Raw genomic sequence first — 288358 nt, forward strand, 5'->3', positions numbered from 1 at the left:
ATGCTTGTTAGATCCTTTTCTCCACTCATTCTAGTATCTTGGTGTCTCCAACATGTAAATAGGAAGGAGGAATAGGGTTTCTTGTCCTCCAGCTTCTTGCCACTGCTGAACCTAAAGCACCAGAATTCTGCTGACCTGTGCTGGGGAGAGTCCTGACTCCACTGAGACCTCTGCAAGGCATGGATACATGTGGTTATCCCAGCCTGGATTTCTCCCCAGGAGTTTATTTTGCTGACAACATTTTCCACTGGCCCAGTTCCCCTGTTTCTGAACATATTCCCTCCTCTCAGCTACAACCTAGAACTCCATATGTAGCAAATCTTTTCCTAGCCCTTAGCAGAAGTGGAAAGCTGAGGGTGTCTTGTCGACTGAAAAGCAGGTTGGTAATTTTCCATTATTTTCTCTCCATGTAATAGCCCCCCCAAGAAAACCTTGCAAATTCCAGTTCCGCTGAGTACCAAGTTCTAACCATGAAGACAGTTTCATTTCATGCACATAAATTATATATCCATCATAATTACAATAAATGGGCATGTTGTATATCTGATATAATACTAATTAGACACTGTATATTTGTAAAATCTTTAAAATGTAGACTCGTGGGTCCAGAATTTGTGAGGGCTTTTTCTTTGGTTTTCTAACCAGAGTGGGCTTTGCTTTGTTTTTTGTTCAGTTTGATTTTGTTTTGTTTTTTCTTCATTGTTTTTGTGTTCCTATCAAATTCTGTAGAATTAACTCACACTAGAACATACTTCTGCAGCCGGGAAAGGGTCTCAGGGGTTTTGAATGCCAGCCAGACCCAGTGCTGTCAGTGTTGGTGCTGGGCACTCTCCAGTACTCAGTGTCCATGGTGTGCACACGAAGCCCCACCGTATGCACATCCCCATGCTGCCAATCCCAACGGCAAGCACGCTCCCTCCTCCGAGTGAAATGGGGACTGACCTGGGGCCGTAAACGCATTCCCATACAATATTTCTCTCTTCGTGTCCTACATTCCCACAATGAGTCTTTTCAATACTTCATTTGAGTTAGCTCTGCCCTTCTCCCTCCCCTCAAATACCTCCCACCTCCTGGCCTTAATGACGTTCCCAGCTCAACACGTTGGTCCTGTAGCATACAATGATTGTAGGCTCATGTGAGCTTGAGTCTCGTGCGGAGGTTTATGATGTGTCGATAGGTTTTTCTGGTGCGGGGTCGGCAGGAGGAGCAGGTTGTCTTCCTCTGGTGGGATTCAGAGGCAGGCGTCAGTGGGGTGGCCATGTGGCCTTTCTCTTTCCTGGCCTGTTCTGGGGCTGCTTGTCCTGGTTCATGAGCTTCCTTCTGCTCCACCTGATGGAGACTGGGTCCAGAAAGGACTCCATCTGTGACAAGTACTGGGGCTTTGTTTGATGGAAACTGAGCTGGGAAGGAATAAATAAGAGTCTCTATGGTTCAGATGGTCATTACCATGCAGCACTGGGCAAAATCATTCTGGCCAACAACCAGAATTGTCTGTGGATCAAGGTGGTGGTTTGTGGCATGGGAGACATAAGAGAGAAAAGGCTCACACCTCATCTCCTGGCCCCTTCGCTTGATGGACACTTCTCTCCCCTCACTACCTCTAAGCTCCTCAGCTCAGTCACTGGATATGTCTTCACAGAGGACAATCCCTGTGAAAATAGCACCTCTCGTGACCTTCCCACAGACCGAAGTTTGTGACTCTTGTGAAGAGAAGAGAAACGCACATGGCTGATGGGAGGCAGTCCCTGCTGAGGTTCTGGGGCTCTTCCATTCTCTCTTGGTCCAAGAAAAGCCAAGATCTTCCCCTCTGCAAGCAGGGAGATGTGAACACTGTGGGAGAGGAGAGTCCACCCTAAAGTCTCCAGGAGTTGAGGTGGCAGAGCCAGAGGAACAGAAGTGACCATGCGAGGCCAAGGGAAGGTGAACACTCCTCTCTTTCCATTTCGATAGCTGTGTGTCTCAAACTCTAATCTTCATCTGAATGTTCTGTTTGTGAACTAAGAAGCTGCTGGATTAGATGCAAATATGGAAATTTTTCACTCAAGTAACAAGTGCTGTGCTCTGCTCCAGGCCATTTGATCTCAGAGCCTTTTCTTATTCTGACTGACAGATATCACAAGTCCTCTGCTATCTTGTCCTAGCTGGGCAATAATCCTCCAAAGAAATCTTAGCCCTATTTCCTCAGCTTTTCCACCCACTCAACTGTTTCAAGCAGATGTGTCCCACAAGAACCATCAAAAAGCCTTTCTAGGTCAAATCTCTTCAGGGACTCTGCCCCCACCACAGCAAATTTTCAGTAAAACTCTCTGGGAAGACACCATGCCCTGGACAACCATTTGTTCCTGGGCACCATGTGTTCCCATGGCTTGCTTTGTGTGCTGGAATGGGATGGCAGCTAGAGCAGTGGCATTTCAGCATGCACAGGTGTCCTTATGTCATTTCTTATTCCCCATTTGGCAAGCTTGTCACTGAAAGGTCACTTGGTCTGGGACTGGTGTCATGATCCACAGCCTGGTCCCCAGCAGTTTTGTTCCCTGTGGTCAACATGTGATGGTAACGGTAACACTTTCCTATCCAGCAGAGGCATTCTGAGGGTTCGTACCATGATGTCTACTAAGTGCTTTGAGACCCTCTCACAACAGACACTGTAGAACAGCAAAGCATTTTTATTACTATTGTTTGTCACCATTGTCCTGCAACATCATGTCTGATGTGTTGCAAACCAGAATGTCTGTCCAGAACGAGAGTCCCCTGATTGCCCATCGCTCTCCTCCTGGGCAGGGGCCATCACAGGCAGCGGCTCTAAGAGATGCTGTTACCTGCGCTTTGATCTTTCTGCTTTCTTCTCCTCATGTGTGAGTCACTGTGACATTCTGCACTCAGGAGAGAAGCAGGAAGCACTCACATTCCTCTGTACAGTAACGTATAATCTGCCTTGAATTATCTATTATACGCTGAAGAATTGATCTGTCTTTTTCTGCAACCCACAGGTGGAAACACCAATCTGTGGAGCGGCCAGTTCCCAGAGTGCATGTGCAGGGACTGGGCAAGGGTGATGTAGAAAAGTTTATATTATTTCCTAGAAACCGATGATTATTGGATTTCCCAAGCAGCAACACATAATACTGAGCTGCACTGGATTTTATACATCTCTCTCATTAATCCAGATACGTGTATGTATATGTATATACACACCAACACATATATATACACACATCCTGTAAAACGCAATCATTAAGTTATGACTGACCCTGTACCAACGTACACTTCCAAACTATATTGAATCACTCTTTGAAATACGGAAAAATATTTTTAATGAACCACACTGATCACCATATGGAACAGAAATTTTGTCATAAAAGTCTTCTAATGCCAGTGAATCATGTTTTAAGGAAAAATGAAATATTTTTCAATGTTTAATGTTCCTTTTATAAATGATGATCTGTTACTTGGGGAAGGGGGTGGGTGGGGGGGTGGGTGGGAGGAACCAGGGACAGTTACCTGGGAGTGAGCCCTCCTTTCCTGGCCTAGGTTTAAGTCCTGTCTCCTGGCTGCAAAGCTGCTCCCATGAACCTGGGCTTCCCACATGCACATTTCTGTTCTTATGTCTATCAGAAGCATTCCCACCAGGAATCTACAAAAGCCTGGCGTGAAGTTTTTGGAAGAGACAGGTAGTTCCTGGTAGCTGGGAAGATATCTTCATCTTCTTCCACCACAACAAACAAAATCATTATGAAACAGGGTAATTTTAATTGTATTCGAAGCAAGTGTTCTGATTTGTGATCCGTTTGCCATCTTCAGTTCATGTGGTGGAGAAACAGCTTGTCTTAGCTTTTTTTTGTTCAGGTTTAGTGTTTAGTCTGGAAGGAGGAACTCTGTTGAAATATATTAAACAAATACAGATTTCTTGTTCAAATATATTTCAGATGAGTGAAAAGTTAGTAGGGAAAATACGTGAGAAAGGGGCTTAAATATTTTTCCTAAAAAGTGTTGTTAGCAATAAGCCTGTGTTGGGGCTGCTTCTTCAAGAGCAGCCACCTCTGTGTTGTATGTGGGTAAGCGGATGGTAGAAGGTGTCGTTCCCAGCCTCTCTCAGCTGGTTTGTGTCTGTCAAGGAGGTTCCTCCACCAAGCCCCGAAACCTTCTGGGACAACCAACCTGCGCTTCACCCGCGGGCAGCGCGGGGGCAAGGGGAGAGATGGACCATCCCGTTGGAGCACGTTAGCGTAGATCTGCAAGACATCCTTGCTCTCGGCAGCAAGTCGAGCGGCGTCCCGTGTCTGCACCGCGGCCACGCGACGTCCGGGAGGTCCCCATGCCACCACCTCGGCTGCCGGGACGCGCGCGCCGTGCCACCCACGATCCTTCGCGGCTCCCGACCTCCCGTCTGCAAACCCCTTAGACATTTTTGTAGCAAGAATTTCTTGGCTCTGAGAAAGACACTTCTTACTGTAATATTTTTAGTTTGGGGGACAATATTTCCTAAGAGGGGTTAAGTGGATATTTTTGTGCTTTAGCCCGGTTTATGGATTCCATGTTTATTATACAGTAGTACTGAAGAGGAAGTACATTTGTATCTGTAATTTGCACAGACTCTTGGTTAACCATTAAACAAGCTTCAAGATGAGCAGTATTTGACTGTTTTTCTCTGTATTATTCTTGTTGTTATACTTACCTGTAAAAGCACATTCCGTATGTACTGTAAACAAAAATATTATCAGTTTAGTAAAATTTAGAGTCTAAGGATTTTTCCACTTTTGTCAGTAACAAATATTTATGGATTAAAAAATAAAGGCAATTTCAACATATAAATTCTTTCTTTTTTGATATCTGTTGGGGAAAAAAAATAAAAAGAAAATACCAGTTTCTTGGCCACCTTCCCAATCTTTGTGACCAGTTTGAAAGGTAGATATCTATATCTCTGTGTGTCGTTAAATATCACCTATTAATATGGATGCTACAAGGTCTGGAAGAGTCATTACTTTTACGTATTTATTTACTGCATTTCATCATCATGACAGATAATAGGGGGAAGAGAGACATTAGAGTTGATGTAAAATTGTCTCATGCAAAGCTCTAAGGTTTTATTTTGAAATTGCCCTTCCTTAATTTTGCGTTCATAAACCGCGACTCATCCTCGCTCTAGAAAGCTTTGTATTGCACAGTCAGAGCTTGTGAAATGTCCTGCAGCACTGGAGGCTTCAGCAGGGGCTTTGCTTTTGCTGCTGGCAGCACAGCACACAGAGGAGGCTCCTCATGATTCTCTGAAACATGAGAAGAGCCAAGGAGGCCAGAGTGTTCCTCACTGAACAGCCCCCACTGTGACCATTGAGGGTGAAACTGCATTCTCATTGCTCCAAGTCTGGGTTTTCTTACTACTGTGTCCAGTTCTGGGCTCCCCAGTTTAAGAAGGACAAGGAATTACTGGGGAGAGTCCAGCGGTGGGCTACAAAGATGCTGAGGGGTCTGGAGCATCTTTCTTGTGAGGAGAGGCTGAGAGAGCTGGGGCTGTTGAGCTGGAGAAGAGAAGCTGAGAGGGATCTGATCAATGGGATCAATATCTCAGGGTGAGTGTCAGAGGATGGACCAGACTCTGTTCAGTGGTGTCCAACACCAGGGTGAGGGGCAACGGGCACAGACTGAAACACAGGAGGCTCCATCTGAACAGGAGGAGAAACTTGTTTGCTGGGAGGTGCCAGAGCCTGGCCCAGGCTGCCCAGAGCGGGTGTGGAGTCTCCTTCTCTGAGACATTCAAACCCCCTGGACCCACCTGTGTGATCTGCTCTGTGACCCTGCGTGAGCAGGGGTTGCACTGGGGGATCTGGAGCTGCTGGCGGGCTGTGCCGCGGGGCTTTGGAAGAAGCTCTCAAATAGGTGAAATACTCAATTAGTCTCCTCTTCCATTCGTGCCACCTCTTTGCCCCATCCCTTTTCTGCCGCCTTGCAGCTCTGGCCCTGAGCTCCAGAGGAGTGCTGCTGAGATAACATCATGGGGCAAATGTCCCAGGGATCCTTCCCCCCACTGCCTTGTGTGCTGCAGAGGTGGTCACAGCACCATCACCACTCACCAAGCCTCTAACGCCCCTCTTCGGTCTTTCCTCAGGCTCAGCTTCAATAGATGAAACAAGCTTTGAGGAGTAACACCCACTGCCAAGAGAAGACAATCATCTTCCAGGGTAGATCCAGTGGGAAGAAACAGCCCCTTTTGTAGCCAGGTTGGTGCATAGTCTCCTGTCTCCGTGAGAGCAGAGCTCAGGGTCAACGAGGCTTAATTAGCACTTCCTAAGAACCACATGAAACCAGCAGAGTGAATTAAAATGCATTTTTAAGGGAGAAATTTCGTTTTGCTTGGCAGTTCTATTCATAATTAGACAGTCCTTTGTAGCACTAATAAATGGGGAAGGAGCAATGGGGAATAAGCTGATGTCTCCACTTCCCCATAAACAATATTGAAGAGACCAGCGGGATTTATGGTGTTGAGAGACAGTGATGACTGAGATGAAGCTGGACCCAATTCCTATCTTAAAGGACAATAAATATCACCATTTCCAATTCCTGTAATAATTGATTTTAAGTAGTTTGGTGAAGAGTTTATGCTCTATCAGCCGGCCCCCATTCAAGCCATCTTCACTGGCCCCACTAAGTGACCTCTGCAGGGTCTCTGGTGGTGGCCAGAGGTGTCTCCAGCGTTCTGGGCAGCCTGGCACCAACCCAGATGAAGTCCCTGCACTGCAGGCTATGACTTCACATGTAGAATCATAGAATATCCCGACGTCTATTCAGAGCTGCCTGGTGGGACAGGGGCAGGCTGAGCAGGTCCTGGTGGCCAAGCAGATATTGTCACTGAGGATACAGAGGCAGTAGAGCATAAAAAACAGCTGTGGGCGTGACCTCTGTCAAATTAAAGACCTTTATCTGGAAAGACTTCGGGATGGACGTGACAGTACAGGTGTGGGACTACCCGAAAAACAATCGGGCTGAATTTTATGAGCTGTTTCTTTTCCTTGATGGAGACAGCTTGGTCATGGGTCATCCCTACAGCAGGGTCCTGGTACCACCTGCTCACAGCAGTGTGGGCACAGGGCAGAGCAGGGCTGCAGGGAGGTGAAATACTCGATTAGCAAAGCAGCAATGTCTCTGTCTGGGAAGGCCAAGAGCCTCACATGTGAGAAAAGACACGATTGTGGAAGTCAGAAACACCACTGGGAGAGCCCAAGGGTTCGGCTGAGGTCTGAAGGAGGGGGTGGCAACTCCATCCGTCACATCTTCCCAGCAGCTCTCCAGCTGTTCCCATATGGGAATGTTTCCCAAATGTAAGCATTGTCACTGTTCCCAGTTACCTTGGAAAGATGCTGAAAAATGATGGAGAATTAAAGGACTGTGGGATAATTAACACCTGTCAGAATGGGTTTAAGAAAACCAGATCTTGTCAAACAAACCTGAATTAATTCTCTAATGTTCCTACACTTTGGGCTGGCAAAGACAAGGTGTCAATGCAATATGTTTAGCCGTTTCTACAGTACTGGATTATGTGCTGCTTGTCAGTCTTATGAGGATATTTATCACTGTGCATCCTTGAGAAAGCTGATGTTAAAGGGATGCTGCAGAGGGGAACCACTCAAAAGTGGGTTTAACCATTTGAAGACCTGTTGCGAGTGGCATTTGGCAGAACTCGGCACAAGACAACACACTTTTCAACACTGAGCCCAGCAATCCAAAACTAAAGATTAAATTTTTGCTGCTCAAATGTCAGGAGACACAGAGGGTTTGGGGTACAACGAGTGACAGAAGAGTTCTGTGTCAGGAGCGGGTTGGGTCCTTTGAACTGAAAGTGTCATGATGCCACAAGTGGAACCTGACCTGCCGGAACTGGCGCAGGCTTCTGGGATGGATGGAGATGCCTTAGTGGAGAAGCTGTTCAACTCAAAACTGTGTTGGGGAAATGCTTTTCAGGGAGGTTTTTACAAAGCTCAGTGTTTTAGTGCATAGTGAGAGGCTGAGAGATGACTTCGTCACTAGGTACAAGTGTTAGTAGGGGGCGAAAGGTGTAGGGAATTAAACAGGTCTTTAATCCATCAGAAGAACCAGCTGATGAAAGTCAAAGCCAGATAGACTATCAGTGGAACAATTTATCAGGGAGAGACCAGATGGGAGACGTTTCTTGCTGTAATAAATGTTATGTGGCTGCTAACGCTAAGTCTTATTGTCACAGTGATTCTTTTAACACGATACCGTATTTCTCCCAGATATTTTCATAGACAAAACCTACAACTTGGTGAGCTCTTTTGCGAGTTGATACTCACTTCAAACCCGGAGGTGTTTTCTGCCCACAAAGGAGGGATATGTTTCTACAAGGCGTTTCCTCACAGGTAGTAACACACTTAAAAGGCATTTAATAATTCAGGTAGCTCTGCAACAGCCTTCAGGAGCATTACTGTTCCCTGCAGAGCAGGGAGGACGTTAGAAGGAGAGACCTTGGGAAGTGACTCACCTCAGTCGCAGAGTGAGTCAGGAGCGGACTGGGAATAAAACACAGTCCCCCATCTCCCCCGTGTCTGTTTTGTGCAGCGAATGAGCTGGGGCCACCACAAAAATTATCTGAAATCATGTAATGGATTCTCAGGCTGCCAAACTGCTTCTGTGTTGGTCTGTTAATTGTTTTAGAGCTACGTGTTATCATGAGGAATCACTTCAGTTTCCATCTTTTTGGTAAACACTCGGTAAAATACAATCCCAGGTTCATCTTCCAGTCCTCCCTTATTTTTCTCATGACAGCTCCTGGCTTAGGTACCAATCAGCTCCCAACAGTTTGATGAATTAATCCCTCCTGTCCCATTTCCTCTTATGTCCCACTCTGGCCACACTTTTTGCTGATATCCTGCAAACCAAGTTTTATTATAGACACAGTGCATGCAGAGCAGATCTCCTCCTCCTCCTGCGCTGTGCAGGCTCAGCAGCGGCTCTGTGAAAGCACAGGATACATAGGAAACCTCCCCTCATTTCTGGCTCGCTTGATCCATCCAACCTTGTGGGAGAAAGAGAAGGGAAGCAGATGGTGCTGGGCTGGCCCACGTTTGAGGGGGCCGACTGGGCTTCCGCAAGCCATGATTATTTATATTAAGGCTTACAAAGTCACCTCAAGACGTGTGAATTTCATAAGAATAGAAGGTCTGTGGCATTGGGGCTACTACTTGGCCACATCTCCTGTTCTGTTGAGATATGAGGTTCTCAGGGACACGGGGTAGTGCCAGATTTAGGTTACAGTTGGACTCGGTGACCCTGTGGGTCTCTTCCAACCAAAATGATGCTATGATTCTATCTGCGGTGTTGCAGGCTGAAGGGAAGGAAACACACCTGAACACGGGCAGCAGTCATCTTGCTTTCCATCTCCAGGTCCTGTTTCATCCTCAGTCACAAGAAGAATTCACAGGCAGAAATGTTGTCTTTGTGAACAGAACGGGGGCTCAATATTCCTTGCTGGAGATGTGGCCCCAACCTCTGATCCAACCTCTTTGCCCTTCCTGCTCTTCTGCAAAACCAGGCGATGCACAGAAGCTCTTTCATTACATAGTGCTAAGAAACACATCAAGTAGGTAAAATAATCTCATGGGCTAAACTTAAAATGGTGGGGCACTAATTGCCTGTTCATATGCATGCAAGACCATTGACTTCTCTTGCCACAGAACATCTCTGGATGAAAGCCTGGGGATGGCAGCCACTCCCCAAAACCCACTGTCCATCTGCGGGAGGCACTATGGAGGTGACAGCTGCCAGCACAGGTCACAACTTGCCTCTCTGCTGTACGGCAGCTCAGCCACCACTGCAATGGGCAGCAAACTCGCATCGCTGGTGCTGCGAGCTGGAGGGGAGACGTTGGCCTGAGGCAAGGAATCAGTGCACCCACACCACGTCCCAGGCGGCTGTGTCAGATTAAGCCCTGACCGACCTCTTCCCAGACGCACGGTGCCGCAGTGTTTACCAGGAGCTGTCACCCAGCGCATTGCTGCGTGGTACAGGCTGTTAGCTGGTTATCCAAGCTTTCTGTATGCAACCAGTGAGTCCGGAGTAATTGCTATGAGTGATAGCAGGAGAGCGTGTTAGTGCTCATTAGCCACAAATTGAGCTGCCTGCTGTGAGCAAAATAAAGAGGCATTTACACAGGGTTTCTTAGATGCTGTGTTTACACAGAAACATCCTCCTGCCTATGGGATTGAAGAGCTGCTTTTACCCAAGTCTCCAAGGACTGGGCTGGTAAATGAGGACTGCCTGGGAACGTCGCACAGGGGTGGTGCGGTCGGTCTGTCCTGCCCATGTTCGAGGGAGCTTGGCCTGGGGACATGCATAGCTGGCTTTAAATATAAAGAGAATCAGGCAACTGTGGTGGAAAAGCTTTACCACCAGGGGAATCTGACAGTCAGCTTGGACTTTGCTTTAATCTTTAATCTTCTCCACTAACTCAGCCCCCTCCGGCTGTTCGCGTGCTGGGATCAGTTGACTGCATCAGCTCCCTGTCCTTCCAGACTGGGCTGTTTTCCACGCGGAGCAACCTTCAGGAGTAGCGGTTGCTCATCCTTGCATGCCAGGCTGTGTTGGACCTGCTGCCCCATTAATGGCCCAGCTGTGAGCACTGGGCTGCCTATTCATGACTTTCACCCGCCCCGTTATGGTTTGGAGATATTTTTCTAAGGTAGCTTGGTATCAGGTAATTGGGCAGATAAAAAGATCAAGAAAAGGATTTAGCAAAGTGTTGGATTATGTGGTTAATCTGCCTTCCACATCACGTCTTTTTCCCAAGGTAAATTCAAACTAGCACCTGTTTGAGAAGCTATTAGTCAATGCCTGGGCTCTGGTGCATTGGAATTCAAAGGCTTTCCGTGTAACATGAGACCATTTCTCATTGTCTCAGGTGCCGGCGGCCACTGTCTTGATTTGTAATTAACACACCCACTACACAGCCACAACACGTAGGACCATTCCAGATGTGTCCCCCCACCTGAACAGCCTGCCATGCTCTCCAGGATGTGGTGGCTGCATCTTTCCATCAGCCACATTTGTGGTCCAGATAGTTGGATCTCAGTGTAGACATTGCCCTCGCAGCAGGGCTATGTTGAACAGACTAGTCCTAAACCGACGGATAAAGGATTTTGGCAAGAAGATATGGAGAATACACAGGCAGATGTGACGGTTGGGAATACAGCCACAGGTTTAACTAGTAAAACAACTTTCCAACAAGACTGGAAGCATTTGCTTTTTGGTTTGTTTCAAGATAGAACCAACAGTAGTCCCAGCCTATTCTTTAGACACAGATTTAACCTTAAACCATACAACCCACAGTGTGCACGTGGAGACTGCGGAGGGAAGAGATGGCCCCTGACAAAACACTTCTTCAGTGTCATCCCTTCTCATTTTTTTTAATTGTTATCTGCATCAACTCATGTCATTTATTCTACTGTTCTGTTTACTGGCACTGCTCCCAGATGCAGAGGTCATCTGAAGCTGGGAATATCCCAGCAGAGATACCTCTTGTTCCTTTCCCCACACACCATCCCCTGTGCAGTGAGCGTGACGCTTTGCTCCAGAAGTTCTCAGTCACATACCCCAGGTGTGCGTGTATTCTGTCCCACCAACCTGGCCGGGATTCCCCCACGGACTGTCGTCATCTGCTACATTTGCCAGTGCACGTGGGATCTCAAAGCTTGGAGGACCCAGCATGGTCTTCCAGCACGTCCTCTCTAAAGTTTGGGCCTGGGAAGAAGCTTGCCATCCACCCAGGCTCCTTGCACGGAGGGCTGCACCAGGTGCTGCCACAAGCTGGAGCTGGAGGACACGTGGGCAGGTAAGAACAGGCCTGCCAGGGTCCATCAAGTCCAGCTGCAACTTCTCCGATGCTGTAATGCCCATGTTGTCCCTTGGAGGGGCAGCCAGTGAGGCACTGTGGGATGTGACTCCAAGGTGTCACATCTGCTGCTCAGGTCATCCCGGCTTCCCAGGTAAATCTTCACATTAGGAGACTAATTACCTCAGCTTGTACTGGCTTTGTTGGGTGGAGGCATCTCCATGTCTTTACCACCAGCATCTTCTCCCAGTCCCATTCCGAGCAGACCTCCCACCACTCCCAGGCAGCCACCACCTCCATCCATTGCTGAACAACTTTCTGGAGAGAGGTAAACCACTCTGTGTTCAACAAGACATCTCAGATAGCAATTTATTGCTCATTATCCAATAATTTTCCTCCTATCTGCTGCTTCTTCCCAATAATAACATTACAGTAATTAATTGAAACACTTGTTAAGTAGACAGAGCACAGTCAAAGTGTAAGCAATGTCAAAACAATCCAGTTCCATAAAAAGCACACAGCGATGGCAGATGGGAAGCAGGACAGGATTTCCAAAGATCATTTTGTTCAGATTTATCCTGTCAATATTCTGACAAACTGAACGGACACATCCAGTCAACTAATCTGCCAGGCTGCAGCTAACAAACCTTTTATTTCACTTCAGCAATTATGCCGTCGCTGTGTTATTTTCTAAAGCCCTTTGAACCCTGCCTGTCTCTTATAACTATTTCCCCATTTACGCAGTCCCGCATTTACCAGGTGTTTTGATGACTCTCCAGCACGATTCTGCAGTAAAATCTCTATTAAGCAGAGCGGACGGTGCATCACACGGCTGAGGTTTGTGTGCAGGAGAAATCCTGGGTCCCCCACAGTGATCCATAACACCCCATGAATTGTCCAGCTGTCAGAATTGTCCAAGCACCGTGTCCAGCAGAGCATCATCCACTGCTTTCTGATACCACCCAGGCTGGTTATGAGCTGGAGATGGGTCCTCTGGCACTCAGAGCTGTGGGTGCAGAGAACCTCAAACCACAAAAAGGAACGTGCAGCCCTCCCAGAACCCGGGGCCATTGCAGCACCGGACCGGGACCTTCCCCAGCCCAGCTCCTGCCGGCCCCTTGGAAATGGTGAGTCAAGGTACTGAACACAGGCTTGTGGTTTTGCCACGACTCAAAGTGAATGCTGTTAACTGTCCTAAAAGTGAACCTTAAAGTTTTCACACAGGTAAAGACGATGTATTTATAGCCTCGAAGAATCCTTCTGCACCAACAGGCACATGAGTACTCAAATTATAAGGGCTGCTTATAACTCCATGAACATCTTCTACAGTCTAAAAGCTTTTTAAATGAGGTTCACAGGCATTACAAGGTAAATGTATTTGTAGATTCGTTTGGGCAATTACAGTCATTTAAAAAACAATGCATTATAATGGACATGAATCTAATAAGCCATTGCTAATTAAATGTATTAATGCCACTTCATAAAATGAATGCATCTAGCTAATACATTACAGCTAGTTTTGTTCTGTAAATAATTGAGCAGTGATACATTCAGAATTTGCATCACTGGGCACTGCCAGTGCCTGATAATAGTTGCAATAAATTTGGCCCAGTGGAACCATTCTACTGGCCAGGTTCTCCTTTCATGTGTATAGTCCACGGTTTCCTTTGTTCTGTGAGAAACAGTTGCAGCAGAATGGAGCTGGTTAACCCCAAAATACAGGACACCTTTACAAAGAATTTGTAAAGACTTTACTCTGAAATGTGCTCTTTTTGCCAATTGTAATTTGCAGCAGGTACAACACTCCCAGGCTATGGAAAAGCTATTTCTCTGGCTTGGAATAGTTCATTCAATTTTACCTAATATTAAGTGCTCAATAGCACCATTTTCGTTCTTTCACTTTCATCCCTGTGGAAAATGTCACCAGTCTGGAGTTAACTAATTGACCACAGAGCTTTCAAGGAGCCAGGCCTAAAGCCAGGCCTAAAGCAGCCCCACAGGGGCAGCTGCAGAGAAGCACAAGAAGGATGAGATCAGGGCTTCCCTGGCCTTGCATGTGAAATCATAGGATGCAGGACCCGGCAGAACTCCTGGCACAGGGCGAAAGGGAAGGACTCACAGGCTTGTCGTTAAATGTAAGAAATTCCATCTCTGTCTGACCTGGCGACTTCAGGTGCGTTTGGCTGAAAGACTCGGGGCACTTTGGTGGGTCCTGATCTCACCATAAGATCACTAAGATGGGCCAGATAAATCACCTGCTACTTGAGTCCACAATGGCTACAGAGTATGCCCAGAGACCAGCTCAAATGGCGACACCTTTCCAGGGCTTAAAGTCAGGGCACACAAACGTTGCGCTAAGAGTCCAGCTGGTAATCAAGCCCAGTACTCAGGGGACGATGGGCTGCACTGGCAAAGCTTCCTGCTGATGTATAAGGTGCAAGCAAAAAGGACTATTTCTTTTTAAATCTTAGTTTTGCTTTGCAAATATCGAGATATGATTTCCCCAGACATATATGATTTCGAGTGGTAACTCCTTTGCAGCTGGAAAATGCTTCCTCTGTGCCTCCTTGCATGTATGCTGCTGTCGCAGGGTTCAGCTGTGCGAAGACACGGAGGGCAGACGCTTGGCTTCACCCCACAGGATGCCACGGTCAAACCCAAGCAAAATGCTATTGCTCCAGGCTCTGACCTGCTGCAAGTCATACAGAGACACAGCTCCCTCACTCTCTGAAATCACCAGGGCCTGCCATGAGGGGCCGAACTTGGAGGATGAAACCCCTGCATCCTCAACCCCGCGATTAGCGGCTTGCTGCATGGTTTCTGCAGGCACTCAGCACCTTGCCAAAGGCCAGAGAGCCTTTTTCCTAGACGTTTAGGAGCATCCCACCCTTGTTTTTTATGTGGGTGCTCAGGGGGTACAGGAGCAGCAGCAGACACAGTCTAACCGGTGGGGAGTGGTAAAATGTGAGAGAGATCGCTTCGGTCTGAAAGAAAAGTCAGCCTAAAAAAATGTGGCCACTTTTTGCATAAAGAGCCCTGACTTGTCACTCGGTCCAGGCTCCCGCAGGTCCTGCACGCAGCGATGCCCTGGTCGGAGTTCAGTGTGTGACCACTGGAGAAGTGATGGTCACAGGGCTCCTCTGCCTTCGGGAGCAAACTCTACTTGCAAGAGGCATTTCTTTCCTCCAGGAACACATTTTTCAATAGTTTTTTTGAAATCTTTGTGTTTGCTAAGTTTATGGCCAGTGTTGCTTTTCATGGGGAAGGAAGGGTGAGGGCTGCAGCAGGCCTGGGGAGGTGAGTGGTGAAGCTGGGATGAAGGGCTGAGGGGGCTGTAGGGCAGGAGAGTGGCCTCAGGGATGGAGACTGGTCTCATTAGAGTTGTTCCACTGATGGAAAAGTCACTTCCCAGGGTCTCCAGCTTTCCCTGGACATCAGCCCTGTTGCCCAACTGTCCTGCCCGCTCTGCCCGCCCTGTTCCAGATCAGCCTCAGCCCTGCCTTGGATGTCAACCAAAGCGCTGCAGCCGCCAGTCCCAGGTTTGGGGACCAGGTTCTTTGTTGCTCAGTCCCTTCCACACAAACAAGGCAAAGAGTGGGGAGGAAGGTGCCCATGGAAATGCCAAGCTGTCTCCAAAAGCTCACCAACAGAAGATATTCACCTTTGATTAATGCATCGCTCCTAATGAATAGCCTGGGCAGCTGTATTTAATTGCCTGGTTTAGGCAGATGTGGCTGCAAAATCTCTCTCCTGACAGATTTTTTTCTCCCCCTAAAGCACCACATTATTCACTATCCTCTTGTAACATTTTGCAGCCAACTCTTCCCTGTGATGATTTTCAAAGGATGAAGAATGAGCACCCTGGTGACATTCCTAGTATCTATAAATATCTCCCCACTACCGTGCCTGCCCAACTGGTGAATTATGCAGGAAGATATATATAATAAAACAATTGGATCCATTTTGTTGTCAACATCCCATTCTTCTTCAGCAGGCAAGAGAATAGCCCAGGCTGCTGCTCTGGAAAGAGTAAGTGGTGCCTGGGGAATTACTGAACTTGTCCTTTCCCGCAGGGACGGGGGCAGGTTGGAGGGCAACACGGAGCAGAGAGGCCCGAGTATGCTGGAAAAAAGGAAGAGGGGATCTAACTCAGAAGAAGCCTGAAGTTTAGGACAATAACAGTCACCAGAATGGCAGGAAATCCCATTTACATAGCACTGAGAGGCTTGTGGTAAAGGAAGCATTGAAGAAATACCAATGAAGGACTAATCCAGCAACGTTATCTGGAGCACAATGCACTTACTGTACATTCTGGTCCTGCTTTTATGTATTTTATTCAGCAGTGCTCTGCTTATGCAGCTAAACCTCCTGGATGATAAAACACATGGAGAATTTAATGCACTCAGGTTTGCAAAGCTGTGGGAAGTGACCAGTTTACACCACATATCCAATTGTCAGGTTTTAATTTAAATTGGGAGGGATTTAATTTAATAGCATCACTTTCCCTAGCTAACAGACCTCTTCTTAGCCAGATCCTCATTATGTGAGGTAGTCTACAGAATCTGTCACCTCATTTATGGGTTGAGAAGCATTTTAAAATATGAAGCTCAAGACAGGTCTCTCCCTTGAATTAGAGATTTGCAGATGTCTTTTGCTAAGCCATAACTAGCTTCATCATTAATTTTTGGGGCTGTGCCTTGGAGACACTGCTCAGCAATTAAACAAGGTTCTTACCAGAAAGGTTTCCCACCTCACCTTTGTCCAGAAGGTCATAGTTCTCCAAGGCTGCAAAGACACGGATTTTGCACCTCCTCATTCCCGCAGGAACCAGCTGCTATGTTGCTCAGAGCAAGAGAGCTACTTCCGATCTCCTGCAAAGCCTGAGGGCTTTACCCTCCTACGTTACTCTGGGTAGGGGGACAATATGCTGTGGAAAACTGATACACTGTACTGGCAGAGAATGGATCGTGTCCCCAACAGTGTGTGCTGAGGCCACCCATAAAGCTGCTCAGTTTGACATGAGGCTCTGAGAAACCGAACAGAAATACTGCTGTCGTTTAACCCCGGAGGCAGCCAAGCACCACACACCCACCTGCCCAGGGGAGAGGCAGAAGGGTAAAAGAGCGAAAACTCGTGGGCTGAGATGAAAACAGTTTAAGAGGCGAAGCCACAAGTGAATGGCACACAGGGCTGTGCAGAGCTGCACACAGGGGCATGTCCCGGCAGCCCAGGGAAAGGGGGTTGTGTAAGGCACATAACGATGGAAAAGGAGTGACTGTGTTGCCTGCTGGGAGTGACTGGTGGCACAGCAGGACCATGACACACAGCCACACAGCCAGGGGCTGCAACACACACAGCAGAGCCAAGGTCAGAGGGGAACATCAGCTCTGGTGTTTCCTGGGGTTTGGCTTTGTGTTTGTTAGGAGTTTTCACACATACTCACCTCTTTAAGACGCTCTAGCTGAGGAACAAGTAGACTGTTCAAACCTCTGATTTATGGTCTGCTCTGGAATGCTTTCCCTGTAGAGCTCTCTAGGGATGCTGGTGGACTCCTGCTCATTGAGAAACAGCAATGGGCTTGGCCCAGGTGTTGGAGGAGCCTTTCACAGCATTGCTGAAATGGCCAGGGTGGCCTTGGTGACACGTGGCAGGTCAGAGTGGGCTCAGTAAGACACAGCAAGTAATCCCCGGATACCCTTTGTGGTTTGTACATGAGTGTCTTGCCCATCTTCCTCCCAAGATCCGCTCCACCATCCTGAGCACTGCACATGCACCACAGCTGCCAACGCACCATCTGGTACTGCTGCTGCTGCTTGTCCCAGGTGCAAAACCAGCATCACAGAATATTTAGGGATGGAAGGGACCCCTGCAGGTTCCCCAATCCAACCCCTGCTCACACAGGGTCACAGGGCAGATCACACAGGTGGGTCCAGGGGGTTTGAATGTCTCAGAGAAGGAGACTCCACACCCGCTCTGGGCAGCCTGGGCCAGGCTCTGGCACCTCACAGCAAACAAGTTTCTGCTCATGTTCACATGGAGCCTCCTGTGTTTCAGTCTGTGCCCGTTGCCCCTCACCCTGGCGTTGGGCACCACTGAACAGAGTCTGGTCCATCCTCTGAGATATTGATCCCATTGATCAGATCCCTCTCAGCTTCTCTTCTCCAGCTCAACAGCCCCAGCTCTCAGTCTTTCCTCATCAGAAAGATGCTCCAGACCCCTCAGCATCTTTGTACCCTGGATGCACACCCCAGTCTCCCCTCTCTGACCTTTCTGCTCTAGAAACACATTAGTTCTCACCCACTTCATTGCTAATGATGAACACAGCTACCCAAACAGGTGCGTTTGCCCCCCTGACCCTGCATGCACTCTCCACACAGGGAGTGAGCGGGTGATACAGACCTCCAGGCAGTCTTTAGTGCAGGAATAATGATTTTTATTAGCAAATTCTATCACTATGAAATATTCTTCTTAAATAACCCCTATGATACATTTTTCTGTTGATTACATTAAGTACATTGGATATTAGTGCTGTTTTCAATATTTCTAGAATTTACAGGAGTGTTAGCAAGAAAAAGTTTATCTTCACAACACCTACTGATTATACTTACGACAAATAAACACTTGTATAGAAAAGAATAAGGTCTGGAGAATTTCACAGGTCACTGGACTATCTAAGGATTCTGGAGAAGGCCACTGACTTTAAAACCACTTTGGATGATGAAAGAGAAATAAACCTTACATTCGGATTTGAGCTTAGCACTCTCTGAGTGTGGAAGACCTGGTGGTGGGATTTTTCCCAGATTTTCCAGTGCAGCACAACAGGAATTATAGGACACTCATTTACAGCAGCCAAGAAGCTGGTTCATGCGTCCCTCTGTGCCTCTGTCACCTCCTTGCGGGCCATATTTAGACTGTGTGCCCAGCAATCAGAGAGATGGATCTTGGGTTCAATCGCAGGATATTATTTCTTTAAATTGTCTGAGAAGGACATCGTTAAGGACTCGTAAACGAGGCGCTCTGCTGGTGAGCCTAGACCTGGAGCAGCAACGCCACACCAGCCAGCACCCACTTGGAAGGATTTTCTCTAGTTTTCAGGTTAAATGTCCACACGTACGTTGGCCCCCTCTGTCGTGTTTTGTACACAGGACACCGGTACATACTGCGGATATCCTGTTTGTCAGCAGGAATGGCTTTGATGAAAATAACAGGCATCGCTGGGGTTAGCTCCTTGAGCCTTGCCTCTGCGATTATCCCGGCCTATAAAGGAAAGAAGACAAAGTCTTACTTAGATTTCCACAATACCCAGCACGCACGAGCCTCTGTAATGTTTCCACCAGCTGATGGTTTTGGAGAGGTGCGAACGTCTTTCCTGAGATCAAGAGGGCGGATGAGTCTTTTTGAGGTAAAGAGGGTCTGGATCAAACACCAAGTGTAGCTTCTCCCAAGGGTACAGATTCCTGCTCTCATCAGATGCTCAAACCACACACACCAGAGTAGGACATTACCGGAGAACGATGTTCCTGGCTATGTCCAGCCACATCATCCTCTGGGAGCTCGTACTCAAGAGCAGAACCAGCTCATGGGAAGCGTTGCTTGTGCTGGGACCAGTTGTGACACCTGAGCAGGGCTCTGGATGGAGATGCTCACTTGACAAAAGCCTCAAAGGCACCAAGCCAGTGTCCCATCACGTCACCAGAATTTGAGCATGACCTGTCTGGGCAATGAACGCACACAGCGTTTTGTGTGGCCACAAAAGGCACCACAGGCCTTTCCACACCAGCAAGGGGGATTCCGAGAGATTGTTTCAGAGGGTATATGGTCATTTAGTAACAAGTCCATATTATCCGCTCCGAAGCAACGCTCGGCAGGCTGCCCAACCCAGGAGAAGGAGAGTTCTGCTGACAGGGCATGAAATGAACAGCTTGTTTCTCTAACTTGGGTGTCTCTGGGAACTTCTGTTTCTCTTTCTGACAACAAAATGCCCCGCACATCAACCCATTTCCAGGAAAGCCTGCAAAATCACTTAATGGTGGTGAGAGAGACCAAATTAAAACAAATATAGAAATGGAAATAAAACTTCTCAGTGTTAAAGAAACTGCCTCTCACTGTGGCTTAGCCTCACGTATCGTTATTATTTCAAATGCTTTTAGATCAGAGTTGTGGGATGAGATTCAACCTCTCGAACAGTCTATTTAGCTCTGCAAATGAGTGAAGAAAAATAATCTCTCTCGCAACACATCTCAGTTTGCTGTACTAATGTACTAATGCCATCTGTTACACTAAGCTATGATAAATCCAACTCCGATGTAGGATTTTATATTTCTGACGTGCTGAACAAACATTAAATAATTCTTATAATACCTTGCAAGGAAGCTATTTATCAAACATTATTATGCACTCTTTTAAAATCCATATCTTCCATTTCTGAGGCTGGATTTTGATCAGATCACTCTTTTTTTTTTCCTGCTGACAATTTTTCAAATCAAATTATAAGATATATTCTACCTATTTCTGGGTTAACAAGAGTTGAAATATTCCTGAGGCGTCTCTATGGAATACATCATTTTGTTATGTCTGGGCTGATTTGCATTTGCATTTTTTATGGCTCTCATCATCAGAAATTAATTCTACTCCGAAAGCAATTTTCCCTGACTACCGGCACAGCACACCTGGTAAAAAGCCACCGTTGTGCACTCAGAGAGCCCAGGCCTCTGATCCTAAAGAATTCCTCACTCCTGCTTGTCCTGGCTTCTCAACAGACAATTTGAAGAGTGAATATACTGTGCTGCCACATATTGATGGGTCCAAAGACGCAAAGCAGTTGTCACAAGCCAGGGATGCTCCCAGACAGGCCCAAATAGATACATGGTCAGGAAATATCCCCCCATTCAGATGCTTTTTGGTGTGTTTAGGGCAAGAAAGATGCTGAAGGGAGTGGAGCACCTCCCATGTGAGGAAAGGCTGAGGGAGCTGGGGCTCTGGAGCTGGACAAGAGGACACTGAGGGGTGACTCATTCATGGGGATCAATATGGAAAGGGTGAGTGTCAGGAGGATGGAGCCAGGCTCTGCTCGGTGACAACCAGTGACAGGACAAGGGGTAATGGGTTCAAACTGGAACACAGGAGGTTCCACTTAAATATGAGAAGAAACAGTAAGGGTATCAGAACATTGGCCCAGGCTGCCCAGGGGGGTTGTGGAGTCTCCTTCTCTGCAGACATTCCAACCCGCCTGGACACCTTCCTGTGTAACCTCATCTGGGTGTTCCTGCTCCATGGGGGGATTGCACTGGATGAGCTTTCCAGGTCCCTTCCAACCCCTGACATTCTGGGATTCTGTGTTACCAGCACAGACGCCCCTTCACCACAGCTAATTTGGGGTCAGTTGGCTTAGAAACCTTCAGCATAGAATCACAGAATCATTTTGGTTGGAACAGACCCTTAAGATCAAGTCCAAGGGTTTTCCAAGTTGTTAATTTTTGAAAACAGCTATAAATAAGAGACTGGCTGTTCACAGCACAATTTACAAGTGTCACCTTCATGGCTGCATTGAAACGTTACCACTGGAGACCTCAGCTTGAGCCACATCCTACTCGTGCCCTCGTAGCTGCCAAATACATGGGCATCGCTGACAGCTGACATCTGCAGGAAAAGGCTTCACCTGATGTCCCAGCCCCCTACTCTGGGAAAAATTTCCATTGGATTTGACGTACCTGGTGCCTCTGCAGAAGAAGGCGGCAAGCTGTGATATTTAGGACTGGACCAGCAGAACTGGGCTGTGCCAGGTCTGTGTTGCAAACTGATGCTGTTTTCATCTGCATCCACTGCTGGGAGCATCTCAGATAAAAATGAGCGGCATGGAAGTGTTCCCAAAGATCTCGAGCTACTTGAACTGTCAAATAAATGTTACCATTGCTCACCACACTGATCTGCCCTTCTAAGCCTCTCTACTGGTTTAAGACTGGTGCTTTACACAGGCCTAGCTTTAGAAAGTACACAGAGACCACAGCTGGTGTGGCTAGAAGGAGGCACGATACGCTGTGCACGGACGGTGCATCTCATCCAAGGACACAGTGCTGTGCTGTCCACACCTGGCAAAGCTTCGGTGGCGCATGTGCTGCCAAACCCACCTCTGCCCATGTCCTGTCACGCTCCAGGACCCGTGGTGAGGAGCTGGTCACACACTTGGCCTCAAATTCTCCATTGCTGGGAGCAAGAGAGCCAGGAATCAGTCGGCCATCTCCCGTGGCTTGAGAGAAAATGTCCCATAGTGTCACCAAACTATCTCTCACTGAGGCTTCAACAGTGCTACAGCAACACATCATTTGGACCCAAAAGAATCCGCTTGGTTTCATTTCTTCTAATAGCTGCCTGTTGTTTTGTAATAAATGTTTTATAAATATAAGACACCCAAGGGCAAACATAAATGTTTAAATAAATAGAAAAATGTGAGCAGCAGAACATAGAGGGAATTTTCAATTTTTGGAGGCGCAATCTAAATGTGAAATATTCTTTTAAAAGTGGAGGTGTTCCCCAGAGGAGTTCTTATAAACATGAGCTGCTGTTCTTATCAGAGGATTAATTTGGAAGGAGTATACAACCCAAAAGAACTGTGCACCTGGTTTAAAAATCCTGCATCCATTAATAGAGCTGCTGCTCACTGCATTACACGTAAAATGAATAGTTCCACTAGGTGGAAATGATATTTCAGTGTGAGCAGCAACATAGGAAAATATTCTTTTCCTTTCTGAAATAAATAGAAGCAGGATACCCAGAGATTATGAATGGTTCTGTAAAAGTAATTGCTCTGTATCTTTCAATCACAAGGAAAATGTAACCAGAAAAACACATTTACTGAAGTCTGGATGGTCTCTGAAGACAAACCTCATTGCTGAACACAATCACCTGCACAAGTTATCAAAGGGATGCAGAGGGCCACGTGTTTCCAAAAAGATTTCTGTCTTTGCACCATCAAGAATTCTCACTCATCACTTCCACCACCACTCGGGGATGGGTGAAACTTGTGCAGGACTCAGCCATTTTGACAGGATATTGTATTTTCTAGTAATGGTGGCAACGATGGTAAAGGAAAACATAACAGCAGCCACTGGAATTTGTGTTTAATGGAGTACTCTGCATGCAAGACCAGGGATTTTTTTAAACTTTCTCTGTACTGTTGTGTCCAGCTGATTTGTTTCAGCTTAAAATGTCAGGTTTTGAGGGTAACAGAGATCTAGTGTTCCCTGCACTGAGGGGCTGTGGTCCCCAAGAGCCGCAAGGGCTTTTGTACGGCAGCAACACCAAAGGCTTGAACAAGGGACCAGGCTGGGAACTGTAGCACCAAGTCTTAGGCAATGGGCTGGGCTGGTCTCGGTTCTGCCACTGTGACTGTCAGTGGAGCCAAACCCATGGAGGCAGGAGATCTGACCTTATACTCACATGAGATCATCACTGAAATCTTCTGACAGAGCCTTTGCCCACGTTCCTGACTGCCCGTGGCTTTCCAGACCCAACGCGCATGTCAAACCATTTCCAGTGAGAAGATGGCCTGGAGCTTTGACCTTCCCAAGGATTTGTGATAAAAGGCACTGGCTGCCATCAGTCAGTGAGATCAAAGCTTTGCCTCATTTCCTATCCTTTCTGGAATACTACTGCAGAGAAGGAGATGAAAAATCAGCAAAGAATATTAGATCTGGCTGGGATACTGTGTATAACAGGCATAGTCTCTCTCCTCAGCATCCTACCACCAAGCCCCACAACGGATAAAGGAGGATCATCAAGGTTAAGATCCCCAAAGAGCTGCCTCAGAAATAAAAGCCTCTTCTTGGGAGAGGATAAACGTGACACAGATAAGTTCTGGGTGACCCACTTTGATGGGCCTTCCCTCTCTCACAGATCGCAGGCAGCAGAAGCATCGCACCGGCTGCACAGAGTACGAGCTGCAGGAATCACCGTCATTGAATCCTCACATGCAGCACAAATTGGGAGTGGCGGTGCCACGGGCCAGGCAAACTGGAGGCCCAAGCCCCGTGGAGATTTGTCAGCCTAATGGCTCTGGCTCCGCAGACCGCACTCCTGACAGCTGACAACTGTCAGAAGGAATGACAGGGACAATCGTGCTCCTCTGGGACACTGCTCTGAGCGGTGCACTGCGAGAGGAGCACTGACAGCGGCCCTTCGGCTGCTCAGTTGGTGGGAATGGTTCTTACCTTGCCTGCCCTGAGACTGGCTGTGCTGGAGCTGAAAGGCTCTGAGACACATCCAGATGGGGAAAGAAGAAGAGCAAGAGCCACCGAGACTCTTCTGTTTGTCCAGGATCAGCCCATTGCTCCCCACGCTGAGTCTGCACCCTGAGCCACATTGACCATACAGGTTAGACCTTCACTAAAGCTTTATTTGGCACCCTAAAGGGGTGGCTAAAGGATGTGATTAATTTTTCTCACAGACCCTATCTATGCAGATGACATTCTGCAGCATCTGACAGCAGAAAGACAGTGATCTGGATTTAGCACATCCCACCTATTAATCTCTGGGGACATGAAGATGTAGGACAAGAGGAACCGGCCTCAAGTTGCACCAGGGAAGGCTCAGATTGGATATTAGAAAACATTTATTCACAGAAAGGGTTGTGAAGCATTGGAACAGGCTGCCCAGGGCAGTGAGGGAGTCGCCATACCTAGAGGGGTTGAACAGACGTATAGATAAGGTTCTCAGGGACGTGGGTTAGTGCCAGATATAGGTTATAGTTGGAATCAATGATCTTAAGGGTCTCTTCCAAACAAAATGATTCTATGATTTGACAAAATCAACAAAGACCCCATGTTTTCTGCCTGTAGTAACACCATGAGTACTGATCACAGTTTAGTCAATGTACACTGCAGGTGAGATTCATGTTGTAAAAACTACATGTACCTATCCAAGTTGGCCACCCTGAACTCCCTTCAGAGCTGTGGAACAGACAACTCCAAGGTGGGATTCACCTGACCAGCTTGGGTACGCACTCCAGGCTGCAGAGGAGAGGCTCATTTTTCACATCTTTACCATTCCTGAAGAGGCAGCTCAAATTACTATTTTAGATGAGCACCTGTCTGGGCTGAGAAGTTCCCCAGGGCACAGTAACAAGCAATAAGGGTATAACATAATAATATATATGTAATATATATGTAATATGTAATATTCTCTCTCAAGAGAAAAGCCTTGGTGAGCTCACCTGTGCATCCCAGCGCGCACCCTCCATGAACAAACCGTGGACATACGCCCCTTCCCGAGGAGGACTGGCAAAATCTTCTCTGTTCTTTTTTGTCACGTCACACTGCAAGGTCATCTTGTCCAAAGGCCACTCATTCTTTCGGGCTGTGGACTGCATGATGGCTGTCAGGAAAGACTGGGGATTGAAGAATCCAGCAAGCCACACAGTGGAGGGTAAGGAAAAGTCTCCTGTCCAGGCCTCCAGCTCCTTGATGCGAGTGAGGAGGTCAGCAAACCATGTGCCCAGGCTGGCCGTGGAAGGGTAAGCCCTCTTTATCCAGGACTCAGGCACCGTGTCCAAGAAAAGGGCATTCTGCAGGTTCTCCATGTCACTTGTCATGGTCAGTTCACCCTGAGTGAGAAAAGATATAATTAGCACTGATAATCGTTTAACCTGAACAAAGCCTGCTTGAAAGCAGAAGCTAGGAAGTGTGGAAGAGCACGACACCCTACACGGTCACTAGTGTTCACATGCTGTGAATTTCTTCACGAGTTTTAGCTTTCAGGAACACCTTATATTGCATATTCCTGCATTCTCAACTCCCCTTCTGTAAAAACACTGCTTGGAGGAAAAGCTGTGTAACAGAGGGACAGCGAACATGGGTGTCCCTCAGTTGTCACAGGGCTTTTTCTATTTGCTCTCATTGACTGAAGATCTTCATAGGGCAGATTTTCAGAGGTGAAAAACTGTTCTCACAGTGCCAAGGCAGGATCCTGGAGTCTCTGATGATTTATTCCCAAACTCTCCAAATGTTTGTTGTGTTGAGTGCTGTCCCCCTCCTCTCCCCCACGTCCCCTCACTCCCCTCCTCCGTTAGTACTTTGCGGCGCAAGATTTTCTTTTTGACTTCACATGCCTGCAAATGTAATCACAGTTTCTTTCACAGCAGGGAAACACACAACAAATTAAGATACGATTCAGCCAAGTGAGATACAGAGAGACGTTTGGCTTTTCCTTTATCCAGCAATTAATTATTTTTAAAGCATTTAGAAACCTGTATCGGTTTCTCCCAGGCAGGAGAAGAGCTGGAACATCACTGTAGGGCCAAAAAGCGTTAATGGACAGCAATGCCAGCATCCCTCTTCAGCTGCTCTGCAGAGGGTCCCCAGTGCCTGCTAGTCTAAAATTAAGAAAATTCCTGCTGTATCAAGCTGAAATTACATTGAATCTAAGCAAGAGATGCCTGGATGGCATTAATCACAGAATCCCAGAATGTCAGGGATTCACATTAATGTGAACTTAAACCACAGGACACACAAGTACAACCTTTTTTCCCATGAGGGTGGTTGAACACGGGAACAGGTCACCCAGAGAGGCTGTGGAGTCTCCATCCTTGGAAATTTCCCAAACCCAGCAGTGTGTGGTCCTGGGCAACCTGCTCTACCTGGCACTGCTCTGAGCAGGGGCTGGACCGGAGCATCTCCAGAACAACTCATCTGTGATCCTGTGACACTCAAGCCAAGCAGTCTTCAAAGACAAAAACTTGCAAATCCGGGCTCAGCTTTTACAGGTACATAATGCCCTTCGCAATTTAAATCTGTGCATGCCTTGTGCTGAGCTAGAGGGATACAACACATAGCATTTCGGAGACTTATAATTAATATTGATCACAGGTTTCCATTATAAATACTTATATTTGTCCCCTCATCATATTGCCAAAATTCATCTGACTTACAATCTCTCTTTGCCTCTGGCTGCGTGTTTTTGGAAAGATTAACTGAAATCAGCGGAGCTGTTGCTGAGAATGAGGGCGAGGGAATTGGGTCAGTCTGTTCACATTAAAAAAAATCCCAACTGTTCTTTCACAGGGCTTCAGTGCCTCCAGCCATGGGGTCAGCAGAGGTGCCCTTTACTGGGGCCACAAAAATCTATGAAGCTTTAGCGAAAGTTGAAATCTGCTTAGAGCAACCCCAATGTTTAGCAATGCTTGTCAGAGTTCAGCAGTTAAAAATCTCTGTTTATTCCTACGCTGACTGTGCCCTGGAGAGCTCTGATCTGCAGATGACACCAACAGGCTACAGCAGGACAGGTCAGAGCTGGACACCCAGGAGACCGTGGGACAGCAGCAACCGGTGTCCTTGTTGGTGGCCCGTGCTGCATCTGGCACTAACAAATGGCAGCGGGCTGAGTGACCAAGACTTCGGGCAAACAAGTATTCGGCACTCTTGGGTTAGCAAGCATTTTCACAGAATCCCAGAATGTCAGGGGTTGGAAGGGACCTGGAAAGCTCATCCAGTGCAATCCCCCCATGGAGCAGGAACACTCAGATGAGGTTACACAGGAAGGTGTCCAGGCAGGTTGGAATGTCTGCAGAGAAGGAGACTCCACAACCCCCCTGGGCAGCCTGGGCCAGGCTCTGCCACCCTCACCATGAAGAAGTTTCTTCTCATATTTAAGTGGAACCTTTTGTGTTCCAGTTTGAACCCATTACCCTTTGTCCTAACACTGGTTGTTCTGTAAACTGACCCGAGCTTGGAAGACAACTTGTCATCGGAGCGGGGATCCTCCGAGCTGACCACACTGCTGCCAACACTCCAGCGGGATGCCAGCTCCAACAAAGGGCTGGAATGACATCCGCCTCCCCCATAGTGTCTTATCAAAGGAGGGAAGGCTGTCAGCTGAATCCAGGCACTGGAAACGGCCATTCTAGCACATCTGGGCTTTTAACAACACTTTTTTTTCCCCTCCTTTTTTGTTTCTGTGAAATTTTCTAAACATCCACAATAATATTGTCTGACAATAAGCAAGGGCAGTAATGTGTCTCCACAGCACCCATCAGTTCAAACAGGAGCTTTGGAAGCCCCCGCAGCCCTGGGATCACTGCTCAGAGTTGCTCCCAGAGATCAGCGGTTTCCCACGCAGAAATCCCCTCCCTGGCAGATATTCACCTCCCAACAGGATGGATGGGTACAATGCGTTATAAACCTCTGCTCCAAAGATGACTTGTTAAAAGTAGTAAACTTCTAAAGGCAGCAAGTATCTGAACCTGCTGGGTTTCCCCATTGAGGACGAATTTCTGGTGGACAGAGAAAATCATGCGTACAAAGGTTTTAAGGTGTTTTTTTGTTTAAACAGTCTTGAAGTTAAAAGCAAGAAATAGGGTTAAATGAAAAGGTGGAAGCAGGACTATTTGCAATTAGTCCTAAAACACAAGGAACAACTATAACCACTTTTCAAAATACACGTCACCTCTGTCATTTCACGTGAGCAGTGACCAGGTGTCTGCCACTAAATAATCTTATTTGTATTCAATTATTTTACATCTGTAGGGAATCCCAAAATGATGGCTTACCTGGTAAAAGGTCTTTAAAGTCCTGGGTGATTTCAAGCACAAGAATCCAACACAAATTAAAGATTTCTCATTTTGGTATTTGCCATGAAGTGACAAAGAAACAAAAGTGCATGAAATCAGAAGTGTAAGAAACCGGCAGTGCATGCTCCATGCGTTTCTTCTTAGGCTGTTTCGCTTTATCTATAACACGCTTTAAGACAATGTACTGACCCACATTTAAAGCTCACACAACAGAAAACCATGTCGTTATCTCATCAGAGGTTCTATGAGCTGCCCAAGGCTGCTGATTCGACCTCATCAGGGGCAGTTGCCGCAGCTTTCTATTGAATAACTTCTACTGAAGTGCTGGTGTGACCGTGTGTGGCAAACAAACCTCCAAGGGGCCGAGCCCTGCACTGGCCACAGCAGGATGCTGAGAACCACGAGGCCTTCTAACAGCGACACCGAAGGGGTTTGCACACTGGGAAAGGGTTGAAAGCGAGTGAAAAGATTGCAAAACGTGTGCGAGCAGTCAAATTGATTTAAAGATGTAACTCTCATGATCATATATTCTGTCTGGTTTTATTTCCAGGAAACAAATGAATTAGCAAATGTAAACCTCAAGAAGGCTTAAGAAAAGCAATTTTTAAAGCCCGCACACTCAAGCATACGTGTTGGAATCTCCTGTGAGGGTTCACAGCATCTGTCACAGCTATCTCAAGTAGTTGTCCAAACAAAATTATGCATAAACATGCATTTGAGATGCTGAATACTAAAGTACATCCAGAATTATTCAAGTTACTTGTTCTCTTTCTTTTTTCAAAATGCTGGGAGTAATTTTCATTAAAGACACCATTGAAGGAAACCCCAATCAGCCTGCAGACATTCCCTCAAGGTGAGCAGACTGTTGTCACAAATTGTTTGCTCAGTTAAGGTTATTTTCACTTGATACAGTGAAATACCCAGATAGTCTTACAGAATTTGGTCTTACTTTATTCTTTTATAATATTTATTATCCTCATTTTGGAGTCTTACCCTTCACTGAAGTTGCAAAATAGAAAATCTGCTGGGAAAAATGACGCAGGGTACAACATTAACATGCAAGTGTTTGAGCCCAGCCTCTGGTCTCACCAAAGTCACCCAGAACAAAGGGCTTTGAAATGCAACATGCCAGTTATTTTTGATGGCTACCAGTCTATTGCAATTTCTCTTCCTCTTAACGGGATGTCTCCTATTTTTGGACCAAACAATCACTTTCCGCTACACAGACACAATGAATTATTCAAAAATTCAAATTAGGTGTGACATTTCCAAATCGCCTTCTTTGAGCAGATAGTCAGTTAAAAACAATAAGACTTGCTTCCTCTGTGTTTTATTTATTCTCTACTGAGATCTGTGGTTCCTGTTATATAAACTCTCCTCCTCTGAGCGCTGTCAGTAAAGATTCCCGAGCCCAGAGATTAACGCGCATTAACAGCTTTCCTAGGAGCTGCTCTCAGAAGGAACAATTAAAGAATGATTTCCCTCCCAAATCGAGTGTGAGACCCAGCTGTCACGTTGGGACAAGGAGCACTGACGACAAAAAGAGCCAACAGCATGGCCAAGCGTCCCCCGGGCCTCCTGCGGTCCCCAAGGCACGGGGAGGGCCCATGGGGGACGCTGAGCAGCGACATTGGTTGTGAACAACATCTCATCCAGCTCTGCAGGGACCCACACACAACCTCTGTTGCAGGAACAGAGTTGCCCACTGCCGGGGTGTCAGACCCTTCAAACAAACCCCCTCAGCACACACTAGAAGGAGAAATGCTAATGCAAACAGATACTGCAGCTCACCTGCTCTTCAACAGTCCCCTAGTCCTGGCCCTGCGCTGTCTCTGCACCACAGCGCTGGTGCTGTGGCGACAAACCTGTGCAGTTGTCAGAGGTGCCTTTTCTGCACATACCATGTCACTGCTTTGCCATGATTTGTGGCAGGGTGTTGGGGAGGAATTTGCAACCTCTGTTATTTTGTCTGGGGTTTATTTAAGCCCATGTATCCACTCATTCCCCCTACCAATATTAAATAGCTTATTCTTCTCCACATCAAATCTAATTGCTACATATTGTCCCAGTTACAATTATATCTTGTTTGGTGCTCCAGGACTGAAACATTAAATCACTTCTGTTTACCTGTCTCGGGAAACAGAATTTTCAATTCCACCTTCTGCTAGAAAATAAAGGAAATCCATTCATAATAATTGACTACATAAATATCAGCCTGGTTTAAAACTGATCGTACATACTGGGCCACCATGAAGCGGATATGATATGTGTCTGTCTTTAATCAAGACAATAAGCATCAGCAGGGAGCTCAATGCAGAAGGGTCTGAGGCAGCACGGACCCAGGCTGCTGGTTCCCAGCGCACAGCTGGGATTTAGGAGCAGCCTAGTCCTGCCCCTGCAGAGCTGCAGCTGCCAAAAACCCCAGAGCCACCCCTAGCACCGCTGTGTACATGCTCAGACATGTCCTGCGAAGATCTCTCTTTGAAGCTGCCCTCAGGAGAGGCCGGGATTGTCATTCGGTCTCCAGACAGGTCCTGCTGGCTCCCCTGTCAGCCCTTTCTGCTAACGGGCTCACACAAAGTAGCTGCAGTTCATTCAAGCCCGATGGTTCTCATGCCAGGCAAAGTATTTCTGCAAGCTGAGCGTTTTGGTGAAAATTTGTCATTCAGGAAATGATGGGACAGGGAATGCCCAGCGACTGATGTCCTTCCTTACTGCCTCGCACCATGAAATGAAAACTACCTGAAAGGAGGTTGTAGCATGGAGGGTGTTGGTCTCTCCTCCCAAGTAACAAGTGATAGAACAAGAGGAAACGGCTTCAAGTAGTGCCAGGAAAGGTTCAGATTGGATATTAGGAAACATTTATTCACGGAAAGGGTTATGAAGCATTGGAACAGGCTGCCCAGGGCAGCGGTGGAGTCACCATCCCTGGAGGGGTTGGACAGGCATATAGATGAGGGTCTCAAGGACATGGGTTAGTGCCAGAGTGAGGTTATGGCTGGACTTGACAATCTTGAGGGTCTCTTCCAACAGAAATGATTCCATGATTCTAAATCATCCAGTGAGCAACTTTGAGTCGATGATGCAGAGAAAGCACCAAGGTAGCACTGAAGCCACCAGCTTTGTGCTGCAGGATCCAGGCAGCGTTCCCCTGCTACACTTAGGCCTTTCCAAGGGATGGACAGCACTCAGCTATGGTGAAGCATATTTTAGGATGACAAGGTGAAGGGGAAGTGTTGCCACGGGACACCAGGGCTGGGCAGGTAGGTCCTCACTCAGCGCAGTGATCTCTGCTGGTTTATCCCCTAAGGGGCAGTCGGTAGCCTTTTATATTTTGTCCCACCAACCGCCTGGGAGGGGAGTCAGCAGATGAGTTCCCATAGCAGCAGATGCAGCCTCAAAGCACAACCCTCCAGCACGTGCTGCTGAACCCAGAAATTCACATGCTACCTGGTGTGTCCTGCCAGCCCCAGAGCTCCTCACTGTTCTCCACAAGCAATGGTCAAACCCGCCACCCAGAGGGACACACACGACACCTTCCTGGAGCAGAGTCCAGTTTCTGACTAGGAGGGAGAAGCAGCTGTGGGTGGAGCAATCACGGACAGTATCTCCGTAGGGAAGGTCCACTCCTGACCCTCTTCTATCAGCAAATGACTCATACGCAGCAAGGGGAGCTGTATCTCTTCCAAAACTTTTGAATTTTTAGGCTTTTTCTCTTATAGCTCTGGACATTTTGTGTCCTTACCCATGAGCAACCTTTCCTTTGATTTCAGCTCAGCTTTTGCTTTTAATGATGCTTTGTTACAAGTTTCCCCCAGTAACTGGGCATTTTGTGAAAAGATGTGATTTTTTGGCTCACCTTTAAATAGGCCATCTCTCAACTTCTGAGTGACCTATTGTTGCTGTGCTGCAGTATCAGGTGGATAGAACCGCCTCTGTTCCCAAAAGCAGTCTTTGCTTTGTGTATCTTTAACCTCTCCCAGTGCCTGCGGACAATGTGCCATTTGAAATCCATCTGTGAACCCTTCCCCGTGGAGTCGAGTTGGTTTTGCAGCCAGCAGTGCTGAGCACAGATTGTGACCCCTTTTATTCCCTGAGCACCTTTTCCATTCATCAAGATTTTTAGGGCAATGCACTTGCAAGCACCCAGAGCTCCTACCTTCAGCCCCAGGTCCAGCTCCTTGAGAGAGCGCTTTATTTCACTGGTGAGGATGTTCATGCGCTCACATTCCTGGAAGGCAACGACGGCGTACGGTGTCCTCTCCTCCACCTTTGCCATCAGTTCTGCGATGTTAAACTCATCCATCAGCTTCTCTAACATCTCTTCCAGAAGAGCTTTCACCTGTGTGCCGAAGGGAAAAGAGAGAGAGATGTCAGTGACCGACCCGTGGATCTTCCCCAGCTGACAGCTGCCTGAATGCGGCACGAAAACTCCATCTGCCAGTTAGTGTCTCCGGAACAATCAGTGTCAGCTGCGCTGGGCATCACGCCTCTCAAAGAGCTTGCCCCATCCTATTAAAATTCAAATGCTTACAAAAGTTAATGTCAGATGAGCAGCTTTCAAAATGATGGTTTAAAAATGCCGCTATGACTTGTAGCGGTCTCCTTGCCTCTTGAGCCTCAAGCCTGTATTTTAATTCTCCAGTCAGATCCAATGCAAGATGACGGACGGGGCTATAGACTGAACTGAGCTTCAGGACAACTGAGCTTATGAGCTGGTTTTCTGTGGTATATTGACAATTATATATGAGGTATATTGGTGATTATATGAATTGTATTATTAATTATATAAAATGTAATTTTAAGCTGAATTTGGCATTTCGAACTAATAGAGATGTGGAAGAAAAGCATAATGAAACAAAATTATTTTCTGGTCGCTATCACAGCTTGATTTGGAAACTTTGTATCTCTAAATACTAAACAGGGAAAGCTCCAATGGAACAAGATGTTTCCAGTGTCTAAAAAATATATAAATCAGATAAAAAACTTTCTGGTTAACAACAAGGCATGAAGCCCCTAATCTTCACAGGATCAGCTGTATCTTTCAGGGTTATGTGGACTGTTAGGCAGCTTGGTATAGAAGTTTCTCATATAACACTTCACTTCTGTGCTGGAATCTTCTGCTTCTTGGGGATTTTTCAGGAACGCAGAATGCACAGTCACAGTTCTATGATCTGATGTGCAAATCTGGGCGTGCAGGTGGCAGAGGCGACCCAGGTTGACTTTATTGCCATGCCCACCAACATTCATATTTTGGACTCTGTACTCCAATTTCCTCCCACTGCTGCTCTTCCAAACCCTCCACACACGCCAGACGTTACCAAGAGGTCGTTATTGCAATCAGCTCCGTGGCTAAAGCTAAAGCTCATCTGGAAAAACTCTTCAGTTGCACCTCAGGTCCATTATAGAAATACTCTAATTTGAAATTCCCCTGCAAATCTCTTTGGCTCTGATTTTTTTCACAACAACTACAGCTCATTTTCTGTAATGTGGCCCCAGAAACCTGTGGGAGTAACTGGACTTGTCTCAGCCTCAGGAAAACGACAGGCTGACCATCTCCCTGCAAGCTCCCTAAAGCCACCCCGTGCTAGAAACCCTCAAACACAGGAGTTAAGAGACAACTCTTAACTCACTCATTCAAGGACCAAGAGAAAGGGATACAGCCAGTGCCAATTATAGCTCAGATAATGGGAGAGTTCACCTCCGGAAGAAAATCAGCCGTGGGAGCATCCCCCAGGCGCAGTGCAGTGCGATGGGGTTTCAATCAGGTTTCTTTTGGGTCGCTTTGCTTCTGAGAGAGATCGCGAAAGCCATGAGGACTCCTGTGTTCCTTTGACATTTTCCTGCCTGTCACCAGGAGGTTGCAGGGTGGTTGTGCCCTGTGATACCACTGCTGGATCACTTGCTGATCATTTTGCTTCTCTGGCCAAGGAGTCTAATTGTATTTCAATAGCAAAAGGACTGGGAGGACAGATGTACTCCCATTGCCTACCAGTGAGCATCTCCTTGGGCTTTGCTACCTCTGGATTGTTACCCACACCTCAAATTCCAGTACGAACTGAAAACTGAACACAGTGAGCACTTCTAAGAGCCCCTTAGGAGAAGGCAGCGAGTTCCCCAGCTCCACACCGAGCCAAAGGAAGCGTGTGTGAAACCACAGACTTCATAGAACATTTCTATTAGGCATTCATTAATTTGCAAAGTCTGAAACACAGAGCTGGGAGCTTAAGACTGCAGAAATAAAAAACTGAGCAAGTGTTGGCTGGTTTCAGATTCTGTTATGGATGCTCAGGCCAGATTTTAATGAGCTGTGAGTTTCAAGAGGAAGGACTCAGATCAGTCTGGTACGTAGCTGCAGCGAAGGAGTTCAGCTGGAAATAAGGAGTTACAAGGTCCCTGGGAGCTGGGTGGGACCTGGTGGCAGCAGCAAGAGGTGGGCTGAGCTCTGGGTGGCACATTGTACCTGTCAGATGATGCGCTCGGGGACCCATTGGTATGTACATCACAGCACGGGGCACAGGGATCGGTGGCTCAGAGACAGTGGAGGCCACAGAAGGTTTATTTGCAGTCTCTTCACAGGGCGATAATGAAGGCACTGCAGTTCAGGGGGTAATTAAAACCCACTGTTCTATCACTGACAATACTCCAGTGACATCCCACCATAGTGATGTTGTGCATAATATGAGGCTAGGGGTTTTAGACACTCAATTTGTATCGAGCAAAGGCAGAACAGATTATAATAAGCAGTTGTGAGAGAAATCTGAGCTAGACAAGGCTACTTATGAATGAGACGGGTATCAAAATTCAACAGCTCCTTCCTCTAATGCTCTCACCGTTTCATCCCTGGTCCCCACTCCTCCTTCGCCCATGCTGGTGTCCCGGGGCTGCATCTCCAGCACGGTGCGGAAGAGCTTCTCGGAGGTCTGGGTGAGGAAGCCAATCTCAGCATTGGGATGGAGACCATACAGATAAGGAGACTCTGGAGGCAGAGCATCGTCTATGTACTGTACAGAGAAATTCAGGTTCAGGTTAGACACAGAGTCCGGGGCACTCTGCCTGTAGAGTCTGCAGTGCTGGAATTATCACCCATCTGAGTAAGTAATCCCAGGCTGATGTAACTCTGCGTGTAGCTGGAGCACCAGCGAACTGATGGCAGAGAGGAACGTATGATTGTTTACAGAACTGCTCCTGCTCCTGCTATGAAAACTCAGTAATTGCCAAAGTTTGCCTTGGCTACATATCTCAGGCCTGGACCTTCTCTAGCAATTATCCACTGTGCATTGCAGCATAATATCCTGAAATCTCTTGTGAGAATTTAGCTTCCAGTAGTAAAGTTTAATGAATAAAATCAGCCTAATGCGCCTATCTCTGCAACTGCATTTGTGTACAAAGAACAGATGAGATCAGTAAGTAGATCAACAAGACCCATCAGTATTTCTCATCGAAACTGATGATAAAAGGAGCTTGAAAGGGCCATTTTAGCAAACAGTATGCGGATGTAATTTTCCAGGAGCCCCACTCAAGTCTCAAGAACTGATACAGTTGTTCTATTCATGCATGAACAGAATGAGCCCATGATGAAGTAGCAAATTATCATTAGACTTGGTTCATCCAAGGGAATGCTGAAACATCTACAGAAAAAAAAGATAATGGGAAATAACAGGAGGTGTGTTGAAACACTGCAGTCCTATTCATTGCCTCCTAAGACAGATTATAGAGCAGTTATGGAAGACATTATGGTTATGTGTATAAACAATGCCAGAAAACAAAGAGCTTACCTGATGATAGCCATTATAGTCCATGTTCCCTGGGAGGGGGAATCCTGGAGCAAGGAGGAATTCTCCCTCCAGCATTTCGGGCTTAATAAATTCTTCCAAGTAGGTTTTGCAAAGCCGCCTGTCCCAGTCATCTGTAATGTGACCTCCATACATAATCTCACCAAAGAGGTAACGTAAATCATCGTATGGGACCTGAAGAATAAAGCAGCAGGAGGGCATGAGGGAGTTGGGACAGCCGGAGCTCCACCGGCCATGCTGTGGAACCGCACCGAGCCCCGATCTGCACAGTTGGTGCCTCCACTTCACCGGGTCAGTTAACAAGTAAACAAGAATTAGGTAGTAGTTAAATCCTGCCCAAGAAAAACTGGATCACAACAGAGATTTCTGTGCAGCTTCCTACTGAAGTGCAAATTTGTTCTAAGCTCTGTTAAACTAAAGAACGCTCTGTATTTTCAAAGAATAAAGACCACAGGCACTATTTGCTGTGGTTTGTGAGCTGATACAGACGTGAGTGGCGCTGAAGCTTCTGATTTCGCCACAAAGGTTTAACAAACTGTGAAGTTATAAAACCAAAACCACCAAGGAAATGGCGATTAAGGAGACTTCCCAGGAGTTTCAGCACAAGGCAGCCCATTTCTGGTCTGATTTACGTACCTTTGTGCTGGCCTCGAGGTAATTATACAGCACGTTCACCGAGATAGTGAGGTCGCCCGTGTTGAAGGGGTAGGAACGGTTCCAGCCTTGGGGGCCAAATTTGCGCCTTTCTGCCACCGCGGCATGGAAATAGCAGAGGGCAAAGAGGATGCTCTTGAACTCGTTCTCCCGGGTGCACATCTCCAGGGTGTCCTGCAATACAGGCAGAGAGGCAGGGTGTGTAAACTCACACTGCCCTCAGGCTCAGCAGCTCTCAGGGCCTCCCAAATACAACAGACAGTGGACAAGAGTGAACTGATTTGCCCAGTCAGTTCATTTCTGCATCATAGACACATTTGCTAATTTTCTAAGTTAGTGCCTTTGCATTCCAAATTCATTGGCAAATTATGATGCATATTTTCTGAATTAATATTTTCCATACCAACTCAAAGCAGCTTTGTACAGGAACACATACTGACAGGCCTGGAGAACAGGAGCTGAGGGAAACATCGCTCTCTGAACTGCCTGAAAGGAGCTTGGAGCATGGAGGGGGTTGGTCCCTTCTCCCAAGTAGCAAGTGACGGGATGAGATAAAATGGCCTCAAGTTGCGCCAGGGGAGGTTGAGGTTGGATCTGGGGAACAACTTCTTCCCCAAAGGGCTGTGGGCCATTGGAACAGGCTGCCCAGGGCAGTGCTGGAGTCACCATCCCTGGAGGAGTTTGAAAGAAGTGTAGATGAGGCTCTTAGGGACATGGGTTAATACCAGAGTCAGGTTACAGTTGGACTCGACTATCTTAAGGGTCTCTTCCAACCAAACTGATTCTATGACTCTATAATTAGTGCACCCACCCAATGCCCCATCACCTGCACGTGCCCCACATCCCATGAGAGACATGGAAAGAGGCACCAGACAGGACAAATGTGCCAGCAGCAGGACATGGACCACGGCACCACGCAAGGCTCCTGCCGAGGACACTGTACCTGGCAGAACTGAAGTCCATCCTGTCCCTTGAATACAAAAGGTCTCCTTGGGGCAGCATTTCTCTGAGCCGCAGGGCTGGGGCCGCAAGGGGTTATCGCAGAGAAGCCTCTGCACAAAGCCAGCCCTGGTGGGAGCTGCAGCAGCTTATTTACTGACACCATGACTTTGAGCAGCACACCAGGGCAGGGATGCGGGAAACTGCTGAAAATCCAAGCAGGAGAGATCAAACACTTGCAAAAAAACAATCTAATGCAGCTCTTTAAAGTCAGCACAGCAATAGGCGCTTCCTTTCCCTTCTTCCAGGTGATGGTTAAAGTTTGAATATCTACGAACAAATAAGCAGAATTGTGGTGTTGGAGGTGGAGAGGCTGGAGCCTGAGTTGTTCAGTCAATGAAAACAAGCAAAGGGAACAGGTCTCCAAAGAACTCTGAGCAGTGCTGGGAATGAGGTTTCAGCAAGCTGGCACCAAGGGCAAGCCTGCTTTATCTTTAAAAATACAGTATTTGACCCCTGCTCAGCTGGGGAGTGTAACAGAGCTTAGAGTCTGTGCTGGAAACCGGGAACCCATCACTCTAAAGTGTGCAAGATGTTGACTGACTGCATAAGATGATCAAGAACATCCCAAACCCTGTTTTCCCCTTGATTAGACAGCACTCTGAGCTTCCTTCATTATCAGAAACCTGATGAAGAAGTGAATCAAATATGTGCTGAGCAACTTTCTCATTTTAGAAAATGTCCCTGGACCTCAAGGGGAGCCTGTGTGAATGAACACAGGTTAGAATACAGCTCGGTCACATTCGGCCTCTCCAGTTGTGCATTCTTCCTCAGCTACAAAGCAGAACAACATTCCCTGCACAGAATAACAGGTCTTCTTTGTAGCTTTCAGCTGAAAGCTAAATTTGAACATCCATTCTGTATAAGGCAGGGAAATGAGGTGTAAAAGGGCCCTACCCACTCACTCCAAGATTTCTGATAAGAGCAATTTCGAAAATGCTAATTATTATGTGATTGAAATGAGCAGAGGCAGGATGAAAACGTTACTTGGGACAAAGGTTCTCTCCTCCCTTTCTCTCCAGGACATTTTGTGGAGTTCAAGATGATGAATGACAGTAGATAAAAATGGAATAATCTTCCCTGACTACTCAAAATAATGCTGTGTGGTGCCTCCCTGCCTCACCCGCTCAGCAACATGAGCTCTCGCACTCCCGATTCCCTCCACACCGATGTCTCAGGGCACAAATTGTTCTGAGCTATCCCCATTTGTCTGCCCCATGGACCAGGGCCTGGGGTTCACAACAGGCTGGGGTTGCTCTTGCCTGGTCCCAAATGACAGGAGGCTGTATGGAGATAAAAGAAAGCGATCCTGCCAGGTTTGCCCTGTGTATTCCCAGCACAGTCATCATCAGAATGAAGAGGCCACAGTAACGTCAGCGCTAGTGATCTGAAACGGCAGTATGAGGGGTGATAGTTCCTCCAGGCCCTTCTGGTTGCGCAGGTTTAACAGCCAGGGTCTTGCTGTGAGAGGCTGGCGTGCCGAGGTAACGGTGAATGAAGGTAACGAGCGCTCAGGGCGGCAGAACGCGATGGCCTGTGTCTTTAGGAAAGGTATCACCATAAGTGTGGGATGTTAGCCCTTAGCCTTTTGTGTCATGCAGAGAACGGGGTCAGCAGAAGCACGGCTGCCTGCAGCAGCGAGACACATGAGGCTCCGGCGCAGTGACACGTGGCTGCTCCCCGGGGACAACGGCACACAGCCCCTGCCCCGCGGCGCCCAGAGCCGCCAAGGGAGGCCACAAAGCGGGCTCGTTCCATCACTGCGTTACAGCTCTAACGCTGATCTCTGCTCTCTGCAGCACCAAGAAAATATTTGCCATCATTTTTACGTGCTTTGTTTTTGTGTGCCCTGCACAAGGCTCGGATGCAGTTCCAAAGAGCGGGGACAGCGGCTGCTGGAACAGGAGTGTGTGTACGTGGTCACCATGCAATACAAGCAACGAGCAATCTGCCATCAGCTGTTCTTCTGTGGGCCAGCAGTTCTCAAGATAGCCTTGTCTGGCAAAGCAAGCCCTCCCTGCAGGGAGATTTCAGATCTAATTTACAACACCTGATGTCAGCAAGGTTTGGAGCTGAATGGCCTTTGGGCACACAGCATCAGGTCCCCCCACACTGCTCTGCAGAGTGATGTGGGATGTGACCACATCAGCAGTTCTGAACCTCTAACCCCAGCTCAAAAGAAGGGCAAAAAAAGCAACATTTAACCTGCTGGCCTCTCCATGTCTTTGGGTGTTAGATGTAATATGTCTTTTGCCAGTGCAAAAAGGAATAACACAGAAATCAAGTCAAAATATGACAAAAGTCTACCAAATGCTGCATTCAGAAGTTTGATTCTGTAAGAAAATAGCCGTTCTAAGGATCATACATTTATGACAAAATTATTAAACTGGGCAGAATCATAGAAATATTTTGGCTGGAAGAGACCCTCAGTTCAATTGTTAACCTGAGTTCAATTGTTAACCTAACACCGCCAAGTCCACCACTAACCCATGTCCTGAGAACCTCATCTCTGTCTGTCCAACCCTCCAGGGATGGTGACTCCAGCACTGCCCTGGGCAGCCTGTTCCAATGCCCCACAGCCCTTTGGGGAAGAAATTGTTCCCCAGATCCAACCTCAACCTCCCCTGACGCAACTTGAGGCCGTTTCCTCTGCTCCTGGCGCTTGTTCCTAGGGAGCAGAGCCCGACCCCCCTGGCTCCAAGCTCCTTTCAGGCAGTTCAGAGATCAGAAGGTCTCCCCTCAGCTCCTGTTCTCCAGCTGAACCCCCCAGGTCCCTCAGCCGCTCCCATCAGACTTGTGCTCCAGCCCCTCACCAGCTCTGTTCCCTTCTCTCCACTCGCTCCAGCACCTCAAGGGCTTTCTTGGCATGAAGGGCCCAAAACTGACCCCAGGATTTGAGGTTTGGCCTCACCAGTGCCCAGCACAGGGAGAGATGCTGCCATGGTCCTGCTGGCCATACCAGTGCTGGTACCATCCAGGGTGCTGGTGGCCACCTGGGCAAACGCCAGCTCATGTTCAGCCACTGTCAATCAACACCCCCGGGTCCTTTTCCTCCAGGCATTTTCCATCCACTCTTCCCCAGCCTGTAGCATTCATGAGGTTGTTGTGATCCAAGTGCAGGACCCGGCACTTGGCCTTGCTGAACCTCAGACAATTGGCCTCAGCCCAACGATTCAGCTGGTCCAGATCCCTCTGTATGGCCTTCCCACCCTCCAGCAGATCAGCACTCCCACCCAGCTTGGTGTTGTCTGCAAAGTCACTGAGGGTGCACTCAAAGTTTTCCGGTATCCTGTGACCTCTTGCAAGACAGAGATCAATCAGGATTACCTGAGTCCTCTCTTGGGAAAATCAATGCTTGGAAAGAATCTATGCCCAGCTCCTGGAGAAGAGAGGAGAGAGTTGTTGGATCAAAAAACTACATAGCACCAATGGACTCGCACATCTGCAGCGTCAGTGCCCATGGACATCACCCTCTCCATGCGGCTCCAGCAGCTCCAAGGTGACCCGTTGGTCGGTCCCCAGTGTGAGCCCAGCTGTGTTCCTACCTGGTTGAAGTTGTCAAGGGCTTTGTGCAGGTTTGCATGCATCCCGGTTGGGGCCTCGCTGGTGATTTTGATGGAGTTCTCTAGGATGCCCTGGGGAATGATGTGGCTCTCAGGGGAGGGTGCCGGCTCCGCGCTGATGAAGATGCGGAAATCCTGGTGGCTGCCCTCACTGTGCTGCTCCAGCTTCTTCTCCAGGGAACTCAGCCACTTGGCCACCAGGTGGATGTTCTGGAAGGGACAAAGGGGACAAAGCTTCATCAGTTCCCCTGCATTTCCACCTGCGCTGAGCAAGCATTGAATGTATCGAATGGCACCTGCCAAGGCTATGCCCTACAAGTTGGTGCTTGCCCCACTAGTCCCTGTGTGCCATTCACAGCCTCAAATATTTTGTCACATTAAGTACACTCGTACATTCAAAATAATCAGTACAGATCACCAGCAATGAAGGAAGCTGCTATGGGGTCATTTGGGTTCTCAGTGACGATGCTCTCCTTGCTGTTACGGTAACGTACGGCTGACTGAGCAGAATTACTTCCCCGGATGTACCAAGCTCAAATGAAAATGTTTGTTCATTTTTATCAGAACACTGAGGACCCTCAATATCAGCTACTGGGGAAAAAAAAGTCACACAGGTGGTTTTTCAAAGACCTTTAACATAAAATACTTATTTATTCATGCAACTAATTAAACATACTTGCCAGGAAATTAAGCAGTACTATGTGAAGATGGTGAAATGAAAGAAGACTAGCTCAGTTTTTCAGCTGGAGTCCTACACAGTGTCGCAGTTTCCAGGCAAGAAAACAGCTTTTGTTTCTTAATATTAGGAATGGGGCAGGTCACACACAGCAGGGATTCATGGGCTAAAACCACCCTCATTTGAAAGCTAGGTGTGTAATCCAAATTGACTGTGTTAATAGGCATTCTGGAAGGTGATTTATCCCATCCAAAGACAGGACAAAGCACTTGCTAAACTTAAATTAAAAGCAGCCGCCAAAAAGATAAACTGCTTGCAGGTGGCAAGGAAATTACATAAAGAAAACATATTAGGGGCTTAGAATGAAAATATATCACCTATAAAAAGCACCAGAAAGGAGCTCTCATGGTTAAATAGCACAGTAATGGGGACCATTAGGAGTAAAATGACATTCTTAGGAAAGTGGAAATTGCGTCTAAATGAGAAAAACACAAAACAGCACAAAATCCAGTCATGGTAAGGCCAAAAAAGGTTTTAAGAAGCAATATTCGCAAAACCATAAAAACTAATAATAAAGCCTTTTCCAGAAGCCAGAAACCTACCAGGGAGCCTATAAAACTGAAAGATGACCAAGGTGTACAGGGAGGAGCCAAGAACAGCAAGGCCACCGCTAAACAGCTCGTGTTTGCAGGAATAGTCACTGCAGAGGGAAATCTATTTCCATTTGTGCTCATTGACTCCTGCTCTTTCACTTGGCGACACTATGAAGAGTGGGGGTCCCCGTCCTGTGCTCCTCCTGCCACCAGGTATTTAAACACACTGCTGAACCCCTGGGAGCCATCACTCAGCTCTCTCAGCCTTTCCTCTTATGACACATACTTCAATCCCTTAATTATTGGAAAGACTCTTAAACTGAAGCAGTAGATAAAGTTTTTCAGAAAAATTCATAAACTAGTAATAACAATTTCCTAGGACTAGACGGTACCCACCCTAAAGAAACTCTGATATGGAGGCGCTGTATCACTCAGGATGCACTAAGCAAACTGGCAGAGACTCTCATAAACCATGAATTAACACACGAACAGCATGAGTTAGAGAAAACCAGGAATCCAAGATTTCCAATCCAAGAACTCAGGAAAAGCTCCTGTGCTTCTGTCTCCTTGCCCAGGACCTTTGGCTTTGGGATGTAAATGCCACATTCTCTGCTGGTCGGTAACTCCAATATTCTGCTCTTCTGCACAAGACTCTGTGGGTTTGTCTTGATGCCCCGAGGCAAATAAATTGGTAGATGGTTCTGCCTCTGAGAGAGTGGCTGTTTCAGAAACATGAGTCAAGAGAATTATTGTTTGGAGAAGCCATGGACACCTCACGCCTTCCACTCCTGCTGCTCCAAATCTGATTCACATGGCTGGGAACATTTCTTATTTAGAAGTGCATAAATTCAGTGTTCTTCCCTGAAAGGATGTGGGGTTGTGCTCGTGTTACACAGACGAAATGGAGTTCGGGGTGTGCGAGGAGACAAGAAGGAGATTCCTGAGCAAAGGAATCACGTTCTAGGGAAGAGTTGCTTTGTTGTAAACAAGGACAGTGTGAAGAGCAGTAGACAAAATACAATTATGTCTGAGTGCTGATGCACCAGCGCTTGCCTGATGCATTTAGGATTTGAAAAGATGAGTATTACCTCTAGAGTCCAGGCAACCAACTCACTCTAAAAACACGAGTCAAATAATCACATGCAGAATCACAGAATCGACTGGGTTGGAAAAGACCTCAGAGATCATCAAGTCCAAACCCTGGTCCAACTCCAGTCCATTGACTAGATCATGGCACTAAGTGCCATGTCCAATCTCAGTTTAAAAACCTCCAGGGCCGGTGAGTCCAGCACCTCCCTGGGCAGCCATTCCAATGCCTGACCACTCTCTCTGCACAGAATTGCTTTCTAATATCCAGCCTCAATTTCCCCTGGCAGAGTTGAAGCCCATGCCCCCTTGTCCTATTGCTGATGCCTGGGAGAAGAGTCCAATCCCCACCTGGCTAGAACTGCCCTTCAGGTGGTTCTAGAGAATGCTGAGCTCACCTCTAAGCCTCCTCTTCTCCAGACTAAACAAGCCCAGCTCCCTCAGCCTCTGCCCATAGCTCTTGTGTTCAAGTCCCTTCCCCAGCCTTGTTGCTCTTCTCTGGACCCGCTCCAGCACTTCAATCTCTTTCCTGAGCTGAGGGGCCCAGAACTGAACACAATACTCCAGGTGTGGCCTCCCCAGTGCAGAGTACAGGGGAAGGATCACTGCCCTTGTCCTGCTGACCACGCTCTTTTTGATACAGGACAGGACACCATTGGCCTTCTTGGCCACCTGGGCACACTGCTGGCTCATGTTGAGCTTCCTGTCCATTAGTACCCCCAGGTCCCTTTCTGCCTGACTGAATAAAGTAGGAGTGAACCGAAATCTGCAACCAAAGTGTTTCCAACAGCCACAGAGATTTAGTAACACGGCGAAAGAGCTAAACAAAATAGCAGGAGAAAAATTGTTCCTTAAGTATCAATTTAATCATAGTCTACATACCTGACCTTGAGTATTTTCATCTTTAATTGGTAGGTTCTTTCTATGACTGCCTTTGTGGTGTTAGATGGCTGAAAAGTAATTGCTTTCACTTGTGTTGACATGACACCAATGATCATTATTTGTCAGTATCACTGCCTGCTAACAGCCAGCTTAGGGAATATTTCTAATCTAATGATAATTGAGTGCATTTATGTACTAGCCTTTTGTGACAGAAGGGACAGAAAAGAGGAAAATATGCAGAAAATATGGGTTCATACTAAGAATTCATGACTTGATCAAACAAATATGTCTGCAAAAGCCATGCTGTGGAGGGGAGTCACAGGTTTGAGGAGAACTTTGCAAACTAATTATCACCACTCAGATAACACAGCTTGACAGAACATGACTAATGACAACATATGTGGTTAATAATAACGGCATGATAAGTCAATTATCAGTAACAACGTAACACAGACAATGCTGCATTAACACCAATCATAGCATGTGGACTGAAGAACCACATCCCCTTTCCCGTTTTGAAACCTGCCTGCCACCAATTTCATGGGCCTCTTCTAGGTCTTGTTCAGGAGAACAAGGGGACAATCCAGCCTGTGCACATTCCTTTGGCTCAGGGCTTCATGTGCTCCCAGTGCTATCTTCAAAACCACACTATGCAGTTTACACCGCACCGGTTTTACGTCCTCCTCGTTCTGTGGGACACCCTGAAGACACATTTACCCAGGACACCGCAAGGCGACTCAGTGCTCTGTTACATTTTTTCTTAGCCAGATTTTAGGGTCTGTGGAAGAACTGTTGTGCAGGGGTACAAGACAGCACTTTTGACAGCTCATGTCTAGGTCTGTGCTGCAGGCAGAAATAGGCAATGGTCTCAAACTCATTACCTCACTTTGTGAATGGAGGGTGGGGGCCAAATCCTGCTAAAGAGCAAACTGCTGAAAAGAAGGCAAAAAAAGATATCTGAAACATCTTCCCATGCATGCTGACCATTACCACAGGACCGGGAGCAGGTACCGGAGGATGAGGGTCTGTGGCAAGAGCCAGGATGCACATGAAGAAATGTGGGAGTACCGGAGGCTTTGCTTTAGGAATTCACATCCAAGCACCTCTGTGTGTTTGTACTTCACAAGGCAGAACATATATCACAGGGCGCAAGTGTTGCCATGGTAACCATCAGAAATAGCACCACATATATATAAACTGGCACACGCCCCACAACACGCTCCCTCTGCTGACAGTGACTGCAGACCCTTCACATCTCTGACAGTGGCTTCTCCTTCACACCTTGGCACAAATCACCTCCCAGAGCAATGAGAATTACCTGTTTTTATGGAGTTGCATTTTCTTGCGAGGTGCTCTCAGAAAATAGTCACTGCTTTCACAGTAAACCTGAAAGCTGAGCTTTACAGTCCAGAGACAGCCCAACACTTTGATACTCACTGCAGTGTGTTGGGGTATGAAAAAGGACAGTGAGAAGGCACTGCCGAGCCTGTTCTCCGGCTGTGCTCACTGTCAGTGGTAGCGAGAGGTTTCATCGCATGAGAAGATGCCACACACGCTCAGGAATGGCTCCAGCCCTGCCATCATGGGGATGCTACTGCAGGGCTCGCAGAGCAGACTGGATGAGCACAGACCCTCTGCCAATGCTTTCTCATATGTCTGAGAGACCAAGATATTCCTGAGCAATAAGCTTGCTGTTGCTCGATGTGGAGAGAGGCAACATCAGAGCTCTGGGAGCACCAGATAAGTTTTCCCCTGTCCCTGGTATGTGCCTTCCCCTCGCTGAGAAATTACAGCAGCCAATCCACCAAAGGTGCCCCCCTTGGCAGGCAGTGAGGGCAGCATCCCATTCTCAAGTTGCCCGGCCTTGAGTTGTACCAGGGAAGGTTGAGGGTGGATCCTGGGGACAATTTCTTCACAAAAAGGGCTGTTGGGCATTGGAACAGGCTGCCCTGGGCAGTGCTGGAGTCACCATCCCTGGAGGGGCTGAACAGACGGAGATGAGGTTCTTAGGGACATGGGTTAATGCCAGGGCTGGGTTATGGCTGGACTCGATGATCCTCAGGGTCTCTTCCAACCAAACGATTGTATGATTGTTTACCTGACAAGCACAGACATTGCCTCAGGATGGTGGGATATTGGCTTTTCTGAAGAAGTGCTTTGAAACCTTTTCTGCGATGGCAACTGCTGGCTTGGGTGTCTCTCTGGCCTCTTCTTTGTTTTGATGCCACCCTTTGCTTGAACCCCACAGTCCAGAGCTGAGATCTGGACCTCAGCCTAAACACAGCCATTAGTGGTATGGGAAGCTGCTGGGATTTGCCAGGCCAGATTTTTTTTATTTATTTATTTATATTTTATTTATTTATCTTATTTATCTTGTAAAACTTCATAAGATAGAAAGATAAAAAGGTAGGTAGTGACCAGCAGGTGCAAAGGACAGTTGCTTGACTAATCTCAAGAAATCGAGGGAGATAAACTTTATTTTCAGGACTCCATTATATTTGTGTTTTAACCCCAAATATGTCCTGAGACAGAGGCTTCCAGAGCAGTTCTACAACAAAACTGGGACTGCAGTAGTTACAAAGGTACAGAAAGCCCAGCAGAAACTTGATTCCATCCCAGATCAATATTTGGGTTACTCTCTGGTCTTTAAGTGGATTTGCAATTGGAAAATCTTGGGAATGGCTGTTGTGACACAAGGCAGGACGGAAAACAGCTGTCTGAAATCCAACGCCTTTCTCCATCAGAGCATTCGTCCAAAAATCACGAAGAAGAACTGGAGACACAGTGGGTATTTCTCCTTTTATATACAACCAGGAATGAAAAGATACTGTAGCTGGAAGGAAAATTAGTCTCTTTACTGAAGCAAGGCTTAGTGCCAAAGGCTTATGTGTGCCTTGAATGGACAATATATCTCAAACAGGACAATATATCCCTATTTCTTGTAGCTAGGACTAGTTGTGAAGCCCATGGAAAAAGGCTCCATTGTATTTATGATGCAACAAGAAGAGCTCTGCCGATGTCTGAATTTCATACAGTTTTGCTCTAGGAGCTCCCTGTTATTCCATTTAGTACATGAACCTGACTCAGTGAAGCAACAACCTATGAAAATGGAAATATGCTCAAGAATTCAATTAACTTGATCACAAAGGGAGGGAAGTGACATTTTGGCTAATGGATGAAGACTACAAATAAACTGGGAATATCTAATGTCTGAACTTTTCCCTGCATTAGTTCATTCAGACACGCATCTGCAAACATGTGAGCAAATGTCACTGTTTGTTTGCTATTAGGCTGATAAACATCATCTGGTGATTGTGATGGTCACTGTCTTAGTAAAAAGCTTTAAGGTAGGCCCAGAGAGGGAAACCAAGCAGACACAGTTAATGTCAGAGCTTAGTGCTCCCTGATGTGCAAAGCTCTTTCTTCCCTACACAAGCGAGAGCACACACATCAGAGAAATGGTGTTCATGGCTAACTTGGCAGTGGGAAAGCAGAAATTACAGAACCACTGAGGCTGGAGACACCTCAGGGGATTTTCTATTCCAAACCCTCTGCTCAAAACTGGGTCAGGTAGAGCAGGTTGCCCAGGACCTTGCTCAGCAAGGTTTTGGATATCTCTGAGGATGGAGACTCCATAAACTCTCTGGGCAACTTCTTCCAGTGTTTGACCACCTGCCACAGTAAAAGATAGTACTTATGTTTAAATGGAATTTCCTGTATTTCAAGTTGTCCCCATTGCCCTTTGTCCTGTCACTAGACACCACTGAGAAGAGTCTAGTCTTTGCTCCCTGCTATCAAGTCATCTCTTCTTGAGGCTGAATACTCCCCAATACTGGACCCAGCAAGCCAGATGTGTCTCACCAGAGCTGAGCAGTCAGGATCAGTTCCCTGATCTGCCAGCAAAGTTCACGCTAACGTGGCTCAGGACACTGGTGACCTCCCTTGCTGCAAGGGCACACTGCTGGTCATGTTCAGCTTGTTGTGCACTGGGTCTCACAAGTCTTCTTCCTGCAAAGTTGATTTCCAAGCAGTTGGTCTCCAGAGTGAACGAGTGCAATGGGGTTATTCCTCTCCAGGTGCGGGACTTGACTTTTCTACCTATTGGATATCACGAGGTTCCTGCCAGACCCATTCTCCAGCTTGTCCATGTCCCTGTGAAAGGCAGGACACCCATCTAATTTATCAACCACTTCTCAGCACTTTTACATTATCTGAAAACTTGCCAAGGGTGCACTCTGTCCCATCTTCCAGGTTGTTAACAGAGGTGTTTAACAGAATAGGACCCAGTACCAGCCCCTGTGGTGCACCACTAGTGAAAGGCCTCCAGCCAGACTTCATGCTGATGACCATAGAATCATAGAACCATTTCAGTTGGAAGAGACCCTCAGGATCATCGAGTCCAACCATAACCTGACTCCAGCACTAGCCCATGTCCCTAAGAACTTCGTCTCAACGCCTTTGATCTCTCAATATCAATAAGCTTTCCAAACTGCCTTTATTTCCAGGACTGTATCCCACAGGATTCTTCCCAGCAGATCCCTGAAATGGGAGAAGTCTTTATTCTTTTCCCACCTTGCCTATCGTTTGCATGATCTCCCATGAATTCCCACACTGGTATTACCTATGTTTGTTCAGTTAAAGCGGCAGACACTGTGATGTGAAGTGCCTACAAACTCAGGACAGCAGGAAGGACAGGAAATAAAACACAACCTCCAGGCCAAGACCCCATCCATAGATCTATTACATGTCCTCTTAAGAACAGTTAAGGCTTTGCCACCACAGCTCAGAGAGCCAGAGGATGTCCCAATTCCAGCTCATACCTGCTGTTTCATTGCAGGAACGTCTCTTACCTGGAGCAGCTCTTTATCTCTTTGCTATTAGTCCTGAGCACATGACCTTGAGCTGTTCTAATAATGTCATCCCATTTCAGCCACTCCAGACCTACAGGCTGCTGCAGTCTTCCTGTAACACATTTTGATCTTCCCTATGAACAACACCCTTTTTAATACTGTGTCAGTGCAAATTCATTAACAAATACTAATTTTTTTAAGCCAAGGTCATGTCTTAAGCAAGACTGTCCCTTAGCAGTTCTGCTAGCAACATTCAACTCCTTGCACCTTCCCTAATTCATTCCTGCATGGGACCATCTCTGCAGCTCTACTACAGTCCATGTCAACTAGAGCTGCTGTATTTCCTCTAAAACTACAGTTACATCACAGTGCAAAGGATAAAATAGACCACATCCATCTTTAGCAAATTCTTATTACATTTGATATGCTTACCTACAATTCTGTACTTATTTTGTCCTTCAAAGTTTGTTCTGAAACTTTGCATACTGTTGAGTTGTGACTAATTTGTTTGCTCCAATAATTTCCCACTGTTTTAAACACAGATGATAAAGAATCTGCTAATTGGTAGTCAGATGGCATCCTTTTGATTTGACAGATTCATTACCAAGACTTGCAATGGACTTGCAGTTTCTTCTACCAGAGTTTTAATATTCTGGGATACAGATTATCTGGCTCTGCAAGTTGAGCACATCGTGCTCTTTGATCTGATCTTCCCATTTTCAACAAACCTTCAAGAAATGTTGGGTTTTGCAGGTGTTTCAACCAGCCAGCTCTCAAGGACAGAACATCTTGCAGCCCTGCAAGAGAACCGGCACTGAGACTCTCACAGCCAAGGTATTCCAGGAAGGGACCAGAGAATCACAACGAGCAACTTGGGAAGACACTGGCGCTGGAGTGACACTGGCAGCAGGATTAATCTTCCAGCACAGCTGCACAATGGAAGGTGAGAGATTATTGAACTATGTGTTTGGACTTTTACACAAGGTGGGAAGGTGCTCACCGTAGGAAGCTTCCACCCAGCAGCAGCTGCAGCGAGCAGAGCCCTGATGGACCGTCAGACCGTCTGTGGTATCTGGTTGCTCCCTACCTCCTACAGAACTTGCTGTGAGTAACAAACTGGCAATTAGCGCCATCTCCACGTTAAAATTGAATTCTACTCCTTCAAATGAATGGGAGGCTATGGAGAAGAAGGTGGTGCCCAGTGTCTGTGTGAAACTTTGTATGTGTGCAACACCAAGCTCCTGCCATCCCTGCCATCCCATCCCAGGGTAACACCCTAGTTTGGACCATTTCTCCATCAATCCATCCCCAAAAAGACAGATGGGGAGGTGAGCAACACCGAGGAGCCAACAGAAGTCCCAAGAGGTGACCAGCAGGTCAAGGGAGGTTGTTCCTCCCCCTCTGCTCTCCCCTCGTGAGGTCCCATCTGAGTTGTGTGTCCAGTTCTGGGTCCCCAGTTTAAGCAGGACAAGGAATTACAGGAGAGAGCCCAGTGGAGGGACACAAAGATGCTGAGAGGTCTAGAGGCTGAACTTGTTATCAAATGGATTTTTGTGGAGCTAACCAACACAGCAGAAAAAAACCCTTCACTTTGCATTACAGAATGGAATATCTCAAAATCTGCATATTTTCTTCTTGGCCGTCTCAACGGCAGAGGCCAGCATTGCAGCCATCTGTATTAAAAGCTCTCGAAAAGCCCAGCATTGTCTACCTTGGAGCTTGAAAAAATGCAAAAATTAAGATCAAAATATCAATGGCATTTAATTTAAATCCAAAATCATGACTGTAGGCTCAGATCAAGACTCAAAGCTTCGTCTTAATCCAATTCCTATCCAAACAATTCAGTTATAATAAACATTTATAAAATCCACATCAAGGAAATCAAAGGAGTTCCCAAGGCCTGCAGAGAGAGCTGGAATCACTGACTCTGCATATTAACAAACCCAAGCACTCCTTGAATAAGTGGCTCCAGAGAGCACTTGACAAAGACAGAGACCCCTTCACACCCTAAAAGGCTCTGAAACTTTTTGCTGAGTTGCGATAAGAGCTTCAAACATTTACCTGTTTGGGATGTGTAAGGGAATCGGCACTGCTGCAGATACCCTCTGCCTGTCCTACGGTGGTGTGTTCATCCTCAGTGCTCATTTAAATACACCGTAAGTTTTGAGTGGTAGTAAGAGAACTAATCTAACAGCTTTTAAGATCAAAGCTCTTTATTCACAAAGCAAATAAAGGCACCAGAAAGCGTAGCACAACCTTCGCCCAGAGCACTCCCTGCAACCACACACCCTGCAGAAGGCTCAAAGAGCGAGAAAACCAAAATCACTATGGCCTATAAAAGCAATAGATAGCAGCAAAAAAACTAAGGTTTTTGCTTCAGACACTCAGATGACACCCTGTCCCATTTCCCACCAGCTAAGGACAGATTGCTGTCACCAAGGTGATCAGCACCGGGTCACCCAGGAATGGTGGGGCTGTTTCCAACGTCACCATACCTGAAGGATGACCCAGTGACCCTCCTTCGCAGCCAGATCCAGAGCTTGTTCAGCAACCACCTCTTGACCTTGTCCAAGGGAAACATTGTGGAAATTCCTGTTGTTAAATGTATAACCAAGTTTCTTCCCTAAAAGGAAAAAAAAAGAGCGATGCTCAGCACTTCTACGTGGAACGGCACAGCACAGCCGAGCTCAGGCAGCGAGGCAGAGTTCAGCCTTATCAACAACCCTCACAGAAAAGATATCACACTTCTTATAACAGTTATCTTGTCTCTCACACGCTCCTCGCCAAAGCACTGAAAACAGCAGCAGCTTCTTCCAAACTACTTTTAATTACAAAGCGGCATCAACACAAAGGTGCATTATTACAAAGTGTCTCTTGTTTAAAGAACATTATTCCCCTGCAACTTTGTGTAAAAACATATTTTACAGTGATAGGAAATTAAAATAATTTCCTGCTGATTAAATAGGCTTTGAACAAGACATCATTCAGTGGGGAAGTGCACCCTGTGACACGTGCTAGAACCAGCAGTAAGGTTAGGAACACTTCAGAAGGCAGCTGAACTGAAATCCGTGTGAGCTTCCTCTGGCCTCGGCCAAGGCCTCCCAGGTTTCCTGGAGCTAGAGATCAGTCAGCCCTCCAGAGTCCTCAGGGATCATCGTGGTCTCTAGCAGGTGTGGAGATGCCTCAGGGTTCACCACAATGCTTGTGAAAAGGCCCAAGACCAGTGGACTGTGGCAGAGCCCTTGGGACGGGATGCTCCAGGAGCCACCGCAGACCACCCCTACAGTCACACTCACAGGATCCCAGGCTGGTTGGGCTGAAGGGACCTCTGCAGACCCCCCAGTCCAACCCCTGCTCACGCAGGGTCACAGAGCAGATCACACAGGTGGGTCCAGGGGGTTTGAATGTCTCAGAGAAGGAGACTCCACACCCGCTCTGGGCAGCCTGGGCCAGGCTCTGGCACCTCCCAGCAAACAAGTTTCTCCTCCTGTTCACATGGAGCCTCCTGTGTTTCAGTCTGTGCCCGTTGCCCCTCACCCTGGCGTTGGGCACCACTGAACAGAGTCTGGTCCATCCTCTGACACCCACCCTGAGATATTGATCCCATTGATCAGATCCCTCTCAGCTTCTCTTCTCCAGCTCAACAGCCCCAGCTCTCTCAGCCTTTCCTCACAAGAAAGATGCTCCAGACCCCTCAGCATCTTTGTAGCCCACCGCTGGACTCTCCCCAGTAATTCCTTGTCCTTCTTAAACTGGGGTGCCCAAAACTGGACACACAACACAGATGGGGCCTCCACAGGGCAGAGCAGAGGGGGAGGATTCACCTCCCTCAACCTGCTGGTCACAGTTTTCCTCATGCACCCTTCTACATCCGTCTCTGCTTGGTGCAGGGTGGAAACCTCAAAACCCACGTCATTTACAGTCCTGCCCTGGAAGAAGGGTGACAGCTACTTCATGTTTCTTCATTCAGTCTGCAGTATTCCTCCAGACTCCCCTGATTTCTCTGTAGCATCCCAGCACCTCAGAGCCTTTCAGTGATCATGACTAAAGACCTCCTGTTTAGTTTTCTGAATCCATCTGTCACCCAAAGATGGAGAACACCAGTTTCTCCTCATCTCATAGGAGAAGCAACTGCCTGGAGCAAATAGCCTCTGCTGTGTGCTCCTCAGAAACTGAGCACCAATTTGTGCCGACGAAGGGAAGCAGCTCAACAAACATCCACGCTGGGCCTGTGCATCGCAGCACGATGCATTCAGCTCAGCCAGGGGGTCAGCACACATGTCCCCAAGTGCTGATCCCGTGGGATTGCCTGCACTCTGCATGCAGATTTGCCTTCATCCAGATGGTGCACCTTTAATTCCTGATTTCTGCTAAAAGCAGGCGAGTCTTGGGATTCAGCTGTTGGTATATGATTGGAAACAGATGGCCCTATGTAAAACAAATATCCAAACTCTTCCAGTTGCTCAAGCTCTCTGCTTAGCCTTACTACAGCAACCCCCTGGGATACAGCTCTCCCCATATTTGAGAGATTCCAGTTTTCCTTCTACCATTTCTAGTGGCTGCCAACGTTGAGAGTTGTTCATCTCTGCCTTCAAGACCCACCTCTCAAGAATCAGAGAACAGTTTGGGTTGGAAGGGACTCTAAAGCTCATCTAGTTCCAACCCCCCTGCCATGAGCAGGGATGTTTTCAAGGAGACACGGTTGCTCAGAGCCACAACCAGCCTGGCTGGGAGTATCAGAGCTTGACCAGCAATCACAGTCCTGGAGATATGTGGAGAAGGAGAAAAGACACAGCAATCAGAGCAGCCCTGAAACAGCACCCAGAGACATCGGACCCTCTGGTCCAGCGGGATGGAGCCCCTTGGCTGTAAAAGTCTCAAAAGAAGTGGCCGCAGTGACTGTTTGACAATCAGAAGTGATCTCGTTTCCAGACCTGCTGTAGTTCCCACGTCCAGGCTGAATATGATAATTCTTCCACAGAGGAGCTGAGACCCAGAGGGAATTTGGCACGTTGGCACCTTCAGAGCGCAGGCACTGACTGGTGCACAACAGAAATCACTCCATCTGAGCATCCGCACCAAAACCAGCTCAGGAAGGACAGGATTAAAAACGGGAAACTCTGCTGTTAACCAGCAGAATGTTATAGGGAGCTGGTGCTTATTTTTAGCTATCTGACAGCATATTAGATATCTCTGATGTAAATTATAGGTTGTGTCCAAGACCAGCTCAGAAATCGTTGCAGTGTGAGCCACACCGGGAATCCAGGCAACGCAGCGAAGAGGCAAGTTTTAATTTAAACTTTAGATAAAAAATCCAAAAAGCTTTATGGAAAAAGAAAAACCAAAACCAATCACGTCTTCTCACTATTATATATTTTTAACAGATTACTCCATCATCTGCAAAGAGATGAGTTTAAAAACAAACTAACAAAACAGAACAAGAACGTCATGCCAAAATAAAAAGCAATGTTGCGGTACGCCTAGAGACTGGATTGTTTTACCTTGTTTCTCCACATCCTTCAGTGGGTCAACTCCCGGGGACAGGATAAAAAACATGGGGGTTGCAGGTCCTGATTCCTCAAAAGTCGTTGCGAAATCCAGGGATCTCCCTACCACGTATTTACTGCCGAGCTTCTCTTCCACAAAATCTCTGCCAGAAAGAAAACAATGTTTTGCCAGTCTGCTGTTGTTCAGAAAAGACAGACTTCCTGTAAATAATCAATTAATTAGCAGTCATTTTGCTGATTCAAACAAATGAGAAACTTAATGAAAGAAATGAGCATGACAAATTTTAGAGGGGATCTGCAGGCTGGGCCTCAGGAGCTGTCATTTAGAGACAACGTTTGGCATTTTTTACAGGGGTAAAATGACACGAATATCTGACAAATGCCACGCGGAGGGAAAAATGTGGGACCCACCAGCCCAACATTATATTCAGAAGTTCAATGCAAGTAGAGGCTTGATTCTGACAAAGGGATCTCAGCAGAGAAGAAATAGTTAATGTATAGAAAACAGCCGTGTACTTTGCAATCCATACAGCCTTTGAGGGGAAAGAGCGTTCCTTTGGATTTATCACTGAATGCCACAAAAAGTCCAGATGATTTACCAAATGACTTTGTTCTGGGAAGACAAAAGAGCTCTAAGAATATCCAGTGTGTGTCGCTTAAGCCCCCGTATGAGAATCACAAGGGAAAATACAGTTGAGTGAAGGGGAAATAAACCTCAGCTCCACAGCATCTGCCTGAAGAGAATCCGGCGAATGGAGAATGGAATCTCCCCAGGGGGAGCTTTCCAAAATCACTGCTTTAGGAAAAGAGGACACAGTGAACATCAACTGAAAGGTAGGGATGTTGTATTCAAACCCCAGGAGTCAGCAGCTGCTTTTCTAGCACAGATTCATGACTCAGGCCTTTTGAAAACCTCAGTACCACAGCGAAGGAAAACATCAGCCTGGCGGATGATACCAGAATAAGGCAGGCAAATTCCTTCTAAGAGAGCTGAGAGTCTCCTGCAAGGACTAGTGAAAGGCAGGTGGAACAGAGATGCTGTAGGGATTGCGACAGAAAAAGCTTCCACTTTGTTTGGCACCTCTTTCAAGTAGATCTTTCTGTTCTGGGTCAAGATTTGCTGAAGGGCCACTGGAAAGCTTCAGTCCACAAAATTTAAAAGAAGTCCATCAGATACAAGGTCACAACGTTCTTGTCTCAGCTCTATGAAATGACGCCTTGAAGACTCAGAAATACAACTAATGTGACTTGGAGACTTCGAAATGGGCCACACATGCAGGAAAGGAAGATCTCAGAGACAGGACTGGCAGAGCGCCTACAGTTGGTGTCTCTCAGATAAGGTGTTCATGGGCTGTTTCACCCTGTAAGCAGTGGGATTGCAGAAATGGTGCCAGAAAAATAAAGCAAAAATGCCCTGTGAGACAAATGGCTAATTTACAACTTTGCTAGGTTATATGAAGCTTAAGATCCTTTATCTGGGGAGCTGGTGGTGCCAGCTACTGGGATCCTTAGTCCTTCTACATTGTCTGTCCCTCATTGGAGCACCAGTGCTTTTGGAAGGACTTCACCATGACCAGGCTATACCCTTCTAGTAGCTGCGGAACTGATCTGACCTCATTGTGGATGTGAAAGCACGGGAGCACATGAAGAGTGTTGCAAGAAGCTCCTTGCTGATGTTCTTCAAGAAGACTGAAGGATGAAATAGGTATTTACACTGGAAAATTACTCTTGATGAAATTATAGAATCATTTTGGTTGGAGAAGACCCTTAAGATCATCGAGTCCAACCATCTCTGGCACTAAACCATGTCCCTAAGAACCTCACGTATATGTCTTCTAAACAACTCCAGGGATGGTGACTCAACCAGTTCCCCGGGCAGCCTGTTCCAGTGCTTTACAACCCTTTCCATTAATAAATGTTTCTTAATATCCAATCCAAACCTCCCCTGGTGCAACTTGAGGTTGTTCCCTCTCATCCTATCACTTGTTCCTTGGGAGAAGAGACCAACACCCTCCACGCTCTAACTGATTCTTAGTGATGGACGGCAGAGCACTGCCCTCATCTAAGCTCTAAGGAGTGAGTCGTGATAAAAGTGGTTTCTCCTGGTGGCTCCTTAGGCCTAGGCAATAAAACAGTCTATGCACATATCCCCAGTGATCTGGTACAAAGAGAGGCTGAAAAACCTAAATTCCAAGATGGAGAAATGCAAGAAGCCTGTACAGGGGTGGAGAGAGGGTGGCATCCATTTCATTTTATATACTAAAGAGCTTCCTAGATCATCTTTATGGAGGTGTTATATATGACATGGGACATAAAGAGCCTTATGCCTTTCTGAACAGCAGCTGGAGATGGGGCAGGGATATTCTAGGGCATCTAAAACACTCCTAATAACCTCTGGGGTAGGATACTGAGTTACTGCTTGGCCGCTTAAATGCACTGAAGTGCTTGTCAAGACTCTCAGAGAGAGGAAGGCTGGGACTATATCTGTAGTGATGTTAATTGAGTAAGGTATTGTGAATTGAGTAAGGTATTTAATGCTGGCATGTTTAACCGGTACACAGAAGGAAGAGATCTGCAAGATACAGATCATGGAAGATCACAGAACCATAAAATGTCCTGAGTTGGAAGGACCCACCAGGATCATGGAGTCCAGCTCTTGTCCCTGCAATGACAACCCCACAGGTCACATCGTGTGTGTGAGGACGTTGTCTGGTCTCTTCTTGAACACTGTCAGGTTGGGGCTGTGACACCTCCCTGGGGAGCCTGTTCAGTGTCCAGCCCCTCTGGGTGAAGAACCTTTTCCTCATGTCCCACTGACCCTCCCTGGCACATCTTCTGCCATTCCCTGGGCTCTGTCACTGTCACAGAGAAGAGCTCAGCCCTGCTCCTCCTGCTCCCGCTGAGGAAGCTATAGGCCACGATGAGGTCTCCTCTTAATCCCCCCTTCTCCAGGCTGAACAAACCAGTTGAGAACTGGAAAACAACTTCTGGGATTCAATGACATTGCAGATATGCAAAACTCTATGAATTTAAGATGTGTATGACCTTGAAATGCTACTGGCTCTACAGGATCCATCACTTTTTGAAGAGTCACAGAGACAATCCAACTTTGCAGGTGCTTAGGAAAACGAGAGAGCACAGGACCATCGGCCTTCTGTGTGGCGGCTATATTAGAGGAACATGATCCTATCAAGGAGGAACCGGGAAGTCAAAGGCATTTTGACTGTCATTGGTCACCACTAATCATTTCACATTTGCTTTTGGGGTATGAGATTTCCCCAAACAAAAGCTCTTCTTAAGCCTTTTGGGTCTAGATTCTAACTATCCTGTATTTCAAGAAGAATGTAAGTCACAAACACCTACAAAGAAAGTCTCGGAGAAGGTGCTGTGGACTGTTAGTCTTTGCATGTGTTTACGTTCTAACCTATTTCAAGATAAGAAACAAACCAAACAAAACCACTTAAATACTCTTGTGCAAACAGAAAAGTATGACATGCTCAAACCCTAAAAATATTCAGCCAAGCTTCTGAACTTGGATTCCCTTACCTGTTCATAAAAGAGAAATACAAAAGGAACTGAGGAATTGAAACTTTATGTTCTGGTTATTTTTGAGCTATGTGAGTACTACCATTTTGGTTGAAAGGAATTAATTAAGCTTGCTTAAATGAAATATGCACTTAAAATTTCAGGAAGACAAATGCTTATTTTACTCAAACTAAATAATGACAGAAAAAACCAATCTTTTCAGCTGAGAGAACACATGGATAAGGCTTAAACAAGTAACAAATGTAAAAGAAGATGGTTTTGAATGGTATAATTATGATAAATTATAGTTACTTAATTTAATAAAACATTAAGAAATTGACCACAGAGAGACTTCACTCAGTCTTGCCTGCACTTTTCTGTGAATTTTAAAGCAGAAACAGAAATCTAGTTCATACTCTGAGTAACACAGTCTGGTACACGCACCCATATACATGCACATGCCAGATGGTGGAGCAACACAAACCATTTGGGAGGCAGCGGCACGAGAGGCATTGCAGAAATGTCAGATCCCAGACTACTAGGACAGAGAAGAAAAAAACAAGTCCTAAAGGAGCGAAGGACCTTTAGTTTCTCCCGGAACAAGCTTTTTCATACCTTCTCGCAGTTTAGATTTGCCTAGTTACCTTCACTACATAATTTACAACTACAACTTTCAGAACTAGCATCACATAAATTATGCATTTTACAGGAAAAAAAAAAAAAAAAGAGAAAGCCTCTATAAGATTTTCCTTTCTAGACTTTCTTCTTGTGCCTAAGGAACAACCATAAAGGATCTAGTAACTAATATCGACTTAAATGAACCCTAGGAGTTGTATTGATTGTTAAAAGTGTCTGGCAGCTGTATAACACCTGTGTGATGATGCTCGTTTCTGACTTGGCATGTCTGCTCCTCACCCAGTGTGAGTTAAACTCTTTCCATGGCTATTGCTGATATTGGGGTTAGACCTCCTCGAGCAAGAAACTCCAGTTAAAATAAATGTTTTGATGGTCTAGCAGAGTTCAGAGATGCCTCAGTCAGCAGGCTCCTTTATGGGAAACCAGCGTGCAACGCTCATATTCTGTAATCAATAAATCTAAACGTATTCCTGAATTACCCCCGTTCCCCACAAAATGCACACCCAGCGTTGTCTGTTGGTCGAGGGCGTGCAGAGCAGCAGTGTCCCCACCTGACAGCGTAGCTCATGCGGTCGGGTCGGACGGCTCTCAGGATGCACAGGCGCTGCAGGGCTGACTTGTTCTTCCACTCCTGGGGGAATTTCTCCTTTTCCGGACACTCAGATTCCACAAATTTCTTCCACCGTTTTGCAGACCCCTCAATGTCCCGATCCAGATTCCTGAATTCCTCCATGGATGACAGAGCCTGGTAAAATTCAAGGAAGGTCTTTAGAAGAATAATCCTACATGCCTTTGAACCATTTTTCTAATGTTACTGACTGCTCATGTGTTGCTCCATCAAAAGGGTCACAGCTGGAGCCTGGGAAACAGCCAGAAACCCACCAGGATCAGACTTTGACCCTTCTCCTTTCCCCAAATCTGTTGTCAGCACAGTCACAGGACACGGAACCAACACGGGCCATTTGCAAGGCCACAGGAGAATAAGACTGAGGACAGTTTCATACTTGTGGAAGATACATGCCCTAAGATTTTTTACCATGTGTATCCTCTGAACTGAAACACGTCTCACGGCTGCCCACAGAACCTCAGCTCTAACATCCAAACACAACCTTCCCAATGGTCTCACCCACATCATGGCAATGCTCCTGCCCAGCAGTGAAGCCACATGTGGCATCCAGGCCATGGAAGTGACAACACAGGAAAGGATTAAAGAATTCAGGCTGAGAGAGTTGGGGTGTTCAGCTGGAGAAGAGAAGGCTCCATGGAGACCTTATTGAGGACTTTCCCTACTTAAAAGGGGCTGATAAGAAAGATGGGGACAGACTTTTGAGCAGGGCCTGTTGCGACAGGACAAGGGATGATGGTTTAAACTAAAGAAGGGAGATTCAGGCTGGACATGAGGAAGAAATTGTTGGCCCTGAGGGTGGTGAGAGCCTGGCCCAGGTTGGCCAGAGAGGTGGTGGATGAACCATCCCTGGAGACATCCCAGGCCAGGCTGGACGGGGCTCTGGGCAACCTGAGCTGGTGAAGATGTCCCTGCTCATGGCAGGGGTGGCACTGGGGGAGCTGGGAAGGTCCTTCCAACCCAAACCATCCTGTGATTCTATGATTCTACGAATTTGGCATCATTCACAATGCAGTTCTCCATAACCCAAAGCGAGAAGAAATCTTCTCTCCTTTTTTGAAGCCAGAACTCAGAAATCTCAGGTGACAGGCACTTGTGACTCTCAGCTATCCCCAAAATGCCCGATTTGGATGGAAGCTGGAAATTCTGAGCCCACATCTGACAGGAGAGCGCATTGGTGGCACTCCTGTGAGCTGCGAGTCTGCAAACAGTCTCCTTACTGCTTCAACAGACACGAAGAGAATTGTCACAACAACCGATGGAAAAAGGTACTTTTGCATCTAGGGTGCTCGGTATCCAAAGCTAAACTCAGGCTTGCTGTGCTCACCAAAACTGCTTTTTATAGTGATTTCATGGTTGGAGCATTCATCCTCTTTGTCTTTATACACATGCCATTATTTTCCCCTCCCTGTTGCCCTGTGAATTCACCTTCCTTGTCTACACAGTCTGGTGCACGCACGGTGAAGCCACAGCACTGGGACTTCACCATGCAGCCATGGTGACCAGGGCACCCCAAATCTCAATAAACATAGTGCAAACTGTACATGGGTGAGCACTTTCTTTGTACAAACATGCATACCGTCCTGTGCCGACATAAAAATCAAATTGCTGAGATTTATACTTGCTAAAACACACATCAAGATTAACTTCTCAGTGCTACAAGTCTGTAGCAGAAACAGGTAGCTGAAGAATGCCCCAAAGTACAGCTGAGTAAGCCAGTACATAAATGATAATTACAATGAAAATGTGGCTAGATTTTTTGCTAGAAAGAGGCAACTATAAATGTTATGCAGAGAAATAAAGAATTCAAATTATCTTTCATACAAGTGGCAGCAAAACGTATTGCACAGCTTGTAAGGTTCTTCTGGATTTCAAGCAAAATTCTCGCTGAAACAAACATCTTCAGAGCATTTTGCATAATCTGAAGCTGTAAGCAGTTGAATATGAAGCGGAAAAGACAAGTGGAGTATAAAAGACAGTGAATGAGCTATTTTCTATAGAAACAGAAAGCCACAGAGCAAAGCAGAAGCTTCTTGCCAGGCAGAGGTGTTCTGCACCACTGGTGCTCCGGCTCACGTCCCGTCCAGCTCCGCTCCGGAAAGCAACTAAGAAAGCTCCTTGAAAAATGCCGGTGTCACACCTCATTCAGATCAACTGCAGAGATACACACCTGCCAAAGGGCTTTGGAAGTCATGGAAATGCCCTGACAGAAATGCGGGGAGATTGCCCGGGATATGGTGCTGCTGCAAACGAGGCAGAAAACACTGAAGGCCGCTCTGCTCTAAGAGGTGCAGGAGAGCTGGGCTTCCCAAGGAGAGGAGAGCAGCGTCAGACTTTGGTGTTTCTAACAGACGGAATTGAGTTGAGCTGTACTCCAACACAAAGAGCAAACTAGGGGAAGAAAGGAGTCAGAAATGGGGCTCCTTATGACAAATGGCTTCAAGTTTTTAGCAGAGGAAATGCGGGTAGATGACAGGGAGAAGGAGGTTGTAAAGGTGCTCCTGGTGGGTGCCATGCACCCAGGCCATTTATTGAATATACACTGACACCATCACAGAAGCAATGGTTGGAAGAAACCTCTGGAGGTGTCTAGTCCAGCCCTGTGCTCAGACCAGGCCTACAGGCAGTGCTGGACCACGCCAGCTGTGGCTTTGTCTACCAAAACGCCAACCCCTACAACAAAGCGCTCTCAGCCTCTCTCGGTGCCCTGTTGTAGAACTGCACTATTCTCCCGGTAAAAAGGATTCTTTTGGTTAATATGTTGAAGCTGAACCTCCCTACCTGCAATTTGTCATGGTTGATCCTTATAACTTTCACTGACAATAACAAGGAGAGTTTGGCTCTGTCATCCCACAGCTGGACAAATCCTTCCACCTTCCCTCACAGGTCACGAGCTCCAGGACCAGAACTGGAGCTATAGGCAAGAGTTGTACTTGCAGATATAACTATAGATGCTCTTCCAACGAATCAAGCCTTGCCCAAAGGCACAAATTCATCAGTATCTCCACAAAAGACACAGTTAAGAGCACAACGCTTGCAATACCCCAGCACAGACTGACTCAGTTTGGTGCTGATCATCTCCATGCCAAACTCCCTGGGATCCTGAGGATTCCATGAAGAGGAGTGTGAGCAAAGTGGTGATGCAGCAGATGTTCTTTCCATGTATGGATTAACACAGAGAAATGTCAGCAACAGAAGCACTTCTCCAAAAATCAGTGCCGTATCCCACTTTCTGTGGAAAAGCAGCAAACGGAGCACAAAACATGAGAAATTGAATTTCCCAGGATCAATGCTATCTATTCTGATCTGCCAGCACCTTGTCCTCGAAGCAATAAGTGTATTTGATGCACCTCTCGTAGCTAAGCACAATACAATGGCAAAAGCTGAATTCGGTGGATTCATCAGTGCAAACACTTATATAAAACATTTTAACACTGTTGACTTTTGAAGTGATTTACTTAAAATACCACTTCAGAACTTTGGCTGCTGTTGCTTCGAGAAGTCTCTGGGTGATGTTTAACAAGGGAGACTCTGAAAAATTGCTTTCTTCTTACTAAATGACAGCCATGTAATCAGAGATGATAGCCTCTCTCTCCCTGAACAACATGTTGCAGAATCAAGAAAGCCCTACTTGCAAGTATAAAGTCTGTATTATATAAATTAACACTAAAATTTTCATTAGTCAACAATTTTAATTGCATTTATTAGGAGTGATGGTATTAATAAGAGATGTTGCTATTTAAAAGCCAGTGCAATGAAAGCTATCTCAATCAGTAATCTTTCTGTGAATATTAATTGCTTTTCTATACCTCTGCTGTGAAATTTTCCAAGGCACTGACACCAGCTCTAAGACATCACCGTTTCCAAGCAGCAGGAGCAAAGGCGGGAATGGTCCGCTGGGACAGCAGGTCGGTACCACCCATCAACCTGTAGCGTGGCTATTTTTGTCCGCATAATGAAGAATACATTTGTCAATCAGAGTTGTCATGGAAATGGAGAGACACAGAAAACATTGATCAAAATAAAGTATGATCAAAAGAGCAGGAGGACTAAAGATCTTGTTTTAAAAAGTGACCCTACAATCACCTCTGGTGGCTGGAAACAGGAGGGTCTTGAGTTTGTATCTCGAAATGAGTCTTTGGGAGCAAAACAGGGCTCTTCACACCACATCAAGGCAAGGATTACTGTTTTCTCAGAGAAAATGACTTTTCATTCACTGAATCACAGACAACTTGCATTATCACTTTGGGTTTTTTTGACATTTTCTCGTCTAAGTCAGAACCAGCTTTAAACTGGAGCCGATGTGAATCTGACACATTCATGAATGCAAAATACTCTTTCCCCCCACAGCTGTGGGAAATAAAACGTGTATCAGCCATTGGCTTGGAGAAAGAAACCCTAATTGTCACCGCAGGGCAACGCTGGTGTCCTCACAGGGTGTCCTTAATTACAAGGCCCTTCAGAGAGTCAACAAAGGGAAAGGGGATCATAGCAGAGACACAACAATGTGGGGGGACAGGGACACGTTCCAGATGGGCACAAGGAGCTGATAGGCTCATTTTCCCCTCACCGCCTCCAGAGGATGGGCTGAGTCTGAAGTGAAAGGAACAGCTTCCAAGGTCTGGTGTCATTGCTACTGCATGCGATTTATCTCCTGCTGCCAGATACACCACACCAAGCTTTTGTAAATGTATTAGAGAAAACACTTGCTCTGATCACTGATGGCAGTTATCCTAAGGACACCATCCAGTCAAAACTGGCCCCGAGTTTAGGCTTTCCTTCAGAATACAGAACCAGTCAAACCAGCGCTGCCAGAGTGAGCTGCTAACACCTATGAACCACATTCCCCAGTAGCCATGAGACTGGTTATACCTGATTCACACTTTCAGTCTTATCTCCTGATACATCTTGCTTTAAAGAAAAATAATCCCAGAGTACCTATACGTTGAGGAGAAGACACATTTTGCTTGCCTGAAGCTTGGGAAAAACCATATGCATTTCAAATTGCCTCCTAAATATCTTAGACTAGCACTGCAAGTTCTGCTTATATAGGCTTCGGCAAATATTCATAATTTCTTCCCTTCATTTCCTGCAGGTGGCCCACATCTCGTTAGGAAAACCAGCATCCCCACAGTTGGAAAAAGCTCCTGGAAGAATGGGAAAGTCCAGCCTGCATCTGGCTTTAATTGATAGATTGGATCATTCTGAAAATAGATGTATAGGGAGATGAATTACCGCATTACTGTTAACTAGAGGGATTAATGTAGAAAATGATGGATTATTTGCCATTTTTCCCATTGAGGTTTTGGCTTATATTAGTCATTCACTGAAGGTCTTATTTTCTGTTTAGCTGCACTACCTGAATTACAAAACTTATAAGAAAAATGTCTACCCAAGGTAAAAATAAAGACATGATGGGTTTGACAAACTTCAATCAGCTCTCAGCACAAAAATGTTATTTTAATCATCCTTGTTTCTTTCATAAAATCTGATAGACAAGCTCACTGCTCGGTGTGTCCCATCTTCATTCAAACTGCTCCTTGCTTTCTCCCCATATCTAAATTACACTAAACGGTATGTAGTGCCATGACATGACATTATACAAAAAAACACGCTTCTGTTTATCTGCAGAATCCTTCCTGGAACATCACGACACACAGAACCCTCATGGCTGGACAACAGGAGTGGTCTGAGGAGTGATGGCTTGGGTGTCATTACCTGTCATTGGAAAATTCCAGGTGAAACCTGTATCATGAATCAGAAAGCGACGGCTTCAGCACTCAAATCCTTCCTACTAGTAGGTTCTTACAGCTCCACTGGATAGGAAAGGTCAGCAACAGAAATGAGATTTAGGCATAATCTTCCTATTCTAGTTGCTTGTAAGCACCCACCAAGTTTTCATGATTTTGCCTGCAATATTTCACAGCTGGGCTCATATTGCCACTTTTCCTGTGTTTTCTGCAGGTGTTGTACAGGTGGTTTTGACAATGCTGCTCTGTCAAGCCACACTACCCATGTTTCTTCTTCACTCTTTGATGCTCTCCAGCACATCAGGGACATGCAGCCAGAACCAGAAGCAGGCCATGGGTCCATGGTGACAGCTGAAAGGTGGTACTTGTGTATTCCTGAAAAGTTCCCTGTATTTGACTACTACAAAACACAGATGGGCCATCACTATGGACCAATGCACAACAAAACTGAAAGAGAAAATATGTCTCATGGACTGGAAGAGCTCAACTGAAGGATCTCTTCCAGGATGTCACCAGCTGGAAGGCCCTCAAGGTCTGTGGTTCTGTGTCCTGATACAGATCACAGAATCATTTTGGTTAGAATGAGATCATCGAGTCCAACCATAACGTAACTCTTGCACTAAACCATGTCCCTGAGAACCTCATCTATATGTTCGCTCAGCACCCCCAGGGATGGTGACTCCACCACTGCCCTGGGCAGCCTGTACATATATGTGCACACAGTTATAGACTCATCTCTCAATGGGGCTTCTCACAGCTCTTTTCACAGCGAAAGCCTCACCCAAGGTTCCATGGGGGCACCATGTCAGAACTGGCCTCAAGAAGAGGCAACTGGAGTCAAGCAGCTGCCGAGTCCCTTGAAGACTCAGGCCCCTGGCACAGTCCTCATCCGTGTGCCACACGACCTGCTCGAACGAGCTCAGCAACCAAAACTGCAAGCACACACTGCAGCACCATCCCACAGGATCCCAGCCTGGTTGGGTTGAAGGGACCTCTGCAGATCCCCCAGCCCAACCCCTGCTCACATAGGGTCACAGAGCTGATCACACAGGTGGGGCCAGGGGGTTTGAATGTCTCAGAGAAGGAGACTCCACACCCGCCCTGGGCAGCCTGGGCCAGGGCTCGGGAACCCTCAAGGTCCTTTATGGCAGATCTGGCTTAAAAGGAAGAACTAATAGAGGAGTCAAATCCAAGCCATTTGCCTTCACTGCCTTTCCAAAAGGCTTCTTACACATGTAGATGATGATGCCCAAAAGGGGATGAGGGCTGGCTCACCCTTGGCTGTGAGCAGAGCTCAGCCGTCAGACCTCAGTGCTCACTCCTGGGCCCCACAGGTCACTGGTATCTTCTCAAGAGTGCACTGCAACTGTTTGGGTTTGGGGTTTTTTTCTGCTTTTTAAGCAAAGCGTTAGGACTTCAAAAATGTACAATGTCTACAAAAGATACATTTGATACCTAAAAGATACCTCTGATGAAGCAATTACTTCCCTTTCCTTCCATTTAAAGAATGAAGGAACTTCTACATTCCCAATGAGCAGCTGCCAGCAGGTTTGTGTCGTGAGGAGTGCAGGACAGAGGCTGACGCTGCTGTGGGGGCATCCAGAAAAACGTGATTTCCACTGCAACCAAACCAAGAAAGTACATCTTGAAATATCTGGTGTGGTCAAAAATCTCTGCTGCATTTCAGATAAACATCAGATCACCAGCCAGAAGGTTAAAAAGAAAAGAAGGATTATTTCTGTGAGACATTGGGAATGTTTCTCTGAGACTGGAGTGCCAGTGGGGACAGACGAATGTCCTCAGGAAACCTCTAGATGAGAGAAGATAAATGCACGTCAAAGTGTCATAATCAATGTTTTCTATCAAAGATGCACCAAAAGGCTGTACATCTGAAGAGCGGAGTTAATAGACGATACTTAATTAAGACTACGGTTTTCTGGCATAATAATAATTCTGAACGTCCATGGGAAGCTGTGAGCTGCAAGTGTTCCATATCTGACCAGCGTGATCAAAGGACCTTGCTTATGCACAGAGAACACAATATAAGCAGCAGATTGTGTCGCAATGAATCCTTGACAGGAATGAAAAATGTTAGTGTCCAGAAAGCACAAAAAGTGAAAGTTGGAGGAGAGAGTTCTGTTCTTTTGTCAAAAAAATCCAGTTTTCTTAAATGTAAAATATATGCTTTGGTATTTTATCTCATAAGCCATACACGCAGCCTTATCATCTGCATTCTGCAAAATTATAAATATGGAGTTAATATACTACTTTGTCTACTGCTGTTCTCCTCCTCGAAAGCTGAATTCAGTATTTAGAGCTCATTATTCAACATCACATTTATTAGACAATGCCCTTTCAGTTGCGTTTTCATATCTGCATAATGAAAATCCTTCCTTTTCAGAAAAAGATGAGGGAAATGATTGGGATGAAGAAGTAATCCGAGCTGACCAGGTGTATTCTTGCTGTATATTAACTAGCCTCACTTATCCTACGGGACACATCTGCATTCGGAGATGAAGAGGCACTGCAGAAAATATCACAAAGAAAACTAGGCTCAGGAAATGCGCATCCGTGCACAGGAGATCCAGAGCCGCCCGCATCCCGCCCCTGGGAACCAGACAGGCGCCCGGCTGATGGGGACCGTGGTTCTGCAGAGGGCACGAGGCGGTGTGGACACAGCAGGGCCACAGGGAAATCCACTCACCCACACTTCAGCGGGCTCAGAACTGCCCCAGTCTTTTAAAAAGGGCAGGTTTGGGCAAAGGCAGCGGTGAAAATGAATAGCAAGGGCATGGCCGCTGGCTGTGCTGCTGGTGGTGAAGCTCAGGAAGAGCTCAGCTTAACTCTGGGTACTTTCATATGATTTTTTTCTAGGCAAGTACAAACTGCTCTGCTGAACCTCTAAGAAACACATGGATGGTCTTTTGGCACCGGGCACTCAATAGAAAATGCACAACTATGCATCATGTGAGGCTTGGCCTGAGCTAATAAGGCAGATTGTGTTAGATTAGGATTAAAACCATGCTCATGCATCTATAAAGCCGTTCCAGAATAAAACTGCCTCGGACTATGGGGAGAGGGAGTTTCTGTCTGCCCATCTCACACCCCACCCCACCAGACAGTGAGGAGAAGACACACGCTTTTGTCTTGCCTGCTGATCTGCTCCTGAATCTGCAGCTACAGAGAAAGTCCAGGCACAAACTCACCATGAGCCACAGAGTTTGCCAGTGTGTTGCTGGCTCACATTTGACTTTGGCAAACTCATTTGCTCTCAGAAAATTCCAGGACACAGCCCGGGGGGTAGGACAGTCCAGGGTCTGTCCACAGGAAACAATATATGAGGCCTCTGTGGTTTGGGAGGTGAGGGGAGTTTTGCTGTATGGATTCACATCGTGTCACGTCACCCACTGCCAAGGGCAGAAGCAGCTGCTGACCCATTTTACTTGTTAATCTGGACATGGTCTGGAAGCCTCAAGAACCATAAAACCCAGTTCAGTTCAGACAATACTCAGCTTTCATCCAGGTGTCAACACCTTCATCTTAAGACACTGGAGACCTTCTAGTGAAGGAAAGAAGAAAAAAAATGGGGGAAAAACTCTACAGAGGACCAGCTCTACACTGATTGTATGTTAAGTTCAATCTTGCAACAGAACTATCAAGATGGTCATTTGTACACGGCTGCGGCCTGACGTCCTGTGCAGTTCAAGCATCATTGTACCTTTGCGGTCTAAGGTGTATCCAGGTGTATCCAGGTAACCAAGAGCCCAGTCAGGAGATACAGACAACCTGGTGTGCACACAAAAAACTTCTTCAGAAGTACCAACCAAAATAAAAACTTTCGAGCCAAGTACTGGGAAGAGAGAGGAAAGTATCACTTACTGTAATAAAGGAAATTGAAAAAAGACAGAAAATCTCATTAAGAGTAAAAGAATACTTCTGATTTCTCGAGAGATCACTATTAAGCACCTGAAAAAGAGACGCCTTGGAACGGAAACAGCCAGCTCTATTGAACACCTGAGGCAGGGACTCAGCAAAGGCACTTCTTTCATTAAATGATAACATTTCCTCCCCTTCCTGCTCTTAACTAACCCTTCCATGACCCAGAGGCAGAGTTTGCACTGAGGATAACGAGTGCCCTTTGCTGGTGCCTCCCTGGCTCCAGAGCGGAGCAATTTGCCTCCACAGGAACTAATTCTTCTCCCATACTGGCTGACTGATGAACAGAATCAAGTTAAGCTTAGAGCAGTTTTTCTCAACTTCTACCGAGTTTGAATTCATTCCTGTTTCAGGCTATTGTTTCAGCACTAAAAAGCCTGAAACTCACCTTTTTTTTCCCAATTTTATCAGCAGATCTAATAAAAGATATTACCTTTCCCTACAAACTGTGCCGTTCTGGACAGGTACGTGGGTTTCTTCATTCCGGGATAAATATTGAGCTGCCCTGGCACACACATGATAGCAAAAAGCTCTGTGAAACATTTTACTAGACCACAGGATGTTTCAAAAAGATGGACCCGGTTTGAAAACTCTGTATTTCTGCAGTCATGAGCCGCCCATGAATCAAACTCTTACTCACTTAAAAAGGCGAGACATAGAGTTTCAATGATTACTGCTAATGTGGTAATTCATTAATCCATTTGTAAATTTTTGTGTAATTGTAACACGTTGCCATGGTGAAATACACTGCTTTGAAATTGGGTCCATCTTTCCGAATCACCCTGTATTTTCCTGAAAGAGGATGGAAAACTAGATCATAAACACATGTCGGATGCTCCAGCATCATGACCCGCACAAATGCAAAGGACTGTTAGCCTATATATATTATTAATCAAAGAAGAACAATAAATAATAATCCAAGTCACACAAGGCTATTTGCATGCCCAGAGTCCTCAACATTTAATGAGGTTTCCTTTGAAGTTAATGGGCCCAAAGTGGGAGGCACAGAGTGGGCCATAAATATCAGTATTGATTTCTTTCGGCATGAGTGTCTTGGCCTGGAACCCCTGGCAAAAGGAGCGTTTTGTGAAGGAGCATTTTCAATGTTCCCATAAAAAATTAGCAGAATGCTAAATTCCACTTGGAATTTGAAATATGAATCTGAAATGTACTTTGCTCAAGCTTTGTTGAAGAAACAATTTATTATAGCACTTAATCTTGCTGATGAAAGAAAAGGAGATTTTAGCCTACTAATAAGCTGTATAGAAGCCATGACTAATTAACCTAATTATAGCAGTCTGTGACAAAATGTGATTGCACTAAAACCATGCCTGGAGTAACTGGAGTTGCCAAGAACTCAAAAGCTAATAAACCAACACATATTAATAGAACATAAACAATAATAAAGTTGACACCGGCCAATATGATTTATGGTAAAGTCAATACCATGATCATCACAAAAGACAATCTGAAATGCATTCGGTAATTCCATAATATGGAATGCACTATCTGAAAATCCTGAAATACACCGAAGTGGGGCAGACCATCAACTGAAACTCCTTGAGATGCGCAGGAGTTTCCATCTGCGGCGGGTGCAATAGCCCCCATAGCCAAACCAGCAGCAGTTTGGTTCAGGTTCAAAGGAGGGAAAGGCCTGAGCTGCAGCCGGGCCAAGAACTCCTGGTGGGAAACCCACAAGGGATCAGAACAGGAACTGAACACCAAGGAGTTGTGGGCGCAGGGAGTCTCGTGCAGACTTTTCCTACTGTGTGCAATTAACTACGAGTCAACCACTTTATTCTATAAATATGACAGCCTGGCTGAGCTCACTTTGAGTGGGCTGTATGGCAATGGTTTTATTACTCACAGGTCAGTGGATGAGCCCAATTTAAATTTAATAATTCAGCTTAAGTAAATGCACACTAAATATAATGAATCATTTAGAGGCATAAGTTGTATGATTTTTAATATAGCCCTTGTTTCATGTTACTTGGTGAGCTGGATTTGCTAAAAACTTAAGCTGTAAAGTTGTGCTCATACTTACCAAAAGCGACTACAAACCACACTGAACACTTGCAAGATAAGGTCCCGTTTGCACTTAGCTGGGAAGAATGGAACTAACTGGGGAACAATAACGATTCCAAGGCTAACGCAGAGACATCACAGACACCTGCAGGATGGGGCCTGGTTTGCACTTTGAGGAGAAGGAAGGTTCGCACAAAACAGCACCTATGAGACTATGGACCATAAACAATGTCTACAGGTAAACAAAGGCACGTGTTGGATCAGCGAAAAAGATCCAATTAGAAGCAAGAAGACCCCAAAGTGAAATATTGCTATTGGACTGGATCACGGTATTAATGGTTTGCAAAGATATAAAAGTCTATGGTTTTCTGTGCGCGGGTGGACCTCTGCGCAGGTACCCAGCTTGAGCCAGCCCTCCTGCTATTCTACTCCTTTAATCTTGAACTTTGTTTCCTGAAAGTCTGCTCTGCATACAGTTATCAGACCTCGCCTGAAAGTTTGCCTCTGGAGTTCTAAAATACAGACTCTGGACAGTTATCAGGGAGGGGAAGCACCAGCAAATTTGCACCGTGACAGGTACAGGCTCCTGGAGAGAAGGTCAGCAGCATTTGGCTTGACATATTGCCCCATGCAGTGAATAACAGAGTGAACCTGCCACCCAACTCTTTAAAGCTGCGCTTCCCTGAGAAATCTAAACATTGTTCTGCAGTTAACAGAACCCTAAATTACTCCCTTGTGACACCATCTCAACCAAAAACCTCGATGGACTCAGCAGGAGAGGAGAAGCTGAGTGAAAAGGGCTCGTCTCACAGCTATTGCAAAGCAACACCTGGTGACAGTCCCCTCAGTTCCTGCCTAATTCAGGATAAGCCTCCAACCCCCTCCAGCAAACAAATCACACCCTGCTGAATCAGGTCCAAAAGCAGCACAATTCACACTTGTTGACAAATAGGAGAAAAGATGGGACAGCTCTTGTCTCTTTGGGTTGCTCTTTCTCACATCTCACTCCAAACACATGGCAGCTGTTGAACCTTCTCATTGCCCTGATAGTATTTGTTTGCAGAAGGTGTGCCAGCTGTCGGTACTCTGTCCCAGGTATATCTCTGCAGATGGTCATATCTACCTTAAATTCCCACTTCCTCCCAAATACAGCGAAGATCCCCATGTCCTTTACAATCTATAACCACAAAATCAGGAGATATTCTCATTCCTCTCTTACAGAGAGAGAAGCCTAAATCTCTGAGGGAAAAAAAAGTCTTTTTGAGGACACACAGATCACCAGGGGCACAGTCATGAAGAGCCCACAACGTCAGTCTTGTACCTACAGAACTCTCCATTTCCATGGCATTTTTGTACGACTTCTCAGATACAATCACGACTTTGTTCAGGACCAACCTGAAGGCTCCTGAAAGGCTTTTAGAGGAGATAAGGGATGCTGATTTCCCACAGTTCAAGTGAAACAGGTACCTTGATTCCTCCCCAGGAGTGATTAGACAGGAACTCCACAGGGCTTGTGACTCTGGTCTGCACTGGGTATCTTAGTAGGAAATCCAGTTCTACCGTGTTGATTTCTTTACTCATCAGAAGTATCTGTAAGTCCAAACAAAAAAGATAACCTTGAGAAGCCAGGATACAGAGCAGTAATACACTTTACTTTTTACACACAGCACTTTATTATGTAGAGTTGAAAAAATCATGCCAATTACTGATCTCGGTTAACTAGACCTGCACAGTATTCTAGCAGTTCCGACTTTGCTCATACCTGCGTTTGACATGTCAGGGCATTTACACAGTCATTCCCCACACAAACTTAATCACAACCGCACCACACCATGCCAAGCACTATTTATTGATTGAATTTGATTTCACTCAAGATGATACTAACACACCAAAGACAGCAGCTATGTAGTACATACTTATTTCAGATAAAACCAGTAAGTCTTCAAGACCAGCTTGCCTTGTCCTTTCTCTCAAGTCCTGCAAGTGGGTATTACTCTCTCAAAGTCAGTGTAATGCAAATCAAACACAGCATCTCTGGCTGTTATCAGAAAGAAGAAAATCAGTTTCTCAGCCTTTATATTTGCTGCTCTGACACTGAAGGCCACAGCTGTGACAGTTTGAGCTTTCCCTGCATGCCAGTATCTTTACCTGTAAAATCATTGAATACAAATTATATGAACCGGAGGTGTTTACCTGGAAGGTAACTTGAGCGGTGTAGGTCAGTTTATCACACTCGAACAGCCCCCGGGTTGTGTACTGGAACACGGAGAAGGTGATGCTGTCGATGAGGTTCAGCAGGCGCTGGGGGAGGCTCTCGTCAGGAGGTGCCCTCTCAATGGCTTTGTGAAACACAACGCTGAACGCCTGGGTGGGGAGACAGAGAAAGATGCTGATGGTGTTTGCGTGCTCCTGAGTATCACCTGAACCGCTGTAATAAGTGAAGCCAATTCAAATGCTTTATCTCTGGAGCCAAAAACAAAGTGATCCCCCCTGCCCAGCAGTGTGGCCCAGCGGCTCCAGGAGGCTGGGGAACAAGTCTAGAGACCAAACCCACTATCTGCCTTCAGCTGCTTTTCCAGGAACATAGAGCCAGACAACGATCACATTCCCTGTGACATCTGGAGTGACTCATCTGCAGTTCCGTGTCCGGTTCTGGACAAGGAGAGTCCACTGGAGAGACACAAAGATGCTGAGGGGTCTGGAGCATCTTTCTGATGAGGAAATGCTGAGAGAGCTGGGGCTGTTGAGCTGGAGAAGAGAAGCTGAGAGGGATCTGATCAATGGGATCAATATCTCAGGGTGGGTGTCAGAGGATGGACCAGACTCTGTTCAGTGGTGCCCAACGCCAGGGTGAGGGGCAACGGGCACAGACTGAAACACAGGAGGCTCCATGTGAACAGGAGGAGAAACTTGTTTGCTGGGAGGTGGCAGAGCCTGGCCCAGGCTGCCCAGAGCGGGTGTGGAGTCTCCTTCTCTGAGACATTCAAACCCCCTGGCCCCACCTGTGTGATCTGCTCTGTGACCCTGCGTGAGCAGGGGTTGCACTGGGGGATCTGCAGAGGTCCCTTCAGCCCCCACCAGTCTGGGATCCTGTGATTCTGTGATTGTGCTCTCTGGGGCTTGAGAAAGCAGTGATGAGACAGGCTGACTGAATTAAGACACAATGGATATAGGAAACAGTTCTCTGACCAAGTGTGTTCTCTCATAGGGCTTTCTCCACAAATGTTGAGCCAAAAGACAGTGGCATTCCCAGAGGAAAGCCCACCTCCTATTGCACAAGTGTTTCAAGTTACAAAAAGACCAATTTCCCCAATTAAAAAAAAAAATCTGATGAGTATTTTACTGTCTGGATTCAGCAAAGGACAAGATGAGAAGTGCAGGTAGGATTTCACCTTGTGGAAGTGGGATTAACCAGTCAGAAAAACCCCCTTGGGATGGGCGCATGCATCAAGTGATGCTCTTATATAAGATATTAAAGATCCTTGTAATAACACTCCTGATCTAAATAAGAAAGGACAAGAAAACTACCAAAGCTGTCTGAAGAAAACCCATTAGCAAATTATCAAATGCAACTGGAAACATTTAAAAAAACCCCTAAATTAGCAATGCAAAGGCTCCATAGTCTGGGACCCAGCTAACAGGAAATAACCAGGCCAATACAAATTAATAGCACCAGCTGGACAAGGCATGACTGTGTTGGTAGCATTATTTTTAGGGTCTACAAAGTAAAAATGATGCCTCAACAAATTAAAGTAACATTGATACCTCCTGCATTATTAAATAATGGCAGAATGGATTTTCCTGCTTACATTTCTTTAAATTGTGTTAAAACATGCTGCAGTTGCATATAAATCTTGTGTGCTCCAATTTATAATGGGCTTCTAGCTGTGCGGTAAGTAGTTTAAAATCATGTCTGTGCATCCTTACACAATGTTTTATGATCTGTCATCAAAATTTATTAGATACAAACATTTCATCCACTAATTTTCTATGTATTTATACACATCGCTAATGTTAACTGGAAAACATAAACCAAACCAAACACAGTAGATGTAGATTAAAGGTGAAACCTCCGAACTCCTCTATCTATTATGTATGTGTAAGGAATGCATCTTTCAAAGGGGACCCTTGCCCAAAAGATATTCTGCACATTGTCCTGCTAAAAGTATTTCAGTATATGAGTCGTAGGTATCAAAAAATAAAGCTTCTTTGTGCATGAGGCTCCAAACATTGTATTCTCTTCTCAGTTACTTTTTCCAGGTCACTTGTCAAGGTAAGAAATCATCTGGAAGAAGTTCTAGACTAGGACACAACATCTTATTTAACCCTCCATCTGCCAAAATGCCTTTCTTGCATGATTAAAAAGAAGTTTTTAATTTATCGAAACATTAAAGCTGGAACTCATCAATAAATACTCGGAAAGGTCCTTGGGTCTGTACTGGCCAGACTTATTGAGACTGCTCTGGCAAGGCCAGGGATTGTCTGCACTGTCCTCAGAAGCCACGCAGGGCGAGCGGAGTCACAGCCTGTTCACACCAGCCATAAAGAGAGGTACTGGTGTCTCAAAGATAGTCAAGAAACTTGGAAAATACGGTCAAACTCTCATTCCCATGAAAGCTACTGGCTTCCACTGGGCTCTGCTGCCACATGGCAAGTGGGATGGTTCAGCTCCATCACTATGAACAGTAATAATTACATTGAAATCAACCTGTCATGTTGGAAATGTTTTCCAGGTGTTCTGGTGAGAGCAGCTCTGGGTCCAACTGCTCTCCTAAGGATGGACATCATTTCTAGTTCACCATGTAACATATCCACGTACTACAGAGTTACATTTGTTATACAGGGAAGGGTAGTCTGTGTAGACAAGACAGAAGAGTAGCGAGGCCTTTGGAGCATAGACCCTTTGGTTATGTCTCTTTTATTTTAGGAGCACAGGGTAAGAAGTGGTCTCTCTTCCAGCACGATCCCCGCTGTGGTGACAACATGAGCATGCCTGTAGATGAGATGTCCAGCAGCCATGCTCCAAGGTGGTAACACATCCATAAATTCCACCTGGACTTCTAGTGTAAGGACATTATAGGCAGCAGGCTTGCTTGTCTGTCTGATGGCCACACAACATTGTGAGAAGAGCACAAACCAGCCCTCCAGAGGACTCCTCCAAACCAAAAGGTGGTGAACATTCAAGTCATGCACATACTGCCTATTCCTTCACACCAGCCACACGCAGACACCAACCCAGAGTTAGACTTCACACCACACCCCTGACTATCCGAAAAGCTTTTGTAAGGGTCACGTAGGAAACACCCAAGCTCCTGAAAGCCCAACTGCTGGAGACACCTCTTGTGTTGTAGAGGTGGCAGTAGGAATGACTTGCCTTTTGTACAGAAGGTGGCAATAAATCCCTGGTGATGTGGTCTCAGTGAGACAGGGCTGTGTATAGAGAGTGACATGATGTTTTAATATGGTGTCCTTTAGGAAGTCGGGACTGTTTCAACACCAAGACCTTGGATAATTTTTAAGGGCTGCAGCAATCCCTGTTAACTTATGAAATATCTGCACAGACATTATGACCCTGATGACATCACAGATACAGAACCAATGTAAATATAAAAAGATTAACTGCCGGAGCAAGTGACTTCAAATACTGCGCAAAATCTCTGCATAAATATATAAACTGCATAGAAATAAATACTATGTTGGCTTTTTCCCCAGATAATATCTTTTAGATCCATTGCTCATCTTGTTCTGCCAGGCCAAGGCTCTGAATATGGAAGAAAGGACAAATTTTAAGGTTCTGTTTTGCAAAGAAACTTCCTGGATTTTTAGAAACAATGCATCGCTCAGTCAGACTGTGTCTTTTCACAAGACTTCAGCTGCTTAGAAAGAAACCAAGCAAATAAAAAAGCTAATTAAGGCTCATCTAACCTGATCCCAATCTAACCACCTGTGGTGGGCTGAGTGGGGAATTCGGAGCTGAGTGTGGACCCCGGTCCATGCTCAGTGCTCGGCACAGACGGACCTTTTCTCTCGGCATTCAGTTCATCAGTGATGAACGCGCTCTGCTCAGTGTTTGCAGTGAGTTCCCAGTGAGTGCTAAACACTATTGCAACACAAGAGTAATATACGTAGAGTTATAAAGAAATAAAGTACAGGAAACTTCTCCCTAAAACCAAAGCAGCAGAATGGGTTAGGTTAGATCACCTTTTTTGTCTGCGAGTTCAAATACCCCCAGGAGGCCCAAGATGACAACTTTGAACCTCAGTAAGACAGAGAAGCAGCAGTATTGCCCCCACAGCCGTGGGGAGGTACCTTCAGAGAGAACTGGTACATGGGGTGGATGGCGTGGAGGTCGCTCATGATGAAGTACAGCAGAGAGGCCCGCGCAGCAGCCGGTCTGTAGTGCTCTCTGGCCTCATTAATCTTGGTTTCTGTCACCTTAGACTCCTGGACCTGGGAGGAAAACACAGAGCAAAAACAGTGTCAAAATATCTGTGTGAAATTTAATGTACAGCCCAGGGGAGGGTTGACATCTGCCACAAAGACCTCAAGCCAAGCAGTGGGTAACCAGCCGCCAAACCATGGTGCAGCCAGGCCTGAGCGGCCTGCTCCCGGCATCCCCCTTGCTCTGCTGTATTCTCCATTTAACTGAATTTTCTGCTCTGCTGCCCAATCCTCTGTTTTCCTGAGACCCCTCCAGGCTTCTCACTAGGGTCCCTGCTCTTCTCTAACTGGGATTGTTTTTTCTCATCAATGAGTTTCTCCTGCTAATTGCCCCCTCCTGTGCAGATCATTAATAACACAGAGCTGAACAGACTTAGTGCTGCACTCGAGGCAGCCTCCTCCAAGGCTGAGAACTGCTAATTTATAACAGTTATTTACTGCCTTTCCTCACTAGCACTTAATGCACTCCTACCTTGCTGGCCAGGTGTCTGCATAGCTCTGTGATGGACAGGCTGAAAATCCATTTGGCAGATACATCACACCATTGTCATCTCAGTCCTGTTCATTCTTTCATTCCACTTCAGCAGCATAAAGTGACATCCTCAGGCCTCTCAGGGATTATTTTAGGCTCTGGCTATGTGCAATTATAAGTGTCTTGCAGCACAGCTACATGTCGCTGAGCCAGCGCTGATCCCCACAGAGGTGGAGAAGACATAAATAGAGCAGAAAGGACTTCCATAAGAATGGAAATGTTGACTGAACATTTTTCTTTGGGTAGACAGACCAAGAAAGATCAAGGGTTGATTTGAGAAGCAGACCTCTAATGGGCCCTGAGGCAGCTTTCTATGTGGGTACCAGACTCAGAAAAAAACTGGTGCAGACTCCCAAATTCATCTCTGTTGCCACAGAGCTGGCAGTGACTAGCTTTACATTCACAACTTGTTTAGAAATTGAAGGACTTCCAGAACACCTGCTTCAAGAGGGAGATGCCAAGCTTGTCATGTCAAAACATCTCTTCAGCATTCCCTTTGGGGCTTCAAGCAAACGCTGCTTAGGGAGGGGAAAGCATTTGATGTACCATGAATGGCTAGCAGAAATTAATCTGGTTTTTCACGCCAAGGAGCCCAGTTTGCTGAGGCTACAGCGCCGGGGAGCGAGGGGCAGTTCTAGGCTGACCCAGCACTCAGGTAACTTGTCCAGGCAGCTCAGGCCTGTGGGCTGGAGGAGGCCATGTGAAGGTGGGAGGACCAAGGGAAGCAGTTGAGAATGGCCATGCGCATGTCCTACCACCATCCTGTGTGAAAACCACACTTCTCATGTCCCCTCGGTGACAGGGTAAAGGCATCATGCATTGAACTAACGCCATGTGGCCAGGAAGGTGAACTGGGTGGGTGGTGATGCTGACACTGCACAGCTAATGCAAACGCTGATTTGTACTCGAAGGAATGGCAGGATATGAAATGTCCAGATTCTTTCAGATTTATTCAACAGATTCCCTGGTCAGTATTAAAATCTAGCTTAATTGCACAACCATGATGTATTCAGGATTCTGCTGGAACAGTTTAAAGCTGCCTCGATACAGTGTGTAAATTTTATTGTCTTTACATCAGGCACCAACGTTTTCTCTTGGTCTTAAATAGGCCATTTAACATATAAAAGCTCCCAAGAATTAAATGGTTTGAAGCTGTCCAGAATGGAGAGCACTTCAAGTTACACCACTTCCTATTCTCTACTCAGCAGAAGGGGCAGAGACAGACAGAGTAAAGTTACATTCTACCCAGAAATCCTTGGAGATAACATAACACATGTGCTTTTCTCTAGACTATCACTGTCTTTGTACCTTCTCTTCGATTTCTGCAGCTGTCTGTTTAGTGATCTCCAGGTTCTCCACCAACGCTGTGTCTCCCAGGAAGTTCCCAGACGCTGATGACAGCCGAGAGAGCAAGTTGTCCTCTAGTGTTTTCAAGGTGATTTTGAATCCATTTTGTTGCTTTGTGAGATTTGACTGCCAATAATAAATTCAGAAAGTTTTAGGCACAAAACTTGCGGTAAGGTAGAGATTAACCACCTTTACATGGGAACAGGCTTCTAACTGACAATTGTCATCGTCCAATATTGCTTAATCCTGCTCTCTGTGACTCCTGGGCATGGGCAGAGCTCTGGGGATCGGTCCATATCCAACAAGCCACCAACTCACAGAAATCTTCAGGAGAAATAAGCTCTTTCACTAGAAATATATTACAATGCTGGAAATTAAAATAATCAAGACAGAAAGACCTTCATCCCCCATCTCAACCATACATCTGGCACCTTTACCTTACCTTATTACTCTATTTCTTTGGCTTAAGTCAGCCTAGCTAGACCCTGCTGCTTCTCACCCCTCCTGGTGAACTTTATATGGAATTGAGACAAGTCCTGGGCACATGGCAGATTGAGTGTCAAAAGCCAAGTGATTTAATGCTCCAAAGACAGTGTTTTGAAAACATCCCCACACCTTCCACCCACCTACAGTCTCTGGAAGAGCCCCACAAATGGTAAACATGACCCCTTGTCTCTTCCAATCCCACAACACATTAGGGAGCCAGGAGTATTTGCTCTGTTGTCAGAGGTTTTCAAGCGGATTAATTAACTCCTTCATTAATAAGTCATCTTTCAATATTTGGGCTGAAATTTCATAGACGTGCTGCACACACACTCATTCCACATTAATGTCAACCGAAGGATTCAGCAGCGTGTGCACTGAAGCGTGCCTTTTATTGGTATTTCAGCTATAAAAGGCTGGTTTAAAGGCCTGTTCCGTAGGCATTACACACAGGAGTTTGCCCATGGTGGTAAATATTTTACAAGTCTCAAAACAGAAAACTAACATGGCTAATTTTGTGCATTCCTGTCATTCAAGCATAGCATGCCTTGAAAAATGACATTTTGCAAGCTATTATTCCAGACCATGGACTGTAAGCCCTGGAGTTATTAATGAGGGCGTCTGTGATTTTTGCTCCAATAGCTTGTAATCACCACACGATTTCTGCAATGCGCCCACAGAAGTGTGTTAATTCTGTATCCCCACAATATCCTGCATCTGTTGCAGCTTTATCCTGCCATTGTTTTCAGCAGTCACAAAGTCATCACTTCTTATTTCTGCAGTGGAGCTCGTTATCTGCTATTTCACAGGTGGTCAGTAGGTCAGAGATGCTCTCCTGCCCCTCTACTCTGCCCTGGGGAGACCACAGCTGGAATATTGTGTCCAGTTGTGGCCCCTCAGTTCCAGCAGGAACACACACGTTATCTCCTGAATCAACAAGGCAGGACCTCAACTCATGGCTGATTCACGTATAGCTTGGGGACCACATGCCAAAATCCTCTTCCTAAGGCAGCTCTCAGCACTCAACAGACAATGAATTGGAGACAAATGCCATTTCTCACTTCAAACAGTGAAGTGTGGCGAAGGAGGAGATAATGGGAACCAGCCCTGATAAGACTATGGGCAGCAACACCAGCACATGGGCCACAGTCACCCACGCAAAAGGAAGTCTCAAACGAGACTTGTTAAAGGCCAGAGGGTTTGCGCTGACCCGCAAGGGGAGGTCTCAGGAATCTGCTTTCCTTGCCTTGGCCTAAACTGGTTTCGGCTTTTCTTGGCTGTGATTATCTCACAGCCGGGTCACTGCTGCCTTAACCTCTTTTAGCCTGGCTTTAACTGAGAGCCAGAGCAAGCGGGTGTTCTGGACAGACTAATCGGTCTAGAAACAACACGCGGTAGAGTGTAAATGTGGTTTCAGACTGAACACCCCTTGTAACAGGAGGGCAATCCTGTGAATCCGATGAAAACAGCTTCAAAGATGAGAAGGAACAGAAAGACTGAATAACTGGGAGAATATTAAAACAGCCTGTGTTAAGAAAACATATAAAACCTGGTAGTATGATTGAAATTGGACTAATAATAGATGTTTGATAAATTTGGGTAGGCTATTAAGTTGTTCATTACACTAACAACAAATTCTGGGCTCTATATATAAGGTGTGCTCCAGCTTTGCCCATGACGAGATTTTGAGCACAGTAACTATTGTGTGTCACCTCCACCTGCCCACAGCCCCAAACCTTTGCCAGACACCAAACACCTGTCTCGTTTGTCCCCGGGCAGAAAGGATGGATTAAAGCACACTTGGAGAAGTGACCTGTCCTCAGGAGAATGCAAAGAATCAAATCTGGCTTCAAGGAGCTAGCAGACAAGAGCCTTGCTGACTTTTCCATGTCAGCAGGTAGGCTGGGGGCAGGGGAGGGTGCAGCAGCCACCCGCAATCCCCCTCACTAAAGCTAAGGAGGAAAGTCTCTGCTTTTATCCCAGCACAGAAGTGATTTGGTTTTTTGGTTGACTGTTCCCCATCCAGCAGAACATCCCAGCTACCAAGCTGGTTTTCTGCTGGGGCAGCAGGACTGTAGCAGGAGGGAGGTAGATGAGTGGGAGAGGAGAGGTAGCGGGCTCTGGTGTTATCTTGCTGTGGTGATATGGAGAAAAAGGTCTTAAATATTCTTACAGGAAAAGAAAATGACATCTCCCACCAATTTGTATCTGCTTAGTGCTCTCCGAAGCGAGACTACAGCCCCGCGTCCCCCACGGCCGGTGCCACAGCTGGCACCAGGGCTGCATTTCCCTGCTCCTGCGCACAACCTCCTCCTTCCACAACACGCCCGCCCTGAAGAAGCGAGGACTTCAAATATGTGACCCCTAATTCACATAATTTTCACTATTTTCTAACACACAGCTCTTTGACAGCACGGGAGCGAACTGCTGCCGATTTTGAGCCACTAATTTTCAGTGCCTAATTGTGGATTCGTTGACAGGACATGGTATCGAATTTGTCTTTCTTATTGTGACAGCGACAACTAACAGCGATGCTGCCGAGGCTGAGAGGAACAGTCCTTAACAGAACAGCAGTTAATGACCCCGCTATGCTAATTGTGGTCACCCCGCCACCCCCTTCAGCGCAAACCAGTAAAGGAAAGCGGCTGTTTGTATCATTTCCAGCCGTGCCGAGCGTGTCCCTGATCCAGAGCCTGTGGGTCACTCTCGGTCCCAGCGAGACAGCCATGGCTCACACATTAAATCAGAGCCATCCTCTGGCTCGTTAGCACATGAGCCCGGTTAAAACTGAATGCATCATTAAGGCTGCGCAGCTAAAATGCTTCAGAATCTCATTAAATGAAAAGATTATTACAAAACCGGCCTGGCTTGACTGAACACGTGCAGTAAATTTATTCCCACTCTCAGAAAATACTTAGTATTATACATACTTGTTACATTGTTAAAAGTGCTATTAGAACAAAGGATTTGCTTTAAAATATTGTCTTGAATCTGAAGCCATACATATTAAAAAAGTGAAAGAGATAATACTTTGGCCTGTTACAAACAAGCAGGAGGAAAAACCAAAAAGGGAAAATATCATTACCAGCCTCACAATATTTACAGTGGGAATCCTATACCATAAATGCTTAAAATTAAGTGAGATTAATCCTACCCCCAAAATTAAACCTGTAAACTCCAGAAAAGCCTCATATAATGAGAATTTCAGTTTCCATTTCCAAGAGGAGCAGGAAAAGAAGATTCTTAGCCAAAGTTTTGGACAAAAAAATTTGAAATTGCTGTTTCAGTGTTCCTAAAACACCCAAGAAAACAAGAGACTGAGGAAAAACATTCCTCAGTGTTTATCAGTTCAAGGGAAATCTCTTGATTTTAGGATGAGCTCAGCAATTTCTGCAATCTTGCATGTGAAACGCTATTTGATTTATATATATTTTCATATTTTTTTAGATTTATATATATCTTTATATATTTTGCTTATAATAGAGCCTCCCCATGTAAACTACCAGCTCCTGACCTTGAGCTCTTCCAAGTCAGGCCTCTCCATGTTGACCACGGCCGCCAGCAGCTGGTCCTCCAGCCCGTCTCGCGTGACAGTGAAGTTGATGAGGGTGCACTGCGCCTGCAGCTCGGGCTGGAAATGTGGGTTTGCCAGCTTCGTGTGGAGGATGAGGCGGAAAGCGGGGTTGAAATCACACTCCTTGTCCCCAATCTTAATGTACCTGAAATGAGACCAAAAGGAGCAGGAGTGTGCGTCTCTCCCAGGTCGTTTCACTCCAATACATGGTGCGTCAATCAATGACATCTACAAGTGTGGGACTTCCACAGAATCATAGAATCATTTGGTTGGAAAAGACCCTCAAGATCATGAAGTTTAACCATTAACGCAGCCCTGGCACTCACCCACAACCGTGAGAAACTCATCTCCATCTGTTCAGCCCCTCCAGGGATGGTGACTCCAGCACTGTCCTGGGCAGCCTGTTCCAATGCCCAACAGCCCTTTGGGGAAGAAATTGTTCCCAAGATCCAAGCTCAACCTCCCGTGGTGCAACTTGAGGCCGTTTCCTCTGCTCCCGTTGCTTGTTCCTGGGGAGCAGAGCCCGACCCCCCCTGGCTCCAAGCTCCTTTCAGGCAGTTCAGAGATCAGAAGGTCTCCCCTCAGCTCCTGTTCTTCAGGCTGGGCTCTGCTCCCAAGGAAAAAGCAACAGGATGAGAGGAAATGGTATTAAGTTGCACCAGGGGAGCTTTAGAATGGCTATTAGAAAAAAATTCTTCACAGAAAGGGCTGTTGGACATTGGAACAGACTGCCCAGGGCACTGGTGGAGTCACCATCCCTGCAGGAGTTTAAAAGGTGTTTAGACAAGGTTCTTAGGGACATGGGTTAGTGCCAGGGTCAGGTTATGGTTGGACTAAATGATACTGAGGGTCTCTTCCAATCAAAATGATTATATGATTCTAAAAGGAGATGACTGAGCTTTTCAGTGCAGAGGACTCAGCAGCCCCACCACCTCTGCACCTCCATCTCCACTTCCAAACATTCCCATCCCCTTCACCTGAGACCATCATTCCCCCTGAAATGATCCCTCCCCTCCAACCTGCAGCTGAACCCACAACCAGCCGCGCTTCTCAAGATGTATCCCCCTGCAAACTTCCCAGCCAGCCTCTTTCCCCAGCAGTTTACACCACCCCAGGATATTTTACACTAGTAATCCTCAAGAAACTCAAGGAATGTGAAAGGCAAAGCTTAACGGGCTTTTTTGTTCTTTATTGCACAAAGCCAAAAGCAGGACGGTTCTGCAAGGCACAGAGGCCATGGACATGCTGGGCTCCTGCGAGCAATAGAGCTGCCAGTGGCAGAAACTTTCAGAAGCCCAAATGACGTGTGTCCTTCTAAAGGCAAATGACTCCACTCTGCGAAAGCCAGTGAAACAACATCAAAAGAGTCCCGTAAGCAAGTTCAACCCTGAGCGCAGGGTTTTATTCGTTGCCATTATTTGAGTCACAATAAAAATGTGCTTATTTTACTTTACACAGAGAGAGAAAGAAGAAGTGAACTCCCCTGCTGCCCCTCTCGCTGCCCTCCTCGGGGCTGGAGGGGACCAGCAGCTGCCGTGAAGAACTTGACCTCATTAAGAAACACTTGCATGCTCTTAATGCTCAAACCTGCAGCTGCATTCCTAAGCGGTGCGCAGTGTTTGCTAAAATCCAAGGTTACTTTTTCTTCACAACAGCAATAGCTATTTTGGTAATAATTCCATGTCAGGGTAGCCAATTACAGCCTCAAGGTCACTATACAAAAGGAGAATTACAAGTCTCTCTTTTACCTGAGGTTTGAGTGACACTGTCCAACAAAATGAAAAGCCCAGGTTTATTTCAAAGCCAGCCTACCCATGATTGTCTGATTTAAAATGCCCTCACTTCAGAAGGGAGGATGTTAGTGCTGTCATACATGAACACCCACCGTCTGCAATCAGGAACAGAAAGCACAACAGCACAAAGAACCCATTCACACATGCTGTTAAACAACCCTCAAGCTCACCTTCCTTTCTTGATTGTTTCTCGCCCTAGTAATGGCCCCAAAACTGGATCCATAGATTCCTCCAGGTTTTCAATCAAAACCAGTTCTCCTGCAGCCAGGGCTTGTTCCATCGTGTCCAAATACCTGTGGGAAAGAGCATTGGCACTGGTCTCCGTGGGGCTGGATGTGATGCTCTGCAGCAAGGAGGATGCGAGGGGGCAGAGGGGCGTCCCACACTGCGGTGGCAGCTGCAGACACATGCCAGCAGTCAGGAGAGAAAGAGGGGTCAGATGATGTCAACACACAGTGTAGGAAGTGGCACTGGCAGAGTCTTGGCTGCCCAACAAAGAGAATCAGGTCTCAGGCTTCCCAAGTACAAGCAAAAATAACTGTGTCTTCTTTCCCAAGAAAACAGCGTGGAAATCAGTGAACAAAGTTGGGACAGTTTGGAGTCACTTTTAGCAAATATTTTGTTTCCCCTGGAACCTGCTGGTGCAGTTGATCTTGCATAAAAGCAAGGATGAAGAGCAGGTTTCAGCTCAGTTGTGTCCATGGTTTAGGGTCATGTTTAGCACAGCTTCTTTCCTCATGAGAGAACTGAGCTACTTTGCCCAGTGCCTAAGTGCGAAATGGGGATGCTCAGCATTGGGATGCTTTGCATTGGGAAGGGCAGGGTCAAGCTCTCGCCTGCAAGGCTTCTCTGCACTTGACATAAGTTACTTAGGCTGGACATGAGGAAGGAATTGTTGGCCCTGGGGGTGGTGAGAGCCTGGCCCAGATTGGCCAGAGAGGTGGTGGATGAGCCATCCCTGGAGACATCCCAGGCCAGGCTGGACGGGGCTCTGAGCAACCTGAGCTAGTGCAGATGTACCTGCTCATGGCAGGGGAGGCACTGGGGGAGCTGGGAAGGGCCCTTCAAACCAAACTATTCCATGATTCTATTTTACTTCTCTAGCAAGAGGAGAGAAGGGTGCTGTGCTGGAACTGAGCATTCTCCAGGCGCTGTTACCGCATCACGCTTGCATTGAATCATTCCAACTATCTCCACTGGCTAAAACTTAGGTTCCTCGTGTGACAACCTTGAAGCACTCCCCCCATCCTAATGAAAACAAAGGCTGATGTTATGCCTTAAACATCTAGTTTTTGATCCTTTGAGTATCTGCCAGCCTGGTGTATGGCTGGAGAGGGAGGGGGAAAAGAGATGCTGTGTTTGTCCAGCGAGCTGTAATGAATGTTACAGGGTCTATTCCTCTTGTTCCTTCCTGAAGGTTTGTATTTAGGTGTCTCTTCTGAGCTCCTTATTTTTCCCCAGACTGCTTTGAATAACTGCAAAGCATGGTGACCACATTGACCAGGAAAAAGAAAAATTATCTGTATTTTCATCCCACACAAGACCAAATCTAATAGCTTCTTGTTATTTTCTATAAGGAAAGCGGAGGAGGCACCAGCAAAACAGCCTGGGCAAGGCCAAGACATGTCCAAATCTGCATGAGTTTGCAAGCATCAAGTCTAGGTCACTCTCATCTGTTGCTGATTCCTTCCTCTGAACCACAGAATCCCAGACTGGTTGGGCTGAAGGGACCTCTGCAGATCCCCCAGTGCAACCCCTGCTCACGCAGGGTCACAGAGCAGATCACACAGGTGGGTCCAGGGGGTTTGAATGTCTCAGAGAAGGAGACTCCACACCCGCTCTGGGCAGCCTGGGCCAGGCTCTGGCACCTCCCAGCAAACAAGTTTCTGCTCATTAAAAAAAAAATATATAAAAAAAACCCCAGGGTTCACACCCACGCAAGGATTTGACGCTGGGTCTGCTCCATCCCAGCTGGGACTCCTCACTAGTGGGCAGAAATAGTTGCAATTGGATACAGCCGATACCTGGTCTGTGCACTGACCAGAGAGAAGAACCAGGAGCAGAAAAGCCTTCCCAGAAAAAACGGAGGCAGATCAAGGCAGATGTGCTGCAGTGAGAACCTCCGAGCTGACAGCAGCGTTGGAGCAGAGTCGCCCAGCTGATCTTCAGGGCATGGTGACCCTCAGGGCAGCTGCACCTCTGTGCCCAAGCTCTCTCTCTTCTCCCAAGCCTTGGGAAGCCCTATTCACCCTCCTGGGAGAAACTGAGTCAGAACATGACACATAAGACAAGCCTGACATAGGATGCTATAGCATTACACGTACCCAGCCTCCACCACGTAGCTGTCTTTATTCACAGTTTCAGAGGAGTTTCTATGGTAACTGAGCCAAGCACTAAACAGGCCCTTTGTTTAATGAGAAATCTTTATCATTTTGGTAATGAATAAGAAGCTAATATGCAAATACATTTGAGAGTTTTCCTCAATGTGATTGGCCCAGCTGGTCACAGTTAAATATATGCTGTTCATCAAATTCAACAGGCAGATAACCATTACAAGGTATTATGATGTGATAAGGCTGATACTTACCCCTTCTGCCCAATTCGGATCACTCGGAGGTCTTCGCCATACTTTGTTTTGATCCATTTGATACCCTGCAGCTGGGGATCCACCATGAGGGGCCAGCGCTCGCAGTTGGTGAGGATGGTGGCATTTTCAGTGGACATTCGATCAGCTGGCAGCCCCTCGTTCTGCCAGGCCGCTACATCAGCATCGTCTGTCAGCATGGTCAGGGGATCGAGGGACGGAGTTACAGGAATTGGCACCTGGGAGGAAAGGAGAAAGTGTCTTGGTGAAAAGTGACGAGTGTGACTTGCAAAACTGAATCATAGAATCATTTTGGTTGGAAAAGACCCTCAAGATCACCAAGTCAAACCATTAACCCACCCCTGACACTAACCCATGACCCTGAGAACCTCGTCTCCACATCTGTCCAACCCCTCCAGGGATGGTGACTCCAGCACTGCCCTGGGCAGCCTGTTCCAATGCCCCACAGCCCTTTGGGGAAGAAATTGTCCCCCAGATCCAACCTCAACCTCCCCTGGTGCAACCTAGGGCCAGTTTTTCTCATGTTATCACTTGCTACTTGGGATAAGCAAGGAAAATATTTCAAGAAAAGTCAGTTTAATTAGAAACTGATAACTCATATTTATCAGTGGCTTCCCATTCTACAGGATAGTTTGAACTAGTATTAGAAGAGGGTTTAAAGGAAGGCCACAGAGAAGATCAAAGGGCTGGAGAAACTGCCTTGTGAGGAAAGACTGAAGGAGTTAGGTCTTTTCTCCCTGAAGAAGAGAAGGCTCAGAGGAGACCTCATCACAGAATTCTATACTTAAACGGCAGCTACTAAGAGGACAGAGGCTCTGTCTTCACAAGGAGCCACATGGAAAAGACAAAGGGCAATGGGCACCAGTTGAACTGGAAGAGGTTTCATCTCAATATAACAAATTTTTTACAATGAGAACAATCATTCATTGGAACAACCTCCCCAGGGACGTGGTGGAGTTCACATAACTGGAGGTTTCCAAGAGGTGACTGGACGGGGTGCTGGATAATTTCATCAAGGCCCTTCCCACAAAAGGTTGGACCAGATGATCTTTTGAGGTCCCTTCCAACCTGGGTTCTTCTGTGATTCTATGATCCTGTTGTGAATGAACACAAATGAAACAAGCATCCCCAAGAGTTTTGCCTGCAGAGCACAAAGCACCCCAAGGGCCACAGTCCAGCCAAGCAGGTTCAGCTCACACGCTGCCATGTGCAAGTTTCGGTGATGACAGCTTGGAAGAACATAACAACCACCCTGGTAAGCCTGCTGCTGCCTTACAGAACAGTATTAACAGTTTCAGAAACAGTTCTCTGGCTCAGGAGGCCATTTCTGGGTGTGACAACCATAAAGCTATCTGTGCTGGTTATCTGAATAGAAAAGGGCTTTTAATTTTCCATTAGCAACACAGGTACTTCGTTGAAATTCCTATGCACAGAGTCAGATCATTTTTGAAACAACACTGCCTTTCTTAACTAAATTCTTCAGTTAGTATTAAGAAATGCACTGCCCAGTTGCGACCTTATTTAAAAGTCTCTTGGCATTCCACCAGGATTCATAACATCCAGTTACTGTACTGATGTGCAAAAGCTCAATCCTGCAGGAAACCGAGCGCTTGCATTTCCCAATGCATGAGAGGACCTGGTAAAAATCAGTGAAATATTAAACAAGTTTAAAGCGCGACACTCTCCATCTGGTCCAAGCAGCAAGACATGGGGAAAACCAGCTGAGAGGCACGGCCAGCATGAACAGAGCTTGTGTTCAGCATGAAGAACCATCTGGAGTTTTTCCAAGCCTACCAGAGAGCTGGTAGGGAGCTCTGCCTGCTCCAAGCAATCCCTTCTCCAAACCTCCTTCCAGACCATCCCTGACACCGAGTTCCAACTGCACAACTGCACGGGGCTCCCTGTTTGTGCTGCTTATCAGGATTTTCCTGTGTACACGGGAGGAAATCAGGTCACTTGCGTGGAGCAAGGACACCACAGAGAGGTGTAAATCAAGAGTGACCACGTCCTGCTTCTCAGTCCAGCTTGGTGGGGACATCTGGGGGATCATTCCCATCATTTGGAGGATCCCCTCATCTGGGTGATCACCTGTGAACATCACAATTGATGGACATGTTAATTCTAGTAACAATTACTTCTCAGAGAAAGCAAAACTTACTTTTAGCTGATGCAAATATGGTTTCCAGATTCCATCCAGGAGGTCTTGACGGTACTTCTTGGTGAAGTATCCCAGGTAGGAGATGAAGGCTGTAATCAGCAAGACGTCTCCACACAAAGTGCTCTGTTGCTGTTTGAAGTTCTTCACAGCTTCAGCCCATCTCACATTCTCAGAGGCGAGTCCTCCAACCTAGAATTTCCAAGTCAAATTGATCATTACAGTGGTCCCCTCAGGTCTACATTTTCCTTGCCCTTAAGTCTCTGCCCAGAAAACGCTTCCTCATGGACATTTTTCATGAGCATCTAATGCATGAACACTCCAGATGAGGGGCTACCGGCTTTGAAGAGGGTAGAGCATCTCCTTGTAAAATAGGATATCTCTACACGTACGGACAACTACTTTGACCATTGGTACTTTTCAGGGTACCACTGGCCCCTCATTCCTGAAATCTTGCAGTTTTGTGAATATAAGAGATATCCTGACACACCTCCACCTTACCTTACCTTACCTCTTACCATTCCTTTCCAACTTCAGCATTATTAACTGGGAAGCATGGCTTGGAAATATGAATGGGATGCATCCTTCAGGTCCAGAAGCCAGAAAAACCCCAAACAGTTTTGTGTTGGCCTCATGGATTTGAGATCGCAAAAGCCAAACCTTATTGTCAAATTCACAATCACTCTGCTGACATCGAGGGGCCCTGGGAGCACCCATGTAATTTAGAGATCCCCTCTGCTCACAAGCCTTGGTACCAGGGCCAACCAGCACTTTCAATTTTTCCTCTTCAGTACACAGTCCATGTGTTTCTCATATTTCTCATTTTCATTAAAAATTCCTCTGTATCTTCCTCTTGCAAACCAACCCTAGTAAGTGCTGCAAATGTGAATAATACGACACCGTCTCCTTCTTCAAGGTCACTGTTAAATGTTAAATAAGACCAGTCCTAACACAAATTTTTGTGGTAAGTCTTGTGAACAACTTGAACAACTTGTTCCTCTAAACTGGGTTATTTTGCCAGCTTGAACTGATATGCAGAACACGGGTCCCCAGGATGGGAAGGCACCACCTTCAGATCCTCCTCGAATTCCACCGTCACACGTTCCAACTTGGCCAAGTCCCATTTCTAGAAGAATCTTTCTGCCTTCCAAGGGTTAGGAGCAACCTCCTGATTTCCAACACAAATCTACTCCTGGCCAGTTTCTGCCATTAGTTCTCATGCAGACACTGTCCTCCAGGTCAAAAAGCTCTTCTTTCACCCTCGTAGAATGACAGAACCATTTCGGTTAGAAGAGACCCTCGAGATCATTGAGTCCAACTGTTCCCCCACCCCTGGCACTGCCACATGTCCATGAGAACCTCATCTCTGCCTGTCCAACCCCTCCAGGGATGGTGACTCCACCACTGCCCTGGGCAGCCTGTTCCAATGCCCAACAGCCCTTCCTGTAAATAAATGTTTCCTAATATCCAATAATGTTTACCTCCAGATACTTTTATAAGCTGCCAGTATTTTCTGGGGAATATGCTCTCTCGGCTAAGCCAAAAGCCTTGATCTAGTTCCCCTGTGAAAAACAGAACCACAGGACCAGCTCTACCAGGCCAGACCCAAGGTCCAGCTCCTTTGGCATCCTGTCAGCTGACAGCAGCCCTCAGCAGACGGCTTGGGAAGACCTTACAAACAAGTACCTGGTAATGGTTCCGGACATAGTCCCCCAGCTTCACACAACTGGAGGTTTAAGGACTTTCTGAAACAGAGCTTAATAAGCACTGATGATTTTGTCCTTCAAGACTGAGTCTAAGCTGCCATGGATACCAACCAACCTTCTGGCATCTACAGCGTCCTGTGGCCAGGAGATATACAGTTCAGCTCTGCTTTCTGTAAAAGAATTACGTTCTTTTATGTGCTGCCTGAACTTTTCATTTCCTAAAAGCTGTTGACACAATCACACTTGCGTCACCTTCTCCACACCACTCATGATTTCAAGCCCTTGACACCCACTCTGCTGTCGCCTTTTGAGGCTGAAGAGCTTTAGCCTATTCAATAATTCCTCACACAGACGAAGCCTTTTGATTGTCCTTGCAATCTTTATCTGTACCGAACGATGTAATCTTTATTATCCGGTTTCTTTTCATTGTTACCTTCTCTGCACCATTTCCCATTCTACTGCATCCTTTGAGGTACAGCAGAGGGGGCGGAGGTACAGCTGCACATTCCAGACTTATTGAGAATGTATTTATATAGTGATATTGTGATTTTTTTCTGTTTTGTTCTCTCTTCTTTTCCTAATAAACCTTAACATCCAATTTCAGCTTGGATTTTGGGTTTGTTGAGGCTTTTTGCCTCTGGGAGCACAGAGCTCACATACTAACAGAACTCGTAACTCCATCATTTCATTCCTGAATGATAATAACCAGCTCAGCATCACTTACAGGCTGGGTAAAGTAAAAACTAATTTTTCCAATATACATTACTTTATATTTATCCACCTGGCATTTCATACCTTCATTACTTGGTATCATTTTTACAATTCTTTATAGACAGTCTCCATCGTTATTGCTTTCATATTACTGAGAAATTTGCGACCTGCTTACACACCATCTCATCCAGATCGTTTATGATTATTCCGATGAACACAAGAAATTGCAGACACCAACAAAAATACGTCTGATGGCCTTTCTACCTTTATAAATCTGTGAAAATTACATTCTGGGCAGCTTGACTCCTTCCAGCAGCAGAAAGAAAAGCCACAGATGTTTCTTTGCCCCCTTCATCCTCAGAGTTGTCCCTATACCTGTTTCAGCTGAGTTACTTTCTCATGAACATGAACCAACATCCTACTCACAGAGCTGCAGAGATTTTCCCAGAGCCTTCTGCTGATCTGAGCACGTGCTGATATTCCCTTAGGTTTGCTATGAAGCCTGCTCTTTATATGATTAACACCACATCTTGTCTTTTTTAGGTCTACATGACATGATCTGTGCATCAGATTGTCTTCTCCAGCTGAACCCCCCAGCTCTCTCAGCCTGTCCTCCAGCAGAGCTGTTCCAGCCTCGGATCATTCCTGTGGCTCCTCTGGCCCCTCTCCAGCAGGTCCATGTGTGTCCTGTGCCGAGGACCCAGAGCTGGACCAGCACTGCAGAGGGTCTCACAGAGTGGGGCAGAGGGGACAATCCCCTCCCTGCACCTGCTGCCCAGGCTCCTTGTGATGCAGCCCAAGATATGATTTGCCTTCTGGGCTGCAAGTGCACATTGCCGGCTCACGTCCAGTATTTTACCCCCAGCATCCCCAAGTCCTTCTCCACAGGGCTGCTCTCCATCCCTCCATTCCCAGCATGGATTGATACTGGGGGTTGTCCTGACCCAGGTGCAAGACCTCGCACTTGGCTTTGTTGAACCGCATGAGGTTCACATGGCCCCACTGCTTGAGCTTGTCCAGGTCCCTCTGAATGGACCCTGTTCCTCAGGTGTGTCCCCTGCACCACTCAGCTTGGTGTCACCTGCAAACTTGCTGAGGGTGCACTCGATCCCACTGTCTATGTCATTGACGAAGATGTAAACAGTACTGGTACCAGTGTGGACCTGAGTATATGTAGATCACATCTACACAGATCAGGTATCACATCTTTACACACTTAAAAGGGGCCAATAAGACTTTAGAGCAGGGCCTATTGTGACAGGACAAGGGGTGATGGTTTTAAACTAAAGAAGGGAGATTCAGGCTGGACATGAGGAAGAAATTGTTGGCCCTGAGGGTGGTGAGAGCCTGGCCCAGGTTGGCCAGAGAGGTGGTGGGTGAACCATCCCTGGAGACATCCCAGGCCAGGCTGGACGGGGCTCTGAGCAACCTGAGCTGGTGCAGATGTCCCTGCTCATGGCAGGGGGGCACTGGGGGAGCTGGGAAGGTCCCTTCAAACCAAACTGTTCTGTGATTCTATCACTACACCATCTCTTTTCCAAAACAATGAGTCCTAATCTATTTCCTCTCTTCACATAGAGAAGCTATTGCACACTTTGTTGCACCTTTTCTAGGTCACCTACAGCCTCCTGAGCTGTAACCCAACTGTGTTCAGCACACACCATAGATCTGATACAATCATTGTTTAACTTCTGCTCCCTGATTTTTTTCCTACCAGTTTCTAGTATTCAATTTTTCTTTCTTCCTCTAGTCGAGTGCCACACTGCTGTTTCTGAGAACTCTGTGCAATGACTCCGAGAGCTCTTCTGTGAATGATAATAGTGCAATTAGGACCTATCAATGTAAATGCATGATTACAGTTCGTTTTCCCTGCATGCATTATTTTGCATTTGTCATCACTAAATTTCATCTGGCACATTAGAACATATCCACTCACAAATTCCACCCATCACCCATCATCCCTTTTCTGGTGCACAGATTCACCGACTTGCCCTGGACCCGGTCCCTTGGATCCTGGAGCATCGTCCCCAGGTTGTCTAAAGTTCACGAGATGCCAGACTACACTTACGGCACTGTAACAGTTCAGCTTGCTGTCATCCCCCCACTTCATTTTTCAATCCAAAGCAACACTGTCTCTAGTTAGGTGCACTCTTCATACAACCTCAAACATGTATTTCAAAGCCTGGGAACGTATTTCTGCCCACAGTCACACAGGTGACACATCTTGGATGTCAAATACACTGCACATCAGTACGGGCTGTCAGGATCTATTCCGAGATCAAAGCCAGAGGTGACACAGAAGATGGTGTGTGTTGCACAACATTAAGTCCTGTACACTGCAAAAGCAATCCAGGTCTGACAGCCGCACAAGCTGTGTGCGTTCTACCCAGGCCTTTCAAACAGCTGGTGGAACTGGCACCGACAGAATTCGTTCTTGTCCATGTTTCCAGCTGGCTGTGTTCCGTGTACCTCAGCTGTGACACCTGCCAGCAGCAGCTCTGTCCTGCAACCCCCCACAATACTCACAGCGTCAAGGAACCCAACAGAGTCTCAGTTCGTGTTGTTCCCCAGCCATGGGGTGGGGAGGAGATGTGACCAACATGGCCTTGGACATGGTGTCCCCGCTCCTCCAGGACTTCTCTCCATCTTAGGGCAAGCGTGATAAAATTTCACCTCTAAACAAAAACATCTCTAAGCAAATGGATTCTCTGTTAAACCAACACTACAAATGCTGCAGCTTATCCCAGCCGCAGGCAGAGGCAGCTGATTTCCCAGGGACTGAGGGCTTCTCCTCTCCCAACAAATTGCACTGAACTCTAATAATTTCCACTGATCGCTCTGGCCTTGCCCAGACTTTTAAATCATCCCTGATGCTAAGAATTTCCAGTGTTTTCCATATGATCCCCAGTAAGCAGAACCCCCGGGTCACAGCACACCACCGGGTGCTGCAGGACCCTGGCGGGACGCTGCTTCAGTTGGTGTGATCCTAGATGCAGGAACAGTGATTTGCTTCCACCTGTCTCTGTTTTTTCTCTGACAACGAAAGGAAAGGGTGCCTGCCATGGTAATGCACCGTACTTGAGCAGACATTCAAATTCAATCAAACGATTGCCTCAGCAAGGACCGGAAGGGCTTAAAAATAAGAATCATATTCAAAATAGAAAGCCTATACCCAAGCAATGTCCTTTATCTGCCCAAAAAACCTCAAACCACCCTCCTCCATCCAGCTCTCTCAGTGCACAGAGCAGGCTGCACTGTAGCCCATCCTCCTTTCCCTTTTTACCACCCTCAGTTTGCTTCAATGAGAGACTTGAAATGCCGACACCTAAACATGCCCATTTTAAGTACATATAAGAGATGGAAACAGCTACGGGAGCAGCCAACATCACCCACGGGTGACCAGACAGACCTGCAAGTGGTTTCTCCCATTCACACAACACCATAAAGAGCAGGGTGGGAGCAGCGGTTTGTGCATAACCACATCAAGATCTCCAAGGCTGCTGCTGTGGTTCTCCTGATGTCTGGACAGGGAAAAGTTTCTTTCCAAACCAGTCACCAGCTCACCCAAAGCATTTCAAGATGAAAGAAACCTGTGAGCAGCCCCAAGTCATGAGCAAGGGAAAGAACACACTTCAGAGCCAATATATTCCTGTTGCTTCACTGAGGTTATACCGCCCATGACACACACTCCGCGCTGTTGGACCACGGACTAGTGCAGAGATCATTGCTAAAAATGCAGTTGCAACCAAAGAAAGATTTTCTAAAACTTGATTCCTATGTCTTATCTTGATTTCAGAATCGAAATTGTTTCTTTAAAAGGAAATTATCAAACTTAAAAAATCACGTAGGAAGATACATCACAAGTGACAATGTCACTACAGTGGTACTAATCAAGGTGAAATTAAGCTGTATTCAGTGTAAAACACACACACACATATTTATACGAAAAGAATTGCAACCACCATTTCTATGTTTCTTTTCAATGAACTATTTTCTTCTGTTTTGTGGTTACTGACTTCTATGTGAGCCACAATCTACCTCCATGTCACGCGTTCAATGGGATTTTGTTAGTCTGCAGAAAGACGCAGGGAAATACTCATCCTTCAAAATCTCCCCAGAAACATCAATGGCTCTTTCAAAAGAAAAAGCTACTTTCCTGTTTTAATTAAAGGTTTCAGAAGCATTCAGCGAGATTTAACCTGAAGAACATGAAAGCATAAAACTCCTTCAGCGGTTGCATAAAACAGATCTAAATCGGCACAGGAAGGGACTTCTCTGCTGTTTGTCTTTGACCCCGGATATCTGAGCATCTCAGAGCCCCAAACGCATTTATCTGAAAAGCAGCTGCCTGTGCCGCAGCTGGGCTCACGTCGCTCTCCCAACGCAGGCACACAGATATTCAAGATGAAAGTCTCCCAATAACCAGGCATGCAGCAGGTGAACTCCGCACTTTTGGGGAACACTGTCCTGCCCTTTTTCATGTGCCTGTGAAAACCCACCTGGAATCAAAACAGCTCTGAAAATCCAGGCTAAAGCAATTTGCTGAAGGTCACTTAAGAAGGTCTGAGAGTATGAAATGTGGAACTGAGCACAGCTCTGTATGTCCAAAGCAAAAAGCTTAACCATTTGACTTCTATATTTATCACTGCATGCTACATTGCGATAGATACAAACAGATATTTTACTTTATATACAGATTACAGCCAAACACAGCCAGGGGTGTCGGGCTCTGCTCCCCAGGAACAAGCACCAGGACCAGAGGAAACGGCCTCAAGTTGCACCAGGAGAGGTTGAGGTTGGATCTGGGGAACAATTTCTTCCCTAAAGGGCTGTGGGGCATTGGAACAGGCTGCCCAGGGCAGTGGTTCAACCCTGGAGGGGTTGAATAGATGGAGATGACGTTCTCAGGGACATGGGGCAGTGCCAGGGTGGGTTTATGGTTGGACTTGATGATCTTGAGGGGCTTTTCCAACCAAATGATTCTATGATAATGGTGCCTTCGTGTGCTAGAGGGGAAGCTTGAGTCAGCAGAGCCAGCTGCTAGGACCAGCTCCAACCCCACTGCCTGGCAGGGCAGAGCTCAAGCACCAGACAGTCTCCTGCAGCCCCGTTCCCTTGCTCAGAGGAAGAACTGGCTCACTCGGAGCTGACAGCCAGTGCAGAAGCCAAAATGCAAAGCATTAAGGGCAATTATGGCATTGGTTGTGAGCTGGGGCTCCAGCTACAGGACAGTGTGAATAGAAGCCACCATCTCTCAGTGTCTTATCTGCAAAGTAGTGACAAGGGCATTGCCCCTGCAGAGAACTAGGAAGCTGCATATTTTGAAGATACAATAGACTGCAATGCATACCGATGGACTGATAATGGAGACATGCACTGCTTTTTTAGAGCTTTTCGCTATTAACTTTTCATAATTTCTAAACCTGCAAAGCTACTGGCATATTCCTGCCTTTTTTTTTTTTAATGATACGATTTTTGAGCGATATAGTTTTGGCTTATCAGTACTTGATCAAGCTTTTAAGTAACAAAAAGGAGATGAGACCTGTGAAGAGGGTATAGCAATATGAGCAGTGCCTGCCCTGATGTATGAAAACAGCCAATGCAAAATCATTTTCATTACTGAAACTTGCTGCAGTGCAGGAAACGTATTCCAAAAAAAATAGAGGATGTAACGTGCTGTGCGCACGTGGTTCGCATCTCAGCAGCACCTGGTACCTCCCATTCATGCCACCAGAGCTGCATCTGCTGACACTCACCAGTCGATTCGCAAGAGCGATGGTACACGCTGTCGCTTCGGCTTCTTGCTGACACTTGAGTTTGTCGGAAGTGGCCTTCTCAAACTTGGCTGTGAGCTTCCTCAGGTTCTCGTTGAGGCGCTGTACATGAAAAAAGAACAAAAAAAGGAGAAAATAACAGCACAGTTTTAAGGCAAACCCTTCTGGAGAGATACTCCGCCTGCGGCAGCAGGAGCAGCGCGGAGCAGCCGGGTCCTGCGTTACATTGTGTGCTTGGGACTCACACCCTCAGCACAGGGCACAGGAGAAGAACACGCAAAACTAATTTATTTGGTGTGAATTTAAACTGGGAAAAGGGGTCCTTATGGCCAAGCACCCATGAGTGGTGCTATAGCTATGAACAGGGCAGCTAAGAAAACCAAGTTTTTTGTTCTCTGATGCTGCAGTCCCCCTGGTCTTGGTCCAGTCCTTGAGGCTCTGCTGAGCTGTGCGCAGAACCCCAAGGGGCTCCTGGGGCTTGAACCATCGCCAGAACACACCTCCTGCATCCTCTTTCTAGAAAGGACTATGACATAAAAGTCAATAAAGTGATTCTGCTCCTAAAGCTGCCTGAGCTGCCTTGGACACTGTGACAGAGGAGCCCAAGCAGCTCCAGGTGGGACCATCTCATGCACAGGCCAGCTGCAAAGTGTTTGGGGGCTGGGAAGGGGCAGAAGCTCCCAAAGCACCCAGAGCCGCCCCATGCTGTCCCTTTGCTTGGCCAGAGCTGCTCACACTTGGGTCTAAAACAAATCAAGGGCTCCCACGAGCACTTGGAGCATCTCACTTCTGATAAGAGAGGCAGAAGTAATAATCGATTTTATCTGCACCCAGTGCAAACTGCTTATGGATAAACTGCTCGTAAATCACTCTAACGCTGTTTGAGCTACACTAGAAACAAACCTGAAAATAAAAAAGGATTCTATTCTATTCTATTCTATTCTATTCTATTCTATCCTATTCTATCCTATCCTATCCCATTCCACTCCACTCCAATATCTGCAGCTCTCTAGGATACTGGAAAACACAAAGCGCTCCCTCCTTGCCCTGTCTTGGAACGAATAACACAAAAAGTTTCTGTCTCTGCAGGTACATGAATGTGTGTGCATACATACACTCCGATATATAAAACCCTATTACACAAGCACAATCTGATACATGAGCGTGAGCTGTGAGAACAGGTCAGAGCTGCAGTGCCCACCAGACCCGCTTTGCAGTAACACACAAACACATCTGTGTGCAGCTGGGAGGACACTTCTCGCTTCTATATCTACCCTCCCCAGATTTGTAGCAACCTTATTTCCCAGGCAAAAAGTGACAAGTATTTTTGACAATCCAAACAGTCTCATTTATTCCTAAAAATAGATATGTGGCAGCTCGGGGCCCTGTTGTGAGCAGGTGTGAATCAGCCTCACGTCAATGAAGGTATCCAAGATATCGCAGTTTGATAAGCAGGGATATCCCTCCAGATCCAGCCCCGCGCCGAGCAGTGTGTCATTACCCATCTGCAGAGGGGAAAACTCACCTAAACCAATCAGTTTTGCAAGCACATGCCGGTGGGGTACCAGTAATCCCCCCAAAGATTGGGGGGATTGCCACTTCCTTTACCAAAATCCCACTTCTTTAAAAAAAAGAAAGAGAAGAAAAAGCTCAGGCATTAAAAGCTTCAGAAACAAGAACCATAAAGGGATGAAAAAAAAGTTTCCCAGTGCCGTATTTCGCATCTGAGATGGGAGAATTAGAGGCTAAATAGCTCTAAATCCAACCCTGCTCCAGTTGCTGTGCCCACCTCTGCGGCAGGAAGGGGCTACTGGAGGAATCTGCAGTCTTTTCTTTAATATTTTCAGTTTAAAAGTGTAGTAAGCCCTTTGAGAACCCTAGGAGGCATCAAAGGAGTGATATATTTTCTAAAATGAAGATATGCTGGTGGAACAGATGAGTTCTCGCGCGAGCTGGGCTGGAGGGACAGCGCTGCCCCCCTCTAGGTGCACATCTCGAAGCCGCATATTTAAACACACAACTGTCAGCCCAGCTGATGACACATGTTGGTTTTTAAAGGGGATTTTGCACACACTGCGGTGTCAGTATGAAGGCACAGCCACACAGGATCCTTCACTTATGAAGGAGGATACCAGATCCACAGCATGTTAAAAAATGGCAGATTTGGGGGCACATGCTCCAAAATAAGTCAGTATTTTGACTTACTTGTCAATTTTTTTTACTTATTTTGATTTTATTGACTTATTTGTATTTTTTTCTTTTTGGCTGTCTGCAGTGCTGGTCCAGCTCTGGGTCCTCAGCACAGGACACACATGGACCTGCTGGAGAGGGGCCAGAGGAGCCACAGGAATGATCCGAGGCTGGAACAGCTCTGCTGGAGGACAGGCTGAGAGAGCTGGGGGGTTCAGCTGGACAAGAGAAGCTCCAGAGAGACCTTATTGTGGCCTTTTTGTACTTCAATGGGGTTGATAAGAAAGACGGGGACAGACTTTTGAGCTGCGCCTGTTGCGATAGGACAAGAGGTGATTGTTTTAAACTAAAGGAGGGAGATTCAGGCTGGACATGAGGAAGAAATTGTTGGCCCTGAGGGTGGTGAGAGCCTGGCCCAGGTTGCCCAGAGAGGTGGTGGATGAGCCATCCCTGGAGACATCCCAGGCCAGGCTGGACGGGGCTCTGAGCAACCTGAGCTGGTGCAGATGTCCCTGTTGTGCTGCCTTTTTTCTTTTTCTTTAAACTAGCAAAAAACTAAATAAGGATGATGCACAAGATTTGCCATCAGGGAGCTGTGCAGGGACAAATTTTTAGCCTCCTACTTGAGCAGTCGTCATCCTGCAAAACACGCCCATCATCAGGGACTGAGCGCAGGGAACCAGCCCAGCACATGCTATGAGTGCTCTGAATGAGCCTCCGGTTCCTCTTCCTTGCCCAGGAACACACTGGTTTGAGACAACGAGTTTCCTGAGGACCCACGAGTAGAGGTAAATTACATTTTGAAAAATTAGGTGGGAATAATAAGAATTATTAATTAGCCTTCCTTTCAAGGTGTAAGCAAGGCTGGCGAAGAACAGATGAAATGTAGAAAGCAGCAGTAAAAGAGACAGAACAGATTGCAATCTGCTGAATCTTTGGATTCCCACCCCACATGTGAGCACACAGAAGCAGCTTTCTCCGAAGTGGAGGATTTCTCCCCAGGCAGTGACCTGTGTGACGGCTCACGGAATCCCAGAATGTGAGGGGTTGGAAGGGACCTGGAAAGCTCATCCAGTGCAATCCCCCCATGGAGCAGGAACACCCAGATGAGGTTACACAGGAAGGTGTCCAGGCAGGTTGGAATGTCTGCAGAGAAGGAGACTCCACAACCTCCCTGGGCAGCCTGGGCCAGGCTCTGCCACCCTCACTGGGAAGAAGTTTCTTCTCCAATTTAAGTGGAACCTCCTGTGTTCCAGTTTGTACCCATTGCCCCTTGTCCTGTCACTGGTTGTCACCGAGCAGAGCCTGGCTCCATCCTCCTGACGCTCCCCCTTTCCATATTGATCCCCATGAATGAGTCCCCCCTCAGTCTCCTCTTCTCCAGCTCCAGAGCCCCAGCTCCCTCAGCCTTTCCTCACACGGGAGATGCTCCACTCCCTTCAGCATCTTTGTTGCCCTGCGCTGGACTCTCTCCAGCAGTTCCCTGTCCTGCTGGAACTGAGGGGCCACAACTGGACACAAGATTCCAGGTGTGGTCTCCCCAGGGCAGAGCAGAGGGGCAGGAGAACCTCTCTGACCTACTGACCACCCCCTTCTAACCCACCCCAGGTACCATTGGCTTCCTGGCCACAAGGGCCCAGTGCTGGCTCATGGTCACCCTGCTGTCCCCAGGACCCCCAGGTCCCTTTCCCCTACGCTGCTCCCACCGAAGGGCAAGCACTTACAGCAATCTTGGCCTTGATGCTGGCCAGCTTGTCCTGGGCAGCCGCCAGCTCGGCATTGGCCCTGCTCAGAGCCTGCCGCTTGGGCTGCACCTCACAGAACACGGCGTGGAACCGCACCATGTTCACCACCCAGGAGCAGAGCCCGGCCGCCGCCGAGGACTTGGTGGTCACGAATTCGGGTTTAAACTTGGGATCCTGTAAATACGGCTGAAGGGCTTTGAGGCAGTTCTCATGGATGTTCTCCTTGTCGAACTTGATCAAGGAGTCCAGGAAGCCATCCACCCTGGCCATGGCGGCTTTGGCTGCTTTCCAGCTCCTGTCCTTGGGAATCTTTCCTCCCGGGGCCATCAGCACCATCACGGCTGCGGTGACATTGCTGACAGCTGAAGGTGGTGACCCAAAGGACCTCAGCTCCGTCAGATTCGTCTGAAAACGGGAAAACAAGGTTGTTAGACAAAAATGAATGGGTTTGCTTTCTACTTTGCAACTAATAGAGTCAGGCTCCCAAACTATCAATCTGATAAATTGGGTTTCTTCCAGCCCAAACATCCTTGCCTCTAAATCACCGCTGTGCATGTTTGCAGCACATGTGCTCCGTTCCCTGCGCCCGGACCAGCCCAGCACCATGTTCCTCCCCACACTCCCACCCTTTCCCTGCTGCAGGAGGTTTTTTGCCTTCTCAGAAGATCAGGATAAAGAAAAAGGAAAACTTTCCAAATAACAACCTCTTCAAATTGCCCCCAGCCTCTGTAAAACTGCCCCTTGCACTGGGGTCTTGTTGAACTATTTGTGTGCAGCCCTGGGGCTAGCATCCAGCCCAAATTTAGGCACTTAAACCAAGCACCTTTAGCAGGACAGCAGGCACTGGGGTGAACAGACAGTCCCCCCACAAGAAAATCAGCTAATCCACCTCCTCCACCGCCAACACAGGCAGCTTCAGTGAGTCCCTAATAGAAAGTGGGATGAATCTTAACCTAAGCTAAAAAAAGGTGAATTGTGGAGAAAGCACCTATTTCCTAACACCCTTGCAACTGTGAGAATAAAGCAGTGCTGAGGATTTGATCTGCTGACATCTTAAATCTTGTCTCCATGCACACACGATTTAGCTTTAGCATAGGAAAAACCAGCGCGGGTAAATCAGCTGTTCTCAGATGACACGCTGTTGTCAAAACAAGGATAAGGGCTGTTTCAACACCGGTTTAAGGAAAACCTATGAGTTTCAGTCAGCTCTTGTTTCTATCAGTTCTGAATAGTTTTTAATCTATATTCTCTGATATTCTGCTTCTATCAGTTTCTGTCTGTGGCAGCAAGGTGCGAGAGTCTGGTACTTCTGAGCATTCATTTTTTAGATAAAGGTATCACCATGCATCTATTCCTAAATGCGTCTTCGTTTGCTTTGAGCTTTTCTTAATCATTGAGCTGGCAGAAACAGGCCCTTGGGAGCTGTGTGCATTTCCAGTGTGAAACGTCTCTAATTAACATGCTCAATGACACGGAGCCAACCGTGAGCACAGACGAGCAGCCCAACATTCCCTCCTGTGTCCCCAGCACCCAGCTCAGCTCAGCCAGGAGCAGCACGGACGACGTGGCCTCTCCTGAGCCCCCATGTGCTGGGGGTGCTGCTCGGGGGGCTCTGGCAAAGCAGTCCGTGTTTCAGAGCCTGCATCTCGCTGGCAATGGGATGCTGAGCGGGTGCTGTTGTTTTTTCCCTAGGAAGTGAGCACTTCCATGGCATGACAGGAACGGGGACGTCACTGCCCTGGATGGAGGGGAGGATGATGCTGTCCTGGCAGGAGATGGAGGAAGCCCTGGGCAGCACGGGGTGCCTGGTTTCCTTCCCTATTTGTGAGAGTCTCGGGCGCCATGGGAAGAGGATAAGCCAAGCCCATGGTGAGCGCCATGCTGATGAACTTGAGTACCAGGTAAAAGGAGCTCTGCCCTTTTCCCTGATGGCATCAATCAGTTGCATTTTAATCACAGAATCATAGAATCATTTTGGTTGGAAGAGACCCTCAAGATCATCAAGTCCAACCATAACCTGACTCTGGCACTAACGCATGTTCCTATGAACCTCATCTCCGCATCTGTTCAACCCCTCCAGGGGTGGTGACTCCACCACTGCCCTGGGCAGTCTGTTCCAATGCTTCACAACCCTTTCCATTAAGAAATTTTTCCTGATATCCAATCTAAACCTCCCCTGGTGCAACTTGAAGCCATTCCCTCTCATCTTATCACTTACTACTCAGGAGAAAAGACCAACACCCTCCATGCTACAACCTTATAATAAATCACTCTAAATTCTTCTTCTGCACACCAGAGTATCCTCAGGATGGAAAACAGACAGGACACTGACATCGAGTGCCACCTGCCTCAGGAACCACTATGGCATCCTCAAATGTCTCTGGACCATCTCCAGGGGGATATTCCTTGCAGGCAATTGCACAGCAAGTTTGTTGCTTTTGATATTGTCACTGTTTTCTGCTTGCTGTAACCTGCGTGGAGACTGAGCAGCACTGGCCAAGCACCATCCTCCTTCTCATGGGGGCACAGGCTGCCCAGAGAGACAACTCTGCCTCCTCTTGCAAGTGCTTTGTGCCAAGCAGAGACCCACGGGCAGGGGAAGGCAGTCCCGGAGTCGCTGTGCCTTCATCTCCACCTTCCCTCCTCCCAAAATGAGATGAGGATGCCGAAACATCAGATCCCCTGAGTTCCATGTCCTGCACTCCTTAGGGCCCAGGGGATGCAGATGCTGAGGAACAGCCCACAGACAAACTGCACTGTAAGAGATAAAGGGCATTTTTGTCTCTAAAACCTGATTTCCTAAGTTTTCAAACTCACTGTCACATCTGACTTTGCATTTTTTTTGATTTTGCAGGTGCTCTGTGCTGGGTCTATCATATCCCATCGGACATTCATCATGGTCCATATACTCATTACCTTAATTATTTTATGTATATACTATACAAGTCTGAATAGACATGGGTGTTCTTCTTTTAAACTAGCAGGTGACACTGGCACAGAAATGTCCATGTATCCACATACTTACTGAGCTTCTTGGTAGCTAACTACATATATTTATTGCTGCATTCTATTTGACAGTTTTCCTCACTATTTTCCCTATTAATGTTGCATATAACAGTGCTGCCCAAATAAGACAGATAATTGGGGAGAAACTGTATATACACACAAAAATATTGCTGATTTTTCACATTAGTAAGCAGGTCAAGCTCTCTGGTGCATCTCCGATCAGCAGGTGAAGGAGACCATGCCTTCCAGTGCTCTGCTACTGCAGCTTCACAGGTCCCTAGAGAAAAATCCCAGCATCTCCCTAATCTTCACCTAATGAAATATTCTACAGCTCCAGCACGAAACCAAAACTAATAAAGAGACAAACATTTTCCCTTTGTACAGTCCTTTCCCTTCCAGGAACAAGAGCCAAAGCAACACATCTCTGCAGCAAAGCCATGTTTTCTGAAAGCTAATTAAACAGCAAACCCATTCCTGATGACAGAGAGTTGTTTTCCTCTCCCCCAACGGGGCTATGACTGAGCCACAGTTTGAGGCATGACAGAGCCTTGCCTTGCTGCAATCGTGGGATTCATTCTGATTTCCCAGCTGCACCTGGTGCTTGGCCACTGCTCTGCCCTGGGTGCAGCAGGAGTTTTCTGCTCCAGGATGCCCTGTGAACGTCAGATCAAGATAAATTGTAGGTACGACCAAGGTTCCAATATAAGTTGGGGAATGACCTGAGCAACCTGAGCTGGTGAAGATGTCCCTGCTCATGGCAGGGGTGGCACTGGGGGAGCTTTGAAGGTCCCTCCAACCAAAACCATCCTATGATTCTATGGATCTATGATTCTAAGGTGACCTTCCCTTCCTTGTGCGGCAGAACCAAGGAGCAGCAGAGCCAGCCAACGGTGGAGAAGAGGTGCAAACAAAACATCCACCTCCAGTTACTCCTGCTCTCCATAGACACGAGTAAAAGGCAACTTGGTGCAGCCTTGCTGCTACTCTAAGTTACACCAAGAACCCAGCTGGGAGGAAGCTGGAGGAGGGTGAATACATTGCCCAAAAGTTTGGGCCATCAGATGACATTTCCCTCTGCCCCAATGCAGTCGGCAGATATTGGATTCCCAGGGGAATCTTTACCCTACCTTGTTAAGGGTGTTCAGAGCAGCCTGGGCAGCCTCCAGGGCAGGTTCAGCTTTGGCCAGGTCCTCCTCGCAGTCCTTCTGTTTCTGCTCGACCTCCTGGGTGATAAGTGCCACTTTCTGCTCCTCCTCATCAGCAATTGCCTTTTCCCTGCTCACTTTCTCCGTCTCTACTCCCACCACCCGGATCAGCTTGTCAGCATCCTCGTTCTTCTGCTTCAGCTCCACTTCTTGGGCTGCCAGCCTGGCCTTCAGCTCATCCACCTGGAGGGAAGAAACAAGTGTGGGAGCACAGACACACACCAACCTGTTCCTGCCCTGCACAGCAGCACAGGGTCACACTCCAGAGGGGCTGAGCAGCACCCAAAAGCACAGAGGGCCTGTGGGCAAAGCAAGCAATGCTGTGGTAGCATAGAAAAGCAGGATTCTAGCTGTTAGCAAGATTTGCTGCTCTCCTTTGCTCATGGTTGCTTGGGTCAGAGTCGGAGAGCCCGTGTGTGTGGTGCACGCAGTGGAACAGCCTACGAGCGGTGAGGAACCCAGCAGGGGAGAAAGCCCATCAGCAGATGGAGCTGCTGAGGTTGTCCCAGCCCTGCTCCCTGCCTGGAAACAGGACTGAGGCACCAGGGCAATGCAAATGCTGCTGTGAGCATGATCTGATGGAAAGCAGGTGGAAACTTTCATTTCAGGTGTTCCTGGGATTGCCTTTGTACAACCAGGAGCCTCACCATAGGCTAGGCACTCACAGCAAGCTGTTCTCATCAGAAAACCAAATACACCCAGCTGTCACCTCTCTTTGAACACGAAATCTGGTGTCAGATCACATCCCCTCTGACGAGCCCTGCATGCACTGTGCATGTGTGTCTGGCAGTGGCGATGACGCACAATTCAGCTACGCTATCTTTCTCTTCGCAGCCTTGATACCTACGTGTGTTATTTTGCCACGTGCAGGTTTTGAGGAGGTCCTGTGCACCAGGAACCCCCTGCTCACCAGGCACACCCTGCCACATGCCTCCTCCCTCCCGCAGCTCGCACACACACAGCAGAAGAAGATGCCCATCAGTTCCCTTGCAACCATCAGGTCCTACGGACTTGTGGCACTAAGGGCATTTTTCACACTACAAACATCATGACTGGGATCTGCTGACACATACAGCCCTTGACAGACATCCAAGGCTCAAGGGGCTTTACATTGTGGAATCATAGAATCATTTTGGCTGGAAAAGACCTTTAAGATCACCAAGTCCAACTATTTAACCTACACTGGCACTACCCCATGTCCCTGAGAACCTCATCTCCGTCTGTCCAACCCTCCAGGGATGGTGACTCCAGCACTGCCCTGGGCAGCCTGTTCCAATGCCCCACAGCCCTTTGGGGAAGAAATTGTTCCCCAGATCCAACCTCAACCTCCCCTGGTGCAACTTGAGGCCGTTTCCTCTGGTCCTGGCACTTGTTCCTGGGGAGCAGAGCCCGACCCCCCCTGGCTCCAAGCTCCTTTCAGGCAGTTCAGAGATCAGGTCTCCCCTCAGCTCCTGTTCTCCAGCTGAACCCCCCGGGTCCCTCAGCCGCTCCCATCACACCTGTGCTCCAATTTGTGATGTCAAATGAGCTTGAGAAGGGATCCCCCATTCAGCTGGCAGCCTCAAGGCACAGCAGTGGTGGCAGCTCCTCACACACTGCTCCACCGAGCAGCTACTCAGACCCATAAGGTAGGAGCACTTTCAGCAACAGGCTGGTGTGCTCACATGGTTGGGCAGCTCACACTGGCTCTCACTCAAAGACAGAAAGTCTCTTTCTAAAAGCACCGTATCAATTAATTTCCACAGCCTCTCTGCAGACCATGGAGTTTTTCCCTGTCCAGAGATCAGGCACATAAAGGACTACTTAGATCTACTTCAATACATCTTTACCTACATAAAAATACTTACTAGAAGGGAAGTCAGACACTTGCTTTTGTTGATAATTCCATTTTTATACCAGAAGAGAGAGCACGATTTGCAATTATATAAACTGAAGCTATTGGCATTCAGCATCAGCTTCAAGCGGAGGGCTGTTTCTTAGGAGTCTCTTTGTGCACTCCAGCCATTGTCACCTCCTGCTGCCCAGCACTACAATGCTGTTTTCACCTGGGCAAAGACGCAACTGTAAATCCAAATGACTCCGGCCTTGCAGGAGCACATAATCCCTTCAGTCAGCAAACTCAGCAGCAGCTTCTTGTTCAGCTCCACGTCTTTGGGGATTGCAGGAAACTGAAGTGGGAGGCTTCACTGATAGCAGATATGGCTTGTGAGCTTCTGCCCAAAAATGATGTGCTGAATACAGACATGAATGGGAGTTTTAGGGGTTTACGTGGCCACAACAAAACAAGTGAGGGATTAACACTCAACAGCAGATGTAAACTCAGCCCTCAGCACAGCCCCTGAAAACAGAAAATGTCCTGACAAAACCTGCTTTCAGCCAAGCACATATAATAGCAGAAGGGTAAATGACTTGCTATAACACTGTCAGGATTTTAAAATCAAGAAATTCAGTTGGGGCTTTGCTCGAATGAAACATTTGGAAGCCCAGAGGCGTGTGTTACTGTGAAGGTGTGTGTTACTGCCCAGTTTGGCTTGGGCAACATGTTAAATTCCCAGTGGAAATGATCCAAGTGGGAGCTGAGGACCCTTCGCTAACAGACCTCGCCACATCTGGGGGACGCTTGCTGACCTCCAGCCTCCCTCACCTGTTTAAGGAAACAAACCACATTTCCTCAGTGAGGCTACAGCTCAAACACAGTTGAACAGGGACAATTTAATAGTGTTTGTGCAGTGGAAAGAGAAAAACAGGAGCTACACCTCAACAACTAAATCCACTCTCTTTAGTGGTGTCCTGGGGGTAGCACCGGGAATGCAGATTTATGAACTTCACTCCTCCAGTTTCACCCCCTCAACACATCAGACAAGTTTCCTTTAATGCCAGGCTCGTTTCTACAGCAAAACCAGTCTGTCACATCCATTTCTTCTCCCTTCCCACACAGCCTGATGCCCAGACATGAAAACGCCTGATGAGACAGCACTGAGCGGGGAGGGCTCACACCGCCGCCTTTGGGAAGGCACAGCAGAAATATTAAATGAGCTCCCATCGGTGGCCTGCGGAGCCATCCCTGGCACAGCAACGCCAGGAATAAAGGCATGAAAAATTCTCCTCTTTCTACAAACGCCACGGTAACCAGGTCCTCAGATTTCCCCTCTCTCACACCAAAAAGAATGGCAGCTTGCACACAGAGCTATTTGCTGCTTCTTTGGAAAACTTCGGCAACTTTTGGGTAACACGTAGAGAATAACTGTACAAAGAGAGACCGAGGTGGCAGGGAAAATCACAGCAGACCATCACCCCAGAGTGACGAGAGAACGCTATTAACCTCTCTGCATGTGGTATTTCCAGCAGACATTGGTGGGTTGAAGTCCCCCACAAGAACAAGGGCTGGTGATCAGGAGACTCCCAGCTGCCCACAGAATATTGCATCTGCCCCTTCATCCTGGTTGGGTGGGCTGTAACAAACCCCCACCAGGATATTGGCCTTGTTGGCCTTCTTACCCATGAACACTCCACCAGGACAGAACAAGAATTATTAAAGAACAGAAAACCTGCAGGGCAGGTTCCCAGAAGACTCATTTTACCTCATTTTCCCTGCTTTGTTTCAAGAACACAAAATACATCACAAAGGTCAGCGACTAATTGATAGAGCAAGCAAGACTTGGATCTGGAATCCAGTGATGCAATATTAACCAAGGTCATCCAAAAAATGACTCAGCAATGGGCTCCGAACAGAGCGCTGACCTCTTCACGGCGAACATCACTCAGAAAAACAAGTGACTCATCTCGTGCATCTTCCTAAGTCTTTTATGTCCTAATAAGTGGAAGCTGGCTCCTGCTTTTCTGGGTACTGAGGACAGTCGCTGTCTTCAGGGAAAGATGGTGAGGAAACGGAAAACATTTCTTTAGAAGAAAAGTTGGTCAACAGTATCAAGTTGTTCAGAGCAGGGATGAGGGGTGCAGAGGGGAAACAAGTCAAAGGAGGGGGAAGAGGTTATTTTGAAGTTGGAAAGGTTAAGTCAAAAAGTACCCTGCAACTATTTGCACAACAGCCCCCTCACGCTGAGGCCACACTGGAAGGTCTATAGAAATGCGTAAAACTCATAATTAACTTGTCGTGGCATCAAAGCAGCAGGAAACTGGAGAACCCTGGTGATGGGAGCACTAGTCCTCAGACGTAAGGCCACACACAGGTATCGAAATCCTCCACCTTTGCTTTGAAATTTAAAGAAAAAAAACATAAACAAAACAAAACAACCCACAACATATCACTTTCAAGCACCATGGACACAACCTGGAGATGACGCACCTGAGACGTAAGACTTGTCAGCTCCTCAGCACCAGGACCAACCATGGGTGAATGTAAAGTTCAGACAAGACTGAACTTTCTGGTACGATCTTCACTACTGCTAAATATCCACACCTCTGTTTCAACTCAGCAGCACTGTTGAATATTGCACACATCTGATATTTCAGGTGTTTAATTTTAGGCCCCCAGTGCTAATCTCAGATTCAAATTTGACACATTTCTCCTCACTGCTCTGCATCTTCAGGAACTTCACAAACAGACGCTTCTCATCCAGCCTTACTCCAACCAGATATGAACATCACTTTCTTTTATCCTTCTCGCAACAGTAAAACAGACAAGACCCGCAGGTGTTGTGGCTCCCCATCTCCTCCTCAGCACCTCTTTTGTGGCTGGTCGGAGAACCATTGCCAACAAAACACCCATATGCAGATACAACTGAAGAATACAAAAGGTTCCCATGTTTGACCGACACTACAGGGACTTGCTTCTTCTTAGAAGGTCAGTTTCATATTAGTTGCTTGCAATAAAAAATAAACCTAACCCAAATTTTCCATCACTAGGACATCATCAAAACCAGCAGCAACGCACAGGTCAGCAAAATGATTTCCCCCCACAGGTAGGGTGGGTGTGAGACCTATCGCTCTGGTTGACATTGCTGGTTCTAATTGGTGTTCTCTGCTACTGGCTGTTCAACCGCAGCCCCATCCTTCCACAGGAGATGACAGAACCTGCAAAGGGGACATGAAACATGCCCCCTCCCCTCCTGTGTCCTCAAAGACCCGTCCTGCACCATGAAGAAAGCAAGTGCTCAAGTGAGACGCAGACTCTCAGAGTCGTGAGGCACTAATAAAGGCCATATATCACCCTCTAGCGAGGCACATACCCTTCTGAGTGCGACAGACGTGGTTTATGTCCCCAGCATTATCCAGCGCATATACAGAAGGGACTGAACCCGCTAGTCCTTCATTCACACCAACCCCCTGCATTTCCTCGGAGCAGCTTCAGGAGAGGTCCATTTGCCACAGCAGAAGCTTGTAAGTGAACATTTGTAAGAGTTAATAGAATATGAAATGGAGAGAAAAATGGGAGCTAGCAACAGGTGTAGACAGCAAAGCTGTGAAAGGCAGTTCGAGTCACTACAAAGAGGCTTGTGAATACTCAGAACAATATCTAGTCTTCACCGCAGCAGAGTGCCAGTGCTGGTCCTTAGCAGGGTGATTTGGGGATGGCTGGTCTACATTTCAGACATGCAGTAGTTTCCCTTAAAGATGGATAGCATAATGCAAGGAAAAACGAACATCAGCCTTATTTTAAAAGGATTCTTGCTGAAGTCATTGTAGATCTCCTGGATGCAACTTCAAAAATCACTGATCTCCCTCTCTTTTATAAGGTATTTTGTCACCACAACTGAAAGATAATCATTAAAAGATGTACACAGCCAGCTGGATCCCTATCTCATTTCAGTTCCTGTGATCTATCACCAGGAAATGGCACCACCCCAGCAGCAGGGACTGAACACACATCCCTCTCCTTCTCCTTTCCAGTACAGACACAACTCCTGCTCCTCAAGGAACCAGTTCATGCCAGGCTAGAGCCAGGATCTAGTGCAAATTTTACACCCCGCACAGTTCCAGCCTGTAAAGTTCTCCTTCAAACCAGGATGAGGAGATGCCTCTAACAGAGAACCACGAAAACCCATCAGCTTTTAACCCCAAGGGTTTGCTTACCTGTGCAGATGTGCTCTTGAGCTTCTCCAGGCCATTCTCCAGCCGCTCCATTTTTGCTTTTAAATCCTTGCCCTTCTTCAGTAGCAAATTCTGATAGAGTTTGATTTGCTCCAGGAAGGACTTTGGAGTGGTGTAGTTATATCGTCGCTCATTGCTCAGATACAATCGGGAGATCTCGTTGACACTTGTGTGGACATAGGCCATGAATTTGCTTATTGAATCTTTCACTGAATCCTAAAAGTAAGATGAGAAGACAAGGAGAAAATATTTCAAACTGAACAACTATATATAGTGCAGATCTGTGCTGTATATAAAGGAATTTATTAACATTTTATTCTGCTGCAGCAAAATCCAGGCTGGAACATCTAAGTTGATCCCTTTTCATTTGTTATCTCTAAAATAACTTTGTCTGTTCATGTACTGTATACCTCTTTTTGTATCTTTTTATCTCATATTTTATCTTATTCCAAGCAATTTATCTAGCATTAAGCTCTAAAAAATAACAGCCTTTTAAGCATAAATTTGAGCTTTTCTCCTCTACAAACAGGGAAAGCGCACACATAAAAAGAAACATGGTAGACTTTATTCTACAAAAATCCTGCCCAGAAAAGCTAAATAAACATAACTGAATCTCTTTTATTCTAGCAGCAGGTTGTCATCAATGAGAACTTGACATATTTTTGCCCTTGAGAATTCCAGGCGCTCAGACACGCCTGTGGAGAGCAAAGCCCGTGTTCCCTGCAATAACCATAAGCATTAGGTTATTTCCTGCACCGATTTGTAAGCTGCTGCTCTTGCTTGCAAAGCAGTGGTGTGTCTGGCGGTGCTACCGGTGGACAAACACGACACGGTGCCCACGGCCGTGCTGCAGCTGAGGGCTGTGCCCCTCTCCGAAAAACCTGCTTTGCTTAAGTTAATTAGAATCATAGGAACATTTTGGTTGGAAGAGACACTTGAGATCATCAAGTCCAACGATAACCCAACTCTGGCATTAAATCATGGCCCTTAGAACTTAATCTACGTCTGCTCAACCCCTCCACAAGGATGGTGACTCCATCACTGCCCTGGGCAGCCTGTTCCAATGCCTGACAGCCCTTTGGGGAAGAAACCTTAGTTAATATCCAATCTGAACCTTCCCTTGTGCAACTTCAGGTCATTTTCTCTCATCCTAAATCAGTACAGAGTTACCAGCAATTCCTATTTGAACAGTCACCCAGATGTCCCAGGAGAGTGTTGTCCCTGCAGTGCTGCCCCCATCATGAGAGGCACTGCTTGCACTGAGCAGAGGGACATGTCACACCTGGCTGCCACCAGCACCCTGTGCCCTGCAGAGGAACCCAAACCCGGGCATGGCCCTGGCAGCCCCAGATGCTGGTGGGTGAGGTGCTCACCTCCACGGTCTCTATTTCTTGCAGAAAGCGGAGGCTGACGGACTCGAGGGCCTCCTGCGGCCACTCCTGGAACCAGTCTATGGCGGTGCAGCTGACGATGGCAGGGAACCTCCTGCTGCGGACACGCAGCTTGCTGCCCACAGGCGAAAAACACAGCACGACCTGCAGAGCCCAAGGAAGGAGAACGTGAGAAGACGCGGCCAGGAGCAGGTGCGGGGTTCCAGCTACACAGCAGAGCTCAGGCTCTTCCATCCACTTCCAACGGGCACAGACTGAAACACAGGAGGCTCCATCTGAACATGAGCAGAAACTTGTTTGCTGGGAGGTGCCAGAGCCTGGCCCAGGCTGCCCAGAGCGGGTGTGGAGTCTCCTTCTCTGAGACATTCAAACCCCCCGGACCCACCTGTGTGATCTGCTCTGTGACCCTGCGTGAGCAGGGGTTGGGCTGGGGGATCTGCAGGGGTCCCTTCAGCCCCCACCAGTCTGGGATTCCACAAATGGAAGATCTCACACCACCAGCTGAGGCTGCAGCAACCTCAGTCCTTGAGCCCTTGCACTTCAGGCCAGCAAGCCTGGCATGGAAAAAACATAATGTGGCTGTGAACACATTTTTTCTCTGCAATAAAGACAAGCAGTGGTGTTAAACATTACCATGGTCAAAAGCAGAAGCCTGGCACACTTTAAAGCTTGAAGCTGGGTTTTAATAAAACCACCCTTCTCTGCTTCAGCAGTGAAACAAAGCTTTGCCCAGCAGGGAACTGGCATCTATATTCAAGTGGTGCAACCAGGAATTAAAGTGAATGGATCTAAATTCTCCTGGCAGGACCACAGGCCCACCTGGGCTGTTTCCCCGAAAGCAGCATTGAAAAGAGTCGAGGTGGCTCAAACTCAAAATCTGCTTTTATCAGAGTGAGACATTTTTTTAATAGAGAAACCTCAAAACAAAGCAGAACAGAAATAAAAGCATTTGTGAATATAATTTCCCTACTCATCGCATTTTTGCGGAGCGGGTCCTTTGCTTTTCAGGCTTTTATTTCAGTCCAACAGCTGCTAAAAGTTTCTGAGTTGCAGCAAATTGTGCAGTGTATATGGACACCTGGGGGTCTCTCTTTGCATTATTCTGGGGCCTGGTCAAGGGGCTGTTACTCCCCTGCCCAGCACCATTTCTCCTTCCTCCAGCCTTAACCCTTCCCTCACCCCCCACCTTTCCCGCAGGCTGGGAGCCTCCTGCCCCACAGCCGCCTGCCCCACAGCTCCTCTCGGCAGCACAAGCTCTGCCTTTGCCAGCAGGAAACTCCTTCTGGAAGGACATAAAGTCAGGACGAGGCAAAGCACCTTTCCTCTTCATTGCCTCACCACCAGCTTTAACAGCAAGATAAGACCCAAGGACCAAAACCTGCCACCACCGTCCATCACAGCCCTTTTCCTGCGAGCCCGCTGCAGCTGGATTTATGAGCTTTGTTAATTGGGCACAAAGAAGGACATGGACAAGATGCCACCATGCAATGAAGTAGCAACATGTGAGCAAGGACCAGCTTGGGAAGCAGCGTATCTCAGTGCATCATCTCTCTCCCACTTGTTAGCCCTGACTAGTACCTTAGCAAGTGTCATAGGACAGGCTGCTGTCGGCTCAGATGTCGCTATAATGGGTCAACACCTCCACCTTGATGTGTTTTTTAAAAGTCACAAAAGAACAGCCTGTAACAGAACCCACTTTAGTTTCCATTTCAGAAGAGGCAGCTGAACTTAGAGCTTCTGGTCCTCTGCCATGGCCACTGCACATGGGGACAGACACACAGAAATCCTTCCTGCACCTTCAAGCATATGCCTTGGGCACCTCTACGTTTTTCTGTCAGGGCCGGGCAAGATTCAGGAAGCTGCCCATGTACAAAAGCCTCTTCACAGGATCCCAGCCTGGTGGGGGCTGAAGGGACCCCTGCAGATCCCCCAGCCCAACCCCTGCTCACGCAGGGTCACAGAGCAGATCACACAGGTGGGGCCAGGAGGTTTGAATGTCTCAGAGAAGGAGACTCCACACCCGCTCTGGGCAGCCTGGGCCAGGCTCTGGCACCTCCCAGCAAACAAGTTTCTCCTCCTGTTCACATGGAGCCTCCTGTGTTTCAGTCTGTGCCCGTTGCCCCTCACCCTGGCGTTGGGCACCACTGAACAGAGTCTGGTCCATCCTCTGACACCCACCCTGGGGATATTTATAAGCATAAATAATACTTCCTAGCTGACCCCATCCATCTCCTTTAACACACGGTTAAGGAGAAGGGTAGACAAAGAAAAGGGATCAGCCTCAAGTAAATCATATTCACACTGCCCTTCCAGTGCACCACAATGACAGAATACATCCAGGAGGGGACAGGAGGCCAAGGTGCTGAAGAGCCACAAAACAGCATCAGGACTCATCAGAAAATCCCCTCTACACTCAGAGAGGGAGAGAGCAGGACTGCATTCCCTCTCCTTGGGCATCTACACTGTGGCATGGTCCTCAAATTTTTCCTCAAAATTAATTTTCCAGTTGTTCCCCATCCTAAACACGTACCTTCCCACATCAAAAAAGCAATGGGCCACCCTATCTCAGTGACCGTGTCCCACCAACACAACCAGAGCAGTGAGTAAGGAGGAGGACAGGCTTTCATTGAGCAAAGATCAAGGCTTCACTCTGCCCACCCCACCTCCTGGCCCTGTGCCGGCAGCACTGAGCAGCCCTGCAGAGGGGTAAACATCTTCTGGAATAGTCTCACTCTCCTGTGCACCTCACTGTGCTTTCCTCATGAGCTGGGCATGCATAGGAAATAGTCCTGAAGCTGTTCTGGGATCTTAGGACATATTTATAAGGCCTTTGTATGCTGGATTATGTGCTGCGCTGGAAGAAATCCTGTAAGCACGTTGCATGCCACTCAGTTTCCAGCACTCTGTTTTTAAGATAATACTTTCTTTCTTCTGGCTATGGGATCCCCAACAACATGAACACCGATCTCCTCAGCAACTCCTTCAAGCAGCAAGACCTCGTCCTGATGCAGCCCTATGCCCGGCTTTGAAAAGGGAGCGGCTGGTCCTGCTCAGCTCTTGAAAGAGAAAATTCTAGACTCCCCAACACCCAAGAAGTGATGGCAACAGACAGCATTTCCTACAATTCAGTACTACTCACTGACAGCATCACAGTTCCCATCATGAACAGGCAGAAAAGCCTTTCAGGCTGTGGTCTGACCTCCCTACCAGGCAGCCCAAAGCATCTTCACCCCATGCTCCTGCACCAAGGCCAATGGCAAAGACCTGAACTCCCCCAGCCTGTCTCACCTTCAGCTGTCGTCGAACACGCTCTATAAAAAACTTCCAGCAAGTCTCCCTGGAGTCCACCAGCCCCCGGCCTTTGACTTCATTCCTCACGCTGTTGATTATGTTTTCGACTTCGTCATCGGGGAAGAGATCGGGGATTTCACCTGACAAGAAGGCAGGTTTGGGTTTACTGATCTGGATTTTGTTGCAGTCTCAGAGCAAAGCAAAGCAGCTGCCTCCCTCTTCAGGGGCTTGGGGAAGACCCTTCCTTGAGAAAAATTGTTGTGCCGGGTGCCCATGGGACCCAGGGGCAGGAAAGTGGCACAGAAGGTCATTCTGCTAAAAAATAAGCCCTTGTGAGAGCAACCTTTCTCATAAAAGCATGAGGTAAACAAACACAGAATAAAGCCAAAGTAGAGAATGTCCATTTTTGTCAGATCTACAGGGCTGATTAGATTACAGAAAAGAGAGCAAATACCTAATATGCTGTACACAATAATGAAATAAGTTTAGTTTTGCAAATGAATTAGTTACCTGTACCATTCCTGTAGCTGTTCAACGCCACTTCCAGTGCTGGTAAAATAACTCCCACATCACCAAAATGTTTTAAAAGTCAGAAATCTTTTAAAAACTTTTAAAAGTTAACAGCAATGCAACTGATTGCCAAAAACATACCCAGCCAATTTTTCTTTTTTCTGGTTACTTAATTTATCACCTATTCACTTCCCTTCTGGCTTCTGATTTGATTGAAATTATCATTATTGAGTGAGATACTGTCAATATGAGCACTAATTACTTAGAAAAATACACTAATCAGATATCTGCTCATTTATAAGGGAGTCTAAAATATATATTCTGTTCTAGCTCCTTAGGTGATGAAAATAAGTGAAACAAGTAAGAAAAACAAGCCCGCAGAGAGCGGGGAGCAGCCAGAGCCATCAGGCAGCACCCGCTGGGTGGCACGAGGTCATGTTTTGGAAGGTCATAGAACCATAGAATGGCCTGAGCTGGAAGGGACCCCCAGGGATAATGGAGTCCAACTCCTGTCCCTGCACAGGACACCCCACAGGTCACACCGTGTGTCTGAGGACGTTGTCCAGTCTCTTCTTGAACACTGTCAGGTTGGGGCCGTGACACCTCCCTGGGGAGCCTGTTCAGTGTCCAGCCCCTCTGGGTGAAGAACCTTTTCCTCATGTCCCACTGACCCTCTCTGGCACATCTTCTGCCATTCCCTGGGCTCTGTCACTGTCACAGAGAAGAGCTCAGCCCTGCCCCTCCTGCTCCTGCTGAGGAACCTGCAGCCCATGAGCTCTGCCCTCAGTCTGCTCTGCTCCAGCTGAACAAACCCAGGGACTTCAGCCGCTCCTCACATGGCTTCCCCTCCAAACCCTTCACCAAGTTCATGTCCCTCCTCTGGACACTCTCCAGCAGCTTTATCTCCTTTTTCTCCTGTGTCCCCAGCCCTGCACACAGTGAATGCTCCAGGTGAGGCCGCCCCAGAGCAGAGAAGAGCAGGACAATCCCCTCCCTGCCGGGCTGGCCATGCTGTGCTGGATGCACCAGGACATGGGTGGCCCTTGGCTGCCAGGGACAATGTTGGCTCATGTTCAACTTGCCATTGACCAGAACCCCCAGATCCCTCTCCATGGAGCTGCTCTCAGCATCTCATCCCCCAGTCTGTCTGTACAGCCAGGGTTGCCGTGTCCCAGGTGCAAAATCTGGCACTTGCTCTTGTTACGCTTGTCATGGTCCCTCCCGTGGTCCCTTCCTCAGTCCTCAGTCCAGCCACAATTCTGAGCTGCCTCCCCAGACCCTGAGTGAGGACTTCTGATCTGTCCCCTCTTCCCCACATGGCAGCCACAGGAAAATGTGACACCTTTCCGAACCACCGTAAGATGACCTGGACATCCCAAAGCTAGGCTGCTTGGCCTGCCCCTTGCTGCAGGACACTGCAGAGCTTCACTTCATGTCATGAGATATTTGTGTCATCTACACGGGTGACAGGAGCTACTCACCGCCCTCCACAACAACCCCTGTCTTTACTCCTGATTACAAATTTATCACAGGCAGGGCTTGTTTGCTGCTCAAACCATCTGGCCAATTTACAGCCACATATGTCAACTCTGGAGTTTCGCACAAACTATCGCTCCCCTGTGCTGTCAACTCTCCACTCCTCACCATGCACGGAGGTCACCCGAACCAGCTGGAGTCTTCCCACTCCCGACTCATAAATAAGGAAAAAAGCGTCACGTAGTCGGTAGCAGTGATTTTCCAGGGACTCTGGGGAATATGCCCACGCTGGGTTACCTCCTGCGGTCACGGTGACACAGCTGCATGCTCCCATGTGCACCGTAGCTGCAGTGCACCCTGCATGGGGAGCGCTCCACCACACATACCCGTGCCATGTTCTGTCGCGAAACAGAGCATCTGTGTGTAGGCTGGCTATTCTGCAATTGTTTGGGCAAGCAACAACTCCAAAACTTTAATGGAAAAACAAAGAGGAAAAGGACTGGAATGGTACAAGCAGCTAGGTGACGCACACAGACATGGTCATCTGGTGGCTTTGTACCATCCACCAACTCGCAGATATTCCAGTGAAATATTCCAGCCAGGAAAAACCTTATTAGGTAACGAGAGTGTGAATGCATGGGATCCACAGGTCAAACTCTTCATCTGTTGATACATTCCTTGGGCTCTGTCCTCAGCTGCAATGTCACAACAGGCACATCTCGTAACAACTGTAGGCAGTATACCATGAAGTATGGGAAAACTAGGTACACAACATCAGAGAAAGAAAAACTATCAGATGATGGAGTGCATCCTCACAAAAGAGACCTTATCGCGGCCTTTACTCCAGAACTTAAGCCACGTATCTTCTAACTCATTTCATATATTGCCCTTCTGTATATTCTAGAACTACAGATGCTACCATGAGCACAATCACACTGAGAAGGGGGAGAGGGAAAATCAACGAGAGATGTACCTGATGCTAAGAAGTCATTCACCAGCACCAAGAACTGCTCGTCCGCCACTTGCGCGTCGGTCATCAGAAACACGGTGCCTATGTTCTTCACACCGGCTTTCAGGTACAGGTTTGCCAGGTCTGCCTGGAGGTTGAAAAACAAGAGGGCTTAGGGGGTGCACCTACATTCTGCAAAGCTCAGGTAGGTACCACATCTACAAGTGGGATATTTCAGAATCTTCCCATTAACCAAGAATAAAGCAATGGCAATAAATTAGCGTGAAACTGCACTTTGGCCACTCTCCATCTTCACGGCTGCGCCTTCCAGGTTATATGGGGGAGTCTATTGCTGTCATCATTGTAAGACATTACCCAGTAAGACTTGACATTATGGCCAGGTCTGTATGACACAAAAAAAAGAGAAATAAGCCCTGGCCAGCACTGCTACACACAGGGAAATGCTTATAGCTGGAACACTTGGAGGTCAGTGGATGTGGCTAAAGACATCAGTGCAGACCCTGGTTGTGGAGGCTGCCCGGGGAGTTCAGAAAGGCTTATTATGGGCAAAATATGTCACTATACAGGAACTTTAAAGCACCACAGGGGCTGGAAGGGACAGCAGCAACTGGAAATGCTGGTCCTTGGTGTCCCCATGATGTAGATTTCTCTGGTTTCACAACCATAACTGAATTTTCTTTTTTGCTGAGGTGCTGCAACACATTTCTTTCTGCTTGTGGAGAAAGGAGAAGGACACCCTGTGCAAACAGGGATGTTTTCTGTTTTATTTTTGTCCTTTCCAGAGTCTGAGCAGGGACTCGCTCTTCAGTCTCCCACTCAGTGCAGTGATGCTGACAGAGAACCTGCTCGTATGGAAAAGCTGTTTCGCTTCAAAGTGGACAGTGTCTTGATGAAGGACACAGTGTCTTCCTGATGAAGGACACCAACTTCTTGAAATCCAAGTTGTTCAAGAGATGGGAAAAACACCATCATCCCGCTCAAACTCCATCATTTCCTTCCTGCCCCTCCAAGCAGGATACAAGACATGCAGGGGCCTCTGAAGGAATTTACTGGCCCATGTTCCAGAAACTCTCTTAGAAATTCAGCAAATGCACACACTCCTTCAAAAAGAATCATTTGTTACTTGCATCACTGAAAATTTGAATTAGATCAATTATAAAAGCACGAGGGGCCAATGCCAGACAGGGTAATCTGTCACCATCCTGCTCTTCCATATCTAAGAAAAAAAGATGACTCCACATTTCATAAACTCTTTGAAAATGAATAGAGAGTGAAGGGAACATCAAATTATCTTCCACCTCCACAGATAGAAGCAAAGACATGCTTTGAAAACAAGTTTATTAATGCTGGTTTCAAGCTTTACTCCTAGATGGGAGCACAGGTTTTCTCAATTAATAGGCAGATAGGAGCTAGAAAATTGTATGAGCGGGGCTGAAGAACACAGAGGAGAGCCGAAAATACCCAATGGATGGAGGATCAGGCTTGTGTGACATGACAAAAACAACTTGTACATAACAGGTCATCAGGTCCTGCCTCTGATGGAGAAGGAAGCCAAGGATCCATCGGCCATCCCATCTCCCGAACAGAATGGCGTGAAGTTACTGGGGTTGTGATTTTCACAACATTTCTGATGAGAATCCTTTTGCCATCAGCTAAAATACTTTAAAATCATTTCAATGATTTTTTATAGTGTTGATTTGTAACTTCAACGCTCACTAGCCTGCGCACAGATATAAGCACAGGCACCTGTTGTCTGCAGTGAACCATCCAACATCCCCTCAGTCCCTCCCTCATACAAAATCCCTGTGGAAGGACTGGATACGAGTTGGGAACTCTCCTCCTGCTCTCTCCTGCTCCTTTTCCACCTCCAAATCACTCCACAACAGGCACCTCACAGATGAGCTAATTACCACATCCTGGTTTAATTAGAAGTAATAGTGAAATATGGTTTCTTGAACAAGCATCAAATGAATGTCCACACCAGGGGTTCATCGGCAGAGCCCAGCGCTGACACCGGGCCTTGGGCTGGGATGTTCTTGGGTCTGGCCAGCTCAGAGGGCTGGCAGGGGACATCAGTCCTGTCCGCACCCCTGCAGATGTGTTGGGAAGCACTGCTCCTCTCTGCAGTCCCATATAATCTCTGGAGCTTTTTACTGTCTTCACAATGGTGTCATTCAACACGCAACAAGACAGAATCACAGAATCCCAGACTGGTGGGGGCTGAAGGGACCTCTGCAGATCCCCTAGCCCAACCCCTGCTCACGCAGGGTCACAGAGCAGATCACACAGGTGGGGCCAGGGGGTTTGAATGTCTCAGAGAAGGAGACTCCACACCCGCTCTGGGCAGCCTGGGCCAGGCTCTGGCACCTCCCAGCAAACAAGTTTCTGCTCATGTTCACATGGAGCCTCCTGTGTTTCAGTCTGTGCCCGTTGCCCCTCACCCTGGCGTTGGGCACCACTGAACAGAGTCTGGTCCATCCTCTGACACCCACCCTGAGATACTGATCCCGTTGTTCAGATCTCTCTCAGCTTCTCTTCTTCAGCTCAACAGCCCCAGCTCTCTCAGCCTCTCCTCACAAGAAAAATGCTCCAGACCCCTCAGCACCTTTGTCTCCCTCCAGTAATTCCTTGTCCTTCTTAAATTCGGGATCCCAAAGTTTTCAGGGCAAGTTCTGCTTTTTATTCCCTTCCCCTCCACCTCAGGCTCAGGAGTCACCTACCTTGAGGTCAGGGATCCCGTACCCTTTCCTCAGTGTGATCTGGAAAAGCTCCAGGGAGCTGATGAAGGCCGCCAGCCTGGTCAGGCTCTGCTTCCCGCTTCCACCCACGCCGACCAGGAGAGCGTTCCCTCGGGGGGACTCCAGGATCCGGTTGATGCGGCAACTAAATTGAAGCATATAAAATCTGTCGTTAATAAGAGTATTTTTCTTTTCCTCTGCCCACTGCTTTTCAATATATATTTTAATCACTAGGAAACCGTAGTCTGAATGGGATTAAAAATGTCAATCTAAGAGACGTCAGCAATCAATCCCCATCTCTGCTGAGGCCCAAACAAAGGACGTAGCTGATTAAAAATTAGTTTGGTGGCGATTCAGACTGCATCCAATATTTTTGCATCTGCCAAGTTCTGCTGGATACAAATATTTTAAGGTGAAGGCCTGGATGTCTTTGCAGGGAAGACAATGGAAAAACACATTACATGGACATGCAAATACTGAGAACAGAATTCATGGCTCTGGTGTACCTCCCCAGTGAAGGTTCCTCTTCACAAAGCATTTTGGGTTCATGTTCAGGTGAACGGTCCTGCTATGCATTAAAGCATATTCATATACATCTGGAATAAAATCATACCTGTCTGGAAAATACAGTCCAACATTATTTATCCAAGCCACCATTAAGAGTGAGATTTTGTCACACTTAAAATGAACTTGCTATTGTTTTTCAGGTCTGTTCACTTGTCCTTGAGAGTTGCACAGTGAGCTCTGCCCCCAGCCTATTCTCTTTAAGCAATTGCTGACATCCCCACATGTTAAAATGCCAAGTGAGGGAGGTTTAGAGGATCCTACCTGTGAAAACCTCACTGTCCTGTGTCTGAAATGCAAGCATCATTCCCCTCTTCACATCACTGCTTTTATTCAGCTCACTTAACTGGGCATTTTCCTAGACTAATCCAATTAATTTTTCAAATAAGACTGCAAGAAATACTGTACTGCTTTATTACAACTCAAGCGTCTTATGATCTATGTGCAGACTCCCACAGATTGTGAAATTAAACCCAGAAAAGCAATCCAGCTTATGTGGAGAGCTGGAGTGCTCCTGCTTTTCATTCTCTAGCTGGCTGTCCCCAAAGGCAAGGGCACAGGCTGTGCGATGGGAACGGGCACCACAAGCCCCGGGTCAGGAGGTGACTGACCCGTATCCCCCACCTCCCTAAATACATTAACTCCCTTACTTCTCCTTTTATTTTTTTCCAACAGAAACTTCACAACAAATTCAAGCTGTCATCCATAAGCTGCTGGAGATGGAATAATGTGTGTATTTCGGCAAAACGCAATTTCCAAATGTGCTGAATCAAAATCACGCAACTCCAGTGAAAATCATGCTGCATACTCAAACCTCGCCTTCTTGATTACTCACAATATTAACTGGAGGGATACTGACAGGTTTTGTTGAAAATTCCAATTTATGTAAAGTGCAAAAGAAGCACAAGATTAAAATCACTGTCACCTTTCTGCAAGCAGAAACACTGATGGACATCAGGTTGCATGCGACTCAATACAAAGAAGCAAATGCCCAAACTATAAGGGAAGATGTTCCCCAGCATAGCCGGCACAGTGCGCTGCAAAATAACAGATTGCTGAGCTCTCAGAACAGAAACGGTTAAACAAATAGTTAAAAGGAGTAGGAATTTATATATATATGTATTTTTTTAATTTGGATGAGAGTAACTGCATTAGGTTACCAGGTCCAGCAAACCTGAATTCACCCACAAAAGTGTGCAGCAGGACAGCGGCTTCCTTCTAGCTTAGTCACAAACCTGCTCTTCGTGACACAATGTTTTCATGCAAAATCAGTTAAAATTATGATTTACAGGGCAGGTTCGCCTTCTGAAATGATCTGAGGTCAGGTGTGCATTTCAGCCTCCAGAAATCAGACCACACCTGGAATATTGTGTCCAGCTGTGGCCCCTCAGTTCCAGCAGGACAGGGAACTGCTGGAGAGAGTCCAGCGCAGCCACCAAGATGCTGAAGGGAGTGGAGCATCTCCCGTGTGAGGAAAGGCTGAGGGAGCTGGGGCTCTGGAGCTGGACAAGAGGAGACTGAGGGGGGACTCATTCATGGGGATCATTATGGAAAGGGGGAGTGTCAGGAGGATGGAGCCAGGCTCTGCTCGGTGACAACCAGTGACAGGACAAGGGGCAATGGGTTCAAACTGGAACACAGGAGGTTCCACTTAAATTTGAGAAGAAACTTGTTCCCGGTGAGGGTGGCAGAGCCTGGCCCAGGCTGCCCAGGGGGGTTGTGGAGTCTCCTTCTCTGCAGACTTTCCAACCCGCCTGGACACCTTCCTGTGTAACCTCATCTGGGTGTTCCTGCTCCATGGGGGGATTGCACTGGATGAGCTTTCCAGGTCCCTTCCAACCCCTGACATTCCGGGATTCAGTGATCCTGTGGGATTCCCAACAAGCATTTAAATCATGTATGAGAGCTGGAGGTACGTGTCACGATCCATACCACAGGCATGTAAATAGCCTCATAATGATCAACGGAGGCTCGCTATTTTCATATAGTCCCACATGTCCAGTTTCCACAGGGAATCCAGCTGGACCTCCAGGCATCTGAATGCAAGCAGGATTTCCAAAGGATCCAGGCAATTTAAATGCCTCAGTCCATTCAAACTAGTAGCCTGAATGCACATAATCTCACATTATATACATTTGAAAACCCCACTGAGAACTGTGTAAATGTGGCTCTAACCCAGTTGTGAAAGCATTTAGGGACATCCCAGTGTAACTAGTTCTCTAGCTGGCTGTCAAGTGAAGACAATAAAGCACTTGATCATTGTCATGTACCATAAATGTTTGTGGTGAGGGTGGCAGATGTTTGTGCCAAAGATCTAACAGTAATCAGACTTCAAAACGACCAGCAGCATGCTGACCCTCCATCCAACAGCCCCCATCCTCACAGTTTCCACAGATATCCCCGAACAGCAGCTGGAGAACAGGGGGGTATTTGTGCGGGACACACCGCGTGGGCAGATGAAGTTTCTGCACACCTCCAGCTCCTTCCGCTCTAATAATGGATACCGACATCCTCCAGAAACCTCCATGGAAACAATCTGCACAGATAAATGCTACGATGAGAGCATAAAGCCAGAAAATTCCCTTACACGTGGCACATGGCGTCCTCAAACAGCACCAGGCTCATGGCAGCGTTGACTTCGTTGTAGCTGTCCAAGGCTTCCACGAGGATCTTGTTCAGCTCCTCCCAGGTCGGAACTGGCCTGTAGCTGGGTTCACCAACGCCTTTAGCGAAATGGCAATAAACATTCATTCGCTTGGTCTGCTCTAAAGTTTCCTCAATGTCCTGTCAAATTTAAAGAAAAAAATAAAGGAGAAAAAAGGAGAAAACACTGCAGCTCTATGTCACCTTTCCAAGTAAAGCACAGTGTTCCAAAAAATGCCTTTTTATGTCCATATAGCTGCACCTGCGTGTTGAAAAAGGGGAAAGAGGGACAAAAGGGAAGGAGAGGGAAAGGATAAAGCCCTGGTACTTGCTCTGGACTTTTTGTAAATCACGAGAACTCATCACCTTAAGAGAATGTGAGCACAAGAAAAGCCCCGCAGCAATAGCTACAGCATGATGCTGTTGCATGGACGATGATTAACACCCGGAGGAAAAAGCGCTGCCTGTGTTACTGTGATACTTGCAGGACTCCTATGGCAACACGGCTGGGTGATGCCAGCACTGAAACAAAGCAGGTCTAGAGCTTCCATTTGGAAGACATTTTGGAAAAAAAGGAAAGCACTAGGGATTTGTGCCTGCTCCCACTCTGCTCCACCAAGACTGGGGATTTGACTCTTTTGCTTTTGCCATGAGACTCGAGACATTTAAATAAAATAATTTAGTGAATTCACAGAGCCAAAATCTCCTCTCCCTGGTGCCCTTAGGGAGAGCATCGTTCACCCAAATACCAACACTGGCAGCCCAGGAAGCGGTTGACAGAGATTTTGCTCCTGAGGTCCCATCAAGAACATTGCCCTTCATGCAAGTGAGAGATGGGCAGACCTTGGGTCAAACTTCTCTTGCCCAAGGAACCTTTTTCCTGTAAGCACATATGTTATTATCAGAGTTATGAACCTCAACACTTACATCATATAATTTCTTCACCGTCTCCAGCTGGATTTTATCAAAGGTACCATAATCCTTTTCTTCAACCATCTTATCCCGGTAGACTCGGTTTGACTCATGCAGGTAGAGTTTCACCAGGTCTTGAGGGTGCTGCAGACATTCCGGGGTAGAGAACAGAAGGCCCTGTGGGGTGCAGAGACCAGCAGTAAACCCCACATTGACCTGAAGGAACTGACATCACCCCCAGCATCCAGGCTGAATGGGGCTGAATCACTCAAAATGCAGAGTTATTGTAACAACCTGCAACTGAACTTCTGAAGAAGCCCCTGGAGAACGTGCCCTTCGTTACCTCCAATTTCCCAAAGCAATTTTATGTGTTATAACAATTTCAATAGCCCAAAGCGCATCCTCAGAGCAGCCTGGCTGGGCTGGTGCTCCTGATCTCCAAGAGCGTGTAGGGTCAGACACCAGCCCGACAGGTGGCTTTCTGCATCCCAACACCATAGCACGGCTGCTTTGCCAAGAAGAAAAAATAGTTTGGAAATCTTAGCGGCAATGATTTCTTTCTAAAATCAATTAATTTTAATTAGGTGCATTCTGCCTGCAGGAAATATTAGTTTCTGTCTGCTTATCACAGCATGTTTGCCATGAACTCTATTAAAATGCATAAAAGAATTATGTTTCAAAGAGGTGTCACCTATTACTAAGCCTATTAACAGCACCCAGGGTTTTCAATGGCATGTATTAAATAGACAGTTTTTATTCCTAACATCTAATTATTTACACATAAAACATAAAATGTATTAAAAGCAACGTAAAGCAAGCCCTCTCAGCTCGATGGCCCATGGCTCAAATCATTTGGGTTTCACATTTGCCATTACAGCTGTTATTTTATTTATTTCAGAGAAAAGATAGTGAGAAGAGCTGACGACTCAAAGAGAATAAGGTGAAACCCATCAGGTCCTAAAAAAAAAAGTCACTCTAAAGACACTCCAAGCCACAAATGTTGTGTTCTTGATGCAAGCAAATTAAGAAAATCCAGGTTTCACAAATCTGTAAGCAGTTTATTAACTTAACACCTGAACATCTCCCCTTCCCTCACTTTGCAGACCTGACTCTCCCGACTCCTCTCAGCAGAGCTACCAGGCTCTGCCACGGCAACCAGCTGCGTCCCCAGAGAGCGACGGGACGCTCTAGACGTGGAAGAAATTGCTGTCCCTGAAGGTGGTGAGAGCCTGGCCCAGGTTGGCCAGAGAGGTGGTGGATGAACCATCCCTGGAGACAAGGCAAGAAAAATAAAGAACTTTTTCTCTTTCTTTGCAGTCTAAATAACATTTAAAATAATACTAACTAGTGCAGCGTAGTGACCCATTTCCACCTGTCCTGCACTGCTGGATGAAGCACCTGCTCTCCTTTCTCCTGATGTTCTTCTTGGGGAGCCTGGAGCTGCCTCAGCACTTTGAGGACAGCGGTGACATGAAAACAGTGACAAACACAACAACAGCATGTGGGCCACAAACTCAAGAGTCCTATTTAAAGTGCCAATTTTAAAATCTGCTCTGATATCAGGGAGGGTTGACAAGAGGCTCCAGTCACCCCCTCGGCACTGCATAGAATCACAGAATCATTTCAGCTGGAATAGACCCTCAGGAGCATCGAGTCCAACCATACCCTAATTCTAGCATTAAACCATGTCCCGAAGCACCTTATTTAAATGCCTTTCAAACCCCTCGAGGGATGGTGACTCCACCACTGCCCTGGGCAGCCTGTTCCATAGCACTGTGGTTGCCATGTGCGATGGAGCAGCTGCTGGCGCCTGGATCTCTGTTAGGAAGAAAAATAGCAGAGATGGGAAGACAGAAGGAGGGGGAAGCTCTGAAACCAGACTGGCTCAGGTAACCACATGCCAGCCAAACCAAAGATAAAGTTGTGCCAAACAACCGTGCCAGACTGAGGCACACAACAAACTCTTGCTGACCCTGCGCCGCTCGCCGCCGTCATTTCCAACTCAGCCACAACGTCAGCGCATAATACACAAGGTGCATTTAGGTGCTTCAAGCCTGATGTTTGCAGGGCTCTTTAGTGAGCTCAATCAAGAGTGAACATGAAAATCCCTCCCCATGCAAAGGAGTGAGGAGTTCACTGGCAGCAGAGCCCACGTGGAGGAGCAGGACACGCCGGAGCCCCCGCTGCTGTCTGGCTGTCAGGAGGAGAGAGCCTGCTCTTCCCCAGCTGCCACAGATCTTAATGTGACATGCTGCTTCAAAATCTTGTTAGAAATAGGAATAAAAAGCAAAATACAACCCTGCTGGGTCTATGATTATTATTTTACAGAGATGACAGATATAATTTAGAGCATAATACCATGGTAACCCTTTCAGATGGAAAGAAAGACAGCAACAGGGCTTTCTCTGGTGGGAGCCAGCAGGGAATGTATTTTTAAAAAGCATAATCCACAACTCTGTCACTGCAGAGACCTGTCTTCTTTAATCAAGGGTAAATTGCTTGGAGTGTACCAATCAATTTAACTCTGCAGTGCGTGGTGGGACCCAGAGGCATGAAAAGGTGCTGTAGAAACGCAAGACAAAGTAGTGTCGGACTTGAACCACAGACGGGACCCGCTACAGAGCAAAAGTAACAGATAACACCTGATGGGCACAAAGGATTACAAAGGACTGAAGGGTGACCTTGTCCCTGCAGCAGTAACATCAGTAACAGTAAATGATACAGTCACAAGGACAAGGAGCCAGGCTGCCGTTCCTGCAGACCTCACCTAACCCTGCTCCAGCCCCTTCTTGCCCGTCATCCCTGACCGTGGTTTCCAGCCCCTCATCACATTTCCAGTGAAACGTGACAGCAAATTAAAGTTAGATTATTACAGATTATTACGGTACTTGCTGAGTCTTCTGTAGTCATTTAAAACCAGCCACGAGCCCAGCGGGCTGAAGATGGTCATAGATTTTGAGGCTCCTTGTTATTCTTTTTAAAAACCAGGAAGCAGCATCCCTCAGCCCAGACCCTGGTGTGTTCCCAGGTCAGCAGTGACCCAGATATGTTTGCGTACTCAGCAGAGGAACCATGCTTGGTGCTGGCTTCTCCTCTTCATCCCCCTTCTTCACCCACAGTCCTGCCAGTCCCCACCTCCCTGGAGACTTGTGTTTCCCTTTGGGAGCCAGACCCCCCACAACACACACATTACCCTGGTGTCACATAGGACAGACCAGCTTACGTCTACTTGAGGACCTGAATCAAAGTTTCACCCTTGGCCAGCTGACACCAGACGAGCAGAAGCACCGAGTACAGTGCCGAGGCATTTAGTGTTATCCAGCTGAAGGTGAAGTCCAGAGACAAAAATCAAGTGAGAACAGTGGATGAAAATCATTGTTCTGTAGGGATACATGGAATTTCCCACAGCCTTCCCAAGTCAACACAACTAGATGGTTCATCTCAGGGGAAACCTACTCTACATAGAGCCAGGGCAGCCTGGAAAGCAACATGGGTCAAGCAGTTCAGACAGGAACCCACACAGAGCAGGGAGATACAACAGAAGAGGACACCTGTGTCCTTGAACAGCCGCTGGAACCCAGGTTGGATGTCCTGACACGTTTCAAAAAGCATTAGAGACCCACACTTGAGCAACAGAGCGAAACCACATCTGTGTCCCTGATGGGGAGCTGGACACCCTTCTGGCCTCCCCAGCCTCAGATGAACCTTGATATCCTCACCTACCTCAATCTGAGCACCTTAAACTGGAGCCTAATCCCATCTTAGACCTGCAAAGTGCTGATGTCTGACAACAGGACAGTCACCTTGGACTCCTTTCACCTCCAGTGAATGAGGCGCTTCAGAAACACAGTTCCTCTGAGCTCTTCTCAGTGTTTATCCATGAGGAAGAGCTGATGCACTACAGGTAGAAATGCCTGTTTTTCTCTGCTGGGGGAGAGGATGTGACTCACCAGGCGAAAGAGAATCCCACTGAAGATACGCAGACCCCCAGAGACGATCATTCCAATCAGTCAGGACAAACATGAACAGTGCTTGACAAAGTCAATCCACTGCTACCTGCTGAGCTGCCTACCCCTGGGTGTACAGGTTGCTCTTTTTCCCTTTGGTTTCACCAATAGCTGACAAATCTCTCTGGCATTTTGCTGTCATTTGTAGTGAACACCCGGAATCACCTTCAGCTGAACCCTCACTCCAAGCAACGCAGCCCAGCTGGGGCCAGGTGGCAATGGGTCTTGGGTGAAGAAAGGAAAACATGAGAGCAATAAGGACCCGTACCTGCTGAAAGGAATTATTGCTGACTTGATTTGGGGCCGTCTTCCTTGTTCTGTGCAACACTCACATGCAAACAATGTCCAAATTCATTAGCTGCAGCAATTAAGATACAAGTTCTTGGAGTGTTTTGTAATGAGGCAATTAGCACAGGACTCCTTGTCATAAGAGCTGTCAGGCAGTTTTGACAAAGGGAATCAAGCTGGGCTTGTAAGGCTGGTAGGTGCAGTATTAATATCTAATATATTATGTATATAATAGTATGTATATAATAGTAAGATAATGACAGAGCCACTGGACAGACTGCAAATGGAGCCACTTTAACGACCTGTGCAGAGCCAGCAGTATCACAGCACAGCAGCAGCAAGTCCAGGGGCTGACCCCTCCACAGCTGCGATTTCTACGTGCTTTGTGCCTTTAACAGTTGTCATTGGCTGCTTGTATAACTACAGAACAGCCGGTAAAACAACAATCTCCAAATGCCCTTCACATACACAGCTATTGTGCAGGCGGTGTTTAATTGCTTGTCTGGGATTAAAAGGAATTTGAAAAAGGCAACATGCACTGAGCTACATCCACCAGTTCTCCACCTTCCCACAGGCTAAGGAAACTCACATGTCCCTAACCAGGAAGAGGGGGTTGTTTCTTCCTTTATCTTTTTTTTTTTCAGGTAGCATCACATCAAGGGTCATGGACCGTGGTATATTGGAAGGTGGGTGGAGAACTGGCTGGCCCAGCAGGCTCCAAGGTCTCACTGGAGCTCCAGTGTTCCCCAGGGGCTGGTCCTGGGGCAGTGGGTATCTCCATGCAGGAGCCAGCAGTGCTTTCCCAGACGGGCTGAAGCTGGCACTGACCACGCAGAATGCAAAGGGAAGGACCTTGACGGGCAGACAAAAGCTGTTTGAGGTTCAATCCACTTTTGGGGCCCCCAGGACAAGAAAGACGTTGACATACTGGAACAAGTTCAATGGAGGCCACCAAGGTCGTAAAATGGTGAAGGACAGGACATGCAAGGAAAGGCTGAGAGAAATCAGTTTGTTCAGCTCAGGGAAAAGGTGAAGGGGAATCTTAATTCTGTTTCTATCCCTGGAGACATCCCAGGCCAGGCTGGACGGGGCTCTGAGCAACCTGAGCTGGTGAAGATGTCCCTGCTCATGGCACTGGGGGAGCTGGGAAGGTCCCTCCAACTCAAACTGTTCTGTGATTCTATGACTCTGTCTACAACTACCTAATAGGGAGTTCTAGAGAAGACTGAGCCACATTTTTTTGGAGGTGCATAGCAAAAGGACAAGAGGTAACAAATTGAAGCAAGGGAAATTCCGATTGAAATAAAAATATATCAGCTTCACCATGGAGTGGGTTTAGTGGTGTGACAAGGGTCAGAGAGGTTATGGAACTCCAGTCACGGAAACATTCAAAACTTGGCTGATCAGCCTGACCTGACTTTGAAGCTGGCACTGCACAAGAAGGGTTTGGACAAGAGAGTGTGAGCTAAATTATGAGTTTATAAAGATGGAATGAAAGCAACACGTGGAAATGCGTTCCCAGAGTCCAGAGCTTCTTTCACACTCAATTTCAGGAAGAAAATTGTGTTCCCGTAGGGACAAACAGGATATCAGGAGATCTCAAAAACTCAAGAATATGTAATGTGAAGGAATAATCAAGAATGAATAGCAAAAGGTAAGGAAGGATTTCAAGAAAAATTGAACCACTATTTAAACAAATATTATGATGCCCAGGAGCTAGACTCCCCCACTCCTAAAGCCATATGATTAACAAGAAAACACCTGAGCTCTTGTCACTGCTCCTGCCCTCTGGCCCAGCATCTAGACCTGGCAGGACACTTCCTAATATCCCACAACCCGAGCACCTTTCAAGCAGGTTATAGTTAAAATTAAAGCTTCCCATGGAAATACTGCTTTTCTCTCTCTGCCTTTCAAAGCACAGATTAACTAGAAGCCAGGATTTAACACGACCCACATCTAACGTCAAAGGCTGCTGATGTTTAGCTGAGCACAAGTGACAGGTCTGATTCCTTCTTGGCACAAAGGAGTTATTAACTTTTTCAAGGCCCTGTTTTTGGATTTCCCACTGCTTGTCATTACTTCAGCTCTTGTGTGATGGACCAGACCACAAGGCACTGAACTTTCAGTACCTGCTTAGGAAAACAGATGTTAAGAAGGACAACAAGTTACAAACTGGGGTTCTACAAGAGTTTATGGTGTTTCAAACCTCTTGATTTGGCTGCTGAGAACCTTCTCAAATTTTACTAATCAGCCTTAAACTCTGAAAGGCTCTTTGAGCAGTAATATCTACTGCTTCAAAGTATGAGATTTCAGGGGAAAAAAAAGTCTCTCCGTTGTTGGAAGAAAACATTTCTAAATCTGAACAACTTCCCCCTGGCACAGAACTGGCTCCAGTGGAAATTCATTTCTAGCAATTAAGTCAAAGCTGGGTTTGATTCATTTATCACCTCTTTAAATGCCACCCTTCATGCACATACTGATTACCTGACCACCAAGAAGCTAAGATGACATGCCAGTACAGGCCAACAAGCTAAACTGGATCTAACCTCAGGGCCAGTAACCCGCTAACTATCCACCACCTGCTTCAGTGCAATAAAATAATTTGCCTATGTGGTGGAACAGTGCCATTAATCCCCACATTTACATGTGTGGAACTGAGGCTCCCAAAGATCAGCGCAGCTCCATCACACTCATCACCAGTCACTTAATTAAGTGCTGAAGTCAGAAGCCCAAAGCTCCCTTCAGCTGGTCCCTTCTACAGCCAGAGGGCATTTCAACCCACCCAAAACCTGCACCTCCATCTGGAACTATTCATCCCTCCCCGTTGACCACAAGAGGCTGAAAAGTAACTTAAGCTTCTCAAAGCCATAGACAATGGTTCTGGAATCCAGCCAAAACTAACCAGGAATTAAGGAATGGCCTAAGGTCACTTTACTCAGGGGACACGTGCTGTGTCATTTTTAGGTGGGAGACTGCATTCTGCTCACCAGAGCTAGAGGAACACAGGTCCACAGCCTCTTGTAGCACCGGGACAAGCTCCAAGAGCCACAGGACAGCAACTCCACTTACTTGGAAGATATTGGAGAAGTCTCTCAGGTTGAAAATGTAGTGGAACTTGATGGCTGTTGGAAGGAATGTAGCGGCTACTTTCTGGTGCAGTCCCAGGGCAAGGGCAATCAGCTGCTGAGCTGATTTTTGCACAGCCCCCGAGAAATTCCCACTTGTCAGGTGCTGCGTTAAAATGGTGCTATAGATCCTGGACAAGGCATCCTGCCCAGGGATGGACAGAGCGAAGACACAGAAGTGACGCTGAGGGAGAGAAAGGAAGACATGGAAAGGTCAGAGAGGTGGAAAACCACCTTTCAAGCAAAACGCCCTTGGGGATTTGCTGTGATTTGATGGGGTGCTGGATAACCTCATCTAGGCTCCCTTTCCCATGAAAGGCTGGACCAGATGATCATTTGAGGTCCCTTCCAGCCTGGGTTGTTCTACGATTCTCTGACTTGCAGTCCACCTGAACAAGGTTATTTCCCTCTCCCACTTTGCCAGCAGAGCTCAGGTGGGAAGTGCTCACTAAATAAGGGATTTTCAAATGCATCTCACTGATGCTACACTGGAAGCTCAGTCCATTGAAGAGCTGAAGGGCTCTGAAGGTCCCACCAACCTCTGACAAAGCCCAGTCAGTGTCTCTATTAAGAACAGCCCCTGGAAGGTGCCATCTCCCAGAAGACCTCTTTATTAATCTGGAACTTGCAAAGTTGCCCAGGTACAGCCATGGGACACTTCATTTTAACTCCACACCTTGCTGAAGAGGAGCCAGGGTCCAGGCTGACTCTGGTCATGAGGTTTCTCCATGATGAAATGAATTTTGCTCTCTGCTATCCAGTCCCTCCATTGGTTGGCAGCTCCCAAAAATCAAACTCTAAGGTTTAAGATCTCTTCCCAAATCTGTACTTCTGTTACCAGCAGCACTTGAACTGTTTTTAGTTCGGTTTGGGGTTTTTTTTGTTCGGTTAGGTTTTTTGTGGGGTTTTGGTTGGTTGGTTGGTTTTGGTGTTCTTTGTTTTTTTGGTTTTGTTTGGTTGGTTAGTTTGGGGTTTGTTGGGGTTCTTGTGTTTTGGTGTGGCTCTTGGGTTTTTTTTGGTTTTGTTTGTTTTCTTCGTTTGGGTTTCTCCCCCACACGTCTTTTTAATGAGAATATACTAACAGCTGCATCAGACAATTCTGGAAAGCAGAAGGCTTTAATGTACTATGTTTCAGAGCTAAATATGAGCTAAATGAAGGCAAAATCTGCCCGTATGGACCAGAAAGTTGTCCTGAAAGTAGGTGTTAAGCTGGCTGGCAACTTTTGACTTCTCCCTCTGACTGAGCTGCGGAATGTGAGGAAAAACAAACAAGGGAATAAGGGACCCAGTTTGCTGCTTCACTATTAAGAATCACAGTCACTCGACAGATCCGTGCCATTTGTACTGATAAAACAACAGCAGGATCTGCCAGTGGTTGTCCTCTAGCCTCACGTTTAAATGATCCACACCAAAATAAACGCAGCGATGCACCTGCCGTCGCACAGGGCTTTACCTGCAGCCGGGGGTTGATGGTGAAGCTCCCCGCCGTCGGGTTCATGCACGACACGTACTGCACGTTGGTGATCTCCTTCAGCGACAGCTTGGTCCGGTCGTACCTTCGGGCAAAACACAAGCAGCAGCACAGTGACCACGGCCGCTGCCTCTCTCGGTACATGTCCCTGGGCTGCCAGAGGCCACTTGTCTTCAGGGGGTCAAATTCTGCGTCTTGCCAAGATCAGGCCCAGGCCTAGGTTGCCGGCCTATCTGTACATGGCCTGGCACATGCGAGTCCTGCTCCTGGTGGAAATCCTTCAGCTTCAACAACCTGTAGCTAATGTTTCTATCAGTAACAAGCACTGAGCAAAGCCCTTGGGCCATACTCTTCACTTGCATGGAAATGGAGTGTCCCTGGTTTGAACCCAACCCAGGACGGGGCTACAAGGGTAACTCTCAAACACTGTGGCAAACCCAGCCCTGCAACACCCAGCCATGGGAGACAGGCCATCGTGAGCAGGTGAATGGTGATTTAGACGTCAAGGCCGAGGTGACAGCCACAGACACAGGCTGGGTGACACAGGCAGGGCCGTGTTGAAGAACACGCAGCCCTGTGTGCTGACAGGCCCGACATGGCGTCAAGACCCAGACTGAGAGACCCTTCGGGACTCTCTCGTCTTCCGAAATCACCCCCAGTGACGCCTGCACAAAAGCCCAGGTGATCCCAAGGGTTATAACCCTATAAAACCTGTGCCAGCACAGGCAGGGGTGCCACCCTGGGGACCCTTCTACCCACCGGGCTGACCATGGGAACCAAACCAGACATCGCAGGGCGCTGAACCCTGACTACAGACCCCAGCACCCCCGCACAGGAACCAGACCTGAGACTACAAACCCCTCAAACACACCGTGGAGCCCTTTCCTTTTCCTTTCCCATTCCTTTTCCTTCCCCCTTTCTTTCTTCCTCTCTCTTTACTTCCTATGTTCCCATTTCTTTCCCTTCCTTTTTGTGAGTAATACAGTAACATAAGGTTTAGAGCCCCACTTGTGCCACAAAACTCTTCCATGTGAATCTTTTCGCTGCTAAACTGTTTATCGATTGAGCTTAAGTAACATAAATCCTTCTGCCACTGAATCATTTGCCAATTGGGCCAAGCTGCAAAAAATAAAGGTCTTTTGTTTGTGGACCTTCAGGATTGTATGTACTTTTTTCCAACCAAGGGGACTGACAAATCTCAGTCGCTTCCCCCAACCATAGCGCCGGGTGGGACGTGACAAGGGTCAGCAAGCTGCTGCTGCTGGGGAAGGACGGGGAGTCCTGGGCTCCCCAGTTTAAGAAGGACAAGGAATTACTGGGAGAGAGTCCAGCGGTGGGCTACAAAGATGCTGAGGGGTCTGGAGCATTTTTCTTGTGAGAAGAGACTGAGAGAGCTGGGGCTTTTGAGCTGGAGAAGAGAAGCTGAGAGGGATCTGATCAATGGGATCAATATCTCAGGGTGGGTGTTGGAGGATGGACCAGACTCTGTTCAGTGGTGCCCAACGCTAGGGTGAGGGGCAACGGGCACAGACTGAAACACAGGAGGCTCCATCTGAACATGAGCAGAAACTTGTTTGCTGGGAGGTGCCAGAGCCTGGCCCAGGCTGCCCAGAGCGGGTCTGGAGAAATTGAAAACTATTCCCATGGTTAAAAGTCAGACAGTCAAGAAACCACACCTTCGATGGAAATAAAGAAATAACGGGAGGGGTTATTAGAATGGAGTAGTGAGACAGGTAAACTGAGGCTTGGTGGCCAGGAAGTGTCAGGTAGTGTGTAAACCCTGCCGTACCCAACCAATGGGGAACAGGGGAGGGAATTTGCAGCCGGGATTAGCGGGGGATATAGGCAGTGGGTTTTTGCCCTGTTTTGTGTGCCTACCTTTAGGCAGAACACCCGACCTTGCAAAATCATTAATAAAATATGCTTTGCCGAGAGATCCTACCTGAGCCTATTATATTGGCGAGATGATAATTTCCTGCATGCAGTACCCCAGTGGGCACTGCTGAGCGCATGGGCAGAAAGCCTGGATGTGTCCGGGAGGGGACCCATGGCATGCTACATCCCACTATGCCTCACTGCATCCCCCTATGCCTCACTGCATCCCTCTGCACCCCACTGCATCCCCCTATTCCTCGCTGCAGGTCCCCGTGCCTCCAACGCTCCCTCGCAGCTCCCTCACCCTCGATCTGCCTGACTTCCCTGACACCCACAGCCCAAGAATTCTGCCTCCGCTCCACTCTGTTCCTCGGAAGCTTTTGGCCGAGTTCAGGCATGCACGCAGCTGAGGAGAGTGGAAATTGCAATGAGTCCCTGCCCTGTATTCCCTGTGGAGAGAGATGCAAACATTCATGCCCCACGCAGAGCCGCTAGCTACGGTGTAAAACACACCAGTCTCCTTCCAAAACAGTCACTGGTTTTCTTTCAAATTACCTCTGCCTAGATAATGGTTGTTTGCTGCTACTTGACAGAAGACAATGTTAGGTGCTCACAGCAGGGGCGGTTCACCCCAGCTGAGGCCAAATCCGGGGCCTCCTCTGCTCTCAGCATCGCGGGGCAGCAATGCCGAGCTTCGCGCTCCCCTCGCAGGCTTTGCACTGGGACCACAGTCACAAGCCAGAGCAAGAGCAGAGCAAAGCTCCTCTCAACCCAGCTATAAGCAAGTATTCAAGCAGTATTAAAGAAGTGATTGGACAACGTCCTCAGATACACGGTGTCAACTGTGGGGTTGTCCTGTGCAGGGACAGGTGTTGGACTCAATGATCCTTGTGGGTCCCTTCCAACTCAGGACATTCTGTGATTCTAAGTGAATTTGTTTGCTGGGGACAGGGGAAACCCTGAGGGTGCTCAACTCTCAGTTCACCCAGAGCCTCCCAACCAGCTCCAGCCCAGCAGTATGCAATGGAAAGAGGGACCTACGCTTTGAGATGCTCTCAAATGCACTCCCCAGTGCTGGAGCTGAACAAAAAAGTCTCAGACGACCAAGCCCAAGCAGCCTCCTACCAGTGGCCGTAGTCCAGGTGCTGCCGGATCAGCGTATGGGGCTGCACTGTCCCGTAAGCGTCCACCTCGGGCATGTTGAGATCATCAATGAAGTACACGAGCTTCTTGGTACCCGGAGGGCCATAAGTCCTGCCAGCCTTTTTCTCCAGAGGCTTCTCAAGCATACCTGTAGGGAGGCAGAGGTGCAAAGCTCAGCTACTGGGAGTGCAATTGATGCACAATAAAAATGATTTCTCAGCCCAGCTCAATGCTGTGCTGTGTGTAGCTACAGCGGCCCCTCAAGAAGCCGAGATGTCCCCCAGCTGCGGGTGTATGAGGAGCAGCTGAGGGACCTGGGGGTTCAACTGGAGAACAGGAGCTGAGGGGAGACCTTCTGATCTCTGAACTACCTGAAAGGAGCTTGGAGCCAGGGCGGGTCAGGCTCTGCTCCCCAGGAACAAGCACCAGGACCAGAGGAAACGGCCCCAAGTTGCATCAGGGGAGGTTGAGGTTGGATCTCGGGAACAATTTCCTCCCCAAAGGGCTGTTGGGCATTGGAACAGGCTGCCCAGGGCAGTGCTGGAGTCACCATCCCTGGAGGGGTTGGACACACATGGGGACTAGAGTGCCAGAGCTGGGTTACAGTTGGACTCGATGATCCTAACGGTCTCTTCCAACTGAAATGATTCTATGACTCTACAGTGAGGCTGTGAGCCCTGCAGGGACCCTTGGGCAGATCTTTGGTCTGACTTAAATCAGAAAGTTCTCAACTCCTCCTTTCAAACAAAAATACAACAAACTTCGTCTGCTACAGAACATGCCTACTTCAGAGCAAACAAAAGCTTTTCATGCAAGATAAAGCCTTTTGAATCTCTTTTGCATAATTTTTTAAACAAAATCTTGCTTGCTGAGGTGGTTGTGCCAGAGCAGTGAGCATCCCCTGCTGCCTGCCCCGGCCATGCGGCAACTGCAGCGTGAGCAGGGCAGCAGGCGCTGGGCGCCACAATGGAGAAAGGAAGATGCTGTGGGCACAGAAGCCCATGAGCAAAGCTGGTTTTGTGAATATAAGTGCATCTTTTACCCTGTTAGACAAAAGAAATAGGTGATTTCAGGGCCAAATTCCTGGACATCTTCAAAACAATCAAAATAACACTTTTTATTTAAATGCACCAAATACCCACAAGTTCCCTGATCTTCTCACCAGCATTACCCAACCCTCCAGATAATGTGACAAGACTGAATTCCAACACGAGCTGTCAAATTACCACCTGGTTTTAAGTAGGGTCACGCACGAGCAAAGGAAAGCACGCAAAGTTTCGCATCTCAAAGCCTTGGAAGATTTTAATTTGTTTTAGCAGAAGGCTGGGGTCATATGTTGCTCTAGCTCATAAAACGTGGGGAATATTTATAACCCTGGGCTCATATTTAATAAAAATCACCCCACGTCGCTGCACATCACATTCTATAGGTTATTGATTCCTTTGATTGCAGCCCAGGCAACCTTTACTGTCTCAGTAAGTGGAAAAGCAAATGGAAGCAACTCTCCTCTGCCCAGACCCCAGGTGGGTTTTCTGCCCTGTGCTTACCTGGAGAATTCGTTTCATTAGCAGTTTTGGGTTGGCAACAGACCTATAAGGTGCTGTAAAGCAATTCTTTGTAATTAGGGAAGACTGGCAAATGTAAACAGGACTGGGAGTTTTTTAAGCCATTTATTATCATGTGCAAAAGTTATTAAGGAAGATTTACATTCCGTTTGTTTGTTTCAGATCACAAATCTTTCAAAACGCTGGGTTTTTCCTGCTTGGGTGCATTGCAGACAGCTTGCCTTGATCACCACTCAAAATGCAGCTGAGTTCTTGTCACAGACAGTTGCTGCACAAAGGAATGGATTGTGCTACGAAAAATGATGAATCTTTCCTCAGCGGAGGCTCTCTCCCCGTTCAATAAAACCACAATATTTGAAATTTCTGGTAGCAAGTTAAATTAAGTGTATCAAATAAGCATTTAATTTAAATTTAATTAGTCCCTAATTAACATATAAAATCAGCCCTTTTTGAGGTTAAACAAGTATGCAAGAGATTCATCACACTGAAATGCAATTACTGGGGATCAAGTGACACGTTTGTGGAAGTGGCATTTTAATTCAAAGCCGTATCTCACAATAATAATAAGGGGCCGTGTCTCTGTGTGAGATCCTGACACGTACTCAAACTAGCACCTCAAAGAAACAGTCTGGACCCCTCGTACCTTCTGGTTGGTGAGCAAGGGAGACAGAAAAAAAGAACCCAAACCAAAAAACCACAACATTTATTGCAATTTCTCTGAATGACAGAAGCCAGGGCTACATCTGATGGAGGGGCAGAGGTCCAAGAGGGCACAAAGCAGAGCGAGGTCCAGGGCAATTGGCTGAGAGCAGCAAATGCCACAGAATGTGGTATTTAGTCACAATAAACTACAGAAAATCCCCAAACTGGCCCCAGGTTTGGGCAGAGAGAGTGTTGGGCTCCTTTTAACCCCTGTGCACAGGAAGCCACAGGATGCAGGGATAGTTTGAACAACATACCTCTGCTTCCCCTAAGGGCTGCATCTTATAAATCTCTGCAGCAACAGGCACCTTGTCTAAGGAACTACTGGTTTTCAGGGTAGGATCTTTTTTAAGTAAAACAGAATCCAAAATTACTTTGTACCCATGTTTTACAAATTTAAAGATGTGCCTGCTGGGGAAAATAATAAAGCAGCCAACTGACAAACGACACAAAAAGGGACAAATTAACTCTAAAAAAATGAGCAGCAGAGATCCAGGCCAAGCAGCATAAATCATGGTTCCCAATGCAAATCTCACCACCACATCTTCATCCACACACAAGATAACTTGCTCCTCTCTGCAGGGGAAGAAAAATCGCTGACTCAGCCCACAGCTCATGGCCAGGGACACGGTGCCAGGTCTGCCTGTACAAATAACACCTGCACACACTCACCCATCCAGCTGGAGACAAACAGCTGCACATTCACAGAATCACAGCATCCCAGCCTGGTGGGGGCTGAAGGGACCTCTGCAGATCCCCCAGCGCAACCCCTGCTCACACAGGGTCACAGGGCAGATCACACAGGTGGGGCCAGGGGGTTTGAATGTCTCAGAGCAGGAAACTCCACATCCGCTCTGGGCAGCCTGGGCCAGGCTCTGGCACCTCCCAGCAAACAAGTTTCTCCTCCTGTTCAGATGGAGCCTCCTGTGTTTCAGTCTGTGCCCGTTGCCCCTCACCCTGGCGTTGGGCACCACTGAACAGAGTCTGGTCCATCCTCTGACACCCACCCTGAGATATGTTGATAAATATATAAAGGGTAAGTGCCACAAGGATGGAGCCAGGCTCTTCTCGGTGGCAAACAATGATAGGACAAGGGGTAATGGGATCAAGCTGGAACACAAGAGGTTCCACTTAAATTTGAGAAAAAACTTCTTCTCAGTGAGGGTGGCAGAGCCTGGCCCAGGCTGCCCAGGGAGGTTGTGGAGCCTCCTTCTCTGCAGACATTCCAACCCGCCTGGACATGTTCCTGTGCGACCTCACCTGGGCGTTCCTGCTCCAGCAGGGGGATTGGACTAGATGACCTTTTCAGGTCCCTTCCAATCCCAAACATACTGTGATACTGTGATATTGATCCATTGATCAGATCCCTCTCAGCTTCCTTCTCCAGCTGAACAGCCCCAGCAGTCTCAGTCTCTCCTCATAAGAAAGAATCTCTAGGCCCCTCAGCATCTTTGTCCTCCACCCAGGCAGCTGGATAGAGAGACAGACAGACAGACAGCTCAGCCCATTTAGCAGCTCAAGGGCATTTTGCAGAGACCACACACGGGGAAAAAAGCAAAGGTGCACCTGGGGGGAAGGAGAGAGACTGCAGACATCACACACTAGCAAGACCCAAAACCCTTCAGACCTGCCCCAGAAAGCTGCCATGACTCCACGACACAGCCCTGGGTGACACAGCGTGGGCTGAGCATGTGCTGTCACCTCTGCAAGCGGATCAGTCCCACAGAGCAACTTTAAGCTCTGACACCTTCCTTAAAACATCTGTGGTGTTGGGAGCCCAGCAGAGCACAGACAGGGGCTGTGATGCTCACGGCCGTCTGCATCACTCTGGGCTGTGAGCATGTCCCCCCCAGGGCTGCCTGGCCAGGAAAAACCCACATGGTGAAGGTTAAAACCTTGGTCTCACTGATGCTCATAGATGGTGGTCCTGTAGAAGGAATAAAGGGATTTCAGGACACTTGGGTCAAACCAAACTCCATAAATGAAGTATTTTGGTTTACAGTGACCCACTGCTGTTGTTCAATTCAAAACAAGCAATGTTGTTTCATTCCTGATTAATAAACACATGTAGAAAATTATCCTCTCTCTCTTTAGGTCAACTGAAAGTGAAAACACCATTCCAAAATGAGTCACTTTTCAACAATTCCCTCTTTTTCTTCATCTATGAAGAGACTACACAGCAGAACTGACCTTATCTTAGTCTCAAACTTCATCTTTCACTGAGGTGCCAAAATCCTCAAAGATATTCTCATGGGCTTCCCCAGGCCAGCAATTCCCTGGGGCTCCGAGCCTCCCAGGGTCAGCAGCCGTGTCCCCTGGGGAGGTGGGATGTGGGACCCGCTCCCTGGGAGCACAAGGGGGTGCATCAGGACAGCCCAAGAACCGGCAGCACCTGCACATCCCCATTAGCACCGTCCTCACTGATAACTGGGTTGCAATTCCCGTCACTGCACTCCGAGGACAGCTTGGATCCCAGCCAAGAAACCCATTCTATTCAGCACAGGCTTAAATTCAAGCATATTAAAGACACACCTCAAGTCAAGTACGAGCTGTGTGATGTAGAGAACAGCAGCAGATTTAAGCGTGTGCTTTGCACAGCCCTGAACCAGAGGCGTGGTGTTCAGAATTCAGCCTCTCATGTTGGGAAATGCCGTTTTCCATAAAACCAGGGGTCTGTGAACCTCTGAGTTTCACGGTGGGATTTAAGAGTCAGTGGGCGTCAGTGCAGTGCCCACAGTGCACACCCCGCTCCAAACCCCGACGGACGCCCCAGGAATTTGGTGATCTGCCAGGCAGAAGTCCCATGTCTCCGCCGTTGTCTTACCTTGCAGCATGGCAGAGGTGGTGTAGTAGTTAAACGGGACCTTCTTCACCACATAGGCGTCTGTATCCAGCGAGGAGAGCCTGTCCCCCACCAGCACAGACTTCCCTGTGCCAGCGTTGCCCACCAGCATCACAGGGCGCCGGCGCTCCAGGAGCCTGTCCATGAAGTACCGCACACGGACCGTCTCGGTGGTGGGCACCAGGCAAGCCTGAGATAGGCAAAACAAGCAGGTGAGTGTCCCCATCTCTGCCACAACCCCACTGCCATGTTCTGAGGAGACATCAAACTGGGAGAGCCAGGGATGAGTGCGGTGACCTGAGTTTCTAGATTGCGCTAGGAAGGGAACAACACACTGCTACCAACCATTCAAGTCAAACTATCTGTACAGATGAAACAATGACAGCGGGATGCTGAGAGCAACATCTGGATCTCCCCGCAAACACATATTTTGCTAAAATGGTAACAATTTTTTACAAGCCATCTGCTCACTGTGGCACCTCTTAAAAGGAAAGAAAGGCGGAGCTGGCAAACGCAATTCACTACCTGCAGTAACTCTCATTTTTTGTCCAAATCATATAAACAACCCTATTTTCAGCCACGCAGAATGACAAGATGGTGTCTCAGGGACTTTGTCACTACGTTGTCCCTTCTCTCTGCAGGCCAAATGCGCCTCCACCCCACACCCTGGGCACACCAGCCCTGGCTCACAGGTGTCTCTGAGCCTGTGCCTCATGTACATCACTCAGCTCTGGAAGATGGATGGAGGATGAGTCTTCACAGTCAAAGCACAGTAAAGAGAGATGGGTAATTGAGTTGTACTTCATAAAGAATGCGTCAAGGGTTTAGATTGCAGGGTGACAATAAAACCCTGGCAGATGTATTGTTAACCTCCTCGCTCTCGCCGTCAGCCCCTCTCTCTCCCCGCTTCCCACTCAGCACAGGCGATGGGGAGGGAAAGAAGGACAGAGAGAAGAGAGTTGGAAAAATCAAAAATGTTTTACTAATGCTACTGATAAAATAGAGAAAATAATACAAAATATACAAAACCCATCTTGAAAGTCCCAGCAACTGCAGAGCCAGCACCCGAAGTCCTGGACTGGACTCTGCGGCCAACCGGAGCTGGATTCAGTCTGTCACTGGGCCTCAGTTCGCAGGGACAACTAGCAAGGTCCTCTGCTAATGTCGCCATAAGGAAAAGGGACGAGATCCTGGTGATCTCCCACTTTTATATGAAGTATTCACGTGAATGGGATGTTATACACAGTTGGTCAGTTTCTTGGTCACCTGTTTCTCATTGCCCCTCTGGCGAGATGTGAATCTGTCCTTATCAATAACCTCGCATTCCATTGCTATGTTTATCAAAACATGGATATGGTTCTCCAGGAAAATGCAGCTAATATGAAGCTTTAGCTGACAGGCAAATTCACTAAAAGAGAAACTTATTTTTAACAAAACCAGGATGGAATGCCATCCTTATTATGAAATGCTTGACCTCCAATGAGACTTTATTGAAATGCCTGTGTACAGTCACTAAAATGCATGTGCTCCTCCCAGACAAAACATATGCAAGGTTCACATACCTGTAAGGGCATTTCTGGATCAAATTCAAACTGAGGAATAAGTTTAGACCAAGGCTCAAACTTCTTTGTTTCTGGATCAATGTAAAAGTCAAAGACTGTGCCCTGAGAGGGAAACTTGATAGTCTTGAATTCTGCCACCCACCACTTGCTGAACTCCACTCTGTAGTCCACAAGCTGCAACACAAAAAGTGGAGAAAATATGCTAATCTGGATCAATTAATTAGTAATGGAGAATGTTATCTATTCCAGTCCACCAGAGTGGGATTAGTCCTTAAAATATATTCCACAGCATAAAGATCTTATCATTTTTCCTGCTATTAAGCCTAATTTTTCATTTTCTTCATTTCTGCTCATCAGTCCTATTTATTCATCTAAATAATTCATCCTCTGTGTTGATCACTCGGTATGTCTGAGACTAGATAGATGGATCAATTTGAAAAAGAGAAATACGTGCCTATGACTAAACAGACCGCTTGATTGATTCTTGGTGCCTACTTCTTCCAACAGACAAGGACACAACATCCGTCTACATCTGTGCTCATGGTTAGTCAAAGCATGCATACCAAAGCCTTTCCTCATCAATCACACCACTCTATTCAGAGTGAGTTGTCGTCTTCTGGCCTCTTTTCAAGCCACAATGTTTCGGAGAAGCAGGATTGCAGACACCAGCGTACCAAAGCAGCAGAGAGGGTCTGTCCCTTTGACCGTGCCGTGATTCCGCACTGCCACATTGCCCTCAAAGCACCCGTTTCCTCGCTTTTCCCCATTATATCCTTCTACACATGAAGATTTTGGAGCATCTGAATTTTTTCAAGAGCTGGGATGACAGTTTTGCTTTAGATGCTGGGTCAGGACTTGCAAAATGTGCTTAGTCTCCTCCTCTGCCCTACGTCTCCTGTATGACATTGGGCCAGCCATTCCGCCCAAACACCTTCCCACGCGGACAATGGGAACTGGGGAGAGGTGGGGGGGGGAAGGAGAGGAAAAGTGCTGTGAGAAAGATGTTTGTGAAATACCAGACGCATCGTTTAGCTAGTTTTAACAGCACAGTTTGTTCCTGGGGTGTCTGCGGGTCTCTCCTCCCCGTAGCCATACAATGTGGGGCCACCAACACATTGTCCATAGGTTGCTCAGCCTCCACCAGGAAACCTGGGTTTGTTGCTGAACTGAACCAAGTGTCCTCCGTAAAGTCTCCTGAGCCACAATCCCTCAAAAGACCAGAGGATTTGAAAAACACATTGTTAGTATCCACGATTTTGCAGACTCATGCTATTCAGAGAGGCAGAATCACTGTAATTCTCCATTCTCCTGTTGTTCTAACTCCTCGGCAGCGGCAGCAGAGTAGCCCGCAGTGGAAAGGGATGTGCGTGGCTGCTAAAAGCTTTCCCACAAGGGTGCCCTTACCCTGCACAGCCAAACCGCCTGCAAGCGCGCTGTGCCGTGCTGCCCGCCCTCCCTGACCCAGCGGTTAAATGGAGCTGCTCCAGCCCCAGCTCTATTGCCAGAACAGCATGGAACTCAAACCGCTTCCTTAATAAAAACCCCATATGGATTACCGCTAATTTCAGAGCCAGGAAATGGCAAATCTATCATCTGTTTTATACAGGGGCCCCGCTACCCACCAACAAGCACCGAGTAGTGGGAAGCCTCCCAGACTGTTTCTCCTGACATTTCGGCAGTGAAAGGTCAGCGCGAAGGGCACCTTCGGTGGGAAGCAATAAACAGATTTTATATTGGATCATTTTTCATCAGGCTCCCCCTCGCTCGGACTGCTGTATCCTCGCACTCTCAGCTCTGACATTTACAGAGCATCACGGGCAGCAACGCACGGTCAGGCTCCCGGCGGAGCCTCCCGCAGGGTCGCTGTGCCTGCAACTGCTCCTGCAGCCCGCCCGGAGCCGCCACCGTGGCGAGCCGGGCAGGAGCCCGGCCTGATGCACCCGGGACCGACCATGCGGCATGGGGAATACAGCGGCCAGCTGCCACGGCACCGCACGCCAGCACACTTGCCGCTTGTACTGCTGAAGCAAAGACAAGTAGTGCTTCCCAGGCTTTATCGTGCTTTGTTTTGTTTCTTTAAATCATCCTAGACTGGCAACACTAAGGCTGAGTATTTCCCAGCTGGCACCTGGGAAATGGAGGCTCCACAAGGACCAAGGAAGCTGGTCTCGCACAGGTCATTCAGTGGCCAAAAGGTATGATGGCACCAAGTGAGCACACAGCTGAGCTCGAGCTGTGTTGTTCAGCACTTCCTGAAGCATCTGACCCTTGGCATGGAGAAAATGCGAAGAGACCAGCAGACAGTGTACGTCTGGCATTAAGGTACATGGAAAACACACAAAGAGACCCCTGTGAGCACTTGAGCAGCCTTTGAGAACGGCAGTGCCTCCATCCGAGCTGTGCAATGACATCTGGGAGAGACACAGAACAGGGAAGCCCAGAGGCAGCAGAACTCTGCTTCCCCAGGTCAATCTGGAGAAGATCCTTCCCAAGATCCCTGTTGTTCGTGTGCTACAGCTCCCACCAAAGCAGTTGTGTTTCAGCTGGAATTGTCTGTGCTTCTCCCGTGTTTTAAGGACCAGCACCTGAAATGGGGCTGAAAATGTGCAGTATGAAATGGTGACCTTGAGAAAACTCAGTTTTATTACTCAGGCAAGAGATCACACCCACCTTGTCTAATACAAGCTGATGGATTCAGAGGCTGACAGCTGCAATTAGTCCATAGGACAGATGTACTGTGGGAAGCGGCACGGAGAGCAGTGCCCTGCCTTCCTCTGCCTCTCAGACATGAGTGTACTTTGAATGTCAGAGACAGCACTAGGGATCCACAACCTGATTAATCCTCCTGGCCAAAGAAGATCTGGGTCTCTAGATTGTTCCCTCCAGCATTACAGCCTTGGCTGTGGACACCCATCCACCAACGGCTTGACTAAGCCCAGCAGCTCATGCCAGACACCACCCAAGAGCTGGCTGCCCAGCCTACAGCCACCAACCTCAACCTTGTCAACAGGAATGAGTATTTCAAAGAGCAAAGCCACCGTCTACTTCCACTGAAATGGAATCACATAATCCCCAAAGTCCACCCTGCCATGCCGACCACCTCTCTTTCTTATGTGCTTCTATCAGAACTTGAGGACAGCCAATTCTTGGCATCCTCTCATGTTTAATAAAAGCCAGTGCTGACAAAACACCGGCTGGTTTGCGTTATGTATCACGTCTACCTGTGCAGTCAGAAGGCTGAAAGACCGCTCCACTGATACATCCATCTGATAAATCAGTCTTAATTTGATATGAAGAAAGGCTGAGGGAGCTGGGTCTCTTTAGTTTGGAGAAGAGGAGACGGAGGGGTGACCTTATTAATGCTTATAAATATATAAAGGGTGAGTGCCACGAGGACAGAGCCAGGCTCTTCTCGGTGGCAAACAATGACAGGACAAGGGGTAATGGGATCAAGCTGGAACACAAGAGGTTCCACTTAAATTTGAGAAAAAATCTTCTTCTCAGTGAGGGTGGCAGAGCCTGGCCCAGGCTGCCCAGGGAGGTTGTGGAGTCTCCTTCTCTGCAGATATTCAAACCCGCCTGGACATGTTCCTGTGTGACCTCACCTGGGCGTTCCTGCTCCAGCAGGGGAGTTGGACTAGATGATCTTTTGAGGTCCCTTCCAATCCCAAACATACTGTGATAAGTTAACCTCATGTTTCTCCTCAGTGAAATGCACCTGCATAAGCAAACATACCTCCACCTTCATCACTGACCCCCCAGCTGTTCTCCTGTGATGTTATACCCTGGATAATGAGGCCTTATGCAAAAGGAACTGTTGTGTTTCTAGTTTATTATCACCTATATGAGAGCCCCAGGAAAACAGCATTACTGACATAGCACTATGTTTTGGAAAGTATGAAGAAACCAATCCAAACCAAAACCACACAAACAAATTGTGTGAAAGATGCTGAAGAGGCATCTTCCGTCTTACCTGATCTCGAAACATTGATCCACCAAAGGCCCAGACAGCAGCAAAGACAAAGTAAAGTTCATAAAGCTCCTTGGGACAGTCAGGAGGTGTGTTCTCCTCTGCCAGGAGACATTCAAGGAGGTAGCACAACATCTGAACCATACTCTGTTCAGGAATAGGAATAATCTTCTTAAATCTAGGGGATGGAAATTGAAAGCATGTGAAATACATTTGGGTCCAGCAATACAGTCCCTCACAATCCAGGAAGTCTAGAAATGCTCTTTCAGAATACTGGCATTCTACTTGTCAGCAGTACATGTCTTATTCCCAGGTACAATAAAGAGAACACCCGTTCTCACACTCAGACCCGCTGGCACCGGCACATATACAAGTAATAACAATAATCAGAAGTTTCAAGCATTTTAAAACTTTGATCCTCTTGAAAGAAGCAGAATGGAAGACTTGCTAAAGGCAATGATTTCCTCTGAGCACGATGAGTTCAAAAGTGGTCAAATAGAGGAGTAATAAAATAAACCCTTTCATCTTGCCATTTTACATTCATTTAAGCTACACTTACAGAATTCCAAACCAATATTGTAGCTGCACTGAAGTCCTCCATAAAGTAATTATAGCTATTTGAAAGGTTGGTTCTACGATTTCTGAATTAAGCAAGCTACTAAAACACTCAGCTCAGGGTTGCCTGCAGCTAATCCCGTAGATGTCACGGTCTGAGACAATGTTCAGCAAATAGAATGGGAAATGTCCAATTGACTTTGCTACCAACAGTCAAAACCAACTTGGTCCCACAGAGAGAAGCTCCCTAGAACAATGTTTAACTCCTGCTTCCAGACCCTTCTAACACATCCCCATTCTGCCTGACAACTCCCATGCTCACTGATTTTTCTTTTGTTTTTAAAGGAAAGTGCAACTATAGGAAGCAAGTAGAGGATGGGAGATGCTCCCTTAAGTTTTTTGGGACTCTGCTTTGGCCAGTCCTCACCACAGTACGAATAAGAGAATGGTCTCACATGATGATAAGCAAGAACCGCACGACTTCCCTGTGGACACTGCTTTAAAGCCAAGAAGCACCAGGACCCTTCCAAATACCCAAGTTCTTAATGAGAAATAACTTGTGGAGTGGGCTCAGGTCTAGCCTGACACATCAGGAGGCTGAAAAACTTTCTCTTTGGGATCTCCTGATAGAGAGTTGATACAGGAAATATAGGAAAAATCAAATCAAAATCAGATGAAAACCAGATCTGACCAACACGATACAGGCAGGAGCGTCACTTTGCCCACCTCACCCTGTTGTTTCTCTGAGCTTAAGCCAATGATGCTCAGGGCTTCCAGGGGAAAGGAGAATTATGTGCAGCACAACCCAGTGCAGCACAGCTGGGCTGGACAGTGGCAGGTGTCCCCACACCCTCACCATGGGTGATATAATCACTCATCAGATGGTACCTTGTTCTGAGAGTGTCCAGGCAAATGGGCAGGTACTTATCAAACAAAATGGTCAGGTTGGCTCTCTCGGACTGGATCTCTCGCCTGTCGATCCAGCTGCTCACCGGGGGATTCCAGCCCAGATCCGATGGGTTGATGTACAGGATCCCTTCAGGCCCAGGGTAAGAGAGAACATGTAGTAAAGACACAGCAGAAACTGTTCCTTTCTTCCAGCAGAATTTACCAGGTACTTTCACACAACTAAAACCCTATCAAATATGACAGGACGCCCTATTACCTGCCACCTTTCCCTGCCCCACTGCAGAGTAGAAACATGAACAGTGAAGAGACTTAACCCTGGAAACCATGGCACTTTTCATGACCTTGCCCTAAATTCAGAACATTGTCTTGCCTGAGCTGTTTCATTGCTCTGGGCCCCATTTCCCCATGTGTAAAACTAGGGAACACCTCCATTCCCTTCTCCCATACTTCATGCACTTCTCCAGAAGATCAAGGACTCTTTGGGACAGATACTGTCCTTCTCCTCATAAAGTCCATCCAAAGGGCTTTGCACAACAGGAGCACTCAGCAACGCTGAAGCCATGATCACCCACCAACCATCAGAGCGCTCTGGGTAAATCTCCAGGATGATGACAGCTCCACATGTGCATTTGGGGTCAGGATCCTCAGTTTGTCTGTCAGGAACCTGCCCTGTCCACCCACGGCTGCTGTGATCCCAGGTTGGGTACTTGCAACAGGAGCCAAGTTGGCCAACAGAAGACTGGTTAATGGCACCAGATCCCACTGGGTCCACGGCAAATCCCAGTGTGGAGCTCAGGCCAGGACTCACCCGCTCGGGACACGGTCGCTGGGGTGGCTGTGCGCAGGTGGCTGATCTCAAACACCAACCGCATCGTTGGGTTCAGAGGGATTCTCTCATTGCTTGCCAGAGTCAGCACCTGCATTGGGCAGACAGACAGACAGAATGACATCTTCCCCAGGAACAGGAATAAAAAGCATTCAGTACTTTGCACTAAAAAGCTTGGTTGCTGCCAGCACAGTTCCTTGAGCAGCTGATTTCTAGCAGGTAGTAGAACTGTCTTACATGACTCAAAAGGAACAGCACTCCTTTAGAGTGGGGGAAAAGGTGTAGAAATATGATCCCATCCTATTTTTGAAGGGCATGGAGTTACAATCAGGACGTTTGTGATTACTCATGAGCCCAGTTCCAGGAAGGGAAATTACAATGAAGCCATGATTTGAGCTATTTCCCTCATGCACCATTTTCTTTATGTGATATTGTTTGGTGTATCTGAAGAAACACAACTGCATTATTCTAGGCGGTGTTATTTCAGCATCTGCATTTCTAGGCTGAACCATGCCATGCAGTCAAAGAATATCTCCTTCTTTAACTTATATTCATTACCTTATTATCATCCATCACAGTATTAAGAGACTCAATCCACATTGGATCAATATCTCCATCTAGTACCATCCACTTGGGACCGTCATGCGCGATGTTGGCCAGCTCTCGCATGATTGATGAAAACAGGCCTGGGAGGGTGACAGGAAGATGGTGACGAACACTGAAGTTGACACCTGCTCTAACAGTTTTCTCCAGCAACACAGTAAAAATTACTCTAATTAATGCTTTCCCCTCAAACATTCAAAACTCTATGCACCTATACCTAAATATTACTATATCACAATACGGTTCTAGTTTGCTTTAAAGTGAAAAAAAAGGTTATCAGTTATCACTACTGAAAATGATTGCAGACCTACGCACGAGCTTCATTCCCACCGAGAATCATAAGGGATAAGAAAAATGTAGAGCAGCTACTCAAAGGCAAAAGGCAGCATGAATTATACAATGCAGAGAAAACCACCTGAATATGCCTAGGAAATCCTTACAAATATTTTTTTTGTGGCTCAAAGTATATCAGGGCAATCAAGATGCATTAAACGCTGGGTCATGGCTTTAGTGAGATTGAGGGGAGAACAAGCACAGAGTGACATTGAATGACAGAACAAAATGTCGGTAAAATCAAGGAGAGAGAGAGGATACAGAGTCTCGAGGGGAGTAAATAATGAATGTTAAGAAGACCACGAAGGCTGGGAATAGAGCAGCAGCACTGCAGAGCAAATGAAAACTCCACAAAACTATCGCTCTCCTCTACATGTGAAAATACCTCGGGAGATGCTGGTCTTCATGAAAAAACATCACGCAAACGTTAAAAAAAAGCCTCTCTTCCAGTGAATTGTGACAAGAACTCTTTTTTCCTTTTTTCTCGAGGACAAGCTATTTCTTTGTGATCCACATCAGTGGCATCATCTGACTGAATAGCTTGTGCTCAGCAAATGCAGAACGGCTCACCTGGAACAGGTGTGTGATCCCAAGACCGGGTCAACAAAAATAACACTTCACCGCCTCTGCCTCCAGTCAGTTCCTTACATGTTGGACACACGCCTTGGAAACCACTCCGACATTATTAGCACAGAAACAGCTGCTGTCTCAGGGCATCAGGGCTTCCCTCGGATACCCCGCGGCAGCGGGCAGAGGAAAGCGCCTCTGCCCTGACCTTGTGCATCCACAGCACACAGCTCTCTTGGGGTTTAAAAGAAGAGTTTTGTTCTGCAAAGAACACTTTGAAACCACTGGACAGTCACCTGTAAAATGTCCCCCCTGCTGTTCGGTGTCACCGCTGCCCTCGATCTGCAGCCACTGCTGCAGCCAGTCTGCAGAGTTCAGGCTGTACCCTGCACGTCCCTCTGCCACTTTGATTTAGGCTCCCTAATTACAATTAGAAAGAAATTAACCTGGCACTGGAGCAAAGCAGGGTGTCGGGAAGGGGCCACGGAGGTGCCAGGGGAGGTGGGTGGCAGCTCATCTCCTGCTGCGGATGATTTACGGTAACGTCTTCCCTCACCTCCCCCACACCTCCCAAACCCGCCGCACCCGTAAATCAAAGCTGCCTTTATGTATTAGTCACAACCCAACATTTCCACTCCAGATTTTCTGTAATCTTCCAGTAAGTTTGAAATGTTCCTCAGGAGTAAGCAGGATCAACAGCTTGGCAAACGCTGGTGTGCTACAGAGATCAGGCAGCCACACTGGGTGGAAAAAAAGACGTTAAGGCTGCCGTGTGTGCTACCAGCAATGAAAACCTGGGGATGGGACATTTTTGGGGTCCACAGTGCAGGAGGGACATCTCTTCCATCACTGGTCCAGCCAACCCCCAAAAACTGCCTGCCCCATTTAGGAACTGGTAAGTGTTGGTAATAATGGGCATTAAAATTATTCTTAGGACAACAGGATAAAGTAGGTTTATGCTATATTTGCCATTTGAAGATCAAAAAGCTAAAACATCCTGTGTATCCTTTCAACAACAAACTGTCATGTGGCTGTAGGCAGCAGACACGCACCTGGGCTCTCAGACCTGCACATGAAGAACCAGTCACCCTGCTGCTGCTTCAAAGTTCATTAAAAATATCCGTCTTTATCTACATATTTGAGGCATGAAAAGACATTTACCATCTTTCCATTCTCTTGTTGCTGGGTTAATGATGCCAAAGAGCTCATCGTTGGTGACTGCCTTGGGGTTGAGGTCTGTCCAGACAGGACGTCGCTTCATTATCTGGTAAGTCTTGTTCAGGGATCTCATCACCTGAGACTTGCCCGTGCCTGCGTTACCCACCACGAAGACAGAGTGCCGGACCGTCAGCAGCTCCTCCAGCTGCACCACCTGAGAAAAACACTCCCAAATTTTAGACAAAGATGCCAAACTGAAGTTCAGATCTATAAAACTGGCCCCACTGGGCCACCTCTTTAGAAAGACGTGACCCTGAGACACAAGCAGATTTGACATTTGAGTTTGGTCCAGCCACTCTAATCACAATGGGTGAAATGCTCAGCCTGCAGATAAACTTCCAGCACCGTTTATATCTGACAACCACCACCTGATGAGGCTCTGCTCTCCAGGGGCTACATTTTGATGAGCCTACAAAAGTTGGCCCCTTTGTAAGCCCAGAGACTGATCCAGTGCTGGCTTTAGGGGCAGGTGCAACTGCCTCAGACCCAGCACAGCCAACTGCCCTCCAGCGAGGTCTGCCTGCGAGGGCAATGCTGTGCAGAGCTCTCTCTGTAGAACCAAAGCTGTTTGAGAAAACCCAAATGATTTGATGGCAATGTGGGTGTAGCAGAAGATCGCCTGGTCTTACTTTGAGCACAAAGTTGTCTTCAGCCTGCAGCCGGAGGTCCAGCACAGCCTGCCTCACAAACGACTCAAAATTCAGGTCACGCTTCCGAGGCACATCCAGTGCAGGGAAAAGATCCCCAATCAGCCCCATAAACACCGGCACATCATCCGTCACAATCTTGGGGATGTTGAAGTCACGAAGAGAGCGCATCAGAACCTGATCTTCGGGTTGCTCTGGGTCATCTCGCTTGAGGGAGCCAGCAACAACTAGCACTGACTTGATGGCACGCAAGCCCCAGTCGTAGTGATCCTACACCAGAGGAAGAAAAAAAAGGAGGCAGGAGTTTATGCTTAGACAGTACCACGTAGGGCAAGAACTATCATCCCCAAACTGCCAGACTAGTAAGCAATGAAAATACATCTAAATCTGTTATTTGCATTGTGGCCAGAGACCTTCACCAGCCTGAGTGACCTGTTTTCCCTCTCAGTAGGAGAGATTCCCGTCAGGGACAGTATTAAAGAGTCAAATATTTCAGCTGTTCAGACCATCACATGGGCTCACAGTTGGCAGTAAGACAGCAGTAGGATTTGCACTCCAGAGACCAAAGCAATTTGTTTCACCTAAATCATAAAGCAGCTAAAGCAAGGCCAGCCAGCCCCCTGCATCTGCAGAAGCCACCAAGGTGAAAGGCTTGTTTGTCCACTATGAGGCCCCAAAGACCCAAGCTTCTCCACCATGCCCATCACAAGATGACAAGCCTGTCTGGTCTGAGAGGAGGTCCACCAGTAAGGAGCCAGTGAAGACATTGCTGAAAAATTACCACAAAACGGCATGAGAAGAACTCTCAAGCCAACAAACTCTATTTCTGTCTTGTTAACAACCTCAAGAGCACAGCTCAACAGGCTGGGAGGCCATGGCTTCCACCAGGCCCTCCAAGGCACAGCACCAAGTTTCTGTGACAGAGCATCTCCCACCCAGCCTCAGGCTGGCACAGCCAAGATCAGGTTTCGATCATCGGGAATCCTGACTCAGCTCTCCTCTGCACGCAGCTTCGATCTATGCAAATAATGACAAGGAAAAATCTGATTTGCTTTGCACTGACAGTGACTCTAACATGACCTGGAACCATTAGGCTGAACTCAGAGAGGGACAACAGAAACCCCTTGCAGGCAGGAGAATCAATAGGAACCAAGAGACTGGAAAGCAAAAGGTCACTGAATACTACCCCAAACACGATGTCATTTAAACTCACTGAAAGGTCTCCCATTAATGCAGCTGGTCAAATGCTTTTGTCCCTGCAGACCCTCTAGTAAAGCAGTCTGAAAATGTTATTGCTCTGATGATCACAAACCCTCTCTTCCCCCAGCAGCCAGTGCAAATGCAGTCATTAAATAGAAGCTGTGAAGCGTTAGCCAAGGAGCTGAGCAGCAGGGTGCCATGTTTCTGCTGATTTTGGAGATTCATCATACCACCCAGCCACAGAATCACACTCACCTGCTTGGACAGGAGCTCTTTGCAGAGTTGGTACAGAGTAATGAACTTCCTGGCTAACGCCCGGGCCTCGATGAATCCCTCAGCCACCAACATAATTTCACAGATCAGCTCAAAGTCTGGCACAACCATCGCACATGGCCTAAAACGACAGGTGAGAAGGCATTGCAGAACAAGTGTTTCTTGACTACAGGTCTTACAGGCACCGCGTTTGCAGCTTCATCTTCCAGGCCTTCTCTTATGAGCCAGGTCACCCTCTGCCTTCCCCACAACAGGGGAAAGGGACCTAGGGGTCCTAGTGGACAGCAGGATGACCATGAGCCAGCACTGGGCCCTTGTGGCCAGGAAGCCAATGGTACCTGGGGTGGGTTAGAAGGGGGTGGTCAGTAGGTCAGAGAGGTTCTCCTGCCCCTCTGCTCTGCCCTGGGGAGACCACACCTGGAATCTTGTGTCCAGTTGTGGCCCCTCAGTTCCAGCAGGACAGGGAACTGCTGCAGAGAGTCCAGCGCACGGCAACAAAGATGCTGAAGGGAGTGGAGCATCTCCCGTGTGAGGAAAGGCTGAGGGAGCTGGGGCTCTGGAGCTGGACAAGAGGAGACTGAGGGGGGACTCATTCATGGGGATCAATATGGAAAGGGGGAGTGTCAGGAGGATGGAGCCAGGCTCTGCTCGGTGACAACCAGTGACAGGACAAGGGGCAATGGGTTCAAACTGGAACAAAGGAGGTTTCACTGAAATACAAGAAGAAACTTCTTCTCAGTGAGGGTGGCAGAGCCTGGCCCAGGCTGCCCAGGGGGGTTGTGGAGTCTCCTTCTCTGCAGACATTCCAACCCGCCTGGACACCTTCCTGGGTAACCTCATCTGGGTGTTCCTGCTCCATGGGGGGATTGCACTGGATGAGCTTCCCAGAGCCCTTCCAACTCCTGACATTCTGGGATTCTGTGACAAGGGACAGAGCTCCTCTGCCCTGCCTGTGCGCGCCCAGCCCCAGGCCTGTTGTGCAAGGCTGAAACTACCTGCGAATCCCCTATGCAAGTGAATTCCCCAAGGACATGAAGTCGAGCCTGGATGTTCCAAAAGACAATTTCTGCCAGGTCACAAACCCTGACCTGGACTCACCTGAAGAGAGCTTTTAAATTCTCAGGTAGCTCTGTTCGCCCTGCGTAACCAGGGTTCATGGTGATGAAAATGCCTACTGATGGTACTAAGTTGATGTCTTCTCCAAGAAAATTGAAGGATTTCTTCTTCTCCCGTATTGCATCCTGCACACTCTTCACCTAAAAATCAAGACAGTACTATAGTATCAGTGTTCAGTTATGAAAGACACATCAGACAACGGTGCTTCCTTCCTTACTCTTGGCATCATGACAAATGGGGCTAATCATTGTTTTATTTTTTACCGGCAGCATAAAGCTTTATACACTGTTTGGAGTATATCAGTATGGCAATATCAATTTCCCATCACAATCAAACTCCGGCAAAGCAGAAAAAAGAGCTGAAGAGACTGGGAAGTCGAAGTGCAAAGGAGTTGCAAGACTTCACACCTTTGCTCCATAAGACAATGATGAACGTGGGTCAGGAAGAGCAACTCAGGAGCAGGAAATGTCCCCAGCGCTGCCTGCATTCACCTTGGCTTTTGACATCACCTGTGGGACACTGCTCAGCACATTTCACAGCAAAAACACCGCCAAAGGCTCCATCATCTCTGAACTAACCAGCCCAGCACAGGCCTGATGTGTGAGAGAGATGCAGGGCCATTCAGGTATCCACAACATAGCCAACACTCAAACACACTCCCCAAAGTCTAACACAATATGGGCCCTTTATTCCCTTCACACATCTCACCTCTCCCCACACCCTGTTGCTCTTCAGGACATCCCAAAACCCCCCTGTGCCTGCACCGTTCCCTGACTAGGCCCACAGAAGGGGTAGCACCTCCCAATAAACTTGGCCTCAACTCAGTCGTAAACTGACCACTTGACATCACTTTTAAAGATTTTGGGACATCAGATGTTTGATTTAAAACCAAAACCACAAGGCAGAAGCTGTAAAACCTCTCCTGACACCTTCACTCACTAATATTATATTGCTTTTTATATTTGCCTGATTGCAGCTTTGTTCTTCTCATTCCTCACCTTCCAAAGAGTTCACCTTTCTGCAAACTGCACCTCAGCGAGGGGCAAATCTCTCTCAATTCACCGCTCTAACCTCACTGCTGTTTGCCATCTCAAAGTAAAGCAATTAATCGAATTTTTCCCTGTAAGGAACCATATCGACATTAGCTGCATGAGTAAGACAGCCAATTAAACATCGCCATGGTAACACTCCTAATAGCAGCCAGGAGACACCATGATGGAACGACAGCCGTGCCGCTTTCTTCAGCTGCCACGCTCCAGCCAGGAGCGAGGGAACCATTAGCAGTTGAGTCATTCCTGGGCTTCTTTTGTTCAGCTTCCCTTTATATTTCAAGATCCTCAAAGACTTTTTTTCAATGACAACTTTAAACTAGGACCTGACGGAAGAGAAATTGAGAGGGAATGATCCATAAACTCTTGTACCTGCCTGGGGCTTCTTTGGGATGTCACATAAGGTACCAATTATGAGTGAAAGAGATGAGAAGAATGAGGAGATCATGGAGGGGTTCAGAACAATGTCTTTGACCGAAACATTTACAGAAGCGTAGAAACTTCCGAGCTTTATATCCTTCTATAATACTGAGCCCAAAAGGGGGTCCAGGAACAATTCAGCACCTCAATCAGATTTTGGGATCCTAAAACATGCACTCAGCTGACAGTTGGATCCTGAAGAACTTGGGCACTTTGGCACCTCAGTTTTCAGCGCTGAAGCTCCCCAGGGCTTCCCCTGTATAAAATAATCCCAGGTTTCCTCATGGGCTGGTAAGAGGAGGGGAAGGAGGACGCAAAGCGACAGATTATATATAAGCACGAGAGCATGGGACTCTCTGGCGTGATGGGGAGGGCAGTCTCCTTTCCAGCCCTTCTCCAGGGATGCTGCTGCGCTTCACACAAGACTCACCAATACAATGCACTGAGCAGTTAAACTACAGAGGAGATGAGAAACCATTTGCCAGGGAAGACACCTATACACAGCTTGGCACTGCTCCAATAGGTCTGTCCCAGGTTTAATCCCATGGTGTCAGGGGACCCTGGGCAAGCACGTCAGCAAGGGCCGCAGATCTGCTGCAGGTTCCAGCTCCTGAGCGTCACCAGCTGACACTGGCTTCTGGGAGCACCACGGGGCCGCACACATTCCTCCCAGGAATGATGCCAGTTGGCCAGGAACACCTTCCAAAGCCACTTGGCAGAGTTGTCATTACAGACACTGGAACTAAATCCACAGCCGTATAGTCTTGGAGACAGGTTAAGAAAATTAATCCTGAATGTATTCCCATTTGCTGAGTATGACACACAACCTGTGCCTGACCAGGGGTGATAAGGAACACCCAGAGGTCCAGCGGATCTGCCCCAAACATCCCCCTTCCCCTCTGTGAAAATTATTCCCTACATTGCAGACTGAGCAGCCGCAAGTCAAGGCAGCTTCTCCGCCTTGAAATGATGTGCTGCAATTATCTCACAGCAGATTAATGACACGAGTGTCTTCCTGAGGAGGAACAGGTACAGAGCCATGGTGCACAGTGGTCTGGAAAAAGATACTACAAAGAATTGCCTCGGCACAAATGCTGTAAGTGGGGGAAGAAAAGTGACAAATATGTTGGCAGCACGTAACTGCGACATCTTGGCGGTGCTGTGATATTCATGTGATTAATCTTGAGATATAATCCCACACCTGCCTATACACAGAACTGAAACCAGCAATATGCAATTGCCGTTTTTACCTTTGTTCCAAAGGCTGCAGAATGGCTCTGCTCTGCTTGTATTTATTTATGAGTGTTTCTCCACTTACCTGTACAGCAACCACAGAAAGGACCTCAACTGAGATCCTGTTAAATTCATCAAAACAGCCCCAGGCTCCCGTCTGGGAAAGGCCTTTGTAAATATTCCCACAAGACTGGAAAAACAAAACAAAACAAAGATTACAAGAGTGAAATCATAAATGGAATCAACTCCAGCAAAAAATTGATTTTATTTCCCAGCCTGTTTATTTATAGCAATTTACAGTCTATTGTGGGTATTTAGAAAAGTGCATGGAAACAGCAGGCACAACTCAATTATAATATTTATAGCTCTGCGCAGCTTGCCACTTAATCTGCTAATTGCACTTTCTCCATATATCTGTGCACCAGTTTCATTTAAAGGTCACCTGTGCTGAATTACTGATGGCCCCGTTTCCTGGGAGAGCCCATAAGCTGAATGAAATATGATCCAAGGCTACCAAAATCACTGTACCATGCCAGACCGGCAGAGAGCAAGACTCAGCCTAATCATTCAGTTGCTCTGTAGTGGCTGAAGCTTTACTATGTTTTGGTTTTATTCTGGGAGAGGATCCTGAGAAAACCAGGACAGGTCCGTCCCCATGCCAGGGGCTGCCAGGATGTTAGCACGCCAAGAAGAAACGACCAGGGTCCAAGTATCAGCACAGCCTTGGTCTCAGCTGAACACACTAATATTTTTGAAGAATTTCACATGAAATCTAACTCCAGAAAGGAAGGGAAATGTGTAAGCAGGCAGAGAAGATAGTTTGGGTCTCTGCCTCCTGAAGAACCTTGTGCAAATCTTAGAGAAGGAAAGGGAGGAAGAGAAAAAGGCATTCAGCTTAAAGGAGTGTAGCAGGGATTTGGAGAGAAGTGATTGATCACAGAATCCCAGGCTGGTTGGGTCGAAGGGACCTCTGCAGATCCCCCAGTGCAACCCCTGCTCATGCAGGGGCACAGAGCAGATCACACAGGTGGGTCCAGGGGGTTTGAATGTCTCAGAGAAGGAGACTCCACACCCGCTCTGGGCAGCCTGGGCCAGGCTCTGGTACCTCCCAGCAAACAAGTTTCTCCTCATGTTCAGATGGAGCCTCCTGTGTTTCAGTCTGTGCCCGTTGCCCCTCACCCTGGCGTTGGGCACCACTGAACAGAGTCTGGTCCATCCTCTGACACCCACCCTGAGATACTGATCCCATTGATCAGATCCCTCTCAGCTTCTCTTCTCCAGCTCAACAGCCCCAGCTCTCTCAGTTTTTCCTCATCAGAAAAATGCTCCAGACCCCTCAGCATCTTTGTAGCCCACCACTGGACTCTCCAGTAATTCCTTGTCCTTCCTAAACTGGGTAGCCCAGAACTGGACACAACTCCAGATGTGGCATCACCAGGGCAGAGCAGAAGGGGAGGAACAACCTCCCTTGACCTGCTGGTCATACTTTTCCTAATGCACCCCAGGTACCATTGGATTACTCTCATCCTTCAGGTTTGCTGGGGCCCCAAGCATCCCCAGCCCCATGTGACAGCACTGCGGCCGAGGTGGGAGCCGTACCTTGTAGTCCATCTGCTCGGAGCAGTTAAACACATACACCATGATGCCCAGGGCTCGCCCCAAGTCTTTCGTAGTCTCTGTCTTGCCAGTGCCCGCAGGGCCTGCAGGTGCTCCGCTCATGGTCAGGTGCAGTGACTGGGTCAGGGTGATGTAACATCTTTCACAGCAAACAATGAAGGAAAAAAGGAAAGACTTGGTCCAACAGGTCAACTTTGGGCTGCAGGGAATGGCACTAGAGCAATGTACTCAGCAGAGCCTTTCCTCTGAAAAGCTGTACGTGAGCAGGGGTCATGTCTAAGCTGAAAGCCCTCTTGGCACTAATTACCACCTCTGTCCAGCTCTGTTTTCTCCAAGAGATACTTGTCTTCCACCAAGGTCTGCCCAAACCTCTTCATATCCAGCTTGTGCTCTCTCTGGATCCTCATACAACTCATGGATATAGGGCACATCTCAGGCAGTATGAGAAAAGGATAGCTTTTCTGGAAGACCTGTCACTGACAGAAACCTGCTCAGGTGGCCTATGAATGATCCCAACTCGAAGCTGCAGCAAGCCCCAAAGTTTCTCCATCATGCTGATGATGGACGCTGGGGAGGTGCCCACATGTGAGTATCTATACTACCTGTATAAGCCACAGAGGTGTAGTCAATATAGCCAACAAAACCTGATGACACCTGGGGGCTTGACTCAGCTGACTAACACAGGTGACTAGAGCCACCTGAGATGCTCTTGGCTGCTGAAATGTCACATAGGGTGGAAAGATATGACAAGGGGTCCATAGGAGACTTTTACATTTCTGGATTGGCAGCTGGAGGCCAGGTGGGACAACGCAGAGTATCTCAAGTCACCCTAGGTGTCCCCACTGAGGCAACTGGGTAGATGTGTGCTTCAAGATGGGATGAAAGCTCTGTAGGCTCACCAGCTGTATGGGCTGTGGACATCTTGTGCACAGGAAGACACCCACAAGTGTCTTAATGTGTGAGCTGAATCCCACCCTGGGATCTGATGTACAAATTCCCCAGAAGGTACCACCAAAAACCAGGTAAGAGTCAGAGCTCGGCCACTGGAGCGCTGGGACACGAAGAGAGAGAACAAGTGTGTCCGAACTAAATCCATCTTTGGTTGGCATCTCTCTCTCTACCTGCGTGGCAAAGCCCAGCTACAACGGTGTGTCCCAGAGACTTACCTGTCGGTCAGCGGAGTGATCACAAGCCGAGGGGTATTGCCAAGGTATTCGTAGGAGTACAGGAACTGGGCGTCACAGATGTTGGCAAAGCAGTGCCGTTCCTCATCTGACCATCTGTGCCGGAGCTGTGACAGCCAAATGAAGGCCTGGGCATTGTCCACCTGCAACACACCCAAAAACACCATGACAGGAAGGCTGGGGATGCCAGACATACACAACTCGGGGGCCAAAATAGTAACTGCTATAAAATGTTCATGGGGGATGACTGGTCCTCACTGCAAGGCAGGTGTGGTGAGGAAGGCCACCTCCTTGCAATGTGGTGAGAAATGTCACCTCCCCATCTCCCATCAGTAAAGGGGAGGAACCAAATTAGCAACCACATTGGTGGGAGAGGAAAAAATTAATGGCCAAGAGAAAGAGCCTTACAAAAAGACTCCTGAATAGATTTAAGAAGCAGCAAGTCATGAAGAGGGTCTTATAATGCAACCGGAGTGAGAGAAGGAGCAGAGGCCATCTAGACATGGAAGAGGCTGCAGACGGCACCAAGGAAACAGGCTGGGGACAGGTGGACAAGGACAGTCATGGCTAGCGCGCTCTGCACAATCAGCAGGCGGGTCCAGATGGATCACTTCACCCCAGGCCGGACTGAGGCACCACTGAGCCCAGCTGAGCCTTGAAGACAGAAACCCTGTGAGCAGCCTGGCTGCCTCTGAGAGGACACAGATGAGGGAAGAGCCACAACCTAACACATTCAGGGCACCTTTCCACCCACCTGCAGGGCTAAACACTTGGCACGGTGTCAGGGACAGGGGAGTAGCCTGGGAGAGGTGTTGCAGGAGAAGGGAGTCCCACAGGAGTCCCTGCGGTCCCACAGAAGACCAAGGAGGCTACAAAGAACAAAGCTTGAATGCTTTTTTTTTACTTTCTAAAGTCAAAACTGAGACTGAGTCCAGCAGCCTCCCAGCACACCACCATCATCCACCAGCACATGTCTTGGCACCAGGACACAGTGCCACGCTCTCGTTCCTGGTGTGAATTTGCAGCAACTACAAGTTGGTGTTGCAGGGCCATGACACAGCACAGCTCTGCAGGCTTACAGGGGCTTTCTGCACACTTACCACAAACATTGTAGAAATAAATTTAGCCATATGTCTCCCACTGAGACTGGCAGTGATCTGAATGGTCAGTGGTTGGGCCCCCTGAAGCCCGCACAGAACGGTGCTGAACTGCCAACACCAACCTTCTGTGCTATCATCTTTGCCACCACATCCCGAGCGTGCACGTCGATGGTGCAAATGGTCATGATTTTCTGTCTGTCGCCCTTGGAGAGCTGCCCGATCAGCATGGTGACGAGGGTGTTCAGCTGGGTCACTTGCTTCTTGTGATATTCCTTCATCGCATTCTCATAGCCTTCCTCCACCCTGGCAAAGGCAATCCCAACCTCGGTAGTCCACCAGATCTGGGTGCAGCAAAGAGCCACCTAGGGAAATAGGCTGGTTCACTATCAGGGAAAATACCAGAGCTTCCTTATGTTCAAGAGTGTCTGATCCACAGGGAGATCAAGGATGAAACATCCGTGACATGAAATTAAGTATTTTTTCATACAGTAGTCACAGCAGACAGGACAACAAGGATCTGCTCCATGACATTCGTTTAAAACACCATATCAGTGATAGACACATTTAGCAGCTACTTATTAGTAAATCAGCACCTTTCACATGCCTGACACGGCAGAGGAGGAAGAGCTGGAGACCACGAGGTTGTCAGAGGTGCATCTGAGGGGCTCTTGACTCTTATCAGGCCTCACCACTTTGTTTTCCTGCTGCATCTCTTGCTGCTCTGGCTGTACGGACTGCACTGCCCAAGCCCCTGGGCAATGTCACCCAACCAAGAGCCCCAACCAGAGCATGGAGCTCAGCCTGAAAACTCCATCAGGAGATGGCCAGGACAAATAACAACTCATCCTCCCTCTCTCCTGGATAGCAAGGTGGAGGCCAAAAACATCCCTGTCCACAGCTACTGAAAGAAGGGGAGGGCAGGACTGATGGGGAACCCAAGAGCTGCCTTTCCATGAGCCAGCCTGAGTGGTGGTGAGAAGCAGTGGCAGATACCTGGGCAGGATAGTCAAAGAGCCATTGTTCCCTTGGTTTTTCTTCATAAGCCATGACAGCTTCTGTCATCTCATCTCTCACAGTAGCCCTCATGCTGTCTAGTACGTGACTGAGCCAGACTTCAACCTGGAAAAGAGATTAAATCCCAGTAACACATTTGCTCTTCTTAAGTGCCTTTGGTAATTAGCGAAGATAGGAAATGAGACAAGCACCTCAATTCTCTTTAGATTGGACATGAGGAAAAGGTTCTTCACACAGAGGTGCTGGACACTGAACACGCTCTCCAGGGAGGTGTCACGACCCCAACCTGACAGTGTTCAAGAAGAGACTGGACAACGTCCTCACACACACGGTGTGACCTGTGGGGTTGTCATTGCAGGGACAGGAGTTGGACTCCATGATCCTGGTGGGTTCCTTCCAGCTCAGGACATTCTATGAGTTAACCAAACCTCACAACCTCCTTCAGACCGGGTAGATTTGGCTAATTCTGGTACTGTAGGATTAGCATCTACTTCCAGACACCAAGAATAGAAGACAGAATTTTTTCTTGAACTCTAGCTACAGGAGGAACCAAAATGAACTCCATCAATGAACAATTTGGTTGGGTGTATTCCACCTCCAGGCCACGACAGAATCCCTGGTGGGATGTGGGCACAGTCTGCCAGCAGCAGAAGAAAGATGCTGCCAAGCTTGGGAACACAATTCCTGCTGAATTTCGTATTTCACAGGCAAAGCCCTCAACGAGAAGACAGACTGAATGCAGCAAGCTCCATTGCTGGGGAGCTCAGTAGACGGTATTACGTGCTTTAGCTTCCTGTAATAGTCCATGGAGAAAGGTGAAACTACCAGGATAGGTAAACTGAGCAGTAGCTTGATTCTTACATTTCATACTTTAACTCGTGGTATAAAATAATGAAGATTTGAGAAACAGGTAAAAAGCCTTCTCCTACCAAACACACCCGTGCAGAGGTACTATGGAATAGCTTAGTCTCTTTTCAATCTGCATCCCCTCCCTCACTGAGGATATTTGTAGCAAGCTTTAAGACCAACCTTCAAAACGTCTTAGAAAAAATCAAATTAAAAACCTAGTCAGAAAAAGGGCACAGCCCTTTCTCCCACAGTGGACTGTGACATCCATGTCCCCCCTTAGTGAGGACCTATCCTGAGTGACACCAAGGGCTGTGGTGTACGGAGGTACTAAATCACCACTTCTTCCAGCTTTTCTCATGCATCAAGGGAGAGCAGTGAAGCTCTACGACGTCTTGGCAAGAGATCTCGCACAAGGGGCAGGGGAGCAGACTCCACTGGACAGTTTTGATAGACAAGGACTTCTCTCTCACCTGCCCACTGCAGTCACAGGGCTCGCTGAAGCTGACATATTCCTCCTCTCTACCGTACATTCCCAGGCCAACCTTGGTTGGTTTTTGCTCAGAGTCCAGCTGGAATTTCATCCTGGCCAAGTTGTCAAAGAGTTTGGAAAGATGACGTTGCACCTGCAAAATGGGTTGTATAAATAAAGCAACCGAGATAGGACGAGCAGAATGCAGATCACCATACATGTCACAAGGAAAATCACGTTAACGAAGCAAGATCTTGGATATTTTGGTATCACCACATCTGAAACGTGGCCAAGATACTGCCAACAAAAGCCTCTTGCTGTCTCTTGTAATACTTCCACCTATTTCTACATAATTTAGAAAGCACACGTGCCTTAATAAATCATGTTTCTCCATTGGGAAATCTTCCATACAGATCAAAAGCATAGAAAACATTGAAACACCTCATGACTCCTACCCCAAATTTCCCTACATGTAGTGATGAGAAGCCTGTAGCCATTTCTGCACCTCATCCCATTCTCAGCACAATGTGGAGTTTTCTTCACTATGAACTTCCCTGTTTTTCCACTACTAGAAATTGATTTTGTGCCAGTGAAAAATCCTGAATTCTCCTTCGTGGAGAAGAAAGACCTTTATTTCTGCCTAAGACCCATGATCAGCAGTCCAACAGCCCAGACCTCCTACAGAACACACATCTTCACCAAAAGCATTCTTCCAGAAGGAAAAGAATGATTCAGTTCTTTCCTGTTCACCTCCATCTGAGTCTGCAAAGCCAACAGAGAGATGCTGCGGGTTCTCAACATCAGCATCTGCCTGCTGGGAGCTGAGCAGGTCACCAGCACTTCTTTCAGACCACTGCTCAACACACAACTGCATCACTGCGTGCCCCACGCCGACAAAGGCGAGCTTCTCCTAGGATTGATGTTCCCACAGAAAGGGGCAGCTCCCAAAGCAATCCCAGACAGGAGCTGCCTCTCTCAATTACAGCAGAGAGGTAGAGAGACCCCCATAGGGGAGATGAGAAATGAGGAAAGGGACGTGGGGGTCCTGGGGACAGCAGGATGACCATGAGCCGGCACTGGGCCCTTGTGGCCAGGAAGCCAGTGGTACCTGGGGTGGGTTACAAGGAGGTGGTCAGTAGAACAGAGAGGTTCTCCTGCCCCTCTGCTCTGCCCTGGGGAGACCACACCTGGAATCTTGTGTCCAGTTGTGGCCCCTCAGTTCCAGCAGGACAGGGAACTGCTGCAGAGAGTCCAGCGCAGCCACCAAGATGCTGAAGGGAGTGGAGCATCTCCCGTGTGAGGAAAGGCCGAGGGAGCTGGGGCTCTGGAGCTGGACAAGAGGAGACTGAGGGGGGACTCATTCATGGGGATCAATATGGAAAGGGGGAGTGTCAGGAGGATGGAGCCAGGCTCTGCTCGGTGACAAACAGTGATAGGACAAGGGGTAACGGGTGCAAACTGGAACACAAGAGGTTCCACTTAAATTTGAGAAGAAACTTCTTCTCAGTGAGGGTGCCAGAGCACCTGAATCTGCACAAGTTCAGTGCCCAGTTCATGAGGATAATGTCATTGTGTATTTAATCCTCCTTTAGGAATCATCAGACTTTGAAACTACAGTGGAAAGGCTGAGAGCGTATCTATGTATGATCCTGCTTGACATTTACTTTGATTTTACTGCAAATACTTTTGAATAACAGAAAACATGAGGAATTTCTTCTTACTCCATAGAGCATTTCAACACAGTATCTTTGCTTCCTGTGTTTTTTTTTCTCTCCATTTTAAATATCAATCAACTATGTATTTATGATACTCTGTGGGCTGAAATCACCCAGCAGCAGACACAGATAGAAGGAGCGTTAAAGGTTAGAGGTAAACAACATCATTTCCAAATACATATGCAAACCTGCTCCATTCCTGTGCTCACATAAATACTGAACATGGTGGAAAGCCTGAAGAAAGTGAAAATACTCGCTACTGAAAGATGGAATTAGGAATTTGTTCCTCATCCAACACTCGCCCTTTGCTGTGAACATTTTGACTGGTTTTACATACCAACCTCTGAATAAAAGATGCATCCCAAACAAGGCCAAGCAGAGCTGTGCAGGGGTGGGTGGCAAACCAAGGGAGTCCTGCCTTGGCCACAGCCACTGTCTGACCACCAGCTGTCTTACCTCTTCCAGGCTGTGTTCTGCTCTTCCCCTGTAAACAGGCCATCCCAAAGACCTTTGCATGGGGGAAGGAAGAAGTGGCTGACTAGCAAATGTCTCCTCTGCCTAAAAACAGAGACGTCTCCAAGCCATCAGTTGTCAACACTGTCACATTTGAATGATCGGTCTGTGGCTCTTTCAACAGCAGATGTTGTTTGGTGGCATCCCAGCTTGGGGAACCAAGGTCAGCAACAAGTTTTGGCTGAGATCCTCAAGAAATGGTTTCCCCCTACCTCACTGTATCCCAGCAGAAACAAACCAACTGTTTTTATGGTATCAAGAACATAGCTCTGCTCTGTGCAGCGCCTTCAGAACCATCTGCAAGCATCACCAGGGACAGATGGGACAACATACAGTGTGCACGTTGCCTTTCAGAGATGACAGATGAAGGCCAGCAGTGAAAGAGTTATTGTTAATCCAAGTGAGGGTGGGAGAAAAGGCACTCAAGAAAGGACAAGCTACAGCTGAGTCCCTAGACGGCATCTTCCACCATGACATTACCGACAGCTGGAAGATGTGAAGGTGACATAGTGCAAGGCTTACCAGCTGCGGGTTGGTGCCATTGGAAAGAATATCCAATAAATCTGCTGAAGAAACAAAGTAAAATCTGGGAAAGGCCAACCTTTTCATGTCCAAATATTCAGCCAAAGCCTTCTCACATAGGGACAACCTGGGGAGAAGAGCAGAAAAACAGAGCCCAGGACAGGCAGGTGAATATCCTTTCATGTGTCGTGCCACAGTTTGGGTTATCGAGCAGATTCTCCCCTCCCATGGGGATATGCCAGACATGAGCTGAGCCTGCAGGCTGGTCCTTTACAGCATTTTCCAAATAGATCAACAAAGCACATAGTAACTCATAGATCTCTCTCCACTCCCAAGGGTCAAATAGACAAAGAGTCAGAGAATCCTCATAAAAAAGCAGAAACACAGGTGGAAGAAGAGGCTAGAAAGGGTTTGCAGTCTGACTTAATGTTTTAGACAAGCTCGTAACTGCCACAGGTGATTTCACACTAGGATGAAAGTTTCCAAAACTGCTTTTATTCTAATGAGCACATTTTAAAGTCTGATTCAAACCTACTCAGCTTTTTGTGCTTGTGAAGCCTGAAAAGAAACTTGTTTGCTCCGTTCTAAAATGAATCTCTCAGTGTTTACATGTTAAACTGCTGCTGAGCTTTCAAAGTTCATAAATAACATGCAGCTAGTCCTCTGTGGGGAACATGGGCCTTATCTGTTTAGGAAGTGAAATTAAATCTCTATTTTAAATGGATAGTTATTACTGACACAACAGCTATCACGTTAACTTCTTAGGTGTGTTCCAGGTAGAGTAGCTCATATGTTAGGTGAGAACTGTATCCATCTCAGGATATTAAGGTCTTTCTCAGGGAGTCTAGTTATACCATCTGTGAAGGGTACACATGCAGAGATAATTTTGTTAATTAAAGCACATGGGCTCAGCTCTGCTGCAGATATCCCTGCTTGGAGTGCTAAATAGATATTTAAGACACCGAATTTGGGGTGGCAGTGAGGCCACATGTTATTAAAACCGACTGAATGCCTAGCTTTGTATGCGTGTGAATCAATATTCAGGATAAGAGTTTGCACATACGCAAAGCCAGAATCCACTTTGAGGGCTTCAGGGTGATGGATCACGAACAAAAAGACTTGATGTGTGAATGCTAAGAATGCACAGTCCGGGAGGAAAGCCTTGGAGCACAGGTTAAACCAACTTATTAGAGCTGATCCCGGTCTCTGACAAAATCCTGGGACTGATGTTCTACCTACCTACTCTGAATGTCCTCCAGTTGTTGGGACAGACCTGGTTTATTGGTGGCCTCAACTACATTTGGGGTTTTCTGAGCTTCATAGGCCAGTTCTTTAAAGTCCACATCAATCCCTTCGAAGCGTTTGGAGTCCTAAAAAGCAACACAAACACGTTCACGGTAAAACATGGATTTTGTGCTAAAGATCTCCATCCTCTGGGTGCTGTCTTTGGGTTGAGGGGAAAACCTTGTGTCCAGTGCAGACAGAGACCTCTCCACCATTCCAGAACAGCTCTTCCACCAACTTGCCTGAAACTAGTCTTCAAACAGGCACTTGCCTTCTTGTCACTGTATCCCAAAGGGGTTGTGGATAAAGTGCTCCATGCAGGAGGCAATGTCTAGGACCAACCATTTTCATGGTATTGAAATCCCCTTGGAAAATCTCATAAATCTCCCTCTCCCACGTCCAGGTGAAATACCAAGTTTCCCTGGCTGCAGCAGCAGGAGATGCTCCCATACGAGGGAAAGGCTACCAGCCCCATGTGAGTGCACTCCTCCCCTCCTGCTACAGCACAGGAATCCCAGCACCCATCCACAAAACGGGTATGATGACTCTTGCAGAGGAGAGCCCTTCCTTGCCTTCAATAAGGGTATGGAAACCCCATGTCAGCACCGGAGGCCCATATCAACAATTATGCTCCATATCTAACAGGGACTCTGAATTTCTGGAGCTAAACACAGAAGAATAAAGCAAGCTATGTTCAAAACGTCCCTGCTCCTCCCTTCTTCCCAAGTCAGGCCTCCTGAGTGAGGCGGGACACTGAATAAGTGTTCCAAGCTGTCCAGGTGACACTTCCACATTACCCTGTGTTCAGCCCCAGGAGCAAGGCTCCGTCTGGAAGGCTGAGCCCTCCCTGCACTCACGCCACGGATCCAGCTCCAGGTGAGCATCCCACGGCCTATTAGCACATCCCCCCAGCCCTGGATGAATCCTGAGGGTGTTCAGCTCCAGAAGCTTTGAGCTTCAGCCTTTCTTTTAGGGAGCAGAGGGTTGGAGACAGAACAGTGTGTTGTCCAGGGGTCACTGGGCTGCGCACATCCCCTCGTGGGTGTTTGTCCCACAGCGGTGCTGTCAGCCATGCTGCTCATGAACAGGGACAGCGGTGACACAGCCAACTGTGGGTCACTCGTGAGTGAAAGGCGGGTTCCTCCACAGGGCTGTGAGTGGTCCAGCGGGGCCAGGAACAAGCTTGGAAGATTTTGTAAATAATCAAGGGAATGGAGAATAACACTGGAAGCTGGACTCAAAGACAACCCTGAGGAGGTCACCACCCTGAGGAGGTCACCAGTGACAACTCTGCTCAATTTTCTGAGGCTGAAGTGGGAGAAGAGCTGCTCTCCCTCTGCACCAGCACTGGAGGCGGGGAAGCGGATGCTGCAAAGCTGCCTGGTCCAGCTCTGATTTGACAATTTGCACCATCTGAGTAATTATCTCGGTCCTCTCCCCTCCAAGGAAAGAGGGAACATCTCTGCATCACTGAAGGAAGTGATGTGCAGTGGTGGAGGGGAGGAAAAACAGTTTCTCAGCAGGGCTCAGGCACAACCTACAGTACAAAAACATCCTGGGGCAACACTGGGGAAACTGCTGTAGCATTAAGGGAGCCTCCAAGAAAGCAAGGCAGCAACAGAACAGTCCTGCTTAGGGGAACCTGGCATTATAGATAACCTTCTTTTGTGTAATGGAGGCTTTTCTTCAATGCTTTCCACACGGGAAAAATAGGATTTGGGGTTTCATACCTCGGGAAGCTGTGCCCGTATATCTTCTGAGCCTATGAATATGCTCTCCAAGTGAGACCACGTATGCTGCACTTCAAACCAGAGAGAAATGACGGAATCCGTGGTGGACAGCTTCCTCTGCCATATGGACACTTCCTCCAAGAAGAAAGCAATATATTTGGATGTCATTAAATTCTGCAGCTGCACCTGGTTGTCTTCTAAAGTTTCTATGAGTTCCTCGTCTGACTTCAGCAACGGGATGTTCGTCCGGGGGTGAGGCTCATACTGAAACTCCATGCTGCTCCAAGTCATTTTTAGCTCCTTCAGGACTTTCTCCATACTCATTTCTCGTACTGCTTTGTCCACAATGCCACGAACCTCATCCTCAAAGTTATGCAGGTTGAGCTTCAGGAGGTCAGCTAGCGTGGTGTCCGAGTCCATCACAAACCTCACACCCGTCACCTGCATCAGCTGATTCCAGTGTCTTTCTCTAATGGCGGGATTTTGAAGTTCTGCCACAGCTTTCAGGGCCGTCAGCATGTTCTTCACCTTGCTGTCCAGCCCACTGAAAGCATCCCACGCCCTCACCTCCTTATCCAAATTCCGAATCTCTCTTGCGAACTTTTTACACTCCAGATCCATGTTTTCCACGTTAATATCCACCCATTTGGTGGTCTGCCAGTCATTAAGGCAAGTGCCCACAAGGGAGATCATATCCCAGAGCTCTTTGAGAAGACACAGCTCCTTTCGGCACTGCTTCAGCTGTTTATAATCTGGTACCATGACTTCAAACAGACCAGCTGATTCATAAATCGAGGTCATGGCTGACTCCATTTGTTTAATCTCAATGTGCTTTGTATCCAGCAGTTGATAAGGCTTTATGGTGTCAAACCTAGAAAGAAATGTTTATTCTTCATAAGTGATATTGTAACAACTTCTAAAGAAAACATAAAACAAACGGTGCCTCTGAGACACAAAGCAGACATGATACGTCTATAGTACCCATTGATGGTGCAGCCACATGGCACTACTGACAACCCCTTAAAGCGATATTGTGCACTCAGCATCCAGATTGAATCTCTTGCTAACACCGGACTGTGTTTGCAGGGACAAAACACCCAGGGCATAACAGATACAACACTGTGAGCAGGTAGGAAATGTATGCGAGGGTTCGAGAACACATCCTCAGGACACTCGGAGATGATCCCATGAAGCTTTTTTTCCTCAGGGCTTCTCTGATGTTATAATTTCACTGTACCTGAATGGTGCTTCTTTCCGAAATCGCTCTCTGAATCTGTGCTGCTCAACATCAAACGCTGCACAGCTCTTGCGCAGAACTGTCATTTCGTTCGCCTGCAGAGGAGCCACATGCTGTTTCACAGCTATCGCCAGCTTCTTTATATTGTTCCATTTTTCTGGCAGCTCCTGCAAGCAAAATATAAATGACGGTAGGCAGTATTTGCTATTTGATATAAGCTGTGTCTGATCTGTTTATGGACAATCACAGAACAGGAAAAGCAACAGATTCCGTGCCTAAAACTGCAAGGAAGTTTTGTTGTGATGCAAAAGCTAAACACACAATTTGGCATAAAACTTACCAGTCATTCACAATTTTGAAGACTAATGAAGACTGAGACCTTAAAACTGACTGCTCTGATTGCAAAAACATGTTAAATAACTTCAGAAGAAGGGTCCCAGACTAGATCCTGGGCTCCCAGGATGGCTCAGTGCTTGAGAGAGCACAGTTCTCCTGACACCGAGCCCAGCGGGACCCAGAGCTGGCTGGAGGCAGGAGGGTGGGCTGGGGATGCAAGTTCATCAGATCGTCCGGCTTCCCAGAGCTAATTAAGAAACAGACCCTGGGAAATTTCCTGACAGCTCTTAGAGCAGAAGATATTATGCCAGAAGGACTTCTACAGAGCTTTCTGGGGCAAATCCCTCCAGCCTGCCTGTATAATATTAGTACTAAATAAGATCGTTTCTTTCTCAGGTCTGCATCCAAGCTGCTGGTGCACAGCACTGCTGACAATCCACCCTTTGTACCTGGGATTTTATTTAGAAAGAGATTTGATTTCTTCTCACTAGGCTTCTCGAGCCAAATCCTCATGTCAGACAGTGACACCAGCCAGGGCTCTGCTGTCCTCAAGTCCCACAGCTTTGCTCTTCCACTTCCCCAGGTACTGTGCAAGCCTACAGGAAAGACTTTGGGTTTCTTTTCATCCCAGTGCACATAGTTGAGGAAACTTATGGAGATCTACCAACACTATGCAAAGAAGGGAAATAACTTGGAGGCAGCAGCGGCGGCCAGAGCGGGACCTGTCGCTCCTGAGGGGTCTCTTTCTGGCACTTTATGTTCCAGTCTCTGTAGAAATCACTATCCATGACCATAGCAGGGCACACATGGAGCTGCTTCCTTGTCCTTCTCATACAAACTACCAGCTCCAGCCCATCCATCTCCATGGCCATGGAGAGAGCGGTACCTGGAGGAACTTACTTTGGTTTTCCTACTGTGTACAGCAGTGAATGAATTATTCAACTATGTGTTGCTGTCACTTGCCAGAAAGAACAAAACTGTTTTGTTATCTCCTGCATCTGAATGGCTGCCCTGCATACCTCATTTCTTCTGTCAGAAAAATAAATCAGTTGTTCAAATCTACACGCACAAACAGGCACCAAACAAGCAGCTCTTGGGCAGAGGAATCAGCAGAGCCGGGTTCCCCACAGCACCATTTTTTATGCTGGACTGAAGCTGTTGTAGCAGCTAAAACGTTCATGTAATGCAGCTCTTCTGGTTTTCAGGGTGTCTGTAGGAATCCAGTTATCTTTAGGACCCTTACCTGTGTCAGAATTGGTGATACAACCACCCATGGATCACGGTTGTACCAGCAGAAAACTGGGGGATTGCTAAACCCCACTCAGATCCCATCCAAGCCTGCAGCAGAGGGAGGAACTTCTCCCCAAAAAGCTCTGCCTTAAACCTGGTGTCCTACACAGAGCCCTCTGCCCACAGCACCCTGTGACTATGGGGAATCCATCAGCATGTAGCCACACGCTCCTCCACCGTAACATGGTGGCTGCTGCCAGTTGCCCAAGGCTGGCTGGGCATCTAACCTTCTAACCTTCACCTCATGGTCCCCTGTCCAGAAATGAAAAGAATTGCTTGAAGAAAAATTGATTCATCAGGGCCAGATGTGGAAAGGTGCTGAAATACTTTGATAACGTGCTACCAGTGATGTCCTCTAGGTCAGGCAGATTTGGTGTTACAGACTAAGTGGAGGACTGAAGTCCTACGAAACGGCGACTCCTCTGCCAACATTATCCTTCCCATCTCCACAGTTGCCAAGAACTGGCTTATTTAAAAATAATTATAATTCAAACTAATTAACAGATGTATTTGAAAATGCATTAATTTTTTTCAAGAGTAATCGCTGGGAGTTGGAGCAGGCAATTCTATGTTTTTCATACATAACAAAAGGCTTAATCTCTGCTTTAAAAGAAAAATCTCAATATAACTCCAAAATTTAGAGCTATTAAGGCACATCCCACAATAGTAAAATACTATCCACTGAGGCCATCTAATGACAGGGACTGGAGCCTTAAATATTCCTGCAATGCTCTTAAGCTCATACTCTTTGACATTGGCTGCTTGGTAAACCACCGCGTCCACCACAGGTTTTCACCCACCTCCAGTTGCTTATAGACTTCCTCCGGCAGCTCTTGCTCATACGTCTTCAGCAGTTCCACGGTTTGCTTCAGGGGCTCGAACATGGCATCGGTGACACTGTGCCTTTCCTTAACAGCCAGGAGGTGCCCCATGATCTCCACCAAACCATCATAATCACCTTTTTCAACCTTTTTGCTCAAACCTTTGTCAGAAGTTTTTATGAACTCGTCCAGGTCAGACAAGCTGTAGAATACAAAACAGGAAAGCACCAAATGAGAGCAGTTCCTACTGGAATCATCCAGGCAGCTGGACTGGCATGGAGAGGGGAAAGGCCTGGCTAGCCCCCACGGTTCCTGCTCATAGGGATCCATAGATGGTACAGCTTCCTGCAAGGAACAGATAAATGGGTTGGGACTTCACAGGTTGGAGAAAAGGCATTTGAGGAGCACAAGTCTTATGAGGAGCAGCTGAGGGACCTGGGGGGTTCAGTCTGGAGAACAGGAGCTGAGGGGAGACCTGATTTCTGCAACTGTCTGAAAGGAGGTTGGAGCATGGAGGGGGTTGGTCTCCTCTCTCAGGTACCAAGTGATGAGATAAAATGGCCTCAAATTTCTCCAGGGGAGGTTCAGATTGGGTATTAGGAAAAAAATTATTCACAGAAATGGCTGTGGGACATTGGAACAGGCTGCCCTGGGCAGTGGTGGAGTCACCATCCCTGGAGGGGTTCAACAGACATATAGATGAGGTTCTCAGGGACATGGGGTAGTGCCAGAGTTCAGTTATGGTTGGATTCCGTGATCTTGATGGTCTCTTCCAACCAAACGGATTCTATGACTCTATCCTATGATTCCACAAGGGAGACCTGTGAGCTCAGGTCTGTGGTCTGAAGAGAGTGAATTTGAAAGGACAGTTTTCATGTCATCTCCTCCAATACAAGAATGTGACATTCCCAAATGAACCTGGCAGGTTGCAAAGCTACAACAAACAGGGGTTCTTCTTCGCACGCTGCCTTATTTCACAGCATAAGTCCCTGCTGCAGAAGGATGCAGATGTTAAAAATTCACAGCAGTTCAGAAAAGCAACCCAATATTTGTGGGAGAAAAAAAATCCATCCAGATCTTTAGATACAAAGGTACAACCCATGACTCTCAAAGTGCTCAGGTATGAATCGTTAGAGACAAGGAGAGTATTTGGGGGAAGTTTCCCTACCTGCTTCTTGACCTCACCAGCTACTGGACACTGTCAGCAGAGCTTGATGGGCTCCTGGATCTTTGGTCCTTTCCATTCTTCCCTTCTCAAAACACTTACTTTTGAAGTGCCCACTTAAATTCTGTGGATGCTGCTGGGCCAAAACATATCCCTAAACACTTCACCTATTAAAGACTAAACTGCTGAATCAGGGGCTCTTAATAAGAACTCCTAAATGCCTGTTCTAAGCTACACAAAAACCTCTCTGCACAGGAATTACCTAACAGAATTATCGTGCTGAAAAGAACACAAGAGATCACAGCAGCCACCACACACAGCAGCCTTCACTAGTACATATGTCTGTAAATATTTCTTCGTAAGCATCCAAGCCCTGTGGCATCCTTCAGCTGCTACTACTCAAATAAATCACCTAACGCATCATCCTGCAGAGACCAGGCGACTGAGCAGCTATTCAGAGCAGGGAACACATGTTAATTCAAAACTTACATCCAAAGCTCCTCCTTTTTGTAACCTTGAAACTGCCTCCCCATGACTGCTCATGCCAGGCAACCCAAATTACTTTTTTTACAAAGAGTGCACTCAAAAGAGCACTGCATTTGGAAACGGAGCAAGTATCTCATGGCATTAATACAGCTTTACTGATGGCAAACTCAACGAAGTAAGCATAGAGCCCTGGAAGAGATTAGATTAGTTGGATCAGGATGAACGGACAAACAGACATCCTTTGCAACACCACACAGTAGGTCGTAGGAGCATCAGCTCGTGGGATGTCGATGGTACCAAGTTTATGGAACTGTTTCCACTTTACACACTCAGCTGGACCAGCCGTTCCCAGCAGAGACGAGGGGATGAAAGTTATCAGAGATGCAATGGAGCTGGCAGGGGGTGTGTGCCCCCTCCTCTTGCTCCTGTATTAGCCTTTTGCTTATCAGTGTGAAATGATAAAGCCCAGCCAAAACAAGAGAAACCCACTTTGGTCCTGGGAAGAGGAGGCAGAACAGCTCCTACCTGTGCATGACGTGGTCCATGAGATGCTGCTTGAATACCAAGCTCCACCGCTTAATCACATTCAGCAGGGACGCTTTGAAAGGCCGAGCATCAACTTTCATCCAACTCTGGAAAATGCTGATGGGCTCGATGCGATTCACCTCCTCATAGATCTTCTCGTAGGAGTCGATCTGCTCTCGGAACTGCTGCAGCGTGGGAGGCGACTCAGGGACCCCATTCTCTGCATGGGCCTCGATTTCTGCCGCAGTGAGGATGTGCCCGTAGAGGAGGAACTGGCAGAAGAACTCCTTTCTGTCCTCCCCATACAGGTAGGAGTAGTGGTCGAAGGCACTGCGGTAATCGCAGCAGGCCGCCATCACGGCCTGCACACGCCCCATCAGCTCATGGCGCATGTCGGCCAGGTCAGCCATGTCCTCCATGTCAGCCTGAAGAGAAGAGGAAAGGAGCTCACAGTGATGCGGGAGCAGCGTGGTACCTCCTCACTGCCACACAGCATGAGGGAGCTCCACAGCCACGGACCTGGTAGTGGAGGAAGCCGCTGTGCTCAGCCAGCCTGGGCACCAGCGATGAGATCCGGTAGATGTCGTTGAGAAGACCTTCCACCATGTCGTAGAAGCCATCGTTTGTGCCAGGGTCCAAGGAGGGTTGAAATATCAAATCTGGAATCACCAAAACCAGCTGCACCTCAAATAGGGGAGCAAGCCCTGCCTTGGGATCTGGTAGGGAAGAACAGAGGTGCCAGGTTGTTTTTGAAGGGGAGAAAAGTGATCTTGAGCCACCATTAACATCCCACCACAAGACACACACATGCCCCACAGGGACACCAGGCAGGTGTGACACCCACTCACTAGGTCCAGTGACATTGTGTCTGCACACAACGCAGAGGGGAGGCTGGCAAACCAGCTGGTGTTCTGGTACCCACAGGAGATACTGGAGAACAGATGAGACGCAAGTGATTTAAGGACCGGAAAAATGCTGTGGAGGGAAGCCTTAAAGAGACCAGGCTCTTCAGCTAATCAAAAGGGAGTCTGAGAGCTGAACAATTACAGCACATAAGTACTTACAGAGGAAAAAAACAACAGGAACCAAGAGGCTCTTTAATTTAGTGGAGAAAGGCATGAAAAAATAAAACACCAACTGGTTTCACAAATGTGAAATTATGTGTTTGTTTTTAACAAGATGGTGAGGAACTGGATGCAGTTCTCCAGCTCAGTGTGCCTCCACATCCAGGAGGGACGCGTTCTGGAGACGTGCTTTAGCTGGAGACAAGCTGCTCTCAGCAGAGTGACCCTCTGTGGTAGCCTTAGGCAGGAGCTCTGGTTTGGTGACCCCTCTCCTCACTGGACTAATGCTCAGCAATGGAGGTTTTATTTTCATGTCTTTCATCCACAGAACCAACTCTTGAGACTCTCCACAAATGAAAGGTTGTGTCACCTTGATGCTTTGTGCATGGGAGGTCAGGAGATGGCTGATGCCCAAGCACAAACTTGGGATGATGCCTCAATTTTGCCTGTTCACGAATCCCTGCAAATGGTGCACAGTCATCTCTGTCCCTTCCCCTGAGCAAGGCTTTGCTCCAGTGACCAGGGGATGGAGTTACCCACCGAGTCTGGAGGCTCCTCCAGCACTTGCTGTAGACAGCGCAAGAGGCAGAGCAGAAAGAAGATCACAAGTCAAAGCATAAAACAGAAACTTCCTTTTGGTGGGACTGAAGATGGTATCACAGCCAGAGCTGAAGAACCAGCAGTTACCTGTGTTTTCCAGGAGGTACTTGAGCGAGCACTCAATGGCAGTGAAGAATCCATCCAGAACTATCTCATCCACGTAATCCACATAGGCCTTCCAGATGTCAGATGCTGGGTCTGCAAGTAAGAGGCTCTGGTTTTCCTGGAAGAAAAAGAGGACGCTTTGAAATACAGCAGGGCTGAGTCTGTCCTACAAGAGCTGCCCACAGCTGAGGACTGATGCCAATGAGCACACAGGTACCAGCCCTGTGGGGGCTGAGAAACCAGATAGACAGATGTTGCTGCTGGTGGCATGGCCACAATTTTCTCCTTCTATCAAGGGCTGCTTTGTCATCTGAATCAACTCAAAATAATCACAAGGTAAAAACAGAGTGTGCAAGAGACTTAGCAGCCCTGCAACCTTCTCCTCCCTCTTCTCTGAGGCCAAAGGGCTCGAGGCTGCTTTGCACATCTGGGGCAAAGACTCATCCCAATGCATGAAGCCTCAGTCCTTGTGGCCTGTATAACGTTACCTTGGGTGGATGAGTCCTTCCAGGTGGACTGCTTACACCTCTGCCCTACAAATGGTCATCTCAAAACAAGAGAACTTTAAAACTCAGAAAAGGGTTTTTAAATAAACCAAGTGAAAACAGTTAAAGATTGGGATCAGAAGACAAAGGGTTGGCTTACAACCTCCCTCCTCAGCTTATTGTGTTCCCTACCTCCAGGCAAGTTCACAGCCAGGAAACTTGCAGTTTTCTAGGTCACAGAAGGGCCCCATCCTTCCTGGGTCTCCTCTTCCACATCCACAAGACCAGCTTGGGTACCCACCCCCTGCACCTCCCAGGCTCTGCCATGATCCTGTCCCTGCCTTGCTGTGCCCTCTGAGGGCTCTTTCTCCTAAGCCTGCCAGGGGCTCTCAACACAGGCACGGGCTCAAAAAAACATAAGGTCCAGCTTGCACTCTGCTGCCAGGGGTTCAAAGTCAGATGTATTTCACCTCTGGGGACACAGAAGAGGGTGCCATTCCCAGTGGCATGGCAACTTGGCACACATGAGATCATAGAATCATTTTGGTTGGAAGAGACCCTCAAGATCATCAAGTCCAACCATAACCTAACTCCAACACTAACCCATGTCCCTAAGAACCCCATCTGTACATTTGTTAACACCTCCAGGGATGTGACTCCATCACTACCCTGGGCAGCCTGTTTCAATGCTTCACAATCCTCTCTGTGAATAATTTTTTCCTAATATCCAATCTGAACTTTCCTTGGTGCAACCTGAGGCCTCTTCCGCTCGTCCCATCTCTTACTACTTGGGAGAAGAGACCAACCCCCTCCATGCTCCAACCTCCTTTCAGGCAGTTGCAGAGAGCGAGATGGTCTCCCCTCAGCTCCTGTTCTCCTGTTTACTGAACCTTTACTCCAGAGGCCTCATCCTGGTGCAAAAGGGCAATGAAAGCCAGCATCTCACTGTCCTGCCTGTGCCTGTGGGTGCACGTACCCAAACTCTCTGTGCTCTTCTCTCAGCAGCCTCAAGACTCACCTGCTCAAAGGAAGACCTGAGCACCCAAGGGAAACACAGCAGACCAGCTCTTGGCAGCTTTGCTGCTGTTCCTCCAGGTTTGACCAGCACAGCAGGAGAGAGGCATGGGGACATCCTATTTTGGGCCATGGTATCACAGTATCACAGTATCACAGTATGTTCTGGATTGGAAGGGACCTCAAAAGATCATCTACTCCAATCCCCCTGCTGGAGCAGGAACGCCTAAGTGAGGTTGCACAGGAACATGTCCAGGTGGGTCTTGAATGTCTCCAGAGAAGGAGACTCCACAACCCCCCTGGGCAGCCTGTTCCAGTGCTCTGTCACCCTTACTGAGAAGAAGTTTTTTCTCAAATGGTGCCTTTCCCTCCCCAGGACCTTCATGCTGCTTTGCAGCTGGTCCTGTCCCGTGAGCTACCAGAGCAGCAGTGCCAGCCCTCCTGCCGTGGCCACAGCCCTATGTTCTCCCTGGCCAATTTAGGAAGTGTTCCCATCTTTTGGGTGTAGCTGGAGGTGGTTGAGCCTGTCACAGCTGTGGCAGCAGAACAACATAGGCACAGTAAAATCCTCACCATGGGTTCAGAGGGTAGAGAAGTGGGTCAGAAGCCCAAGGCTGAGTGCAGACAGCAAGGTAAAGTGAGCAACAAGGGCTCAGTGTCCCAGAGAGGCTCAGCCCGGTCTCTCCAGAGTCCAAGGCCAAATGGTGACCCTCAGGAGCGGGCTGGATCTAAAATCCATCTGCCTTCCAGCCAAGGTGCTGTCCCTGACAAGTATAACACCTCTGGGCAGGTGAGGCGCAGAGATTTGGGCTTTCTCCTGCTCTGCAAAGAGGACTCTCAACTCTGGCAAAGCCACTGGAAAAAAACAAGGGTTCAGACAGCAGCTTTTTTCTTGTCACTCAGCTTCTACCTGGACTGTCAGCGTCACCTCCTGCTCCCACAGAGGAACAACAAGCCTAAAGCAGAAAGGTCAGCCATAGCCAGCTGCCTCTCCATTTTAAGGTGAATATTTTGGAGGAGTTTTTCCTCTGAGCAGGATCCCAAAGCCTGATGCACGACTCCCCTCTAGTGGCTTCACAAGAACCAGGACTGGGAGCCAGACTGGGCTGCAGCGGCTCCCACTCCTGCTCCAAACTGGGTGCCTGGTCAGCAGCGCCACACACTCAGCTGTACCAGCTCACCCATCAAAGCCATCCTTAATTAACAATAGGTAAATTTTTCAAATGAGTTAAGGGAGTTAATTTTAAGGTGAAGCAGCTCTGGACATTTTCACCAGAGTGGAGAGACTCCCAGAGCCTATGAAGAGCCAACAAACCCCTGGAGAAGGTCCCCCCTCACCTTCACCAGCAGATGAATCCTCTGCCCTGACTCTCGGACAAGGCTGTAACGCCGTTCCAGGCGGTCCTGACAGTCCTCCAGGCTCAGCAGCGATTCCGTTTTACAATCTCTCCTCACAAATATGGGCGACGCCCATGATCCCACGATGGTCTGGATCTCCTCAACATTGTTTTTGGCTTTCTGTATCCTCTGCTCGAGGTCATGGACATCATCCATCACCATGGAGATGTGATCCCAGACACCTGGTAAAAAATGAGATGATTGACTACTTTTTTTCAGAGCTGCAGGGCTAAGCTCTTGTGCACCCTCTGTAAGACTTTCCCCCCCACTGTTTCATGTATTTCTCACCCACCATTAACACAAGAGACTTACCACCTCAACCAACAGAGCCACTTCTAGCTCCCTCCTACCCCAACAATCCACAGTACAGCTGCAGCCTGTGCTTTCTGCCAGGAGCACCAGCACCATGGGGACATCTGACAGTTCCCCCTTCCCCGTACCCAGGTTTAATCTGCTACCAGAGAGAACAAGGACAACAGGCTGAGTGTTCCTGCCACTGTCACTAGAGCAGGGACCCACAGCCTCACAAACACGGGCTGTGACAGCCCAAGGTACCAGTGAGGGCTGCATTTAGATGAAGGGAATTTCATCTGCAGGGAAGTCCCTTCATCTTTGTTGTGCAATGGAGAAAGAGTTTTTCAGCATGAGGATTTCTGCTTTGCAAGTTCCCAAGGGAGGACACTTGTTCCTGTTCATACCACAAGCCTGATGACAAAAATATATATTCCACCAGCGAGCAGTTTGCTTTCACCAAGAGGAAACAAATTGTCTTCCTCCATTCTGCTTTGCAGTTAAAACTGATGAAGCAAGAACACTGGTTAAATCATCTCAAAGTCATGGTGCACAAATCTCACCGCTAACCACAGTATTTCATCTGGCTGGAAAGGATAACAAGGTGGCCCTGGCTCTCACTGGGAGAAGTCCGTCCCAAGCCAGATGGCTGGGCCAAGAGGTCTCAGTCCCTGCACAACTCGGGGAGAAAGCAGTGCCTTGGGGACACAGGGACACGGCCACATAGTGGGTCACTAGGGCTGGCACGGGCAGGGAGCAGACTCTTCAATCTTAGCCTTGACAGCTCTCACAAACCCCAATCTTGCCATCTCCTCAGCATCACTGCTTACAGGGCAGCCTCTCTTCCCCAAAAGCCCAAGGGGAACCTGAAGGGACCAGGATCCTGTCCCCAACCCAAGCAGATCAAGGTAAGATGGGAAGGAGCAGGCAGGCTGGGGGCTGCCCTTTGTGTCCCCAGTGCTGGCTCTGCTGGAGAGTCCCCTGCCCTGCTGTGAACTGCCACTGGGAACCAGGTGATGGAAGCTGGGGACATGAGAGGAATCTGAAGAGACCCAAGTGAGCGGGTTAACCATGAGCAATGTGCCCTTATAGCCAAGAAGGTCGATGGTACCTGGGGTGCGTGAGGAGGAGTGTGGCCAGCAGGTTGAGGAAGATGAATCCTCCCCCTCTGCTCTGCCCTGGTGATGCCACATCTGGAGTTGTGTCCAGTTCTGGGCTACCCAGTTTAGGAAGGACAAGGAATTACTGGAGAGTCCAGTGGTGGGCTACAAAGATGCTGAGGGGTCTGGAGCATTTTTCTGATGAGGAAAAACTGAGAGAGCTGGGGCTGTTGAGCTGGAGAAGAGAAGCTGAGAGGGATCTGATCAATGGGATCAGTATCTCAGGGTGGGTCTCAGAGGATGGACCAGACTCTGTTCAGTGGTGCCCAACGCCAGGGTGAGGGGCAATGGGCACAGACTGAAACACAGGAGGCTCCATCTGAACAGGAGGAGAAACTTGTTTGCTGGGAGGTGCCAGAGCCTGGCCCAGGCTGCCCAGAGCAGGTGTGGAGTCTCCTTCTCTGAGACATTCAAACCCCCTGGACCCACCTGTGTGATCTGCTCTGTGCCCCTGCATGAGCAGGGGTTGCACTGGGGGATCTGCAGAGGTCCCTTCGACCCAACCAGTCTGGGATCCTGTGATTCTGTATGGCCTCTTTCTCCCTAACACAGAGCTAGCTCACCCTCCATCTTCCAGTTCAGTGTTTCTTCTGCCTTCTTTAGCTTTAAGTTAATATCCCACAGCTCCTCCTGTATGAGAGGGTATTCGACCTCCAGGACTGTCTTCAGGACCTTGTTGTATCTGTTCACCATCAGCTCCAAGTTGGCCGCCAACTGCCGGTATGACTCCTTGGAGGAATAGATTTCTGCTGCCATGGGTGGGATGGCTCCCAGACGGCTGCCAGATAGGTAGCTCACCTCCCTCAGCACCAAAACCAGCTGCAGAAACAAGGCAGAGAGCTGAATGTGAGACAATCCTCCCCATTCACCTGGTGGACATCATCCCATCAATTCTGGGGATTTTAGGGGGTTCCTGCTGTTTTACACACAAAGCAGCACACTCTGAGAAGGGCCTTGACACCTTCTAGTCCAGGGACCTCAGCAGAACAGATCTAGTAGTGATCCCACCAGACTTGCCATGCACGGTGGGGCACAGCTTGGAGACGTGCCCACCAGCAGACAGGAAAGCTAGTTCTTACCTGAGGATCAAAATTAACTGTGATCAGTTTGGTTTCTGGATCTCGCCGGATAAGCGGTTGAGTAAGGTTGTACTGTGATTTTTCAGAGACTGTCTGGGACCAGTCTGCATAGAGCTTCTCCTGATACCTGCCGGCAAACAAACAAACAAATAAATTAAAACATCCACCACATAGCTGCCAAGCCCACAGACCAAGACATATAACCAAATAAAAGCCAAGTCCACTTCTGAAGGCTGAAGAACGTCGAGGAATATTTAAAACCCACCCACACCAGCTCCATAAAGAACATGGCTTCAAAGACAAACACCTGAAAACCAGTGACAGCATCAAGTCAGGAAAGCAAAGATCTCCCAAGTACCACTCTTAGCAGAGGATTCAAATTTGGAGACAGTCAAAAGCTCAGAGCAACCAGTTCAGTTTTAGCATCAAACATTAAGATACTAAGTGAGGGGCATGAATCCCACTCCCACTTGTGGAATACACATATTACAGCCATGGTAAGCACACTGTGAGTGGGCACAAGTGGATTGAGACTTCTGGTCAGCCCAGGTTTTCTACTACAGCAGCTTCTACATCCAAAAGAAACTTGTTCCAACATTTCTGCTGGGCTGCACAGCCCCTGTCCCTCCCACGCAAACGTCTCCATTTCAAGACATCACAGAAAGACTGTGGTGTGTAGCAAAGGATTCCTCCTCCTCTCTCATCACAAAATTCCTTCTGGCTTAGAAAGAGACATTATCAGGCCCTGGGCTTGCAAATGTGCTGGAAGGTGGTTTAGAGAAGAAGGAAATGGCTTCAAGTTGCACCAGGGGATGTTCAGACTGGATATTAGGAAACATTTCTTCCCCAAAGGGCTGTCGGGCATTGGAACAGGCTGCCCTGGGCAGTGGTGGAGTCACCATCCCTGGAGGGGTTGAACAGATGTGGAGATGAGGTTCACAGGGACATGGGGCAGTGCCAGGGTTGGGTTAATGGCTGGACACGAGGGTCTCTTCCAACCAAAACAATTCTATGATTCTATAAGGTTTGGCTTTTTTTCATATAGTTACAGCCTTGCCTGAGCGACCACTTACCTGTCGAGCAGCTGGATCATTTCTTCATACTTCTCTATCACCCGTCTTCCTTGAGCAGAGTCCAAGCAGCTGGTGGCACAACAGACAAGCTCAGTGTTACGCTTAGCCCTGCAAGGCTGCAGTCTCTATTTACCCCTCCCCAAGATCACCCAGCACTTTGCAGGCAGACTCTGACTGGGGACCTTACATTTTACCCCCACCACATCGCCCAAAACCATTTCACTGCACAAAAGCCCTCCAAGCCCCAGTGCGCCCTTTCTCGGGTGTTTGCATGGCAACCGGCAAATGGGAACCACGTCCTGGGGGAAGAAGAAGGGCCCAGAGCTGCTGGAGGAACACCGGTCTCTGTAACACACCCAATGCTCCAGCTGCACAGAGCAGGGCAACCTCTGCTCACCAGCCACCACTTTCTGAGGTCAAAGAGGCTCAGGAAGAAGCAGAATGTGGCTCCCGGCAGATGAAGCTCTTGGCGGTGCCAAATTCATGCCCCTCAAACCGAAGAGCAAAGGTGTCCCAGAGCACGGGAGGCAGAGCCCTGGACACACTGCCCAGGCCGTACAACCCAAGGAACAGTAGGTCAGAGGAATTCTTATCACGCTGTCTTTTCCCCACTGTTTCATCTACAACATCCAAGTTTTCCTCAAGATGGTTGTTGATTTTGAAGGACATAATGACAAAACCTGAATTAACTTAACCAAAAGCTGGCAAAGGGAGTGCCTGAGCAGTCACCGCTGGGCAAGTGCTGAGCAAACCTGCTGAAGTAGACAAGTCCTCTGAGCAAATCCAAGCAAAACCCAGCAAAACTACCTTTGTTTCTCCTTTTTAATCCTTTTCCCCTTTCAACAGCACCATGTCACCCCTGCTGCAGGGCATGTTATTAACTGCTCTAAACAGAGGATAGAAAATCAGTGCAAAATGCAGATCTGGGTCCTTCATGGTTGACAAAAATTTGCCATTCAGGTTCAAATCAGACATGATAACTTGGCCTCTGTGCTGGGAACAGCCCAAGAGCTTGTTTCATTGCACCAACGTCTTTGCTGCTGCAGAATAACTGTGCCCTTGAAGACGCTTAATGGCAACATACAGTGAGAGAAGGCTACAAACATGGCATGGTGATGGTCAAGTTATTTTGGTCAAGTACATTAAAAAAGTGGATCCATTTACACAGAATCCTGCCCAGCACAAGTGAAGCCATTCCTGCGAGCTACCAGGTGCAGTCCCCGGAGCACCCTCAGTTGTCCTAAGTCCAACACTGCCTTGCTTACAGAGCTCTTAAATGTTGTCTCATGTGGTACCAGCTGTGAGCATGAGGCCACACTTCCCTGACACCATCCATTATAACAAGCATTTGGGTGATACATATTCCAGCATTGGTTTCTTTCCTTGATCCTGGGAGATGGCTCCTTTGTCTAATGCTGAGAAAGTTTTCTTCTGCCGAGCAAAGTGCTCGTCTGTTCCCCAACATGCAAACCCAGCTCCATCGATCCATCTCAGCTGAGTCCAGCCCAGCACCTCTCTGCTATTCACAGCCTGGATGATGCCAGAACCAGGACTTGCAGCTGAGGAGGTCCTGAGAACACGCTGAGTGGGATTGCAGCAGGAAAGGTTCTGATACCTCCTTCAATTGCAACCCAGGAACTATGTCTGAAAGCTGAATAGCCCACTGTGCCTCTTAACCGCTTCAAAACAAATCCAGTTAATGAGTTTCTTAAAAAAAATAATGATCACAGGAAGCTGAAAAGCACCAGTGCAACCACTTCACACCTCTTTGACTAAGAATTATTTCAGCTATAACCATGGGATAATGTTCACCACAGAAAGAAAATCTGATTAGAGAGAAGCTATCAAGGTGGTCATAAAGCAACTTAGCTGGAACAGACACGCACAGATGTGGGATGCGCCTGAAGTGATCAAACGGCACCTGGATTCGCGCTCGCAGCTCCCGCGCCCAGCACAGCGCTCCAGCCACCGGCGGCATGTTCTTGTGCACGGGGGGGGATCCTGGGGAGGGCACATTGGAACAGCATTTGACTGAACACTGCATTTGTAACCCCAAAGATGCACCGACAGAACATCATCTGCAGAAAACTGCTCTGATTTCCCAGCTTCCTTCCTTCAATCCAACATCTGCCACACTGATGTAGGTCTGTGACCAAGGCAAGTGCCTCTGGATCTTGAAGAAGGAGCTGAGATCGAACGAGAAGCCCAGACTATGTTCAAACCTGAGCTGATCTGAGGTGTCCTTTGCCTGGGACGCATTCCCTGCTCCTCACAAACACTGACATCGGGATTTCTGACCAGGACTTAGTTCTGTCCGTCTTATCTAACAGCCACAGAACAATAACTTCAAATTCACAGCAAATGATGGACTCATCTCCATGATTCTCTCCAGTCCAGGACTTGTCTCGTTCTAGTATGGTCTTTCTGAGGCAAGTAAATAGGTTATTGTTCAAAACGACACACTTGAATCCTCATAATCTGATAGGAATCTACCTATTCCCCGCTGTGCCAACAGTCACGGGAAATAATAAACTTGGAAAAGGCTGATTAAACCCTTGGTTACAAAGTACCACTCACATATTTTGCATTTTAAGCATTGCAAGGGAAACACAATAAATTCATACTGAGGAGCACATGAGTGGGTTTGCAGGTCCCATGGGGTGTTGGAGGCAGCACACAAATGTGGAGAGAAACCTCCTGTCACAGCCTCGCTGGGAGAAAAGCTCAGCATGTGTCTCCATTCTCAGTCCACATATCATGCATACACATTTGAAAAAGGGTACTTTTACCCCTAACCAATTATTTGCTTTAATACTAAGAACAGAGCTTTCCCAGGCATTTCCATTGCCACTAGGAGCTATAGAGGCTGAAAACATTTGCAATTTGTAAAGTTTTGGGTTCCTTAGAAAAAGAAATCATTTCCCCCTAAAATTAATCTCAGTCAAACTCCCCGTAAAACCAATTTTACTCAGCACATTCTACCCACCAAGCTTCAGCTCTGCCTGGATGTGCCGGGAGTAGATCAGCCTGGCATGGTCCAGGGCCCTGCTGAACATGCTGATGAGGACGGAGTATTTGTCAGCAGCATCTGCAGCGATTAGCGGTCGCTCCAAAAGGCTCCCGAACATGTCCAGCAGCTGTTGGGGTGAACACACAGGAAATGAAGCGGGGAAAAATTCGCAACCCCGACTTCTGCAGAGAGATCAGCTGGGACCTTCCTCACCGGCCCAGATGCTTCAGTACCGTCTGCACCGATGGGCACTTTGGAAAAAGGAAATTTGCTCCCTTTGTCATGGGGCCTCTCAGACTTTCTCTGGGGCTGAACCACATTCCAACTGTCATTCTTCAAATGCTTCAAAATTTGCTATTTTTTTCAAAAAACTTACAAAGATAAACACTGTCACTTTCTACATTCTTTTCTACAAATGCTTATATTGGTTTTTTTTAAATACCATTTATTATCTCTGCAAGATAGATTAATTGATAAATAAACCAGCTTTGTTTCTAGAAAACCTGTTTCTAAAACAGAAACAGATCCATGTATTAATAATATTAACAAATTGATATTAACAATATCAATTCTCACCAGGAAATCCTAGAAAAAGCATGATGTCCCCCAACTCGCAGACAGAGACACAAATAAATCTCCTGGCATCCAAAAGCCTTGTGAGGGACCCACCAGCCTGAGCATCCCGAACCAAGAGCAGCCCAAAAGCTACGAGTCTCGTTGTCCCTCTGTCCATCCCCACCAGCAAACACCAGCCCCGTGCGCCTGCAGCTCCAGCACTGTCTGGTCTCCTCAGCGCGATTCTCACCGAGCCCAACTGTAGGCGCCCTGATTTCCCTTTTAGGAAAGAGCAAGGGTGCGATAAACAAACCTTGAAGGCGTGCTCCAAGTCTGAGGCATCATCAAAAGCCTGGATGAAAACAGTGCCCAGCCGACGGTCAATGTCTTCTACTTTCTGCTGGAAACCAAAGGTGTCCTGCTCAAAGTCCTGCACGAAGGCAAAACACGAGCTGTGAGGCTGCGAGATGGCACTAGGAAAGTACCTGCAACTCCTCAATCCAGACATGCCCTCTCTTCTTATTCACTGTGAATTAAGCCACTCCTCTGGCCAACCTTCAGCCATCGCAACGTGGCAAAGTCCTCATGAAGTTTGAGAACATTTCTGTGCTGTCCCATGGCTGAGATGTTGGCCCTTTCTCTGGGAGGGACCCTTTGGTCCTGAGGGCTTTCCGCAGCCCACAGAGCACTATCTTCAGCCTAGAGGCAAGATGGACTATTTCCACACCCTCTCCCCCACCACTTGGCCTGACGACCACATCATCATCCGGAAAACCCACCGATGCACCTGCTGAGTCCCAAATCCAATCTACTTTCAAGCCAAAACAAGCCTGTGGTTCCATGGTGAGTTGGCTGTGAGTGGGGCAACAATAAAGGCAGTTTCAAAACACTGGCACAGGTTGCCCAGAGAGGCTGTGGAGTCTCCACGCTTGGACATATGCAACCTTGGAGATATTTCACCTGACCAGTCACAGTCCTGCTCTAGCTGAGCCTGCTTTGAGCAGGGAAGGTGGACTGGGTGATCTCCAGAGGTCCTTTTCAAACTCAACCATACTGGGTTTCCGTAATTTCCATCATCTTCTTGCACTGCTTTTCTTGCTCCAATTGTAATAAATCCTTTGAAGTTCAAGAGTAAAATCTATATTTGTTTTCCTACACGTAAAAGAGCCCAAATCAAAGACTGAACTTGACAGTCCTTGACAGTCCTTCTGTTCTAGCTTGGACAAAGCCACTAAAAATGAGGTCATGTGTCTCTTTTCCAAAAGGAAAAAGTGCAAGGAAATAGCTTTTACTATTGTTACTGCTGAGCTCCAGCAGATCCAGATGCCATGTTTTAGCTAAAAAAAACGGCTCTAGCAGTGGCAGAGGGTGCAAAACTAGAGCACTGAAAGAACAAGCACAACTTAGAGTCACACAAATAGCCATGGGGTCACCAAACCCAAGCCAGCTCCTGCAGAGTCACCGTCACCACTCCTCTGTGCCTGCCCTGCTGAAGGAGGGGTGCTATGGAGCAAGCAGCTTTCCAGCAGGAAACACTGGGGACATGCCACCCCCTGCAGAGATGTACTGGGAGCTGCAGGAAGCAAAGCACGAGCCACCCATCACCACACCAGGCAGGTCCCAGAGGGCTGGGAATATTCCTTTCATTAAAGCACTACTGATAATAAAATAGAGCGTCCTTGAATTCTGAGAGCCTCAGGTGCCATGTGTTCATCTAGGCAATAGCAAACACATCCCTAGAGATGATCTGAGCTGGCCCTCATCAGGCAAACTACCCTGTTTTCCCAAAAATAAGACAGGGTCTTATATTAATTTTTGCTCCAAAAGATGCCTACTTTTTTACACGTATAGCTGCCTGGACCCTATTTAAATTGACTTTTTAATGAACTGTAACTAGGGCTGATTTTTTGAATAAGGCTTATATTTCGAGCATCCTGAAAAATTATGCTATAGCTTGTTTTTGGGGTAGGTCTTATTTTTGGGGAAACATGGTAAATACCAAGAGCAAGAAAGCAAAGAAATGTGAGTGTTGGTACAGCTCTTCCACCTCAGCAAGCACTATGTACAATGAAAGCTTGTGCATAAGGCGTGGAAATCCCGGTTTCCCAGCTGCACTGGTCTAAGATCCTGATCTAGCAAGATATGTTAGATATAGACCTGCAAGAAGTCCCAAATCTCTGCAGGAAAGGCCAGCAGCTCCCTGTTCCCTCCAGCACCAGATCAGATCATAATGAAAGGAGGAAAGAGCTGGGAAGAAGACAGCAGGAAACTGCTGCTTTGGAAATATGCACGTGTTCCTGGTGCTCCTGCAAACTGGTCCCACCTACCATGTTGGTCAGGTCAAGACAGTCATAGGTTCGCTCTGAAAACAGCTTGTATGCCTCCTGGAATTCCTCATACATGTCCAGGACCTGCTGGCCCAGGGTCTTCCCTTTAATCCCACTGAATTCAATTTTCTCCAGCTTCATCAGGTCCAAGGCAGTTGCCAGGAGATCCTTCAAAGTCAACAGAGGGAGACACAGTTACAATGTTGACAAAAGAAGATGACAACAGTTGTCACAACAGAGTTGCACTTGCTGAGGGACCTTCCCAAGCACAGCGCTGGTGCTCAGGCTGGGAAGGGGGGAGCCAGATCTGCTTGTCCTGAGCATCAGTGGCTGCTCATAACACGTCCCTGTCCAGTGAGACCTGCTGCAGCTTTTATGAAATTTCAAAAACAAATGCACATATGCATTCACATTCACTTTGACACACCAGCACATCCATTTGAACAAATACTTAGTACAGCAAAAAATAATGTGGAAATACCAGCTGTCCCTTGCTTTGTCTTGCAAGGCTGCTTGAAATGAAGGGACGAGAGGAAATGGAGACAGAGAGAGATGCAGCAGTTTTCCTCATTAACAGGCTGGTGTGCACTATGCTTTTAATTATTGTTTTACAGCTCACTCCGCAGGCTCTCCCTCTGACCCCAGATACTGCAGCTTTTGCTGTCCCTGGAGTGTGAGACAGCCATGGATGGAGGAAACAGACACTGGTCAAAATGCACAGTGCCCCAGCTCAAAACCTCCCCACTGGCTTTTGTCTGCAGCCCCTATCCACAGTGTGCCCATGGCATCCACGGAATCCCAGCAGTCAGTGCCCCAGGGCCTTTACAGGGTCACAGTAAACCTGTCACCAACACTGTCCTCATTATGACCTGCAGTTACTCCTGTGTCTATTTATATTCCTCTCTACACTGACCAGCATAATTTGGTTTACTTCACATCAAACCCTACTGGAAACCATCATTATGAATACTTTTAAAACAGGCACCAGTCATGACTGTTTTCAACATAGTTAAATAAGGAACACATAACAGTACATGGCACGTTTTAAGCAGTAAAACTGCAGAGAACAAGACAGGGAGAAAAACAACCCAGACCTTCTTTTTAATAGGCAAACACTGGCAACTTGTACGCTGGCCATCCAAACCTACACATTGAGAACGCAGCAACAATCAACAAAGAAATTCATTTGGGAAGTGTGTGGAGAGCAGACAAATGTGTGTGGTTAACCACATGAGATATAACAGGTACATGTAAATGTCTGTACAAGAGGTATATACAGCATCTGTATAACAGGTACAAACGGTGTCTGTATGTCTGTGGTCTCCAGACACAGTGACGTGACAAGGAGAGCATAGGGAGCTCTCACATTCACATTCAGACCTGCACTCTGCAGACCATCCCCTGTGGCTCAAGGAGCCCTCAGCCACACTGGGAGCTCAGGGATGACACCCCAATGTCCCTGCCTCAGGTGACAGATTCGGCAAACAGGGCCACCCCTGAGCCACAGCACCCCAGTTTGATGGACCATGAGGATACGAAGGGACAACCTAGTGAGGAATGTGTCCCTGCTCCTCCCCAGGTCCACGTGGCACAGCCAAGGGGACCCTCCCTTGAGGGGACCATCTGGCCTCTCCAAGACAGGCAGGACCCAGCTCTAGGGTGTCATAGAATCATAGAACCATTTCAGTTGTAAGAGACCCTTAAGATCACTGAGTCCAACCATAACCTAAATCTGTCCCTGATGGCACCAGGAGACCTGGGAGACAACATCGCTTTATTTACAGCTGTGCAAACCACACCTCCAGTAATCCTCCTCTTCTTGCCCCAACAGGAGTAAGGACTCCAACGGGACTCCTGGGAGCAAAAAACACACCTACCAACCTGACCAGCTTACATATGTACTGAGCAGGACATGGTAAAACACGGTCTTAGACTCGGTGTAACAGGAGACCTAACAGCAAAAGAGCGGCCCCATCCCCTGGTATCAGGTGAAGCCATAGAAAGGAAAGATGTCAGCAAAGATGCTCCTGGCTACAGAGCTCTCTTGAGGGTTTGCAATGTTTTTCAAGACCAAAGTCTCACCTCCACCATCTCCAGTCTCTTCAGGAAGGTGTCCAGCCTCACAAACACCATTGTGGAGCTGAAGTCCCACTCCCTCACTTCTTGGCCTGGTTCATAATACGTGTGCAGTTTTTCCCTTCTCTCCTCAAACGCTTCTTTGAACGTGTTCAGGATACCGAGCACCATTCGCACCTTGCCCAGGCTCTCCTCCATGTCCCCTTTCAGAAGGTCTTCTGGAGACAGGTACACCAGGGCCTGGGAGAGCAAAATCACACCTGAGAGATCACTTTTGCCATCACAGAAAACAGGCACTTCTTGTGCTGAACACATTTGAACCTGTTTGTAAAGTTAAATGTTGCCTAAAGAATCACTTTGCCAGGGAAGGACAAGGGAAAGAAGGGGAGAGGGGACACAGGGGACTGCAAACACAGGCATCACAGTCACAGACCTGCTCAATGAGAAGGTTGCAGATCTCCTGGAGCAGCACCACTATCCGCACGGGCATGTTGTAGTGCTTGGAGGTGACCCAGATCAAACACACCACGTGGAGCAGGGGAAGCAGGAAAGGCTTCACCTCACTGAACTCAACCCTCTCTATGTCTTCCAAGCGGCACTTGAGGGGCATCAGGTGCAGGCGAACGTCTTGAGCTTCGGTCAAAGCTGTGTTGAGAGACGGGAGAAGCGATAAGAGCCACCCAGCTGCAGTGCACTGGGTTCCCAGCTGGGTGCTGGCCTCACCACATGGAAAAGTGCCTGGGAAAAGAAATTGTCCTGACAGGCACCGAGCACCCTCAGCCACCTGTGTGCTGCAGGTCACTCACTCGTGAACATCGCTCACCTGCGGCAGCAACCAGAACAGAAATAAGCCAACGTGATGGCAGGGGACAGGGAGCTGGGACAGGGCTTCGTGCAGAGCCTGAGTCCACAACTGCTAAAAAGTCACAGGAAATTTGCCCAGCAGCACCAAAAATACAGAGTTGCCATGGCTGTGAGCAGGCTCCAGGCCTTGCTGTACAGCACAAGGGGCTATATAATGTCACAGGCTATATAGCATGACAAATCTTGGCCTGAGCTCTTTTTAGCTCAGGTTTGGCCCCAACAGCCCCTTGCCCAGTGGGCAGATGATGAGTACTGGCTGTAATAGAAAACCGGTCGACAGTAAAACAACTGATGTCTGACTAGTCGAAAGCTCTAGCTTAGCTCTGTACAGCTGTGTGGTTTTACCCTGAAGAATTATCCCAGAGCGCAAGCATTAATAAAACCAGATGATTGTTGTGCAATTAAACCTGTGGACCAACAAGAAGTGACAGAAGCCCTTGAATGCATGCAAAAATAACCCCTAAGGCCCAAGACCAAGGAAGAAGAGACTCCCACTATCAGCATCACCCTCTCAGCAAAGTCGCCAACAGCAGCCACACTAGCACAACGCCAGGGAAAGGGGCAGGGACTTAAAAGCAGGTGCACACAAATCTGAACTGCATTGTAATGGATATTAACAATTATAGTCCAAATTATCCAATTAGGGTTAGTATTGCTGTAACTAGATTAAAACCAAATATTTGTTGTATTTTGATTAAACCCTTAAAGCATTAATTAGTTTAACAATGAACCTGTGGCTCTTTATATAAGGGGTGTTTCTCCAGCCCATATAAACTGCACGGTGCAGAGTGTGACACAGATCCTTAAGAGATTAAATGTTCACATGTGAAGGGGTGAAGAACAGTGTTTTCTGTCAGCACGTGCACAGCTAACACAGCCTGGATGGTTTCATCGTGCCAGAGAGAAGCTGGGTTGGACACGGAGGTCCAGCTGTGTTGGTCTGCAGGGACAGAGCAGCAGGACTACACTGTTTTTCACTACAGATAGGAATTTGCAATATTTCCTTGGGCTGCACTCAACTCCCCTAAGTAAAGCAAAGCAAGGAAATTCATGTTGCAGAGGCCAAAGCCTGGGAAGCAGCAGTCTAACAAAGCAGTTTTTGATACAAGATCTGTCCCCTTACTCTGAACTCCCATTCCTGCATAATGACACCAGAGGAGCTGGTGGAAGTTGAGGTGAGTCCTGTTAGAGTAATGCAAACACTTTATTACAGCAGAGTAAATTCCCAAACCCATTCACCCTGACCTTTGGCAAGAGTCTGGCTCAACAGACCAGTGATGGAGCTTGTCCCAGCCTGGAAACAAAAGCCTCAACTTGTGAATTGAGACTGGGCTGCTTGTGCTCAAACCAGAAAGATTGAGCTTGAAACCAGTAACACCAGGCCATGAAGAAAGGCCAGAAATCAGCACTGTGGTGAAGGTGCCCCGGCATCTCACCTGCCTCAACATCCATCAGCATGGTTTTGAAGGCTGGGATGTAGCTGCTCTCAACTCTCTCCAGCAGCTCCATCATGTTCCTGACCTTCCTCGTTGTCAGCTGGTTGTAAATGCATTCCAGGTCATCACACCTACAGCAACCGAGACACACAATCACAGAATCAGTTGGTTGGAAGAGACCCTCAGGATCATCAAGTCCAACCATAACCTAACCCCTGGCACAAACCCATGTCCCTGAGAACCTCATCTCTGTGTCTGCTCAACCCCTCCAGGAATGGTGACTCCACCACTGCCCTGGGCAGCCTGTTCCAATGCTACACAACCCCTTCTGGGAAGAAATGTTTCCTAATAGCCAATCTTAACCTCCCCTGGCGCAACTTGAGGCCATTTCCTCTCATACTGGTGGTACCTGTTCTTCCAGAACTCCAGCTCCACCTTCGGGTTCGGATTGCTGCCTTGCAGGAGAGGCTCTGAAGACTCTTTCTTCAGCGCCTCCTGGATCTGGTGGCTCCAGTCTATGATGGCCGACTCCATGGCATACACCAGAGATTTATCTATCCGTTCCATGCTGAAGAAAACAGATCACGTGGTTAACTTTGTTGATGTGCATTGCTCAGTTGGATCTACTTCCAATGGCCGTGTGGGCAGCTGGATTTTACAGGGCTTCACATTTCAAAACCACAAAACAATCAAACCCCATAAGATTTTGTCATTGGTTTAATATAGGAATTACGCTCTGGAGAAAATGGCTGAATGTCTGCAGCAGTGTGGGCAACAACACTGTTCATAAAGTGAATGGTGGAAATGAAGAGCCAGTCACCACCTCTCTGCACAGCCAGTCATTGTCACATCAGATCCATTCAGGTTCAGGATCTGACCTGGAGACCCACACATCCAGCAAGATTCTCTCTCCCCATACTGTTCTCCCTCAAACTATTCTACATCCCCACAGTCATTAACTCGCTTAATTCAATAAGAAACTCCACCAAGTGGGCTGGCAAGCTGAGGACAGGTCACCCCACTGCCTTGGAAACGATAACTTCTCACACAATCCCATCCACACCACGTCCTGTCTGAGGAGCGATTCATTCCACTGCACCCACACATCTACTGGGGTCCCACAGGGGCACGCACGCAGCCCAGACACGATGACAACATGATGTACAAACACATCTGCCTCTCTGGACCTTCCGGAACCTGTTATTTTGGGGTGGTACTCACAATTTCTCATTTTCCAGATCAATGTCCTCGATTCCCTCTGAGCCAGCTGGGAGAGGCAGCAAGGTCTTGCCATCTACTTGGCCAACAACTGTGAAAATGGTACTTTTGAGGTTGTGGACATGACGCACGATGTCTTGTGACACCACTTGTGGCCAGCCCTGATGGTTCTTCTTGTTCGTCAGGATGGGCACGATCACCTACAGCGGGAGTCACGGAAGAGCAATGGAGAAAAAAGTGCAGCAGGAGACAGACAGGCCACCAGGCTCTGAGGTCTGTGCTTGGCCAAGCCTGGAGACCCATATTCATTGCTGTCTCAAGCAGTTCCCATGTGAAATAAAGGCAGCTGATGATGAACGGGCACCTCTACAGGCCCACTTTATACAGCAGAACACCCTTTCCCCCAAATCCAAGCAGCCAAGAAGAGTGGAAACCAGCAGCACCATCCCCAGGCTCTCCCAGCCTCTCAAGCCCGCAACTGGAGATGGCCCCATGGGCTGCTGACCCTTGCCCTCACAACTGTCCCTGGTGCTTGGTCCCCGTGTCCCTGCCCATGGGCACAGCCATCAGGCTGCGCTTTGAGCCTGCCAGGGCTGGGCTGAGCTCAGTGTGCTGCAAGGGAATGTCTGCTGGTACCTCCTGGGATCCACTGGTGTTGAGGGTCCCCCAGGTCCCCAGCGCAGCTGCAGCCCACTGAACAGGAGCTTTGCCTTTATCAGCGCTTTCACTGACCCAGCAGCGTGGGGTCGTGGGGCTGGTCTGGGCTTGCCCGGACCTGAGCTGCTTCTGGCTTGTCTGAGCTGTGACAGCAACACCGTATCTGTCACCTATCCTGGCTGGCTCTGCGCTGGGACCAGCCTGTGGCAACAGCCTGACAAAGCCAGGTTGTCCCTGGTGACAAACAACAGCCCTTTGTGTTACTGGGCTCGTGGCGGGGCAGGGGGGTGACTAAAGGCATCAAAATAGCTACAAAGGGACATAAAATTGAAGCGGAATAAAGCAGCTCAGCACCTCCATGGTGCTGTCCCAGGATGCTGAAGACTCTTTGGAACCGTGGCTGGCTCCGTAGATCCAAGGAAGACCAGACCAGACACCTTTGTGCCCAGGGAGCCGTGGGAAGGGGGAGCACAACCCCAGGGAACACACGGGAATGTGCTGCGGAGTTCACCTTCAGCAGTTTTAGCTGCATTATTAGCAAGATTTGCCTCTATTACTTAAAGCACGTGGACTGCTAATGCCAGTGATGTTGTAACCAGGCAAATGATAGCCGTTGATTTTCGTTTTGATTGTTAAAATGATAACTGGACTCAGGATGAAGCCCCAGCCCACAGAGCAGGTGTGTTCCCTTGGGCTCCGCAGGAGTGAAGCGACAAGCAGACAAGGTCACCAGCCGTGACCCACAGTTCAGCTGCGATCCCTCACTGAATAAGGACAGTTTTGTCTGTGTCTACCCCTGATGTCCTAAATGACCCGTAGAAAGCTTGACACAAACTAGTTCTTTCACTGGACAAATTCTCCTGGGACTGTCCTAAAAAACTCTGATAAAAGACTGCACAAAGTGTGGGCAGAGCAATAGAGACCCCAACCCCAACCCCAGGAAATTCAAGACCTTTTTCACCTTCGCGCACACCCACCGCACCTGCCTGACCCAGCACCACCGCTGCGTTCGCCTTCAAGTGAAGCTTGAGAGGAAAATGGGATGAAAACCAGGCACAATCTGCTCCCTGCAGAAATACTGCATGTCTGCACAGGGGGAGAGCAAAGCCTGCAAACACGCAGCTGGGACGCACAATCCCGGCTCCCGAAGGCATCAGAAAATAGGATTTAACAGGGTCTGCTAAAGTGTTCTACCCCATCATCTCCCCATAGCAGATGGTGTTTGCAATGCTATTGGCCGGCCGTGATGCAAAACTGCTGTTTGTGCAGACTTAGCAAGACCACGGGGCTCATCAAAACAAAACTCCCTGTATAAATAATGTGTTTTCCCACAAAAACAGGATAACCAGTCTGGCAGCCTGCTCTTGGGAATCCAATCTATCAGTCACCATCTTAACATACCAAACAGCATGACCAGGGCTTCTTGAATCAAGCAGCTGCTCTCCTTTCCCATTACAGCCTCATTCCTGAGACTTCTCCAGGTGAGGAGCCATCAGGAACAAACCGAGACAACATCGTATAGTTCAGGCTAATAGCAAAGCGAAAGCACTCGAACCCCTTGACGATCTCTTTAAGAAAACATCAGCCCACGTGAGGTAACCGGACACTGAGCTACAGGAGGCTCCTGAACATCACAGAACACTTTTTCACTATGAGAGTAATGGAGCACTGGCCCAGGTTGCTCAAAGAGGTGGTGGAGTCTCCATCCTTAGAGATACTGAAGAGCTACCTGGACATGGCCCTGGGCAGCTGGCTCTAGATGGCCCTGCTTGAGCAGGGGTTTGGAGCAGGTGACCTGCAGATGTCCCCTCCAGCACCTGCCGGGAGATCAGTCCCACAAGAACCCCACTGATAGACAGAGCTGATGTGGATAAGCATTCAGGTAGTTTATATGAGTTCTAAAGCTGCCCATGGTACTGCAAAGGGCAGAGTTAAGGGTACAAGTGCATCAGCAGCGGAGGGAGGCCAAGGAGCCTGTCTGTAGGAGGGGACACCTTCCCCGCCGACATGTGCGAGGGGCACCCAGTACTCATGGATGCCAGGGCTCCCCCTGCACCTCTGGGGCTGCCCAGGCCTCACAGGATCCCAGACTGGTTGGGCTGAAGGGACCTCTGCAGATCCCCCAGTGCAACCCCTGCTCACGCAGGGTCACAGAGCAGATCACACAGGTGGGTCCAGGGGGTTTGAATGTCTCAGAGAAGGAGACTCCACACCCGCTCTGGGCAGCCTGGGCCAGGCTCTGGCACCTCCCAGCAAACCAGGTTCTGCTCATGCTGAGCCTGTCCCCGGGGCCCCTCATCCTCACCTCCTCCACGAGGGCGGCAAAGTGCCGCAGGGCATCGGCGGGCAGGTCCCCGCAGAGCAGCTCCCCGGGGCCGGCGCCGGGGGCCCGCAGGAAGAACAGCCCCTTGCGGCGGCCGGCGGGGGGCGGCGGGGGCGGCCCCAGCTCCAGCTCCCCGGCCGGGCCCCGCCAGAGCAGCAGCGCCGACCCCGCCGCCCCCGCCAGGAACCTCCGCAGCAGCGGCCCCGCCGCCTCCCCGCCCGCCCAGCGCTCCCAGCGCTCCGCCGGCACCCCCAGCCCCCGCGCCGCGCACCGGCACAGCCGTCCGGCCCCGGGCCCCGGCTCCGCCGCCTGCTCCATCCGGCCGGCACCGGCGGCTGTTTGCGGGGAGCAGCCGCGTTGCCCGGGGGAAGGGACACTGCGAGGAGCCGGGGGCGGGCCGGGGCGGGACCCAGCTCGCCTGGGAGACGCAGCTGCCCCGGACAACCGCGGGTGTCAACACAGGCTGGGGATGGCGGGCCTGAGAGCAGCCCTGCGGAGGACTTGGGGGTGCTGAGGGATGAAAGATGGGACAGGAGGGTCTGGAGCACCAGTGTGATGGGGAGTGGCTGAGGTGGAGTCACCATCCCTGGAGGGGTTTAAAAAGACATAGAGATGAGGCTCTTTAGGGACATGGGTTAGTGCTAGAGTTAGGTTATGGTTGGATTTGATCTTAAAGGTCTCTTCCAACCAAAATGATTCTATGAGCCGGCAAGGTGCACTTGCAGCCCAAAGGCCGATCAAATCCTGGGCTGCCTCCCAGCCCTGTGAGCAGCAGGTGCAGGGAGGGGATGTCCCCTCTGCCCCATTCTGTGGGACCCCCTGCAGTGCTGGCCCAGCTCCGGGTCCTCGGCACAGGACACACATGGACCTGCTGGAGAGGGGCCAGAGGAGCCACAGGAATGACCCGAGGCTGGAACAGCTCTGCTGGAGGACAGGCTGAGAGAGCTGGGGGGTTCAGCTGGAGAAGAGAAGCTCCAGGGAGACCTTAGTGTGGCTGATGACAAAGATGGGGACAGACTTTTGAGCAGGGCCTGTTGTGATAGGACAAGGGGTGATGGTTTAAACTAAAGGAGGGAGATTCAGGCTGGACATGAGGAAGAAATTGTTGGCCCTGAGGGTGGTGAGAGCCTGGCCCAGGTTGCCCAGAGAGGTGGTGGATGAGCCATCCCTGGAGACATCCCAGGCCAGGCTGGACGGGGCTCTGAGCAACCTGAGCTGGTGCAGATGTCCCTGCTCGTGGCAGGGGGGGCACTGGGGGAACTGGGAATGTCCCTTCAACCCCAACTGTTCTGTGGTTCAACAACTGGAATTTCACACCAGCATCCCTCCTCACAGCCAGGTTTCCCTCAGACCAGAACATCTCAGGCTCCCCAGAAGCAATTTTGCCCCGCTCACTCAGCAGGGAAGCTCATGAGCACAGACCTGGGTCATTTTTCTGCCGCAGGCACAAGCAGATCCCTTTCACCACCCACTATCAAGTTGCTCCACAACACCACCGTACTTACATCCACCACCTGGAGCTGTAGCTTGTGTACTATCATCTCCGAACACTGCTGTATTTGCATTTCATTAGTACCTTAGTGTGAGAAGTGGCTCATTATTTTCTAAATAAAAGACCCATCTTTACTCTTATGAAAAGTAGCAAGGGGATCTTGTGCAGTCTTACCAAAGCAGTAACTGTGCCATCCCCTGGGCACTCCAACATGATCCCATTAATACCTGCACAATAACAGGTACTTGCTTAGTCTTTCCCCAGGCCCCTACTGTTCTTAAAAGCCCAGCAGACATTTCTCCACAGTACCCAGCTGTGTTGATTACTCAGTTTCTTCTTTAGACAAACATAATACTAAAGCACGGTTAATCAACAAAAGATGCTTTGCTACCAGTTTGTGTCTTAATTTCACAGGATCCCAGACTGGTTGTGTTGAAGGGACCTCTGCAGACCCCCCAGTGCAATCCCTGCTCACGCAGGGTCACAGAGCAGATCACACAGGTGGGGCCAGGGGGTTTGAATGTCTCAGAGAAGGAGACTCCACACCTGCTCTGGGCAGCCTGGGCCAGGCTCTGGCACCTCCCAGCAAACAAGTTTCTCCTCCTGTTCAGATGGAGCCTCCTGTGTTTCAGTCTGTGCCCGTTGCCCCTCACCCTGGCGTTGGGCACCACTGAACAGAGTCTGGTCCATCCTCTGACACCCACCCTGAGATACTGATCCCATTGATCAGACCCCTCTCAGCTTCTCTTCTCCAGCTCAACAGCCCCAGCTCTCTCAGCCTCTCCTCACAAGAAAGATGCTCCAGACCCCTCAGCATCTTCGTAGCCCACCGCTGGACTCTCTCCAGTAAGTCCTTGTCCTTCTTAAACTGGAGTGCCCAGAACTGGACACACAACTCAGATGGGGCCTCCCCAGGGCAGAGCAGAGGGGGAGGATTCACCTCCCTCAACCTGCTGGCCACACTCCTCCTCACGCACCCCAGGTACCATCGACCTTATTGGCCACAGGAGACATCGCTGGCTCATGGTCAAACTGTTGGCAACCAGAACTCCTGTGACAGTTCGGCCTTGCCCGGCCTTGCAACTCGGCACCTACTGCTGCTCGCCCGGCTGCCGACAGCCAGCCCGGCTTCTTGCACAGCCCTCTGGTTCCCCCCTCACCCCGTCCCCCCAGTTAGTCCCAGGGGTGCTTCTGAAGCCCATGGACACCTCAGCCCCACCTGGGGTGCAGGATGGGCCTTTGCTGGCTCTGCCCTTGTGCCCACTGGTTTGCTCCTGGTGCTCCCTCTGGAGGGGACATGGATACCACCAGATCCACCTGGGCACCCCCAAGGCGGCCTTTTAGCACTTACTTTTTTCCTGAAAAAGCAAACACAGCGGGGCTTTCTGCCATCCTGCCCCAGGGACCCCCACTCAGACCACACCGGTGCTTGGTTGCCCATCGCCATTTATTGCAGCCGCTGCCGGCTCAGCGCCTGGGGCGGTGGGACCGGGTCCGGGACTCCCGTCCTGCCCGGCTGTCAGGAGGTTGATTCACTGCAGGGGGCTGGATGGACGGCAGCTGATTCGGTGCCAGGGTGAAGCGTCTGGGAGACGAGGCTGGTCGCTTCTTCAGCACGGCTGATAGCAGCGAGGAGATGGTTCCTGGGGGCGAGGGGCAGGGTCAGCCACAGACACCCACCAACAGGGTCCTGCCCCCACCCTGAAGCACACAGGCTGTTGTCCCACACTGCCCAGCACCACCCTCCATGTCCCCCCAGCTTCCTCCAGCTCCACCACAGGGACCGGCTGCCCCAGCAGCCAGTGCTGCCCCCACAGCCCAGCCCAGACCCCACACCCCCGTCCCACCCTGCCCAGCTGTGGGCACAGACCCGTCCCCCCAGACAGCAGGGTGTCCTCTGCCCCCCGGTGCCCTGACAGGGCCATACTTGGCCGGCTCCTGGAGGTCGAGGTGTCTGGGGTGGCCTTTGGCGTTGTGGGCAGCTGAGAAGCCCCCATCATGGAGAGCTGCTTGTCCTGCTGTTTCCCATCAGTGCCGTCCTGGCCCGACAGCTGCATCACGGCCTTCTGGGAAGGGGAGAGCGTGTGACCCAAACACGGGGCCCCGTTCCGCACCCCCCAGCAACCCTCCCCCAGCCAGCTCTCCCCGGGGAACCTGAGGCACAGATCCCCCCACAGGCTCAGCATCCCCCTCCCCACCTCCGTCATCCCTACCTTGTTGCGGCTACGGGCACTGGGTTGGGATGGCCGTGGGGTGCTGGGTGGTTGGGGCTGGAAGCGCGGGGGCGTGAGGGTGTGTGGGCCCCCACAGCTCCGCGAAACAGTGGGGTATCTGCACTCGCCCGTCCGCTCCCTGTGGGACAGGACATGGGGGTGCTCAGTGCCCGGCAGGTGGCACCCCATGTGTCACTCGACGCCAGGGAGGGGTCGGGGGGTGCTCCCTGTTTGGGGGCCAGTTACTCACGGTCCAGGTGCCAGCATGTTGAGGGGCCGGTCGCAGGACAGGCAATGGAGATCAGGCAGCAGCTGCCTGGAACGGGGAGAAAAGGGCTGGGGAGCTCCTGGGGGGCACAGCCCCACCTGCACACCTGCCACAAAAAGCCTCTGCACCCACCCCCCAAGACTGGTTCAGGAGGGCTCCTCCCACACGTGCCCCCTCATTGTGCCGCCTCTATCGCTGGGAAGCTGCAGCTGGCAGGAGCACAAGACACAGCCGCTTGCTCAGCATCCCCAGGGGCGCTGCCCACATGGCTCCCACGCCAGATACCACACCGGCACGAGCTGGGACAGCCAGCAGGAACGGGGCCAGCACTGCCAAAGCCACCACTGTCCCCATCGCACTCACTTCCTAATCCCAGCGGCATTGTCACGCTCTGGCTGCAGCGCCTTCTCCTGGAGCTGCTCCCTGAGGCTCTCCCACCGCTCCTCCTGCTGCTGCCGGAACGCCCCCAGCTCCCGGCGGTCCAGCTGTGGACGGGTGACACCCTCAGCCAGCTACCCCAGGATGGGACATGGCGGTCCCCGGGGGCACAGCCGGGAGGGGGGACCCTCGCAAGGATGCTGCCTTAGGCTGCCAGGCCCCCAAGGTGCCAGTTCTGCATGGAGGGGACGAGCCCTCACCTTGCAGTCCATCTGCCTCTGGAGCTCTTGCTGGAACTGGTGCCAGCCCTTCTCCTGGCCCGTCACCTGGTTTGTCACCTCCTCCATCATCTTGTTTACCCGCTCCTCGCACGCCTCAAGCTGGCTGTGACTGACTTTGTCAGCCAGGGCAGCTTTGTCTGCTTTCTAGTAACAGGGAAAGGCAGAAGATCAGTGGGGACAGGATGGAGGGACAACGGGAGTTGGAGAAGTGGCTACGTGGCCCTGTTCACCCCTCACCCCCGTGGGCTTGGTCCCACCAGCCGAAGGGACTTGCAGTGACAGAGGGACCTGGCTTGGGACCCGCAGCTGGGCTGGAAATCCTCCCCCCACCTGGCTGGTTCTGCCAGCTGGCACCCCAGGGACAAGGGGTGTTTGTCACCCTGCCCGGGACACCCTTGGCTGGCACCAGGGCCCCTCGAGCCCGTACCTCATCGATTCCCAGCACCAGCAGCTGCTCCTTGTCTGCTTTCTTCTTCTCCAGCCTCCCCAGGGCCTGGGACAGAGCCTTCCAAGGCAGACAGCAGCCCGTGATGCCACGGCAGGCTCGGAGCTGCCCCCCGGCCAGCCGAGCACCCCCTGCCTCCCCACCCCGTCAGAAACCTCCAGGAAAGGCATTGGGAAGCTGTGCAGGGCTGCGAGCAGGTGGCAGGGGGACAGATCCCTTGGGGTCCCAGCCTGGGATCTGCCTGCGGGTTACAGCCACCAACCTTGATGTCATCCTGCTCCTGCTGGCGATCCTGCTGGAGCTTTGCAAGGGCCGAGCTCAACCTCTCACAGTCCTTTTGAAGCTGCATGATGCTGGCCTGGAGGCGCTCGAGCTGCTCATCCTGCTGCAGGGACTAAGAGGACAAGGCGGTGTTGAGCAAGGGGGTGCCTGCCCTGCGGGGACAGACCCAGGGTATTTTGGGTGGTGGCCATGGGCTCTCAGTGCAAGCAGGACATTTGCTCCAAGGCTTTAATTCCCTTCCATGCTGCTGACTCTCACAAGCCAATTAGGGGGGCAGTGAGGGGCTCCCCCACGTTACAGCAAAGCAGAAATGCCTGGGGGGTCCAGGCAGCTCAAGCCCCCTACACCACGTCTCCTTACCTGTCTCCTCAACTTTGGCTGACTCTCCACCTTGCCGCCCGCCTTCTGGGCCAGAGACTCCACCTGCTCCTCGAGCTTCTCGCAGCGCTGGAGGATCTTCCCCAGCAGCACCCCGGCGTCCGTGTTGCAGACGGGGCACCCTGCGTGCTCGTGTCCCCCGCTCTGCACCGTCGCCCTCGGCTCGTCCAGCTGCTGCCAAGGGAGGAGGAATCAGCTCTGAGCCGGGCTGGATGCCGCCCACAAGCCCAGGTGCCGTGGAGGCTCCGTGGCCCCGTCCAGCCAGGGGACGTGGCCGGGACGCCGCCAGGACTCCCCCCGAGCCAGCGGGGGCTGGGAGCGCTGCCCCGGGCCTCACCTCTGCCTGCAGCTGCTGCGCTGTCTCCATCACAAACTTATTCACGTACTCAGCCGCAAACTGCTCCAGCTCGGCCTGGGTCGGCTCCTGCTGCTTCCCCAACTCCTTCCGCTCTGCCTTGACCTTCTGTCCCTTGGGCCTGGCCAGCGAGACGGGGGCAGGGGCAGCTTAGCCTTCGTGGGGGTGTCCCTCGGTCCCCAAACTGGGATGCTCCCAGACCCCAGGTTCCCTCGCAGCCCTGCGGGGTAGGAAACCCTCTCCCATTCTTTTACCGCGGCTGTTGGGTCATCTGGCCGCTGCCGTCTGCTTTCCTACCGGCTCCAGACCCCCTCGTCTTTCTGGGAGCATCCTCCACCTTGCTGATCTGGGAACGGCGGTGGGGGCAGTGAGGGCACAGCCCCCTGTGTCATTCCGGCACAGGGACCCTTCGGCCGCCCCCTCCCTGATCAAAATAGCATCCCCGCAGCCCCTCGGGGACTGCTGCCGGCTCACCTTCTCCTCCTCCCCGTGGACGGTCCTGGCCATGTCCTGCAGGAAGGACACCTGGCACTTGAGGTCGGCCAGGATGCTGGTGATGCTCTCCCGGCCTAGAGGGACATGGTGCAAGGGGATGTGCTGTTGGTGAGGGGTTCTCACCCTTGGGGACAGGCTCTGAGCATGACGAGCCCCTGACCCAGGGTGTCCCCACACCAAACAACCCCCGCCAGCCCCCCCGTGCTCTCACCTCCCTTCGGGAAGAGCCGGCGCACGTCCTCAAGGTCCGAACGTTCTGCTTTGGTGGATTTAAGCTGCTCCACCTCCTCCTTCAGACCAGCAAAGAGGCGGCTGATCTGCTCAACCTGCCAGAGAACCTCCCGCATCTCTGAGTCACAGCTGGAGGTGCTGGTGGAGTCCGAGGAGCTCCAGGGCTTGGCCAGCTCTTGGGCATCCCCTGGGATGGTTGCTTTGGAGCTGGAGGACCCAGGCTGCACCCCAGGGGTGGTGGTGTGGGTCCCAGGGGATCCTGCCTGCATCCCCGAGGTGCTGGCCTGGGTGCCCGGGGATCCTGGCTGTGCCCCCGGGGTGGTGGCCTGGGTGCCCGGGGATCCTGGCTGCATCCCCAGAGTGGTGGCCTGGGTGCCCCGGGATCCTGGCTGTGTCCCCGGGGTGGTGGCGCCGGCATCAATAGACCTCGCATGACCAGAGGGAGCACGTGACAACTTCACAGGGGTCGCTGGTTCCCCCTGTGTCCCTGCTTGCATCCCCGGAGAGCCAAACTCTGCAGGCCCCTTGCTGGTCTCCATCCCAGGCTGTGTCCCACGTCCCTTCGGCCTCAGTGCTGAGCTCCTCCTGGCCTGGCTGTCCATGGGCACCTGGGCGGGCTCAGCGGGGGCAGACTGGCCCCCACTGCCCTCCTGGGAAGAAGAGGCAAAGGGCAGCAGGTTTACTGGCAGCTGGGCAGCCGTGAGGACAGACCCCAGAACCCCCCGCCATGTCCCCAGTCCCTGTCCCCAAACCACCATCTCACAGGGACAAACTCGTGTTGAACATGAGAGCCCAAATGAAAAGGGATCACGGGGTCAGCCCGGCCATGGAGACGGGGGGATGGGATCCCCAGGGATGGGACCCCCAGCATCACTGCCCAGCACCCCAACCCACAGGCTGTGCCCCAAGGCAGGAGGGCTGGTGTCCCCGAGGGAGCGGGGGACACAGCCGCCTCCTGTCCCTGCGCAGCCCGGCAGCGTCCTGGGGCTTCCCCTGGAGCTGGGCGAGGAGAGGGACACCCGTTCAGATGTGGGAGTCGGATTTAAAGAGTATCCCCGAGTGAACTGGGGCAGGAGACAGAGGGACGCTGGGCAGGGCTGTGCCTGGGGGCCACAGCTGAATTGCACGGGCAGAGCTTTATTTCCCAGGGGCAGGGGCACAGTGTGACAGGGCAGCAGGAGCGGGGAGGGACGAGGGCCCAGCTCCCTCCCGGGGCACCAGGGGATGCTCACCAGTGCAAGCGTCTCCTGGATCTCCTGGATGTCCTCGGCCAGGCCGGCATGCGCCTCCTGCAGGGCATGCATGTCTTCTGCCAGGCCGGAATGTGCGTCCTTCACCTCCTGGATGTCCTGTGCCATTCCAGAATGTGCCTTCTGCATGGCCTCCTGCATCTTCTGGATGTCCTGTGCCATGCCAGAGTGCGCCTTCTGCATGGCCTCCTGCATGTCACACTGCGCCTCCTTAAACTTGTTGATCTCCTCCCACACGTCCTGGAGCGAAGGTCTTTTCTGGGAGAGCGGGTGGGGGGTGAGCCCAGGGGAGGGTCCCTGGGGACCTGGACCCCGCTGTGCTCTGCTGTGGGAGCTCAGGCTTAACCCAGCCCTTGGGCTGAGGGCGGCACGATGGCAGCGCGGAGCCCGGAGGAGGGGGCGTCTCGTGGGGGAGCACCCAGGGACCAGCAAGAGGTTCTACCTTGGAGACGGCTCTCTCCTTCTCTTTCTGGCCAGGCTTTTCCTTCATGACCTTGTCCTTCCCTAAGCCAGGGGTCGAGCTCTGCCCTGGCTCCAGGACAGACAGCTCCTGCTGGCCCTGCTGCCCGATGATCATGGCTTTCAGCAGCTCGTGGAGCGCCTCCAAATCCACAACCCCAACTCGGGGTGTCCCGATGGCTGCGTCCAGCATCTCCAACAGACTGCGTGTGGCCATCGCTGCTGTTCTGCTTCGAAACACTGAAGTAGGGAGACAGGAGCTTTTCTGTCCGGATGATATCTTGGAGGGATGGGCAGCCAGCAGTCTTTCTCCTGCTCCTTCTTGCCACAGAAAGCGATCAGTCACCAAAACAGATCCAAGTTCCGAAAGCAATCCGAGTGATGAAAGTGATCCAGTCACCAAAGCGATCCAAGTGCCGAAAGTGATCAAACCGCCAAAAGCGGTTCAACCGCCAAAAGTGATTCCACCACCAAAAGTGATGCAACCACCAAAAGTGATCAAACCACCAAAAGTGATGCAACCACCAAAAGTGATCAAACCACCAAAAGTGATGCAACCACCAATAGTGATCCCACCACCAAAAGCAATCCAACTGCCAAAATGAGTCCACCACCACAGTGATCCCACCACGGCAAGTGATCCCACCACGGCCAGTGACCAAATGGGCGAGGGACACAGGTGACAGGGGACAATATAGTGTCTCTGTTGCCCGGCAACAGCCGCCCCAGGAGCCAGCGGGCGCCGCCCTGGTCCTTTGTGATGAAGTTGGCCACGGAATGGGAGATGCTGAGGCTCCCTCCTGCCTTTACCACTTTACCACCTACATTGTAGCTGGTGACACCTCATATTTCGTTGCAGGTCATTGCAGCCTGTGCCCAGATTCAAAATACAATCAGACAAGTCATGGGGAGTGAAATCTCACTTTACTGAATTAAACACCCTCAGTTTTAATTGCAGAGAGGATGGCTTTATCCGTGTTGTGCACTAAATCAAACTCTCCCGACGTTCCACCCTTTCCTTTCCCCGTGGCACAGTTGGCCTCGGAGGCGATTCCCCTTGGTGGCAGATGTGCAGTGACTGGCTCACGAGTGCACCAGCACCTGGGAACCTGGGATGAAAACAAGGTCAAAGTGCCTGGTTTAGGATGCCTTTCCCTGCGGTTCATCAAGCAGAAGGATGTCTTTTGAGGGGGAGCTGTTCTGAAGGGATTTCTTTTGCCTCTCTTGACCGTTGGCATAAGCCAGTGGCTGTTGACCAGGAAAGCCTTAGTTGGGGCCAGTGACAAGTGCTGCTCTTCTACTCAGCTCTGAGCTCGTCAAGGGTGATCAGTGCTGTGAGTAGTGGGAAACACTAGAGGTGTCACCGGGACGTGGGGGGTTCAGCTGGAGAACAGGAGCTGAGGGGAGACCTTCTCATCTCTGAACTGCCTGAAAGGAGCTTGGAGCCAGGGGGGGTCGGGCTCTGCTCCCCAGGAACAAGCGCCAGGAGCAGAGGAAACGGCCTCAAGTTGCACCAGGGGAGGTTGAGGTTGGATCTTGGGAACAATTTCTTCCTGTGGGGGACTACGGTGGGTCCGTGGATTCCTTGATGGAGGGCATGGGAACAGAAATTATCCTTGAAGATATTATGGCCTACCCGTGAGAAAGATGGGAGTAAAGGAGTATCCGGAGGTGTTAAGGATGTACCCGTGAGAGAGAAGGGAGTAGAAGAGTAACATTGATGATAGCAAATTAGCCAATGACATGTTACTGCCGTAACTTGTAACCACTAGTGAAGAGACACATGAATTTGTAAAACTGTATAAAAATGCACTTGTGGCAATAAATGGCGTCTACAACTTTCATCCTGGAAGAACTTGGTCTATGTCGTTTGTCCATCTCAACCATGACATCTTCCCCAAAGGTCTGTTGGGCATTGGAACAGGCTGCCCAGGGCAGTGCTGGAGTCACCATCCCTGGAGGGGTTGGACAGACGTGCAGATGAGGTTCAGGGACGTGAGTTAGTGCCAGGGTTAGCTTAACTGTTGGACTCAGTGATCTTGAGGGTCTCTTCCAACCAAAATGATTCTATGATTTTATGGGTCATGTTTGGTGCCTGAGCTGTCACAGCAACACCGTATCTGTCACCTATCCTGGCTGGCTCTGCGCTGGGACCAGCCTGTGGCAACAGCCTGACAAAGCCAGGTTGTCCCTGGTGACAAACAACAGCCCTTTGTGTTACTGGGCTCGTGGTGGGGCGGGGGGGTGACTAAAGGCATCAAAATAGCTACAAAGGGACATAAAATTGAAGCGGAATAAAGCAGCTCAGCACCTCCATGGTGCTGTCCCAGGATGCTGAAGACTCTTTGGAACCGTGGCTGGCTCCGTAGACCCAAGGAAGACCCGACCAGACACCTTTGTGCCCAGGGAGCCGTGGGAAGGGGGAGCACAACCCCAGGGAACACACGGGCAGGTGCTGCCGAGTTCACCTTCAGCAGTTTTAGCTGCATTATTAGCAAGATTTGCCTCTATTACTTAAAGCACGTGGACTGCTAATGCCAGTGATGTTGTAACCAGGCAAATGATAGCCGTTGATTTTCGTTTTGATTGTTAAAATGATAACTGGACTCAGGATGAAGCCCCAGCCCACAGAGCAGGTGTGTTCCCTTGGGCTCCGCAGGAGTGAAGCGACAAGCAGACAAGGTCACCAGCCGTGACCCACAGTTCAGCTGCGATCCCTCACTGAATAAGGACAGTTTTGTCTGTGTCTACCCCTGATGTCCTAAATGACCCGTAGAAAGCTTGACACAAACTAGTTCTTTCACTGGACAAATTCTCCTGGGACTGTCCTAAAAAACTCTGATAAAAGACTGCACAAAGTGTGGGCAGAGCAATAGAGACCCCAACCCCAACCCCAGGAAATTCAAGACCTTTTTCACCTTCGCGCACACCCACCGCACCTGCCTGACCCAGCACCACCGCTGCGTTCGCCTTCAAGTGAAGCTTGAGAGGAAAATGGGATGAAAACCAGGCACAATCTGCTCCCTGCAGAAATACTGCATGTCTGCACAGGGGGAGAGCAAAGCCTGCAAACACGCAGCTGGGACGCACAATCCCGGCTCCCGAAGGCATCAGAAAATAGGATTTAACAGGGTCTGCTAAAGTGTTCTACCCCATCATCTCCCCATAGCAGATGGTGTTTGCAATGCTATTGGCCAGCCGTGATGCAAAACTGCTGTTTGTGCAGACTTAGCAAGACCACGGGGCTCATCAAAACAAAACTCCCTGTATAAATAATGTGTTTTCCCACAAAAACAGGATAACCAGTCTGGCAGCCTGCTCTTGGGAATCCAATCTATCAGTCACCATCTTAACATACCAAACAGCATGACCAGGGCTTCTTGAATCAAGCAGCTGCTCTCCTTTCCCATTACAGTCTCATTCCTGAGACTTCTCCAGGTGAGGAGCCATCAGGAACAAACCGAGACAACATCGTATAGTTCAGGCTAATAGCAAAGCGAAAGCACTCGAACCCCTTGACGATCTCTTTAAGAAAACATCAGCCCACGTGAGGTAACCGGACACTGAGCTACAGGAGGCTCCTGAACATCACAGAACACTTTTTCACTATGAGAGTAATGGAGCACTGGCCCAGGTTGCTCAAAGAGGTGGTGGAGTCTCCATCCTTAGAGATACTGAAGAGCTACCTGGACATGGCCCTGGGCAGCTGGCTCTGGATGGCCCTGCTTGAGCAGGGGTTTGGAGCAGGTGACTTGCAGATGTCCCCTCCAGCACCTGCCGGGAGATCAGTCCCACAAGAACCCCACTGATAGACAGAGCTGATGTGGATAAGCATTCAGGTAGTTTATATGAGTTCTAAAGCTGCCCATGGTACTGCAAAGGGCAGAGTTAAGGGTACAAGTGCATCAGCAGCGAAGGGAGGGAGGCCAAGGAGCCTGTCTGTAGGAGGGGACACCTTCCCCGCCGACATGTGCGAGGGGCACCCAGTACTCATGGATGCCAGGGCTCCCCCTGCACCTCTGGGGCTGCCCAGGCCTCACAGGATCCCAGACTGGTTGGGCTGAAGGGACCTCTGCAGATCCCCCAGTGCAACCCCTGCTCACGCAGGGTCACAGAGCAGATCACACAGGTGGGTCCAGGGGGTTTGAATGTCTCAGAGAAGGAGACTCCACACCCGCTCTGGGCAGCCTGGGCCAGGCTCTGGCACCTCCCAGCAAACCAGGTTCTGCTCATGCTGAGCCTGTCCCCGGGGCCCCTCATCCTCACCTCCTCCACGAGGGCGGCAAAGTGCCGCAGGGCATCGGCGGGCAGGTCCCCGCAGAGCAGCTCCCCGGGGCCGGCGCCGGGGGCCCGCAGGAAGAACAGCCCCTTGCGGCGGCCGGCGGGGGGCGGCGGGGGCGGCCCCAGCTCCAGCTCCCCGGCCGGGCCCCGCCAGAGCAGCAGCGCCGACCCCGCCGCCCCCGCCAGGAACCTCCGCAGCAGCGGCCCCGCCGCCTCCCCGCCCGCCCAGCGCTCCCAGCGCTCCGCCGGCACCCCCAGCCCCCGCGCCGCGCACCGGCACAGCCGCCCGGCCCCGGGCCCCGGCTCCGCCGCCTGCTCCATCCGGCCGGCACCGGCGGCTGTTTGCGGGGAGCAGCCGCGTTGCCCGGGGGAAGGGACACTGCGAGGAGCCGGGGGCGGGCCGGGGCGGGACCCAGCTCGCCTGGGAGACGCAGCTGCCCCGGACAACCGCGGGTGTCAACACAGGCTGGGGATGGCGGGCCTGAGAGCAGCCCTGCGGAGGACTTGGGGGTGCTGAGGGATGAAAGATGGGACAGGAGGGTCTGGAGCACCAGTGTGATGGGGAGTGGCTGAGGTGGAGTCACCATCCCTGGAGGGGTTTAAAAAGACATAGAGATGAGGCTCTTTAGGGACATGGGTTAGTGCTAGAGTTAGGTTATGGTTGGATTTGATCTTAAAGGTCTCTTCCAACCAAAATGATTCTATGAGCCGGCAAGGTGCACTTGCAGCCCAAAGGCCGATCAAATCCTGGGCTGCCTCCCAGCCCTGTGAGCAGCAGGTGCAGGGAGGGGATGTCCCCTCTGCCCCGCTCTGTGAGACCCCCTGCAGTGCTGGCCCAGCTCCGGGTCCTCGGCACAGGACACACATGGACCTGCTGGAGACGGGCCAGAGGAGCCACAGGAATGACCCGAGGCTGGAACAGCTCTGCTGGAGGACAGGCTGAGAGAGCTGGGGGTTTCAGCTGGAGAAGAGAAGCTCCAGGGAGACCTTAGTGTGGCTGATGACAAAGATGGGGACAGACTTTTGAGCAGGGCCTGTTGTGATAGGACAAGGGGTGATGGTTTAAACTAAAGGAGGGAGATTCAGGCTGGACATGAGGAAGAAATTGTTGGCCCTGAGGGTGGTGAGAGCCTGGCCCAGGTTGCCCAGAGAGGTGGTGGATGAGCCATCCCTGGAGACATCCCAGGCCAGGCTGGACGGGGCTCTGAGCAACCTGAGCTGGTGCAGATGTCCCTGCTCATGGCAGGGGGGGCACTGGGGGAACTGGGAATGTCCCTTCAACCCCAACTGTTCTGTGGTTCAACAACTGGAATTTCACACCGGCATCCCTCCTCACAACCAGGTTTCCCTCAGACCAGAACATCTCAGGCTCCCCAGAAGCAATTTTGCCCCGCTCACTCAGCAGGGAAGCTCATGAGCACAGACCTGGGTCATTTTTCTGCCGCAGGCACAAGCAGATCCCTTTCACCACCCACTATCAAGTTGCTCCACAACACCACCGTACTTACATCCACCACTTGGAGCTGTAGCTTGTGTGCTATCATCTCCGAACACTGCTGTATTTGCATTTCATTAGTACCTTAGTGTGAGAAGTGGCTCATTATTTTCTAAATAAAAGACCCATCTTTACTCTTATGAAAAGTAGCAAGGGGATCTTGTGCAGTCTTACCAGAGCAGTAACTGTGCCATCCCCTGGGCACTCCAACATGATCCCATTAATACCTGCACAATAACAGGTACTTGCTTAGTCTTTCCCCAGGCCCCTACTGTTCTTAAAAGCCCAGCAGACATTTCTCCACAGTACCCAGCTGTGTCGATTACTCAGTTTCTTCTTTAGACAAACATAATACTAAAGCACGGTTAATCAACAAAAGATGCTTTGCTACCAGTTTGTGTCTTAATTTCACAGGATCCCAGACTGGTTGTGTTGAAGGGACCTCTGCAGACCCCCCAGTGCAATCCCTGCTCACGCAGGGTCACAGAGCAGATCACACAGGTGGGGCCAGGGGGTTTGAATGTCTCAGAGAAGGAGACTCCACACCCGCTCTGGGCAGCCTGGGCCAGGCTCTGGCACCTCCCAGCAAACAAGTTTCTCCTCCTGTTCAGATGGAGCCTCCTGTGTTTCAGTCTGTGCCCATTGCCCCTCACCCTGGCGTTGGGCACCACTGAACAGAGTCTGGTCCATCCTCTGACACCCACCCTGAGATACTGATCCCATTGATCAGACCCCTCTCAGCTTCTCTTCTCCAGCTCAACAGCCCCAGCTCTCTCAGCCTCTCCTCACAAGAAAGATGCTCCAGACCACTCAGCATCTTCGTAGCCCACCGCTGGACTCTCTCCTGTAATTCCTTGTCCTTCTTAAACTGGGGTGCCCAGAACTGGACACACAACTCAGATGGGGCCTCCCCAGGGCAGAGCAGAGGGGGAGGATTCACCTCCCTCAACCTGCTGGCCACACTCCTCCTCACGCACCCCAGGTACCATCGACCTTCTTGGCCACAGGAGACATCGCTGGCTCATGGTCAAACTGTTGGCAACCAGAACTCCTGTGACAGTTCGGCCTTGCCCGGCCTTGCAGCTCGGCACCTGCTGCTGCTCGCCCAGCTGCCGACAGCCAGCCCGGCTTCTTGCACAGCCCCCTGGTTCCCCCCTCACCCCGTCCCCCCAGTTAGTCCCAGGGGTGCTTCTGAAGCCCATGGACACCTCAGCCCCACCTGGGGTGCAGGATGGGCCTTTGCTGGCTCTGCCCTTGTGCCCACTGGTTTGCTCCCGGTGCTCCCTCTGGAGGGGACATGGATACCACCAGATCCACCTGGGCACCCCCAAGGCGGCCTTTTAGCACTTATTTTTTTCCTGAAAAAGCAAACACAGCGGGGCTTTCTGCCATCCTGCCCCAGGGACCCCCACTCAGACCACACCGGTGCTTGGTTGCCCATCGCCATTTATTGCAGCCGCTGCCGGCTCAGCGCCTGGGGCGGTGGGACCGGGTCCGGGACTCCCGTCCTGCCCGGCTGTCAGGAGGTTGATTCACTGCAGGAGGCTGGATGGACGGCAGCTGATTCGGTGCCAGGGTGAAGCGTCTGGGAGACGAGGCTGGTCGCTTCTTCAGCACGGCTGATAGCAGCGAGGAGATGGTTCCTGGGGGCGAGGGGCAGGGTCAGCTACAGACACCCACCAACAGGGTCCTGCCCCCACCCTGAAGCACACAGGCTGTTGTCCCACACTGCCCAGCACCACCCCCCATGTCCCCCCAGCTCCCTCCAGCTCCACCACAGGGACCGGCTGCCCCAGCAGCCAGTGCTGCCCCCACAGCCCAGCCCAGACCCCAGACCCCCGTCCCACCCTGCCCAGCTGTGGGCACAGACGGTCCCCCAGACAGCAGGGTGTCCTCTGCCCCCCGGTGCCCTGACAGGGCCATACTTGGCCGGCTCCTGGAGGTCGAGGTGTCTGGGGTGGCCTTTGGCGTTGTGGGCAGCTGAGAAGCCCCCATCATGGAGAGCTGCTTGTCCTGCTGGTTCCCATCAGTGCCGTCCTGGCCCGACAGCTGCATCACGGCCTTCTGGGAAGGGGAGAGCGTGTGACCCAAACACGGGGCCCCGTTCCGCACCCCCCAGCAACCCTCCCCCAGCCAGCTCTCCCCGGGGAAACTGAGGCACAGATCCCCCCGCAGGCTCAGCATCCCCCTCCCCACCTCCGTCATCCCTACCTTGTTGCGGCTGCGGGCACTGGGTTGGGATGGCCGTGGGGTGCTGGGTGGTTGGGGCTGGAAGCGCGGGGGCGTGAGGGTGTGTGAGCCCCCGCAGCTCCGCGCAACAGTGGGGTATCTGCACTCGCCCGTCCGCTCCCTGTGGGACAGGACATGGGGGTGCTCAGTGCCCGGCAGGTGGCACCCCATGTGTCACTCGACGCCAGGGAGGGGTCGGGGGGTGCTCCCTGTTCGGGGGGCAGTTACTCACGGTCCAGGTGCCAGCATGTTGAGGGGCCGGTCGCAGGACAGGCAATGGAGATCAGGCAGCAGCTGCCTGGAACGGGGAGAAAAGGGCTGGGGAGCTCCTGGGGGGCACAGCCCCACCTGCACACCTGCCACAAAAAGCCTCTGCACCCACCCCCCAAGATTGGTTCAGGAGGGCTCCTCCCACACGTGCCCCCTCATTGTGCCGCCTCTATCGCTGGGAAGCTGCCGCTGGCAGGAGCACAAGGCACAGCCGCTTGCTCAGCATCCCCAGGGGCGCTGCCCACATGGCTCCCACGCCAGATACCACACCGGCACGAGCTGGGACAGCCAGCAGGAACGGGGCCAGCACTGCCAAAGCCACCACTGTCCCCATCGCACTCACTTCCTAATCCCAGCGGCATTGTCACGCTCTGGCTGCAGCGCCTTCTCCTGGAGCTGCTCCCTGAGGCTCTCCCACCGCTCCTCCTGCTGCTGCCGGAATGCCCCCAGCTCCCGGCGGTCCAGCTGTGGACGGGTGACACCCTCAGCCAGCTACCCCAGGATGGGACATGGCGGTCCCCGGGGGCACAGCCGGGAGGGGGGACCCTCGCAAGGATGCTGCCTTAGGCTGCCAGGCCCCCAAGGTGCCAGTTCTGCATGGAGGGGACGAGCCCTCACCTTGCAGTCCATCTGCCTCTGGAGCTCTTGCTGGAACTGGTGCCAGCCCTTCTCCTGGCCCGTCACCTGGTTTGTCACCTCCTCCATCATCTTGTTTACCCGCTCCTCGCACGCCTCAAGCTGGCTGTAACTGACTTTGTCAGCCAGGGCGGCTTTGTCTGCTTTCTAGTAACAGGGAAAGGCAGAAGATCAGTGGGGACAGGATGGAGGGACAACGGGAGTTGGAGAAGTGGCTACGTGGCCCTGTTCACCCCTCACCCCCGTGGGCTTGGTCCCACCAGCCGAAGGGACTTGCAGTGACAGAGGGACCTGGCTTGGGACCCGCAGCCGGGCTGGAAATCCTCCCCCCACCTGGCTGGTTCTGCCAGCTGGCACCCCAGGGACAAGGGGTGTTTGTCACCCTGCCCGGGACACCCTTGGCTGGCACCAGGGCCCCTCGAGCCCGTACCTCATCGATTCCCAGCACCAGCAGCTCCTCCTTGTCTGCTTTCTTCTTCTCCAGCCTCCCCAGGGCCTGGGACAGAGCCTTCCAAGGCAGACAGCAGCCCGTGATGCCACGGCAGGCTCGGAGCTGCCCCCCGGCCAGCCGAGCACCCCCTGCCTCCCCACCCCGTCAGAAACCTCCAGGAAAGGCATTGGGAAGCTGTGCAGGGCTGTGAGCAGGGTGGCAGGGGGACAGATCCCTTGGGGTCCCAGCCTGGGCTCTGCCTGCGGGTTACAGCCACCCACCTTGATGTCATCCTGCTCCTGCTGGCGATCCTGCTGGAGCTTTGCAAGGGCCGAGCTCAACCTCTCACAGTCCTTTTGAAGCTGCATGATGCTGGCCTGGAGGCGCTCGAGCTGCTCATCCTGCTGCAGGGACTAAGAGGACAAGGCGGTGTTGAGCAAGGGGGTGCCTGCCCTGCGGGGACAGACCCAGGGTATTTTGGGTGGTGGCCACGGGCTCTCAGTGCAAGCAGGACATTTGCTCCAAGGCTTTAATTCCCTTCCATGCTGCTGACTCTCACAAGCCAATTAGGGGGGCAGTGAGGGGCTCCCCCACGTTACAGCAAAGCAGAAATGCCTGGGGGGTCCTGGCAGCTCAAGCCCCCTACACCACATCTCCTTACCTGTCTCCTCAACTTTGGCTGACTCTCCACCTTGCCGCCCGCCTTCTGGGCCAGGGACTCCACCTGCTCCTCGAGCTTCTCGCAGCGCTGGAGGATCTTCCCCAGCAGCACCCCGGTGTCCGTGTTGCAGACGGGGCACCCTGCGTGCTCGTGTCCCCCGCTCTGCACCGTCGCCCTCGGCTCGTCCAGCTGCTGCCAGGGGAGGAGGAATCAGCTCTGAGCTGGGCTGGATGCTGCCCACAAGCCCAGGTGCCGTGGAGGCTCCGTGGCCCCGTCCAGCCAGGGGACGTGGCCGGGACCCCGCCAGGACTCCCCCCGAGCCAGCGGGGGCTGGGAGCGCTGCCCCGGGCCTCACCTCTGCCTGCAGCTGCTGCGCTGTCTCCATCACAAACTTATTCACGTACTCAGCCGCAAACTGCTCCAGCTCGGCCTGGGTCGGCTCCTGCTGCTTCCCCAACTCCTTCTGCTCGGCCTTGACCTTCTGTCCCTTGGGCCTGGCCAGCGAGACGGGGGCAGGGGCGGCTTAGCCTTCGTGGGGGTGTCCCTCGGTCCCCAAACTGGGATGCTCCCAGACCCCAGGTTCCCTCGCAGCCCTGCGGGGTAGGAAACCCTCTCCCATTCTTTTACCGCGGCTGTTGGGTCATCTGGCCGCTGCCGTCTGCTTTCCTACCGGCTCCAGACCCCCTCATCTTTCTGGGAGCATCCTCCACCTTGCTGATCTGGGAACGGCAGTGGGGGCAGTGAGGGCACAGCCCCCTGTGTCATTCCGGCACAGGGACCCTTCGGCCGCCCCCTCCCTGATCAAAATAGCATCCCCGCAGCCCCTCGGGGACTGCTGCCGGCTCACCTTCTCCTCCTCCCCGTGGACGGTCCTGGCCATGTCCTGCAGGAAGGACACCTGGCACTTGAGGTCGGCCAGGATGCTGGTGATGCTCTCCCGGCCTAGAGGGACATGGTGCAAGGGGATGTGCTGTTGGTGAGGGGTTCTCACCCTTGGGGACAGGCTCTGAGCATGACGAGCCCCTGACCCAGGGTGTCCCCACACCAAACAACCCCCGCCAGCCCCCCCGTGCTCTCACCTCCCTTCGGGAAGAGCCGGCGCACGTCCTCAAGGTCCGAACGTTCTGCTTTGGTGGATTTAAGCTGCTCCACCTCCTCCTTCAGACCAGCAAAGAGGCGGCTGATCTGCTCAACCTGCCAGAGAACCTCCCGCATCTCTGAGTCACAGCTGGAGGTGCTGGTGGAGTCCGAGGAGCTCCAGGGCTTGGCCAGCTCTTGGGCATCCCCTGGGATGGTTGCTTTGGAGCTGGAGGACCCAGGCTGCACCCCAGGGGTGGTGGTGTGGGTCCCAGGGGATCCTGCCTGCATCCCCGAGGTGCTGGCCTGGGTGCCTGGGGATCCTGGCTGTGCCCCCGGGGTGGTGGCCTGGGTGCCCGGGGATCCTGGCTGCATCCCCAGGGTGGTGGCCTGGGTGCCCGGGGATCCTGGCTGTGTCCCCGGGGTGGTGGCGCCGGCATCAATAGACCTCGCATGACCAGAGGGAGCGCGTGACAACTTCACAGGGGTCGCTGGTTCCCCCTGTGTCCCTGCTTGCATCCCCGGGGAGCCAAACCCTGCAGGCCCCTTGCTGGTCTCCATCCCAGGCTGTGTCCCACGTCCCTTCGGCCTCAGTGCTGAGCTCCTCCTGGCCTGGCTGTCCATGGGCACCTGGGCGGGCTCAGCGGGGGCAGACTGGCCCCCACTGCCCTCCTGGGAAGAAGAGGCAAAGGGCAGCAGGTTTACTGGCAGCTGGGCAGCCGTGAGGACAGACCCCAGAACCCCCCGCCATGTCCCCAGTCCCTGTCCCCAAACCACCATCTCACAGGGACAAACTCGTGTTGAACATGAGAGCCCAAATGAAAAGGGATCACGGGGTCAGCCCGGCCATGGAGACGGGGGGATGGGATCCCCAGGGATGGGACCCCCAGCATCACTGCCCAGCACCCCAACCCACAGGCTGTGCCCCAAGGCAGGAGGGCTGGTGTCCCCGAGGGAGCGGGGGACGCAGCCGCCTCCTGTCCCTGCGCAGCCCGGCAGCGTCCTGGGGCTTCCCCTGGAGCTGGGCGAGGAGAGGGACACCCGTTCAGATGTGGGAGTCGGATTTAAAGAGTATCCCCGAGTGAACTGGGGCAGGAGACAGAGGGACGCTGGGCAGGGCTGTGCCTGGGGGCCACAGCTGAATTGCACGGGCAGAGCTTTATTTCCCAGGGGCAGGGGCACAGTGTGACAGGGCAGCAGGAGCGGGGAGGGACGAGGGCCCAGCTCCCTCCCGGGGCACCAGGGGATGCTCACCAGTGCAAGCGTCTCCTGGATCTCCTGGATGTCCTCGGCCAGGCCGGCATGCGCCTCCTGCAGGGCATGCATGTCTTCTGCCAGGCCGGAATGTGCGTCCTTCACCTCCTGGATGTCCTGTGCCATTCCAGAATGTGCCTTCTGCATGGCCTCCTGCATCTTCTGGATGTCCTGTGCCATGCCAGAGTGCGCCTTCTGCATGGCCTCCTGCATGTCACACTGCGCCTCCTTAAACTTGTTGATCTCCTCCCACACGTCCTGGAGCGAAGGTCTTTTCTGGGAGAGCGGGTGGGGGGTGAGCCCAGGGGAGGGTCCCTGGGGACCTGGACCCCGCTGTGCTCTGCTGTGGGAGCTCAGGCTTAACCCAGCCCTTGGGCTGAGGGCGGCACGATGGCAGCGCGGAGCCCGGAGGAGGGGGCGTCTCGTGGGGGAGCACCCAGGGACCAGCAAGAGGTTCTACCTTGGAGATGGCTCTCTCCTTCTCTTTCTGGCCAGGCTTTTCCTTCATGACCTTGTCCTTCCCTAAGCCAGGGGTCGAGCTCTGCCCTGGCTCCAGGACAGACAGCTCCTGCTGGCCCTGCTGCCCGAGGATCATGGCTTTCAGCAGCTCGTGGAGCGCCTCCAAATCCACAACCCCAACTCGGGGTGTCCCGATGGCTGCGTCCAGCATCTCCAACAGACTGCGTGTGGCCATCGCTGCTGTTCTGCTTCGAAACACTGAAGTAGGGAGACAGGAGCTTTTCTGCCCGGATGATATCTTGGAGGGATGGGCAGCCAGCAGTCTTTCTCCTGCTCCTTCTTGCCACAGAAAGCGATCAGTCACCAAAACAGATCCAAGTTCCGAAAGCAATCCGAGTGATGAAAGTGATCCAGTCACCAAAGCGATCCAAGTGCCGAAAGTGATCAAACCACAAAAAGTGGTTCAACCGCCAAAAGTGATGCAACCACCAAAAGTGATGCAACCACCAAAAGTGATCAAACCACCAAAAGTGATGCAACCACCAATAGTGATCCCACCACCAAAAGCAATCCAGCTGCCAAAATGAGTCCACCACCACAGTGATCCCACCACGGCAAGTGATCCCACCACGGCCAGTGACCAAATGGGCGAGGGACACAGGTGACAGGGGACAATATAGTGTCTCTGTTGCCCGGCAACAGCTGCCCCAGGAGCCAGCGGGCGCCGCCCTGGTCCTTTGTGATGAAGTTGGCCACGGGATGGGAGATGCTGAGGCTCCCTCCTGCCTTTCCCACTTTACCACCTACATTGTAGCTGGTGACACCTCATATTTCGTTGCAGGTCATTGCAGCCCGTGCCCAGATTCAAAATACAATCAGACAAGTCATGGGGAGTGAAATCTCACTTTACTGAATTAAACACCCTCAGTTTTAATTGCAGAGAGGATGGCTTTATCCGTGTTGTGCACTAAATCAAACTCTCCCGACGTTCCACCCTTTCCTTTCCCCGTGGCACAGTTGGCCTCGGAGGCGATTCCCCTTGGTGGCAGATGTGCAGTGACTGGCTCACGAGTGCACCAGCACCTGGGAACCTGGGATGAAAACAAGGTCAAAGTGCCTGGTTTAGGATGCCTTTCCCTGCGGTTCATCAAGCAGAAGGATGTCTTTTGAGGGGGAGCTGTTCTGAAGGGATTTCTTTTGCCTCTCTTGACCGTTGGCATAAGCCAGTGGCTGTTGACCAGGAAAGCCTTAGTTGGGGCCAGTGACAAGTGCTGCTCTTCTACTCAGCTCTGAGCTCGTCAAGGGTGATCAGTGCTGTGAGTAGTGGGAAACACTAGAGGTGTCACCGGGACGTGGGGGGTTCAGCTGGAGAACAGGAGCTGAGGGGAGACCTTCTCATCTCTGAACTGCCTGAAAGGAGCTTGGAGCCAGGGGGGGTCGGGCTCTGCTCCCCAGGAACAAGCGCCAGGAGCAGAGGAAACGGCCTCAAGTTGCACCAGGGGAGGTTGAGGTTGGATCTTGGGAACAATTTCTTCCTGTGGGGGACTACGGTGGGTCCGTGGATTCCTTGATGGAGGGCATGGGAACAGAAATTATCCTTGAAGATATTATGGCCTACCCGTGAGAAAGATGGGAGTAAAGGAGTATCCGGAGGTGTTAAGGATGTACCCGTGAGAGAGAAGGGAGTAGAAGAGTAACATTGATGATAGCAAATTAGCCAATGACATGTTACTGCCGTAACTTGTAACCACTAGTGAAGAGACACATGAATTTGTAAAACTGTATAAAAATGCACTTGTGGCAATAAATGGCGTCTACAACTTTCATCCTGGAAGAACTTGGTCTATGTCGTTTGTCCATCTCAACCATGACATCTTCCCCAAAGGTCTGTTGGGCATTGGAACAGGCTGCCCAGGGCAGTGCTGGAGTCACCATCCCTGGAGGGGTTGGACAGACGTGCAGATGAGGTTCAGGGACGTGAGTTAGTGCCAGGGTTAGCTTAACTGTTGGACTCAGTGATCTTGAGGGTCTCTTCCAACCAAAATGATTCTATGATTTTATGGGTCATGTTTGGTGCCTGAGCTGTGACAGCAACACCGTATCTGTCACCTATCCTGGCTGGCTCTGCGCTGGGACCAGCCTGTGGCAACAGCCTGACAAAGCCAGGTTGTCCCTGGTGACAAACAACAGCCCTTTGTGTTACTGGGCTCGTGGTGGGGCGGGGGGGTGACTAAAGGCATCAAAATAGCTACAAAGGGACATAAAATTGAAGCGGAATAAAGCAGCTCAGCACCTCCATGGTGCTGTCCCAGGATGCTGAAGACTCTTTGGAACCGTGGCTGGCTCCGTAGATCCAAGGAAGACCCGACCAGACACCTTTGTGCCCAGGGAGCCGTGGGAAGGGGGAGCACAACCCCAGGGAACACACGGGCAGGTGCTGCGGAGTTCACCTTCAGCAGTTTTAGCTGCATTATTAGCAAGATTTGCCTCTATTACTTAAAGCACGTGGACTGCTAATGCCAGTGATGTTGTAACCAGGCAAATGATAGCCGTTGATTTTCGTTTTGATTGTTAAAATGATAACTGGACTCAGGATGAAGCCCCAGCCCACAGAGCAGGTGTGTTCCCTTGGGCTCCGCAGGAGTGAAGCGACAAGCAGACAAGGTCACCAGCCGTGACCCACAGTTCAGCTGCGATCCCTCACTGAATAAGGACAGTTTTGTCTGTGTCTACCCCTGATGTCCTAAATGACCCGTAGAAAGCTTGACACAAACTAGTTCTTTCACTGGACAAATTCTCCTGGGACTGTCCTAAAAAACTCTGATAAAAGACTGCACAAAGTGTGGGCAGAGCAATAGAGACCCCAACCCCAACCCCAGGAAATTCAAGACCTTTTTCACCTTCGCGCACACCCACCGCACCTGCCTGACCCAGCACCACCGCTGCGTTCGCCTTCAAGTGAAGCTTGAGAGGAAAATGGGATGAAAACCAGGCACAATCTGCTCCCTGCAGAAATACTGCATGTCTGCACAGGGGGAGAGCAAAGCCTGCAAACACGCAGCTGGGACGCACAATCCCGGCTCCCGAAGGCATCAGAAAATAGGATTTAACAGGGTCTGCTAAAGTGTTCTACTCCATCATCTCCCCATAGCAGATGGTGTTTGCAATGCTATTGGCCGGCCGTGATGCAAAACTGCTGTTTGTGCAGACTTAGCAAGACCACGGGGCTCATCAAAACAAAACTCCCTGTATAAATAATGTGTTTTCCCACAAAAACAGGATAACCAGTCTGGCAGCCTGCTCTTGGGAATCCAATCTATCAGTCACCATCTTAACATACCAAACAGCATGACCAGGGCTTCTTGAATCAAGCAGCTGCTCTCCTTTCCCATTACAGCCTCATTCCTGAGACTTCTCCAGGTGAGGAGCCATCAGGAACAAACCGAGACAACATCGTATAGTTCAGGCTAATAGCAAAGCGAAAGCACTCGAACCCCTTGACGATCTCTTTAAGAAAACATCAGCCCACGTGAGGTAACCGGACACTGAGCTACAGGAGGCTCCTGAACATCACAGAACACTTTTTCACTATGAGAGTAATGGAGCACTGGCCCAGGTTGCTCAAAGAGGTGGTGGAGTCTCCATCCTTAGAGATACTGAAGAGCTACCTGGACATGGCCCTGGGCAGCTGGCTCTGGATGGCCCTGCTTGAGCAGGGGTTTGGAGCAGGTGACCTGCAGATGTCCCCTCCAGCACCTGCCGGGAGATCAGTCCCACAAGAACCCCACTGATAGACAGAGCTGATGTGGATAAGCATTCAGGCAGTTTATATGAGTTCTAAAGCTGCCCATGGTACTGCAAAGGGCAGAGTTAAGGGTACAAGTGCATCAGCAGCGAAGGGAGGGAGGCCAAGGAGCCTGTCTGTAGGAGGGGACACCTTCCCCGCCGACATGTGCGAGGGGCACCCAGTACTCATGGATGCCAGGGCTCCCCCTGCACCTCTGGGGCTGCCCAGGCCTCACAGGATCCCAGACTGGTTGGGCTGAAGGGACCTCTGCAGATCCCCCAGTGCAACCCCTGCTCACACAGGGTCACAGGGCAGATCACACAGGTGGGTCCAGGGGGTTTGAGTGTCTCAGAGAAGGAGACTCCACACCCGCTCTGGGCAGCCTGGGCCAGGCTCTGGCACCTCCCAGCAAACAAGTTTCTGCTCACGTTCAGATGGAGCCTCCTGTGTTTCAGTCTGTGCCCGTTGCCCCTCACCCTGGCGTTGGGCACCACTGAACAAAGTCTGGTCCATCCTCTGACACCCACCCTGAGATACTGATCCCATTGATCAGATCCCTCTCAGCTTCTCTTCTCCAGCTCAACAGCCCCAGCTCTCTCAGCCTCTCCTCACAAGAAAGATGCTCCAGACCCCTCAGCATCTTTGTAGCCCACCGCTGGACTCTCTCCAGTAAGTCCTTGTCCTTCTTAAACTGGGGTGCCCAGAACTGGACACACAACTCAGATGGGGCCTCCCCAGGGCAGAGCAGAGGGGGAGGATTCACCTCCCTCAACCTGCTGGCCACACTCCTCCCCACGCACCCCAGGTACCATCGACCGTCTTGGCCACAGGAGACAGTGCTGGCTCACGGTCAACCTGTTGTCAACCAGAACTCCTGTGACAGCTCGGCCTTGCCCGGCCTTGCAGCTCGGCACCTGCTGCTGCTCGCCCAGCTGCCGACAGCCAGCCCGGCTTCTTGCACAGCCCCCTGGTTCCCCCCTCGTCCCGTCCCCCCAGTTAGTCCCAGGGGTGCTTCTGAAGCCCATGGACACCTCAGCCCCACCTGGGGTGCAGGATGGGCCTTTGCTGGCTCTGCCCTTGTGCCCACTGGTTTGCTCCCGGTGCTCCCTCTGGAGGGGACATGGATACCACCAGATCCACCTGGGCACCCCCAAGGCGGCCTTTTAGCACTTATTTTTTTCCTGAAAAAGCAAACACAGCGGGGCTTTCTGCCATCCTGCCCCAGGGACCCCCACTCAGACCACACCGGTGCTTGGTTGCCCATCGCCATTTATTGCAGCCGCTGCCGGCTCAGCGCCTGGGGCGGTGGGACCGGGTCCGGGACTCTCGTCCTGCCCGGCTGTCAGGAGGTTGATTCACTGCAGGAGGCTGGATGGACGGCAGCTGATTCGGTGCCAGGGTGAAGCGTCTGGGAGACGAGGCTGGTCGCTTCTTCAGCACGGCTGATAGCAGCGAGGAGATGGTTCCTGGGGGCGAGGGGCAGGGTCAGCCACAGACACCCACCAACAGGGTCCTGCCCCCACCCTGAAGCACACAGGCTGTTGTCCCACACTGCCCAGCACCACCCCCCATGTCCCCCCAGCTCCCTCCAGCTCCACCACAGGGACCGGCTGCCCCAGCAGCCAGTGCTGCCCCCACAGCCCAGCCCAGACCCCAGACCCCCGTCCCACCCTGCCCAGCTGTGGGCACAGACGGTCCCCCAGACAGCAGGGTGTCCTCTGCCCCCCGGTGCCCTGACAGGGCCATACTTGGCCGGCTCCTGGAGGTCGAGGTGTCTGGGGTGGCCTTTGGCGTTGTGGGCAGCTGAGAAGCCCCCATCATGGAGAGCTGCTTGTCCTGCTGGTTCCCATCAGTGCCGTCCTGGCCCGACAGCTGCATCACGGCCTTCTGGGAAGGGGAGAGCGTGTGACCCAAACACGGGGCCCCGTTCCGCACCCCCCAGCAACCCTCCCCCAGCCAGCTCTCCCCGGGGAAACTGAGGCACAGATCCCCCCGCAGGCTCAGCATCCCCCTCCCCACCTCCGTCATCCCTACCTTGTTGCGGCTGCGGGCACTGGGTTGGGATGGCCGTGGGGTGCTGGGCGGTTGGGGCTGGAAGCGCGGGGGCGTGAGGGTGTGTGGGCCCCCACAGCTCCGCGAAACAGTGGGGTATCTGCACTCGCCCGTCCGCTCCCTGTGGGACAGGACATGGGGGTGCTCAGTGCCCGGCAGGTGGCACCCCATGTGTCACTCGACGCCAGGGAGGGGTCGGGGGGTGCTCCCTGTTCGGGGGGCAGTTACTCACGGTCCAGGTGCCAGCATGTTGAGGGGCCGGTCGCAGGACAGGCAATGGAGATCAGGCAGCAGCTGCCTGGAACGGGGAGAAAAGGGCTGGGGAGCTCCTGGGGGGCACAGCCCCACCTGCACACCTGCCACAAAAAGCCTCTGCACCCACCCCCCAAGATTGGTTCAGGAGGGCTCCTCCCACACGTGCCCCCTCATTGTGCCGCCTCTATCGCTGGGAAGCTGCCGCTGGCAGGAGCACAAGGCACAGCCGCTTGCTCAGCATCCCCAGGGGCGCTGCCCACATGGCTCCCACGCCAGATACCACACCGGCACGAGCTGGGACAGCCAGCAGGAACGGGGCCAGCACTGCCAAAGCCACCACTGTCCCCATCGCACTCACTTCCTAATCCCAGCGGCATTGTCACGCTCTGGCTGCAGCGCCTTCTCCTGGAGCTGCTCCTTGAGGCTCTCCCACCGCTCCTCCTGCTGCTGCCGGAACGCCCCCAGCTCCCGGCGGTCCAGCTGTGGACGGGTGACACCCTCAGCCAGCTACCCCAGGATGGGACATGGCGGTCCCCGGGGGCACAGCCGGGAGGGGGGACCCTCGCAAGGATGCTGCCTTAGGCTGCCAGGCCCCCAAGGTGCCAGTTCTGCATGGAGGGGACGAGCCCTCACCTTGCAGTCCATCTGCCTCTGGAGCTCTTGCTGGAACTGGTGCCAGCCCTTCTCCTGGCCCGTCACCTGGTTTGTCACCTCCTCCATCATCTTGTTTACCCGCTCCTCGCACGCCTCAAGCTGGCTGTAACTGACTTTGTCAGCCAGGGCGGCTTTGTCTGCTTTCTAGTAACAGGGAAAGGCAGAAGATCAGTGGGGACAGGATGGAGGGACAACGGGAGTTGGAGAAGTGGCTACGTGGCCCTGTTCACCCCTCACCCCCGTGGGCTTGGTCCCACCAGCCGAAGGGACTTGCAGTGACAGAGGGACCTGGCTTGGGACCCGCAGCCGGGCTGGAAATCCTCCCCCCACCTGGCTGGTTCTGCCAGCTGGCACCCCAGGGACAAGGGGTGTTTGTCACCCTGCCCGGGACACCCTTGGCTGGCACCAGGGCCCCTCGAGCCCGTACCTCATCGATTCCCAGCACCAGCAGCTCCTCCTTGTCTGCTTTCTTCTTCTCCAGCCTCCCCAGGGCCTGGGACAGAGCCTTCCAAGGCAGACAGCAGCCCGTGATGCCACGGCAGGCTCGGAGCTGCCCCCCGGCCAGCCGAGCACCCCCTGCCTCCCCACCCCGTCAGAACCCTCCAGGAAAGGCATTGGGAAGCTGTGCAGGGCTGCGAGCAGGGTGGCAGGGGGACAGATCCCTTGGGGTCCCAGCCTGGGATCTGCCTGCGGGTTACAGCCACCCACCTTGATGTCATCCTGCTCCTGCTGGCGATCCTGCTGGAGCTTTGCAAGGGCCGAGCTCAACCTCTCACAGTCCTTTTGAAGCTGCATGATGCTGGCCTGGAGGCGCTCGAGCTGCTCATCCTGCTGCAGGGACTAAGAGGACAAGGCGGTGCTGAGCAAGGGGGTGCCTGCCCTGCGGGGACAGACCCAGGGTATTTTGGGTGGTGGCCACGGGCTCTCAGTGCAAGCAGGACATTTGCTCCAAGGCTTTAATTCCCTTCCATGCTGCTGACTCTCACAAGCCAATTAGGGGGGCAGTGAGGGGCTCCCCCACGTTACAGCAAAGCAGAAATGCCTGGGGGGTCCTGGCAGCTCAAGCCCCCTACACCACGTCTCCTTACCTGTCTCCTCAACTTTGGCTGACTCTCCACCTTGCCGCCCGCCTTCTGGGCCAGGGACTCCACCTGCTCCTCGAGCTTCTCGCAGCGCTGGAGGATCTTCCCCAGCAGCACCCCGGTGTCCGTGTTGCAGACGGGGCACCCTGCGTGCTCGTGTCCCCCGCTCTGCGCCGTCGCCCTCGGCTCGTCCAGCTGCTGCCAGGGGAGGAGGAATCAGCTCTGAGCCGGGCTGGATGCTGCCCACAAGCCCAGGTGCCGTGGAGGCTCCGTGGCCCCGTCCAGCCAGGGGACGTGGCCGGGACCCCGCCAGGACTCCCCCCGAGCCAGCGGGGGCTGGGAGCGCTGCCCCGGGCCTCACCTCTGCCTGCAGCTGCTGCGCTGTCTCCATCACAAACTTATTCACGTACTCAGCCGCAAACTGCTCCAGCTCGGCCTGGGTCGGCTCCTGCTGCTTCCCCAACTCCTTCCGCTCTGCCTTGACCTTCTGTCCCTTGGGCCTGGCCAGCGAGACGGGGGCAGGGGCAGCTTAGCCTTCGTGGGGGTGTCCCTCGGTCCCCAAACTGGGATGCTCCCAGACCCCAGGTTCCCTCGCAGCCCTGCGGGGTAGGAAACCCTCTCCCATTCTTTTACCGCGGCTGTTGGGTCATCTGGCCGCTGCCGTCTGCTTTCCTACCGGCTCCAGACCCCCTCGTCTTTCTGGGAGCATCCTCCACCTTGCTGATCTGGGAACGGCAGTGGGGGCAGTGAGGGCACAGCCCCCTGTGTCATTCCGGCACAGGGACCCTTCGGCCGCCCCCTCCCTGATCAAAATAGCATCCCCGCAGCCCCTTGGGGACTGCTGCCGGCTCACCTTCTCCTCCTCCCCGTGGACGGTCCTGGCCATGTCCTGCAGGAAGGACACCTGGCACTTGAGGTCGGCCAGGATGCTGGTGATGCTCTCCCGGCCTAGAGGGACATGGTGCAAGGGGATGTGCTGTTGGTGAGGGGTTCTCACCCTTGGGGACAGGCTCTGAGCATGACGAGCCCCTGACCCAGGGTGTCCCCACACCAAACAACCCCCGCCAGCCCCCCCGTGCTCTCACCTCCCTTCGGGAAGAGCCGGCGCACGTCCTCAAGGTCCGAACGTTCTGCTTTGGTGGATTTAAGCTGCTCCACCTCCTCCTTCAGACCAGCAAAGAGGCGGCTGATCTGCTCAACCTGCCAGAGAACCTCCCGCATCTCTGAGTCACAGCTGGAGGTGCTGGTGGAGTCCGAGGAGCCCCAGGGCTTGGCCAGCTCTTGGGCATCCCCTGGGATGGTTGCTTTGGAGCTGGAGGACCCAGGCTGCACCCCAGGGGTGGTGGTGTGGGTCCCAGGGGATCCTGCCTGCATCCCCGAGGTGCTGGCCTGGGTGCCCGGGGATCCTGGCTGTGCCCCCGGGGTGGTGGCCTGGGTGCCCAGTGATCCTGGCTGCATCCCCAGGGTGGTGGCCTGGGTGTCCGGGGATCCTGGCTGTGTCCCCGGGGTGGTGGCGCCGGCATCAATAGACCTCGCATGACCAGAGGGAGCGCGTGACAACTTCACAGGGGTCGCTGGTTCCCCCTGTGTCCCTGCTTGCATCGCCGGGGAGCCAAACCCTGCAGGCCCCTTGCTGGTCTCCATCCCAGGCTGTGTCCCACGTCCCTTCGGCCTCAGTGCTGAGCTCCTCCTGGCCTGGCTGTCCATGGGCACCTGGGCGGGCTCAGCGGGGGCAGACTGGCCCCCACTGCCCTCCTGGGAAGAAGAGGCAAAGGGCAGCAGGTTTACTGGCAGCTGGGCAGCCGTGAGGACAGACCCCAGAACCCCCCGCCATGTCCCCAGTCCCTGTCCCCAAACCACCATCTCACAGGGACAAACTCGTGTTGAACATGAGAGCCCAAATGAAAAGGGATCACGGGGTCAGCCCGGCCATGGAGACGGGGGGATGGGATCCCCAGGGATGGGACCCCCAGCATCACTGCCCAGCACCCCAACCCACAGGCTGTGCCCCAAGGCAGGAGGGCTGGTGTCCCCGAGGGAGCGGGGGACGCAGCCGCCTCCTGTCCCTGCGCAGCCCGGCAGCGTCCTGGGGCTTCCCCTGGAGCTGGGCGAGGAGAGGGACACCCGTTCAGATGTGGGAGTCGGATTTAAAGAGTATCCCCGAGTGAACTGGGGCAGGAGACAGAGGGACGCTGGGCAGGGCTGTGCCTGGGGGCCACAGCTGAATTGCACGGGCAGAGCTTTATTTCCCAGGGGCAGGGGCACAGTGTGACAGGGCAGCAGGAGCGGGGAGGGACGAGGGCCCAGCTCCCTCCCGGGGCACCAGGGGATGCTCACCAGTGCAAGCGTCTCCTGGATCTCCTGGATGTCCTCGGCCAGGCCGGCATGCGCCTCCTGCAGGGCATGCATGTCTTCTGCCAGGCCGGAATGTGCGTCCTTCACCTCCTGGATGTCCTGTGCCATTCCAGAATGTGCCTTCTGCATGGCCTCCTGCATCTTCTGGATGTCCTGTGCCATGCCAGAGTGCGCCTTCTGCATGGCCTCCTGCATGTCACACTGCGCCTCCTTAAACTTGTTGATCTCCTCCCACACGTCCTGGAGCGAAGGTCTTTTCTGGGAGAGCGGGTGGGGGGTGAGCCCAGGGGAGGGTCCCTGGGGACCTGGACCCCGCTGTGCTCTGCTGTGGGAGCTCAGGCTTAACCCAGCCCTTGGGCTGAGGGCGGCACGATGGCAGCGCGGAGCCCGGAGGAGGGGGCGTCTCGTGGGGGAGCACCCAGGGACCAGCAAGAGGTTCTACCTTGGAGACGGCTCTCTCCTTCTCTTTCTGGCCAGGCTTTTCCTTCATGACCTTGTCCTTCCCTAAGCCAGGGGTCGAGCTCTGCCCTGGCTCCAGGACAGACAGCTCCTGCTGGCCCTGCTGCCCGAGGATCATGGCTTTCAGCAGCTCGTGGAGCGCCTCCAAATCCACAACCCCAACTCGGGGTGTCCCGATGGCTGCGTCCAGCATCTCCAACAGACTGCGTGTGGCCATTGCTGCTGTTCTGCTTCGAAACACTGAAGTAGGGAGACAGGAGCTTTTCTGCCCGGATGATATCTTGGAGGGATGGGCAGCCAGCAGTCTTTCTCCTGCTCCTTCTTGCCACAGAAAGCGATCAGTCACCAAAACAGATCCAAGTTCCGAAAGCAATCCGAGTGATGAAAGTGATCCAGTCACCAAAGCGATCCAAGTGCCGAAAGTGATCAAACCGCCAAAAGGGGTTCAACCGCCAAAAGTGATTCCACCACCAAAAGTGATGCAACCACCAAAAGTGATCAAACCACCAAAAGTGATGCAACCACCAAAAGTGATCAAACCACCAAAAGTGATGCAACCACCAATAGCGATCCCACCACCAAAAGCAATCCAACTGCCAAAATGAGTCCACCACCACAGTGATCCCACCACGGCAAGTGATCCCACCACGGCCAGTGACCAAATGGGCGAGGGACACAGGTGACAGGGGACAATATAGTGTCTCTGTTGCCCGGCAACAGCTGCCCCAGGAGCCAGCGGGCGCCGCCCTGGTCCTTTGTGATGAAGTTGGCCACGGGATGGGAGATGCTGAGGCTCCCTCCTGCCTTTCCCACTTTACCACCTACATTGTAGCTGGTGACACCTCATATTTCGTTGCAGGTCATTGCAGCCCGTGCCCAGATTCAAAATACAATCAGACAAGTCATGGGGAGTGAAATCTCACTTTACTGAATTAAACACCCTCAGTTTTAATTGCAGAGAGGATGGCTTTATCCGTGTTGTGCACTAAATCAAACTCTCCCGACGTTCCACCCTTTCCTTTCCCCGTGGCACAGTTGGCCTCGGAGGCGATTCCCCTTGGTGGCAGATGTGCAGTGACTGGCTCACGAGTGCACCAGCACCTGGGAACCTGGGATGAAAACAAGGTCAAAGTGCCTGGTTTAGGATGCCTTTCCCTGCGGTTCATCAAGCAGAAGGATGTCTTTTGAGGGGGAGCTGTTCTGAAGGGATTTCTTTTGCCTCTCTTGACCGTTGGCATAAGCCAGTGGCTGTTGACCAGGAAAGCCTTAGTTGGGGCCAGTGACAAGTGCTGCTCTTCTACTCAGCTCTGAGCTCGTCAAGGGTGATCAGTGCTGTGAGTAGTGGGAAACACTAGAGGTGTCACCGGGACGTGGGGGGTTCAGCTGGAGAACAGGAGCTGAGGGGAGACCTTCTGATCTCTGAACTGCCTGAAAGGAGCTTGGAGCCAGGGGGGTCAGGCTCTGCTCCCCAGGAACAAGCGCCAGGAGCAGAGGAAACGGCCTCAAGTTGTGCCAGGGGAGGTTGAGGTTGGATCTTGGGAACAATTTCTTCCTGTGGGGGACTACGGTGGGTCCGTGGATTCCTTGATGGAGGGCATGGGAACAGAAACTATCCTTGAAGATATTATGGCCTACCCGTGAGAAAGATGGGAGTAAAGGAGTATCCGGAGGTGTTAAGGATGTACCCGTGAGAGAGAAGGGAGTAGAAGAGTAACATTGATGATAGCAAAAGTAGCCAATGACATGTTACTGCCGTAACTTGTAACCACTAGTGAAGAGACACATGAATTTGTAAAACTGTATAAAAATGCACTTGTGGCAATAAATGGCGTCTACAACTTTCATCCTGGAAGAACTTGGTCTATGTCGTTTGTCCATCTCAACCATGACATCTTCCCCAAAGGTCTGTTGGGCATTGGAACAGGCTGCCCAGGGCAGTGCTGGAGTCACCATCCCTGGAGGGGTTGGACAGACGTGCAGATGAGGTTCAGGGACGTGAGTTAGTGCCAGGGTTAGCTTAACTGTTGGACTCGGTGATCTTGAGGGTCTCTTCCAACCAAAATGATTCTATGATTTTATGGGTCATGTTTGGTGATACAGCCTGTGGAAGACAGGAGAACCTTTGCTTTCCCATAGTAACTGGAATGTGAACCCTGTAACCACCAGTGCACGGCTGGACTGGGGCTCGATTTGTAAAAGCAGCCATCTTGCAGTTTTCTCTAAAAAATCAGTAACTAGGATCGAGATGCGCTGAGCGCCCCGGTGCGGCCCGGACCGGGCGGGGCAAGGGCTGTTTGCGAGGGGTGGTACTGAGGACCGGGCGGTGTCCCCGCGGTGCCGCCCCTTGGAGGCGGTGTCGGTCGCAGCCCCGGCCATGGCGGACGGGCGGGCGGCGGGGCGGCTGTGGCGCCTTTGCAACCTCCTCATGGCCGCTTTCTTCGGGCTGGCGGCCGCCGTGCAGGTGAGGACGGGGCTGCCCGGTCGGGGGCTGCAGGCGGCCCCGCTCCGCTCCCCTGCGGTTCCCTCCCGCGGAGCGCGGCCCCGGCCGGGCCGGCGGCTGCCGGGTCTCAGTGCGCGCGTCCCCGCTGCAGGTGAACGACCCCGACGCCGAGCTGTGGACGGTGAGTACGGGCCGCCCTTCCCGCCGGGCGGCTGCAGCTGGGCGGGCGCCGGGACGGCTCTTGTGCGGCTTCGGCTGCCGGCGCCTTCCCCGAGCGGCCCCGCTGGCGCCTGGTCTGAACGGGGCCGCTGGAGGAATCCTGCTCTCCGCTTCTAGTTGAAGAGCAAGCAGGCGCCGGGAAAACGATCTTTCTACTGGAGCGACGGCTGAAATCCGACTGTGCTTCCAGATATTCCTTATTTCACCTCAGATTTGCACCTGCCCCCCGCAAAGCATTGGTTCCCTGTGCAGAAAACACCAAACTGCCCTCGCTCCTCCTGCCCTGCACCCAAGACTCCCCGACCAGCCGAACTCCTGTGTCCATCCCCACCTCTGCTTGCCTTGAATCACCACCCTGACTGCCTGCTGTCTCCGCTCAGCTCAGCAGCGCATCCTGGGTCCCAGGGGAAATGCAGAGAGAAACCCTTTTCATTCCGCTTTGCTGGCACATGGGACAGCTGGTGGCCCTGGCCCAGGGTGCACAGGGTGGAGCTAAGGGACAAAGGGGAATGTCCCTGTATGTGACAGGAGCTGCTGGGTGGGCAGGGGTTGCCCCTTGCACATCCCTTGTGCAGGGGGACATCCCTTGTATCAGTGAGCCCAGCTGACAGTGGTACCAAGGGTCGTTCTGCTCCCAGAACTGCCCAGTGCAGGTCAGAGGGTTTGGGGGGGGTTTGAAGGAGGGGGTGTCCCACAGGGGGTGAGGATGCTGGGCAAGGGGCTCTGCAGCAGGCTGGCTGGGCAGCGAGGACTCAGTAACCCAAGCTGAGCAGCAAGGGCTGGTACGTGGCTGATTGTCCAGGTTTGGGTGGTGATGGTGAAGCACCAGCAGTGCCAGGGCACACGGAGGGAGCGGCGCTGGCAGCTGTTCTGTGCATCTGACAGGCTGCTGGGGGGAAGCGCTGATGTGGATGGCTGCCTCTGCTGCTTTACCTTGCCGAGTTTTGCCACAGAGATTTATGTTCCATTAACAGGTTGTCTACTTAGTGCCAGCTGCCCTGACACTGCTCGTCAGCATTAACCCCTCAATAACAGGTATACTACAGCTGTGCAAAAAACTCTCTGCTCAAATTTTGCCCCCCAAACTTTTTTTTTTCTTTAATTGAATCACAAATTAAGACCAGGCCATGTGGAAACATGTCCTACTACATTTTGAGGGCAAAAAGCTGTGACACCTGCTGCTACAAAAGCCGGTGATCCGTTTAGTGTTGGTGGTTGGATGTGGTACAGGTGAACGGAGGAGTGCCGCATAAAGGCCCAGCGCTGGGCTGGTCTTACCTTTGCACCCGATTCCAGCACTCAGAGCCTGAGTGGAGCACAAGCTCAGGAGCCTGCTCTGAACCTGGCTCTGCCTTTAATGTTAGCGTATTACAACAAGGAAGTAAAGTAAATGAAATCTGTGGTTTTGCTTATCTGCCTCATAGAAGAACAGCTGAGCTCTGCACAGTCCTTTGAACGAGCTCAAGGTCTTGATCAGGATCAGCTGCCCCACAGAGCACACGGGTGGCCATGGGGACAGTTAGAGGCTTCAGTGCAGTTGCTGCACGTCCAGGGGTATTATGCTAAGAGAGGTAATTACACACGGGGAGAGAATGACTCCGATCAGATTTGGTCCAGGACTCCAGAAAATAGTTCGTTTTTTGTATTCTCATCCAGCAGCAATAATTTTTTACTAATGACATTTTCTATAACCAAAGTGACTATATCTCATCTGGATGAATACTTACGCTGAATAAACTAAAATGCCACTTCTGCAAAAAAATAAAGTCTTCGAGAGCGCATGTTGTTGTCACAAGTTGCACCGTTGCAGTCTCAGCATTCTGGTCACCTTAAGCACATGAAGTGGTAGTGTTCATAAAACCATAGCCCACGAGGGTTGGTTGCCTGTGGCTTTGAACGTTTCAGGGGAGGTGTATTTGTGCGATAGGTGTAGCTTCACCATAATGACATTTGCCTGGTCAGGAGAGTCTATGTGTTAAACTCACAAATAGGTTTATGTTACTTGTGCGAAGATCAGTGAAAAACAAATATTAAAATAGCAGAACTATTGTATAACTGGACATTTATGTAAATTCACCAAGAGATATTTGCCATTCATGTCTGCAGAAGACCCAGATTCTGCCTCTGCTGAGCTGCAGTAAGTTCAGCCAAATGAGGAATCGATTCCAATGTTGGGTCAGTCCTCAGGCAGAGGTGTCATCAGTGTTGCTCATCACCACAGGCAAAAGCTCAGGAGAGGCTTATCAGGGAGAATGGGGGAAGGTGCTCTCTGTGGTGTGGTGGTCGCTCACACCCCTGGCGCTGGCTGGGAGCTGGGGTGGCTGCCCCCTGGTACATGCTGCCCTGGGGCCATGCTCGGCCTCTGGTTATGGCTCTGAGCTCCGGAAAGGCCCTTCCTCCTGTTTAAGAGAACTTTCGTTTGTAATGCCTTGTGATTTTTTTTTCCATGCATGTTGAACTCTGGAGCTTGTTTTGTTTGCTGGAGAGAGTAAGAAAACGGTTTCATTGAGGTGCTGCTGCCAAGAAGCTGCGTTCCTAGGAAAGCAAGCCCCAAGCCCTCTAGTGTTTATTTTCAACGGCACTTTTTAGCAGATTTTCCTGGTCATAAAGATGCTGGTATTAATTCCACCTTCCTGCCTAAAGTGTGTGTTTGCTGGAGGCACCTTTTTTGTGACTTGGTTGCTTTTTGATTTATAGGGTGTACTTGATGCTACACTGCAGTTGCTGGCAGACTATTTTTTTCCTTAGATCATGGTGTCTGGAGGAGCCTGTGTGACCTTCATTCTGCTGGTTGTATTGTTGGGACCATTGCCTTGGCTTGCTCGTTGTTTGCTTATGCTCAATGGAACATTTTGCACGAAGAGGAAGGCAGGTAAGCAGTGATCTTTATTTTTCCCTGCATGAATTCGGCACCCCAGGCCACCTCCTGGACTGCCAGGGGCTGAGGGGGAGGCAGGTTCTCAGCCCCACATCAGGTTGTTGCCTGCAGTAGGTGCTTGCACAGTGTTGAGGTGAAGCACTGGCCGATACTATGGCTGTTCAGGGTCTGGAACACTGGGATGCTGCTTTGCTCTGTGTTAAGGAGGGAAACGTGCTATGGAATACGAGTTCAGCAGCGAAACAAAAAGTGGAAGCAGGAATTTCTGCCACTGGGTCATGTGTGTTTGTAGATTTGTGGTGGGAATCAAAATTACTTTATGTAAGTACCTTTATAATTAAAATCCCAATAAAATATATTGAACTTTTCCAAAGGAGCTGCTTTTTTTGAGGCAAAATTTGTATTTTTTAAAAGTAAATATTTGCTTATATTATTTTCTGATCAGTCTTTTGTTTGGGATTTTAGAGAGTTGTTTGGTCTGGTGATTATTACAATCTGGATGAGTCTTTGTCGCAGTTCAGCTAAGTAAGTTTTGTTTCCTTTTTTTTAACCATTTATATGTTCATATTTAGTGACTATCTATCTTCTTTAAAACACATAGATGATTTTAGTGGCTTCTTTTTCTGCTTTATGTCACTGTCTGAATCTTCTCAGATATCTAAGCAGTAGTAGCTGATGCTGCAGCCTGTAGGATCTTGCACAAATAAGTCTGTAGGTGGGGAAGGAAAGCTATATAGAACATTTTTTCTGCTCCCGCTGCCATAATGGACAGGGGACATCCTCCCTTTGCAGAAGGACAGCATGTCCATTCAGAGGACTGTGCTACCGCGCTTGTGCTAAATTCCTATTAGTGTGAAAAATCTCAGTCTGCCAAACAGTACCATTGTTCTGGGAAAACATGTCACAGATGCTCTGGGCAAGCAGGGTGCATCTTTTTGTTTTTCCACCTGGTTTATGTAACTTGAAATGGCAGAAAAACCTTTCCAGTAAAGGACTTTGCTGATGCACCCACAGGAGGCTCTCTGCTGTCTTTCCAGCTGTAGCTGGGTGTGAATGTTTCTAGCAGCCTGATTTGAAGTAGCTCTGTTGCATTTGCTTCTTCGTAGGAGTCCACTGGCTGGAGCTCGCTTGGCTGCTGCCGTCGTGGTCGCCCTCTTCCCCTTTGTTTCATGGTTGTACATTTATATCAACAAAGAGATGAGAGCATCTTGGCCAACACACTGTAAAACAGTGATGTAATCGGGTGGAGGGAAGCACACAATATGTGTTCTGACCTCAGTTGCCTTTGATTTTGATTCTTAATGAAAGGTGCTGCTTCCAGCAGTGCAGTTTGAGATGTGGTTGAAGAAAAAATGGAGGAACACCGTCGAATCTGAGTGGAGAGTTTTTCTGCGGAAACGGTTGTTCAGCTGGCTTCTTCACACAATTTCAAATCGCTACTGATCTGATGTGTGTTCTAATGGTATATTCAAAATATCCTGGCATCCCCGGGTCACTCTCAACCACCTCATACTTTGCGAAATTTACTATTATGTAACATAAAAGTAAAGCAAGCGCTTTTGTTTCAATAAATGACTATTTGTGGCCTTAAAACATCCAGATATCTGCCTGGATAATCCATTGAGAGTAACTGAAAAACTGAGCAGTCTGTATTTCTTTTCCTATACTAAAATCATATGCAGAACATATCAGAAGAAATATTTTTGCTATTATCTTTAATGGAAAGTTACTGCTTTTACAGAGTAATAAATACTATTTTTCTAATGAAAATTCAATGAAAGTTTCCATATGTTTACTTTTTGCGAGATGCGTGCTCAAGACTGGCCCCAGCAGATGTGGTCACTGTCACAACTCTGCTTGTCTCGGAATTCCTGTTCCTGAAAGCAGAACCTGCAGAGCAGCCCCATGGAGAGTGAGCGTGTTCCAGCGCCACTAGTCCTGGAGAGGGAAGCGCTGGCGAGTCGCTGGGCACACGAGCTGGCGGGGACAGCCAGAACAGGCCCATGGGCAGCACAGCAACGTGTGTTAGATCGTTCCACGTCAGGGCTTTGCTATTCAGCGCTGCCGCAGGCTGATACAGCTGCACACACATAGACCGAGGGTGTATCTGCAGCTTTACACCATGCAGCACTGATAGTCGCAATTTTCCTTGGGCTCAGCGTATTTGGAGGTTACTTTATTCTTTGAAAACAATGTTAGGAAGACAGCATTAGGCTACGGGGTGGGCTAATTCTGCCAGAGATGAGCCATTACGATGATGTTCAAAGAAAAATAAATGTAGCTGGGCAGGCCACATTAGTTCTGACTGATATTAAAAAGTTTGCTTGCTTTTTCAATATTCATATTATGGTTGCATTTTTTTCATAGTAACAACCCAGTCAGGATTGGGTGTTTCAAGTCAACATTCTGCATTCAAGTATATTTATTTCAAACATCATTACTGGCATTCTCTATTCTCCAAAAGGAAACTAGGTCTGCTTTATTTCAGACATGTTATTTCTGAAATTTGGATCCAAGAGAAAAATGTTTGAGTTAAAGCTATAAGGATCAGCCGTGCACATCTTCCTACAAGCAAATAATAAGCTGAATCCCCTGTTTTTTTTGTCCGAGTACTCTTCCTGAAGAAGAGCAACTTCTATTTGCTTACCATTTGCAGAAATGCATAACTCTGTCTGAAACTCTGCCCCTTCCCTTCAGTATCATTTTATCTTCATAGACATAAACAGTCCCAAAGGCATTGCTTTCCGGTGGAGTTTCAATAACCCCTTCCAAAGTCAGATGATGAACTCCATGAGAGTCCAGGCAATAGCCACCGTCGTGCAGGTGCCCTGCGAGAAAGCAAACCACGCACCGATGGGAGTGTATGACCGAAAGGGCATCTTCGTAATTCCAGGCTAGGCAAACGCTGTCTGAAGCACCTGGGTGAATGGGCAGATGACCTGCAGTTGAGGGAAAGAAGCAGGAGAGTTACTTCAGGCATAACCAAATTCTGCCTTAGCTGCAGCGAAACTCAGACCTCTGTGCACAGATACCTCACCTGAGTGTAAAATATAGTTGCTATTCTCCTACTTCACAGGTTACAACTGCACCTCTGTGGAGCTACAGATCTGCTACGTATTTTCCTCAGCTAACATACATTGACTATGTAACCTTTTTGGCATGTATCCCCATATATCCCCCATGTCCACCTACCCATAACTACAACTTTTTCTTGGTTTTCATCAGAGAACTTGAGGACTTCATTGAACCAGTCCAGCTGGGCTTGGCTAAATCCTCCGTTAAACTCCACAAACTGAGGTTCTTTGAGTCCTGCAATGAAGAAGGTGGTTAGGCATAGCTGCACACACCTCTTGCGGCTCCTCTATTTGCTTGCCTTATGTACATCTGCTTACAAGATGTTTTACTTTCATAACCTTTTTTTTTAATTTTGTATCTCTTGTGTCAAAACTCCAGCCTCCTTGGACAAACAGGGGAAATTATTTGTATTTTCAGGGGTTTTGGTCACGCTGCACGCACAGGATTTCCACTCTTAGCATGGGACAGGGTGAGCATTACTCTACGCTCTGCAATAGCAGCTGCAGCAAGGGTTGCCTTTTGTTCTGCTACCACAGGGCACACAGCACAACATAAACCCATCCAACAGCACCAGCACGGGTGTAAGAGCATCGCCCGTGCCTGCATAGAGACCCACCGACCGGGTCTCCGCTAGGACCAGGGCGGTAGAAGCGACGGGCAGAAATGGGGCACGCCAGGGGAACCGCCTCATGGTTCTGGGGAGCGGAGGCTCAGCCCCAGGGTGCCGCTGGGTGTACCTGCAGGGCTGTTGAGGCTCTCGTTGGGGTTCTTTTCCCGCAGCAGCTGCAGGGCCTCTTGGAAGTGGGGGCTGTCGGGCTCCCTGCCCAGGACGCTCATGTCATAGGCGTCGAGCACGACCACGCGGAACCGCGCGGCCGGGCTGAAGTGGTAGGCCTGGCAGTCGGCGGCTGGCGCGGCGGCCCCGGCGGGACGGCTGTTGAGGCCGGTGTGCGCCAGGCGGGCCCGGCTGAAGTTATAGAACTCGTGGTTGCCCCATGTGTGATGTACCGGCACCGGCAGCCGCCCCAGCACCGCCAGCACCTGCTCCAGGGCGGCCCCGGCGCGGCCGCCGCGGGCGTTGAGCCCGTCGATGCTGTCGCCCAGCTGCAGCACGAAGGCGAGCGGCGGCCTCTCCGCTGCCCACGCCTCCACAGCGTCCCGCAGCAGCTGCAGGCTCTGCCGGTAGTACCGCCGCCGGTACCCGCTGAAGTCGTATCCGTCCTCCGCGTCCGCGTACTGGATGTCCGCGATGACACCGAAAGCGAAGAGCGGCGCTGGCACCGCCTCCATGGCGGCCGCTCCCGCCTGACGGGCCGGAAGGGGCGGGCGCGGAACAGCGGGCGGCAAGATGGCGGCGGCGGCGGCGCTCCGCTGCTGGCGGGTGGCGCTTAACGGGCGGCTGCCGGGCGCGGGCAGCGCGGCCTGGTTCTTCGCTGTTCGGCCGGTGAGGGGCCGGGCGGTGCTGCCCGCGCCCGGCAGCCGCCCGTTGTCCCGCCTGCCGCCGGGCAGCGGCCCGCGGGCGGGCTCGCAGAGGCGGGTGAGTGAGGGAACCGCGTCCCTCCACAGCGGGGGAGCCCGCGCCGTCCCCCGCCTCCCCCCCGCCTTTCCAGTCACTAACCGGCTTCTCCTCGGCAGCTGGTGTCGTGGCGGTCGCTGGCGGCCACGTTCGTGCTCTGCGGGGGGCTGCTGGCCGCCATGAAGAAGGTGAAACGGCAGAAGGAGGAGGGTGAGTGCGGGAGGAGGAACCGGCCCCTCCCCGTCCCGTGTCCGGCGCGACCGGCCCGGGCGTGTTACCGGGCGGGAGGGGGAGCGGGACACCGTATTTTGTGTTCAGAGGATGGGTTGTTTGAGTTCAGATGTATTTTACCCACTCTAGCATCCCGCTGAATGACATCGTGCTTCGCACCTATGTATATAAAAACGCTATATAAAATTTTCAAACGTTCAAAAAAACCCACCCCTTCAAGATTAAGAGTTTTAAAATTCTTAAATATGCTTTTGCTTTGGGAATAGCTGTGTTTGATTGTACTTGATGTTGCCAGTCGATGCAGCGCAGACACAGGTGGGATTTTCTGTGCATGTTGGTGTCTTCTCACATTGTGTGTGTGTCCCTGCAGTAACTGCCCATTGCTGTCGTTTTAATGTTTTTAATGCTGAAAATCAGAGATTGCAGCTTTTAGGCTGTGTTCAGTTTGCAAAGGATGCTAATTTTTCTGTTACATAAAAATATAATGACAGAATAATCCCAGACTGGTTGGGCTGAAGGGACCTCTGCAGATCCCCCAGCGCAACCCCTGCTCACGCAGGGTCACAGAGCAGATCACACAGGTGGGTCCAGGGGGTTTGAATGTCTCAGAGAAGGAGACTCCACACCCACTCTGGGCAGCCTGGGCCAGGCTCTGGCACCTCCCAGCAAACAAGGTTCTCCTCCTGTTCAGATGGACCCTCCTGTGTGTGCCTGTTGCCCCACCTCCTATCATTGAGCATTACTGCATCAATCAGATGACAATAGTAGAGATTATTATGTTTAAAAGGTGTTTAGTGATATGTTGGATTTTGCCCCAAGCTGAATTATTTTTGGAAGCCTTGTCCACATTGAGCATCTGTACGATGGTAGATCTTGATGTCTCAACGCCCCGGGCCGTGACTGTGCAACGGCTCCTGAGGATCACTGGGGAAGCAGTGTGGATCATGACATGGATGTGTTTGATCCTCTCTTGTTTTTGTAGACCTGGAGAAGGAACGAAACCGAGGGATTGGGAAACCACTGCTGGGAGGGCCCTTCTCGCTCGTCACCCACGAGGGGCAGCCCAAGACCAGCAAGGACTACATCGGCCAGTGGGTGCTGATCTACTTCGGCTTCACACACTGTCCTGACATCTGTCCTGATGAACTGGAGAAAATGATTCAAGTGGTAGATGAGATTGGTATGGGAATTCGGTTGGCATAGTCATCTTGTTTATTGGAGATCCGGGTTTATTGCAGTAAAATATTGCAAATGGTAATAACTGATGATCTTTTTTAAAAAAAATGCAGTTGACCTCTATTGGGTAGTTGAATGAATTACTAAGTGATACATACATCAGTCTGCCTGTCAGTAGAATCTGATATTTAGAGCATGACAGCACTGATCTTTTTGCAACAAGGGACTTCTTGGTAATAAAACATGATGGTGGCAGGTTATAGGAAAAGGTGCCATTGCACTGTATTTTTGCCAATAAGTGGTTGTGGGGTGTATTAGGGTTTTTTTTTCCATTGTACCTTCAGCTGTCCTCCCACTCCACTGTCACAGGCATGCTTTTGTTGTATCGACCATTGTGCCATGATCACTCCACAGTGCTTTCTGCATCAGAGCCAGTTTGTCATCTCTACTAAGCAGGGCAGGGTCTCCAACTGAGAGGCTGCAAGTCTAGCTGCCACCCAGCACAAGCACAGAGTGTTGGATTTCGCAGCATTTGCTTAATTCATAAATTAAATACATTACACTGCACAAAATTACCTTTATTTTTGTCACTTAGAGTGGGCTTGAATTGATGTTATGGTAGCTTGTCTGTGAGCTTGTTTGAAGGGAGGTGAGAAAGGAGTTTTAGTTTTCTAAGAAAAATAATAATTGTTAATGTCACAGACAGAATTCCATCTTTGCCTAATCTGACCCCACTCTTCATCACCATTGATCCTGAGAGGGACAACGAAGAAGCCATTGCCAGATATGTTAAAGGTATTACTCTTTTCTTCCTTGATGTCTTATAGCATGTAATGTAGAACACTGGAAAGGACACTCTTGATGGGACTCTTCACTAAAACACGTAAATGTCTTCTTTCTATCTAGAATTTTCTCCAAAGCTGATTGGATTGACTGGTACCAAGGCACAGATTGACCAAGTTGCCAAAGCTTACCGTGTATATTACAGTGAAGGTCCCAAAGATGAAGACAATGATTATATAGTAAGTAAATGCAGGGCTTTTGCCTAATGAAAGCATTTGGATAAGAGCAGGATGTAGATTTTAAAATCCCAAGGCAGCTGTTGCAATCTGCGCTGAAGTCCTACATGGCAGAGCCCTGTTGCACTGATGTGTTAAGCTGTGTTTTAAGAAGTCTTGATCAGAATCAAGGTGCTCTCTTGTAAGCTCAGAACATCAGTGAAACCCGTTCTAAAAACGTCCAGTCCCAGGCCTGCCTACAGAATAGCACATGAGCTAGCAGGTGTGACAATAATTTGAACTTTTTCTGTCTGTAATGTTTTTGTCTGGTTGTTTTCTTATGTGCTCCAAAATGAAAATAGAACTGGGAAATAAAGGCAATAGGAAGAGGGAGAAATGAGAGGTAAAAGTGAGTAACAACTAATTTCTCACCAAACTGACACTAAGAAGTGAGGTTTTCCTGTCAGGAGACTAGGGAGATGCCAAGTCTTCCTGCAGATACTGTGGGGATCTTCCTTCTGTGTCATATGATGTGGAAAAGAGCATGTTAATGCTGAATAAAGTGGGGATAAGATATGTAGAGTAGTAGTGTGAAGGGAGAAACTGAAGTTTAAGTCATGCTAATCTGGGCAGTCAAAATCTCACTGTCTGGAAGGGAACGTGGCTGGTTATAGGACTCAGAGCTGCTGCCAGAGCCTTCCTGACCTGCCACATCCTGAGCAGACTGGAAGAGTAAAGTAGGTACAAGTCAGGGTAGATGTTATATGATCTTTTCTATTTTTACATTACACAACTGAGGGCGTCAGAGAAAACTAAAAACAGCTTCAAAAGGAAAGATGATGGTTCTTGTTGCAGTGAGCCTGTGAGAAGTGGAATCCCTCGCTACAGATGCAAATGGTACCTTATGGGAGTCCACAGAGAGAATTGTTAGTCTTTGGAAAAAAAAAAATTGAGGATTATGAAATGCACAGAATTCTTGCCTAGCTCAGGAAACCTATGAGCTAAAAATGTTTGGAAGCTAGGAGTTAATAAAGGAAGATAGCATGTTTTTGGTGCTGGTTTTGTACTCTTCTTTAAAGTAACCATTTTTGGCCACTAATTGAGGTAGGATGCTGAAGCAGATCAGTTTTGCTCTGATCCATATTGTATATTAATCTGTTTTTTAAAACCACCTGACTGCAGCAAATAAATTATGCAAGGGGACAAAAAATCAGTGGAACAAAAAGGTGGTGCATAGAAAGAAACAGCAAGAGCAGCACCTGATCTCGGTAGAGAGAAGGTGGAATCACACTGGTGACATGTACTGCTTTATGTTACTAAAAGGGGTGTGAAAGGAGAGGTTAAGAACTTGGTTTCACTTACAGTGACAACTCAATAGCTACAGAAGTTGTGTCCAGAATACTGTATTTGAATGGAGTAGTGAAGCTTGCTGGGGAAATTCAACACCAGTTCAAATCAATCTAGCATTAATCTGAAATCAGTCTAAAGGTACTGCTTAAAATCGGATTTGTGAAAGGAAGCTGGTGGAAATGCAAGAATAAGTTATAGGAACAGGGTCGGCAAAGGATACCTGCTCATGTGATGGAAAGAATCAGTAGAATCTGATGCTAAATGAGTGAACTGAAGTGGAGGAGAGATGATGGAAAGAGGCTAGAAAAGCTGAAGGAGTTACAGAAGAGACCTCAAAAGATCATCTTGTCCAATCCCCCTGCCAGAGCAGGAACACTCAGATGAGGCTACGCAGGAGTTCTGCTGCTTGTGAAGTAAAACCACATGTGGATTCTAGCAAACCCCACCTGGATTCTGGCTGAGCTGTGAAGGGAAAGTACAGGGATTCAGCCTTGGAAAATAACTCAGTAGACAACAGCAGCTTCAAGGGAGGCTGGAGGGTGAAACTGACTGGAGAATGTGACTACAGATGTGATGAAGTAGGAGAAAGGGATTCGGGATCCAGGGAGAACCCCACTGGGCTGTGAGGCTGAGAGGAGGGCAGGTGGCGAGGGAGAAAAGCCAGTGGATTTGAAGCAGGGGAGCAGCCTGGAAGCTCCAGATGTGCTGCCAAGGAGGAAGAGTGAAGCTGCATCTCTTCAGGATCTGTCCCGGGCGCTGGGTTTTGCAGGCAGTGAACTCTGCATGTTCGGCGCTGGGAGGCTGGAGGACACAGGTCTGTGAAACAACACAGGCAGAGGAGAGCCCGAGGGGGGCCTGAGGCTGGTTTGGTTCTAACCTGAGGCTTATCTGGGGAATTACTACTCTGCCATTTCTTCCAGTGAGGCTGTTTTTTTTCCTCATTATGTCTTGTGCAGACCTGTTGTGCCAATTGGTGATCAAGACAGATGTTTGTACAGGGGCAGGTTGTGTTTCCTGCGCAGACTGCTGGGAGGGGATGAAGAAGAAGAGATCCACTACAGCCAGTTGAACTTCGCTGCATGTTTTGACTTGAAAAGAACACTGAGATGAGCATTTAGAAATACAGGCTGTTTCAAAAAGATGGACCCATTTTGAAATCACTGTGTCTTTGAAACTGAATCCATCATTTTGAAAAACCCTGTAATAATTTCTAGATAATTTTGAGAAACGTTCAGTGACAGAAATCCCATTAAGTTTAATGCCTTCTTTAAGCTTGTGTTACTGGAAATATTTATGCATTTTCTCAATTTCAAACAGTTGTACTTTCAGTGCATGAGTACTTTGCAGTTCTTTTTCTTCAGTGAGATGATGCAGTCACTTGAGCCGTTGCAGATTCGTGGCCTCCATTTTCAGTAATTTTTGTCTTTTACTCCATAAAGATGGTGTCACAGATGCAGACAGTACTTGCAGTGGCATGTTAAATAAATTTACAGTGGAGTTAGTATTTATATAATCAAATTGGAGTACCTCAAACATTGAACATTTTTGTAGGTTATTTCAATTTTGACAGCAGAGGGAGCCTCTCCCCAGCACATGTATTTCCCTCTGCACCATCTCCTCCATCTGCAGCTCCTGCATCCCAGTGATGCTCTTAGTCCCGTTGTTTCCACTGACTGTGAACTTGGTTTAATGAAATATCTCTTTTTATATTTTATTTACATCATATTAGCAGTAGGAGCTTGAATACCTTGTGAGAGACATGGAGCATCATGAGAAGTAGAGGGAAAGTGGGAAAAATGAGGGGGAATGACCCCTGAGCCCCCAGGTTTACCCCAGCTGTGTCTGTGCTGTTGGAAAGGTGCCAGCAGCTTGGGGAAGACTTGTCTGCTCACAGTATTATTCTTTCATGTGTTTTGAGGATGCAGCTAGTTTTCTCTATTTATTTTCTTGGCTCAAACAAGAAGTTGCTGAGGTTTTCCATATCTTGCTTGAGCTACTTGGTGAGAAGTCTTGTCAGGCTGTTGCTTCTGCCTTTGAGAGATGTGCAGGATCATTTTTATCGAGCCGCAATGTGCTCTCTTGCAGGTGGATCACACAATAATAATGTACCTCCTCGGGCCAGATGGTGACTTTGTGGAATATTATGGCCAGAATAAAAGAAGCACTGAGATTTCTGCTTCTATTGCTGCACACATGAGAAAATACAGATCCTGAAACACATGGTCTTCAAAGGTTAACATGAACATCACCTTTAGGTTTGGCTGTAACTGGGCATTGGAGTTGAAGCAGAAACATACAGGTGTAAGATCCTGTCACCACTTTCTTTTTTTCCAAATAGGAAAGGCAACTGTGCTTCAGCAAAATACCATTATTAAAAATCTGTAAAGCCTTCCCAATGGATATTATTTGCAGTGGGATCTAGGCTACAGAATGAAATTTGGGACTTCTCAGAAACGTTGTTGGGAGCAAACAATGGAAAACACTTTTCATTTGGACGTGTGTATGGATATATGTGTATCACTGTTAAAGTTAATCTTGGCAAGACATCATCAAAGCATGGTCACTGGAGAAGGATGATCACTGATGAAAAGCTGTGCCCATGGCATTCTCCGAGGACCCCTACCCTCTTTTGTTCTGCATTGTTTTGCCTTCTGGGAGAGGCAGTTACACTGTTAAAAGCAGGAGAGCCTTAAGAGTCCTTCATTGGGGTTAAGAAGATGAAGAGCACTGAAAGCACCAGCAGCTTCCACGCACGGGACCAGCCTTGTAGTGTGCCTGATCTTCATTTGAATGCAGAAATGAAATGGTTTATTCTTGCTGATTTTTCCAGGTGAATGCTGTTAACTTAGAAGGAAATGAGTAATGGGTTGAAAACATATGTTTTTATGCATAGTTGGCCTGATTGTGCTATGCTGAATAGTGAAGTGCGAAGGATGAAGAGGATCTGTGTCCGTGCACAGGGCTGTCAATCATTTCATGCAGTGCAGCGTTTGAAAATAAAGATTGCTTTGTACAAGCAATTTCATTTTCCTTTGTTAGGTTTGAATGGAATATCATCAGAACTTTGTGTACTGGTCAAGCTTCATATTCTTGCTCTGTTTTATCTCTTTAGAAAGTAGTGTTTATAGTAGTGCAATGCATGAGATGAATATGCTTTTTTAAGGTGGCTGAACCCTGGAGGATGACCCACGGGAGACAAAACAGGAAAGTTCTTGGTGCGGGTCCCTGAGGGTTTCAAACTGACCATACGTGTTCCTACTGGTAGCACTGGCCTTATTCTGAGTCTAGGGGACTGGAACAGAATATTCCTATCTGGGGAAAGGTGCAATATCTATGGTAAATTTCAGTCTTTCTAAAACCCTGCAAGACAGTAAACTTAACCTGTTTCAGAGTTGTTATATAATAGAGGAGCATAGGTCCACGTCTGCTGCCCTGTGCTGTGGTGACCTCCTGAGAGTACGGGGAAGGTGGCTGTGGTGGAGTGTGTCACCACTGCCCTCTTCTGCTAAAGCTCTGTTAAGGAAGGAACATTCCCTAAGTCTCAGGATACTTTTTTTGTGTGTGTGTGTGCGCGTCTTGAATGCTAGATAGTTTAAAGAAGGTGAGGTTTATTGTTTTTTCTTTTTTAAGGGTCAGCAAGGATTTTTCTGTATCAGTTTACAGTGGGAGTTTTAAAAGGTGTCGTAGTAGAATTGAACTCAAACAGCTGAAAAGGAAGGTAGGGTTTTTTTCTCCTTGTGCTGGCTTGACTGCAGTAGGCAACAGGAGTGGCTTCCAGAGGAAATGTCACACTTCAAATGTTCTGTCAGAGGCTGTGTCCATTCCAAGGTGTCACCACTAATACTAGTGTCTATGATAAGTGTCACCCTAGCAATAATAATGTTATTTTCATGGAGTGGTTGCAAGTGTCAGCATTGTTTCTAAAGAGCCTTTGCTTGCCTTTTATGTTCTCCCGCAATCCTGGAGGTGATTTGTTTTCAAAAGTTTCCTTACAGTACTGACTCTCAGCACCTACTAACTCTGTGCTTTCTTGTCCAGGTGCTTGCACACCAGTTCATTTTCTTTTGGGGAAATACTTTTTTTTCCTTTTGAACAAGTCAGAAATAATCAGAATATTTTCCTCGTGGGTGGAGGGAGAATTTGGTCAGCCTGTCTTGCTGCTTCCGTATTAAAAAGTCCATTCCTCTTTGTTTGGTGTTTCTTGAAAACACTGATGTACAAAGCCTGGTGGGAATGTGACTAAGAAATGGAGCAGCTGATCTGGGAGAATGTTTTATTTTGCTTCCTTAAAGTCTATTTGTGCTTCTCCTGATTACACCCAAGTGCTTAAGATACCCTGTGGAGAAAAGATGAATTTCAATACTGTAATTTGAATCTTTAAGGACTGAAAAGATTCATAATACTTTTCAGCTAAGTCTGTCTTCCAAAAAGAATGGGAAAGGGCCAATATTTCAAAGCTAAAAATGCAGCAGGTTGATTGTTGGGCTAAGAGAGAGAGAGAGAGGGTGTATTTGTTTAAAGCCCATTTTCCTTCACTGACCATGACATAGAGGAGTAGCTGGAGTTGGATGTACACTGTGGCCTCTGCCAGGAACAGGGCTTGGCCTGGGGACCCGTCCCTTTTCGTGGGGTGGGAATCTCCCAGAGCAGCGCTAACTGATGTGCCAGGATTGCGGATCCTGCCCTGCCGCGCCGCGTGCATCCTCCTGGGACCGAGGCCTCTGGCGTGGTTGGGGTCTCTGATTGCCCTTTCAGTTTTTCACAGGGGAGCACGTGTAAAAGCGTGGCCGCTTCCTTGAGTCTTGCCCTGAATTGCTGTGCTGGTGGTGGTTTGCATATGATGGGAGCCCAGAAGGGGCACGTGCATGCTCTGGTTTTAAGGGACTGGGTTTAACTGATATAAAGGAGATGTTTGTGCAAGAAGGTCATGACAGGGGCCAGGCGGGTGGGTTGCTTGGCACAGTGATCTTAAGCAGGTTCTTGTCAGTTGTCACTGGCAGCAGGAAAGAAGAAGTGAAAAATTGACTCCACTTCCTGAAGGATTGCTGGATAATGGTAAATTGCTGTTGCACACCGTCTGCGTCCCTCGTATCTGTGCAACTAAACTGTAATGAAGTCAGTCACACCACAAGATGCTCCCTTTTTTCCATTGTGTGACTCCATGTTACATCTCTCGTGCATTTTTAGGCATTGGATACTTGGTCTCTGGACAAAACTGGTTTTCATGGCTGACATCTGTGGGTCTGTATTTGTTTATTTGACCACTCAGGAGTTGTTTATGGTTGTGGAGTCTCCAGGGCCAAGTCTCTACCCCATGTCTTACATTCCCGTGGCTGTACTTCTCTACATGGTATCCTTTGTTGGCACTTCTCAAGGACTCTGCTGTCATAGCAGGCTTGTATTTCCTTACATTGCGCATATATATACATATACAGACATACACTATATATATATAGACTGTTTCCCACTAGAGCAATTTTTTTCTTTATATCCAGTTTGAATTTCTCATTTAAACCAGCCTTTCAACTCTCGTTCTTTCACTGTGCACCAGGATGAAGAGCCTGACTCCATCTCCTTGCTAACCTCCTCACAGGTATTAGAGCGCTGCTGTTTGGTCCTCCTGAAGCCTTCTCCTTCCCAGACTGCCCCGTTCGCTCAGCCTCTCCTTGTGCCGTATGTGATGACCAGCTCCCGGCCCCTGACCATCTTGACCTCAGATTCTTCTCACCAAAATGCCCCCTGGCTGGTCAGTTCCCAGGATGTTTTTGGTACAGGACTTTGTATTAGTCCTTGTTGAACTTCATGAGGTTCCTGTCAGCTCATCCCTCCAGCTTGAGTCCCTCTGGGTAGCAGCTCAGACCTAGAGGGTACCAGCTGCTCCACCCACTATGTTGCCATCTGCAAACTTGATAAGCACGTGTGTTGTTGCCTCTGCCAGGTCATTGATAAAGGTGTTAAACAGGAAAACTCCCGGGACTGACCCGGGCACGTGACTTACTAACAGCTATCTTCTCATTGCCCAGCCAGGTTCTTTAACCATCTGGTTGCTCATCTATCCAGACCATAAACTTCTGGCTTGGAAACAAGAATCTTGTGGCAGATAGTTTTGGGAGCTGAGGCCAGGCAGCACCCACTTCTCTCCCTACATTCAAATATCTGGTCATTTTATCGTGAAAGGCAATCAGGATGGTCAGGTGAGATTTCATAGAATCTTTTTGGTTGAAAGAGACGCTCAAGATCATCGAGTCCAACCGTAACCTAACTCTGGCACTAACCCATGTCCCTAAGAACCTCATCTACATGCCTTTTAGACTCCTCCAGGGATGATGACTCCACCACTGCCCTGGGCAGCCTGTGCTTTATAACCCTTTCCATGAAGAAATTTTTCCTAATATCCAATCTGATCCTCCCCTGGCACAACTAGAGGCCATTTCCTCTCATCCTATCACTTGCTACTTGGGAGAAGAGACCAACACCCTCCATGCTACAACCTCTTTTTTACCTCTTAGTAAATCCACACTGACTGTTCACAGTCACTGTCTTTTCTTTGTGCCCAGAAATGTGCTCCGAACACATTTCTGGGTTTTTTTTTTTCCCTCTTCATTGTATTTTTTTTTCTTGTGCACTTAAAAAAGAAACCTGTCTGGAAAGCCAGGCCTTATCTTGGCTGGTGTCTCTTGGGAGGATGCGGGAGCCAGGCTGGGCATCAGTCCACAGTCATCAGGGCAAAATCCAAATCGGGTTTTATTTTTCCGTACTCTGTCACATGTGTACTGCCAGTGTGAAAATACTCGCTGTGCCTGCCATGATAGCCAACTGGACTCAGTCCAACTCCAGTTTTGATCTTAAGGAGAACTGACCTGGATCAAATGGCCTGTGACACAGGGATTTATCTGCTCCCCAGCTCCAAAACTATGTGCGCTGCAGCTGGTGAGGTCACTTGTGCCTGGAGCAGGCGAATGCAGCAGAGAGGATGTGGCTCCCTGGCCTGATGCAGTCAACGCCTGCTCCTCAGTGGTCATTTCAAAGCAGCTTGTTTTGGAAGGTTCAGATTGGATATTAGGAAAAATTTCTTCACTTAAAGGGTTGTAAAGCACTGGAACAGGCTGCCCAGGGCAGTGGTGGAGTCACCATCCCTAGAGGGTGAACAGACATATAGATGAGGCTCTTCGGGACATGGGTTAGTGCCTAGTGCCAGAGTTAGGTTATGGTTGGACTTGATGATCTTGAGGGTCTATTCCAACCAATATGATTCTGTGACAAGGAGCTGCTGAGCAGCCAGTCTCTCCACTTGTACTGAGCTTGAGCTGTGTCCCAGCACAGGGCCAGGTGCTTTTGGAGCATATGTCCTGCTTCAGCCTGTGCCTTGTGCTTGTGAGGGGTGGACTACCTGGGTCATATGTGTTCACACAGTGCTTTGGCTGTGGTCCTGTGGTGTATCAGAATGATGGTTGTGTCTTTAATAATTCGTGACTGTCCCCAACCAGAGCAACTTGCTGTGGCCTGGAGGGACCATCCAGGACAATTCCAGGACAGGTATTTCCCACAGCACTGGATTTACCTGCTGCCTCCAAACAAACTCCTCATCTGGTGGAGTAATTCACATGAGGGGGGAAAAAATAGATGTTTCTGCTGTCTGGAAGCAAGGTACAGTGTCCTGGTAGGCTCCAGATCTGCAAACATCAGTCAACTCCCTTAACCACTTCTATTCAAATGTTTCCTGATGGTGCTGCTGGCCATCTGTGCTTCCAGAGGTTGATGAGTCTCTTGGCTCATCTCTGTCTTAGGTCAAGGCTATGTCTGATTTGAGGTACTGTAGGTCTTTCTTCTTTTCTTCTGTAACTTTGCAGATATCTGCATTTTCTGAGCCTTTCTCACATGGTCAGACTGGTGTGGTCCAATCACTGACCCTGCATGATGATGTGCACCCATCAGCCCGTAACCAGGACCGTGGGATGAATGAGAGATCTCGTGTGCTCTCTGGTGAACTACAGGATGAAGTGAAGGCTGAACACTGAACACTTAGCTGCAAATCAGGATGTATCTTCAGTCAGGTAAAATAAGGGACGCTGCGAAGTCAGAGCTGTGAACAGCCTGCCACAGTGCGCTAAGGGTGCCAGTTGCAGCTGAGATGTTCCAGTCCGTCCTGCTGGCGTAGGGTGCTCACCGGGAAGACCCAAGAGCTGTAACTGCAGGACAGCGTGTGCTGGGGCTGCTCAGGAGCTGCTCAGCCTTGGGGCACTGCATGTGCACTTAGCAAAACACAAATTCTGGGCTGTGCTACGGGGGGAATGGCCACAGCCCTTGCTATTTGATGTGAACTGATAAGCAGGTCAGTTTTACTGGGTTGCTCTAAGGTTTGTTGGCCTAAAACAAAAAGTGAAAAGCTAACTGTTTCCCCTCCAGAAATGAATTTAAAAGATGTGGTTTAGTTCAAACAGAAACGGATGTTTTTTTAAAGGAAGCTGTGCTGCTTGTGGAGTATCTAGCCCCTGACTTCCAGCAGCTCTGCATCGATTGTGTGTGTTCCTGGGAGGATGAGGATCTATGCTGGGGAGACTTGGGGAGGAATGATCGCATCTGTCTCTGTGCAAGAGCCAGCTCATTCCGTGTTTTAAGCTGTGTATTACTAGTTTAATAAAGTAGGTTCCTTCAGCATGCCATGGAACTTACTCAGCTACAGCTTACAAAACCTCCTTGTTATCCCAAAGTTCTTTGTGCAAAAATAGACAGACACCAACCAGTAAATCCACCTTTAATTTGTGGGGGTATGTTGAGCCATGAGTGCCCTTATCTGAATGAAGGGCAATAATAAAAGCTCCCTGGCAACACCGGGACTAGAGAGCCTTGCAAGGCAGTGCAGCTCCCTATGACAGCACCCCAGTGACTTTCACCTCAGCACAGCTCTGTGTCTGCAGGTGCTGTCGGCAGCGTGGAGCAACAGAGAGAACTGAGCTGCTGTTCCCCAGGGCTGTTTGCAAGTAGATGTGCACCTACATGTGTGCCCTGGGGCCTTTCTGCACTGACCTGGGAAGGTTTTGGTAGTAAAGTGTTTCACTGTCCTCAGCCTGTGAGAAGCTGGAGCAGCGTATCACTGGCCTGGGACTTAGCCTAAATCTAATCCTTTTCTGGGATATCATAGAATCATTTTGGTTGGAAGAGACCCTCAGGTTCCCTGAATCCAACCATAAACTGACTCTAGCACTAACCCATGTCCCTAAGAACCCCATCTCTACATTTGTTCAGCCCCTCTGGGGATCGTGACTCGACCACTGCCCTGGGCAGCCTGTTCCAGTGCCCGACAGCCCTTTCCATGATATCCAATCTGAATTTCCCCTGGCGCAACTTGAGGCCGTTTCCTCTCATCCCGTCGCTTGTTCCTGGGGAGCAGAGCCTGACCCTCCCTGGCTCCAAGCTCCTTTCAGGCAGTTCAGAGATCAGAAGGTCTCCCCTCAGCTCCTGTTCTCCAGCTGAACCCCCCAGGTCCCTCAGCCGCTCCCATCACACTTGTGCTCCAGACCCCTCGCTAGTTTTGTCACCTTCCTCTGAACTCTCTCCAGTCTTTCTCTTCCTTTTAGAAAGGCCCAATAGTCCCATCCCCGCCGGTGCTGCGTACATGGACCTGCTGATGCTGGGCTGTGCCAGTGCTGCTCCAGATGCCGTGCAGCGGTGCAGGGACGGTGCAGCTTGGAACTTGTCCCACAGCTGCTCTCCATCCTGCTGCCCCAGCTCTCAGCAACAATGGCTCCCAAGAGATCATGTGTTGGTTACAGGATTGTGAGAAGGTAAGAAATCCCTCCTCACCGACTGATCTCTCCCTTTGCTCCACAGCATTTCTTAAATTATTTTTTAGTGCTTTTTATTACCAAATGTCTACTAAAGGGGGCCATTGCTCTTTACATGCGTGTGCAGTTAAACCCTTGCTTCCGGGCTGCAGACACTCAAACTGAGATGTGGTGGACCACAATGACGTGGGTTCACAGCAGCAAGCCTAAGACTTGTGCTCATCTTGCTTGGATCACTCAGCCCCAGCACATGAATCTTTGGGTTTTCCCGAGGACTAGCAGGATCCTACACAAGTGCAGAGGTGACACTTATGTGTAGCCCATTGTAGCTCATGGCTTTGTGGGCAGGAGACTAATCCTGCACAGTCCTGGGGGTTAGGTGAAACGGTTGAGATGTCCTTCAGCTCTGGGAGTGCAATAAGAAACATCTTTCTACAGGAATAGGACCGAAAACCAGACATTATACTGGTAGAAAGGTGTCTTCCAGTCGAGACCTGGAGCCTCCAAGCTGCAGCCACATTTCCTTCTGCTGCCCCTGCTTCTGTCACTGAGTCTTAACATCTGTCTCCACTTCTTCTGGGAAGGTGAGAGGTATCAGCTGGTGATCCCCTGGGTCTCCTGTTTCCTGGCTGGGGGTACCTGAGCCAGTGCGGTCAGAGGGGCTCTGCTCTCTGAAGTCTGTGACAGGCTCTGGGACTGATGCTGAAGAGCTGGGTGCTCAGCCCCATCACTCAGCTCAGGCTAAGCAGATCCTCTTTAGCAAACAGGGATTGTGAATTGCCCTTCTGAGGTGCTTAACAGTCCCCTGCACAGCACAAGGAGCTTTAGCTCAAGTCCCTTTCACCCTGAAAGGGAGGACCCAGAAAGTACAACATCCAAATCTAGCCAGGGGTGGACATTTCATGAATGTCAAACCCTGAATATGCTTGAAATTTCCTTGATTGAAAGACCTGCAGCGTCCCACTCATTCTACTCCCACTGTTGTTTGCAAAAAGAGATTTAAGTTTTAGATCTGTCACGGCACTTTGTAATTTTCATTTGCATGAAGCTCTGTCATTCCTATTCATATAGCTTGTCAAACTTTCAAAGGCTCCAAGGCACAGACAAGTCTAAAGATAGAAAGGTTTGTACACTTATCTGAGCCAGAAAAATCTAATGCATGTTTTTAAGACCAAAGGCAAAAAAACAAAACCAAACCAAAACATCTAGATGTGCAGATTCACCTGCACTCCCCGAGCCTCTTGCCATTCCTACTTTGCAGTGTAACAGGCGCATTTTTATATCTCACCCCTTGCTCCAGGCTGCTTTCTAGTAAGATTTTACAGCAATTATTATCTTGAGAAATGTTTTCCTATAATGATGGAGAATTGCGAGAAATAGAATGTGACTTCTGTTAGAAGTGGAGCCTTTTCAAATAGCGGGTATGTAATAGCAATGGCTGTTGTAGCTAGTTGTGTAGTTCACAGATCATAATCACTTTTAGCTACCCACCCTTGCTGGGCCGGGGAGAGTGTGAAATGATACCACAGTTTGTGGGTAAACCGGATGGCCCTGATTTATAGCATTTGGGACAATGGCTGTGTGCAAATGGGTTTAGACAGTCCAGTATGTTCTGATGTGGCGCTCAGCAGATGCCTGTGCCTGGTTGGATACCCGTGGGTCACTGCTCACTGCTAATTGTTTTCCTGTACTCTGCTCCCAGCTGGGCACCAGTGAGGGAAAACAGGGAGAGGGGCTCTGGCTGCCTGTGTGTGCTCTGTGCTCTGATGCTCCAGCTGGCTGTGGGGAGCAGGGTCCGTCCGCGTGCTCCTGGGCACGGCTGGAAGCAGGACAGGCCCTGCCCGAATCACATGGACAGGTCAGTGTCAGGACAAAGCTGATAGTTGATGTGGTGCATCTCGGCTTTTTGCAGACAGTACATCCACTGTGCTGAGTTCAAAGGGCTGATCACAGGAGATGCTTGCTAAAAAAAGCTTTCCCTCATCCTCCAGGCTTAGGGGGATTCTAGGAATTCATGGTTCATGAGATATGTGGCTGTGGTGTCCATTTTTAGTGCCCTTAAATGAAATTAAGGGCAACATGGAACATGTTTGTCAAAACACCAGTGACAATGACGCTCCTGCAAGACCAGAGGGTCAGCTTTCCTTGGGCAAACACCAGCAGGGCCAGGCGCTGTGTCCGAGGATGAGGTAATGTCCCCCACACCACAGCCGCTGGTGCCACAGGTGCTCCAGCTGGGGCTGGTGCTTTGGGTGGTGACAGCAGCTACTTGGGGAGGCTTCTGGTTTCCCACAGGTCATGGAGGTTTCATTCTGGTAAGGGAAAGCTGGTGCTGCAGCCTTGGATGGGTGTCCATGTGAAGGGTGAGTGGGTGATACTGAAATGATAGAAGATGACCAAAACAAGTGGGATGGCTCAGAGCAGAGGATGCTCTTCCACTCATGCACCAGGAGCTGCCTCTATCTGCACAGGTGTGAAGGATCCCATTGCTCCTGCCAGGTGAGCTGCTTTTGCAGCCATTGCCTGTCTGCTCCGTACCAGCCAAACAGATCACTTGGGACTGGGAGGCCTCCCTTCAAAGCCCATGTGAAGGGGGTTCATACCCCTTTAGCAAGAGTTTACAGTTCATCTTTGCAAGAGTCAGTGAGGGTTTTATAATACCTCATTGAAAATATGTGACCAAGGACATAGGTTATTGGCCCCGAGAGTAACCCAGCAGGAGTGTGGCTGTGCTGAGCATGGTCCTTTGCCTTCAGATGGGAGAGCTCCACTCCAGGTCTTGCCTGGTTCTAACCTCTTCTGCAGAGCTGGAGAATTTTACATTCTTATTTTTCCTCCGTGCTAATTCCCACTGGTTTCCTGTGCTTCTCAGGGCACGCACACAGGCTACAAGTGGCTTGGGTGATGGTTTGGCAACACGGTGCTGGATGTCTGTGGCACAGCCCTGCTCTGGGGAAGGGAGAGGGGTGTCGGAGCCTATGCTGGCCATGTCCTGCTGCCGGGCCTTGGTCTGTGTTACCCAAGCAAGAGCTGCATTGGTGCAGCGTATCCTTGCACAGGCTGCTGCTCCTCAGACACTGCGCTGCCTTTCGGAAAGCACGGCCAAGCCTACAGCCCAGGGACTCACGTAAAGGTGCTGCTCTGGGTCACCAGTGCTCAGGATCGAGCAGAGCTGCACCGTCCTCACTGGTGTGCAAAGGTGGCTGGTATCTGGCATTTTGGTGGCTGCTCTGTCCCCTTACCAATATCCTCACCTGGGAATTGCAATCAGCTGTGTGTATGAACCTGACAGCACGATGTGACATGGCTTCTGCAGCTCCTTTTGGCAGCAAGGGTAGTGAACATCCTAGGCAGCCACAGCGGTATTTGAAGCTGAATTTCTCTAGCATATTCAGGGTTTGACATTCATAAAATGTCCACCTCTGGCTAGGTTTGGATGTTGTCCTTTCTGATTAGCCTCTGTTTTGCTATGGTTTGTCACATCATACTTCAGTCGCGGCCTCTCCTCCTGTCCTCCCTGACCCCTACAGTGATCAGAAGTCACAAGATTTGCCATAACCAATCCTACATGAATCTTCATCACCTTTTTCTCTTCCCGTGGCCTTGTCCTCCACCCCACGGGTGGCTACTTTGTGTTCCCTTGCCCTGTGCAGCTCTGCCCAGGGATCTGTGAGCAGCAGCAGTGGGGCAGGGCCCTTCTGGACTAGTATTTCTCTGACATGTAGGTGAGAGCAGGTATGAGTGAGGTGCTGACCATGGTCGTAGCTGTCAGGAGAGCATGTTCACAGTAGAGGAAATTCTCATGACAAAGAGTCTACAAACCACAGTTAGGTCCTGAAGTTACTAAAATGGGAAAAAAAAGAGTGTCTTCTTTCTTTACATACTGTATATGGCAGAAAATGAACATGAATTGGTGAGCAGGCAGGAATGTCGATCCCTTCCTTCCAAATATAGGGAAGAGGCCGAGCTAAGGGAGGGGGCTGAGCCTATAAAAGCTGTCAGGGAGAAAGCCCTTGCTGGTGGCTCCTGATCCCTTGGCCATGTGGTGACCGACTGGCAGAGGGGCAGAGGGCTCCTGCCACGGAGCTTGGAGCCTTGCAAGGCTGCAGCACTGTGGGGGGAAATCTGCTGTTGATTCCCCGCTGGGCCATTCCCTGGGTAGGGAAGGACTGGTGTCTGCAGTTTACTTCGCTGGTCCTCAGCTGCAGTGATTGCTCACAATAGGTGAGAAGTATCAGACCTTCGGAGAGGCCATAGCTGAGCTGGAGTCTGACCTTTCACTCTTTCTCTTCCAGATACCGGAGATGTCAGCCTCTTCCTTCTTTCTGTCAACTGATTGTTGAGGTGAGAATTTAAAGCATGAAAACTAGTATCTTGCCCAGTCCAGCATGAGCTGGCTCTTCCCTTGCGCTCGCTGTGGGCAGGTTCCTGTTCTCTCCTGTGCATGAGCCGGTCCTACGGCAAGTGTGTGTTGCTGCCTACCAGAGGACAAGGACAGGCTCCATGTGGGAAGCGGGTGGGGGAAATCATGAATGAAGAGCAGAACTGGAAGAAAAAATACTTCAGGGCTTCAGCCTTACTAAGAACTATGTGAATCCTTCAGAAATCCCTCCCTGTTGCCACACTTCCCCAGGGAGCCCTCCTGCTCCTTCAGGCTGGGATCCTCTTTCCCTGGGGCCATGGAGGGTGGCAGCTTTTCTTCCTTGCTTTTGTACATTCCAGCTTTGAAAGACAAATACCTCGCCCAAGCCCTCATGGTACATATTCGAGAGATGGGAAAGGTGTTTGGGTAGGCTGGTTGATGTCCAGCTCCACTCTGCCCAGCTGCAGGGACCACAACAGGGTCTGTTTTTCAGCTTCAGCCATGAGCAGAGACGCTGCCATGGAGATTTTTGGTGAGGCTGCACCATACCTGCGCAAATCAGAGAAGGAGAGAACAGAAGCCCAGAACCAGCCATTTGATGCCAAGACCTGCTGCTTTGTGGCTGATCCTGAGGTGGAGTACACCAAAGGGAAGATCAAGGCTGCCCAGGATGGGAAGATAACTGTTGAGACAGAGGATGGCAGAGTAAGTGCATTCTCCTGGCCTTTCTCCCTGCCCCACTGAGGGCTTAGGCTGCCTGCCGGGGAGGGCAAAGAGCACAGAAAGCATGAAACTAGACTAGAAATCTGCCCTGCCCAGCCTTGCCCTCTGACTGGGACCAGCACAGCTTGCAGAGGAAGGTATTGCTCTGGATGTTGGGATGAAGACATCCGTTGGATAATTATTCTTGGTTTAGGCTTTAATGATCATGCAATGCTCTGAAAGAGGCCGCGTTGTAGCCTTGCCAGCCTTACCATTCCTCTAGCTCTGCTTTTAACCCTTTGTCATATTACACTGTCATGTCTACCAATAAATTCCTTCCTTTACTGGTAGCAAAGCAGGCCTCTCCTTTGAAAGTCCTCTTTGCATGTGAAATTATCAGTGTCACTGGCTGCAAACAGTTTCCTACAGGAGCCTCCAAGGTGTTAATCTTGCAAAAACACTGAAATGTCTTAACAACTTGTGCCCTGGTAACTTCTGTAAGAATAACTGCAGCAGCCTGAAGAACTGCCTCAACCAGCATCGTGACAGCAGACACTACCAGATTTTTTAAGAATAAAGCAAATAAAGAATAAAGCAGTCACGGCTGGGTCACCCCCAGCCCAGCGCAGTCAGGGGTATGTGGCTGAGCCGGGGCTTTGCAGGCTGCTGTGCACAAGGACCTGCTTTCCTGGCGCTGGCGTTTCGGATCCATTTGCATTTTCTGCCTCTGTAGTGTCCTGTGGGAAAGATTTCCACAGTTTAAAATTAGAGTATATGTAAAGTGCTTCCTGTTTCTGCAATATGCAGCCTGGTAATTTTTGCTTATTTTTTCGCAAGGAGAAAAAGTGAATAATTAGTCCTTGCTCTAGCCATGGTGGTCTCTGCCATTCTTGACTTTGCAAACTTCAAAAGTATCTCTTTTTCACCCCCAAATCCCTACCAGGTTATGCCCTCTTCATAGAAAAGCTGTTTCATACCTGTGACCATCTTTGTTTCTCTTCTCTGGATCAGCTCTAGTACAACTATGTCCTTTGTAAGAGGCGTGATCAGTAATGAAGGTTTGAATAAACTGACAGACGCATCCTACATAACACTCTCTTCTCCCTTTATTTTCTAATAATTCGTAATATTCTAGAGCTTCCTGCCTTCTTCTGAGCATCAAACTTGCATTATGTTAGAAACCTCTGTAGTAACTCCCAGCTATGTCTTGTGAGTAGCAGTTAATGCACAATCTCTTATTCTGTACAGAGACTTTCTGTGAATCCTAATTGTTCAAGAGTTGGAGCTCTTTAAAAAGGTATTTAGGGACACAGATCACAAAGTGTCTTTTGAAAACAGTGCCTGTAGTTCTTGCTTTGTCGAAAGAAGCCCAAGATAATTCTACTAGTCAGGGTCTGAGCTTGGGAATGGTGTTCAATCTTTCTGAATCAAATATGATTGCCGTAATGCTATTTCCTTCTGGGACTGGAGTAGTCAGCTTGGACCAGCCCCTGGCAGCAGCAATCACAGTGTAAAAGCAACGCATCAAAGCAATGGGAAAAGCCATCTGGGGAAATGAGAACAGGATTTTCAAGCTCCTTCCTGGTTCAATGTGGCCACGATCAGCTACTGCCATCTGTCTACATCTGCTTTGCTGCACATCTGCCACTGGCCCCAAACGTATCCACGGGCTGTGCGACAGGACTGTGAGCCCAGTAGACGGAGCTGTTTAATAAGACAAGAGCCTTTGTTTGATTAGGAATGGCAACAGGTGGGAGTGAAACAACTCTATTCCAAGGGAGGATTTGCTGCTGAGGAATCTTGTGCTCCTGCTGTCCTGTCTGTCCGGCATTGTGCAGTTCGAGTCCCACAGGCTGGAAGGCAGATGTGCTGGCAGCTGTGCCCCTGGCCATTGCAGCTGTGAGCAGCAGCAACTTGAACTTCATCAGCAGCAATAACGAGTAGAAAGATCTGGTCCAGCAGAAATTCTGTCTGTGTGGTTGTAGCAATTCCAGGACAGTAAATTTACATCCTGTAAATTTGCCAGTGTTGTGAAGTTCCTGGCTGGCAGCAGTGTCTGGGCTGTAATAACCATGTCTTGTTTTGCACAGTTAAACAGAAAGAAAGATCTGAATTAGAGCAGCCTTACTGATGTTATTACTTCTCTGTGTTTGTGTGTACACATGGAAGAAGCATCGAGAGTTGCTGAATCAAGCTTAACTGCTTCTTTCTGATTTATAGACAGTAACTGTCAAACCTGATGATGTGTATGCCATGAACCCACCTAAGTTTGACAGAATTGAGGATGTAGCCATGTTGACCCACCTGCACGAACCTGCCGTCCTCTACAACCTCAAGGACCGCTACACTTCCTGGATGATCTATGTAAGTCCCGTCTTGCGGCAAAGGAGAAAATCCAGCTGCCAGGAGATGGACCTCGGTGACTCTTCTGTTTTGTTTGTTTCTTTTCTGAAGACCTACTCGGGTCTCTTCTGCGTCACCGTCAACCCCTACAAGTGGCTGCCGGTGTACAACCCGGAGGTGGTATCTGGCTACCGAGGCAAAAAGCGCCAGGAGGTCCCTCCACACATCTTCTCCATCTCTGACAACGCCTATCAGTTCATGCTGACTGGTGAGCTTTTCTATTTTGACCAGACTCAGAAAAAAAAAGTGTCAGAAACACTGCTTTTGCCGTTTCTTATTTGCCATGGGCTCAATTGCCTTTACCATCTTATACAGCGTGTTGCCCCAATTCCTTGTTTTGTGTCATGTTGCAGATTATCTGCTTGAGCTCTAGCTATTGTACTGTGGAATTAGATGTGTGATGCAAAACCAGCTCCAGACAATTTTCCCTGCCTCTTAGAACAGGTTTTTATTGTTTTACTGCACATTATTCTGTATTTCTGCTCTAAGTACTGAGCTAAGCACCACACCAGGAACCACTGCAAAGGGAGGTGGCAGTTGGGTAGGACACAGTATCTGGGAAGTCCCCAGTCAGCACACCAGCATGTGGCTTCAAGCAACTGCAGGTAGGTCCAGAACAGAGATAGAAGAAATATTTTCACCAAAATACATGCTTTTAGTTTGAATCAAGTCTTGTCCTGTATTAAAGAGTAATAAAAGTAAAGACTGGTGAAGACAGAAGCAAAGGGCAGAGTGCAGGATGGAGCAAAGGTGAAGGAGAGAAGACAAGACGTGGAGTGCAGGGAGGAGAAAAGGGGAGGAGGAAAAGAACCATGTGTCTTTGCAGTTTTGCTGGCAGATACTTTGTTTCTTTTCCCGTCAATGTATTCCAGGTCTTGGGTTACTTGAGAACCAGCACTTTTCCCTACTTGTCTGACTGCAGCTATTTTTCCCTTTGACAGATCGTGAAAATCAGTCTATCCTCATCACGTAAGTACATCTGTCACTTTGAACTGTATCTCCAACAAAAAAACGGGCCGATAATGCTTCATTCTGTGCTTTCTTTCATCAGTGGAGAATCCGGTGCAGGGAAGACTGTGAACACGAAGCGAGTCATCCAGTACTTTGCCACAATTGCAGCCAGTGGAGACCTGGCCAAGAAGAAGGGGTCCTGCATGAAGGTGTGAGGAAGAAAGGCACAAGGGCAGTTCAGGATGTCACCAACTTGTGTCTGGGGACAGCACTAGTGACGAACATTTACCTCAAAATGTGGAATATCTTTGAGTAGCTTCAGCCACTCTCTCAGAAGGCAGTAAGGCCAGGGCTGATATGCAGTTAGGACCACAACAAATACAAGCCACCAAAGCTGCCACTGTCACTGCCCAGATGTAGCTTTATCTGGACTGAAACCAGGTCTGGGAGATTGGTGTCCAGGATTCTTCCTAAGTTCCAGTTTCTTCACATGGACTAGACTGTCCAAGTGGCTGAGAAATGAGAGCTCTGACCACGGGAGAAAGTCCAAATATGAGAAAAATTAGTTATTTATCATTTACACACAGTGCTGGTTTATGGCACTGTAGTTGAGGACATGCTGCAGTAATACTGTACAACTGAAATGAAGGGCACATGGCTGCACATGTCATCAGGCAAGCCACAATATAGTAGCTTTTTCCTACTATATAGCCCATGGTGTTTTTCAGTAATGGTTCAAATATTCTCACAGGGAACGCTCGAGGATCAGATCATCAGTGCTAACCCACTGCTGGAGGCCTTCGGGAATGCCAAGACCGTGAGAAATGACAACTCCTCGCGCTTTGTGAGTTGTATTTCTCTGCCCTGCTGCATTTCTAATCCTGTTTGCCTGCTTGTTACCTGCAACTGAGGGCCCTTGAGCTGGGAGACATGTTTTTGCTGACAAATTTCTTGGTTGTTTGTCAGATGCTGCTGTGTTTACAGCTGTTTCATGCTCATAGCTGTGTGGGCCTGCAACAGACTGTTCCCCTTTATCAGTCTTTGAATATCTAAGATAATTCAGACTGATTTGGAGTTGCTGCCACTGAAATTCAAGAGAGAAAACCACTCAGGCATGTTGCCCTGAGAATGCTGCACTGACCACTACCTTTTGTCTGCTCGCCAGGGTAAATTCATCCGTATTCATTTTGGTACCTCTGGAAAACTGGCCTCTGGTGACATTGAGACCTGTGAGTAAAGGAGGGGGGCTTACTGCTTCACTGTAAAGAAGAGCTTGAAAAATGTCCATGTACATACGTATTACAGACTTACTCGAGAAGTCAAGAGTTACTTTCCAGCTGAAGGCTGAGAGAAGCTACCACATCTTCTACCAGATCCTCTCCAATAAGAAGCCCGAACTGCTTGGTAAGGACAGCCATAGCCTGGTGACATTTTACAGTAAAATCAATATGGGAGGCTTTTTCATAAATGCATCGGCTCAGTGACACAGGGTTCAGTGGCACCTGCTGGCCCAGGGCCATGTGTCACAAGCCCCCAGCTGTGCCCCTTTTGGCAGGTGCCCCAGGCTGTGCCAAGCACCGAAGCTTTGATCATGTGCTTGTTTATGTCACCTGTATTCCAGCATTAGAGGTGACTGGGTTGCCAAAGCTGTGCACAGCACTCTTGTCTTTGTATAACAGTGTCACACTGGGGGTTACTCCACCTCCAATTTACTGTCCATGGGTAAGCTCTAACGCAACCCGTGTGTGGGTGAGGTGTGGGGGTGGCTAATTTACTCTGCCTTACGTGTTGCTGCTGTGGAAAGTCCAGCTTATACAAGCCAGATCCTGTGAATTGTCTTCAATGAAAAAGTGAGAAGTTGCCTGGGTGCAGGTTGGCCAGACATCCTGATCTACAAACCACATATCTGAACTCTTCATCATACAGGCAAAAGTTCTTCCCTGGTTCCAGTAGAGCCCCTTCAACCTTTTCCCCTTCTCACTGCCATGCTACACCCTACCTGTGCCCTGCATCTGGCCCAAACCCTTTTGCCACATATTCAGCTACTGTATTCATCCTCACTCCACTCTGCCTGTCCCTCCCAACTATCCACAGAACATTTCCCAAAGTGGAGCTCCTAACCCCATCCTCCCACTACATGCCCTCTCAACATTCCCACCTCCCTCTTCCCTTTCTAGAGAGGCTGCTGTGTGCCAGGGCGCTGCATGTCTGATTTATCCTCCATGTATGGAGAGCTTCCTCTCCTGCATGCTGCACAGCCCCACTGCACGTCTGCACACCTCTGCTTCTCTTACGCTTCCATAGGATTCAGGACTGAAAATGAGCTGTTAATTCTGGCCTCAGTTAGATGGAGATAAACACATGTGTTGGTGTTATTTATGTGCACCAGCACACAACCATAGTGGGTACAAGGGGCATCCAGGATGCATTAGTATATGTCATATATGAGGATAAGCATATATGAGTCTTACCTCAAAGTATTTTTCTTATAAGCTGTTTCTTTGGGTGGCTCTTGTTCTTTGTCTACCAGTCCTGGGTGTTCAGCTCCTGCTTCATAGCATATTAGACTGGGAGGACTGAGTGCCTGCCCAGGACTTTCTGCTCAGCTGGTGGAAGGCAGATAAATGGCATTACTCTGTCTTTCTTGTCTCTTAATAGAAAACTAAGAGTTTGGGGATGCAAACGGAAAACGAGCCTGTGAACACTTGCTGAGCTGGTGTTCCCTTTTTCACTTCTGGGGTCGGTCTGTTACTCCTTTATTTGCTTTTCAGAGATGCTCCTCATCACAACCAACCCATATGACTACCCCTTCATCAGCCAAGGGGAGATTTCTGTGGCCAGCATTGATGACCAGGAGGAGCTTGTTGCCACAGATGTGAGTACATTTAGCAAGGAGAGACAGTATTGCTTTGTCTGTCAGCACCATTCTAGTCAGCTGATCTATCTGTGTGCAGGCAGCCATTGACATTTTGGGCTTCAGCTCCAATGAGAGAATGGGGATTTACAAACTGACAGGGGCAATCATGCACTACGGGAACATGAAGTTCAAGCAGAAACCACATGAGGAGCAGGCAGAGCCAGATGGCACAGCAGGTAACACCTTCACGGCTTGGAGGGATGTGTTTCCAACTGTTTTCATACTATTTTTCACTATAAATTCGAGGAGTCTGCCAGGAAAGAAGCAGTTGTTCCTTGATGAACATAAAAAGAAGGTTCAACCTTCAGCTTACCGCATCCTGTAGAGTCGGTTTCTGCATCCATTTTATTCCTGATGGTTCTGCTGAAGGCCCTTGCGCCTGGGACATGTTACTGGAGTGTTCACCATTTCTGGTAACACATCCAGACTTGTTCTGCTTGGGTGATGTGCAGAAGTGGCTTGAAGGAAAAAAACACTCTGTTATCCCGTCATCAATGCACTCATTGGTTTTACCCCACCTGTTGGGGCTGCCATAGCCACTCCATTGTGAGGACCAGCCCTACATGGCTGTTTGGAAAAGTAAGTGAGAATGTTGGTCAAGCTTTGTGGATGGGGTAAACCCAGCCAGTTTGCCAGGTTTCAGAGTGAGCTCTGGCTGACTCCAACACATTCAGTCTGTCCCAGCTAAGAAGAAAGTCTTTCAGCTCTTTTTTTCTTTTCATTTGACAGGGGCTGACAAAGCAGCGTACCTGATGGGCCTGAACTCAGCAGACCTGCTGAAAGCTTTCTGCTATCCCCGCGTGAAAGTGGGAAACGAATATGTCATCAAGGGCCAAACAGTGGATCAGGTGAGTGATAGGAAACAGCAGGGACTCTCCTGTCCCTAAGGGACAGGGGTGGGTGCATATCACAGCTGAAGATGCTCAGGACCATTAAGGCCTGCTAGTGCACTCTGGCTGACTGTGTGTGTGTGGTGGAGGGGTGTTTTATTCTGGCGATGTGCCAGCAGTACCCTGACACAGCTGTGTGAACCATGTCCCCGCAGGTGCACCAGGCAGTGAATGCCATTTCCAAGTCAGTCTATGAAAAACTCTTCCTGTGGATGGTGATGCGCATCAACCAGCAACTGGATACAAAACTGTCAAGACAGCACTTTATTGGGGTCTTAGACATTGCTGGCTTTGAGATTTTTGAGGTTTGGTTTTACATAGAGCTCTTAGACTTCTGGCTGCCTTTAAACCCTTTTTTCCTCGTTTGCCTTTTCTGACCTTTCCTCCTCCTCACCCCAATGTATTCCTCAAAACAGGGCAAATATCTCTGAAGCTGCTTCTGCCTTTGTAGATCCATCAGCCACTTTGTAAGAGAAAAGAAACAGCAGAAGCCTAGCCATGAAGCTGCTGTCTCCCTCCCCATAGAATCTGTATTTGATGACGTTGGGGTCACCTAAAATATCGTCCATGCAGGTTACATCAACCATGTGCTGCACAGCACAAATCCTCTGAAAACCTGAACCACCCATAATATATCCTGTATGCTTTTATAAAAACCCTCCAGGGACAGTCTGGCTGACCTTGCCTTGACATCTCTACAAAATAGATTGATTTGAGTCAGTTTAACAATATTAACACATTTATTCAAATATTAGTTCAACAGCCTGGAGCAGCTGTGCATCAACTTCACCAATGAGAAGCTGCAACAGTTCTTCAACCACCACATGTTCGTGCTGGAGCAGGAGGAGTACAAGAAGGAGGGAATTGAATGGGAGTTCATTGACTTTGGGATGGACCTGGCTGCCTGCATTGAGCTCATTGAGAAGGTGAGTTTCTTACGTAGCTTGTGCAGTCACACAGATCAGATCTAGAAGGAGTTCTCGAGAGGGTTTGCACTGAGTGTCTGCAGCACAATCTCTGTGAAGCTTCCAGGTCTCCTTACCTCCTCTCTTCCCTTAAACATAACCCTTGTGGTTAATTATCCATTGATTCGAAATCTATTTCGCCTTCTGAAAGGACATGGCTTTTACTTCTCTGTTCTGTCTTTCCTTCTTGCACATCATTATCAATTGTCATTTCTTTGTCATATTTACCCCAGTTGTCTTTTGTCTTTGTATATTGGTTCCTCCACAGGTTTTCCTCTCCGTTAAATTCAGATGTTAGAAAGCCTCATGTCTTCTTGTCACTACTATATGTCTAGAAGTTACTGCACAGTTTTTGCTTGGCTTTCTTTGTTTTCCTGCCAATTTCTAAGTAGTTCAAAACCCCATTTATGAAAATCTGGTGTTTCTGAATGTCTTGCTAGCTGTTCATGAAAAATCTTGCTTATCTGGTCCTCCCAAGTTAATTCTCTATAAAAGACCACCAGTACTTCAACTTTAGCATTTCTTTCATTCCATATTATTATAACTTGAATTAATCTTGTTTGGAAACACCTGTTTACTATTCAGCCGTTGGGCATCTTCTCCATCCTGGAAGAGGAGTGCATGTTCCCCAAGGCAACTGACACCTCTTTCAAGAACAAGCTCTATGACCAACATCTGGGCAAGTCCAGCAACTTCCAGAAGCCCAAACCTGGCAAAGGGAAGGTTGAGGCTCACTTCTCCCTGGTGCACTACGCTGGCACGGTGGACTACAACATCACTGGCTGGCTGGAGAAGAACAAGGACCCCCTGAATGAAACTGTTGTGGGGCTGTACCAGAAATCATCTATGAAAATTTTATGCAGTCTTTATGCCACCTTTGCTTCCATAGATGAAGGTAAGATTAGAGGATTATGTCTCTTATCTGGTGTTTCCAACTGTCGCTATCACCTGACTTGAATCAGTGTCAAGTCAGTACTCATGCTCTATGTGTTAGATGCACCATTATAATGCTGTCAAAGGGATCTACAGCAGTACCTCAGCTGGACTGTTATCTCATTTTCCAGCTGAAGATGGTGGTATTCAGAAGAAAAGAACTAAGAAAAAAGGCTCTTCCTTCCAAACTGTCTCCGTACTCTTTCGGGTAGGTGTGTTCTCTGGCACAGCACGGACCAGCTGTAGCAGATGCCAAGAGGCAGTCCTGTCAGACCTGTCTGCACTAGCTCACCATTCCCACTTTCTCTGTTGCCACATGATAATGTGGAAAGTTGCCTTTGGGATCTGGTAAAGGCTAATTCGAATTGTGCTTCGCTGATGAGGTCCAGTGGGATGATGGTGGAGAAGTCATGTGCTTTGATCAGGTTGCACCATTTCACAAAGCTGTCTTGACTTTGACCTTTGGTACTAAGAGCATCCCTCCCCCATTTGGCTGTAGTTGGCTCCTTCCAGGTTGTGTCTGAGTACAGTGCACAGCCAGTGCCTTCCAGTCAGTGTGGGCAACACAGACGGTCCAAGAACATGTTGCAGCGCCTGGATGCTGCTGTGACACATCCATATCCTGGGGCCAGGAACAGCCCCAGCCCTTCCCAGCAGGATGAGGAGTGCAGCATCCACCTGGCCATGGCGTGGGCCATCCGCACACTATGTCATCATTGGATGGGATGCTTAAAGAAATGCAATGCTAAAAACCCGTCCTGCAGAGCAGATGACTTCTGATGTGGTAGACAAACGTCGGTTTTGTGTCGCAGTTATCTTTTAAACATACATAACTAATATATCTAAGTAATAAAAACAACAAATGAACCCATTCATTTGTTTGATCAACAGCTTATTTAATCAAGGAAGTCCAGTATTGTTATCCCAGAATATCATTCATTTGCACCATCATCCTGTTTAATAGCTTCTAACCACTAGAGACACATTTTCATTTTAAGACAGGAGAAAAGTTTATCATTTGTGTCCACGGTTAGTAGCTACTTACTTTGCGGATGCCTGTACAGAATTGTAGAATATTCACTAGAAAAGTAAGGAAAACCTTCTAAATTCTTATTTTTTATGAGAGTCAAATCATATTTGTTTGCATTATGTCTTGAAGTAATACAGAGCTTGCAAATGATCTCTGTTTTACAGGAAAATCTGAATAAACTGATGTCCAACTTGAGAACAACTCATCCTCATTTTGTACGTTGTATCATTCCCAATGAAACAAAGACCCCAGGTAATTCATAAAGCATAGATTAGAAATTGGCAGAAAGACCAGTTGACTGATACTAGGAAAGTCAATATATCCCCATGTTGCTCTTTCACAGGTCTGATGGATCACAAGCTTGTTCTGCACCAGCTGAGGTGTAATGGTGTCCTGGAAGGGATTCGAATCTGCAGGAAAGGATTTCCTAACAAGTTATTATATGGGGATTTTAAACAAAGGTCTGTAATAACATTCTTCTGTTTGCATTGAGCCCAATTCATTTGAGAGAATTGTCTTGCTAAACAAGTCAATCATATGGTTCTTAGGAAAAGACTATTTTAATATTTAACAACTATGGGAAGTATGAAGACATATCTATTAGCAAGGTCTGTGTGGGCAGTGCCCACCCAAATACCTTCCTGAGTACTGTATTGCAAAACCTGTTTTCACTTCATTTGTGTTCATCGGAATGTTTGGGTATTCTTTGTTTAAATCTCTAATTTGACACAAGTGTGTTTCAGCAAAAATATGGAGGGTGGTCTATACCACATCCTATATTTAACCACTATCTAGTAGAAGTTTGTACAATGTCATTTTAATAATTCTAACTAGAATGGTTTTGCTGAAAGAAAATTATGTTAAATCTCCTACCACTTTTATAATGAAATTAAAAGCTTGAGTGGCAAATGTATCTACATTAACAAAACAGACTTCAGCAGGAGATCTAAATTAGTTCCACATGGCGCACTCAGTTTGTACAGGGCTAACATTTCTACAGCACCTTAGCTACATTAATTTATACATTAAGAAAAAAAACTCAACCAAATAATTTTAACTGAGGAACTGCCATGCAAATAACACATTTATAAAGGTTTGCTAAATTTAGGGCAATCATCCTGTGCTCATCTACTTGTTGTGTTGGAACAACGTTGTATTGGAACAATGGCAAACGTAGGGTCAGATCTCTAAGAACAAAGAAATGACATCACAGGTACAGCACCGAACAGGGTGTCCTGGAGAGCAGGGACAGTGACAAGGGTAGAAGTGGCATTTTGGGCACTAACTGAAGAAACCAGAAGATTTGTTTGTAGTATAGAGAACCTACAGGTGTAAAGATTTCTGAATATGCCAGAACCTGTCATCTAAAAGATTTAAATCAAGAGTCCAAGCGGGGGACCTGACAAAAGATGTTTTCAAGGTAGAAGTGAATTATACCTTTCCTACAGTGAGGGTGAATGGCTTACCTGGACAGTCTCAAGGTTAGAAGGCTTCAAATAAAATTGAAATTTCTTTAAAAAAAAATAATAATCACAAGATTGCAGCTGGATGAACAAGGCACTGGGATGACTGTGTGCCTGTGTTATACAGGAGGTCATAGCAGATAATTGCAGCAGTGCCCCTATTCTTAAAATCCATTGATTTTTTTAAAATTTTACAGCTCACGCAGTGAGCTGGACCCCTAAACTAGTGTCAATGACAGTGACACAGATGATCAGGGTCTCTCAGGTCCAAGGACAGACTGTCCATGCCCTCAGTCTCAGTGACCTGCTTCTTACTGCTTTGCTATTTAAGGCTGATAGTGTCAGTCAGACTCAGCCTTCCTCTGTTTCTTCAGGGTGACAGCTGTTCTTGTAGCATCCTGTGCACTGAAATAATACCAACAGTTAAACTTTTTTCCTTCGTTTTGTCAGATACCGCCTCCTGAATGCCAGCGTCATTCCAGAAGGACAGTTTATTGATAGCAAGAAGGCGTGTGAAAAGTTGCTGTCTTCCCTTGAGATAGATCACACTCAGTACAAACTTGGACACACCAAGGTAAACATCTAACTTGTCCACACAATGAGAAATCACTCATTGCATTAAAATATAAGCCCAGACGTGACTGATCGCTTTCTCTTCAATTGCAGGTGTTCTTCAAGGCAGGTTTGCTAGGTGTCTTGGAAGAGATGCGAGATGATTGCTTAGGGAAACTCATCACAAAGACACAGGCTCTATGCAGGGGCTACCTCAGGAGACTTGAATTCAAAAGAATGTTCAACCAGAGGTGTGTGTCTTCTGTGAGGTCTGGTTTCTCAAAAAGTGCTTTTTTAAACAGTGCTGATGCATCCTGTTGATTTCAGGGAGTCCATCTGCTGCATCCAGTACAACATCCGCGCGTTCATGAAGGTCAAGCACTGGCCCTGGATGAAGTTGTACTTCAAGATGAAACCCCTCTTAAAAAGTGTGGAAACGGAGAAGGAAATGGCCACAATGAAGGAAGAGTTTCAGAGAATGAAAGAAGAACTGACTAGATCAGAAACCAAGAGGAAAGAACTGGAAGAAAAGATGGTGACTGTGGTGCAAGAGAAAAAGGACCTGCAGCTGCAAGTACAGATGGTATGTAATTTAAAAGCATTTTTGGTTCCTCATATCACACCAGTTTTGTTCAGGAAAGGCCTGAGTGGAAATACTTATATTTCATGTTCCAATTGCACAATGAGCAGGTAATTTCTGCAAGTGTCAGGTCCAATGCATGACAATGAAACACATTTCTGTTTTCTGTAAAAAGGAAAGTGAAAATTTGGCTGATGCTGAAGAAAGATGTGACCAGCTCATCAAAGCAAAATGCCAGCTGGACATAAGAATGAAGGAGTTAATAGAAAAACTGGATGATGAAGGGGAGATAAAGGCTGATCTGTCTGCCATAAAGATGAAGCTGGAGGATGAATGCTCTGAGCTGAAGAAAGATATTGATGACCTTGAGTTAACATTGGCCAAGGCTGAAAAGGAGAAGCATGCCACAGAAAACAAGGTACTTTTTAGTTCTGCTATTTGTGCTTTTAGTAATAGTTGATCTGTGCATAATAGGATGTAACTTGAACAATAACACGATGTTGTAGAAGGAAATCTGTGGACCTGGTGTATAATTGGGTCACCTCAGTTGTGCAGGAAAACTAACCCGTAAGATCCTGCACTTGGGTCACAACAACCTCATGAATGCTACAGGCTCAGGGAAGAGCGGCTGGAAAGTACCTGGAGGAAAAGTATCTTGGGGTGTTGGTCAATGAAGGCTGAACATTAACCAATGTGTGGCCAAAAAGGCCACCAGCATCCTGGCTGGTGCCAGCACTGGTGTGGCCAGCAGGCCCAGGGCAGTGATTATCCCTGTGCTGGACACTGGGGAGGCCAAACCACAAATCCTGGGGGCAGTTTTGGGCCCCTCAGGCCAAAAAAGCCCTTGAGGTGCTGGAGCGAGTTGAGAGAAGGGAACGGAGCTGGTGAGGGGCTGGAGCACAAGTGTGATGGGAGCGGCTGAGGGACCTGGGGGGTTCAGCTGGAGAACAGGAGCTGAGGGGAGACCTTCTGATCTCTGAACTGCCTGAAAGGAGCTTGGAGCCAGGGGGGTCGGGCTCTGCTCCCCAGGAACAAGCGCCAGGACCAGAGGAAACAGCCTCAAGTTGCGCCAGGGCAGGTTGAGGCTGGATCTGAGGAACAATTTCTTCCCCAAAGGGCTGTGGGGCACTGGAACAGGCTGCCCAGGGCAGTGCTGGAGTCACCATCCCTGGAGGGGTTTAAAAAGCAGGCAGAGGTGGCACTTCGGGCTGTGGTTTAGTGCTGGACTTGGAATTGCTGGGTTAACGGTTGGACTCAATGATCTTAAAGTTATTTTCCAGCATAAATGATTCTATGATTCTAAAAATGTATTAAAATGAAAGTTCAGAATTGCTTTGTGACTTCAGGAGTGTTGATATATAAGCAGAGAGATTGTATAGTTTGAGCATATAATGCAACTAATGAAGTCTCTTTGATAGTCTAGCAACAAGTTTATTGCCTCTATGAAACCCCACATTATTTGTAACTTTCAAGCATTTTGCCTTACAATAGGTTAAAAATCTGACTGAAGACACAAAAAGTTTGGATGAGACAATTGTGAAGTTAATCAAGGAGAAGAAAGCACTGCAAGAAGCCCACCAGCAGGCACTGGATGACCTGCAAATTGAGGAGGACAAAGTTAATACTCTCACCAAAGCCAGGATCAAGCTGGAGCAACAAGTGAACCATGTGAGCACGTTTAATAAAAGGAGAAGGGGCAGATCCTTCAGGTGTTCCATCAGTCAGCTTTATATATGTTTATGTTACAGGTTGAAGGCTCTTTAGAACAGGAAAGAAAAGCTTGTATGGACATTGAACGAGTGAAAAGGAAGTTTGAGGGACACTTGAAACTTGCACAGGAAACCATAGTGGATCTGGAGAATGATAAACAACATTTAGATGAAAAATTAAGGAAGTATGTAAAAAAAAAAAAAGTGACAAATTTGCTATTTGTTTTTAACTGGACATATTTTCTTTTTATTGAAAAAAACATTTCCTTCCCAGGAGGGACTTGGAATTTAACCAGATGCAAAATAAAGTTGAGGAACAGCAGAATTCGGGTATTCAATTGCAGAAGAAGATCAGAGAATTGCAGGCAAGAGTCTTTATGTAGTTACTTCATCTTTACCATTTGCTTGTTTAAACTATAGTAGCATGAATGATGCTTGCCCATAGTTGGTAATTGATAAAATCCCTGACCCAGCCACAGTAAATACCTTTATATGTTGTAATGCTTTTCTCCACACAACAGAAAGCTGTGATCTAAAGTCAGTATGAGTTGATCCATAGGTTTTTTCCTGTTGGTAAGACTTTGCCTGCAATGGTAAAACAGTAAAATTCAAAGGGACTTTGTTTTTGCTTATGATGTTCAAAACTATGGGCTTGGATTCTACTATGACAATTATGTGTCAATCTAAACATTTAATTGTCTGTCGCCCTATTAATTCCTGATGTGCTGTTTCCTCATTATATAGGCCCGTGTTGCAGAGCTGGAAGAGGAGACCACAAGTGAGAAAGCAATGCGGGCCAAAGCAGAGAAGCATTGTGATGAGCTGGCTCATGAACTTGAGGACATCAGTGGAAGACTTGAAGAGACTGGAGGAGCCACCAGTGCTCAGTCTGAACTCAGCAAGAAGCGTGAGGCCGAGTTTCAGAAGATGCGTCGCGACCTGGAAGAGGCCACGCTGCAGCACGAAGCCACGGCTGCCGCTCTGCGCAAGAAGCACGCGGACAGCACAGCTGAGCTTGGGGAGCAGATCGACAACCTGCAGCGAGTGAAGCAGAAGCTGGAGAAGGAGAAAAGCGAGCTGAAGATGGAGATTAGCGACTTGGCGAGTAGTACGGAGACCATTACTAAGTCCAAGGTGTTTCTTTATAAGTGAAATAGTTGACAGTATTTCTGTCTGGTGGGAATTTAATGCAGTACAATGCACGAGTGATTTCCACTTTCTTACTCTCTTTCAGGCTAATCTGGAAAAAATGTACCGCACCCTGGAAGACCAGATGAGAGATACGAAAGCCAAATTTGAAGAAAACCAGAGAAATGTGAATGAGATGGTTATACAAAAGGCTCAGCTCCAGACGGAGTCTGGTAAGGAAGGCACTAAGATATGCTGAGGGGATATTTTTGCCTTTCAGTAGCAGAGAGACCATCTAACATGTACTATGAGGGAGACCTAATTGTTCCCATGGTGCGGATTCTACCTCCAGGCTAATTGGTACAGGCACAGACAACATTAGAAATAAATCAAAGGAAGTGAGTTCATGGGTGACACTTTAAAGTTCATATGCCGATTGCAAGTGTAATTCCCAGAATGATGTGACATAGCTTGCTGACTCCATGCAGAGAAAAGGAATATCATCTGGTGACTAAAAAAATGGAAGAAGAGATAGAATTGGAATTAGAGAATCATGTGGATTTAGAAAAAGACAGAAAAACAACAGAAACATTTTGAAGGATTAAAATATATTGTACAATGATTCACGCCAGAGCAAGGGAGAGCTCCAAAGGGATCATGAAACGGGAAACTAAGATTAGATGCTTGCAAAATGCAGATCGGGATGCAAAAATGAAAAAGAGCTACTGGATTGCAAAAAATGGTGGAGAATTAGAATGCAAATCAGGAGAAAACATGTATTGGGGTAATACATATGAATGGAAAAAAGAAGAGAAGGTGGTGATACCGGCATATCCACTGCCACCGTCCCATGGCAGAGAGGTGCTGCCGATCAAACTAGTCTTGTTACATTAAAAGAAATTACACCAGAGGACGTAAAGCAAATAGCTGTAGATCTTGGGCCACAGAAAGAAAGTGCAGTTTTGGGTTGGGCCGTGTCACTTCTATAATCTGCTTCCAAAACTGAATAAAGTAGGAATGAAATGGGTAAATCCTCTGTGCTACACCAACTCTTAGCCAGGTTTAACATCACGCACCAAGGGACTGTTCTGTGGCCTGAACTCAAACTGCACAACAGACAGGTGAGGCAAAAATGGCATTGGCAGCACTAACACTGACCTATAATCTGGGAGACAATGTGGAGTCGCTCAGATATGAGCAGGACAAAATACGATGTCATCCAGGGGGCACCGGCAGCTCTGCTCCTCTGCAGCCATGGCGCAGGGTGCTTGTAGCACTGGGTGCCCAAACACACCGCACTGTATGTTCCTTTGTGGAAAAAAGTAGGGAAACCTACCTGGGATCAGTTGTGGAGATAGTACAGAATATTACTAAGTATCATGAAGTGATTTTAGGAGAAAAGGAAGAAAAGGGCAAAGTTCCCTGTGCAAGCCAAGCAGGACCAGAGACTTAGAGTAACCCAGCAAGTGAACAGCAGAGGAAGTTTCCAGAGCAGACAAATTGAGTAAGGAGAGGTCAAATAAACATCGGTAATGGGTAGGAAAGCAGAAGAAATTCACTAAGCCTATGCAAAGTGGTGGAGAGTATTAAAGTGTTTAGTTAGTAGAAAAGATGCTAAAATTAAATAGGAAGCAAACACAGAATAAGCTAGAAAGAGTGAGACAGCTTGAAGAGAAACATCTAGCCCTAGAGACAATTGCCCTAATGTTCTTTTAAAAATGAATGTCAATTTAGAAGAAGTTTAGAATGGGTAACAAATGAGAAAGGAAAGAGAAATGAGGGTTTGAGACCATAGAGAAACTAAGTGCCGTGCATGTAGGTAGTTAAAGCTGAGAGAATTGTGGGTTAATTATGGGAATGTGGTAGTTTGAATGAAGAGCAAAACTCATGATTAAAGCAGAACAGGAGTAACACTGAAGGAGATAAATAGATAAGTGTTGGAGGAGATTTATATCTGTATTGTTATTTCGTTACTAAACCCTGCATTACTTTAATAGTAAATATGACATGGTAAAAATATATATATGCAATGAGAATGGTAAAAGTATATACACAAAGGTAACAACTGCTAACATAACCAATGTTGTGTGGTTCCACTTGTCTGTTACTGATTATTATTTATATATGAATATTTTCAGATGCTTAATCTGGACAGTACTGGGAATTTGTGTTCTCTTGTCACAGGTGAACTGAGCCGTCAACTCGAAGAGAAAGAAACCGTAACATTGCAACTGTCCAAAAGCAAACAGGCAATTGCACAGCAAGTAGAAGAACTTAAAAGGCAGCTGGAGGAAGAGATGAAGGTAGTGCTGACAATTGAGCACATGCTAAGGCTTCAAGATGTGTCAGGGCCTCAATTCATTTTAAAAAACACTTGAACTTTGTAAATATTATTGCCTACAGTCTAACGCAATAGAATTACTAGTGGGCAGATGTGTACAGTGAACATTGTGTTTAAGTGTTTGCTAAGGAGGTCTGTGACTAGTTATAAGTTGTTTCGCTTTTGGTTATCTTTTTGCATGTTTTTTAACTTTAAAAACACAATCTGTGATTTTCTTCTATAGTCCCATGGAGGAAAAGCTAAAGCATACAACAAGGTGCAAGAATCACTGCTGGTCTTTTCTAGCGGTAGAACTGAGTAAAGTTGGTTGCAGCTGAAGAAAACTGCCTGGATACTTAGAGACCTCTGGCCCTTTGTCTTTGCAGTGACCATATCTTTGTTGTGCAAAGTCATGGGCTCACCTGCCGGTCACAGCTACGATAAATACATCATATTATGGCTCATTTTTAGGCCAAGAACGCCCTGGCGCACGCCCTGCAGTCTGCTCGCCACGACTGTGACTTGCTCCGGGAACAATATGAGGAGGAGCAGGAAGCCAAGGGGGAGCTGCAGCGTGCGCTGTCCAAGGCCAACAGCGAAGTGGCCCAGTGGAGAACCAAATACGAGACTGACGCTATTCAGCGCACAGAGGAGCTGGAGGAGGCCAAGTACGTGGTAGAGCAGATGAACTGTCTGGATATTGTATACATTGTGCAGAACATAGACCTACTTTTAGTAGCCTGACCTAAGTTATCTTCTGGCGTTTGCATATACGCTTAAGTAAAATATGAGAACATTTTTTTTAATTATTAAATTATGTACATAATACACTGATTTTTTGACTCATATACTTGTTTTATTTATATTCCTTAAGGAAAAAACTCACTCAGCATCTCCAGGAAGCAGCACAGCAGGCAGAGACTGTGAATTCAAAGTGTGCCTTCTTGGAGAAGACAAATTTGCAGTTGCAGGGAGAAGTGGAGGATCTGACAGTGGATGCAGAGAGAGCAAACACATTGGCAGCTGCTCTTGGCAGGAAACAGCAGAACTTTGATAAGGTGATAAGTGAGCACAGTATTTTTTAAGTCTAACCTTCCTAGAAGGCCAAACTAATATTCCCTACTTAAGTCAATACTGAAAATAAGTTGAGTCTAGCAGTTATAAGCCCTCTAGAGCAAGAGGAATTTGTTCTGTTTTCAGAGACTGTGGTATTTATCTACAAATAAAGATGTTTTCTGTACTAGCAGAAAATGAAACATGATGTCTTTCAGGTTGTGGCAGAATGGAAGAGAAAGTATGAGGAATGCCAGCTGGAGCGGGAAGCTCTCTCTAAAGAATCGCGCTCGCTCAGCACAGAGCGCTTCAAAGTGAAAAATGCCTATGAGGAAACCTTAGATCAGCTTGAAACAATCACACGGGAAAACAAGACTCTCAAGCGTAAGTGTGTGGCTCTGGTTTCTCGTTAACTGCTCGTAGTTCCACCACAACAAGACACGTGCTGCAAGCACACGTGTCTGCGCTGGGTGCACTGCGTTACAGGGATCTGTCATTACTGTTCTCTCAGTTTTAGTGGAGAATATAGATATCACACCAAACATTGTCAAGCAAGTTTGTAAAGCAATTAAGCCAATAAAGCCTGTGTCCTGGGTCACCACAATCTGCTGCAGAGGTGTGAGATCGAGGGCATTTATGTGCCACTCGCAGATAAAATGGTGCTCTCAAGAGGCTGTGCAGCTTGGGAAAGTGAAGTTTACAGAGCACCGTGAACATATAATGACAAGAGCTGTAGTGTAACCCTGATGGCCTATCCAGGGACATCAACACATGCAGGGATCTTCTAGACTCTCTGTAAGGAGGGCTGTGAAACCACCTCGATGCCCTTGTGTTTATGTCATCCTGGCTGTATCTGTTTTTATCTGTACATACATATGCAACTGTGTATGCATGCATGTATATGTATACATGCAGGTATACAAAAGAGGTGTTGAACAGTCAGAAAACGTAAGAGTTCAGCTTGTGTGGCTACCACAGGCTGATGTCATTCTTATCCCACAGAGGAAATAGCTGATCTGACTGAACAAGTTACTGAAAATGGCAAAATGATCAGAGACCTTGAGAAAGCCAAAAAGCAAGCTGCAGCAGAAAAATCTGAGCTGCGGTTTGCTCTGGAAGAGGCTGAGGTGAGTTACTTTAAATATTAGTTAAAAAAGTAGAGAGTGGTCTGAACAGCTTTCTGTTCTCTCTCCTGCCTGTGCGCAATGTCCATTGCCACAAACATCAGGAGTTTGTGTGAAGTCACTGAGTAACATCACAATTATTGTGTTCTCTGAAATGTTCTTTTTGTGTTTGTTTTTCCTTTTTTTTTTCTTTTAAAGGCATCTCTGGAGCATGAAGAGGTCAAAATCCTTGGTGTCAGCCAAGAACTGACTCAGATTAAATCAGAAATCAACAGAAAGATTGCTGAGAAAGATGAGGAGATCAGCCAGCTAAAAAAGAACCATCAAAAGACTGTGGAGACGATGCAGGGTGTTTTGGATGCTGAGATCAGGAGCAAAAGTGAATCCTTAAAGCTGAAGAAGAAGATGGAAGGAGACCTGAATGAAATGGAGATCCAGCTGAGCCATGGCAACCGCATGGCTGCTGAGGCACAGAAACACCTGCACAGCATCCAGGAAGTTCTCAAGGTCTTGGTTTGCCTTTCTGCTTGATTTATTTTTAAGCACAGCATCTGAGAAACTAATTAGGACAAAATTGGCTCTCCATATTTAGGACACGCAGCTGCACTTGGACGATGCTCTGAGGACACAGGAGGACCTGAAGGAGCAGGTGGCCATGGTGGGGCGCAGAGCAAACCTGTTGCAGGCTGAAGTTGAGGAGCTACGGGCAGCTCTGGAGCAGACGGAGCATTCGCGGAAACTGGCTGAGCAGGAGCTTCTGGATGCCACCGAACGTGTGCAGCTCCTCCATACCCAGGTAGTTTGTTCTGCTAAAATAGATATATATTTTGGTCAAGTGATTCAGAGAGTAAGAACAAATGATAGTTTGTGGTGTCCATGTGGAAGTGACCAAAGTCACTCAAGGCCTCTCTTTTTCTCCTTCATAGAGCACCAGCCTTTTTAATACAAAGAAGAAGCTTGAAACTGATATGGCCCAAATGCAGACTGAGATGGAAGATATTACTAATGAAACAAAAAGTGCTGAAGAAAGAGCACAGAAGGCAATCACTGATGTGAGGATGTTAACTTTGTTTTTCTCTTCAAATTTTTGGGGCTTCCCAACTGCCTTGCTGTTGGGAGTTAAAGTAAATGCTTTGGTCACCAGCTGGAAAAAGAACCAGTCTGTGGGCCTGGTTGAGGAGGTTACTTGTCAGAGCAGGATTAGAGCAACAGGGGACTTCTTCTGCTGACAAATGAGTTCTCAGGGCTGTTGTCATAATGAACTAAGTCCTGATTTAGTCAGTCTAAAACAACTCCAGTGCTGCATGAAAATGTAAAACACACACATACACACACAAAAAACCCCTAGCACTATTGAAACCAGTAAAATGTCTCATATATTTGAACACTTGTCTTTTCAAAACCATATTTAAGAACTTTTAAAAGGAGAATTGTGAGTTTCCATTCAAAATCAGTGCTATATCGTCCTGTGCGAGGCCAGTGCAGCTCAGCCAGGCAATAGGGCTGGTATATCGGGGGACCCAACCTGCTCATGAATTTTGAGGCACAGGATCAAAATAAAACCTTAACACTGAAAAACATTATTTGGAGTTAAAATAGAAGGAAAACTTCTCCACTTGCTCATGAAAATGAAGAAAATGAGATCATTTGTGGTCTGTTTGAATAAAACAGAAATAGAGCATTACAGTGAATTATACACACACACACATATATACAATTTTTAATGCCATTATTTTATTCTCACATTTTTTAATTAAAACTTTTTCAGGTATTTTGCTGCCAAAGCAATCTGTTAATTTTCAGTTTATTTGTGAGTAACGTCATTCAGTATTTCACCAAAATGCTTAATTTGATTGTATAGAAATCAAATATTTGAGAGCAAAATAGATCTGAGTTTTGTCATAAACAGCATAGATTGTTTGAAACCATTTTCTGCCGTGTAACACTGGCTGTCCAGGCCGTTGTGGCTATCACAGGGCACAGCTCGCAGGCTCCACCACACTCCCGTGTGTTACGTGGAGAAGCCGCTCAGCTGTGCTGTGCTCTGCTCCCAAGCTTTGCTGTGGCTTCTGCTCTGCCCCGCAGCATCTGGATGTCAAGGGACGTCACCGCAATGACCGTACAGCGAGACAGAGCATTTACCCTCTGTCCTTCCACGTGTTGCGTGTGCAGCCAGGCAGATTTTTTTCCCATCCTTCTCCCTCCTATTTTGCATTTTGTTTCTGCCGCTATCATCTCACAGGAAAAAAATGAAGTGGGTAGTGGAATGAATGGTCGGCAGCAACCAGGAATAAATCCTCAGGTGGTGCAGAGCACGCACTGTTCTGTTACGTTCTTCCAGTTTCTTGTGTCATCTCCCTTCCAAGGCAGCCATGATGGCAGAAAAGCTGAAGAAAGAGCAGGACACCAGCGCCCACCTGGAGAGGATGAAGAAGAACCTGGACCAGACGGTGAAGGACCTGCAGCTCCGTCTGGACGAGGCTGAGCAGTTGGCCCTGAAGGGAGGCAAGAAGCAAATCCAGAAGCTGGAGGCCAGGGTGAGTACCAGCACTGAACACGAGTGCCTAAGAGACCTTTCTTCTCTGAGTCCCGAGTGAGGGATCACGCCAATTGTTGATTGATTCATCAGATCCGAGAGTTAGAAGCTGAGCTGGAAGAAGAACATAAACAATCTGCAGAGGCCGTGAAAAACGTGCGCAAATATGAACGGCGTGTCAAAGAGCTTACTTTCCAGGTGGATATAAATGGAAAGCAATTCTCCTGATATTTTGTCTCCCAAGGATATATAATTACACATTCCCTTTCCACAGAATGAAGAACATAGGAAGAACATGATGAGGTTACAAGATCTGGTAGATAAACTGCAGATGAAAATCAAAACCTACAAAAGACAAGCTGAAGAAGCTGTAAGTCACTAAACAGAAGCAAATACTTATTTACTGTTTTCTAGGACTGTCAATTTAAAAGTTGGCTCTCTGCCCCAGCATGTTGCCACATGGTTTTTAGTTCCTTTTGTTTTGCCATTTCAGGATGAACAAGCCAATACTAATCTCTCCAAATTCAGAAAAACACAGCATAAGCTAGAAGAGGCTGAGGAAAGGGCAGGTGTTGCTGAGAGTCAAGTAAACAAGCTCAGAGCTAAAACCCGAGAAGTCCCTTCTGCAAAGGTAAGCCTTTATTGCAGGAGACAGCTGTGCAGTTCGTACTGTTTGCTCAAGCGAGTCAAGCAGTAGATTTGTGCCTCGCTGGTGGGTATAGCCACCATTCAGAAAGGACAGTTCTGGAAGGAAGGGACTTTGAAGAAAGGCTGAGAGAGTTGGGACTGTTCAGCCTGGAGGAGACTTCAAGGAGGCCTTTCAATATATAAAGGGTGCTTAGGAAGACAGAGGAAGTCAGGGCCTGTTGTGATAGAACATGGGGCAATGGTTTTAAACTGAAAGAGGGTAGGTTTAGATTGGACATAAGGAAGAAATAGTTTATGGTGAGGGTGGTGAGACACTGGAACAAGTTCCCCAGAGAAGCTGTGGATGCCCCATCATTGGAAGTGGTCAAGCTCAGACTGGACAGGGCTTTGAGCAACCTGATCTAGTGAAAGATGTCCCTGACCATGGAAGGGTGTTGAAGGTCCCTTCCAACCCAAACCATTCTGTGATTCTATGGCATTTCAGGCTCTGGTGCTGAGCACGAGCCTTTTGGCTTATTTAATCATGTTAGTTTCAGATTTAAGAAACTGTCTCATAAAGTGAAAGTCATGAGAGCCAACCTTACTCTGAACATTCCTAAAAAAGCTTTTTATGAGCCTTAGGCCAAATTAACAGTCTGATTGAGAAATCTGCAGCAGCACTGTGTCTTTAGCTGAGCTTCCTGGGCAGTTGTCTATCTCCAACCCAAGACTGGTACAAGATCTAGAGCCTGTTTTTCCTGGTGTGATCTGAGCAGATGTAGCACCTTTTGACAGCAATAGTCTGGCTTAGATTGTGGTTGGAGGTAAAATACCCCCAGTCCACATTTTGGAAAAATTACTAGTGCCTAGAGCATGTTTCCAGGAGGTGGAGAACTGTGGCTCCAGGTTGCCTTCTGCTTACCCACAGCATCCTCTTACACAGCATTTTAACTGTGGAAGAGATGCTATGGAGAACATGTCTTCTCCTGAAGGCTCTGGCCTGAGACTCAATAGACAACGTTGGTTCTGCCAGAGGCTAGTGTGCAGCTTCCAGTGAGTCACTCAATGCCATGTAAAGAGCTTCAGTTCCCCAGTTCCTGTGAGGTATCATACCAGGATCCCAGGGAAGCCCTTGGAAGGCTGAATCCAGGTTCCTGAGCAAGTCTCTGGACATGAGGTTACCACACAGAGGCAATGCTGACTGTCAAATTGAATTGAAAGCCCAGATAGGGGCAAGATTTCAGCTATCTCCTATTGGGTACACCACGGTAAAGGCAGGTTGAAGATGCTGACTGTGGGCAACTCTCTCTGCAATATGCTATAGTTTTAGATATTGTGAAGTATATACGGAGCCTGGGCACCTGGCACGAATTCCGAATTCTGCTCTGTGAGGCGTGAAAATTGAACGTTGCACTGCCTAAATCTTTGAATAGATCCCATGGATTTATGCATCCTTTTACTCCCTTACATGCTTTGCATTCGCTTTTGGAAACGCTGGGAGACAGGTGATTTTAGGGACCAAAAGGCTTATCTTGACGTGTATGGATTAAACAAAGCTTCTCCTTTCCAGGTGGTGTTAAGAAGTGACAAATGAGCTTCTTCTGGGCTTCTTCTGGGCTAACTAAAGTATCTTTCCAGCTGTGGATTTGCAGTAGCTAGAGCTACACTGGTAGGAAGCAATCTTCCATTTGCTTATGGACACAAACACTGTCACTCTGCTGCTGTACCAGTGTCAATAAAATAGGTATCTGCAACTTTAGGTGCTCTGAATGTTGCTGTTCAGATGAGAGTACTTTTTTTTTCTTTGTTAAACATGGTCAAAACTGTTGATTTGAATCTTACTGCTGCAATGGTCATGTTTGAGCAACTTTTTCCTGAGCTTAAAATGCAGGTGTCTGGATTGACTGGGGCTGCAGGTCTCACGGTCCCTGGGGCAGTGTCTGCAGTGCCTCCAGGTGTTTTCTAGTCTCTCACTTCACAGCTCTGGTGGAATGTGCTGTTCCTCGTCCATCTGACATTGGAGTAGGAGGTCTCTCAGTTACTCAAAATTTCCTTGGCGTCCTTTAATAGCTGGGGCATTACGGCATTGCAATTGAGATCATGGAAGCTGGGCATCTCATTTTTACCTCCTGCATTCAGCCACATCTTCTTGTGTCCTTTCTCAAATTCACACTCCAGGACACTGATGAGTTGCCGTGTTCCTGAGTTAGCAAGACTTCACAAGGGAATGAGACTGTGAGTCCATCCATTCCCACCTTATATTACTGAATATGGAAGAGTTATACATGGATGTGGAGATATGGAGGGTTCTTACTGCCTCATGCTGGTTTCCAAAAAAGACAGTGTACTGTCTTTCATATAGATGGGGATTTTTGTAACAGTGAATACATTCAGCATTTTCAGCTTCTGAGTGGATTTGATCTACAATTATATTTAGGAAAACAGATCTCATTTTGATGGCCCACGCTATGAATCCACCGTCACACCCACATATTTCTCTGAACCCACTGGGACAATCACATTTAGAGCTTTGGTTCCTATTTTCAAACCATCACAACCGTTCATTGTGAAAGAGTCAAACGCCAAGGTGCTGTAAAGCGTGTGGCACTTCCTTGTTTGTCTTCTCAAACCAGAGACTGCCGTCATCAATCGAGTTTTTCATCCTGTCCCAAGACCTGGGGAGCAGATTGTCTGCAAACACCGGTGCAGGGACTCTGTTTTGCTCAAATAATGAACTAGTGCCCTCGAATTCCAGGTCTTAGATAAACAGAATAATTGCCGGGTTGGGCAGATTTGAGGTTACTGATTTTTCCTCTCATCTTGTTCTCCACACTACTGCCCTAATTACAAACAGGTTTTCACATTTCCTTAAGTGTGTTTGATAATGATCATTATGCAATGGCCCAAGCTTTCCTATCACTTTGCCCAAAAAACCACCTCATGAGATACTGACTTGATCTTCAGCTTGTCTGAGAAACTTGGAACTCCATAAACCTTCTCAATCAGCCTAGCCATTAGTTTCCCCCAAACCTGTCCTTACTCCATGATTCTTTGAAAAGGGCCCTGTGATTTTGGGAATC

General features: G+C 48.9%; 5 protein-coding genes across 5 annotated transcripts; 3 read left to right on the forward strand and 2 right to left on the reverse strand.

Annotated features, from left to right (window-relative positions):
• Positions 1-18865: 18865 nt before the first annotated feature.
• Positions 18866-201719, reverse strand: DNAH9 (dynein axonemal heavy chain 9; the record flags this gene model as incomplete). Its single annotated transcript, XM_080356760.1, has 69 exons — positions 18866-19093; positions 25044-25433; positions 32554-32736; positions 35228-35398; positions 36173-36364; positions 36827-37018; positions 41389-41616; positions 51989-52116; positions 54995-55143; positions 59713-59906; positions 72965-73087; positions 73691-73861; positions 77807-77947; positions 79779-79943; positions 83815-84019; positions 85838-85960; positions 88255-88490; positions 90431-90619; positions 98601-98720; positions 102533-102958; positions 106687-106947; positions 112798-113031; positions 114189-114350; positions 117495-117637; positions 120457-120580; positions 123174-123336; positions 126343-126539; positions 127326-127487; positions 134675-134914; positions 136184-136286; positions 139202-139367; positions 144311-144518; positions 145891-146064; positions 149864-150038; positions 151304-151451; positions 152133-152241; positions 152709-152836; positions 154815-155025; positions 155501-155788; positions 156974-157112; positions 158090-158247; positions 160895-160999; positions 162409-162565; positions 163593-163753; positions 164833-165072; positions 165704-165829; positions 167044-167196; positions 169793-169919; positions 171032-171162; positions 172807-173677; positions 174044-174210; positions 176470-176692; positions 178667-179091; positions 179186-179382; positions 180418-180553; positions 183273-183514; positions 185347-185602; positions 185863-185989; positions 186936-187004; positions 188822-188936; positions 189922-190072; positions 190814-190930; positions 192828-192995; positions 194910-195143; positions 195337-195548; positions 197204-197334; positions 197613-197771; positions 198425-198621; positions 201384-201719. 69 exons carry the CDS (start codon positions 201717-201719, stop codon positions 18866-18868), a joined length of 13380 nt encoding a protein of 4459 aa, XP_080212886.1.
• Positions 201720-235738: 34019 nt separating this feature from the next.
• Positions 235739-240482, forward strand: TMEM220 (transmembrane protein 220; the record flags this gene model as incomplete). The annotated part of the gene is made up of 6 exons (XM_080356761.1): positions 235739-235825; positions 235956-235985; positions 236998-237058; positions 238772-238895; positions 239367-239426; positions 240008-240482. 6 exons carry the CDS (start codon positions 235739-235741, stop codon positions 240138-240140), a joined length of 495 nt encoding a protein of 164 aa, XP_080212887.1. The 3' UTR covers positions 240141-240482.
• A 226-nt stretch (positions 240483-240708) lies between these two features.
• Positions 240709-243269, reverse strand: ADPRM (ADP-ribose/CDP-alcohol diphosphatase, manganese dependent). Its single transcript, XM_080356563.1, has 3 exons — positions 242714-243269; positions 242094-242210; positions 240709-241840 (listed from the first exon to the last, which is right to left on the reverse strand). The coding sequence occupies exons 1-3, from the start codon at positions 243264-243266 to the stop codon at positions 241545-241547; spliced, it is 966 nt and encodes a 321-aa protein (XP_080212689.1). The 5' UTR covers positions 243267-243269; the 3' UTR covers positions 240709-241544.
• Positions 243270-243388: 119 nt separating this feature from the next.
• Positions 243389-250248, forward strand: SCO1 (synthesis of cytochrome C oxidase 1). The gene is made up of 6 exons (XM_080356562.1): positions 243389-243513; positions 243612-243702; positions 244706-244903; positions 245602-245694; positions 245806-245921; positions 249333-250248. Exons 2-6 carry the CDS (start codon positions 243672-243674, stop codon positions 249459-249461), a joined length of 567 nt encoding a protein of 188 aa, XP_080212688.1. The 5' UTR covers positions 243389-243513; positions 243612-243671; the 3' UTR covers positions 249462-250248.
• A 13255-nt stretch (positions 250249-263503) lies between these two features.
• LOC308047726 (myosin-3-like) lies at positions 263504-286978 on the forward strand (the record flags this gene model as incomplete). Its single annotated transcript, XM_080356415.1, has 39 exons — positions 263504-263539; positions 264318-264461; positions 264552-264708; positions 265442-265469; positions 265552-265660; positions 266203-266295; positions 266617-266680; positions 266757-266855; positions 268223-268326; positions 268406-268544; positions 269098-269216; positions 269414-269563; positions 270014-270184; positions 270809-271118; positions 271288-271364; positions 272351-272438; positions 272530-272647; positions 274100-274223; positions 274316-274452; positions 274529-274784; positions 274957-275199; positions 276273-276449; positions 276530-276675; positions 276765-276855; positions 277235-277624; positions 277725-277851; positions 279803-279921; positions 280410-280606; positions 280813-280996; positions 281210-281375; positions 281994-282118; positions 282314-282622; positions 282708-282911; positions 283042-283167; positions 284482-284652; positions 284745-284849; positions 284926-285021; positions 285145-285282; positions 286849-286978. The coding sequence occupies 39 exons, from the start codon at positions 263504-263506 to the stop codon at positions 286870-286872; spliced, it is 5661 nt and encodes a 1886-aa protein (XP_080212541.1). The 3' UTR covers positions 286873-286978.
• Between the last annotated feature and the right edge of the window lie 1380 nt (positions 286979-288358).

Source organism: Nesoenas mayeri (assembly GCF_963082525.1).
Source record: "Nesoenas mayeri genome assembly, chromosome: 19".
In the NCBI taxonomy this organism is placed as follows: domain Eukaryota; kingdom Metazoa; phylum Chordata; class Aves; order Columbiformes; family Columbidae; genus Nesoenas; species Nesoenas mayeri.

Coding starts and splice junctions, on each gene's coding strand:
- SCO1 (XM_080356562.1), top strand. CDS start 243,672: ATGAAGAAGGTGAAACGGCAGAAGGAGGAGG. Junction 244,904..245,601: donor TCAAGTGGTAGATGAGATTG/GTATGGGAATTC, acceptor TTAATGTCACAG/ACAGAATTCCATCTTTGCCT. Junction 245,922..249,332: donor ATGAAGACAATGATTATATA/GTAAGTAAATGC, acceptor GCTCTCTTGCAG/GTGGATCACACAATAATAAT.
- ADPRM (XM_080356563.1), bottom strand. CDS start 243,266: ATGGAGGCGGTGCCAGCGCCGCTCTTCGCTTTCGGTGTCATCGCGGAC. Junction 242,211..242,713: donor GAGCCTCAACAGCCCTGCAG/GTACACCCAGCG, acceptor TCTTCATTGCAG/GACTCAAAGAACCTCAGTTT. Junction 241,841..242,093: donor AGAAAAAGTTGTAGTTATGG/GTAGGTGGACAT, acceptor CCTCAACTGCAG/GTCATCTGCCCATTCACCCA.